This window comes from Pogona vitticeps, chromosome 3, assembly GCF_051106095.1.
Source record: "Pogona vitticeps strain Pit_001003342236 chromosome 3, PviZW2.1, whole genome shotgun sequence".
In the NCBI taxonomy this organism is placed as follows: Eukaryota; Metazoa; Chordata; class Lepidosauria; order Squamata; family Agamidae; genus Pogona; species Pogona vitticeps.
Genome location: NC_135785.1, coordinates 264,318,526 through 264,537,981, shown reverse-complemented (window position 1 = coordinate 264,537,981; position 219,456 = coordinate 264,318,526). Strand labels below are relative to the sequence as shown.

The 219,456-nt window shown below is 50.9% G+C and overlaps 2 protein-coding genes across 2 annotated transcripts; both read right to left on the bottom strand.

Annotated features, from left to right (window-relative positions):
- Positions 1-31,618: 31,618 nt before the first annotated feature.
- ARAP1 (ArfGAP with RhoGAP domain, ankyrin repeat and PH domain 1) lies at positions 31,619-147,122 on the bottom strand. The gene is given in 38 exon segments (XM_078390560.1): positions 31,619-32,700; positions 33,898-33,937; positions 36,885-37,040; positions 39,901-39,964; positions 42,031-42,081; positions 44,847-44,929; positions 45,230-45,372; positions 46,420-46,533; positions 46,783-46,900; positions 49,789-49,857; positions 50,581-50,667; positions 52,299-52,446; positions 53,350-53,455; positions 55,485-55,697; positions 56,710-56,873; positions 58,281-58,326; positions 59,300-59,495; positions 60,556-60,658; positions 62,861-62,996; positions 64,504-64,638; positions 70,280-70,454; positions 76,921-77,105; positions 84,628-84,711; positions 85,461-85,660; positions 87,526-87,632; positions 88,390-88,448; positions 88,451-88,594; positions 89,404-89,524; positions 90,191-90,260; positions 90,460-90,618; positions 96,286-96,395; positions 100,978-101,048; positions 101,818-101,960; positions 122,125-122,950; positions 124,970-125,123; positions 132,721-132,863; positions 135,452-135,570; positions 146,603-147,122. Coding segments are annotated over 33 exon segments (4,509 nt in total). The 5' UTR covers positions 122,856-122,950; positions 124,970-125,123; positions 132,721-132,863; positions 135,452-135,570; positions 146,603-147,122; the 3' UTR covers positions 31,619-32,700; positions 33,898-33,919.
- A 10,756-nt stretch (positions 147,123-157,878) lies between these two features.
- On the bottom strand, positions 157,879-205,315 carry STARD10 (StAR related lipid transfer domain containing 10). Its single transcript, XM_072993392.2, has 6 exons — positions 205,049-205,315; positions 164,754-164,901; positions 163,640-163,743; positions 162,440-162,557; positions 160,540-160,592; positions 157,879-158,411 (listed from the first exon to the last, which is right to left on the bottom strand). Exons 1-6 carry the CDS (start codon positions 205,208-205,210, stop codon positions 158,184-158,186), a joined length of 813 nt encoding a protein of 270 aa, XP_072849493.1. The 5' UTR covers positions 205,211-205,315; the 3' UTR covers positions 157,879-158,183.
- Positions 205,316-219,456: the final 14,141 nt, after the last annotated feature.

Here is a 219,456-nt window from a genome sequence, read left to right as displayed (position 1 = left end):
CAGTCCGTCTTCCATCCTTCCAAGGTTGGTAAACAAAGTACCCAGCTTGCTTTGGCAGGGGGGTGGGCAATGTGTAGCTTCCATAATTTAATTGTAAACAGCCCCGAGAGTGTATTAAGTGCTATGGGTCTGTAGATAAGCAACACGTGTTGCTTTGGTCCTTTTGTGTGTGTGTGTGTGTGTGTGTGTCGGAGGTGTTTTGGAGGAGGAGAGGGCTCCCTCTCTTTTAAATATTGATTGGCACACAAAGAAGCAAGAGGAAAACAAGGCAGGCGGGAGAGAAAGATCCAGACAAGCTGTGTCCCCCCCCCCCTCCCAAGAGTGATTCCTGATCTGGACCAGATTGCCCTCCGGAACTGGGAGGCCAAGGAGAAAGGGAGGAAAAAGAGAAGCAAAGAGCCCCTTGTCAGCGATCCGACATTCCCATCCTCCGGAGACTCCCCCGCGTTCCTCGGAGATTTCATCTCTCCACAGCCCGGTCAAACGCCCTCCTGCCTGCCCTCCACCTTGTCCCCCCCCTCGCCAAGCGCCCGGAGAGCAGAGAGCTGAGGGGCACAGCAGCGGCTGCTATTATTATCAGTGTTATGAAACATGTGCGCTACGCACAGGGAGGCCGGTCGCCTCCACCTCCCCAACAGGATTTGGTTGCCAAGCTCCCCCAGGTAGCCATGGAAACTTCCCCGCAGGATGCTTCAGCAAGGGCAGGGGGTCCACCTCGAGCCTCTGGGAAAGAATGGCTCCCACCCACCCCAACAATCCCCCCCTGTCAAATAAATAAAGATGTAAATAAATAGGTAAATAATTCAATCCCGCCTGTGTGTGAGTCACACCGGGTTGGAAGGGTGATGGCGCAAGAGGGTGCTTTCTGCAGCCACCAGAGTTTAGAAAGGGTGGGGTTTTTTTCCTGGGACTCCTGGTCTCTCCTTCCTTCCTCCCGAGGTCTCTTCCAGAACTCCCTCCCGTTGTGCTCACTGGCCTCCCCCAATGGTTGGCCTCCGTGCGTGGTTTTCAGACCACCGCTCCCGGGATCCACCCACAAGAGGAGCCACAGGAGACGCTGGGGAGTCGGAGTCCCCAAAAAATCGTTTCCACCACCACCACAAGTGCTGAGCGGCGTGTGCAAACTCTCTCAGTGATTCAGGGCTTCCCTTTTTTCCTCTCTTGAGGAAGGGTCAGGATGGGGTTTTAGCCCGGAGAGGCCAAACTGCGAGAAAGGAAGCCCAGAAGCCCAAAGAGGTCTCCTCCAATCCGTAGCTGCTCTTCCAAGTCCCCAGTACAGAAATCTTCTCCTCGTGGTGACTCCACCTGTCCCCACTCCCACCCCGCTTCAGGCACCCACATTTTGAGGTGAGGCTTTCCCTCCCGCCCCACACATGGACAAAGGACATGGCCATCTCAACAACCCCACGGGGGCAGAAATGCCCTCCCCAGGGAGGCTCCACAAGCAACCCTGACCTTCCTCCTCAAAAAACTGGAGAGAGTTTTTGCCAGTATCAGTATGGAATGGAGCAGAGAGAGGGAACGCGCGCGAGGGGTTTGGACAGCAAACCCGGCCAGTCAGCTGGTTAGAAGGATTCTGGAAGTTGTGGACCAAACCAGGAGCATATGTAGACCCTGGATCTAAGGGGTCCGGGGACGACGTTCCACTCCTGCACACGGGCTGTGATCCAGAAGTAAGTGGCTGCTAGATCTGGCCCAGTTGGGGATTTGTTCCACCGTTCTGTTGTGTCCTGAGCTGTCCTGTGGGTTTGGTGCTGGTTGTTGAGCACAATAAATTCAATGCATCCATCGAGGTTCCATTTGCAAGCTCCACCGATGGCAGGGGCCGACTCCAGTGGCAAGTGGCGACTGGACTTCAGCGAGGGTTGTCATGCTATGTTGTTTACAATATGCGACCATGGCTGTTTCTAAGCCTCCTCGGCCTTGCAGACCCTTGTGCCTTGGTGTTCTTCGAATCCTATCACTGTGTTGACTACATGGAGTCCAGTGGGAGGAATGGGTGCTTGTTGTTTAGTCGTTCAGTCGTGTCTGACTCTCCGTGACCCCACGGACCAGACCATGCCAGGCCCTCATGTCTTCCAGGGCCTCCCGGAGTTGGGTCAAATTCATGTTGGTCGCTTCGGTGACCCTGTCCAGCCATCTCATCCTCTGTCAACCCCTTCTTCTCTTGCCTTCACACTTTCCCAACATCAGGGTCTTTCCCAGGGAGTCTTCTCTTCTCATGAGGTGGCCAAAGTACTGGAGCCTCAGCTTCAGGAGAGGTCCTGTTTGATTTGTTTTCCTTTAGAACTGATAGGTTTGTTCTCTTTGCAGTCCAGGGGATTCTCAAGAGCCTCCTCCAGCACCACAATTCAAAGGCATCAATTCTTCAGCAGTCTGCTTTCTTTATGGTCCAGCTCTCACTTCCATACAACACTATCACTTCCATCATCAAGCTCTCACTACCTTTGGTACCCGGGAAGGGGGGGGGGAATGGGAGGAGTCCCAGAGACCCTGAGCCCACATTCACCATGGGAGGTCGGCTGCAGAGACAGACCCCCTGCCTGGCTGGCACTCAGCCTAGCCTTTGGCTTCCATTAAGCACAGAGAGAGAGGCGTCTGCTGCTTCTTATCGTCAGTAAACTCTGGTGCAGGGAGCAGCGCTCCTCCATCCAGCCACCCCGGCTGCTGCAGGCTTTGAGTCAGCCTCCGACACAGTGATCCAAAGCAGAATTTAAAAGAAATCAACGTTTTAGAGAGTAGCATCTCCCCTTTTCCAATTTCCTGATGGACCGATGGATTGCAGAAGAAGTGCACTGCTATCATGGAATGACTCAAATGCATGCTTTTTAGCACCTCAGATGTGTTGTTGTTGTTGTTATGGGCTGTCCGTCATTTCCCAAACCATGGTAACGCCCTAAATTATTGATTTCCAAAAGGTCCATAACAGCCCTGCTCAGCTCTCTCAAATCAAGACCATCTTTATTGAGTCAATCCATCTAATATTCGGTCTTCCTCTTCTCCTACGGTCTTCTGCTTTTCCTTTCATCACTGCCTTTTCCACTGAGTCATGTTCTTTCATAATATATCCAAAGCATGATAGGCTTGGGTTAGCCATTTTAATGATTTTTTGTGTTCTAATGAGTTTTTTTGTTTTGTTGTTGTTTTGCTAATGAGAGACCTAGCTTCTTCTCTTGCTTATCGCTTGCACCTCTTCAGCCTCAGTCCAGTGAGGGGGATTCTGGGTGCAATAGCAGAAAAAGGTAATTTCTCCAGACTCTGATCCAATGCCATACAAGCTCCAATCTAGAACCTACTATTGAAGTCTTAAACTCTAATCTAGAACCTACTGTTTGAGGTCTTAAACTCGAAGCTAGCACTTACTCTTGAGGACTTAACTTCCAGCCTACAACCTACTGCTGAGGACTTAAGCTCCGTCCTAGAATCTACGCTCGATGACTTAAGTTCCCATCAAGGACCAACCGACTGAGGTCTTCAGCTCCAACCCAGAGCCTCCTCCTGTTCAGGACACAGGGAGCCAATGGCCACTCCCAATGCTCCATCCTTTTCGGGAGCTTACATCTGGCCTCCTGCTGTGGCCTCTTGACTTTCTGGAGATCCAGCGCTGTCATTTCTTGTTTTAAAAGAAAGACAGAAAGGGGGGGGGAGAAAAATTACTTCCCTCACCCGTGATTTGGGCTGCAGCTGCTTCTTTTTCTGGGTCTGATGAAGAAGGCAACGTCTCAGCGCAGAGAAAAAGGCCCGCAGGCAAAGTACGACAACTGATACGTGCGCTAATCTGGGTTCCGTTATTTAAAAATAAAGCTAAATCCGATGTCCTCCTAATGAAGACAGACAAAGCCTGCGAGCCGGCAGGCAGCAACTCCCTGGTCTGGCCAAAAAAAAAAAGGCGAGTTGGAGAAGGAGGACGAGGACGAGGGAGAAGACACCTCCTGGGTGGAGGAAGGACGCCCGGTCTTGGTACGATGGAAAGGCCAAAGCCATGCAAGAGGTCCATCAGGGTCAGGGTTCAACGAGGGAATCAGGCTTGAAGCCAGGGACCTCAGGCCTTGCTCTGAAGTGTCCTTGAGGTCCGGTAGAGGGTGTTTCTCTCAAAGAATCACAAAGATGTGGAGCTGGAAAGGATCACCACCACCACCATCGTCACCCCGGGTCATCCAGGGTCATCTTCTGCCCAAGACGGAAATCCACGGGCTAAGCATCTCTGGCCTTTGGCCACCCAACCCCTGAAGAAAAATCTTTATCGAAGGAGAGAGAGAGAGAGAGAGAGAGAGAGAGTCTGCCACCTTTTGAGGAGGCCATCCACCCCATGGCTGAGTGGCTGATGTTAGACAGAATCACCCCCCCTCCTGGCTTGAATCCACTCCTAGCTCCCTTTGGATCCAGAGAAAACCCACTTGCTTCGTCTCCCACGTGGCAGCCTTTCCAATATTCGAGGACGGCCAGCCTGTCACTTCCTCTCACCCTTTTTTTCGGGAGCGGAAGAGAGCGGGCAGATCAGCCTTTCCTGGCATGTTGCCTTCCAAAGGTATGGGATGATGATTCCCTACAGGCTCCTGGTTGAGAGACTCCAGGAGTTGAAGCAGAACGCTGTGGGGAGTCCACACAGGCCATGTTTTAGGGCAGAGTGTTTCACAAAGGGGTGGGTGGGTTTCCAATTTTGCTTCTTCTCCAGAAGCGAACATCTGGCTTGGCATAGTTCTGTCGTGCTCAGAAATACCTCTCTGTCCAGAGCCCAAAGAGAAGATCAGCCTGCTTCAGCTTTCAGAGGGATGGGCCGTGGGGAAAGGGGACGTGGAAACCCTATTTTTTCCCCCCAAAGCCCATCCCAAAATGCTACCTCCCCACCCCTTTCAGGATGTAGCCTCTGGGTACTTGAACATCCTTTAGGATCCCCGTTGGAGTGGCCTGCTCAGTGACACCAGATTGCCCCGCAGGGAGGAGAGGTGAGAAACTGGAAGCGTTCCTTCCCTGGACTACAACTCCCAGAATCCCCATCCCACCAACACGACCGCAGTGGTTCTACATAGCTAAGACGGAGGAGCAAGGCTTTTTGGGTGGAACACAGGCCCCACTTGGGGAGAGAATTTTACGAATCAGGGTTCGCCACCGCCCTGAAAAAAAATCCTTCCCCCTCAGAAGGTCTGGGAGATGCTGCGCTTGTTTGGGGAGGTGCCATCCAGTACCAAGGGAAGAGCCAGCCCAAGGCAGAGCCGGGAGAAGGGGCTGACTGAGCAAGCACTCCTTTTTCAGGGAGAGCTGTCAGTCTGACACGCCGCCGCACATTGCATTTCTCAGGAGAAGAAAATCAGCCGTGTGGGCAGCGAGCGGAGAGGAGTGCGCTGGGGTTGTGGGGCGGGGGGAGAGAAGAGGAGACGGCGCTGCTGAAGGAAGGGTGGGAGGCTTGTTTCTTTCTTCCCTTCTTTCTTTTCGATGTACTCCCCAGTGGGCTCGAGTACACAGGCGCGCGCACACACAAAACACACCATGTTCTGCAACAGCTTCCATTAAAATAGAGCATTTAGTCTTTAAAGTGCCACATCGTTCTTTTCTTTTCTTTCTTTCTTTCTTTTTTTGCTTTTGCTTCATTTTGTGTTTCTCCTTAAAATGCACACCAGGTCTCTCTTAATTTCCTTCAAATACACTTTGGGTTTAACGAGGCTGGGTTTGACAGCCCGTCATCATTCCTGAGACTGTTTCTCCACCTTTCTTCCAAGGGCAGTGTTCTTGGGTTTCCTTCCCCCCCCCCTTGCTTTCCTCCTAACAACCCTGTGAGGTAGGTCAGGCAGAGGGATAGCAATGGGCCAATGAATTTCGTGGGGGAAAAGGGAGAGAAGCCCATTCTGACCACTGCACTCCATGGGGTTTTGCCTTTCCCAGCTGAGGCCCCATTTAAGGAAAGCAAGCTGAGCATTCTCTCTCTCTCTCTCTCTCTCTCTCTCTCTGTGTGTGTGTCTGTGTGCTTGGTGGCCATCTGAGGAAGATTACTGCAGTGTGGGCCCAACCAGGATGAAATGGTTCAGGAATTTGTTGTTGTTGTTTAGTCGTTAAGTCATGTCCGACTCTCCGTGACGCCCATGGACTAGAGAGCACACCAGGCCCTCCTGGCTTCCACTGCCTCCCAGAGTTTGGTACCAAATTCATGCTGGTCACATCTATGGCCCTGTCCAACCATCTCCTGCTCTGTCGTCCCCGTCTCCTCTTACTTTCCCAAGATCAAGGTCTTTTCCAGGGAGTCTCCTCTTCTCATGGGATGGCCAAAGGATTGGAGCCTCAGCTCAGGAATTTACACTGGTGCAAAATGCATGTGCGAGAACGAGGGTGAGGGCCTGGCTTTTGGGGCCCCCTTGTCTGGGAGCAACTTCATCCGTGACCTGCCTGTTGCCTTCCGCCCCACTGTCAAGAGGAGGCCACTGATCCAGAGGCCAAAGAAGCCCACCTCAGCCCAAACTGTGTACTCTCTCCTTCACCACAGGGAGCAAAGCAGAAGGTAAAGGGCCCATATCCAGAGGTTGTGATTTTTTTAATTATTATTAATATTTTATTTTTAACAAAGGGTGACAAAAAGGAAAAGGGGGATTGAGGTTAAGGGGGGAAAGGAGAAACAATGACATATTAACATCCATTCTATACACATTGCCATGTCAAAATTCCAAATTATACTTTTTACTATTTTCTGCCTTCCAAATTTAAGTTCTCATTTCAATGTATGGTCTTTATACGATGTCTGTTGACTCAATCCATTTGTAGAATAAGTCCCATCTTTCAGTTGCCTTTTGTAAAGGACAGTCCATCATCACTTCTGATAAAATGTCCATTTCCGCTGTTTCCCGTATCTTCTCTATAAGATCTTCTTGTTTCGGTAGCGTCAAACTTTTCCAATTTTTGGCATATGGAATTCTGGCTGCAGTGACTATGTATATAACTATATACTCCTTTGTCTTATCACCATCAGAGCTGTGATGTTTGGAGGCTTCTCCTCGGAAACAGTTTGTGCACCAAAGGCAGATGCAAGCACCGTTTTGGAGCCCAGATGGAGGGAGCGTCCAGTGACAGAATGCTTCTTCTGCGTAGGGTAAAATGTTCTGAAGAAACTGGTGAAGTAAATGAAGTGTGTGCACACACATGCACGGTGACAGACACACATATACACAGAGAGAGAGAGAGACAAAAGGACATTTCACTTCTCCTTCCTGATGTGTTCCATCTGCAGGCTGGGAAAGATTTCCTGCGGAGAAGGAAGGGGACCAGATCCGGCCATCTGCTAGTCCAACATGGTCCTCCCTAGACACCCATTGACCCACGAGCAAGCCCTACGTCAGGCCCTTTGGCCAAACCTGCCTTTTCTGTCTGCAAAAAGGGACGTCTGGAAAAGCCACTAGGATAGCGGAAATGGGGACACCCCCAAGGGGGACGTGTTCAGCCTGTAGTGGAGATGATGGAGATGTAATACTGAGGGCCGTCTTCGAACAATGGAAAGGCCACACCAGTGCTGGGTGATGCAGACAACGCTTGCTTTCTACTGCTCCAAAATGCAGAAGGTGCAAAACGCAGGCATTCCAATCACCGGGAAGGCGATCCAGACCAAGCACGAGGAAGACCTTTTGCGATGGAACGGATGGCGGAACAGGGGAACAGACTGCCTCAGGAAAGTCTCCCTTTTTGGAGGTTTGCCTAGGAGGCCACTGTCCAGGGGATGCTTCAGCTCTGGATTTCCTCCTCCTTCAGGAGGCTCACTCGTGTGGCAGGAGGTCGGGAAGTCCAACGGCTTCGCAGGACAATCCAAAAGTCCAGGAAGTCCAAGCGGTCACTAAACGCAAACGAAGGTCCTTTGTGAAACTCAGCGGCTTTTTTTTACTGCCTGTTCCAAGTCAAGCCGCCTTTCATAAGCTTCCGACGATATTCTGTTCCCATGAACATCTTCCCCCTCCCGAGTCTCAAGTCCCAAATCTCCAGTCCGAGCCTGGAGTCCCTTGCCCTGCCCTGCCCCGAGGTTGGGGGGCTCGGGACCGAGATCCAGAGACTCAAGACTGTGCCGGCGCCACCCAGCTGATAGGCTGGTTTGTGCGCAGTCGGCAGGCCTTGGAAGGGAAGCCCGGAGGGGTCTGTGCAGATGTGCAGAGACGGTGGACCAACTTCCCTTCCCAGAGCCAGCCTCTGCGCATGCGCCAGTTGGGTGGTGGGTGCGTGGGCCAAAGCAGCAGCCAACTCCCAGAAGGGAAAAGCCAAGTCTGCTGCCTCTGAGGATGATGGCGGCGGTGGCTGCAGGGAGGGAGGGAGGCTCATCCCTCATCGGGCTCCTCCGTGGCTCTTGGGCTCTGCTCCCCTTGGACAGACCTCCCAGAGTCTCCTTGCCCCAAGCCAGGTCTGGGGTGAAGAGCCCCCCAGCTCGGTATTTTATGCTGCTTTGCAAACGTGGGGCCTTGTCAGGACGAGCAATGATGGGGAAAGCAACTGGAGCAGGCAGTAGGGAACTGACAATTTAATGGGGCGTCTGATGAAATAATGACTGTTTTAAAGTCTGGCAGAGAGTGGCGGCAGTTCTATTAAATCTGTGCTGTTCCTAATCGTCAGCAGTTATTACGAGTTCAGCGTGGGTTGAGGGTGGGAGGGGGTGGGGGGACCCTTTTTTCAAGGCTTTCATTTGTGGGATATAGATTTTTTTTTTAAAAAAAAAAGAGGTGTCTTTTTAAATATACGTATTGCACCTATTCTTACCTCTGCAGGCAGCTGCGGTGAGGGGGGGGGAAACAAGGAGTCCCGCGTGGGAGAAGGTCGGTGTGTGTGGCGTTGCAGGAACAGACTAGGTCGCGGCTTTGGGGCCCCAGGGAAGGGGTCAGGGACAGGGACCCTCCGGGAGATGGAACAGGGGTGGGGCGGGAGGAGAGTTTTTAGCCCTGTTGGGGTGTCAGCAACGAGCCGGTGGAGCCAGAGAGAAAGCAGGCAAAAGCCTCTTGCAAGATTTAGTCCCAGGTCCGATCCAGCGAGGGGATGATAGGAGTGATAGTTCAACATGCCTGGAGGGCATCAGGCTGAGAGAAGTCTGATCTAATCCATGGTGCCGTTTCCAGGGGTGGCCATCCCAACGTGTCTGGAAACAGGCCAAGGCTCTTTTGCCCTGTTCTTTGCCCCCAGTGGTTGATACACCCTGAGATACACTGCCTTGGAGCAAGGAGGTTTGGTCCCACGGCCAAGGGCCTCGAGAGGGCTCCAGATCTGCGTAAATATCGGTGCGGCTTCTTCCTCCTCTGCGCTGTTTGCAAACCATTCTGCCACCGAGCCGTGGACAGTTCCCTTGGCCCTGCTTCTGTTCTCCCGCCTGCATCCCTGGGATTCACCTTCCTTCCACCTCCGCCTCCTGCTCTCTCTCTCAGGGCCTGGAGAGTTTTCCACTGAGTCAAAAAGGCGGTAGAGATTAGGATGCGGAGAAAGGGCTACGGCATAAACCACCGCCCCTGGCACGCCACACCTTACGGCAACTCCACGCATACGGTGGAGGTGCGAGGAATGTACGGGGTGTGTGTGTGTGTGTGTGTGTGTGTGTGTGTGTGTGTGTGTGTGTGTGTGTGCTCTCGTGGAATCTTAAAGGCTCAACATCGGCATTCAGGATAACCTGGCATTAGCTGCAGCCCACTTCGTAGGCCCGGATCAGCTCCAAATAAAACGCTTTGGGGAAGGGGCCGTTGTCCAGTCACTCGGCCTCCTCTGGCTCTCTGCTTTGGCCATCCCATCATGATGAGCCGAGTTTCACATCAGCGCAAGAGCCAGCGGAGCAAGGAGAGCCTGACGCCGCATGGGTGAGCGGGGTCAGTGGGCACACCCAGGCACAACGGTCCCTCCATGGTTTTGTTGACCTCTAGGGCTCCATCCTCCATCCTGAAGGTGCCGCGAGACCCTGGGTTGTTTCTCCCCCCCCCACTACAGATATGAGACTAACCTGGCAGCCCCTCTAGAAAGGCCACCCTATTCAGGACTCTTAGACTCACCTGTTAGTCCAATACGCTTTATTCTGATTAGGATTGGCTTCCCAGGTGGGTTTATTTATTTATTTATTTATTTATTTATTTTATTTATATCCCGCCTATCTAGTCGCGAAGACTACTCTAGGCGGCTTACAACAACGTTAAAATACAATAAGAATACACAACAAATACAAAAACAGATAAAAGAAAAAAGACAATAAAGAGATAAGAAAATCAAAAAATAGTCTTATGAGAAGGCCTGCCGAAACATCCAGGTCTTTAATAGATTCTTGAAAGTGCCCAGCGAGGGAGCTCCGCGAATGTCAGGAGGTAAGTTATTCCACAGGCGAGGAGCCACCGCCGAGAAGGGTTCCTGTCCATGCGGAAGGAGCCCTGTTTCCTAAAGTTTCAAACTCTTGAGACAGACCTAAATAGGTGTTGATAACGCCTGCTGAAAACTCACCAGCCAAAGGAGAGCTGAGAGGCATTTCCAAGGAGCGAATGCAGGCAGAAGAGCGCAATGCCAGGAGCCCCGCTGACCTAGAGATGCCAAAACCCTGTGGGGTGGATTCTGCCTGCGCCATGAGAATGGGATGGGCAGCGGTGGCAGCAGAGGGTCACAGAGGAAAGGCTTCCTTTCAGATCCAACTTCATCTCATTGTGCACAAGTTGTGCACACAACGGAAATGCCAAAGGAAGTCTTTAATCCCCAGTGGATGTGCCACCACTGCTGATGCCCTTCCTGTAGTTCAGACGGAAGTTACAGCCCTGTCCTGGGACACAGGAGAGTGGGACTCAATTCCCCACTTGGCCACAAAACTCACTGGGCCATCTGCCCTCTTTGAGCCTGACCCACCTCACAGGGCCGTTATGCAGATGAAGTGTGGAAGAGGTAGCCTCTTTGAGCTCTCCAGAGGACAGGTGGAATGCAAAAGCATAAAGAGCACCTAAGAGAGCATAGCCAAGCCTCCTCCACCTGCAAAATGCATCTAAGCTACAGCATGAAAGTGTGCTTTGCAGTTTAATTTTAAGGACCACAGCCTTGCCTAGGACAGGTGAGGGCTATCTTCCTGCTTTTCAAAAAGAAGCCTTTTGTCTCTTGAGCCGAGGGGTTTTTTTGCCCCTTCTTCAGTGGCAGAATCTCCCTCTCCTCCTCTCTGGCGCAGTTTTTCAAACAGCCGAGCCTGCCAAGAAAAGGAAGGTGCCAGGAGCTTAGGTAGAAGCAACTCGCTTGCTTCCTTTTCTTGATCCCCGAGACACCGTGACCCACATCAGTCTGCGCTGGATCATCATCATTCCCGCCCTCAGCCGAAGCGGTGGGCCTTCACCCGGCCTCTCCAGCAGCCGGAGTAATTATGGCGGCTGCAAACTGGCATGAAGGGAGGTGGGAGGAGAAGCGCCAGCTGGCTCCCCATGATTAAAACCCAGATGCTGATGTTGTGGCGGCCGCGGCTGAGCGAGGGGCCGGCCCCGCACAGGCTTTGAAGAGCCCGAGAGGGACTTTCGCCGGCTCAGGCGCAAATTGAAACAGAATAAGCAGGCTGGCCGTTTGCGGACGGAGGAGCATGGAGAAAAGCCAGACAGCAGCTGACATCTCAAGCCAGGCTGGAGGGACCTTGGTAAATCCAAGGCAGGTCTTAGCCATAACAGGCGGATGTGGTGTCTTCATATCATCCTGGAAAAGTTCTTGGGAGAGCCCATCTCAACCTTCCGTCTGCTGGTCAGGCAGGGCCTTCTGCACAGGGCAGCGCAACACCCTGCCCTCCAAAGGGTGCCCGTGGACCTGGCACATGCCCACCTTTCTGGCCAACGCCATCGGGTGTCTCCGATGGGGTAAGGGCAGTGACGCCGCTCCAGCCTTGGGTCAGAAATTTAAAGGTTCGAAGTTCACTCCCACCTTCCATCCTTCCGAGATCAGTAAATAAGTATGCAGCTCACCGGTGTGTGTGTGGGAACAATGTGTGGCCTGCAGAATTGTAAACCGGCCAGAGGCGCAATGGGGCAATCAGTGATCAGCAGGCTTTAAATGTGCACCACGTGGAAATGTCACATTATGTGATCTGTCACGTCCGTTTTGGATGTCCTTCGGATGAGGAGTCCCGAGGGGTCCCTCTGGATAGATTTAAATCAACAGCTTAACTTCAGCATTCAGTTGAATATTTAAACTGTTCAGCTCAGTCCGAATCAGGTTGTTCTGCAGAGGGCCATTGGGGGCCCCCACCCACTCATCCCCACCCCACCCTGTCAGCCCCAATCCCAGCTCTGAAAGGCTGGGCAAGCCTCTGGAACAACTTCTGAGGTGATGCTGAAGTGCAGGAGGCAGAAGACAGACTCATCTTGAAGGCTATTGATTTACTGTCCGTTAATTTTAAGAAGTGCTGGAGGAGGCTCTTGAGAGCCCCCTGGACTGCAAAGAGAAGAAACCTATCCATTTTGAAGGAAATCAACCCTGAGTGCTCACTGGAAGGACAGATCCTGAAGCTGATGCTCCAATCCTTTGGCCGTCTCATGAGAAAAGAAGACTCCCTGGAAAAGACCTTGATGTTGGGAAAGTGTGAAGGCAGGAGGAGAAGGGGACGACAGAGGACGAGATGGCTGGACAGGGTCACCGAAGCGATCAATTTGAATTTGACCCAACTCCGGGAGGCAGTGGAAGACAGGAGGGCCTGGCGTGCACACAACTTAACGACTAAACAACAACAATTTTAGGAAGAGGTTGCCTTTCTCGCAAGACCAGGGCTCCTGGCAAAAGCTCAACAGGTTCTGTGGATCTAGTAGAGAATGGAGGGTCCCCCACTGGCAGCAGTCTAGCTCACAAGGGGAGAATGAAGGAACCACAACACCAAAGATGCTTCAAGGGGGTGGGTGGGTGGGTTCGTTTCTATCCCATCTTTCTCCTTAAGGTGGATTACCTTATTGGAAAGACAATATCTAAAGTTTCAAATAGTTAAATATACAAGTATTTTTTTTTAAATGAAACAAATATTATATTTTAAAAGGGTAAATAAAATCAATACTAAAAACGCATTTAAAAGCAACGAGGACACAACAGTCCATTTAAAAACCCCACTCAGGCAGCCACAGTCATGAAAGGAGAGCTTGCCTGAAGAGAAAAGATTCATTTGCCTGTGTGTGGAAGGACAGCCAAGATGGGGTCAGCTTGGCCTCCGGTGGCAGGGGGTTCCAGAGTCTCTGGGCGCATCCACCAAGAAGGCCCCTCTCCTGCAACCCAACAGTCACCTCTGAGCTCCACTTGAACCAGACAGAGCCCAAAAGCTGAAGCGTTTCTCATCCATTCATCCTGTTTTGATCTTGGTTGGCATTTTGAGGGGTTAGTCTCTTAGGCAACTTCCAGGACACCTCCTGCCGCCTGGTGCCTCCCCACATGGTTGGACTACAAGCCCCAGTATCCCCCAGACAGCAGTTGTAGCCCAACACTTCTGGAGGGTCCCAGGCTGCGGAAGGAGGCTCCTGACAGTTCCCGACCACATAGGAGGATCATGGGAGTCTTACCAAGAATCGCCGGAGTGCCAGTCTTCCTCTTGGGTCAAAATCAAGACCTCTGAACTATCCAGATCCTAAGTATTGAGAAGACCTCAAGGACCGTGACTCTCACTGTGAAAAGAGAAATAAAGCTTTTTTTTAAATGGCAAATATCTGTATGAAATCCAGAGAGGTTTTGGACACCTCTGAATGAATTAAGCCTGAGACATTTCAGACAGATCTTCCTACGAGTCGCCTTGCTCACAAGAGGCCAGCCTTCCACATCTTGGCTGCAAAACTCAGTAGACTGGAAGCAATGCTGTGAGGAAGCAGCATTTCCTAGCAGCCCCCTTCCCCCCCTCCCAAGGCAGAAGGGTCACAGCTGTGGCACCAAATGAAGAGGCATCCAGTCAGTAGTTGCGTCACCAGGAAAGAACTGATAAGTGCAACGGTGACCAGGCTGGAGAAGTTTCTGGAAGGCTGGCAATGGGTGGTGGCAGTAGCTGAAGGTGATGCTGGCCGCGGATCCTTCACAGACAGTGGCACTCAAGCTGATTGTTGGCACAGAAGACAGCAACAGTACATTTCTTATCTTGAAATCTGTCGGCCGAGACAGTCCAAAAGGAAGGAAGAAGGATAGTGCTGGAAGATGAGACTCCCAGGTCGGGAGGCACACCATCCTTTTTCCAGGGAGGAGACAATCGAACTGCTGCTGCTACTAGGACATGAGAGCAGCAGTTGTTGAAAGGGGTGGAGGATCTTGGATAGACAGCAGCAGGAACACCCAAGCTAACATCTGGATCGTACTGGGCAAAGGAAGGCAGAGGTGACCCATTAAATGACTGCTTGGCCCTCAAACAGTCTTGCCAGTACAGTCACCAAGGTCAAACCCTAAACACCCAAGTGGAAATCCTGTAGGAATTATGCTAAATATCAGAAGAGTGATCCCCTGCTCGGAGGCACACTGTCTCTCACTCTGGCTTCCCTTTTCTTTCCTTCTGAAATGTCCTCCTCTTGCACTTGAGTTCACGAGCCAATCTGTGGCAGGTTTTTCTTCCTCATCCACCTCTCTGAACTGTTTGCTTTCCTTTTACTGGGGTACCTTTGTGACCTTCTCCTCCTGTCCGCCCCCTAGGGACGACTCTAGTTTCATGGAGCTGGTGAATCTGGGATTTAGCGTGAATTTTAAAGAAGCCTGAAAGTGCTCTGTGCCTTGTGTAGCTGTTGCAAAGGTTGGACTAAAACCTGATGCAGATTCGTCCACCTGCAAAACTGGGCTCACCCCCTTTCTGCCCCTCCTGCTTCTCCTCCATCTCCTCATGAGAGGTAGCTCTCTCGGTCTGTGGCAGCAAAACTGCCCAGGAGTGTCTCGTGGTGCCTTAACGATGAACCACACCTGGTTGATGTAAGCCAAAATCAAATAAAGCTTGTGGGTCTTTAAACCACCACAACCCACCCTTGGCTGGTTCTACTGATCAAAAAGCTTGTGGTTCTGCCCTGGCTGCTTTCTCTTCCCTTGGCCTTTCACCTTAACAGTTGTTCTGTGAGCAGAGATCTGAGTTCAAATCCCGGCAGGGAGAGGAAGGGAAGAAACATATTCTTCTTTTTTTAGACAGCTGGGAAACCATGCCCCATCTCCTGTTTTGTGTCAGTTGAGCAGCTGCCCTCGATGAGGGGGCCTTAGTAAAACTCCAAAGCATGTTGTGCTTGAGGACTGATCTCTTTAACCCAGGGTTGCCCTCTGATGGTGGGACGGGGTGGCAGTGCGGGTTAAACCGCAAAAGCCTCCGTGCTGCAAGGTCGGAAGACCAGCCGTCGTAAGATCGACTCCATGCAACAGAGGGAGCTCCTGTCGCTCGTCTTAGCTCCTGCCAACCTAGCTGTTGTAAAGCATGTAAAAATGCGAGTAGATAAATAGGTACCACCTCAGTGGGAAGGTCACGGCGTTCCGTGTCTAGTCACGCTGGCTGCATGACCATGGAAGATTGTCTATGGACAAACGCTGGCTCTACGGCTTGGAAATGGGGATGAGCACCGCCCCCTAGAGTCAGACACGATTGGACTCAATGTCAAGGGGAACCTTTACCTTTACCTGCCCTCTGAAGGGTCTTGTGTGCACCAGGTAAAGTTTTGGCTCTGGGGGGGTCCCTCAGGGACACTGGCGTTCCAGAGATGTCTTACAACCCCAAAGGAAACTGGCAGGGGCCAGTTCACCCCTCTGTCTGTCTCTCTTTCTCGAACAGCTGGGAAGCTGACCCAAAATGGCAGGCAACAACTCTCGAAGCTGGGGCAGTGTGCATCCGCGGCGCCTGCTGAGAACAAATGGGCAACAGGAACGGCTCGGGATGCTGGCAGGAGCAGGCGGAGAAGGATGGGAGCGGAAAGCTGGCTCCAAAGGCTGACGGGTCCAGGTTTTTGGGGGGTGGAACGCAGTGCAATGTCATCGTCCACCAGCGCAGGCCGAAGGCAGTGGTAATCCATGCTGGCATCATCTCTGCCAGCCCTGCCGGCCCTCGGAGGCAGCGGCGGGAACAGGCGTAGGGATGTGATTGTACCAAAACACGCCCTCCACTTCCAGAGATTCAAGAACAGCTGACATGTTGATCAGTGGGTTTTTTCAAAAGTGAAGCACTTACAAATTCAAAAGATTTTTTTTTTCAGCATCTCTACAGGCTTACCCTTGTTATTGTGTTCTTTGAAGCAGGCAAGGCTAAAAGCCAACACAGTCAAGTTCTCTCTTTGTTGTGTGTGGCTTTGTTCTGTGGCAACCCTAAGAAGGGGGAGAGGGTCCTCGAGGCAGGGCTGTGCATGTGTGTGGCTGGCTTTCTTTCATGCACATGCTGCCAGGCATCTGAAGGCAACCTGGGCTTCAGCGCTTTCCCGTTGATAGACTCCCTTCTCCCCGCACACACGGCTGCGGCTGGTGACGACAGACACGTAACAGATGGTGACCTCTTTGACCAGTAGCTGAGAATTAAAACTGGAAGCCATCCAATTAGAAATCAAACTCCATTTGGTGTTGTTTGGAAGGGGGGGGAGAAATCTGTGGGAAGATAAGAGGGGAAACGCTGACATTTTTTCAAATACTTACTCCCAGAGAGAAGACGTAAGGATGGGGGCGAGACGACGGATTATGGACTCAATCCAGATGGTAATCCTAGCTAGAGTTGACTTGTTGAATAATCTGCTGAATGGTGAGCCGACACTTACTTAAGTCCCACCGATGCAATGGGGCTGCTCTGGTTAGGACTGCAAGCTGGAGCCAGCCACCCTGAAGACGATGAAGGCAATAAATATGAATTTTCCCATGGTGACCAGTTTAGGCCTAAATCGTGGGGGAAATGTCTGACCTGACAAAATCGTTCCAGCTTTCTTCTTCCTCAGATCGGGAATGAAAGAATCATGGAATTGTAGAATAATGGACCTGGAAGGGGCCCTCTAAGGCCATCCAGTCCAACCCACTGCTCAGGATAGGAAGTCAAATCCAAGCAGATCTGAGAGATGATGGTCCAGTTTTCTCTTGAAGGCCTCTCTGATGCCCTTGTTGTCTTAATAAAATTGATTACTGTACACCAGTGGTCAGGGAACAGGGGTAAATTACCCCAAATGGGGTAAAAATGAAAATCCTGGGGGTAATGAGGATGAGCAGAGCCCCAATATTGATGCTCTCATATCCAAGATGAAGCAACACCATTTCTCCAAAACATGAAGTTTTCAAGTAAGTTGAAGCTTTCAAAGTAATTTTGAATAGATTCATTAAGATTTTGAATTCAAATAATGTATGATTTCCTTCCTTTCAAATCAAGGGGGTAATGTCGGTGTATATAAATTTTTTGGGGGGGGGGTAAAAAGTTAAAAGGTTCCCTCACCCCTGCTGTACACAGATATATGCTTGCTATCAACAACCAGCATCAGAAACGTACTGTATATAAAAATCTCCCATATGACCTTGATTATGAGGAGATCATGGATTTTGTTGTGAAAACGCTGACAGGAATAAGATGTTTTATATTCAAGACTTGTCAAAGTCTTGTGACTTGAAGTCTTTTCTTACTGGGACTCCTGGCCTCCTAAGCAAATATCATACATATATTTCTGGTTTCTTTTGTGGATGAAGTGATTATTGATGAAGTGATAAGTCATATGGGATCCTTGTGGAGAAATGGGTGGCAGTTTAGATGGCCGTCTGAAGGCTTCGTTGAAGCTCACCTATCATGGAACCATCTTTTCCGTTTGTCACCCTTTTCCCCTCACCTTCTGTCATGAGACGAGCAAGGTCCAGCCAGATCTGGCCCTCTAGGACTCAATATTTTTATTAAGGCCTTCGATGAGGGAGTGAAGATTTGTGGATGACCCAAAATTGGGCGGAATAGCTAACATCTTGGAAGACAGAAACCAAATTCAAAAAGATCTTGATAGGCTGGAGCACTGGGCAACGGGGTGAAATTCAACAGGGATAAGTGCAAAGTTCTACACCTGGGGGGGGGACCAAAAGTCACAGTTACAAGATGGGGGATACTTGGCTCAGTAATACTACGAGTGAGAAAGATTTTGGATTGTTGTAGATCACAAGCTGAATATGAGCCAACAGTGCAATGTGGCTCCAAAAAAAGGCAATTATATTTTAGGTGGCAAAAGTATAGTCTTTGTCTCCCTCTGTTCAGCACTGGTGAGGACTCCTCTAGAGTACTGCATCCATTTCTAGACATTGCACTTTAAGAAGGATGCCGACAAATTGGAGCAAATTCAAAGGAGGGCAGCCAGGATGATCAGGGGACTGGAAATGAAGCCCTAGGAGGAAAGACTGAAAGAACTGGGTATGTTTAGCTTTGAGAAAAGAAGGCTGAGGGGAGAGAGGAGAGCCCTCTTCAAAGACTTGAAAGGTAGTCCAACAGAGGAGGGGCAGGATCTGTTTCTGATCATCCTAGAGTGCAGGACATGTCATCATGGACTCAAGATATAGGAAGCCAGATTTAGGCTGAGTATCAAGAGAAGATTCTCAACTGTTAGAGCAGCATGACAACGAGACCCATGACCTCGGGAGGACGTTGTGAGTGCTCCAGTGCTGGAGGCATACAAGGTTTAGACAACCACCTGGCAGATCCGCTTGGATTCTTGCCTTGAGCATGGGGGTTGGACTCGATGGCCTTCAAAACCCTTTCCAGCTTAATTATTCCATGATTCTACCATCCACGTTCTGTTCTAACAAGAGTGCCCTTGAGCAGGGAGGACCCCTTCCCGCTTCCTCTCTTGCCTTCCAAGAAGGCTCTGGCCTTAGCAGAAGGACCTGCTCCTTCGCCCAGTGCATAAATAACAGCATAATTCACTCCTGCAACTTCAACAGAGGCAATGGCGGTTGAGCTTACATGGTTTTTAAAAAGAGCTGGAGAATAGCTGGGGCTTCAGCAGGCCTTATCTCTCCCACAACACCAAGCGATGAAAAAGACGGATGTCATGGACCAAAGAGAAAGGAAGCTTTTATCTCCTTCTGCTTCCAATGCACTCCCAAGCGGTGGCCAAACAACCCTGTGGATGAGGTCCTCTTTGTCTGGCTGTACAATCGCCGAGCTTTCTTTCTCTCCCGGTCCCTCAATATGTACATTTTCTTCTTTTATTTCCTCCGAGCACCGCTTTGAATGGCGACGGTGCCTGATTATCATCTCTTGCTCGGGAAGCGACAAAAGGGTTTGTGGCCCTGGAGAACACAAAAGCGGAGAAATTGCACGGAGAGCGTGAAGTGGGTGCCCCCGAGCCTTCTTTCTGCCTTCCCGCTCGGATGCCTGTGATTCATACCGCTTGGCCCTGAAACCAGCTCTCGCTTCCTGGATACAAACACCACCTGTGTTTCGTAACCCAAATGCGTCTTGTCCTTCACAGGCTCGGCACAATTGCCGATGGTTCCTCTCCCACTTGAGCCTCTTCCCTGAGAGCCCCCCCCACCCCCACCCCTCTCAATCTCTCTGTTTCTGAAGAAAGTTATGATTCAATGCAGAAAAGATTGTGGAGGAGGAACTTCAGCACAGAAAACCTTCAAAGAGGCTTAAATTGTTCCACTCCGTGTGTGTTATATGTGCTCTTACGTCAGACCCAACTTATAACAACCCTAACAGGGGTTTCAAGGTCGATGAGATATTTAACGAGTGGTTTTACCAGTTCTTCCACCATCTGTGAGTTTTCATGGATGAACGGAGATTCAAACCCTGGATGTCCAGCCCGGTTCAATCATCCTGTCCACTACACCACACTCTGAATGTTTTGCTCTGTGATCTCTATCAAGTCTGACCATGGGCCATGCCATCTGGGCATTATTGGGTTGTAATCAAACTGCTCACAAGGCACCAGGTGGAAAAATGAAGGTGTTAAAGGTATGCAACGAGTTCTCATTGTGCAAACTGCAAGGGAAGACCCCCCTTTGGAGCAAGTGGGGCTGTTTTGAAGGAACTGCTGCTGTTTGAGCATCACATTTTGAGGTCTGTGCTAAGGAGAAACAGCTGGAGACTGACTTTAGACACCTACACAAACCGAGATTCTCATCTGACTTGAAAGACAGCCCCCCCCCCCCGCTCTCCGGGATGCTATTTCTATTAGACATCTTCTTCCTAAGGATTGCGATCCAGGGCTGTCCAGTGGGAACAGGGGGAGATCTGCTGGCTGGGCATGTTAAGACTTGCAGGAAAGCACCAGGTTGGGAAAGACCGATGAAGCACAGAACTGGGAAGGAACTAGTTAAAAGTAATGAAGTTGCCTGCAGTTATTGAAGCTCCAGTTCAAAAACAATTTAAGAAGCAGTGGCGAAGTTACTATATGTTGATGTCATGAGTAACACTTACTTGTTTCACAAATGACTTTTAAACGTCATTTTAAGACATTTTAGAGACGGGAAATATTCATGTTTTATGCCAATTGGTCAAGGGGCAGGAGAGGTCTTGCCTTTGATATTGAAGAACTTTCAAGATGCAGTATCAGGATTGGTCCCTACTGGGGAACTGGAATGCATTTCTCCACTTAAGACTGAGGTCCTGCTGAGGTAAACACAATGCGCCCGCAATGAAAATGTACTTCCCGTTCTTTTGTGAACAGAACAGCACTCACTGTTGACAACAGCTTGGCTGCTTCGAAGTAATACAACGAGCTCCTTTTAAAAAAAACAAAAAAACCCTATCCTTTAAAAACTCATATTAATGGATAAAATGAAAGATAAATCAAATCCTACAAAAGAAGAAAGAAGCTATAGCAATACAATAATGAGTGAAATGATAAGTAAAATCAATTTAAAAGAAATATGGAGAGATTTAAAAGGAGGTGAAAAAAGCTTTATGTTTTACTCCTCGGTTCATAAAACGTACTCTAGGATAAATGATATATTTTTGTCTAATGATCTGTTCTCTAGAGCAGGGATCCCCAAACCTGGTACCGGTCTGCGGCCTTGGCCGGATCAGGCCGCGGAGACAGATCTTCCACCCCTCCACACGGACTGCCCCCGCATGCCCACCCCACACAGCCCCTCTGTGCATGTGTGTGAGTATGCGCTCATGCCCACTTGACCCCCCTTCATGCATGCATGTGTGCCTGCGCACCCACGCATGTGAGTGCACCCCTTCATGCACGCGCACAAGCACGTGTGCCCCACCCCCACACACACACATGGACTCCATCCCCCCCCCACTGGTCTGCGGTATGAAAAAGATTGGGGACCACTGCTCTAGAGTATACAGTTTGAATGTAAGTTTAAAGTAACAAATCATGTTTCAGTAAATATGGGTTTTGAAACCCAAGTTCTTGAGCATCCAGAGAGACATGCAAGGGGCACAGTCCTTTCATGGGGGCTGAGAGTAATGTCCTCTGCTGGTTCTGGAGCCCAGTCTGCTGACCCTGATCTGGAGCGAAGCAACTTTTGAGGCACCCTTTTGATGTTGTCTTGTTTCTTCCGTCTGCCCTCTTTGATTCTGAGAAGGAGGCACCGCCATGCAGTTCTACCAGGGGCACCGGTTGTGTCAGCCCAGCAGGCTGGTGGATCAGCACCAAGGCCAGCTCCCTCCAGATCTTCCACTGAGGACCACTTCACTTTGGTGATATCCTATATTGTTCTGTTGGTCCCAGAGCTGAAGGCCTAGGCTAATTGCGGCCGGCTGGCTGGCATTCGCTTGCACTCGTCCTTAATGCCCTCATCCCTAGGATTGCCTGCCCAGCCCTTCTGCTAGATCACTACCACCCCGCCTTCCGAAATTCCATTATCCCCTCAAACTTAACAGGCTGGCTTTCTTTCAAGATGTTACCTATTCAGAGCACGCCAGATCCCGACTCCCCCACCCCACCATGAAATCATTCAGATCTGGCCATCTCGGCTTCAAAGTAAATCCAATCTGTTGTCTTTTGCACCGTGGGATTCATTTGCTACGGAGTGGACGTCTTTGTAGCTTCGATGGAAACACTATTTCTCAAATGGCTGTTATTTGTTAGATTTCACAAACACACACACTGCTTTTTTCAGGTTGCTACCTGCTTCATTTTATTACATTTATGCTTTGCTCTCTGTGCCTGTGGCAGGATTTGATGTTCCCAAATATACATCTCATTTTCAGTACCTGGGCTTTCCAACCCCAGAATCTGGGGTGACCCTAAATCTGAGAGAGAGAGAGAGAGAGAGAGAGAGAGAGAGAGAGAGAGAGACCACCATCAAGGTGAGTGCCCCTCTCCCTTGAGACCATGTGCTCTGACACCTGGATACTGCAAATATTACAAAGGATAAAAATCTGGTTGAGCAAAATTATTTCCCTTTTTCTTTGCTGCTGAGTAACCTTTGCTAGGCTCCCACACACAATCTAGGCTTCGAAAGCAGGCTTTCCCTGCCTGAGGACAGACGGGCCAAGTGAGATTTTTGGAAGAGAAGAGAAATATATATTCTTGCCCTTGAGAAAATGTCAGAAATTTGTCTGGTTCTCGCCAGCCTAGAAAAAAAGGAGGGTGCCAAATCATCTCCGAATGTTTTCCGCCAGAACGCTCAGGAACAATGCTAGGCCTCAGGCAGAGTGGAGGAGGAGGAGGCAAAGCCGGCTTGACACCAAGCGCTTCTGGTGGTCCTCAGAGGAGCAGCAGGAGGAGGAGTGATGGCGGAAGGGAGCAAGCAAAAACTGAGGCCAAGGCGGAAAGCCGCTCTCCTGCCGTTGCTGCTGCTGAGCGCCACGTCTAGCAGGAGAATCTGTTGAGGAAATCCTCCATCCCAGGAGATATTCGACAGGACAACATGCCCCCTAAATAAGAATGTGGAGAGGCTGCTTGTCCACAGCTTCCCATTTGTACAGAGACACACAACAGCCCTTAACAGGTTAGAGATGATGCCAGAGGGGAGGGTCTTTAGAGACCTCTCCCCTCCTGCAAGCAGCTCCCTCTTTGTTTTAGGGAAAGCAGGGTATAAACCCCTTTCTGTGGAAGGGAACCAGGCAGGCTGCTACCAATGCCCCCCTTCCCCCACCTCTGGGCAGGCATGGACGAAGGAAACACACAGAGAAGAACCAGTGGCTTCCATTCTCCCAGGCCCGCCGGGATTAATTCTGCCCCTTGTTCCTGCTTCATTTTTCCTCCCTTGTCTGTGCTCTTCATGTTTCATTTTAATCTCTGCTGTTGTTTTCTTGTTCCCTTTGTTTGGGGAGCAGAACGGGTGCTTAATTAATTGCCTCCTTCCTTTCTCGGCAATTCGATTCCCTCCCTGTGCGTTTAATGAGGGAGGCTAGGAAGCGAGCCCGTTAAGGACAGCGTCAGGGCTGGAAGGAAGGATGGGAGCCCAGCATGTTGGCACCCCTGAGCGGGGCCCTCCCGTCCCCCATCTCTCTCCGCTGGCAGACCAGATGCTCCTCCCGCAAGGAAGCGACAGAGGGAACGTGTCCACAACCCTGTGGGCTGCTCGAAAGCAGTGGGGACTTCCTCCCACAAGCCCAAACTGTCCAGTGCAGAAGCAGACTCGTCCACGAACGCTCACGTGAAGCAATTCATCTCCGAGGAGCCACAACGTTGTCCTAGCCTCTGGTCCACGAGTTAAAGCCTAGTGAGCACAGGCTTGCCTTCATCCCCTGGCCGGTCAATCCTACAAAAAAGGGGGATGGGAAGAAGCCAGTCCTTTCCTCTGCCTGGATTTCTCCCAACCCAGTTCCATTCCATCCCATGCTTCTGGGGTGACCCATCCGTGGAGGACCTCCCTGGGTGCTAAGGGGCTTCTCTCTACTCTGGCCTCACCAAGGAGAATCTCAAGCCAGCCTGTCACGTGCCCCTTTACTCACAGTAAACTTTCTTCCTTGAATGGGTCTCTGTGTGTGCTCCAGTCCCGCGGATCATGCTGGCTGGCCTTGCCAACTCTACATTGTCCTTCCCTCCTTCTTCATCCATCATCAGCTCCTTCCTTCCTCCTTTCCTTCCTTCCTGCTTTCTTTCTTTCCTGCCTGTCTGCCTTCCTTCCTTTCTTTCCTTCCTTCCTCCCATCACAGCTCCTTCCTTCCTTCCTTCCTTCCTTCAGAGTTCCCCCCCCCCCCCCAATCATTCCCCTGACACCCCTTGCCTTTCCCCCGTAACGGATCTTGCCACGCTGGAGAGATTCTGCTCTTCGGGTTCAGCGCGAAAGGGACCTGCTGTGGCCCCTTGCAGGAAGCGCTGTTTCTGTCTGGCGGGGGGCCTCTTCCTTCCTCCCTCCCTGCCGCTCGCTCTTCCCCCCCCCTCGCCGTTGCAGCTGCCTGTTGTGTCTCAAGGGCCCCTAGAGGGGAAGCATCCTCCCCAGCTCTCGAGGCGCCAGACCGCAGCTGACAGTCGGTGTGCCCCCCCCCCGGTGCCGCCTTGAGTCCCCCGAGAGTTTGCTCGGCCCGGCAAAGAACGGCTGGGGAAGGGGCCTCGTGCCCTTGGGAGTGGGGAGGGGAGAGAACGTAGCCGTGCCGGCCCTCGGGACCGGGTGCAAGCCGGCTGCGCCTGGGCCGGCGAGGTGTGTGTGTGTGTGTGTGTGTGTGTGTGCTGGCCTGGCCAGAGACTTGCGGCGCCCGGTCTTCGCGGCCGCTTCTTGTACCAACCTCCCTTCTGCGCTTCCTCTCCTGGTTTCAATCCTGCCCCAAATGTGTTGCTCTCTAGACCAAGCTCTTCTCTGGTCCTTGGCTTCACCTGGCACGTTTCTCCCAATACTCACATTTAATCGGCTTCTCTGTGCTTGGGTGTACTTAACCTCCCCCTGCCCCCCCCCACCAAGGACCTCGGACGGATTCGTAACAGCCGCCACCAAGCCCTGTCTGTCCCTGCCGCCTGACAGCAAGGGACGAGAGGCTGGTCCACCGGCCTCGTTCAGCTCTGCCCCTTTTTTGGTCACGTTCTCACTGATACCACGAGGCTGAATCCGTCACATTCAAACCTTTTCCCTTGCCTTTCCTGTTTTTTTTTTTTTAAATCTCCCCAGGAAGCTTGCATTCGTCTTCGAGCAGGCTTTGTGGCCGGGGTTGGAAGGTAGCCGTGCACCGTTTTCCTTTGCAGGGTTTCTCCCCAATATTTTACCCCTCTGCACGAACCGTAATCGTCGTCGTCTAGTCGTTTAGTCATGTCCGACTCTTCGTGACCCCATGGACCAGAGCACGCCAGGCCCTCCTGCCTTCCACGGCCTCCCGGAGTTGGGTCAAATTCATGTCTGTCAGCTTCGATGACACTGTCCAACCATCTCTCATCCTCGGTCGTCCCCTTCTCTCCTCTTGCCTTCACACTTTCCCAACATCAGGGTCTTTACCAGAGAGTCCTCTCTTCTCATGAGATGGCCAAAGGATTGGAGCCTCAGCTTCAGGATCTGTCCTTCCAGTGAACACTCAGGGTTGATTTCCTTTAGAATGGATAGGTTTGTTCTCCTTGCAGTTCAGGGGACTCTCAAGAGCCTCCTCCAGCACCACAAATCAAACTGTCATAGCGAGAGTCAAAAGGAACCCTCTCCAAGATGGACCTTTCGCCTTTTCATCCTATTTCACAGACAGCCCTGCCTGTGTACCCAAGTCCATTTCTGAAGCTTTCCTCGCACAGATCTGACAAAGTGATTTGAAGTCCAGGAAAGTTCGTGCTTCTCCTGCCATCTCCCCATGATTGATGGATTTTTGCCATTTCTTGTGGCTTAACAAGAAGTGCTTTCTTAAGCTGATTTTTGGTGGTTTGCACTCTCTCTCTCTCTCGCATGCACACACGCACGCACGCATGCACACACACACACACACACACACACACACTGTAATGTGTGAGCTGAATTCCGACTGATGGTAGCCCAGTCAAGAGGCAAGTGGATGCCGGGAACCTGAGAAAACGATACCACCCTTTTGAAGAAGGCAGGGTTTTCCTAAAGCGTGAAAAACAGACTTTTCCTTCCTCGGATTGCAGCTCCCAGGGCTGCAATTCATGCTGGTGGCAGTCCAGTCCCCAAAAGGGAAAGGGCCAAAGGTAAAGGTAAAGGTTCCCCTTGACAATTTTTGTCCAGTCGTGTCCGACTCTAGGGGGCGGTGCTCATCCCCGTTTCCAAGCCATAGAGCCAGCGTTTTTGTCCAAAGACAATCTTCCGTGGTCACATGGCCAGTGCGACTGAAACACGGAACACCGTGACCTTCCCACCATGGTGATACCGATTTATCTACTCACATTTTTACATGCTTTCGAACCGCTAGGTTGGCGGGAGCTGGGACAAGCGACAGGCGCTCACTCCGTGGCGTGGATTCGATCTTACGACTGCTGGTCTTCTGACCCTGCAGCACAGAGGCTTCTGCAGTTTAACCCGCAGCGCCACCGTCCCTGAAAGGGCCAAAACTTTGCCTTAAAGAATCAAGCCCAAGGAGACAAAACCACGGGTCCCACCAGAGCCTCTGTTGCGATTCACCCTGGGAAGGGAAGGGAAGCTGAGCTGACAAGTTCAAGCTGGGAAACCAAAAATCCCAGGTGTCAGCCCCCGATCTTGGCTGAGAAAAGGTGCCTCCCCAGAGACAGGAACGCGCCCTGGACGCGTCTTCAGGACCCGGCTTCCCCCTCCCCTCCCCTCGCCTACGCCTTCGTTTCTTTTCTGCACACCAACAATTTACTTGCACGTTGAGTTTCACTCCTGCCTCAAAGGGCCTTTTGTGCTGCGCTCGGAGGATGAAGCGCAGAAAGACCGGCCACGTGGCAAGGAAACTCCTTGAAACCAATAACTCCGCTTCCCACTCGTGGGCGCACCTTGGGCTCCGTTCCTTCTCTCCTTTGTCTCCAAACCCTCGCGCGCAGAAAGCAGGGCCACTTACGCCGAGAGGGATTTAAGAGTCTTTGGGGGCTACGCTCGCTCGCGGTGCTTCCTTTCCCCCTCCCTGCCAATGGCATCTTTTAATCTAAAGACCGTCAAGGCTTTCTGGGGGAGGTTGGCTGTCACAATAGCCACCATCCCTGCCTCCTTCTTGACCATCCTCACCTCTCCTCCTCCTCCGCCTCGCCTCGCCCTGGCCACCTCCTCTCCTTCTCTCCCTCTCCAGAGACCCTCTCCAAGGAGGCGCAATTAAGAAAGGGAGCTCAAGTTGTTCCTTCTCCTCCTCTGCCCACGGCGGCCTCCTCCCCCCCCCTCCGGGCAAAGCGAAGCCCTTCTCGCCGGTGATGGGAACCTTGCTCGCACCTTCCAGAGGAAACCACCCAGCTGTGCAAATATCAGCGTGCTGAGCCCAAAAGCTGAGGAAACTGAGCTTTTCTTCTTCTTCTTCTTCCAGGTGCCAGAGCAAGGCTGGGCTTTGCGGAGAGAGGGGGGGGGACGGCAGGGGATTGTCTTGCAGGAAAGCAAATGCCAGCGAAGCGAAGCACCTCGGGTGGCGGAGGATGCAGGCTGGGTGGAGAAGGTTGGAAAGTGGGAGGAAGACACGGGTGAGCCATGGTCTTGCCCCTTAAATATTTCGACTCCCTGCCTACTCTGGTGACATCTCTGGGCCACAATCCACAAAATCCCTTTTGCCAAATCGGACCTCTCTCTCTCTCGAGCCCCGTTACCACCTTGTCCATGGTAGGCCATAAAATCAGCCTCGTAGCACAGTGGTTACACTGCAGTAGTGCAGCCAAATCTCTACTTATGACCCCTGATTCAATCCCAGGTAGCCGGCTCGAGGTTCACTCAGCCTCCCATCCTTCTGAGGTCAGGAAATTGAGTACCAACCTCACGGGGGTGGGGGGAGAACGTGTCACCTGCATAATTAAGCTGTAAACCACCCAGAGAGAGTTTTAAGGGCTATGGGGCGGTATATAAGCAGCACATTTTGGTTTTCTTTTAGAAAAGTCAGACCTTCTGCATTAGAACGAGGGCACTAGGATGGCCATTATTCTGAGGATGGCTCTACTAGAGAGGGAGCTAGAATTCCATGTAGATCGAGTGTCACACCAGACTCCAGGAGACCTGGTTCAAATCCTTGCTCGGCCATGGAAACTCTCTCTAGAGGGTGGTGTGAGAAAACCACTCCTTAAATATCTCACATACACTGAAAACCCTACTAGAGGGCCACCATCAGTTGGAAATTAAAAGACGCCTGCTTCTGGGGAGGAAAGCGATGACAAACCTTGACAGCATCTTAAAAAGCAGAGACATCACATTGCCAGCAAAAGTCCGAATAGTCAAAGCTATGTTTTTTCCTGTTGTGATGTATGGAAGTGAGAGCTGGACCATAAAGAAAGCTGACCGCCGAAGAATTGATGCCTTTGAATTGTGGTGCTGGAGGAGGCTCTTGAGAGTCCCCTGGACTGCAAGGAGAACAAACCTATCCGTTCTGAAGGAAATCAACCCTGAGTGCTCACTGGAAGGACAGATCCTGAAGCTGAGGCTCCAGTACTCCATCTCATGAGAAGAGAAGACTCCTTGGAAAAAAAACTGATGTTAGGAAAGTGTGACGGCAAGAGAAGGGGACGACCGAGGATGAGATGGCTGGACAGTGTCTGCAAAGTGACCAACATGAACTTGACCCAATTCCGGGAGGGCGTGGAAGACAGGAGGGCCTGGCGTGCTCTGGTCCATGGGGTCACGAAGAGTCGGACACAACTAAACAACTAAACAACAACAACAATCAGTTGGAAGCCCCTTAAAAGTAAACAAGAACAGCAAATGGCAGGTCACTTAAGAAATGATGGTTGTTGTGGGTTTTCCGGGCTCTTTGGCCGTGTTCTGGAGGTTTTTCTTCCTAACGTTTCGCCAGTCTCTCTGGCCGGCATCTTCAGAGGACAGGAGTCATTAACTCTGTCTGTGTTCTGGTGTCGTGTGTGGGATAGTGAAATTAAGAAATCCTTCGCTGTAACTAACCAGGCAGCTCCTCAGGGACTTGAGCACCGGTTTCTAAGGAAAGAAAGAGCCTAGTAGGGCCATCTGGAAAAAGAGAACAAGCTGAGCAGGCATCAGAAAGGGACGGCAAGTTTCCCAAATACAAGAAGCAACATTTTAAACTAAATAAATAAGCAAGGAAGCACAGATGGTTCTTTAAAAAAACACAAACACACAAAATTTTAGTAAATGTTTCCACCGCAGGATTTTTTTTCAGACCATTTGTTTTACAGCCTGTTTGAAAATTCTTTATGTCCCAGGGTGGGCTAGTGGGGGGTGGCTTTCAGTAAACCCCCCCATTGGTGTATCAAATGGGAATTGCACAAACACACACACACACACACCGCTTGTGCCTAGCCCACTGAGGCTCCCTCAGGACAGATCCTAACATCTCAAAAAATAGAAATAAAAATTCAAAAATTCTAACCCAAACATTAGGAAGAACAACCTTCAGAACACGGCCAAAAAGAGGCCGAAAAAACCCACAACAACCATCGGTCAGTATCCTTTTTCGCTGGCACTAGCACTGCCTTTTCCTCACACGGGAGTGACGTTCTTGATCTCCCCTTTTCCTTTGTGGAATCTCATCACATACTTTGGTATTCTGAACCCTTGAAAAACGGCAGGTTTCAACAAGAGGAAGGTGTAGCGAGGGCGCCGCTCTCCCTTGAGTGGACCTGGTTCTTTTGCCCTGTTTGATGGTTTATACCACAGAGATGCAGAACTAGCTTAGATTTGGTTCGTGTTTCACCTGAAGATGGTGAAGTTTTGAGGCAGAAGCCTCTGAAGGGATGAGATGAGTAACACACGTTATGAGACAAAAAGCCTTTATCGCTATCCAAGCCTCAAGAGGGAAGACTTGAATTCCTGTTGCATGTGAGTCATATGCTTGAGAAGCCAGCTATTCTAGGTCAGTCCTGGCTTATTCCTTGATAGTGTTTAAGAAGTCTCTGGAGGAGGTAATAAAAGCAGGAATCGAACCATTGAACCTCCATTCCAATCCGCTACTTCCACAAAACGCAGCATCCAGACCAGAATCAAAGAACATGAGAGACACTGCAGACTAAAACAACCAGAAAAATTGGCAGTAGCTGAACATACCCTGAAACAAGCTGGGCATGAAATCCTATTTTAAAATATTGAAGTACTGGACAACACCAGCAATTATTATGTTAGACTGCACAGGGAAGCCGTGAAAATCCACAAACACCAGCAGAGCTTCAACAAAAAAGAAGTCTGAAACTCAGCAAAGCCTGGCTCCCAGCACTGAAAAACACAGCCTGCAAAAAGGTCAATGAGCTCTACCCAGCCACAAGGACCGGGGATCACTGCACACAAAAGACTAGCTAACGGCACCCATCAATCACAGTGACAGATCATCTCTCCCCCTTGTCACAACAATACACCCATAACAAAAAACACCCTGATCACCACAATCACCCCATCTCCTGAAAAAGACAAAAAGCTGATCCCACACATGACACCAGAACACAGACAGAGTTCTGACTCCTGTCCTCTGAAAATGCCGGCCAAAGAGACTGGAGAAGCATTATGAAGAAAAAAAACCCAGGACACGGCCAAACAGCCCGGAAAACCTACAACCACCATCGGATCCCGGCCGTGAAAGCCTTTAAGAATACAAATGCATTTATTATTGGCTTTCATTCATATCTTGCTGGACAGGGATCAACATCCGGGACAAGGAACAACCCTGGGCCAGCTGAAGGCCGGTTTCCTTTATAGATAGACACACCCACACCTGTCTTACCAGCAGTGAATCCCATCAAAACATCCTCTCCACATCCACCCACGTCAGGGCCCTTGTCTTTCTAAAAGGAGGACACAATTCCCACAGGGCCACAGCTGCCTCCATCTCTTCCCCCCCCCCTCCACTCCCTGCTAATGGAGCCTCAGAGCTGAGGGCGTCTAATGGGGTCTGGGACCCAACACGGAGGGAGGGAATGGTCCGGCTTCCATTAGAGCTGAAGCCACAACCACAGCATCGGTGTTAATGGATGATGGCAGAAAAGCGTGGGTTGGGTTTGTTTGTTTTTTTAAGTATATATATATGGTTTTGGTTTTTAATGATGAGAAAAGCTGAGAAAAAAAATCTCACCACTTGAGCCAACTCTTTTTGCATGTGCACAAAAAGACACACACACACACACACACACACACACACACACACACACACACACACACACACACACACACACACGTACACACACAGAGTGGGCGCCCACCAAAGGAAGTGGGCCTAGGAAGTGCCCGACACCTGTTCGGACACTAAACAAACCGGCACGAACCGCCAAACCAAGCGCTTCGCGCCCATCTCTACTCCAGACCAATCATTCGTTCTACAGAGGTCTGCATTCTCTTAAGGAAATAAAATGCAGGAAACCAGCGGCCTCTTCCGAGCCTCAGAGGCCCCTTTATCTCTCACAAGCTAAATCCTCGCCCCAAGAGTCTCGCCCTGCAGGAAAAAAAGACCCCGACACTGCAGAAAATGAGAGACTTGTCCCTGGCAGGCAGCCCTTGGTTCATTTTTCATGCCATCGCTGGCCAAGTTTCAAAGGGAAGGGAAGCCTGACCAAGCCCAGGGCTCCCCCCAGCAGCTGCTTGGAATCCAGACGAGCTGCTGACACCCGGTGGACGGCTCCACTTTCCCCGGCTCCTTCCTGGAAAGGCTATAAAAAACCCATTTCCTTCAGCTGCAGGACCACCACGTTAAGAGTCAAGAATCTGGACGGCAGCGCGGCTGTCCAAGAGGCTGGACTTTCCATTTGACCTTCTGTCCTCGGTCCTGAGCTGGCAGCCCATGAGGATAGTGGACTCCCCGACGGAGCAAGGCGCCAGAGACAACACCACAGTCTTCCACATACATTTATTAATATTACAAAAAGACGACGGACAAGGAACAACCTCGCTGGAGAAAGATGGTGCCTGCCCCTTTTTCGCAGCTTCCCAGCGGTGGTGGGTGGCCTTCCATTTTCCTGTACGTGGGAAGAACTGGAGACACCGCTGCCTGTCCCCCCCCCATCCCACAGCAGGCGGGTTTGAAGCGCCTGCACCCCATCCCCTCCCGACGGACAAAGCCTGGGGGGGGGCCGCGTTTGGCGTCTTTCGCTCCTCTCCACCCACCCGCCGGGATGGGGGTCCCTAGCCTGATCTGGGAAGTGGGGAAGAGAGGAGGACGCTTCCGCATTCGTGACACCATCCCCAGGAAGGCAACGGACTGAAGCCACGTGGAAAGAGGGTGGAGGACGTCCATGGGGAATCAGTCCTTCCCATCCTCACGGGCTCTCCCCCAAAGTAGCAACAAGAGGGAGGCATTCCTTATCCCAGTCCACTTTCAAGGAAAGCGGATTCTGTCGCTCATGGCTTTATGGATCCCACCACCATCACTGGCCAAAACAAAGATCAGAAAAGCCCAGCAAAAAATATATATAATAAAAAAATCAAAAAAACAAAAACCCACCCTTGCTCTTTGTCCCCTGCAGATGGCTGGACAGACGCCATCCAAGCTCTGCTAGACAGAAAGAAGGAGTCGGCCGCACGGGCACCGGGTGAAGGTCCAGGCGACCCGAAGGCAGCAAGATTCCGGTGCCCAGTTCCAAAGTTGGCCAGGGAGTGGATTTGGCAGCCACGGATCTGAGAGGCATCCGCACCTCTCTCGGTTTCGTTCCACTTGGGATGCAGACACCCAGCAAAGGCTCGTGGGTTGACCGGTCCACTTTAGAAGCTGTCCCGCCGGCTGGGAGATTCCTTCGATCAACCATGTCTGTTTCCTGTGCCCTTGCTGTGTGTGGCCTTTGGAGGAAGGAGGGGGGCTTTAAAAAAAAGGCTGCCTTCCATTCTCAGAGTCCCTCCTCCGAGCTTTCCCGGTTAGAAAAGTGCTCCTTTTTCTGGCAACCTCCTCCACACTTTTTTTTTTGTCTTTTGCAAACAAATCTGCAGACAGAAAGGGAAAGAAAGGAAGGTGACCTCCAGGTGGCTGGAAAGAGCATGGGAACGCTGCGGAGGGAGGAAAAGCAGAGGCAGGGGGCCGTGGGGGCCATTTTTAGCAGTTCTAGAATGATGAACCCTAGAACAATGGAGCTGGGAGGGGTCTCAAGGGCCATCCCGTCCAACCCCCCTGCTCAAGCCAGGGATCCCAATCAAAGCCGACCTGACGGACTGTTGTTCAATTTCAACTTGAAGGCCTCCAGCGTTGGAGCACTCGCCCCCTCCTGAGGTCATGAGTTCCACTGTCTTACTGCTCTAACAGTTAGGATGTTTTTTCCTGATACTCAACCAAAACCTGACTTCTCTGTAACTCAAACCCCTTATTATGAATCCTGCACTCTGGGATGACTGAGAACGGATCCTGCTCCTCCTCTGTAGGACGTCCTTTCAAATATTTGAAAAGTGCTCTCCTCTGTCTTCTTTTTTTCAAAGCTAAACATGCCCAATTCCTTCAGCCTTTCCTTCTCCTAGGGCTTGGTTTCCAGGCCCCTGATCATCATCCTTGTGGCCCTCCTCTGAACTTGTTCCAGTCTGTCAGCATCCTTCTTGAAGTGTGGTGTCCAGAACCGGGCACAGGACTCTAGGATGAGGCCTCGCCCGTGCTGAACAGAGGAGTACTACGAGATGGGGAGACTAAACTTTTGTTAGGACCTCCTCATCCTGAAATGGCATTGGCCTTTTTTGCAGCCACGTCACCCCTGTGGGCTCATATTCCTTGGGCATGGCAGTTCACGGGTTAGCTTTTGAGTGGGTTTCAGGGCTGAGTCTCTGGGAATACAAGATGAAACAGATCTCTTCTTTAATGTCTGTGTGTGTGTGTGTGTGTGCATGCGTGTGTGTGCGCACGCGCACACTGAGAAGCTCATCAGAGGCACTCTGTCCCTGACCCCATCCGAAGAGACTTTTTTCATCACCCAATGTCGCCTTGGCCACATGCCAGCTTTTTGCATCTGTACGAACCCCCTGCCTGCCGTTACTGCTGAAGTGCCAGATCACCCTGGAGAATATTTAGACGCTGGGCACTTTTTGGTGAGACAGAAGAGAAAGCCCTCCCCGAAAAGGAGGGCTGCAGAGCTGCTCAGAACTCTCCCAGGGCCCACCAGGAGAAGGATGTCACCGGGGCCCACTGTGAGCGAGCCTTACCTGGCGTGTTCGTCTTCCAGCTTCAAACATCCCGAAGGAGCTGAAGAGAAAAGAGAGAGAAGGTCAAGAGGAAGCAAGACTTTTTTTTTTCAACATGAAAACCAGCCTCATCAGACATCAACCTTGTCTGATGAAGCTGGTTGGTGCCCAGACTCATCAGACAGACCGCTGGGGGGTTCCCAGGGGAAACAGACAAACAAAAATGAATCGAGAGGTGACGTTTCCGGGGATTTCAGCTCACCCGGTGGTGGGCAAACTGCCTCCTTGGCGCAGAATTTTTTTTTCTCTTATGGTGCCTGTCCTCAGCCATGGCTTTTAGCATCTTCTTCCTTCCAGAACTTCTGACTTGAATCCCTCACCTGCTGTTTTAGAGCTCACAGAGGACTTCACCTCCTTGGCTTGGCGCCAAAGGCCTTCCTCCTCACCGCCCACGGGTGATCCTACGCTTTCTGCAGGAGCAGCACCCCACACCCCAGGGGAACGTACTCCTTCGGGGCATTTGAAGGAAACCGTTCAGGCCTAGGAGCTATTTCCCCTGGCCGTCTTTAGCTGGAGATGCCCATTTAGTTCACTAGCACGCAAGGTATGGGGGGGGCGATCCTGAATTGTGGAGCTTTTCCAGAAGGAGTACAACAGATCACGGAGGATCTTTCAGAACAAGAGGGAGCTTCCATGTTCAGAAGGAGCTGGCCCCGAGTACCAAAGGCTGGAGATAAATAAGGCCGGAGAGTTGCTGCCTCTGTGCCCTAGGGTGGGCCTCCAGAAGCGCCTGGCCAGCTTTTGTTGAGAGGCAGGAAGGACGCTGGACCTCACAAACGTTGCGTCCGGCCCAGCAAGACCGTTTTTTAAAAATTAACAGGGCGCCGGCCGGGCTCACTGACTCAACACCATCACAAAGAGTTGTGTGTGTTTTGAGAGTGGCTGGGCGTGAGTCCTCACAAAGGTCGCCCTCTGCAAACGTTCTGGAAACCAGAGGCAGACGGAAAGAGGCAAACAGAAATATGCAAATATATCATCAGCACGCAGAGGTAGGCAAACACGCTGAGAAAGGGGAGCGCTTCAGACACAAGAGGCAGGCAGAAACGTGGTCGTAAAGCAAGGGGGGGGGGATGGAGAAGGCCATTAAATAATTATCAGTAGGCACAAGAACGCAGACACAGAACGAGAAAACCCGTTTCCCTCCTGAGTCTTCCACTGGCGCCCCAGCTGCCCAAATGATAGGAAAGGGACACTCTGGGTTTATCAAAGGCTCGGTGATATCATCACCTCTCTCCGTAAACAAATGTGACCCCCGTCAACGTTTCCTCATTATAGCACAAACATAGAATCGTGGAAGAACTGAGTTGGAGAGGGCCGGTAAGGCCATCGAGCCCAACCCTCTGCTCAAGGCAGGGCACAGATGGGCACAAACCTCAGTTCGGAGGTTCGTGTCGGTTTGTACGCACAACACCACAGGTGCTGCGTGTTCCCGTCCTCCACCTCCCCGGCCAATTCCCCACTCACCAGTTGGAGCATGCGCCTCTCCTCCTCTTCCTCCTTCTCCTCTTTGATTGCTAGACCAGTTCACAGGTTTGCCTGTCCTGCCCCCTTGCCCGAGGGAGCGAGCCGCCAAGGAAGCAGGCCAGGGGAGCTGGCACTCCTGCCGGAGGCTGGCTAAACAGCTGAAGACAAGGAGGAGAGGAGTGTGCGCCTGCTCGGGAGTGGGGGATCCAGCCAGGGAGGCGGGGGAAGGGAACACAGGGCACCACCTGTGCAGTACATACGAACTGGCACGAACCTACGAACCTTCGTGCCCATCCCTACTGTAGGCATCCAGATCAAAGCACATCTGACTGTCGGTGGTTCAGTTTTCCCTTGAAGGCCTCCAGCGTTGGAGGGCTCACCACCTCTCGAGGTCATGGGTTCCACTGCGTCCTGCTCTAACAGTTAGGACGTTTTTCCAGAAATTCAGTCAAAATCTGGCTTCCTTTAACTTGAGCCCATGGTTGCCTGTCCTGCACTCTGGGATGATCAAGAACAGATCCTGCCCCTCCTCTGTAGGACGGCCTTTCAAGGATTTGAAAAAGCACTATCGTATCTCCGCTCGGTCTTCCTTTCTCAAGGGTAATAACATGCCTGGTTCTTTCCGTCTTTCCTCCTACCTAGGGTGTGGTTTTCTAGCCCCCTGGTCCTCCTTGTCGCCCTCCTCTGAACTTGCTCCAGTTTCTCATCATCCTTCCTAAATTGTGGCGTCCAGAACTGGACACGGGACTCAAGCGGAGCCCTCGCCGGTGCCAAACAGAGAGGGACTAGTGCTTTTGTGTACGATGCTGGGCCCAGGTAGAGCGAGTCTACACGACACCATTACATCCATTGGATCCCACGCTAGCTGGCATGGCTCAGCCCTGTTGCGTCCGCGAGGTTCCTTGTTTGCTGGGGAGGGGCCCCTCTTATAGCTCAAGGGTGGCACAAGGGCCCCCTGGCTGAGAATGCCCAAGTCTCTCCCCAACCCACGAGTTGTGCAGGATGGAGTCACGGCAGCTGACGGGCAATCGAACGGCTAGAACAGCGTACTGCGTAAGTCCATACCTCGCCTGCTCTCATTCGCCGTATGGCCTACAATGGACATTGGAAACAACTCCAGCCATTTACTGACCCCAGAAAGGCCAAAGCTGCCAAGACAGCTTACAGAAGCTTCCTTGTGAATATATAATTTTCTGAGGATGTGCAGGAATTAAAATCCTGTCAAAAAAAAATATGGATTTCAACCTGAGACTGGTTTGCCTTTTAAGGCTTCAGATCCCAAATCTCTGACACCGAAGGAGATCCAGAGTGGACCAAGCCCATCCGGCATGGCTTTAGGAAGCCCCTTGCCTCCCCCAGGCCAGCTGGACGCTGTTCTCTTCCTGGCACGCTGCACGCCCTACAGTGATCAGTTCAGTCCCAGGTCCTGCACATCCCCAAGCGAGACAGGGTGCTCAGGAGAAAGGTCTGAATGCCGTGCTCACCGTCAGAGGGTCGGTCGAGAAGGCAGCGACGCTGTTCCTCATCTCGTTCTCGTTGCCCCGAAGTGGGATCAGAGAGATGTTCCCCAGCCGGGAATCCTGCGGAGTCCGGGAAGCCCGGATCTTGGACGACTCCGAAGGCCACACGTTGCCCCCATGCTGGGAAGAAGGGGGAAAGGACAGGCAAGAGATAAAGGGCAGAAGGAGAAGGGCTGCCTGACTCCTTGCACAAGGTTTTCGTAAAACGACTGTGCCCTTTGTAAAGGGTTCTCGTTTCTCACCTATGAAGCCCTAAACGGTCTGGATCCAAACGATCTCATCTCCCTCTATGAGCTTGCTGGGGCATTCAGATCCTCAGGGGGAGGCCTTCCTCTTGGTCCCTCCACCTTTGCAGGTGCCTCTGGTGGGGATACGGGAGAGGGGCCTTCTTCCCTGTGGCTGCTCCCAGAGACGGCGGAACTCCCTCCCACTGGAGGCCAGCTTGGCCCCCCACTTCTTGGATGTCCTTCTGCAAGCAGGCCAAGACCTTGCTCCTCAGGCAAGCTTTCCCTGAATAACTGGCTGCCTGAGTGAGTTTTTTAAATGGACATTTGTGCCTTTTACTGCTTTGAATGTGTTTTGGGGTTGCTTTTGCTCACCGCTCTTTAGTGTGGTGCTTATTTGACCCTTTTTAGTATTTGTGTACTCACTGTTGTTAGCCCAAATATTGCTTTTTAATGATATAAGCTGCCTCGGGTCCTTTTTAAGCAATAAAGGTAGAACAAAGTATTTTTAAATAAATAAACAAGAGATGCACCAGTCTCAAAGGCTGAGCCTTCCAGCGTCTCTCGGCACCTCCCTCTTTCCAAACGGCCATGATGTCACCTGTGCCCCCCCCTTACAAACCCCACGAGTCCCCCTGGTTCCCTTTCTAGAATTCTGGGGTCCAGGACCTAGAGGGTGGGAGTTATCCCGCCTCTGGGTCTTTGGCTCTTCGCTCCGAGGGGCACCACACGTCCCTCCCCGCAGGCCGGCCACCGCTGAACGTTCCTGAGGGAACTGCAACTCCCAGAAGAGGGAAGGCGTTTTTTGTCTGCAGGTGGCCATTCCCCATCCCTGTGGGATGAGGGGGGCTGTATAGTCCAAAAAAAAGAGAGGACCTCCTCGCTGTTCTGATCCCATCCAGCCTCATTTTATCCACGGCACGTCCTCAAAGAGAAGTCCCACTGGCGAGTCACATTCCAGGGCCCCTGCCCTCATTCTGCCTGGCCGATTCTTCCCCGCCTGACCCACTCCTGCTTTGCTGTGGGCCCTTCTTCAACCCTCCCTCCCAGTCAAGCCCCGTCTTCTTCCTCTCTTCTCCCCTCATCTCTGGGGCAGGGAGACCCACTTCCTTTTGGCCTTCTGGACAGGACCCCGGCAGGCTCTTGGCGCTACACAGAAAGGTTTGTTAAGCGGTCGCAGGATTTGTGAAGAACACGGAAGTATCTGAGCATCTTAAAAATGTTCCTTTTCTGGACTCCTGACTCCCAGAATAAAGGCTAGAGAAGTCTGGGAACCGAAGTCCTAAACAGGCATGACTTGACTTGGTTCCACATGTCACACTCCGTGCCCTGGACTTTCTAAAACTTCTCTCTGGTGGAGAAGATAGGTGGGGGCCTGCACCTGGGTGAAAAGGGGGGAAGGGGCCAAACGGGGAAAGATGAGCAAGGGGATGAAGCTTTAGGAAAGGGAAGCTTTGCGGAAGGAGTGTGTGTAGACAAGGTGGGGGGGGTGTTTGGTGGGAAGGAACATCTTAGCAGAGACCAGCACCCATTATCTAGAGGAGAGTGGCATCTGGTTACCAGCCACCTGCTGAGAGCTAGGGGACATTATGCCGTATTTTTCCATGTATAAGACACCCCCGTGTATAAGATGCCCCACTTTTCTAATCCAAAATTAAGAAATCTAAGTGGGACTTAACACGTGTAAGGGGAAAGGGATCAAAGCACTGCAGGATCGCTTTGATCCCTGCTTTCCCCTCCACTTGTTTTTGTTCTCTCCTCAGCTTACTTCCGTGTATAAGACGACCCTCAATTTTTAGTCTAAAGATTTTAGACAACAGTATAGTCTTATACAGTGTCATCGAAGCAACCAACATGAATTTGACCCAACTCCGGGAGGCAGTGGAAGACTGGAGGGCCTGGCGTGCTCTGGTCCATGGGGTCACGAAGAGTCGGACATGACTAAAAGATAGTCTTATACATGGGAAAATACGGTACCTTGTGTGTGCTCCAGACCCACCAGACTACAAGTCCCATCACACACACACACAGACACCAGCCAGCACAGTACAATTGGAGAGCAACCAGTTGCCTGGCTAAAGGCTACAGACAGCCACGCTCCAGGAGCCACTTGGGGCCAGAACAGGAAGAAGGCCATCTTTAGGCAGAGAACAAAGCCAAGCCGCTCAAGACAAATCCCCAGGGTCATCTTCTAATAAAAGGAATCAACTGCTTTTGCCCTCCCTCACCATCAGGAGCTGCCGAAGCAGCTGAATAAGGCTGGGGAGAATACTTTGGGGCGGGGGGGCATCTTTTGCAGCACTCCCTGCCTGGAACGACCAGGAGCGCCATGAATTATGCAAGGAAAAAGCCTGCGTGAGAGGCTTCTGTCTGCATAATGGATACCGGTCTGCTCTGGAACACGGATCCCTTCGGACCCGGGGCTCATCTCCTCTGCAAGGCTCAGAAGAGGCCACGTGGGTCACTGGTTTCCAGCCCCACGTGGTCCAAGAGGAGGAAGGAAGGAAGGAAGAAGAGAGCCAGGGGGACCCACGAGAGGGACGCTCCCAGGACAAGGAACGGCGGCTTAAATGAGAGCGCAGCGTGGTTGCAATTTGGGTGGCAAAAGACTCTCGGACCCCCCACGGAGCCGTGCAGGCTGGGGGAATTTGGGAGCACGCCTCTCAGTTCCGAATCAAGGAGAGCGGAAAGGGGATGCTTGGGGACGACCCTCCCTCTTGATGCCCCCCCCCAACCTGGCTACGACCATTACCTACCTGCACAGAGAGGAAAGTGGCGAACCAATCCCGGAGCTCCATCTGGGTTTCGCAGCAGAGATACCTGCGGGGGAAGGCGAAAGGACAGGAAGGGAACGTGAGGGAGCCACGAAAGGGACCCCTCGGCTCTCCCACTGCAAACAGCAACAAGGCCGTCTTGGGCAGGAATGCCCAGGTGGCCACAGGATACCAGAGACACGCTGTGTTTGTGGCACACCTACTGGCTCACCCGTGTCCCCTCCATGCCGCCCCGCTGGGCACCACGCGGCTGGCGGGAATCACACTGACAGCCACACACCGGGACTGCGGCCGGCCAAGCGCCGGCAACTGAGGGACACGGCCGGAGCCAGGCCTCGTGACAAGCACAGGCCGACGGGGTGGCTCGGAGCAGGGCTTTGGCAAACGTCTCCCTGGGAACAAGAACTCCCAGAACCACTGGCGGGTGTAAGAAGTTTTCTTGAAAAGGGACCTTCTCCAAGTTCCGGGAAGCAGGAAACTTTCACGGCCCCTGAGCTGAGAGGGCGGTGGGTTCCTCAACGGCTTTGCGGCCGACGACACCCTTTAACGGTGCTCTCAGTTACGACGGACTCTTGTCCCTATCTTTGAACGAACCATTGGGATGAAAAAAAAGGTGCCCAAAACGCAAACCCTGACGTCCGCCACTGGCCTTCCAGCTGTTGCAAAGCCTCTTGGTATTCCAAGTCCTTAAAACCTCTCCTTAAAAACCCTCTTCCTCCTCGAGGCGTCCTCCTGGGTGTTGGGACTACAGCTCCCATGATTCGTGACCACCGGTCACAACGAAAGGGGCCGAGGGCAGCCGCAGTCCAAAGGCCGGGGAGGACAGCAGGCGAGGGAAGGCCACCCTAAGAACTGCGGCTGCGACGGAAGAAGTGGCCAGGCGGCTTCTTTTTTCGGTGACAGAGTTTCCAGCTGCCTGGTCTGGAGTTCCTGCACCCAAGCAGTGCCTGCATCACTAACTCACCCTGCGGGAATTCAAACCCAGACCCCCGGAATCCTCGCCTTTCACTCCATCCTGTACAATACAGCCGATATCCTCTCCCACCACGTATTATTATTATTATTATTATTATTATTATTATTATTATTATTATTATTATTATTATTATTATTATTATTATTATTATTATTATTATGTGATCTCAAGTCCATTCTGACTTACGGCGACCCTTTCCAGGGTTTTCCAAGTAGAGGAATACTCCGAAGTGGTTTTCCCTCCCCTTCCTCTGGGGCTGCGTGTCGCTTGCCTAAGGCCAGCCAGGCTCTGGCTCTGGCTCATCGGAAGCCCTGCGGTGGGGAATCGAACTCCCCACCCCTGGTCCCGCAGCCAGGTAGCTAAACCACTGAGCTGTCCGGCCAGCTGTCCTTGTATACATATCTGTGACTCACTGTTTCCCTTCACATGTCTCAGGACACGGATGGTAACCCACGAAGAAACACACAGACATAAATCTCTTCATCGTTAAGCTGTCACGATACCCTTGCTTTTATTTTTTATTTCTGCCTTGTTGTGGTGGTTTGGTGTTCCTGCAGGGAACACCAGCCTAGAGATGGGAAAAGTTACCTTTTTTTTCCTGTCCCTCCTACTCTCTCAGCTAGCATAACTTAGGACACCCAATAACTTCCCCAAATGCCACATCAGCCTCACAGCCATTCAGGAGACCCCAAAACGTGAACATCGAACACACTGGGCTACATCTGCCTTGAAATGTATATGCCCGCCTCAGAAAGGCCGACCTGCCCGAGAATTTCCTCTCAGCTGGGTTTTTTAAGAGCAGAACCTGGATCCCGATGAATAGATAAACCTGCATTTCCAAGACACCCTTTGGGGCAGGACAGACGGGCTTAAAACAGGAGGCAATGCGGGTATTTGGGGGGCTTCGTGTTGGTTGGGACAAGTCCCAGGGGCAAAACATTTGGCCCTCGGGTCCACAAAATACCTAGCTTGCAAGAACAAACAATGACAAGAAACCCCTGTCTTAAATAATATCCGTCTTAAATAACAGCCATCCATCCGCCTGTCTGTCTGTCTGTCTGTCTGTCTGTCTGTCTGTCTGTCTGTCTGCCTGCCTGCCTGCCTGCCTGCCTGCCTGCCTGCTTTGGGGCCCTTACCATTGCTGCTTCTCCAGTTTCTCGTTCTCGAAGAAGACGGTGAACCCCCAGCTGGAAGAGAGCGACACGGGAGAGGTTAGGCGCGAGTAGGACCACATCCACCACCCTTCCCACAAAAAAGGGTTCTTTATTCTCAACCTGCCTTGAAACCTTGCTACCATTACTAATAATTATCATCATTATCTGCCATCAAGTCATTTCTGACTCACACAACCATTTTCTAGGGTTTTCCAGACACAGAAGACACAGAAGTGGGTGTCTTCTTCTGGAGGCAGTTCTGGAACTACTTTGCCGCTTGCCCGAGGCCACCCAGGCTGGCTCTTGTCTCAGGAGGCCCGGGGGGGGGGGGAATTAAACTCCCAACCTCTGGCTCCACATCCAGATGCTTAAACCACAGAACCTATCCAGCCAGCTAATAATAATGTGCTGTCATGTGCACTTCTGAATTCTGTCAACCCTTTTCAGGGTTTTCTAGATAGAGAGCACTCCGAAGTGGCTTCCCCCTTCCCTTCTTCTGGGGGCACATCCTGAGACCACCGTGCAGCTGGCCCAAGGCTACCCAGGCTGGCTCTTCTCCCGGGAGATGCTCAGTGGGGGGGATCGAACTCCCAATGTCTGGCTCTGCATCCAGATGTTTAAACCACCGATCTATCCAGGCCTCCAAAAAGAACAACCTGCCAGTTTTACGAAGCGTGTAGGGTATGCAGACTTGCTACATAAAAATTGTCCTGGGCAGGTTAGAGAAGAGGACACAGACGGCGGGCATAGGTGTGATGGTCTTTCATGCAATTCTGCACATGGAAACACACACACACACCCTCTGGCTTCACCCTGTTGCAAAAGCATTCCATCCCATCTTCCAGGAGGCAGGCAGTGAACCCCAAAGCAAACAGTGATTTACGGATCTGACGTTCCGCTCCCCCCGGCTCCCCTTAGTAGCCGATGGGGGTTCAACCGATGAAAGCCAGTGTGTTGGAGCAGTTAGAGAATCAGGCTGAGGTTCTGGAGCTTGGCGTCCGACACACACACCACCACCCCCGTGGCCACGAAACTCACTGGGTCCACCTGAGCCGGCCACGTCCTCACAGCCTGGCCTACCTCACAGGTTGGTTGTGGGGCAGGGAAGAGGCCCACAGGTTGTCCTGAGCTTGCTGGAGGAAACGTGGGAAAGAAGCGCCATGCAACGAAGCCTCAGGAAACCCTCTGCGTCTCATGTTCTTCTCCAAACCAGCCTCTCCTGCCCGGTAATGAACCTAACCTCTCCACCCCAGTCAGCCCTGCACGCCACTGGCTCCCTTTTCTAGCTAGCGGTCCAGCAGCCTTTTGGCCCGCTATCTATTTTCACGAGGGGAGGAATGCTGCTGCATCCTGCAGCCCGGCTGCTTGCTTGCTTGCTCGCTTGTGCATCATCAGCCCCCTGGAGCCCGGAGTCTCTCGTTGGCCGGCTCTGCCACCTGGTGGCCAAAAGCTGGCGCGGATCAGCTTGAGACTGCCTCGGGTCCCCTGATGGCACTCGGGGTTGCCTGCTGTCCCCTTTCGGCAGGCAGGCAGGCAGGCAAGGTCCCCCGCCTGCAGCAGGAAACAATCCTCCTGGATTCGGGTTTCAGCGCTTGCTCTGCCCTGGGAGCAACCCTTCAAAGCTTCCCTCCTGGCCCACAAGCAAGACGAAGCGTTGCCGCCAACGGGCATGGCCACACGACAAGCTCTCCAAACCCCTTGGCCTCAGAAGCTGGGCGGTCCCTCGGTTCCCGCACAGCAAAGCAGTGGCGTTCACAGCTGGGAAGGGGGCCCACCACTGCCTGCCCGGGCACATTCCACCCTTGGGTTCCAGGAAACCCCATAGGGAACGTCTTTGCCACTCATTTGGGGGGAGGGGAGCAGTCTGACTCGGCCATTCCTGGGCCCCAGACGCTCCCCCCCCCCGGCCTGAGCTGACACCCAGCCAAGACGCCCACCGGTCCCCCCAGGGGTTGGATCCAGGCCCTCCGAGCCACCTTTCCAGGCACAACTTAAGTCAAGTCATCCCCTTGAGGGCTCGGCTCTTGCTGTTCTGCGCCATCCAAGTTAGAACCAACTTAATGTTGACCTTAACAAGGGCTTTCAAGGGGAGTGAAAACCCTACAAGGAGTGGGTCCAGCAGTTCTACTCCCCCAGGGAGCTTCCACGACTGAGCAAGGATTCGAACCCAGGCATTGCGAGTCATTCCATCCCCTACACCACCTTGGGTACAACCCATGTCCTTCTCCCTGTACTGTACTGCTGTCGAGTGGGAGCTGAATTAGAGCAACCTCCAGAGGGCTTTCGAGTTGAGATCTTTGAAGAGTGGCTTCGCCATTCACACACACACACACCCCAGGGAGTCTCCATAGCGGAGCGGGGATTTGAAGCCAGGCCTCCTGAGCCCCAGTTAGTCACTCTGGGCACTGCACTGTACTGTCATTGGAGGATTACAGCGCCCACTCCGGACCGCATGGCCGCCCACTAGGAGGGAATTCAGGGAGCGACTCCTCCCCAAAGCGCCCTTCCCAGCCTCTGCCACACGGCAAGTGAGCTGCGCTCCAGCTGCAGATCCCTGGGACCGAGGGCCCCTTCTTCACACCCCAAACCCGGCATGGCAGGAAAGCAGGCGGCAATCAGAGGAACCGAGCGAGCAACAGGCCTCTCTGCCACCAACCACCCCAGAGGAGGAAACACCGCCCTGCGCCAGTGGGCCCGCCCTGCGCCCGCTTCCCTCGTGTCTCCATGGTCTGTCTCAACTCAGGCCATCCCCACCCGTTCCTGTCGGGGCTCCAGGCCCGCCCCAAAGGGAGGCTCACCAGCTCGGCGGGCGGAGTTTCTTCTTGATGCCCAGGTAGACCTTCAGGTTCTTGACGGGCCACTCCTTCTCCGCCTTGTGGCTCTGAGCAGAGAAATCACAAAAGGAGTGAGGGGGGGGAACCGAGGAAGGACAGCACCCCCGAACCCCCCCCCAGGATCCACGTAGCTTCCACTAGCCCGGCCATGTCAAGGGGACGCCCGAGAAGACCTCCAGGGGGAAGAGGCCCCGAGGCGGCCACACACACACACACACACACACCCCCGGGAACGGGCGGCATCTCTCTCTCTCTCTCTCTCTCGCTTCCAGTCCACCTCCGGCCGCCATGAGTGGGACCACGGCCAGGCCAGGTCAGCTGCCCGGCCGCCGCCACCACCAACGTACCCGGACTTCCTTGTAGAGGCGGAGGTATTCGCTGTTCAGGATGAAGTATCGGTCGTGGAAGCCGGTGCTGAGCCCCACGCCCAGCAGGTTCTTCTCCTCCCGGAACTTCATCATCCCGTGCTTGCTGTCGCCCCCCTTGCTGGCTAGGGAAGAAGAGACGGGTTGGGGAGCCAGGAGAGGCCGGGAGGCGAGGGAGGACGCCGGGACCGCCTGCCGGACGTGGCTGGGGAGCACTGCCCCGCTTGAAAGACACGTCGGGGCCACCCTTGCATGGCTGGCGAGCGCCGTCCCTACCCCATCCTAACCTGAATGACTGCCGATGGGGGGAAGAAGGCTGGGCGGATGGAGGCCTTGGTCTGGACCCAACGCCAACCAATGCCACACGTAAGTGCAAGCTCTCCGGGGTCCCAGGCACAAGAGGTGGCCTTTGGGCAGGAGGTGGGGCTCCATCATCTTTAGGATCCCTTCCCTCGTGACCGTTCTCCGATTCTACGACTGGAGACCGGATCCATGGCATGCTCCGCAGAGCCAAGATGCTCTTCCATGCCATTGCCGCCATTTCTCTCTCAACCACGTGCGGGACTATGTACGGAGGCGCACGCGCACATTACAGAACCTCGATACATAGGTACGCTTCCGCGTGGGCCCATGCCCTAAGGCGGCCCTCCGTGCCTTTGAGAACGTGGAATTTGTGTTCCCAAGACGGGCGCGTGACAGGTTTGTCATTTTACTAAACGAAGACCCACCGATTTATTGCAGGAATAATCAAGTGGGGCGTCACGAGGTGGCCTTTGCGTCTAGCATTACACCCGTGCCGACCCTCTGTGTCCACAAAGGGAAGAATCGCTGCCTACAAGAGACCTTTTCGCAAGCCTCCGGGATCCCTTCTGTGCGACACCCTTCTCACATCTTGTGTCAGTGAGTCCCACATGTCACCGGCATGCTTACACCCAAGGCTGTCCCAAGGCGGTCAAGCCCCCCCTTTTCCTGGGGGCATCTTAGGGGCTAACGTCTTGAGAACACGTTCTCCTTGCTCAGGCCCACACGATTTGAATCCCTCGAAGGCGGGGGGGGGCAGAAAAGCAGGGCCACAGAGCCATGTGCTCTGCAGTTCTGCCTCTGGCGGACGAACGGCCCGAAGCAGGAAGGAGGAGGGAGGGAGGGAGGGAAAGCTGCCCCCAGCATCTTACCTAAGTAAAGCAACATGCTGTCCATGGAGAGCTGCTTCTTCACCACCAAGTAGCTCTCTTTCCCCAGGCTGTGCAAAATGGGGAGAACCTTCTCCATGTAGTGCAAAGGCCGTTCTGCAGGTGGGAGGGGAGGCAGGAGGAGGAATGAGGGAGAAAGAGAGAGAGAGAGAGAGAGATTGGCACAGTGGGCCCAAAACCTCTGGACAGCTGGAAGAGAGGCATCGGGGGCACCTGTCCTGGTGGCCCCTTTAGAGATCTGTCCTTCCTCCCAAGCAAGCCGGTGAGCCCCCCCCAGCCCAGAAGGGCCACTTCACCGTACCCACTCTTGGGGTGGGTGGGGGCCCTGCCCCACCCTCCACAGACCTGCCTCCTCCCGTTCATTGACTTCAAAGCAGCTCCAGAAGTCCTTCTTCTTCATGACAATTTTCCTCCGGTCCAGGATTTCAAACGTCAGTTCCTCGGCAGTCATGGTCGCAGGAATCTGGAGGAAAGACAGCGGGTGGCATTTTGACAGGAGCCCCGGCCACTTGCCGGTTCGGACGAGACAAAGAGTCCAAACATGACACAAAGGTGTCCACAACTCAACCAATATTTCTTGACCCAGTGGGTTGTGGGTCTGTGGAACTCCTTGCTACCAGGATGTGGGGGTGGCATCTGGCCTAGATGCCTTGAAAAGGGGACTGGACAGATTCCTGGAGGAAAAGTCCATCGCAGGTGGCAAGTCCTGATGGGGATGTACACTCTCCAGGCTTCAAAGGAAGGGCCCTCCAAAGGCCAGGTGCAGGGGAAGGGGGGGATCAGGAGACAGGTCTCTCGTGGTCTCGTGTGCTCCCAAGAGGCATCTGGTGGGGGCCACGGTGAGATACAGGGAGCTGGACTAGAGGGGCCCTGGGCCTGATCCAGCACAGGGCTCTTCCTAATTTCTTATGTTCTTAATGTGTTGCAGACTCTTAAAATCCACCAGTTTCGGTCGGTGGAGGCTTCTGCTTCACACTCTGCTGCCTCTCCCCCCCCCCCCCGATCGAAGAAGGCTACAATCTGCAAAAGCAGGTGCCAAATAAAACTGCCGGCTCTTGAAGGTGCCACGAAACCCTCTGTTCTTGCGACAGGGGTGCGTTATCAATTCATGCAGAGCGAAAACAAAGCCAAGTGCGTACAACACAAGACAAGGTCAAAGCTATGCTTTTGTGACTTATCCCGTGGCAACTTTATACGAGGGAATATAAAAAAATCTTCCTGCCTGTTTTTTTTTTTATTATTCTACAAAAGGGCAAGAACGCCTGAATAAAGATGGTGACTAGACGCCAAGGAAACACATCCAGAATATGTGTAATCATATGAAATAGCAATGTGTTACTGTCTGTATTTTGGAAAAAAAATAACAAAGGTCAGCTCCCCCGTTATTATTTCAGTTGTGCAAATGAACGTAGGACACAATGGAGAGGTCCCCTGGTGCCTGATCCATTCGCTCAGATTAGCCACAGTGCCCCAAACCCTCTTGCTCAGCTGACGCTGGCGTAAGGGTGCTGACATGACCAACAGGGGAAAAGTGTGGTTAAGTGAAGAGTTTCTGCTTCAGTCCCAGAGTCCACCCAACTCTCATGCAATGAGACGGATTGCACGTGAATCAAATGAACTGTGGGAGAGAAGCAGGAACTCTTTTAACACTGGCAATCTTCCCCGGCCAGCAACCACATCACCCTTACAGTCAACCCTCGACTTACAAACGGCTCGAGTTACAAACATTTCCACTTACAAACCACTCTGATAGAAAAATATTGACTCGACTTGCACACTTAGATTCAAGTTACAAAAAAAAAACGTGTTGGAGGTGGGGAAAGCATTAAATTTGAACTTTCAGTTAACCGTTGGCCAGTGAAGAGGGTGCTTATCTACTTCCTCGCTCTTCCCAGCGTTTTGAGAGTGGATTTGGAGACAGTCTTCAGACTGCCTGGTACTGCCTGGTATTGCTGGTATTGCCTGGTACAGTGCGGTACGGACTGTATTTTTATTTTTTGGTGCTTTTTTTAATTTTTGATTTTTGGATTTTTAAAAGGTGTTCCCTCCCTCCTTTGCTGCCCCCCTTTTCCCCAAAAAGGTGCTTGTATTGACTTGTCTTGATTGAAAAGGTGCTTTTCAAGGTGATCTGTTGTCTGAAAGGTGCTTGGTTTTCCCCAGAAGGTGCTTGTCTTGGCTGAAAATGTGCTTTTCAGGGTGTTTTGTTGAAAAGGTGTCTGTTTCCTCCTTCTCTCCCTCTTTTCTTTCCTTTTTTTTAAAACCTACTGGTAAGTCATCTTAGGTTAAAAGGACAAAAAGAAAAAATTCTGCCCCTAGTGGTAGGAACGGATTAACCGGCTTTGCATTAGTTCCTATGGGAAATGCCCCTCAACCTAAGAACCAAAAACAGACGGAACAGATTAATTGGTTTTCAGTGCATTCCTATGGGAAATGCTGATTCGACTTACAAACTTTTCGACTTACAAACTTCCTTCCAATACGGATTAAGTTTGTAATTCGAGACCCCACTGTACATCAGCATCATTTGTAAACACTCCTTAGGACAAACACCAGTTGGATTCTGACTAATAAATAGAGTGGACTTATAGTCCAGATAGGCGGGATATAAATTCAATAAATAAATAAATAAATAAATAATTTTTTTAAAAGATTTTGAAATATACCCCTGTACAAGTCTATGTTGTGTTTGCCTCTGGACATCACTGCCTAATGTGAGCTGCAGCCACGCCCAACTACCTAATCAGGTTGTGCGCAGCTGGAAAAGGTGCAAAAACGGCAATCGGACTAATCAGCTGGTAGCGAAACCTCCCTTCGGGCCTCTTTAGGATTTTGCAAAGGTCGTCTACGCAGGTTTACAAAGTCCTCCACAGTATAGAGGAGAAGAGTGGGGGGGGTGAGCCATAGATGAGTGGGTGGGATCCCGCCAGCTGTAGCCCAGAGCGTCACCTGCCCGGGCCAAAGTTCTGTCTGTGGACTTCCTGGGGACATGGGGCTAGTTGCCTTTGTACAACACGTCCCTTCTTTACTTTTTACTTTGCTTTAATTAGATTTATACCCCGCCCCTCTAGACCAGGTCTACTCGGGGGCGGCTTACATACATAAAACATAACAAACAGCATCTTAAAAGCATTGAAAACATCAAAATTTTAACAATTATATAAAAAGCTTTGCCGAGATGGAAAGATTAAAGAAAAGTGAAGGTCAGTTTAATTGACTGGAGGGTCGCCCCACCCGCCTCAGGGGCCAACGGAGGAGGTCAGCTGGCACATCTCTCTCCCCCCCCACCAGCCGTGGCTCCACTCACTCCCGGCAAACCCTTCCCCTGTTTCCTCTCCGGCCTGCGGGCCCCACCTTGATATGTTGCTCAGCCTCCGTCTTCTTCTCCTCCAGGTACACGGTGCAGATGAAGTCCCCCGCTTGCTGGAAGGGAACAGGACATGGATGAGAATGACACGGGGGCATGGGGGGGGGGTGAGAGTTAAGACCTTGCTGATTTCCCATGACATTTTCAGCCATCCGGGCTCACCAGAAGCCCTTCTCCTGGGACCAGCACCAAAGACACGCTTCGTGCACAAAGGCTCATCATCTTTCGCCCGATGGTTCACTGTTCTAAATCTAGGAATATTTGCTAGACTGGAGGGTTTTATGAGGGCTTTTCATTTTATTTTGGAAGCTGCCCAGAATCAGAATGAGTCTAAACAAACAAAGAAAGAGACAAACAAGCAAGGACCTATTTCTTTATTTATTTGGACTGGTTTATTTATTGGAGTTTGTTTGCTTGCTTGTTTGTTTGCTTGTTTGAGCGATGGTTCAACAGCCACAAAATCAGTTATTTCCCTTTTTTAAAAAAACTCTGCTCCATCATGGCCGTGCCCTGAAGCCACCATCCGCCCTCTGAGACCCAGAGACATTCTTGACCACGAAATTGACGTGGCAAGATCTTGCCACCATCACCGCCACTCCACCTGTGGGAACAAGAGGCCCACCTGCTTTCATGACAACCGCCATGGCTTTCTTGGTTTCGTTCCAACCGCTGCCCTCTGCGACCTGGCTGCCGTCTGACCCAGCTCAGATCTTCCACAGGATGAAGCAGAAGCCAGAGGCCCCTTCCAGCTGGGGCACCGGAAGCTTGGCGGGACTTACCTGCGTCCCGCTGGACGAACCCGCCACCCGCATCTTCATGATGGCCGTAATCTCCTCTTGCTGCTTCCTCATCTCCTCCTCATCCACCTGCCAAGCGTTTGGAGAAGGGACATAGAAAAGGAGATTTTAAGAAAGGAAAGGAGAAGAAATCAAATAGGGACAAGCCTGAAAATATTACTGGGGTTTTTTCCGTTTATAAGACGCCCCCCCATTTTTTAACCCCAAATTAAGAAATCTAAGTGGGGCTTAGCAAGTGGAGGGGAAAACAGGGATCAAAGCCCTGCAGGATCGCTTTGATCCCTGCTTTCCCCTCCACTTGTTTTTTTCTTTCTCCTCAGCTTACTTCCGTGTATAAGACGACCCTCAATTTTTAATCTAAAGATTTTAGACAAAAGTATAGTCTTATACATGGAAAAATACGGTATATAGGGAAGGAAAAGCGGCAGAACAGGAGGAGCACCATATATCTGCAGGGGAGCAGCTCCATGCCTCCTTACAGATAATGAAAACTACGGATAATAGCAAATGCTATACACAGCATGGTAAAAGAAAAATCCAAAAATATGTATTTTCACCATGTATTACCAGACTTGGTCACTAGAAGGAGCCAGATGTTGTGCTATGTATTCTCCAACAACAAGAATACCTAACGGGGTCTCTGTCTCCCTCTAGTGGCCAGCTCTGCTAAATTCATCATGGAAAATATGTATTTCTAGGTTTTCCTTTTAATATTTTCAGACCATGGATAAGTAAAACCCCGGATACTGGTCGCATATATACGGGGGTTCTACTGTAATTGTTTAACAGGAAAATGATACGAACAGCCACGGCAGTGCAAGGGAACAGATCAAGGTTTTATCATTCCCAACATGCAAGAACTTTTTCCTCAGAGTTAACGGCTGTGGAGCTCCTGCGTTGTGATGACTAGAGTACCTGCTCTCAATGTCTGGCCCTCTGGACCTCTTGGATTCCAGCTCCCGGAAATCCTACCCAGCCTGGTCAGGAATTCTGGGAGCTGAAGTCCGAAACCTCCGGAGGGTCAAAGGTCAAGCATTTCAGGGTTAGTAAGTGATAGACTAGGACTCTGAAGACCTGGGTTCAAATTCCAACTTGGCCATGAATTTCAGTGGATGAATTTCAGGCCAGTCTTACTTCTTCGGCATGGCCTACCTCAAAGGATAGAACAGCATGGCCCCTAAATCCGCAGGTGACCAGTTCCAAGTCCCCACGGATGCTGAAAACCGTGGATAATAACACATTTTATACACAGCATGGTCTCTGGCTCCCTCTACTGGCACGTTCTGGTAACTGTGTCTTTACAAATATATATTTCTATGATTTTTCTTTGAATGCCTTTAATATTTTCAGACTGTGGATCAGTGAATCAGTGGATACTGATCCTGCAAATAAGGGGGGGGGGGTTCCTACTGTGTCTGGGATCTTTAGGAGCCACTGCTGCCGGACCGAGCAGGCAGCATTGGCCCAGAAGGACCAGCGGGCAGCCTGAGTGAAAGGCCACTTCCTCTCCGCCCTTTTCATTGAGCGTCCAGCAGGATTGGGAGAGAGGGACTCAAGAGACCGATGGGGCTTCCTCTAAGGTCCTGTCTCCCGATCCCACTGAAGGTAGGGCAGCTCCTGGGAATGTCTCCCGGGCACTCTCTCCTCCCCAAGCCCCTCCTGCCTCCTCCCGAGGAGGCCACGCACTTCCCCTCCCGTACACTGAATATGTCCATGTAGAATCGCACGAGGTCCTCCACCACGCGGCCGGCCTTGTAGTCCTGCCCGTCCGTCTGGAAGAGCGTCGGCCCAAAGACGATGGCCAGGTTGTGGGTCGTCATCTGGTTCATGTCGGAGAAGCACTGGACCCTAGAAGAAGAAGACCAGCCGTCCACCGAGGAACCGGCCCACCATGAAACCCCACCACCACCACCAAAACCCCCATATCACATTCCCTCCCACCACCACCACCATCGCCCCATATAAACATGTTGGCCAGAATCCAAAATAATATGGCCAGCTCCATGGGTTGAGTCTCTGTTTGTAGAGCCAGAGGTTGGCAGTGAGAGACAACCTATGTAGCCTTGGGCAAGACGAACAGTCCCAGGGATGCCCCCAGAAGCAGAGACTGTGAAGCCACTCCTGAGTACAGCAGGACCTCGGTATCCCCAGGGGATCGGTTCCAAGACACACAAACACACACACACCCATGGCAGATGTCAAAACACAGGTAAGTATTGAATGATATACACTGCATGATCACTGTCTCCCTCTTGTGGCTGGCTCTGGTAAATACATGGTGGAAATACATATAAGTAGGTATTTCTTGGGGGAGGGGTTTACGTACTATTTCAGGCAGAAGATAAGTGAATCAGTTGGATCCTGATCCCACAGAGCAGGAGGTCATACTGTATTCTCAACCTGCAAAACCCTGGAAAGGCTTGCCATAAGTCAGAACTGACATGATGACACATTATCATCATTGTTAAAAGCACTGGCCTAATTTGAAATGGCAAACAGCCACTAATTAACAAGTCCTTGATTGACTTATTAGTAGGTGACTAAGTCATTTTGTGTGGTGGCCTAAACTCAGGGTTCGTGGCCCCAGAGAGCCTATAGGCTTGGAGGCACGGAGTGACTGGAGGTCCTGCAAATCCAGCCGGTCAGCGCTAGAGACCGGGGGCTTCGCCTTCCTGCTTTTTCCAGCAAGGCACTCTGCACACGCACACGCAGGCCCTGCTCACGCTCACACGCGAACCCTGCGCCACTTACCGGTACAGGTGGTTGGTGAGGGTCTTCAAGGTGGCTCGGTTGACCCCAGGGAGGCCGTTCAGGAGCTTTCGGTAGCGGCTGATCTTCTCCTTGGCATCCTCCATAGCTATCAGGAAAGCAAGAGAGAAGCAAGATGACGTGTAAAGGGTCGCCGGAGAACGAGGGTCCTTGTCCCTTCCACACCGAGGACAAATACAATACTGTCCCCTATCCAGCTCCCTGATTTTGCTGGTTTTGGGACTGCCTCTCGGCCTCGGCCTGCTGGACAAGGGTCTCTTCAAATTGGGAGAGGCCGTGATGCACTGCCTGCCTCCAGGCTGAACGCTCGAAGGTCAGGGTTTCCCATCTGTGGAGGTCCATTCCTAAGGCCTTCAGATCCCGCTTGCAGATATCCTTGTATCGCAGCTGGGGTCTCCCTCTGGGGCGATTTCCCTGCATTCATTCTCCATTCAGGAGATCTTTTGGAATCCAACCATCAGCCATTCTCATGACATGGCCGAGCCAACGTAGGCGTCGCTGTTTCAGTAGTGTATACATGCTAGAAATTCCAGCTCGATCTAGGACTACCTTCATACAAAACAACGAAAGATCCTCGCAAGCAGACAGCTAGCTTGTCAGCAAGAACTCTGGCCTATACGATCTAAAGAGAAACCAGCGCCCTGGCACAGGCATATCCTTTGCGTGGGTCATGGTGATTCCTGATCTTACTAACATTTAGTCCTGCGAGCTTCTCCACCATCCCCAGAGGCAGTGATAGGAGGAGGGCTCAGATGAGGTTCCTGCTTCTCCATAGATTCCCCCACCTTTCTGCACGGCTGCAACTTCCTTGCAGCTGTTCACCTCCCTCCCCTCTTCCCAGCTCAGTGTCCCCTCTAACTTTTCAGGAGGATCTTTTCCCACGGGAGAATCCCCATCCGCATCTCTGGCCGTTATCTTTTCTTCCAGACCAGCCCAGGAGGAATATCCGCAGAGGATGAAGGAGAGGCGAAAATTTAAGCTCTCCTTCTTTGATCGCCCAGCTCTCCTCTCCTTGTGCACCAAAGGTTCGCCTCCCACTGAAGACGCAACACAACACAGGGTGTTTGTTCTCCTGGCTGTGGCTTCATTTGCCTTTTTTCCTGCTCTGTCGGTGACCCACAGGACTGGAGAAACGGCGTGGCTGAAACACTGGGCCCCTCGGTCGTAACCCGGCGGAAGATCTGGGAGCGTCCAGGACCACATGGGAAACCGTGTCATGCCTTGAGAAGCTAAGGGGCAGGATTTTCCCCTCCTGTGTCACAAAAATCAATGAACCAGCAGGTGGAACCAGCATGTTCCAATTGCCCCCATCTTCTCTGTGCTCTCCCTTACTGATAGCCAGGAAAGAATCTCTCCCCTCCAACCCCCACATGTATGCAAACTTTCCCGAGGTAGAGATCTGAAAAACTCAGGCATTCATCTCTTGGAGGGTGTTCCATTGTCGTTTTTACATGCCATCAATCTGACCCCGATTTGTGGCAAACCTAGGAAGGCCTAGCCTCCAAAATGCCTTGCGCCCTTGACAGCCTTGCTCGCTGAAGGCTGTGGCTTCCTTTACAGAGTTATGGAATTTTACCACTCTGAATGAAAGTACAGTAGGACCCCCTTATCCACAGGATCACTTATCCTCAGTCTGAAAATATTAAAAATATTAAAAGAAAACCCAGAAAAAAACTTTTTTCACATGTATTATCATAGCTGGTCACTAGGGGGAGACAGAGATCATGCTATGAATAAATGTTAGTGAAAAAATACATAACATGGTCCCTGGCATCCTCTAGTGGCCAGTTCTGGTAATGCATGTGAAAAAAATTATTTTTGTTTGGTTTCCTTTCGCCATGCTATATAGAGAGCGTTTGCTATTATCCATGGTTTTCAGTATCAACAGGGGGGCTTGGAGCCAATCCCCAGCAGATATGGCAATCCTATTGTACTTTTACTTCTACTGAAGAGTCCCACTCTTACCTCCTTTTTTAAAAAACAAACTTACAAGGGATGGTGCCAAAACCCAGGTTTTAGGTAGGATGGAAATCCTCACATTTTGTCTAGACAGAGAAACAGCCAGAAACAAGCCCAGCTATTGGTGAATTTGATCACCCCTAAGGAACGCTTCTTACCTGGTACCTTCAGCCAGGCCTGGGAGGCATCTTTGGTGAACAGCCCATCTTTAATGTCCCGGAAGAACCTCTTGAGGGTGTTGGCCACGTCGTCCACCTGATGCTCCCCTTCCTTGAGCCGGACCCGGCGCGCGTCCTTCCTAAGCATCTCCAGGAGACTGGTCGTCTTGGAATTTTGCCCACTCTTCCGGTAGATCCCTTCTGAGGTCAGGCCTGAGGGAGGCGTGGGATGCAGGAGGAGGAGAACGGGGGTAAATTTGGGAAAAGGTGAGAGTTCGGACAGAGTGATGATGCTCTCCTTAAAGGAAAGTGCTCTAGCCACACACACCCAGCTGTGCCTTTTGGGTCTTTGGGCTTCTAAATTAGACTTCAGACAGTGGGTCCCGCTAACAGGAAGAGCTGTACATAGAAAGCGAATGAGGCTTTGAAAATGGAGAGTCACCCTGGCCATCCTGGAGAGGAAGCTCTGGTAGCCAAAATATTTATGAAAGAACCAGTTCTTCCATGCAGAAAAACTAGATTCCCGTATCCATGGGATCAGCATATGCAGTTTCATTTATTAATGGTCTGAAAATATTTAAAATATTAAAAGAAAAAAATCCAGAAAAAAATATTTTCACATGTATTACCAGAACCTGCACTGGAGACCATGCTATGAATACTTGTTAGTAAAAAATACATAGCATGGTCGCTGACACCCTGTAGTGGTCAGTTCTGATAATGCAGGTGAAAATATTTTCTTTCTTTCTTTCTTTCTTTCTTTCTTTCTTTCCTTCCTTCCTTCCTTCCTTCCTTCCCTCCCTCCATCTATCCATCTATCTATCCATCTATCTATCCATCTATCTATCTATCTATCTATCTATCTATCTATCTATCTATCTATCTATCTATCTATCTATCTATCTATCTATCTATCTATCTATCTATCTATCTATCTATCACATTTGCTATTATCCGTGGTTTTCAGTATCCACAGGGGGGAGGTCTTGGAACCAATGTCCAGTGGATATAGGGGTCCTGTTGTACTGCTTTTTCCTGGATTTTTGTATAGATTTTTCAATCACATCTTCCAGACCATATGATGATTACAAGGCACTTTGCAGGATGCACACATTTAAGAACAGTTTTTTGAAGTAGCAAAAGCAGCATGAAATCAATATGTCTTCACAATTTTTATGGAGAGAGGGAGGGAGAGAGAGAGAGAGGAGTATGGACCCTTACATACCACATTGAGTGATGTAGTCAATACACCGGTCCACGATAACAGGAACGTCAGTATCTGTGAGCTGCTGCTCCGACAACGTGTCCCCGGAGCTGCCGGCCGCCTTCTGGATAGCATGGGTCCATCCCAGGAAGTCCAGTTTCCTCTCGCCTTGCAGGTAGAGGGTCCTGGAAGAGAAAAACCAAAAAGAAGGCAGGCGAACGTGAGTTTGGGGACAGCTTTCCAGGGCTGAGCTCAGCCACACAAAGAAGAGGTTTTTTTTGGGGGGGGGAATACATGTGACTTAAATTAAGCCCTTGATTTCCTGGGGTAGCGACGGTGGGAGGCGGGCATCTCTCAAGGAGAAGAGGATTCCAGCTAGCCTCAGAAGCCCATGTTGGGGTTCAGAGCAAGGAAGAGTCCACTCCAGAGAGAGAAGACCTGGGCTTTGGCCTGACCTAGCATGGCTAGGATGCCACTGGAGGCCCTCAGGAACAACTTGGATCATCCCCTGGCAGATCTGCTTGGATAGTAAGGGGCTGGACTGGATGGTCTCACAGAGCCCCTTTCAGCTTCCCTTTTCTATGAGTCTACGATTCTATTCTTGTCTTCTTCTTCTCTGCCTCTACAGAGGTGGTGAGGCTAGCAATCAATAGAAGAAGTGGCAAAAGCAGGCCTACAGAACCCCCCACCCCACCCCCTTGCAGTTTCAGCCCATGCCAGCTCTGATTATTTCCTTTAGAGATAGCGTTCCAACTTCAAAAAAGAAAATGTTAAGATTTCCGTGACCTACAAATTAACCACAAGTTGAATTTAAAGAGACGGCTGCTGTTACACAGGAAATTTTAACCATGGAACTACAGTAGGACTGTAGAGTAAGACTGGCATCCACTGATTCACATATCCACAGTCTGAAAATATTAAAGGAAAATTTTTTAAATCTACAATATTTTTCAGTGTATAAGACTATACTTTTGTCTAAAATCTTTAGACTAAAAATGAGGGTCATCTTATACACAGAAGTAAGCTGAGGAGAGAACAAAAATAAGTGGAGGGGAAAGCAGGGATCAAAGTGATCCTGCAGGGCTTTGATCCCTGCTTTCCCCTCCACTTGCTAAGCCCCCACTTAGATTTCTTAATTTTGGGTTATAAAAGTGGGGGTGTCTTATACATGGGGGCATCTTATACACGGAAAAATATGGTATATTTTTAATGATGAAGTTACCAGAAGTGGACACAAGAGGGAACCAGAGATCATGGTAGGTATAGCATTCCCTAGAGAACTATATATATTTTTTTCTTATTTTCAGAACTGGCCTTTAGAGGGAACCAGAGACCATATTGTGTGTAGTGGTCACTATTGTGTTTGCTATAAACCACATTTTTCAGCATCCACAGGGGGAGAGGGGGGTTGGAACTGATAGTGGGGGTCTTACTGTACACCGTTATTATTTTGGTGTGCTTTCTAACCCACCTTGATTGGCTACAAACCAACAAGTAAACAGGAAAGGAAATAGAAAAGGGGTCCATTTGGGGAGGGGGGGGAGATCTCTATTACACCCATTTTTACCCCTTCGTCCTCAAAAGCTGCTTACCTTCTCCTTTCTACAAGCACCAGGACTTCATTCTCACCTTGGATGGCTGCAAAGCAAGCATCAGCATTAGTATCGGAAGAAGCAAGGTGACTTAAAAGATGTACTGGACAGCAGCCTTCATGGTCAAATCAGTCCATCCAGTGGGAATCCTTTTTACACAGGTGTCAGAGGAAGCAATGACCATGACTGTTTATTTCGGGGAGGCTCCCTTCCTTTTAAATGTACAAAAAAGGGCCCAATAATAGGCAATATTGCAATGGGTTGTCCCCACACCTAGAATTTGTATATACTAGAGTGCGTGGGGGTGCTTTTTCAGTTACAAAGGTCTTTTTACAGTACAGTCATGCCCCGCTGGACGATTACCCTGCTCTACGAGGAATCCGCTTTACGTTGACATTTTTAAAACATCAATGTTTGTTTTTAATGGGTTTTTTTTTGCTGTGCGATGATCGGTTCCCTGCTTTAGGAACCAATATTCGCTTTATGACGATCAGCACGCAGCTGATTGTTGGCTTTCAAAATGGCCACTGGCTGAAGAAAATCCCCCCCTGCTGTTTTCTAGGACGGATTCCTCGCTTTGCAGGCACCGAAAATGGCCTCTGTATGATGGATCTTTGCTGGACGAGCAGGTATTCAGCCCAGTGGAACGCATTGAACGGTTTTCGATGCGTTTCAATGGGTTTTTTAATTTTGTTTGATGACGTTTTTGCTCTATAGCGATTTCGCTGGAACGAATTAACGTCGTCAAGCGAGGCACCACTGTATAAGAAAAATATTTTGGGGCTGGGTCTGCATGAGATGGTCTCTACACGGCGCAGAGATGGGCAATGGTCTGCTCCTAGAGTTGACCACCCTGGGCTAACTAGACACTGACACAGTAGAAGGGCAACAACCACTACCAAAACGTGGGTACCCTGCCCAGGGGATACAACAGGAATTTATAGTTTGGGATTCTGTTTTTTTGAGGCAGGTGTCCCCAGTCCCAGATGAGAAGGAAGTGGGGAAACGAAGCCACCCACAGAGCTCCTGCAGCTTCCTCAGGTGAACGGCCTCCTCCTTCTCGCTCCCTTCCAGAAAGGTGTAGAGCGTCGACTGCTCCAAGGCAAACCAGCCTTCCTTGGCCCGCTCCAAGTTGAGGCCACCCTTGCACTGCAGCCGCCCAAGCCGCTCGAAGTCGTGGCTCAGCAGGCTCTCCGCGGCAGGTGGGATGAAGGACTGGAAGAGAAGATACGGGAGTAGACGGGAGTCATTGGCTCTGCTACTCCTTTCATCCCACCCCCAAAAATTCAGAGACCGACTGGCACAGAGGATACTGACCCAGCACACGGCAAACCCTTGCAACTCCACATTTTTCATTGATACTTTGCATTTATCTTTTCCTTACAAGTTTCTATTGGAACTTAATCAGCCTTGTGGCACAGTGCTAAAACTGAAGTACAGTGGTACCTCACTAGATGACGACCCCGCTAAACGATGGATCTGCATAACAATGACGTTTTGCGATTGCTATAGCAATTCGCAAAACAGGACATTGATTTGGTCCGTGCTTCGTGGACCATTTGTTCACAAGACGATGATTTATACAGCTGATTGTCGGCTTTGCAAAATGGCTGCCCTGTGTTTTCCGTACCCATGCTTCGCAGGACAGCCATTTTTACAGCTGATCGGCGCTTGCAAAATGGCTTCCCTATGGGGACGTTTACTGGACGATGAGGTATTTTCCCCACTGGAATCCATTAAACGGGTTTCAATGCATTCCAATGGGGAATTGCATTTCGCATAACGATGATTTCGCTAAACAGCGATCTTCACAGAACGAATTATCGTCGTCATGCGGGGCACACTGTACACTCTGCCCATGATCTGAGTTTGATATCGGGTTCAGGTAGCCAGTTCAAGGTCAACTCAGCCTTCCATCCTTCGAAGGTCGGCAAATTAAGTACTCAGCTTGGGGGAGGGGGGAGGCAGTGTGTAGCCTGCCTAATTGAATTTTAACCTGCCCAGAGAATGTTTTAAGCACTAGAGAGCAGTCTATAAGCAGCATGCTTTGTCATTCAATAATGTTTTGCCATGATCCCTTGACTGTGGTGCTATTTGTATGTGATGCTTTGGTTTGGTTTGGTTTTTAACATGTTAGCTGCCTTGAATTCTAGTTCCTGCAAGAAGAGGGATTATAAAGCCAAGCCAAACCCAAAATACACAAATAAGCAAATCCTCCACACCCACCCACCCACCCACCTCCCCTTGGCCTTTCCCAACCGGAGTGAAGCCTGACCTTTGCGATGCACTTCACCCACTCCTTCGTGGCCTCGGGGCAGTCCAGTCCAAAGAGGTACACTCTCTCGGCTTCCACGTACATCTCAAAAGTGCTCGTCAGCCTGCAAACCAAGGGCAGAGACTTAAGAGTCAGGAGGGAAAGTGGGGGGGGGGAGGAGAGTTGAAGGGGGGGAGGTTGCACAGAGAGGCTCCACATCAGGAAGGCTGGAGGAAAAAGAGAGAGAGAGGGTGCAGCCCAGCAGTCTTTGAGCGGTCAAGGAAGTCCATGGTGGGAGGGGGGTGGCGTTGCGGTTAGGACATCAGAGTGTGCCTGGTGGGTGGGGGAACTTTTTGGCTAGCACCCCAGATCCAGCAACAGAACTTGGTGCAAAGGACACAGGTCCTTACAACGCAAAGAACTCCGAGCCCCGGAATTTCTTTGGAGCATCCAAACCAAACAAAAACTACAGTCCATTCATCACAATCCTGCTTCTCCCCGGAAATCCACACTTGCAGACCGTGAGCCTTCAGAAGAATAACCCAGGTGGTGGCGGTTGCAGGACGGTTGCTTTTTCACTGCAGTTGAAGAACGGGGTGGGGGGGGTGGGGGAGAGTCTGGAACTTTTTTGCCAAACTATTACAAATGGAGCAGAGAACTATCGACACAGCTAGATCGATGTTCACCCCACAGTGAGGAGACAGCCTCCAGCCCAGAGAGAGAGAGAGATCCTGAGAAAAGCACTTATGGAGGAGCTGAAAACGATGCCTCTGGTCCACCGCCCTCCTTCGCACCTTCCCGGAGGCTCAGGAGCACAACGAGAAGGCGCAGACCCTCCCTTGGCTTTCTCCTCTCGGGAGATTGTTTGCATCCCATGAATTCCAGACATTTTCTACGTTCCGTTTTGCTTGCTTCGGGGCAGGAGAGAAGCAGCTTCTCTGTTGCAGCAAAAGCAAACGTCTCCTGAAACCTTGATGCACATACTGGAGAGGCTCTTTAGACCACAACTCAGAAGACCTGGGTTCAAATACTTTGGACACGGAAACACACTGGGTGACGGCAAAGGGAAACCACTCCGTGAACATCTCACATCCCTGGGAAACGATGTTAGGGCTGCGGCAAGTCAGAGGTGACTTGAGGCACAGAACGACAACAGAAAGCGGACCAGTTTGATTCGGCAGAAGTTTTTGTAGACTCTAGCCCACTTCATGAGATGCTTGAATAGCTCAGTGGGTTAACTCTCTGGCTGTGGAGCCAGAGGGTGAGAGTTCAATTTCTCCCACTGGGCCTGTCCGGGAGAAGAGCTAGCCTGGGTAGCCTCGGGCCAGCTGCACATTGGTCCCAAGGCTCCCCCAGAAGAAGGGAACGTCTGAATATTTTCTCCACCTGGAAAACCCTGAAAAGGGGGTCATCATAGTCAGAATGGACTTAATGGCACACAAATGTGCGTGAATTGTAGGATGTGAAGGCAGGACCTCTGTGTGTGCGCGTCTGTCTTCGTCTCAAGGAAAAGCAGTGTGTCTTGGGCCAGCCATGCTCACCAGGCGCTGGAGCCCAAGCATTGATTTGGGGGGTGGATGGGGTGGGGACAGGGATCCTAGTTCAGCCCAACCGTTCCCACCCTTATTTCAGTCGTGGCCATAAACCCAAAATGAAAGACATGTCGGCTGAACACGATTGAATCAACCGTGTAATGAACCTTATAAGGCGATGTGTGAAGAAGAATTGTTCCCAGCCTATAGGGCCCCCTTCCAATGGGCCAAGGTTCCCCAGGGGGACCTATAGCCCCCACCCCCCTGTTGAGAAGGGCCCCTTTGGCCCAATGAACGGGGTATCCAGTAAAATCAGGGACAGATTTATCCTTGGGATCCAGAAATGCAGGAAGAACCCCAGCACTGCAACAAGGCATGACATCACCAAGAGCCAATCCTAGGGAAACTGCAGAATTCAAAAGCGCCTCGCCCCAATTTTTATAGCAGGGTTGAATAAGGTGGACCCCGTTGGTCCCGGGGCTACCCCCAGAAGAAGGGCATGGGAAGCCATTTCTGTACCTAGAGAGGCCTGACTAAGAGGGTTGTCCTAAGTCAAATGGATGTGAGTCCCGCAATTATTATTAAGCAGGTATTTTATACAGATGCCAGGCTAGGAGGGATGAAGAACAGATACGAACGCTGATCGTTCACTTCGCAGCGGCTGTTTAGCCAACAGTGAGTTAGGAGGTGACAAAGACAGGCGGGCAGAGATGAGCAGGTCGGCAGCCCATGTGAAGAAGTTAAGTGGGGGAAGGATCATCCCCACGCAGAAAGGAGGAGGGTGGTCCACTTACCCATGAGTGTCCGGAGGGTTATTCACGAGACACACCACCTCCTGCATCCGGATCTCTCCGTTGGGCACCGTGTTGGTGTTGTTTTCATAGTAGCTGAAGACGCCATCATGGAGACAGCACCAGCGGCGACTGAACTCTACAGGAAGAATAAATAATTAGGCAGGAATGAACCAAAATGTTTCTGTGTGTGTCTGTGTGTGTGTGTTTTGCACATGCGTGTGTTCAGAGCTCAGCTGCTGCTGGAGAAGAGAGTATTCATCCACAATAGAAGGATCTCCAGCTTAAGGAAAGCCGGGCGATCCAACTTCACATACTGCAAAATGACCTTCCCTTTGAGAGGTTTCAGGGGAGCTCCATGAACAGGGCCATAAAGTGCTCATCCTGTCTAGTAGTAATGATCCCAAGGGTGGCAATCCTGACCACGGTAGTGGCCACTAGAGATGGGCAAGAATCTGAAAAAAAATCGTGATTCATTTTGATTCGTGATTCGTCACACACAAAGAACTGCGAATCATGATTTTTTTTTCCTGATGAATCAATTTGTCAATTCATTTATTTGACTTTAAAAGCCCTATAAAGCATCCCCATCAAGCACCTAGAGAAACCAAAATCACAGGGAATCTTCCTGTGATTCTCATCTACAATCCCTCCAAATTTGGTGAAGATTGGATATATAATGGATATCTGATGTCTGAGTTATATATTTACAAGGATGCCTCCCCCAGGAAAGTTCCCCCCCCCGGCACCTAGAGTCACCAATATCACCGAGACGCTTCCCCTGACTCTCCTCTACAGTCCCTCCGAGTTTGGTGAAGATTGGGTTTTAGACGTTCAAGTTATACACCCACAAAGTGGGTCCTCCCCCAGGAAAGTGCCCCTTTTGCGGCTGGCTTGGGGAAGCCCGACCCTCACCAGATGTGGAGGGATGACAGAAGAGAGTCTGGGAAAGCTTCTCTGTGATTTTGGTTTCTCTGGGTGCCTTGGAGGTCATTTTATTGCCAAAGAAATCAACAAATCTAAAATCTAAAAAAAAAAATCATTGAGTCATATTCGTCAGGGGGCATTAATTCAGATGAATACATGAATTGGCAATGTTTGAATGAATTTGGTGATTCGTGTTTTTAAATTTGAACCCATCTCTATTAGCTATCCATCTCCTACTCCAAAGTCTATCCAGAGTGCGGTACACACCTCCTTCCTTTATTCTGGCTAGATTTTGTGATATCACATTGCCAAAGTCAACATTCGCAGGAGTGGCGGTGAGTAATCCCCATTTTGCAAGGGGGGGCGGTGAATCTGCCCCAGCCTCAAGGCTGAACTTGACAAGGTCTACTCAGCTCCTGTCAAGCGGCAGACCAAAAAACCCATCAAGATTTTGCTCCCTCTGCCACCCATGAAATCAGAATCAACAAACTCCAGGCGATTTCGCTTCCAGGCATTTGCTCCAAGGCGCCAAAACGCACTCTCCTTGAGCCTCCCCAAGAAGCTGTGAGTAACGAAGCCTAAGAGCATCGGGGCTCCCCCTTCTAGATTTCTGGGCTCTGTCTGGAGCCGAGGAGGAGGATCTCCATGGGTGATCATCCCCCAACCCAACCTGAGAAAGACCCCCTGCCTGGCCACCGTCCCTCCCCGCCTGGCCTCACCGTCCCGGGACTTCCGCTCGTGGACCAGCTTCGCCATAGAAGGAGTCTTGTAGAGGAAGCCATTGTGAGCAACGGAAGGCAGGATGATGGAGTAGTGCTTCTCGAGGTTGGAGGCAGCGTCCAGCTGAGGGGTTTCTACAAATGCAAGACATACGGTGAAGGGTTGTAGAGCGCAAAGTCAAGGCACGGCTGATGCCCCGGATGGCCAACGGCAGGACCGGCCCTTTGAAGCCACCCAAGCCGATTCAAGGTTCTCTCAAACCAAGACACAGGAAGAGAAAGGGGAAGGGGGAGGAAATGGGGAGGGGAGGGGAGGGGAGATCACCCAGTAGGAGAATGGTCACTGAAGGGTCTGGGACTCCGAGACAGAGCCCTTCACCTCACACAAAATTGCAACACCTACAAATGGACAGAGACCTTCCTTTGGAGCCAGCAGCCTGCACAGAGGTCTCCGTGTTAGGGGGGGAAAAGGCTTCACATATTCCATGAACCATGACCAGGTCACAAACCTGACCCATTCCCAAGGGAAAATTGATAGTACATTGGCTCATGGTTGCCCGTCCCGTTGTCCACCAGGGGACTGGCCCCCTGGGCTGGCCCCCGTTATCAGCAAGCGGCCCCTTTTTGCTGCGGCTCCTTCTGGGGAGACCACCGGTGGCCTTTCCTGTGTGTTACACGTTCCGGACCCACGCCAGGGCCTCAGTCGGAGGGCCGTTGAGGAGAGGCCTTGTCGTTCAACACAGCTAGAAAGTACCAGGGCGGCCCTTGGCATGGGATCTAGCAAGCAGACCGAGCGTTACGATGCGCCCGGATCGGCTGCCTCTCGGCGCTTCTTCCAAATGCCCCACCTGCCCGGCGAGACGTTCCCTCCGCGGTTTGCTCGTCCTTCAGACACCACGGATGGCTTGAGAGAGACCAGCAACCCATAATCCTGTCTTTGCAAATGTCTAAAAAAGCCCTTCAAAAAACGCTTTAAAAAAAAAAGAGGAAGCATGTTGTTTTACCCCTTACGCCAGAATCGCTAACATCATTGCCACCTGTTAAGCTACTTTTGAAATGTGACTTTGTTGGAGTCTTATTGACCAAAAAAAAAACAAAAGAAGAAGAGAAAGAAAGAAAGAAAGAAAGAAAGAAAGAAAGAAAGAAAGAAAGAAAGAAAGAAAGAAAGAAAGAAAGAAAGAAAGAAAGAAAGAAAGAAAGAAAGAAAGAAAGAAAGAAAGAAAGAAAGAAAGAAAGAAAGAAAGAAAGAAAGAAAGAAAGAAAGAAAGAAAGAAAGAAAGAAAGAAAGAAAGAAAGAAAGAAAGAAAGAAAGAAAGAAAAAGAAAAAACCCAAAAAGGTACGTCCTAACAGGTCATTCTCTTCCTTTGCTTGGTCGACACCTGACCCTCAACTCTCTTGGGCCCCGAGGGGGTCCATACGAACAGGATCGCTCTCTTTCGGAGGGAGATACGGGAAGGGCGAGGGTCAGGGTCCAGAAAATCCCGCAGCCTGAGATCGCCAGAGGTCAAAGAAGCGGGTCTTGGTGTTGCTCAAAACCTGGAGCCAAAAAACTCCACAATCCTACAGTGGGGTGGGGGGGGGAAGGCCTTTGGTCGCCCCAAAGAGCAGCTAAAGTGTGCAGCTTATAAAAGCAAAACGTGCTGCTTATAGACCGCCTGCCTAGTGCTAGAGCACTCTCTCGGTGGTTTGCAACCTAAATATGCATGAAACACACACACCCCGAGCTGTTTACTCAGTTTACCCAACCTCGGAATGGATGGGAGGTTGAACCAGACCCTCCCTCCTTTTAGAGGCTCAGGGTCTCGTGTGACCTGCTCTGGACTATGAGGTTGGAGAATTCGGACAAGGAACCCAGTGTGGCATAATGGATAGAGTACAGTTCAGGGTTTTGGGGGACGGGGTTCGAATCTCCACTCAGACATGGAAGCTCACTGGAGGAGGGGAAACTGATAAAACTGACTCCTTAAATGCCACTTTTACCTTGAAAGCCCTATTAGGGTCGCTATAAGTCGGCACATAGCAGTGAACGACAAGGATATCAACAGACCGGCCCCTTCTTGGCTCTCCTTCTTTCTGCAAGCAGACCTTTCTCTTACGGCAAGCCTTCCTCCACGGGACTGGACTATCCGAGTGGGATTCTTAGAGGGATTCTGATGCATGACTGCTCGGACCGGACTTTCAGTAGCACTCCTGGTTTTGTTTGATCCTTTTCAACATTTTAATATTTGTGTCCTTATTGGGTTTTTTTTTTTTAAGCTCCAACAGTGTCTTTTAATGACGTAAGCAGCTTCTTTATACGCATTGCTCTTGGCATTAAATAGGGTCTTTCACTGTTTGTAAGCCGCCTGGGGTCCTTTTAAAGGAGTAAGGAGGGGTAAAAGTATTTTAAATAAAAAAAATGAATTAAATAATGATTTTGACCACAGTTCCCAGGAATTCCCTGCCACAGACCCAGTGACTGCATGGCTTGGGGAATCCGAGTGAGTCCAGCCCTAACCAATCAGGCCTCCCCTTCCTCTGAATCCAAGGAGAGCCCCGCCTCTACGCTCTGTGTCTCTTTCCCTCCCTTTAGTTTGTGATTAAAAGCAGTCGTGGTTCTTGGTTTGCTGTTTGATTCGTTCAACTGTAATGACACCTTTTATTCTTTCCAATGTCTCAAGAGTGAGTGACTGAGATTGTCAGTGCCCGTTAAGGGGTGAACTGCTCGGGGGGGGGGGACTTGAAGCTGTTCTGCTCTGCGAATTCTTGCATTTCTGCTGCGCCGTTAAATGAATTTAACCCAAAGGTCAAAACTCTGCAACGGCTTCTGGGGTGGCCGGCCAGTTGCATGAAGACCAGCTGCAGCAGGGTGGGAGAAACATCAAGGAGGTACTCTTAGACCCATTTCCCTCTGGTTCTGTCGCTTGAAGCAGGTTATCGGGGCGGCTGGGACAGCCCTCCTGCTCAAACTGGGGCTCAGCTGGCTGAGGAGGATGGGAATTGTAGTCCCACACACCTGGATGACAGACAGACAACACGGAAGTAGTAGTGGGTCCCTGGCCCACCCTAGCAGCCCTGGTGGGGGAGGGCAGCAGAGAGGAGCAAGTGGGCCCCTTCCCCCCCCATGGAACATCTCTGGCCCTTCCCTCCCTTCCGTAAAGAGCCAGATCAAGACCGGTCCTCGCCCACGAACCCCACCGTCCCTCCTTTTGAGTGTTTTTTGGGACAAAAGCAGCCAAATCAAACAGGAACGGGGGGGGGGAGATGATGCGAACCAGATGTCTGCAACAGACATCAAAACTTCGCAGACTTGCACTCTCAGCAACTCTGTCTATCGTCCGCGCTGTCCAAAAACACAAAAGGCGTGGAGAGAAATCCAGGACAGGCAGAGAAAGGATGATCCCCTCCTTCTGGAATTTGTCTGCAGCTGGGAAGAGTCAGGGCAGGTCCTTGGCGAGCCCTCCAAAAATCCCGTTGAGTCGGAACGGTTCCTTAGCAGAATTAGGTCCCCCCCGTTCATTCTATTGTGTTTGTTGCACCTGGGCCAAATTTGACCAAAAAATTCAAACCTCTGCCACTAGCCAAGGATCACCTCCTGAGTTGCACAATCCGGTGGGAACTAGATCCCAGATCTCCCAACGCTGCAACCGCTCTTCCACACTGGGTGCAGGTTGGTTATGAAGTGAGACCCTTTGCCTTTTTGTTCTGGGTGGCTTTTGTGTTGCCCCCCCCCCAAAAGACTTGCCACTTGTGGATTTCCTGAAAAAGCTGCTTGACATCCTGTCACCTCCCTCTTCTCCTCCTCCTCCTCCTGGTGAAACAACTTAATTTATGCTATTTAAATGGCACTATAAGTACACCGTGACCTGGAAACCGCCACGGCTTTCTCTTGGTGGCGTCTCCTCCCTCAGCACCTGCCAGCCCCTAGGCATTCGTTTTCTATACCTCCCCCCCCAGGGGGTGGAAATTTCGGCTGTCCAGGTCAAGCTCTATACTGCTCTAAGAGGAAGTTTTTCCTGATCTTCAGCCTCAAACGGCCTTCCTGTAACTCAAGCCCACTGTTGCGTGTCCTGCACTCTGGGCTGACTATGAACAGATCCTGGCCCTCCTCTGTAGGACGGCCTTTCACGTATTTGAAAATTCCTCTCCCATCTCTCCCTCCCACCCCCACCCACCCCAGTTTTGAGATGCCCATAGTTTCCGGCATCTCTGGTTCATTGCACAACGGCAACGCGTTGGGTTGGGCAGGGGAAAAGTAAGGGTGTCACAAAGCTCCAGTTCAAAAGTAGTTTAGCCCACTGGTTCTTAACCTTGGGTTACTCAGGAGTTTTGGACTGCAATTCCCAGAAGCCTTCACCACCAGCTGTCCTGACTGGGGTTTCTGGGAGTTGCAGTTTAAAAGCATCCGAGTAACAAAGGTTAAGAACCACGGGTTTAGCCCATGAGGTTGGTGCAGCTAATAACATTTCAGAGTTTCTTTTTTAAAGTTCCCTTTCAAACTTACATTTAAGAAGCATTTTGATAAGAAGTGCATAGGTGTTGCATGACTCTAAAAAGTAACTTCCTGAACAAACACTTCCCCAACTGAAAGGACCAGACAGAATGTCAATCTGGAAGCTATGCAGGATCAGACCTGACTGGTAATTTGGTGAGAGAGGCCCAAATGCCGCCAGGTGTCTCCAGGGAGAGGCAGGAAAGTCTGCGTGAAGGCAGGCAGGCAGGAGGGCAGGTGGGAAGGAAGGAAGGAAAGAATTGATGAACAGAAGGAAGGAAGGAAGGAAGGAAGGAAGGAAGGAAGGAAGGAAGGAAGGAAGGAAGGAAGGAAGGAAGGAAGGAAGGAAGGAAGGAAGGAAGGAAGGAAGGAGGGAGGGAGGGAGGGAGGGAGGGAGGGAGGAAGGAAGGAAGGAAGGAAGGAAGGAAGGAGCTGATGATGGGTGGAAGGAAGGAAGGAAGGAAGGAAGGAAGGAAGGAAGGAAGGAAGGAAGGAAGGAAGGAAGGAAGGAAGGAAGGAAGGAAGGAAGGAAGGAAGGAAGGAAGGAAGGAAGGAAGGAAGGAAGGAAGGAAGGAAGGAAGGAAGGAGCTGATGATGGGTGGAAGGAAGGAAGGAAGGAAGGAAGGAAGGAAGGAAGGAAGGGAGGAAGGAAGGAAGGAAGGAAGGAAGGAAGGAAGGAAGGAAGGAAGGAAGGAAGGAAGGAAGGAGGGAGGGAGGGAGGGAGGGAGGGAGGGAGGCGGTACAGAGAAAGACAAAGGAGCAATTTTTAAAACATGCTGTTGAGATTTCCCAATAAATGCAGGGGAAAGTTGAAGGGAACTGGAAAAGAGGAAGACCAAATGACTCCATAAAGGAAGCCACAGGCTTGAGTCTCCGTGGAGGATGGGACATTTTGGAGATTGCTCACTCCTACAGTCGACAGAAGTTGGACAGCACAGAATAACAACACTGAGTTTACGCCAGGTTACAGATTCCTTGTAAAGTTCTGAGTCTGTAAGCTACAGATTACTTTTGCAAGCACTCTAAGCGTGCCTTCTTGTATCCTTTCTAAAAGTTATTTTCAAAAGTGCTTTTGCTCCTTTGGTCAGCTCCTGCTGTTTGTCTCTGACACGTCTCTGCCCTGGGAAGGGTCCCAATCCGGCATGTATCAAAGTCTGGCCCCCAAACCCTTGTTCGTGTCCTCTCTGATTTCCACGCCTTGCCGCCCTTCCTCAGGCACCAGCAGGGCAGTTTGCCAATCACACTTCATGCGCAATGCGCACCCGGACACATGCCCATGCCGCGGCCCGCCCCACGCCTCTCACCTGAGGTCTTGTTCTGCAGGAGAAACTCCATCTGAAGCCTCTGGCTGGCCTGCTCCGCTAAGGCGACCGGGGACGGGTAGCTGGGATCCCCGGAGTAGCAGCTGATCTCGGCCCCGCAGAACAGGAGGGAGAGCGTCTCTGCCAGGTCGCTGGTGGTCACGGCCGCGCACAGCGCCTGCAGAGAAGGAGCCAGAAAGAGAGAGAGAGAGAGTGAGCCACTCCGGGGACCACAGCAGCATCAGGAGGGGTGGGATGGGGGGGGGGATAATGCAAAGGGGCAAAAAGAAGGAGATTCAGACTAGGCAGCCCCACCGCACTCTGGAAGGAAGCCTCCGGACGACAACGCCCCAGGAAGGTGGGATCTGGGGCCCGCGCCAGGTGCGTGAGGCCGCTCAGCAGGGACAAAGGGCGACTTTGCCGAGAGAGAAAGAGCCTGCTTCTGAGAGTGAAGCTCTGGACGGCAGGGTGTGTAAGGATGCCGCTTTATAGGGAGAAACGGCCGGGTCAATGAACTGCCCACGGGTGGAATTCCAGAGTCTCCCCGCTGGCCTGATCAGCGGCCAGGATTTGGGCCGAGGGTGGGGATCCGGCTTCCCAGTAAAGGGAAAAAAAAAACAGAGGAGCCCCAGGAGGGTGGGGAGGGGAGGGGAAAGAGGGGTGGGTGCAATTCAATCCAGCCCGGCTGGCCGGCTGGCCTCCCTTCCCTTCGGCCCTGATGGAGAGCAGATGCTTCCAGCAGGAAAAAAAAAAAAAACACCACCAACATTATAAAGTTAAGAGTTGCAGCTAATTAGCAGCCCTTTGCCTGGAGCAAGCAATACATGAGCTGAACCAACAAGGCTGGGGCTGCACTGGTTTTCAGGCAGTCATTTTTTTGGGGGGGGGGGGGGAGAACAGATATCCTGTTCACACAAAAAGGGGGCCATGCCAGGGAAGAGGCCCCCACAGTCAACCATCCCACACAGATGCCAAATCAGGCACCGTGCGGACCTGGGGCTGCTCCCATGCCTGTCGCTTATGGAATTTTTAAAAAGGGAGCCATGTGGCCATGATGAAACACAAATGCAAGAGTAAGCGGAACCTTTATGGGCCACTAAAAAAAATCTTTAAAATCATACACTATGCACTATCCAACCTGCCGCTTTCTCTGACTGGCGTCAGTTCTGCCTTCTGTTCTCTGCAGCAAAGGAAAGACCCATCTTCCAGGACTCAAAATCCAGTTTGCTAACCATTTCCTCCCAGAAAAATCTCCTTTCATTCGGTCTGTTTGCAATTCGTCCCCTCGTCCGTTTTCCGGGTAAGGGTGAGGGAGCTGTTGGCCAAAGAACTAGCCGGATCTCGGAAGGCTGGCTACCAAGCGTGACCAGATTTATGGCAAGCAAACCTTACTGTGGGCGAGGCGCTCTCTCTGCGAAGGACGGTCTGATCGGCCTCTCCCCGCCCCTCGCCACCTCCTGCACATAATTATCTGTGAATCGTTAAAAGAATGCCCAGTATTTTGGTCAACCATGCCTTCCGGTGAGGTTGGGAATGATTACAGGGGGTCAACGCTTCACCTACAAGAATCTTGTTTCTACCCACCCAATAGCTCCAGCCCCCACCGTACACGCCATGCAGCCACAGGGGACTTGCTCAGATCCAGAAATTCAACCACCTTCCTGTTAAACTGGTTTGTCTCTTAAAAGAAAAGAGTTGGGTGAGAACACAAGCTTGGCCAACTGCCTGGTGGGCGGTTGCGCGGAGAACAGGGAGGGGAGACTGGCCAGAAAAACACAAATCTGTGGTTTGTTCGACGTTTTAATTCTTCCTTGCCCTTTTCTTTCCAAGTGACGGGGGATGCCGGGGGCCTTATATTTTAGAAATGCAGGTGAAGCCAGAGAGCTTTTCCTTTGCAAATGGATAGGCTGACCTCATGGCCAGATAAACATCCTAGATTAGGGAGTCTTTTAAAAATCGCCAAGTTCTCGCCGCTGTTCTAAAGCTGTGCCATTGCTTCCTGATTCAAGTTTAAAGGCGGCAAAAACTCTAATTTCCTAAAATAAACAACATTTCACTGGTTTTTAAAAGTACAGTGGTGCCCCCGCTTGACGACGATAATCTGTTCCGTTAAAATCACTGTTAAGCGATAGCGTCATCAAGCAAAAGTAAAAAACCCATTGGAATGCATTGAAAACTGGTTCAATGCGTTCCAATGGGCGAAATACCTCATCATAAAGCGAAGATCCTCCATACGGGAAGCCATTTTCGATCGCTGTTTTCCGGAAATAGGCCCGGAAAACAGTGGGAGGCCATTTTGAAAACCTGACCATCAGCTGTTTTTGATTGTCGTGAAGCGAAAAATCGGTTCCCAAAGCAGGGACCAATACAATGTAAAGAAAAAAGAACCCATTGAATCGTTTCGCCCTCGCCCACAGTGAGGTTTGCTTGCCATAAACTAACCGTAAAGCGATTTCATCGTCTAACGGGGTCGTCGTGAAGCGGGGCACCACTGTATCATTCTTGTTATGGTTCGGTGCCATCCAGTGAATAAGAAATCTCCAAAATATCCTGTCCTCAATAGCTCTGCAAAGCTCTTTTAGATTCAAGCCTGTGGCTTCCTTTAAGGAGTCAATCCATCTTGTATTTGGGTCTTCCTCTTTTCCTGCTGCCTTCAACCTTTCCCAACGTTATTGTCTTTTCCAGAGAATCCTGCCTTCTCGGGATGTGCCCAAAGGAGGACAGCCCCAATTTCAACATTTTTGCCTCCAGAGAGAGAAAGTTCAGGCTTAACTTGATCTAGGTCTCCCTTGTTCGCCTTTCTGGTATTGCCTTGCAACTTTTTTTAAAAAATGTCATCGAATAACCAGATGTGTATTTGGGCACTGAACAGATTGTCATTCCAGTCTCCTTACCCCCATGCAATACGGCTTAGTAAATAAACTTCTAAGAATGTTGGGCGCTAACCCTTCCCAGGAACTACGGGTGATCCTTTCCATTATTCGAGCCTGCTCTTTGGCAGATGGGGGCACTTTCGGAAGCCTGTTCCCATGGCTGAGAGGATGGCAGCTGTTATTTTTTTTAATAAACTTGGAATTGCTTGTAAGCTCGCTTTGGCCTTGATCTGACGCCCCAGGGAGAAATCATCTCCCTTCTGGACCCCAACCCATGGAATTTTAGTGGGGTCGGTCTCGTTCAGGGTCACAATGGCCTAGGTAGGCAGAAAACCCAGCACGCTTGCATTTCCCAGAGATCCGGAGCGGAGCTTGGCCACAGGAGCTCCATTCAACTCTCACTAAAGGGAGGAGAGGAGGTTCGTGGGCAATAAAGCAAGCCGCTGACCACGTCACAATTAAGCGCTTGGAACGTGCCCTAGACGAGGCCCTTAAAATTGCTAGCTAAAGCACCATAGACTGCATGGTGTCAAAAGAACCGCCCGTTTCCAGCAAGCCGTGAAAGGCAGCTGGTCTCTTTATAGGCTCCATTTATAGTTTCCTGACAACTCTTCTCAAGCCAGGCCCGTTTCTTAGAAGATGGAGAGAAAAGCCCAGTCTGGGTATCGCATCACCCTTGACACTCCCACACAGCCCTTGGTCCTATGTCTTTGGTCTGCAAAAAAAACACAACAAAGATCCTTTAAAAAAAACAAGAGGCACTCCAGAGACCTTGGTGTCTGGCTCTGACCCCATATACACACCCCATTTTGCAGCTGCACTCTTTCAGCCTGGCGGGCGGGGGGGGGGAGGGACCCTTGTCTTAAAAAACCAAGGAACAGCTAGGACAGCAAGCTTTTATTCACTAACTAGAACAGACGATTGCGATTTGTCGGTGAAAAAGGGATGAGATCAAAGCGCCTTCTGGCCTAGCCTCCCTTCACAGGGTGGTCCAGCAACGTGGGGAGGATCTCTTTCCTCTCAGGATAGAGACAGGACACAGCGGGAGCCCAAACCACCACAAATTTCTTATCTCCTTTTCAAGTCATCCATTCTGGCACCCCTAATAAGCTTGACAAACCAGCTGTGTGTGGTGTGTGTGTGTGTGTGTGTGTCATGGGCTGTCAAACTGGATTTGAACCCTGTTCTCCAGAGTCCAAGACCATCGGCTTTATCCACGGCACCACACTCGAGTATCTTACACGCCGTGTGTTCTGTGCCTTCAAGTTGGAACTCACTTTTAGTGACCCTCGTAGGGCTTCTGAGGTAATTGAGATATTTAAGGAGCGTTTTTATTAGTTCCACTCCCCCAGTGAGTTTCCGTGGAGAAGCAAGGATTTGAACCCAGGCCTCCAGAGTCCTACCCCATCAATTACACCACACTGATGAGCTAGTTAATACCTCTTCATTGGTCTAAAAAAGGATGCCCTGCTTTTAGCAGGCACCCACAAATTTTGTTTGAACCTTAAATGTGTTTTAAACTGAGGATATATAAAACCACAGATCAACTCCTGTCCTCCCCCCCCCGAACTGCACACCCCGCCCAGCTTTTTGGGAATACAGGCCTTTCCTATCCTGGCTCACTCAGAAGGAAATGCCTCTTCTATGACAAGGACAGCTGCCAAATGTAAGAATTATGAGCTAAAAAGAAAGCAGGGCTGTCTTTCTCTTTAAATTAAACATCCCATCTGCCCATAAACTCATAAAGCTGATGTATGAACCAGGGAAAGCAGGAGAGGAATCCACCTCAATGGATTCAACAGAGTTGGGGTGACGGGGACCCGACACTCATCCTCATCTATAGCTTGCTGAAAACTCGCACCCACGCTCCAACAAAGGGAGGGGACGGGCAGGGGGTGGGGGGGACCCATCCCTGACAGAGGTCATGCGCCAACCACACTTCTAGCTTTTGCCTGACAGCATCTTTTATTAACAAGTGTCACTGTGGCTGGAATCATATCGGTGTTCGTGTAAGGTATACGTGACCTGCTGTGGCTAACGGTGGTAGATGGAAACGGTGCAGAGTAGACCTTTGGTCTAGATGGGCAGGATATAAATCCAACAAACAAACAAACAAATAAATGTTTCTCTGCCGCATTATCGCGTGTGCGACCGAGCACATGACCAAGATGGGTCCAACACCTTGTCAAGTATCCGCAATTAGCTGCAGCAGGTTACACAAATCTTGCGCAAAAGCTTAATAAGATTCTGTCACATGTTTGTGGACTGGTCGCCTCGGTTTCTAGTTGAGGTGTCCCCCCCCCCCCAGTAAATTGTACCCAAAAGATGGGTATGCAAAATGCGCTCTGTGCATGCTCAGGGCCAGGCGTCCCATTCAGAAGACCGGGGGAAAAACACGGCTAAGGTCCTCGTATATAAACAGCCTGGGCTGCCATGGAAAACTTTCCCATGGGAATCTCATTCTGTCTCCGGGAGTGAGACCGGATCACACAGCCACGAAAGAACTGAAGTGATTTCTCAGGAAAAGCATCAACGCCGGGGGGGGGGGGGGGGAATCACCTTTTTGAAAAAGCCAACGATAATTATCAAGTCTTGTCAAGTGTAGGATAACTTGGTAACTATCCTTTGCTTACATGCCATGAGGACAAGGAGGATATTTCTTTTCAATCGTATTGGCTTTTGACTTAAGTTTCAATACCTGCATCATTTTGCAAGTGGCAAGGAGACATTTTAAACATCCGAGCCTATCGTTTTTCCTTGCCACCGTATGACTGTCTTCAATCTATTTTGGGCTAGCTGTTTTTAAAATACGGGACCTAGAATTTATGTAGAAATAAAGCTTGTAGAACTGGACAAGCTTTGGAGTTGCCTGGAATTATTGAAACAAAGAAAACATTTACACTGAGATACTCAGATTCCTTTGGAAATGCTTATCAAGGACGGTCTGATCTCATTCTGGGATTAAGGTTTTACTGGGTTAGTGTCAGCTATGACGAACCGTAGGCTTCTATTCTCCGCCTAAGACCATGATGGCGAACCTTTTTGAGCCCGAGGGCCCAAACTACAACACAAAACCAACCACAAGGGTCTGGGAGAGCCCCACTCCTCCGGTCACACCACACTCCCCGCTCCCGCCTCCGGTTGCAATCCTTAAAGGCGCAGGCGGCAGGAGCCAAGGGCTTCCATGGCTGGCGTCCCTGTTGCCCTTTTGGCTCTCCCTCCTTTCCCAAGAATTCTTCCCAAAATCCGTGATCGGAGAATGGGTAGGTATTTCTCAATGGTGACTTAGGGCTCATGTGCCCACAGAGAGGGTTCTGCATGCCAGCTGTGGCACGCGTGCCATAGGTTCCCCATCGCTGGCCTAGGAGTTCTAAAAATCTCTGCAAGATTCCTGGGGGTGTCGGGCGTCCTCTCCAGGACCCGACAGATGGAATGCAGTGCATGTACACATATTGATTTATGCCATCATTGCAAGCTATTAGAAGGCCATACTTCAGACTGGTATTTAATGTGCCTTGCACAGGACTTCAGACGTAATGCCTGGACCTGAATCTGGCACCGTTTCCAAAGCCATCAATGGATATGCTCTGTGCCCACTCTCCAGATCTGCCCACCTAAAATCAGAGTTTGGAATAGATTCTGGGTCTCCCAGACCACCCCTCTCCCAGCAGAGCTGTGCAGGACAAACTCTGATCTACATCTGCTATCAAGCAGAGGAATGGGGCAGGGAAGGGGGGGGCGGAAACGTTGTCATCCCACCCAGTAACACACCTTGTTGAGCTCCTCCTGGTTGCCAAAGAGCGGGTGATAGCGGCGGTATTTCCCTTCTCGGTACTTGGCCACGAGGAAGTGCCTCCTCTCCTGACTGTCGCTCCTGGCGTGGATGGCCTCACTGGGGGGCACGTTGGCCGCCCAGAACTGGTTGGCCACGGCATTTCCAATCTGGAGGAAAAGCTGAGGACACAGAACACAGCGTAAATACACAGGCAAGGGTTCACAGAGGGCATGGAAATGTCGGCTTCGTTATGATCCCCCTTAGCAAAGACGTCGTGGATCGTCAGAGTGTTTGGGGATGTCTGCAGCCCTCGGGCTGAGGAGCAACCACTCTGGAGATGGCTAGAAAGGCACAACAGCCGCGTACCGTCCACTCTATTCAGCCATCCAAATACCGGGAGGTACTAGCCCCTCACTATTTGGCATTGGTTAGAAGCCTCATCTTGAGTACTGTGTCCAGTTCTGGACACTGCACTTCAAGAAGGATGCTGACAAAATGAAAGAAGTTCAGAGGACGGCAACAAGGATGATGATCAGGAGGCTGGAAACCAAGCCCTAGGAGGAAAGGCTGAAAGAACTGGGCACGTTTAGCCTGGAGAAAAGAAGACGGAGGAGAGATAGGAGAGCACTTTTCAAAGACTTGAAAGGTTGGTTGTTGTAGGTTTTTCGGGCTCTTTGGCCGTGTTCTGGAGGTTTTTCTTCCTATCGTTTCACCAGTCTCTGTGGCCATGGGCATCCTCAGAGGACAGGAGTCGGAACTCTGTGTGCTGGTGCAGTTTGTAGGATAGTTGAGTATTTATAGCTGTGGGATCAGCTTTTGGTCCTTTTCAGGAGATCAGGTGATTATGGTAATCAGTGTGTTTTTTGTGGTGGGTGTATTGTTGTGATAAGGGGGAGCGATCAAAAAACCTACAAATCCATCGAATCCCAGCCATGAAAGCCTTTCGAGAATACTTGAAAAGCAGTCCTATAGAGGAAGGGCAGTATCTGGACATGCCATCATGGACTCAAGTTATAGGAAGCCAGATTTGAATATCAGGACAGACTTCCTAACTGTCAGAGGAGTACAGCAATGGGACCCATGATCTCACAAGGTGGTGAGTGCTCCAACACTGGAGACATTCAAGAGAAATGTAGAGAAACTTGAATCAGGGGTCCTTAATTTGGATTCCTGCCTTAAGAAGGGGAGTTGGACTCGATGGCCTTAGTGGCCCCTTCCAATTTCATGATTCCAGGATTCCTGTGAAGAGGGGACAGGAGGGGGAAAGATCCCTAAACTCAGTTATAGAAGCCCCTAGAGCTGGCTTCCAAAACCAGAATCCTACTGAAGGAAGAGGGAATTGAAGGGTGTGGCGTCCTCAGGCTCTCCCCCCCATGTCCCATCTCACACTGACTTCATGAATGGCTGTCCAACTGCAGTGGAAGAGCCGTTGCATAAGCAACCGGTCTTCAGGAAAAACTGAGCACAAGTTTTTTCTTAAGAGGATTCAGGCCCAGGTGCGTCAATCTACCTCTGTTTAACTAAAACAGAAAAGCAGGAAGTTGTTTCAGAAAAAGGAAGGAAGACAACAGGAAAAGAGGAAGATCAAACGTGCAATGGATTGACCCCATAAAGGAGGCCATGGTCTTGAGTTTGCAAGGCTCTTAACAACAGGACCTCCTGAAGGGCCACTATGTTCAAGGGTCCCCATGGGTTGCAGGCAACTTGACAGCAGACAACAACACATCTCAGGGTCGCCATAGGTCAATGAGACACTTCTTAGGGATAACAACAACAGAGGTGGATGGAGGAGCAAGATGGCGAACCTTTGGCACTCCAGGGGCTTTGGACTTCAACTCTCAGAATCCCTAGTCTGTACGGCCAGTGACAAAGTACTATGGGAGTTGTAGTCCAAAACATCCAGAATAACCCAAGGTTCTCGATCCCTGCAGGGAGTCTTGGTGGAGTTGTGTCCCCAAACCCAAGCACAGAAACAACTGGAGGGGGGGCAGAAGTCCATTGCACCTACAGTTATCCTCCTAGTGTGTGTATGTGTGTGTGTGGGGGGGTTGTCTATGAGTCTATTCCAGCATCTTCCTACCCATCGTCTGCCCATTCACGAAGAAGATCCGAGCAGGTCTGTCGTGCGTGCATTCCCCTCTCCTGGAAATCTGCATCTGAGTGCTCTAAATTTTTTAGAAACTAAATTTGCAGAAAAGCAAATGAGCTTGGGGGGACTTTGTAAAAGAGGCCAATAGGACCTGCTTATGACGGAGTCCTCCTCTGGGTTTCATTTGAAATGAAATTAGTTACTCTTGGGAGTTTGGTACCAAGTGATCTGGTAACCTTCCAGCTTTCTAAGCTGGACGCATATTTTGTGGCTCCAGAGCTAGGAAAATATATGTTTTGAGAATCGGCTTCTCCGTTTCCTCCCGTGAGCATCACCTCTGCAAATGTCACAGATAGGATTCTGAAACGGACATTTTCCAAAGTCTTGGTGGCTCCACGCCAACATTTTGTAAAAGGGTGAGAACTTTTAGCAAATAAAGCCAGAGGCGGCTTTGAGAAGGTTTCATTGAGAAGCTTTGCAAAACTAGAACAGAGAGAGAGAGAGAGAATGCATAAAGATGGAGAGAAAATAAGGTCTCCCCAATGTGACCTTCAACGTCATTACTAGCGCTCCCCCTGCTGCATCCCCAGACCCCCACCCCAACCTACTGACTACATCCTGAACTGCCGTTGTTGGAAACCACTTTGTGCCCTATTTTTTTTTCTAGGTCACCATGAGTGCACTGACCGTGGAAAAGGGGGTGGGGGGGGAGGGATCGATCCCAAATGGAAGCCCTCTTCTGAAAAGCAGGGCAGAATTTCTGTAAGACCCAAAGGTCCGGGCAAAGCACCAGAACCCCCCTGCCTGTCCTCCAGGACCAGCGGGGGGGCAGCTCCCTTGGCCCAGCGGCCTGTTCGAGCTCAGGAAGAGTCATTCGGGAGTTGCGATTCCGGGAGAGGAGCCGCATAATGGATTGGCCAGGGAAGACAAGGCGGGCAGAGGCCGTTTTAAGGAGCAAACATGGATATTTCCCACCCAAGGGTCCATAGCAGAGGTCACTTTCTGCGCAGCTGGACTCAGAGGGAGTTAAGGTCACACACAAGCCATCTTCCCAGGTGACCAAATGCAGCTGTCTTTTGTATCAAAGGCCTTCCTGGGCTGCAAAGCACAGATTGGGGTGAGTGGGTTTCAAAAAACAACACAACTCTTTCACCTGCTGTCTGAACAGAACAACGTAAACAGCCTGCCGTTTTGCTCCGCAGCTTTCGTCTGCACCAGGGACAGCCTCTCAGACCCAACCCAAGATCCAGCTATTCCTGGACCACTTTTTTAAGTCTCTCCCTAGGCATTACAAAAGAGATGTAAAAGAAGGGTTCGTCAAGTCAGGCATGCACCTCACATCACGCACGCAACCCCAACCTCCGTCACATCATTTCTATACCAGGAGGGAAGGAAGGAAGGAAAAGAGAGTGGAGAGGAAGTAAGAAAGTCAGGAAAAGAGAGAAAGGGAAGGGAAGGAAGGAAGGAAGGAAGGAAGGAAGGAAGGAAGGAAGGAAGGAAGGAAGGAAGGAAGGAGAAGGAAGGAAGGAAGGAAGGAAGGAAGGAAGGAAGGAAGGAAGGAAGGAAGGAAGGAAGGAAGGAAGGAGGAAGGAGGAGGGAGGAGAGGGAGGGAGGAAGAGAGAAGGAAGGAAGGAAAGGAAAGGAAAGGAAAGGAAAGGAAAGGAAGGAAGAAGGAAGGAAGGAAGGAAGGAAGGAAGGAAGGAAGGAAGGAAGGAAGGAAGAAGGAAGGAAGGAAGGAAGGAAGGGAGAGGAAGGAAGGAAGGAAGGAAGAAGGAAGGAAAGGAAGGAAAGGAAAGGAAAGGTAAAGGAAAGGAAAGGAAAGGAAAGGAAAGGAAGGAAGGAAGGAAGGAAGGAAGGAAGGAAGGAAGGAAGGAAGGAAGGAAGGAAGGAAGGAAGGAAGGAAGGAAGGAAGGAAGGAAGGAAGGAAGGAAGGAAGGATGGAAGGATGTGACCATCCTCATTCAGCAGAAGAAAAACAAGCAAGTGAGAAATAGAGAGAGACAGAGGAGGCCTGGCGAGAGAGGAAACCGGGCAGCGATGAGAAGCAGAGCAGGGTGTGGTGCTGAGGAATGTGAAGGCCAGATGCAAGAGGCGCTATCCTTTCCCGGGGCCGCCTGCTTTGGCCACCCCTGTGGCCTAGAACGCCTCCCAGCGTGCTTCATGTCTCAACCAGCCTGCAAGGTCTCCCGCAGTCTCTGTAGCCAAAGATCTTAAACCTAGCCAGCCCGAAAGCCTTTCCTGGGGTTCGGGGTTTGAGCGCTCAGGCACGGCGCTGTCGTTCTTGGCTAAGATGCTTTAGACTTACGGGGGTCTTAGGGACCAAGGACTTCCAAAGGCTCTTATAACCCCCCTGTGCCCGCGGGGGAAGGCGCAAAATTGCCACATGGCTTAGCCTCAGGGCAGCCTGAAGAAGAAAGACCTTGGCTAAAAAAAGGACACATGGAGAACCGGGGGGAGGCGCTTCTCCTGCAAACGGCTGGAGGGCATGTCCTGTGTCAGAGAGTTCCACCTGCAACCAGGGAGCCTGCAGTACAAAAACTCGTGTTTTCTAAATGGCGGGGCTTACTGACGGAGAGTAGGGGCGCCGTGAAATTCCATTGTCTCACCTTTCACCCTTGCTGAAAAGAAGCTTCTTGCTCTCTGCTATTTTCCCCCCTAAATTATGGATACCAGCCTACCTTACAAGACTAACAATGAGATAATACAGGCTGAGTCAAACAAAGTTGACATGAAGGCAAAGCCCACAAAACTATCTGGACGGAAGCCAAAGGCCTCTCTCCCTTCAGGGGGTGAAGAAACAATTTCATCATGTTTCTGCCCATGCCCTCCCCCTTTGTTCTAGTCTTGGCAAGGTGTGTCCGGGGGGGGGGGGGGGTTAGGACTTCTTCCAAAACCAGAGATAACTTCAGATCCCTGCCAGCTTGGGAAAAATGTCTCTCTTGGACCAAAATGGGTTTGTGGGGGCTAAGAAACACGGCAGACATCTCTTCTATGACTTCCAGAACCTTTTTTGTGGGGGGGGGGGGTAAAAAAAACAAAAGTTTCAAGAGATTATTGGGGAGCAGACTGATTTTTTGAAGTTGCTCTCCCCCCCCCCCAATGTACAGGAACAGCTTTCAAACCCTTCAAAACATTTCCGCAAAACACACACACACACACACACACACACACACCCGGTAGTCGCTATCCCTCCATCGCCCCCACCAGTACGACCAAGGCTCATGTCGGCAGAGGGTGATTGGGAGTTCCCATCGCAAGACGTTAGGAGGAGAAGGCAGCAGGAAAGGCTGCATCTAAAACATGATGCCAATGTTCAGTGTAACTGATGCTGATGCTTCTCCTGCTATTAACAGCAGGAGATATATCTATATATAAAGAAAGATTTCTCATTATTTTCCTTTTGGCCATGTTCTCTCTCCAGAGAGGAGGAGGAGATGGGAGAGAGAGAGAGAGCGAGCATGGTAAAAAAGGAAAAATGAGAAAAAAAATATATTTTCACATGCATTACCAGTCATTCACTAAGAAGTTTTCATAGCACAGTCTCCGGCTCCATCCAGTGGTCTGGTAATACATGTGAAAATAATTTTTTTTCTGGATGTTTTTCCTTTTAACATTTTTAATACTTTCAGGCCACGGATAAGGGAATCAGTCGATATCCCGTGGATAAGGGATCCTCCCGTATACAGGAATGAAAGACATCAATCCAGGAAAACTTCTCAGCCAGCTCCTGTACTTGGAATCGATAACGAAGGCTCATTTCGTCCTCAAGGACTCGTTAGAACATCGACCCAGGCAGAGGGTGAGAAGTGGGGTAGAACGGGAGGGGAGGGAGTCTTACTCTTTCCCCTCCAGGAAAGTGGGCTGAGAGGAGACCAGGGAAGTAGAGCCAAAACAAAGACGACAGCAGAGGCACCTCCAAGATTTAACAGATCTATTTTCCGGCGAGCTTTCTTCGATCCCCATCCTGTTCCTAAGACCTTCTCACACTGGAAAAAAAAACAACCATTCATTTACTGTATAACCACGGTCCCCAACCTGGGCTCTCCAGATGTTCTTGGACTACAACTCCCAAAAGCCTTCACCCCTCACTAGGATGCAGGCCAGGATTTCTGGGAGAGGCAGTCCCAGAACATCAAGGTCGGGAACCACCGTCCCTACAAGATGCTACGGCTCGCTATGCTTTTATCTTCCCTGGGTGTGGGGAAAGGAACTAAGGCAGCCATCCGGCATGAAAACCGCTCCCGTAAATGAGGTTTGAGACGGAGGGCTTCCAAAAGCATCGTCCAGCGTGCTCATCAGCAAAACAGTAACTGTGTTGCGGTCAGAGAGGGCAGGGCACCCCGTGCATCAGAAAGTGATGGGGTTGCACACGGCGAGCTCTTTGGCCGCTCCGGTTCAAATCCTGTTGATTAGGGGCAGCCAGTGGCACTAGAGCAGGGCTTCTGACTCCCGGGGGGGCGGGGCGGGGGGTGCCTTGAGAGGACTCAACTCCTATGCTCCACAGGTCCCAATGGGCTGATGATTCCCGTTGCAATTTCCGACACTAAGCAGCAAGATTTTCAACCCAATCTCTGAGAGAGGTTCCTGGCCGCCGGCTAGTCCACCCGCCCTGCACGCTCTTCCATCCACAAGAGAGAGGGAGGGGAACGGCCATCCCAAGGTGGCGGAGAAGAAGCCGCTTCTGCCTTCTTGCAGCTGATCCAACATCTTGGCCTGTAGTTAACCGGGTTCATCAACCCCTCCCCCTTTACTTGCAACGCAGCTCTCTTCAGCAGCCCTGGGCTTAAGGCACGCTCCTTCGCCTGGATTTCCCCCCCTCAAGTCATTCCACAAAAAGACAGCACCTCTTTCTTATACTCCCCCACCCCCCGTGTGGCTACATTTATGCTCCACCATCATCTCTCCCAGCCCTGTTTTATTATTGGGGTTTTTTTTTCCCCCAAGCAAAGACAACAGGGATCAGGGCTACCGTTGGGTAGACCCCCCTTTACAGGAAGGAGTGGCCCCGTGAGAGCCATGGGTGGAGGTGAACGGCCACGTCTGGAGGCAGCGATCTGGAATCCATTAATTCCACGGCAAACGGTTTGAAAGAGAAAGGAGCCTTTTGAGAGAGAAAAAGGAGTGCCCACCCACCTCCCCCAAAAAAGATGCATCTGCTTTTAAACACCAAAACGCGCTTTGCACTTCCTGGATTTCTCTTCTCTCCCGGCTCTCGAATGCGTTTGCTTTCTTTCCAAGCCCCAAAGGAGCTGAGCCCAAACGATGCCCCTCTCCTTCCCCTCCGTGGGCAGCTACCTGTGTTGCCTCCTGCAACGCCAGAGTTCACCCTGCCTCCCCCCCCACCCCACCTCTTGGGACTTTCAAAAGTTGCTTTTCTAGGGGGGGGGAACAGGGAGGCGACCAAAACCCAAGAGCGTAAAAGTCCCGCCACGAAGGCAGACGGACGTGGCCGTGGTCTGTGTCGCTCACAGGGCATTGGGTTCTTCCTCTGCAGCACCCCCCAATCCAAGAAGGAAAGGAGAGGCACCCCGCGACCACCACAATTAACACCCCCCCCCTCGCACCGCTCCCCTCCTCTCTGCCCAGCCGCGGCCAAGGGCTCCCCAGGTACCGTCTATCAGCTCCTCGGTCCAGACTTTCTTGTCCATCTTGAGACTCCGCACTTTGGTGACGCCAGGCCCCAGCCCTCGGTGCTCCCCTGCATCGGTGAAGCCAAAACAAAAGAGAAGAAAATGGGTCACGCAGAACAAAGGTCATAGAAGAGTTGAACAGGAAGGGACCTACGAGGCCATCCAGTCCAACCCCCCCCGGCTCGGTCCAGGAAATCCCAGGTCAAGGGCAGATCTGATAGATGGTGGTCCAACTTTCTCTCGAAGGCTTCCAGCACTGGAGTGCTCACGCACCTTCCTCCCAGGGTCATGGCTCTTCCTGGTATTTAGCCTAAGTGCTGACCCTAAAGGTCTCCCACAGCCAGGCCTTGTATATCGGGGTGGAGCCCCTCAGGCCATGAGGCCCAAACCTGCCCCACCACATTCTGCGTACAGGTGGCCAAGCTCCCTACTCTAGGATGCCAGATTTCCCTGCTTCTTCAGCATTTGCACAATTTTTAAAAGCTTGAAAAAAATGCCTCCCTTAAGGCTTAGCTTTTCTGCACCCATGGCTTCAAAGCTAAAACCTGCTGGTGTTTTTAGCCCCATCCTTTTAGTCTCCAGCCTCACCCGCCCCTAGAGTTTGGCCCTCGAGAAATCTTTGATCCTGAGCTTGTCCCTTCCCCCAAGGCTGATAAGTTTCACCCCCTTGAAAGCCTTGCAAGCTTCTCCTGGCGCTTCGCCCTTGGGAGACAAAATCTTTAAACGTGCTCCCCCCGTCTCCGGGGCCCAGTTCCCTCTCTGCCTGTCCCTCCTCTTTCTCCTCCTCCTCCTCCCCCCACCCGCCCTGGGACCGTACCGGCACATCTCTTGCAGATGACCACACAGAGGTTGATGGAGGCCCAGTCGGGCTTGGGGGACCCGCAGTCCGCACAGAAGCAGTTGGCCTCGGCCGCCCAGATCCTCTCGGCCACCTCCGAGTTGGAGAGGGCCTCGGCCACCGACTGCTGCATGGCCTCCACCCACTCCTCCTTCTCCTGGTCAGATTCTGCTATGAAGCTGGAAGAGAAAAAGCAGACAATGGTTGCACCGGGGAGCTGAGGAAGAGGGCCCCTCACCTATCGCCCAGGTGGCTGGGGAACCTGTCGGAGCGTAGACTTCAGCGGCCACACAAGAGTCTTGGGAGAACCTTAATTCTTTGGATTCCAAAACTGCTGTGCTGGCTGGGGGGGGGGGTGTCCTGGGAGTGACTGCCGAAGGAAGTAACTTTTCCCTGCTCTGGGTGTGTAATGGGTTCAAAGTTTGGCTTTTCATTGCTATGGACTGTCAGTTCAGAGGCTGGCTACAGGAGTATGTTCCAATGGGCGAGTAAAGATCGAGAACTCATGAAATGCAGAAAACTGGAATACTCCAGACCACTTCAGGAAAAAAGGAAATGTACAGGTTGTTACAGCTGATCATTCGAGGCAAAATAAATAGGGGGAGTGCAAGAAGTAGAATCCGGGAAGCCTGGTTTGGGCGGAACCCAACATCGTTGCTCAGAGCTGCCTTCTCCGAGCAACTCGGAATACTGATGATGAGGATGATGTCCAGCCTCCAGCATGAATGGAATGAGAAGGAGGAGGGGGTTACTATTAAGTTTTACATTGCAACTAGACAAATAAAAAAAGAATTGCAATATTAATTAAAAAACCACTGACTCATTAAACATTCGTCCCTTTGTATTTGTGAGTTCCAGAGACCCCGACGACTACGAAGGGATGAATATTGCTCCACTTTTATTTATTCATCCACCATAGGAAGAGAAGGAAAGCTAGCCTTCCCTCTCTGCCTATAGCTTTCCTACTCTGCCGATCAGCTGACTGGCAGGCCCATAGGCAGGCAGCCACCCCCACAGCCGGTCCCCCGCCCCCTTCCCCTCCCTCCCTTAGTAGCTGCCATCATCCTGCGCCACCGCCACCCATCGCCGGCTGGTGCAGTGGCCTTCACAGCCACGGACCTTCTGTAAGAGACACTGGCTGTCCTTTGCAAAGATGGCGGCTGCAGCTTCTTTTAGGGCAGGGAAGCTGCAGCCACCATCTTTGCAAAGGGCAGCTCGGGTTCCCTTAAGGGAGACCAAAGCAGTAAAAGCCGTTGAAGCGAGTGCCAGTGAATGTTGGCTGCAGAGGCAGCTGTGGCGCAGGCGGCCACGGATCGTGGCACCAGCACAGACTGCAGTAGCCAAGCGAGGGAGGGGGGGCAGGCTGTGGGGGGGGGAGGGATCCGCTTTTTTAAAACCCCGACAAACTGACAAAGCGATTCGTAGTTCGTCACTTCATGGGGAGGAGATTTACGGTTCGTCAACCTTGGTGGTTTGTCACCATCTCTAGTTGTAACTTACTACTAAACCTTCAGGAGGAGAACGATCATGTTGCTGCTAATGATAAAAACAATGATGAACACAACAGAAAAGGGACGCCAAAAGAAAAAAAATTCTGCAGTAGGATAAGAGAAAATCCGTCCGTCCGTTCACACGGTGATTCTGGCCAACGGGAGACAGAACAAGTTTTGAAAAGACCAGGGGAGCAGCGGAAAGGCCATGCCAAGTTTTGCGAGGGGTAGAGATGACTCATGCAACCAGCGGGGAACCTGAGGCAGTGAAATGTAGAAGCCCAACGCCAGGAAGCAAAGAATTTCTAAGGGTCTACGCTGCTTAACTGAGAACTTGGTGGGGTTGCCTCCCTAGACCATCATGGTATTTTAACCCCCTTAAAGGGCTAATTGTGCCCCCAGGTGCCTTGGAAGGACACGGTTGCCCATTTAATTTTAATTCTTCCTCGGAGGCAGCAAATGTGGCTTGTTGACTTTAACCAGCCACCTTTTGCCCTACCTGGACCCACCTTGAACCTCTCCACCCAGGGACATCTTTGAGCTGTCAGTGGTACCTGAATATCCGGTAGGGCGTTGTCAAGTCAAACCCCCTCCTGTCCACATCCTTGACGTTCCCGACATTCATTTCGATGTAGGTGATCCCAATTCCCAGGCGGAACTCCTAAACCAAGACGCAAGAAATGCCAGAGGTCGCTCAACCCCCCCCACACACACACACAACACAAGCTGTTGTACCATGAGAATCTTCACGGAAAAACAAATTACCATATTTTTCCGTGTAAAAGACAATACTTTTTCCTAAAATCATTGGAGGATAAATTGAGGGTCGTCTTTTACATGGAAGGAAGCTGAGGAGAAACCCACGTGGTAGCAAAACTGCCTACCCTGTGCTCATCAGTGGGGTCTGGAGGCACCTCCGTGCCATGCTGGGACCCCACCCCCTCCATTTCTGCTTCTGCTGCTACTTCACAGATCTGAAGCAGCAAGCACTGTTCCTCCTCGCCTGCAAGTGGATCCGGAGTGGGGCGTGCATGCATACCACAGGGCTTAGGAAATGGTGGGGTAAAGCAGCGATGAAAGGGCTGCAGGATCGCAGCCTTTGATCCTGCAGCCCTTTCGTCACTGCTTTCCCCCTCCACTTCCTAAGATCGCTGCTTTCCCCCTACACTTCTGCAGCCCTTTGACCCTGCTTTTGCGGGGCTTAGGAAGTGGAGGGGGAAAGTAGCGATCAAATTTTCTTATTTGGGGTTGGAAAAGTGGGGGTTGTCTTATACGTGGGGTCACCTTATACATGGAAAAATATGGCAAATCATAAAACAGTCAGAATTTACCATCAGGAATCAGGGCCAGGGATTCCGATGACAAGCACTGCTTTCCCAAAGGGCTGGATCCCACAGGTCACCTTGGTAGGTACATACCTCTAGGTTTTTGTAGAGGACAACCTTGTCCCCAGCCACCACCACGTACAGCTTGTTTTAAAACCCCGCAGCTCCAAGAGACCACATTTGTCCACGGAGTCGAAGCTGCCGCCCGTCGGCTGGAGGACAGATGCTCTCTCCAAACGCCGCGATTTCCTTTCGTCCACCGTCTTCTGAAGGGCCTTGATCCACTCATTCCGATCCGCTGTGGGCGAGCATGTCTGGTCAACAATGAGGATCCCTTGAACCTGGCGTCCAAAGTGTGCGAGGACTCGCCCTAAGCCAGACCTCCCCAGAGAAGGAGCTTTCCAGAAAACAGGAGCTCTCCGTGAAAAGGCACCTTCTCATGTCCTTGATGCCCTGTTTTGGAAGGCCCTCAAGACAAATCCTAATATCTGGGCACTTTGAAAGTGGAGGAGTGGTCCCCAGACACTTTGAGGTGTTCAAAGCTGAAAACAATTTAATTTTGGGGGGGGGGAATGAAGAAAGGAAAGCCAAAGGGAAACAAGAGCATTTATCCCCACCAGACACCTCCCTGGCTCATGTCTATCTCAATCATAGATTGTAAACCTTCAGGGGCAGAGACCTCTCCTGTTCACCTTCTAGCCCACCGCTGGTGCCGAAAAGAGTAAAAGTGAGCGATAGACATGCAAACCATTTCCCAAGAGGTCAACCTATCTCAAGAAGGAAGACAGGAAACCTTCGCAACTGATTTACCACTGCAGACCGAAGAGGAAGATGTGCATTTTCAAAGGAATGGAAAGAGAAGGAAGGAAGGGATGAACAGAGCTCTGGGAAGAGTTTCTATCGATGGTGGAACCCCCCCCCCCCGCATCCCAGGTCTGAAAATACCCAGGCAAGCCCATGGCTTTACTAGGCAGCCATCCTGCTCCAATCTTCAGCTTGCACCCAACCCCGGCTGCAAAACATTCTCCGTCTCTTGCCGCCACATCTCCAAATAGGCAGAAACCTTCCCCAGGGGTGAGCCTTGTGGCGGGAGGGGGTCTCACCTACCATCACTCTCCGCCCGGAAAGCAAAAGTCCTGTTGTTTGTGATAACCTCGAATTTCTGGTCCCCAATACTAGTCACCCGGGTGACCGAGGACACGGGGATGAGTCGTTTGGAGTAAATGTCCTGAAATGCAGAGGAAGACACCATTTTCGAAGGGAAAAACAGAGGAAGGGAGAGAGGGAGGGAGGAAAAGAGAGTGGAGGAAGTAAGAAAGTCAGGAAGAGGAAGGAAAGAAGGAAGGAAGAGGAGAGAGGGAGGAAGAGGAAAGAGGGGAAGGAAGGAAGGAAGGAAGGAAGGAAGGAAGGAAGGAAGGAAGGAAGGAAGGAAGGAAGGAAGGAAGGAAGGAAGGAAGGAAGGAAGGAAGGAAGGAAGGAAGGAAGGAAGGAAGGAAGGAAGGAAGGAAGGAAGGAAGGAAGGAAGGAAGGAAGGAAGGAAGGAAGGAAGGAAGGAAGGAAGGAAGGTCAACATATAGGGTCCACCCTTCCCCTGCAATAGCTCTTTTCTGCATGAGTCCTGCATTACCCCATGCTATACATTAGCAGCCTCTGTCTTGCTAACTTAACAGCTTAGGTGGCAGCTGCAGAATGACATACTGGGAAATAAGAGGGGACAAGGTAGGAAACTTTCAGACAAGAATCTGGTTTTTTCTTTCCTTTCAGATACGGAAGGTGATGAACTGAGGAAGGAGGTGGAAGGAGGTCAATGACTTGATGTAGAAAACGAAAGGGTTCTTCCCCCCCCATGCCAAGGCTCCTTCTTTCGCCGTACGGAAGCATCTCTGGGACTTACCTTTTCACTATCGAAGTATCGGAGGTAGTCGCCATCCAGCTTCACCCACCGCTTCTGGTAGATGTAGGACCTGAAGCCAGAAAAACCTCATGAGGTGGTCCCCCCCTTCGGGGCCGGACAAGCTCCTGGCTCAGAGAAGCGCGCAAGGCACGACACCCAGCGTCCCCCTTAACCGGCAGGTCTTCCCCAGCCAGCCCTCGAGATCCGTCGGTGGGGGACGAAAACCAGGCCCGAAGGAGGAGAGGGGCTTCGGGGGGAGTTCCGCTCACCCTTGCGGAGGGTTCTTGTCCAGCCATCCTGCCTTGACCACGGTGGATGACTCTGCTCTTCCTATCCTGTCGCTGTGGAGGCTCATCATGGCAAAGGACGGGCTGCTCCCGGGATAGGAAGAGTTCGGCCGGCCGTCCTTCCAGTGGTTGTGGCGGAGGCTGGAACAAAACGCAAAGCGGACACGCCGGTCGGAGCGCTCTTTTGCAAAGGAGTCTCGATGCAGATTGTGAACATTAGGATTGTGCATCGAGACATTTCTTGGGCCCATTGCTTTCGAGGGTTTTTTTTTTCTTTCCCACGGCAACCCCAAATTTTCACAGCCTGCTAAAGGTCCTCTAACGATTTTCCCTGAAACCCTGCCCCTGATTCTTTAGACGCTGCAGAGAAAGGGCAGCTAATCTTGGCAGGATTTCCTGATCAGAGCCCGTCCTGTAAATTTCAGGTTCGCAGCTTTGAAACTGACCAAGGCATGATCCTGAAATTGACCATCACAGGATGGTCAGGCGATGGGAGCAAACCCAGAGGGGGACGGAAAGGTTGGGTTGCCTTTCTAGTTGAAAAGGATTCTTATCAGAGGCTGAAAAGGGAGAAAACGACGGAGCTTGGACATATATGGAGGCGTATAAAACTATGCAAGGGATGGATATCAAGTGGAGAGAGGGAAGCTCTTTCCCCTCTCGTGCAAGACCAGAACCGGGGAGACATCGACTCCAATGGAAGGTTGGGAGAGGGAGAACAGACCAAAGAAAATCTTTCTTGACCCAGCGTGTGGTTAATCTGTGGAACTCCTTGCCACAGGACGTGGGGATGACATCTGGCCTAGAGGCCTTTCAAAGGGGATTTTCCTGGAGGAAAAGTCCATCACAGGTGACAAACCATGATGGGGATATATAATCTGCAGGTTTCAAAGAAAGGGAACTCCAAATGCAAAAGGCAGGAGAGGGGAATCAGGAGACTGGTATATCTAGTGGTCTCGTGGGCTCCCAGAGGCATCTGGTGGGGGCTACTGGAGATACAGGGAGTTGGACTAGAGAGGGCCCTTGGTCTGATCTAGCACAGGGCTCCTCATCTTGGGTTCTTATATGTTCTAATGTACAGTGGTGCCCCGCTTGACGATTACCTCGTTAGATAAGGAAATTGCTTAATGATGAGTATTTTGCTATCGCTATAGCGATCGCAAAACAATGTTTGTATGGGTTTTTTTCATTTAATGGGAACCGTTTTTCGCTTAATGACGATCAAAACAGCTGATCGTCTGGTTTTCAAAATGGCCACCCGCTGCGCAAAATGGCTCCCCGCTGTGTTTTAGGATGGATTCCTCACTATACAGGCACTGGAAAATGGCTGCCCTATGGAGGATCTTCGCTAGACACTGAGGTATTTCGCCCATTGGAATGCATTGAATCGTTTTTCGCTTGATGACGATTTTGTTCTACAGCAATTTTGCTGGAACGGATTACCATCGTCAAGTGGGGCACCACTGTAAGTCATGGGGGAGGGCTACAGCTGATGATTCTGGCAATCATAGCCCCCCCCCAATAATAATAATAATGATAAGAATTTTTCCGAGGTCTCCAGACATCACACCACCAGGACCGGTTGAAGTATCTCGAGTCAGCTAAAGCATTTTGTGGGTGCCAATCTTTCCTGACACGGGACAGCCGATCTGAAGCCTTCTAGGAAAAGACCGTTCCTGTTTCCCTCCACCTTTCGCCCGGCTTTTAGATTTGGGAATAAAACAAGCCTAGCAAGAAGGCTGACGTTTCAAAAGTGCTCTCTCACCCGGGGGAAAAAGCCAGCCCTGGTTAAGCCTTGCCCATAGAGAACATCATCAAATGATTTCAAGGACTGGGTGTCAAACTTTGGGGAGAGTGTTTTAGGGTTGAAGAAAAGCGAGGCTCAATGGGGGAGGCGAGCAAAAGGCAGAAGAGGATGGGAGAGGAAGTTTGAGCAATGGAGTGATGGGGCCCCAATCCTAATACGCTTCTGGTTTCGATCGGGGAAACAGTCTGCGCTAGCCTCGGATGGAAAATAAACAGTACATTCCAGATGAAGGCCCCGGGGTGCTTTTTCCTGCAACCCAAAGTGTCCAGCTTTAGCAAAGTCCTCAAAAGGGAGGGTTTAAGAAAGAGAACGCTAGCTAAATTTTGGCATCGCTCCTGGGTCCCAAAGCCAGAATCTTCCTCTGTATTATCTTACTGAGGAGTGCAAGGGTAACCCTGTGGCGCTCTTCTTGTCTGTCTGCTCTCCTCCAAAGGAAATTAAAGGCAGCAAGGTGGACCCCCCCGGGGGGGGCAGACTCTGGGAGAGGGCGCGAGAGGCTGCCAGTTCCTTTATGAGGTTTTTATTGGTTTGGGGGAATATTTCCAGTATGTTGTTTTCATAAAGCCCAACAACTGTGTTTCCCTGAAAATAAGACAGGGTCTTATATTAATTCTTGCTCCAAAAATGCAGTAGGGCTTATTTTCAGGGGATGTCTTTTTTTTTCCTGTTAAGCAATCTACATTTCTTCAATTACAGCCATGTCATCTTCTTCTGGTTGCTACACAAGGGTGGAGGGCGGGGTTTCACTTAACAGTGGCTTATTTTTGGGGTAGGGCTTATATTACGAACATCCTGAAAAATCCTACTAGGGCTTATTTTCAGGTTAGGTCTTATTTGGGGGGAAACGGGGTACTTGGGTGTTTTGGTTCCAGTCTGCAAACCGAAGATGGGAGCTCAGCAATCAGTTGTGCAGGTTTTGCGTAGATCCTCCAAAACACTGAAGTGTTCATTATTCGGGGGACGACTTCCCCTCCCAAGCTGATACAACCACATAGGCTAGGGGATACTCTAGTTCTCACCAAGAAAAGGAGCTTCTCCAACTCTGCATCAGCCCCTTCTCAAAAAATCCTTATTTATTTTGTATCATTTATAGGTTGCCTTTCCTGTGCTAAATGTTAAATGTTAAAGCCAGTGACACTGAAAGAACAATAAATGAGAGCTTAAAAACAAGATGCAATAGTAGTTTAGAATCCAATGATTAATTCAAAAGCATTTAAAGGTAGGTAGGTAGGTAGGTAGGTAGGTAGGTAGGTAGGTAGGTAGGTAGGTAGGTAGGTAGGTAGGTAGGTAGGTAGGTAGGTAGGTAGGTAGGAAGGACGGAAGGAAGGAAGGAAGGAAGGAAGGAAGGAAGGAAGGAAGGAAGGAAGGAAGGAAGGAAGGAAGGAAGGAAGGAAGGAAGGAAGGAAGGAAGGGAGACCGACCGACCGACCGACCGACAGACAGACAGACCGACCGACAGACCGACCGACAGACAGACAGACAGACAGACAGACAGACAGACAGACAGACAGACAGACACATAGACAGACAGCATCAACGTGTGTCATCCACACAACACAAGCCGAGAATCAAAACTCATGGGGCATAATCCATTAAGGAGCCAGAAAGCAGAGAGAATTTGAGATGATCCAAGCCACACAGCAAGAACGGGTCAATATCTACAATCCAATCTGTCCCAGAGGATAATTTCTTCCCTTCTGGTCTACTGGACAGGACAATAATGCTCGGAAAAACTGAAGGCGGCAGGAAAAGAGGAAGAGCAAATATGAGGTGGGTTGACTCTATAAAGAAATCCACAGCCTTGCATCTGCCAGAGCTGAGAAAGTCTGTTCTGGAGGTCAATCGATCCATCCATCTATCAGAAGACTGGGAAGTTGCTTCTGAGATGTAATCTGACCCTGCTACTTGTGATGACGGTTTTAGTTGTTTGTTGCCATTATTCATGACAATGTTTCAAAATGTTTCCCTTTGCAGGATGAAAAGCCTACCGTGGAAACATCTCCTGTGAAGATGGGACATGGCTTTTCAAAACTCTGTTTGTTGTTGCTACTCCTTCTGGGTCGTTTTTAAAAATCTATTCTTACTATTATTCATTCCAGTGTTCTTAAAGGTTGTGGTGTTAGCGTGGCTCTGTTTGCTTGCACTGACTCTACAGGCGCAAAACACTGAAACATTTGTTGTTAAAAAAAATCTCCAAAAATGCTCTTAAGTATTAAGTTGACAAAGTTATTGATAAAGTCATTCTTTGCCACTCCATTAAGTCACTTTGTTCCCATTCCCATTCGTTTCGAAATAAAACTTCACTGGACCTTTGTTACTTTCCCTCTAAAGTAATTCGTGACAGGTAACTAACTACACTGCCTGCAACCTGTGCCTTTTTCCGGGCTCCGTGGAAGAAGAAGAAAAAAGAAGCAACGAGTGCATTTCATTTCCGAGTCTCCCCATTCCTGTCCATCAACGACAGATTTTCGAAAGTCGACCGAACCCCCCCACACACACACACACACGCACACACACCTGCAATCCCCTCCCCTTTGCCCCAAGTTACCTTCTGCCCTCCAAGCTCCTCATGTGGATGGCAGGATCCCAGTGGAGGGGAGGCCCCCCAAGAGCACAGGGAGGGGGGAGACCATCTGGGTCTCTTGCTGCCCTCCTGGTTTGAACTGCAGATGCTGCCCTTAAGGGAGGGCAGTCTCTCCCCCCTCAGGGGGAGGAGGAGGGGGGGTTTAATGAATACACCACTCCTCCCCTCCTCCACTCGGCCTGGCCTGCGTGGGGCTTCCCCCAAACCATCAGACCCCTAAGCGATCGAGGCAGAGAAAGGAGCCTATAGATCCACCAGAACAACTTTAGCCGAGGGGCTGAGCTTGGCAGGGTGACTCTTTTCGGACTTGGGGGGGGGCGTTGGAGAGGTGCCATCCAAAATAAGGAAATCTGCCAAGCTTCTCCCAAGTCTGCAAGCCTAACAGGCATGCCCGACACACTCACTCAGTGACACGGGGGCCCTTCTTTCCTGGATAATAAATAACTAAAGAAACCACCTCCGGCCTGGGGGGCGGGGAAGTGGGGATGGCAAGGACTCAGCTTTCCTGGAATATAACAGAGGCAAACTGGAAAGCCGTCTCAACACACACACCGTTTACACACACACACACACACACACACACACACACACACACACACACACACACACACACACACACACACACACACACACACACACACACACACACACACACACACACACACACACACACACACACACACACACAGTTTCCCAGCATCTAATTCAAACTCTGCAAAATGGGTGAGCTCAGAGCTTTCCGCTCCCCGGACAACTTTCCACGTTCACTGACCCTTGAAACATTCCTTAGACAGAGGATCGGATCTTGGATTCTACGCTTCAGGGGATTTGGCGAAGGGAAGGGGCTTCCTCGGGCTTCATCAAAACGTCTGTCGGAGGAGAATCATCCTCCGGGCAGAAATGCAGGGGATGGCGCTGACACAGCTCCCCTGTGGGCCCACAGCACCCCATGATGTGGGGAGCAGACGCGAGGGATCAGGGTAGGCAATCCGGCTGCAGCAGAGGAGGTGGGGGTTCGGCCCTGTTTTGCTAAAGCTGAACTGCACCTCCTCTGAGCTATTCTCTACCCCAAAAGGAGAAAGAAAGAAAAAACCCAGGCGCCTATTCCTGGCTTCTTCCCCAGCAGCCGGGAACCCCACTGAGTATCCCTGACCACCGATGCAGGAGTGGCACCCCCATTTCGGAAATAAGCAAATTGAAAGACTGGGAAATGAAACTTCAAAACTGCTGAGCCATCAGCCGTTCCTCCCAGAAGCTTTCCCCTCCAGTCTTTGCAAGGGTTTTTTCCCCGCCCGATTCTTCCCCTGGCACAGAGGATGCAAGGAAACCACCTTCTAGCACAGCCTGAATATTCAGGACTCTCCCCCCCCCCCCCGTAAAGACAGAGCAGAAAGGAAGAAGCAAGCCCCTCTCTCACCTGGAGGGCGATTCGGCCTTGAAGTAGTCCTCAATCAACTCATCTTCACTGAGCAGGCTGCTGATCCGGGCCACGCGATGGGTCTCCAGCGGCGTGGTCTCCCCCTCCTCCTGCCAAGAGAGGACAGGATCCGGCACTTAGTGCTGAAGTCAGGCTCAGGCCACGGAATTCACACCCGTCGCCCCCGGGGAGCAGAGATGCCAAAAAGGAGCAGAGAAACACCAGCCCTCGATTCGTTCCTCTTCGGCTGGAGGAGCCTCGAGCGTCACCTTCAATGCGAACCGATTTTGTTCAGCAAAAAAGGTCAAAGACTCTATCCAACGTCTTCAGCTGCCTCTGAAAAATGAGGCTGAAAAATCTTGTTCATCTTTACGACAACACAAGGTCAAGACGCTACCGAATATAAAACACTGCAATAATTGTGCTGGAACATCTGCCTCTCCTAGCTGTATCTCCCTCTTAACAGCAGATCCACCTTCAAAGCTTCAAAAAGTAATCAGAGATTTGTCACTCCTTACCTTCTGGCCTCTTGCTGTCATCTACAACATAGGGTAATTTAAACACCTGCCATGGTCATTGTTTACAGAACAAAACCGGGTGGATTAAAAAAACAATGACTTTTTAAAAAAAAATCAAAATGAGTTAAATACACATGTAAAGGTAAAAGGTTGCCCTTGACATTTAGTCCAGTCATGTCTGACTCTAGGGGGCGATGCTCATCCTCGTTTCCAAGCCATAGAACGAGCGTTTTGTCCGAAGACTTTTTCCGTGGTCACGTGGCCAGCATGACTAGACATAGAAATTTTTTAAATTATGAAAATGTAAATCATCAAAAATAAAATCTGATTTTCAAAATTCAAATAATGATTTAAATCAGTTTGATTTAAAACCAATCCACCTTGGAACAAAGCCTTTGAGAAAGGAAGTGAATATCAAATAGGGGGTCTTCAAGGTCATCAACAATTAAAAAAAACTCAAAGGAAAAGCTCTAAATATCAAGCGGAAGTCATGATCAGGTATGAAATACCACACTGACTCATACGATTCACAGCTGTTGCCTCCAAGCCAAACCAGCCACCGACTCACTATTTAAGTGCCAGGTATATCTCTATGAAAATCTGCCACGTGATCTCACTCTTATGTCTGAGGAACTGCACAACGTTCCACGAAAGCTCACATGGAAACAGAGCACTCTGTAAAGATGGCACAACATTTTTGTCTTTACTTTTAAAATTTTATTTCATTTTTTGCGTGATGCAGCAGCACAGACAAACACAGCTGCATTTACTAAAACTTCACATCCTTTTTGCTCCAATGGGCTCCCCAGTCTGTGAAGCATAGAAGAATTCAAGATTTCTGAATTCCCCGACTGAAGGGCACACAAGTTATTTATTTATTACTTACTGATTCAACTTTTAGACCGCCCAGCTGGCTTAGGCCACTCTGGCTGGCAACCCACTTTTGACGCCTTCCCTCTCCCGTTTTCCCTTTTAAAAATTTGCTCGTTCTCCAACAACTGCTAAGAAATCAGGGCCAGATTGTCCAGGGAGACCGAGATTTCCGGACACTTGCGTCCACGTGCTGCCGTTCTGGACGTCAGATTTGACTCCATCCGTCAAACCTTTTGGGCAGAGAGCAGCTTAACCAGGTTGTGCAGGGATGATGGTTAGCGGGAGCTAGTATGGAACTGTCCTTCCACCTGATCCCACCCCGGTCTTCTCCTGACCCACACTGGGTACACAGTGGGGACCTCCACCTCGGTGGCCCAGATGTTTTCCTCCAGGTATCTCAAGATGCAGGGGGGCAGCTCATAACAGCTCGCGCGCTGAGTCTCCAAGATGGCAGAATCACACTTCGATTCTGTTCTTTTGCTGTTGCAAAAGCTTGACAAACACCCGCTGCCCCTCCAAAAAAAACGCCAATTTCTGTTTTTTCACCAAGGACTCCAGTGGCCAAACCCAGAAACCTCTGGATACGAAGGATACCACTGTTCTGAACTGGGGAGCAATCATGCTCTCTGCGCACCTCTGTGCTAGGGGCAAAGATCGATTCAGCAGAGGCTTCCCTTTCCTGCGTAGGAACATATATGATTTTTTTTTTGGAACCAGCCTTCCTTCTTATGGGATGAGGAATGGAAAAAAGGAAGGATGTTTCCTTCAAGAAAACACTAGCCAGCTATGGGTCTAGAATTCTTTCAGTTTGGAAAAATTAACATTAAAAAAAAAAACGTCTGGACTACGAATAAGAGGGAACACCTTTTAAACTGATCACATCCTTTTTTCACCGAACAGGGGCCAAGGCCAGCCTGAAGCAAAGACAGCATAGATGCCATCGGCCGCAGCGCCTGGACCGGCATGGCAAACTGGCACAGTTCCATTCAGGTGGCAATAACAGACGGAAAAGAGAGAGGCTTGTAAGTGCAAGGGCCCTCTCCCTCCAAGGCTGGATCTTCTCTGTCCCTACCCCACCACAAAACCCATCTGCCGGAGCATTACCGCGAGAGGAAGATTGCAAGACCCTTCTCTGTTCTCTGGCAGCGGGAACCACCGGGCTGAGCGCTCTCTGAGAAGCGGAGGGGCCCTTTCCCTCCCTCTGCCACGTCAGTAGAAAAACCGAGGACAGGTTATGAACTGGGGATTCCAGTGGTTGCAGAGAAATGGGAACTGGGCAGAGGAGAAAGTCAGAGTTTCCTCTGCTGTGTTTAAATACAGAACAGGGGTGCAGCACGTGACTCAACAGAGCATGTGAGAAAACTCATTCTCCGGGAAATGCATTACTCTATTTTTAAAAAAAGGGGGGGGGGAGAGGAAGGTCAGCAGAAAGCAATCACTGCCACCACTCCGGCCTTAATCCCTCAAGTTAGGGTGGACAAAACGTGACTACTTTGGACTGGAGGCCAGGTTTTTTTTTTGGGGGGGGAGGCCATGTCAGAATTCTGAGTGAGTCCTAACAGTAATCAATGCCCACGCCCTGTTTTGCTTGCTATGTAATGATGTCCAAGGCCAGATGCAGAGGACAATCCTATGCCATGACAAACAGACATCTTTTGTTCTTCTAGGGAGCATCGTCTCTAACGACATGCTGAACGTATCAACAGTTTTGACCCTGCTCTTCCCAAACGCTGGAGCGGGGAGCAAATACGGAAGAAGGAAAGACACTCCTGCTTGCTTGCCGATTGGGGAAAGGGGTCACGGGACCAAGTGGGTCAAACCGCAGGCCAAGAAAGGGAGAGATTTCAAACACAGCACAATATTAAGGCTGATCCTAAAAAATATACATAAAAATGCCACAGGTTTGGGAAAGAGGGAAGGATAATTTCCCAACACAAGTGCAGCCCAATTTATCAAGAGGCTGTTGAGAAGAACTGTGCCTTTTAATAGGATTTTAAAAAAATATTAATGTTACTATTGACACACAACGAGGCTCGACAGCTCCTTGATAGGGAAATGGGAACGATGATGCTCTGGTACCAACCCAAGGCCCCCACATGGGTGACACCATCACGGGCCCCCAAGAATGTCATGCACAACATCAAGGGCTCTTGCTGCTTCGCCTGCCAATGTGTTCTCTTTGCCATCTCTGGCCAACCTAAGCCCCCTTGACAGACATATTACAAACGGCCCTCTCTCTGAACCAGAGAATCAACGGACCTAAATCTGACATCAGGAGTGGCCACACACAAAAACCTGTCGCAGAACATTTGAGTACCTAATGACGAGCTCAAGCAACAGGAAGCCAGATTGCGGTGGAATCTCATTTAGAGCAGTATGACGAGGGAACCCGAGAGGTGGGTGAGCGCTCCGAAATGGGTGGCCTTCAAGGGAAACGTAGACAACCCCCTGGCCGATCTGGTTCAACTGGGATCCCTGCACGGAGCAAGGGGGGTTGGAACAGGATGGCCTTTAGAGGCCCCTTCCAACTCAATGATGTTCTGACCAACGGGGTGTCCGGGACATCCACATCTTTCTCTCCTGACCTCTAGTTCGTCTCTGCACCATACTGGGTATCCCCTACATCTGTGGTTCCCAAACTGGGTTCTTGGACTGCAATTCCCAGAAGCCTTCTGTGCTGGCTGGAGTTTCTGAGGGCTTCAGTCTGAGATGACCTCAGGCTGCTCAAGGCTGAGAGCCACCGGCCAGAGCCATGACCAAGTCTAAAATCCCAGGCCGATTCCCCTAGTTTGCCACTTGTGTCAACTATGCTACCTTTTAAAGAGATCAATGACATTATTCATAGTCCTGTTCTTTTACTAATTAACCTTATCTGTACCTTATCTGTATCCCCACTTGGTCTTGGGGACTGGAGACAGGAAAGATCCCATTCAAATACAATAATGGGTGGTTAAGGTCCCACAATGTTTGGCTCTCTCTCTTTTTTCTGTCCTCCTGCTTTTGCAATCTCAACCAGATTCTCACAGGTGCGGTGCAAGGAAGGTCTAATCCTTCGGGATGGGACGGGACGGGGGGGGGGCTGACCCTCAAGACAGCTCCAGCAGAAAAACCACATGACGCTCATGTTGAGTCTGACGGACCAACCGACTCAGCTTCTGCCCTACCCCTGGCGAGAGCCGAGCGGCCCCCTGGGCCAGGCGGAAATGCTCGCCGAAGCGCTTCCTCAACCCGCACCTCCGCGGCCGGCCCCTGCTTTCCCGAGGGCGCCCCAGACAGACACTCAAGAGAGGGAGACGCTCACCTTGTCCGTCATTTCTTCCACGGGGACGGCTAATTCCTCCACGAAGAGGACATCTTCATAGTCGGAATCATCTGTGGAAACATGCCCAGTTAGGAAGCTCCGTCTGTACGTGGAGACGCCCACCCTCCTCCATCCGGACGCCGGTTCTCCTTGGCCAGGGTTGGCCTCCCCACCTGGAGCAGACCTTCCATGATCTGAGGGAGAGGGAGGCCTTCCCATAGCTTGGCAACCCAAGAACCAGCTAACCGGGCTTGCCTGCCAGGGACGGAACCTGGGCCCTTTCACAAAGCACTGGTCACCTGGGGCACAACAAGGTCTCTGCAATCCACTGGAAGGGCCAGGTGTTCTCTCCACAACCACCCCCTCATTACTAGGATGGCCTGGCGGACAGACACCTTGGTCAGTTCATCCATGGGCGTCAACCGATCAGCCCACGGGATTAAATCAACACGTGCGTGTTCAGTTTTTAATATTTTACCATTGGAATTCAACAGTATGCAACGTGCAGCGTCCAGCAGCTCACAACGCCATGAATGGGTAACTGTTTTTGGGCAGCTGATGGCTCGTGAGATTCAGAGCAAAGAAAAAAGGTTTGTTTCATTGGAGTTTTTTATTTTGTTTTTAAGTTTGTGAGGGGGGGGGGGTTGGTACTGCACATCCCAGCCACTAGAAATAATAATCCGAAACACGCCACTTCTCCAAGTTGCAAAAGTGAGTTCATATTGGAAGCTTCAAAATGCTGTCAGAAATTCCAGGAAGTCTTAAAGTGCTCGGGTTTCAGAGTGCAGCCTCGCTCTCAAAATCTGAATGGCGCAAAGCAGGGAGACACAAGACACTCACCGAAGTCAGGCTGCAGAAGGGGGGGAGGTTTCAAAGGCCCCTCGGGAAGAGCGTGCTGTTCCAGGAACTTCGCCCGAGGAAAGAGGGTGGGGGTGACAGCAGGGGCTTCCTCCGCGTCCTGAGGATTGTCCTTCACGGGAGAACTGGAAGGTGAAAACAGAGATCACCCTTGTGGGGGGGGGGAAAATCAGTCACGGAAGGCAAAGGCATTCTTTTCCTCCCATGGCTTAAAACCTCCTGCCATTCATTTTCACTTGTTGTTGTTGTTGTTGTTGTTGTGGTTGTGGTTGTGGTTGTTGTTTACAACTTTGTGTCCTTCTGTTAGCTGGCTACACCCCACGGTTTAACCCAGCCTTGCCCAGCCTCGCGCCCTGCTGCTACGAGGGACTACACCTCCCGCCGTCCCTTGTGGGCTCCCCTGCCAGAACAGCTGTTGGGAATTCCACTCTATCCCACGGACACCACACGGCAGAAGGACAACACCAGTGGATTTAAAATAGACACAGGAATTTGATTCAATGGATAAACAACTGTTGCCTGTGGTTGTTTTTTTTGGGGGGGGTTGTTTTGTTTTGGACATGAAACTCTCACAGTCTTGCACTCTACTGGAATGTTTTCATTCATTTATTAATCATATTTATTTTTTTAAACTTCTAAAGAGTTCATCTGGCCAATGGTCACTCTGGGCAAGGTACAACAATAAAACATTATAAACATACCATTCAAATAAGCAACGCACTGAAATGTAGTGACAGATTTTACTTTCTTGGGCTGCATGATCACTGCAGAGGGTAAGAGCAGCCATGAAATTAAAAGACACCCGCTTCTTGCGAGGAAAGCGATGACAAACCTCGACAGCATCTTAAAAATCAGAGACATCACCTTGCTGACAAAGGTCCACATAGTCAAAGCTATGGTTTTTCCAGGACCGTTGTATGGAAGTGAGAGTTGGACCCTAAAGAAGGCTGACAGGCGAAGAATTGATGTTTTTCAATTGTGGTGCTGGAGGAGACTCTTGAGAGTCCCCTGGACTGTAAGGAGAACAAACCTATCAATTCTAAAGGAAATCAACCCTGAGTGCTCACTGGAGGGACAGATCCTGAAGCTGAGGCTCCAGTACTTTGGCCATCTCATGAGAAGAGAAGACTCCTTGGAAAAGACCCTGATGTTGGGAAAGTGTGAAGGTAAGAGGAGAAGAGGACGACCGAGGATGAGATGGTTGGACAGGGTCATCGAAGAGACCAACATGAATTTGGTACCAAACTCCAGGAGGCCATGGAAGACAGGAGGGCCTGGCGTGCTCTGGTCTGTGGGGTCACCAAGAGTCGGACACGACATAACAACTAAACAACAGAACAGAACCATGAACCAGAATACTGGTTAGGTGTGATGTTAGCCCCCACCCACCCCCAGGCTTTCCAGAAGGTCCCAACAGGACATTTGCTGAGCTGTTCTCATGCATTGTAAATGGCCCCCCTTTCTCCCTGCTGCCCCTCTCTGTGGCCACCAATTCCAGTTCAAGCTCCCTGAAGGAGGCTCTCCTTCCAAGCCTTCTTCAGAGGGACGCCCCCAGGTCGAGATCAAAAGGTAACCATCAAACTGAACCATGGAGGGGAACAAGAAGAAAAGACAAGGCTTTGCAGCAGCAACAGGGAGATACGGAAATTCTCCCGTGGAATCTTGGAAACAAGGCTGGCTTTGGTCTGCAGCGCTCTGAATGTTTGACTTATCATCTCCCCCCAAAAGTCACTTTTCCTAGTTCTCGAGCTCCTGAGCCAACAGAAGGGGCACTCAGCTCTAGCACCAGTTCCCGGCAGTCGTCCTGCAAGGTGTTCATCCACCGACCCTCACGACAAGCGTCAAGGTTTCTCTCGGGCTGTTCTTGGTGGAAGCAGAACCTGGAGTGAAATCTGCCTTCTCTCTCGGTTGCCACTTCCTCTCTTGCTTCCCTCCACCCTCAGGAAACTGTGCAAGACTTAGAGAGTGATTTCTTCAACCCTAGGAAAAGGGCAGGCTAGGGGATTCCCCTGGAAGCCAAAGAGATTTAAACGCACATGCAAACGCGCCTGTCCGATTTCGGTACTTCTGCAGGTGCCTTTATAGAAAGGTCCATTTCGAATGGAGGCCAAGCCTGAAAGGTCCGTATGATCTGACTTATGGGAAACAGATAGGAAAAGATAAAATGCTTTCCGAAGCAAAACAGTGAGGTCCCTGCAGATAGAAAACTAGCAGGTCAAGGGAGAACTTCTAGACCTCTGGCTCTGGATTGAAAGTGGGCGGAAAGCAAAAGGAAGCATTCATGTCCAGAACCGACTCCGTCAAGCTGTAGCATTCCGGAAACGGTAGTCTGAAAAAAAGTAACATTTCCAGCCTTGGAGAACATCTCAGCACATCAACGTGTACTAAGACGTTCTCCGAACATAATTGATTTTTAAAAAATGAAATTAACATCGATGATTTTTTAAAAATCAAAATGAGTTAAATACAAATGTAAACCATAACAAGGATGATCAGGGGGCTGGAAACCAAGCCTTATGATGAAAGGCTGAAAGAATTGGGCATGCTTAGCCTTGAGAAAAGAAGGCTGAGGGGTGACAGGATAGCACTTTTCAAATATTTGAAGGGCTGTCCTCCTACAGAGGAGGGACAAAATCTGTTCTCGATCTTCCCAGAGTGCAGGACACGCAACCATGGGCTCAAGTTAAAGGAAGCTACAGATTTAGGGTGAGTATCAGGAAAAACTTCTCAACTGTTAGAGCAGTACGACAACAGAACGCATAACCTCAGGAGTTGGTGAGTGCTCCAACCCTGGAGGCCTTGAAGAGAAAACTGGACCGCTGTCTGTCGGATTTATTTTGATTCCCATTTGAGCAGGACGATGGCCTTCCAAGCCCCTTCCAACTTCATGCTTCTAGGATCCTCCGAAACATCCGGCTGGCAGCAGACGAAGAGAGATTCCAGAGATGACAGGCAATTTCATGACAAGGCAGAGCAGGGGGAGAGACCCCCACCATCAGGAGATTCCCAGATCACCAAGAGTCACCACGCTTTCCTCCAGAACGCCCCCCCTGCCCCCGTCTCCAGTAAAGACGCAGCTCAGAACATCCACAAAGTTCCACGTTGATGACAGGACTGCAACAACCCCATAAATAAAGGGGGCAGACCCCCTACTGATGTTTTCATACCTCCACTAGCGGAAGAGAGTCTTCTAAGACAGAAGTGAAGATGTTCACAGCAGCAGCGAGATCGAAATGAAGGAAATTCTTACGTGTTGCCTCTCTGTCACTAAGCCACACCAGACTAAACCATACGAGTTTTAACAAACAACTGCACAAATTTACACACACACACACACACACACACACACACCAGGAAGCATCTTTATCTTTACAAAAAAAGATATGGGGCGGAACTTCCTGTGGCTTCCCAGTATGAAACGGAAACTGGGGGCGGGGGGGAGGTGATGCCCCTTGGCAATGTGGAAAATGTCGTTTTGCAATCTGGGCGATGAAAATACAGATTCCTGGGTGCGGTGAAGCCCAAACCAAGCTCAGCGAAGGAAGACACAACTAGCAGGGCCTTTCTAGAAAACACCCCTTCTCACAAATCAAGCAAGGGTCAAAATCCGATCCGGCTCGCCCCCTGCAGCCAACAAAGTGGACCCCCGGCGGGAACCGGTACCGGCCACGTTTCTGTCCCTGCGCTCAGTGTGTGCCGAATGTTCACTTCCAATGAGCACCTCAGCACAGTGAGATGTGTAAAAAGCAGCTGCAGGCTCTCACCCCACGCGCAATCCGCATTTGCAAAGAGAAACCATTAAGCAGGAGCGTCTGGGCCCAGAGGCAAGACGAAGGATAGAAGTACTAAAGCGTGCTGTAAAATACGGGAGGAGGACTTGAAAAGCCGGTCTCAGATCCCTGCACCAGCACTAAACTCACAGGGAGACCATCACCCGTCATATGCTTTCCTTTCTATCTCTTTCGTTCTCGCCCTGGCCTACCTCACAGGGTCCTTGGGAGGACAGCACAGGTTGAAGGAGAGCTCTGTACTGCAGGTCAGGTGGAGGAAAGGGTGGGGCACAAATCTCACAAAGGAATAAAGGGAAGAAGATTGCAAAATCCTAAACATGACAAGAGATTCCTGCAAAACAGACACACACACACACACACACAATGCTTTACAAGAAATGAGCAAGAAAGCTCACCAGGGTGGCATGCAGGGCGCAAACCTCTGGCCACATCCGGGTGGAAAAGACCAGCCAACCAAATTAAAATACAGTAAATGAGTTGCCCACCCTCAGCCCCCCCCCCCCATTGAAGGCTCAGCACTGGGCAGAATGCTAGGAGGAAGTAATTCTTCCAAAAGGCGAGGAGAGCCCGTTCGGGAACTGGGCCAGGAGAAGACTCGGTTCCACAGTCTCAGGAGGGAAGAGTCTCTCTCATACGCACGCACACACCCCAGGCTAGAAATGCTGCTCTTTTTTTGGGGGGGGGGAGTCCAGATCCTGACTCTTCTGCTATCTGTGCCAAAGCTGGGCACGCTGGATCAAGGGAGCAGCTGGGGAGGGTGTGTGTGTGTGTGTGTGTCAAATCTGAGAGCTCCGGGTTTACTCTCGTTCTTTCTCCCTCGGTTGTGATGGCCTCATCATTCCTCAGCAGCGGTCTCTATAGAAACCTCCGTCCTCCGTGCCTGAAACAATGACCTTATGTTTTCCCTCCCGGCCACGGCTGGCCTTCTTCCTTCCCACCCCGTGTGGCCAGAGACGGGGCGGGGGGGGAGCCACGTCCCCCGTGTGCAGAACAGCCCTGCCCCTCAAGAAACTAAAGAGAGACCCAGGCCTTCAATGGGTCATCATTGGTGAAGGGAAAGGCATGCACTTTTGGAAAGGTGGGCGGGAGAAAGAGTCCACCTGAGCCTCTCTCCTCTCCCCAAGGATGTTGGCAGGACTTTGGTACCAAGTGGGGGGGACAGGTTGGGGGGAGTTTGCAGGTCAAGAGTCAACTCTGGGTCTTTAAAGAAAAATTCCAAGTCAAGTCCCAGACGTGGCTGACGGCCGACTCAAGGGCCCCCTCCTGGCCCCTTCCTTATCCATGAACCAGTCTAGCTTTTTTTAAAAAATAATTTATTTATTTATTTATTTATTTATTTTTGGACTTATATACCGCCCCATAGCGCTACAAGCACTCTCCGGGCGGTTTACAATTTAATTATACAGGCTACACATTGCCCCCCCAGCAAGCTGGATACTCATTTTACCGAAACCAATAACCCAATAATTCAACCCACAGCCACTTCTTTGGGAGGCGGCGGGTTCCTGCAGCGCCCGCCCCTCACCGGCACGGGGAAGAAGCGCTCCAGGAATCCCTCAGCAATATTCCGCTCCCCCACCCCACCCCAAATAAATTTTTTTTTAGCTTCCCCATACTCTGGAAGGCAACATCGAGTCAGTCTCGGACCTGCTAGAGACAAACGTCTAGGAGTGAAAGCTGAATGAATCCACAGGAAAGCGAAAAGCGGGGAGAATGGTGAGGGGAAACAGCCCAGGAAACAGAAAGCTTTGTTTCTTGAAAAATTTATTCATTTAAAATATTTTCTCCCACCCTGCCTTTCTCCAGGAAAGGACCCCGGGCGGCCAAGATGGCTAGGAGATGCTTTGGCCGGAATCCACCCCCTTGACCACTGGAGGACTCTCATGAGTCCTCTAAGACAGTGGCCTCCAACCTTGGGCCTCCAGATGTTCTTGGACTACATCTCCCAGAAGCCTTCACCACCACCTCTGCTGGCCAGGATTTCTGGGAGTTGAAGTCCAAGAACATCTGGAGGCCCAAGGTTGAGGACCACTGCTCTAAGACAAGGACCCTGGAGGCCAGGAAACGCCCTGATGATGATGATTTGTTGTTGTTGTTGTTGTTACGATTATTATTATTATTAAACAGGCACAGTCAACATTATAAAAACACTGACTGGTTTTACAGAACAGATACAAGTTTTAACCAAAAACCTCAGCATCTGTTAAACATCGACGCAGTAGGTACGCTGTTCCTAATATGGCTGTTTTTTTGTGGCTCTGATGGTATGATTTCTGAGATCTACAACTGCTTATAACACTGTTTGACATTTCTTGATATGGTTGCCAAAGCCTCGATGACGATGGGGACCACGCAAGTGCGCTTCTTCCAAAGGCGAGATGTTTTGATGGCCAGGTCTCTGTCCTTGGTTAGTTTTTCCAAGTCTTTATTTTCAGCTCTGTCGTCCCCCGGAATTGCAATGTCAAGGATCCAGACCTTTCTTTCTTCTATTACTACTATGTCTGGCGTATTACATTCATGGTGTCTGCCTGTTTGGATCTAGAAATCTCACAAGATCATGACTTCTTCATTTTCTGACACCTTCTCTGCATGATGTTCCCATGGGTTTTTGGAGGCTGGCAAATTCTATTTTTTTGCATAACGAGCAGTGCACTGACTTTGTCACTCTGTCATGTCTAACTTTGTAATCTGTTTGTGCCATTTTTGGACATTCACAGATGAAGTGTGGGACAGTTTCATCTTTTTCTTGGCAGAGTCAACATTTAGTTTTAGCACTAATTCCTTGGATCTTAGCTTTCATCACATTGGTTTGGAGTGTTTGTTCTTGTGCAGCAAAAATCAAGCCTTTAGATTCTTTCTGAAGGGTCTCCAGTTTTAGCCATGCCCATGTTGAATTACGATCATGTTTTCCATCAATATTTCTCAGGAGTTGTCCATGTTGTGGTTTATTTTTCCAGCTCTTCATTTTCAAATTGTTGTTTCTTATATTAGGCCTTTGTTTTTGTTGTTTTCACAATATTCTCGATTTTCACCACCTTAAGCTGTTGTTGTTGTTGTTGTTGTTGTTGTTGTTTTTGTTGTTGTTGTTGTTATTAACCAGAACACCTGGTGGTCTTCTAAAACTGCCTTGGCTAGAAAAAGAAAAGAAAGCTCTCTTGGGTGTTTGATAAAACTTTTAGCTGGTGCATAAATAAGGAAAAAAAATCCCTCCGTTTCTGAGTTCTGAAGCAAGGGAACTGGCTGGGCAGGGCTAAGCTTTTCAGGCACTCCATTAGGGATATGGCAGGAATATCCTCTGCCCATTATGCTCAATATAGGGAAAACAAATAATAAAGAACTGTATGTTGTCAAGTCAATTCTGACTTAGGGTGACCCTTTCCAGGGTTTTCTTGGTAGAGAGCCCTGGGAGCCTTGGTTTTGCAGACAAGACCCTGCCCCGGTGGTCTGATCCATCGTGGACCTCCCCCCGCCCCAGCTCCTCTTTAAGCACGAAAGAGCCTTTCCGATTTCCTCCAGGAACCAGGGCTCAGCCGGCCTGTTGCTCTGCAAGGAAGCCGAGGGCGAGCGAGAACTCTGCTCTGCACCGCAGTGCACGCTGGACCCCAGAAACGCTCTTCTCTGAGCTGTCAACAGCTCAGAGAAGGCACTGGGCAAGCCTGCAGGAGGAGAAGAAGAGGAACGAAAAGACCCAGAAGCCATCTGAGAGAGAGAGAGAGAGAGAGAGAGAGAGAGAGAGAGAGAGAGAGAGATTGGCTTTCATGGGCCCCTTGCAGGCTCCCCCTTGATCCCAGGCGGCTGATAAGGTGGAGCCACGTGACTCCCAGCGCTGGAGATGGCAGACAGCGCAGAATCCTACTGAGTTTTTACTCCAGGGTAAGGGAAGCCTCATACATCACAGCCAAACATTGCAGCTATTTAAGAAGGTGCTAGTCCCATCCTTCATTGCAAGCAGGTGATTTTTGTGTTTTGGATTTTTTAAGGTAAAATGTTCAGCAGCCCTGAGCTCTTCTGAGGGCGAGGTATTGTCTCAATTCACTCAAGATGCGGTGTTGCAAGAGAGCTTTGCAGGTGCCATGGACCACCGGAGAGACAAATAAACAGATTCCAAATCAAACCAAGCCTGAATTTGCACAAGGAAGGTAAAATGACAAAACCGGGGCTTTTCTACTTCAGGGAACATCAAAAGAAGGCAAAACTCACAAGAAGAGAACATAATGCTGGGGAATGTTGAAGGCAGCAGGAAAAGAGGAAGGTGCACCGTGAGAGGGATACACTATGTAAAGGACGCCACCGTCCGGAGTTTGCAAGACCTGAGTTGGGGCCGCTAATGTCGGGATCCTTTGAGGATCACTCCTAAGGTTGCCATACTTCAGAAGCAAACTGATGGCAGGTAACAACAACAACAAAACTGCTGTTGTGTTGTTGTTGCACACAAAATCCCACACTCCTCCCAACAAGGAGCCACGTAGAGTCTCAAGGTCCCTCCAGGTGGATATTTCCTAATATTCTCCATTGAAAGATACTATTTCATCCTTTCTCTCTCTCGGTACGGATTTTCTCCAGTAAGAAACAGAAGAGAGCCGTGCAGTCGTTACACAATGCCAACACAGGAGTAGGCAATACTTTCGGAGGCCACTAAAGAGCTCATGCCATCTGCTAGCCTGACCACGTGGGCCTGAACCACGAAAGCTGGCAGATTGTATGTGGTTCCTTTAGTGGTCCATCAAGGTATTGCCTACTCCGGCATTGCTAATAAGGAAAAAGAGGGAGAAGTATGAAAACAGGATGCATCACAAAGGGAAGACAACCACCACACCTGGTACATACGCTTCAGTGTTTGGGGACCACAACATCAAATCCTCCTTCCAAATCCCCTCCAGGCCAGGGTGTCTACACACCCAGGTAGAGAGAGAGGTACAGCTGTCCTTGTGCACGCCATGCGCAGATCCAAGCAGCTCATGCATGGGGAACATCAGGCAGCTTTTCCAACACAAGCCAACGAAACCTCTCTGCCCCTAGCGACACCCTGCAGGGTCTGGCCAAGGAAGAAGATCTTCCCTCCACCTGAGTCAGGTCACACGGATGGACCTCTGCCAGGGAAGAGAATGAGTCATGCCACTGGCCACTCCATGGGGAGAGAACGTGGCACATGGTCTTCCTCCCACCCCTTGGCTCTCCGTGCGAGGGAATCCTTGGGCCAGACCGAAGCCCTGGAGGAAGGAGGTCTCAGCCTGGCTGCCAAGAGCATCTTTCGGCTCGGGAAAAACTCAACGTGGCCTTTATGTCTCCTATGGATCATACATTGGTCTCCCTGAAAGGCCCCTTTATCTGAAGCTCTGCGCCATTTCAATCCTATAATACACACAGGGAGACCCCCCATTAAGAGCGCTCCAAGGGAGTTCTAAATATAGGTCTGGATGAAGGCAAAGGGGGCCAGGGGGTCATGCAGAAATGGGGGGGGGGGAGAGGCACTGAGACCAGCAGCTGAAAGCTGCCCTCTTCTCCTGGCAGACAGCCTCTCCCTTGTTCCCGCAGGGCCAAACAAGACACCTCCTTGTCTCCCGACCACAGAATCCCAGAGGAAGAGCAGGGACCTTGTTCAAGATCTCCTTGCAGTCCCGTGAAGAGCTTTTTCGGAAGACAAGGGAACTCGGGTCACCGGGAACAGCTTCTGGGAAAGAAGGCAGCAAAGCGCAAGGCTGGCCTCGGGAATGGAGGCAGAGAAGGTCAAAGGAGTTTGGGGGGGGGCTGTTGGTGGCCCGATCCTTAAGGTCAGGGTGGGGTGGACGTCCTTGGCTCAACATCCATTGAGGTCCCGTGGCTCAGCATCGTAAGTGGCAACCAGAGTAAGCTCACTGAATCCGTGGGGAATTGGCCAGCCAGCTCTTTCTGCAAGTTCCCTTGATGTTCTCATTGCAACGTGCTGTGCAGGACCCCTGAATTGTTGAAAGCCGACCGTCTGTTCAAAGCCGAACCAAGCGACTGAATTTTGGGCAGAGGGTAGGAAGGTAACGCTCACTGGAAACGGACAATAATGTTGGCAAAAGTGGACGGCCGTTTTAAGGCAAGCTTAAAGGCTGATTAAAACGAACACTTGTAGTCTAGTCAGCCGGGGGCCCCACTGTTTTGCTGTAAGGAAGGCCTTCTGTTTCATAAGCAGAAGTTGGAAGAATTACTTTTGGATCACAACTAGGGGATTATGGGTGCTAGAGTATAGAAAAAACTAATAACTTTCATCATCAGCTGACCCAAGAGCTGCTTAAAAGCACAAAGTCTGGTAACTCCTCTGGACATCCGAGGGGCAAAGAAACTCAAGTTCTAAGCCCACCTCCTTTAAAACTAAGTGTTATATTACTCGATCCTCTCAGAGTGCAAAACAGGCAACCAGGGGCTCAAGTTAAAGGAAGCCAGATTTCGACTGAATGTCAGGAAAAACTTCCTAACTGTTAGAGGAGTACGACAACGGGACCGATGACCTTGGCAGATGGGGAAGACTCCAAGCCTGGAGGCCTTCAAGAGAAAAATGGGACAACCCTCTGCCAGGCCTGTTTTGATCTGGAGTCCTGCGTTGAGCAGGGGGATTGGACTCAATGGCCCTTCCAACACCATGATCCTAGGATTTCAATGTCAGCTTTCATAGATCTTTTCCAGAAATATGAGGTGGAATACAGAGATTGCACAGCAAAACAGGGTCAAAGAGATAGTGGTATAGGGTTGCATTTCCCTGTCCTTCAGAGCCCATTTCACTGTGTTCTTCTCTGTATCCCACCGCATACCTCTGAAGACATGGATGAAGAAGGTCCAAGAAAGCTTACATTGAAATATACCAGTTTGCCTTTGAGGTGCCACAACATTTTTGTCTTTTATTATTATTATCTTTTGTTTTTGCCCGATAGATAAAAAACATAATCGACAAAACAAATAAAATGGAGTCGTTCCATTTTGGTTCTGGCAGGGAGGGTGCCAGCTTTCAAATCTCTTCTCTATTTCGGGAAATATTCAAAGAAAGCAGAAGTTTGTTCCGGGAGCTGTTTGGAGGCTTTCCCGTCACTCTTCCATTTCTGCTGGCACCTCCCGGACCAGCAGGATGGTGCATGTCGCCTGTAACGGGCCTGGGCCACAGTCCGCAGACCCTTTCACAGTGTCTGGGGAGTGTGCGACACTCCAGACACAACTGGATCGCCATCCGAAACATTTCCGACCATCAATTATCTTGGTTACGAGGAATGAGAATTGCAACCCAGCAATGCCTAGAAGGTCCTAAACAGAAGTCTCAGGTTCAATCCTGCCTTGAATTTCTGGAGAGCCATGGCTGCTGGCCGTCAGAGCTGGCCATGCCAGGCTAGATGGGTGACCCCCCAAGAATCTGGCTCCAGAAAAGACAGCTTCCCGGCTTCCTCCAGCCAACACGGCTAAAGGTTCAGAGGTGCTCTGGAGTGTCTCAGACACATCAGGTGTGGGCCAGTGGCTATGAGATGGGCTCGTGGACTCCAGACTCCCCAGTTCGAATGCCCCCCTCCCACCAGGAAGGCCACGAACCAAGACATGCCTTTCAAAGCTTGCCTACCTGCCTGCCCGCCTTCTGCTGCCAACGTGTGTCATGGCTTGGACAGCAAAAAGGGCTTTACTTTGCCAAGAGGAAAGTCCTGGCAGGTGCGGGAAAACCCCAAAGGATGGGGGTGTGGGGAGAGAAGCCCTACGGAGGAGTGTAGGGGGGGAAACACACATACACACAGGAGGGACTTGGCGTGCGATCTGGCCACGAAAGGCACGCCTACCGTTGGAGATGGGGACAGGTTGAGGAGGGTATGCGCCTCCAGCACATTATTATTTTGTCACATGTGCCCTCCTCCTCCTCCTCCTCCTCTTCCCTGGATTCCAGCAACGGGAGGCTCCAGACATAACAACGCTTTCCAAGGACATGATCAGGAGCTTCCCACACTTAGGGAAAGAAAGCCATTGACTAGTGCAAAGGAGCAGGAAAAAAATCCCGTTCTCCAAGGAGCCCAGACCAAAGGCCCCTGAAGACCATCAGTCAAAAGAAGCTGGACAACCATTCTGTCTCCCCCCCCCATTAAGGATTCCCAACCTCCCCCTACATTTACTTTCAAAAGAGAGAAAAGTCAGGAGAGACGCTGGGAAGCCGCAGCAAGCTTACAAGCGGAAGACATGGACCGACGGGGATCCCATCCTATTCCGTGAATTAAGCCTAAGGATCACACCATTGCATGCCTTCTCCGGAAGCACCCTCTGAGCCAGCCCCCCTGAGAAGGGGGAACCCCCTCCCCCAGGTCTGGGACGGCCATCTCCAGCAGACTTTACTCTCCAGAAGCAACTTGCAGACAAAGAAGAAGGGAGGTGTAGAAATGGCCCCAAGTGGATATGACATTATTGCTCTGGGTTTACATTTGCTGAAATCCTTTGCCTTCTTTGGAAACCTTCCTTCCTTCTTTTTCTCTTTCTCTTCCTTCCTTCCTTCCTTCCCAAAATCCCCCAGCCAAGATTTTAGGAGTCGTTGTCTGACTCTGGAAAGACAAACTTTGCCAACTTCCAGGACAGAGGCTTGAGGTGTAACCCCAACCCCCAGGGAAAGAAAAAAGAACAAACCCACCACTGTTCCTTCTCTCTCCGCCACCCACCCATCAAAGGCAAAGACGACCTACGTGAAGCTGGGGGGAAACTCCTTCCTCTGCCACTCCTTCCCTCTGCAATCTGTCAAAAGCCCCAAAGGCTTCCTGGCCACTATGCGCGCGGGGGGGGGGAGCGGGGGGGAGAACGGCGCGGCCAGGAACCTCGTGGACCAGGGGGCTCCCAAACTGCCAATGGGTCAGTGGCGGAAAGGACCCAGCCTGAACTCTCCGGACGCCCAGACTCAAAGAGAGCAGACACCTCGCTCGCTCGCTCGCTCGCCTGGAGTCCCCTCTGGTCCCCAAGGGAGACCTTTGGCAAGAAGAAGAAGAAGAAGCAGAAGCAGCAGAGAAAGAGAAAAAGGAGACCAGACCAACCGTAGCGCCAGGAAGGGAGCACCCAGCCTTGCACACCCGACTGACTCTTGTGGATTTGCTCGCTCGCGCTGCACTTCCTCATCAGGGCTTCCTGGCCAGACCTCGCAGAGCCTCGGAAAGAGCGGGTTTGGGGGGGGGGGCGAGAGAGAGAGAGAGAGAAAGCCACCCAGAATTCACTCCGGCTGGCTGAGACTTCCTCCTCTCACTTTAAAAAACAAAAACAAAAAAGGTTTTGTGTGTGTGTGTTTTATTTGCCACCAAGGCAGAAAAGGAGACGTCTGGCCTCCATCCAAGCAGGTCTTGCCTGCGGGCAAGCCTGCCCAGCCGGGCAAGAGAGAGAGAGACAGACAGACAGACAGCCGGGCAAACCTGTGCACCCTCTTCCCTCCCCCCCCACCGTTCCAAAGTGGGGAGAACGAAGCTGACACACCAGGCCTTGTTTCCTTCCCACACAGCCCGGTGGAGTTATTCCTTACTCTTGAGGAGAAGAGTCCGAACCAGGAGAAAGGGCTCCCTGCCCCAAGGGGCTTGCAGTCTCAATGTTAAAGGCCAGAGAAGAGCAAACAAATCAGCTGTTTTTAGAACGAGGACAGAAAGTTTGAGCCACACAGTCGCCTCGTTGGCTGGGATGTTTCTTGGCATGTGTGTGTATACACACACACACTATATGCACACAATATATACACACACAGCCCATCTTATAGCAAACCACAACTCTGGGCTGCTTACAAAACAAAGCATACAACATAAACTTAAGAACTGAATGCGCCCCCCCTCCCACTGCCCAATCCTAAATAATCTAGAAGCAAAACCACACAAAAAAAACCTATGATGGCAAAGGTAAAAGAAAAACAGAACCAAAACACAATGTAAAGAGCATGTCTAGCCTGCAAAGTCACTTTTCCCAGCCCAGGTACCTTCCCGGGTCATCCCTAGAACGGGCATCATGTTCCAAACCAGACACCAAAAGTCTGGTTTAGAAATTTCCTCCTATCTAGGGTGTTCACAGCAGCCCCCTCAAAAAGGGTTTTAACAGCTCACAAGTACACCGAGTGTGACTCAGTTCACTATCAGTGTCTGCTCAAAGGATCCTTCCTTCTTTCCTTCTATCCATCATCAGCTCCTTCCTTCCTTCCTTCCTTCCTTCCTTCCTTCCTTCCTTCCTTCCTTCCTTCCTTCCTTCCTTCCTTCCTTCCTTCCTTCCTTCCTTCCTTCCTTCCTTCCTTACTTCCTCCACTCTCTTTTCCTTCCTTCCTTCCTTCCTTCCTTCCTTCCTTCCTTCCTTCCTTCCTCCCTCCCTTCCTTCCTTCCTTCCTTCCTTCCTTCCTTCCTTCCTTCCTTCCTTCCTTCCTTCCTTCCTTCCTTCCTTCCTTCCTTCCTTCCTTCCTTCCTTCCTTCCTTCCTCCCTCCCTCCCTCCCTCCCTCCCTCCCTCCCTCCTTCCTTCCTTCCTTCCTTCCTTCCTTCCTTCCTTCCTTCCTTCCTTCCTTCCTTCCTTCCTTCCTTCCTTCCTTCCTTCCTTCCTTCCTTCCGTCTTTTGAGTTGGAAGGGGCCTCTTAAGGCCATCGAGTCCAACCCCCTGCTCAATGCAGGAATCCCAGGTCAAAGCAGATCCGACAGTTGGCGCTCCAATTTTCTCTTGAACACCTCCAGCACTGGAGCGCTCACCAGCTACCAAGGTCATTAATTCTGTTATTCTGCTGCTCTAACAGTTAAAAGGTTTTTTCCTGATATTAAGCCCAAATCTCGCTTTCTGTTGCTTGAGCCCATTACAGAATCATAAAAAAGTAAAGCTGGAAGGGACCCTGCGAGGCCATCCAGTCCAACCCTCTGCTCAAGGCAGGAATACAAATCCAAGCGGATCTGCTAGGGGATGATCCAAGTTTTTCTTGAAGGCCTCCAGGGTTGGAGCGCTCGTCAACTCCCCTTGAGGTCACAGGTTCCACTGTTGTACTGCTCTAACAGTTAGGAAGTTCTTTTTCCTGATATTCGGTCTGGTGAATTTTTGGCACTAACACTCAGAAAAGGAAGTTTTTCCGGATATTCAACCGAAATCTGGCTTATTACATGGCCTGCACTCTAGGATGATTTGAGGATGGCTCCTGCCCCTTCTCTATATGGCTACCTTTCAAGGGTTAGCAAATGCGAAGTTTTGTATTTCAGCTTTTCATTTGTTTGTTGTATTCTGCAGTTTTGTATTTCCCCAGCCATTGCAGCTGCTTTGAGCTCTTCATTTCATGCCTTCTGCATCTGGATTAGAGCCCTGATCTATAGCTTGAGTTTGCAGAATGCCCCTAAGCCAAAGCTACGGTATATGTTCAGTGGCTGATTCATTCACCTGCACTATTGCGGCTCATACAGTTAAATCTTAAACCTTTTGCCTTTAATTTCTGTTTCAAAACAGCTTCTCCAACAGGTCCCGAAAGGCAACAAAGACATTTAGAGAAAAGAAATGAAATTAACAGCACTGCATGCCAAGAAACCGGTGGTGTAAATTCCTCATTAGCTTTGCTTGGGTTACTTCTCTCACCCTTGGCTTTCTGAGACCAAGGGTAGATCAGATGGGATCAACAACTGATGTCCAGCACAAACTTTCCTGTTGCAATAATAAAATCATCAGATCATGGAGCTGGAAGGGGTTTCTGAGGCCATAAGATCCAACCCCCTGCTCAGTGCAGGAATCCAAAGCAAAACAGACCTGACAGAGGGTTGCTCGGTTTTTCTCTAGAAGGCCTCCAGCCTTGGAGGGCTCGCCACCACCTCTAGAGGCCACGGGTTCCACTGTTGTACTGCTCTAACAGTTAGGAAGTTTTTTCCTGATATTCAGCCTGGTGAATCTTCGGCGCGAACACTCAGAAAAGGAAGAGGGGCATAGCTGTACAGTCGATGCATTTCACTTCCACATCACAAAAAGCATGTGGCTAGTTCTGTCCCAAGAGTCATGTGTCCATGCTCCAGAACACCAAAGGAGGAGAAATGAGGACTGCTATTCCCTCCTCCCGCACAAACCCTGCCTGTCCAGACCCCACGCTGAGCTGCAGTCCACGCTCTGCACAAGAGAACCTGCTTCCCAGAAACAACAAGGATTTGGCTGTTGACGGCTGGACCCTGAACAGACTCAGAGGAAAGGAGCCGGGACACTTGACGCCCCACAGCTGGTCTCCAACACAATCAGGTCTTAGGTGTTAAGACCCAGAATTTGAACAGAAGCTGCTTCCAGGCAGAGAACATCTACTGCTCACAGTGGCCAAGGAGGATGCAAGAGTTGTGTTTTTTTTTTTAAAAAAAAAATCTCTTAAACATCAAAAATATAGGGGAAACAATGGGGAAAACGCAGGGTTGCAAACTGAAGATGATGACACTGGCACCTCACAGCAGAAGCCTTCTCTAAGATCACTCTGAGATAGTTGGTTGGTTTCGTAGCCTGCATTTCTCCCTGGCAGAAGAAGTCAAGGTAACATATGACATAAATTAAAAGAGACAGAGAGAGATGCAGGTAAAAGAACCACACAATAAACAACACTCTTACTACAGTGTTAAACAGCATCCGATCAACCATAGAATCATAGAAAAATGAAATGTTGGAAGGCCATCCAGTCCAACCCCCCTGTGCTCAAGGCAGGAATACTATCGAAGCCAGCACGGAACGGATGCAGTTTTAAACAACAGCAGAAACAACCGCATCCACCAGTAAGGATTAAAAAAAGTCACCGGGTGGCCCATTTATAGAAGCGCCATCAGAGGTTAGGCCATTCCTCTACTGGGCACCCAAAAGTCGGACACAAAGCAAGCCTCTGAGATTCCCAAAGTGTTCTGTGGTCAAAGACGGGGTGAAAATTGAGGCCACGCGTTCTGCCCATCGTGGCCGATGAAGAGAGACGAACACCCAAGGAAACTGGAGTTGAGATTCCATGCAAAGCCGTTGTGGCAAAGGAACGAGAGGAAGATTTGTACCGCGCTCGAAAGCTTCTCCGTAGAGGGATGTGGTGGCGCTCTGGGTTAAACCGCAGAAGCCTCTGTGCTGCAAGGTCAGAAGACCAGCCGTTGTAAGATTGAATCCACGCAATGGAGGGAGCTCCCGTCACTTCTCCCAGCTCCTGCCAACCTAGCCGTTCGAAAGCATGTAAAAATGCAAGTAGATAAATGGGTACCACCACGGTGGGAAGGTCACAGTGTTCCATGTCTAGTCGTGCTGGCCACGTGACCACGGAAACTGCCTTTAAAAAACGCTGGCTCTATGGCTTGGAGATGGGGATGAGCACCGCGCCCTAGAGTCGGACACGACTGGACTCAATGTCAAAGGGAACCTTTACCTTTACCTTACCGAAAGCTTCTCTCAGGTGTAACACCTTATTGATCCAATCCCAGTATCAATCACCTGCTCTCAAGCAGTGAGCCAAAGTCCCTTCCTCGGTCGGTGGCCAAAGACTGGCCTAAAATTTCAAAAAGTTTTTCCTGCTAGCAGAAGATGTTGGGTCTGCCTTGGAAGCTAGAGAAAGGGCCAACGGGAGAGAAGGTAGCACCGATGAAGGCAACGGGATGCCTCAAACTAGGTAGCAGCTGGACCACTGCAAATAGTTTTAAGAGGTGGCCCAACAGAGAGAGCCCATTTCCAAAACCCAACCCGGGTACAGCTGAACGGCCACGATACAGACCAGCTGGAAAAACGTTAGCTATGACAACAGGTTGTGTTACAGAATCAATTGGTTCGGACACCATGACATGAACATAAAAAGAATTTTATGCCTATAAAATAGGAAGCTAGGCTTTGCTGAAGGTCAGATTTCCGCAGCTTTAAAAAGTTTCTTACTGGACTACAATGCCCAGAATCCCCAACAACCATAGTCCCAGCTTTGCTTGGTTTTTACATGCCATCATGTTGCTTCCCACTTAAGACAACCCTAGGAATGAGCGGCCTATAAAATGTCTCAGGATATAATATAATACAATATAATATAGTATAATATAATCTTAGAACTGTAGAACTGGAAGGGACCCTACGGGTCATCCAGTCTAACCCCTGCCAGAGAGGCCCAGTGGGAGGATTTGAACTCCCAACCTCTGGCTCCATAGCAAGAGACCTAAGCCACTCACAGAAAGCTCTGCTCAACTCTCCTGAACTCCAGCCTGTGGCTTCCTTTAGGCAGCCAGTCCATCTCACATCTAGTCTTCTTCCTCTTTTCCTGCTACCTCCCACTTTTCCCCGCATGACTGTCTTTTCCAGATAATCCTGTATTCGCAGGATGTGCCCAAAGTCCGCAGATTTCGGGAGAGTGCGGTTCGTTCTGCCTCCAAGCCCTCCAGAACCTCAGAGGGAAAAATTACAGGGTGCCTGCAAAGCATTTGCACCTTGGTTCACCCACCTAGATTAACACAGCGGGCTCTCTCTTTGCAGTGGGTTGTGCCTAATCTCCCATCTCCATCTCCCAACCAATGCCTGGGTAGACAGATGCAGCGGAGTGATTTCAAAACTAGAGGGCACCCGCGTCACACCAGAAATCGCAAAACCTCTGTCGTACTTCCAGCTGCAGGAAGGCGACCATTTACAAAATCTTCGCACCTTTTCAGTACAGTTGCTTTCTCAGAAAGCGAAACCATTTTAATTCACCTTATTTTTACCCTCCCCCCACTCTCTCTTTTTTAAGGAACTGGTTCATTGTTTGCTTGAACTTCTAGGCAACTTTTCAAATTCTACTTCCTTGAACAAAAATCTTACAGAACAAAGAGGGGAAATAAATTAACACAAAATTACATCAAAGCCCTACCTTCTCTTCCATCAACCCAGTGAACGCCTTAAAATCCTCGTTCAGGTCAAGAACATACTGTATTTCAAACCAAACAGGCAAACAAAGAAACAGGGAAACCTGAAGCCTTCCTCCGCCCAAGGCAGTTGTAAAATATTTTTGTAAGCCTTTAAAAAAAAGGCTGCCTTGAAAAAGTTACTAGGGAAAGATATATTCTAGGGAATGGAAGCCCACAAACGAGCAAATCTCAGGAAACGGATGGTCCAGGTAGCCCATCTCTGGGAACCCCTGGGGTCGTGCTGGTTGGTGGATTCTGGGAATTATGGGGCCTTCCTCGATCTCTGCAAATGAGGAGCCAGCACTGACGAGTCCCTGTGTGGAAGGCAATCAATCTAATCATTGCTTAATAGCAGGCTAGCAAGCAGGGCTCCTCCTGCAGTTTAAGTGAAGGCAGAGGCACTCAGAAGCAACCCGTTCCATCCTGCAATGCAGCCTTCCCAAACATTTTTGGGCTCTAAAAGCCAAAAGCAGCCCTTTGACCTGAGCCCAGAAACAACGGGGCAGCCTGCGGAGTTGACACAGAAGAAGGGCAACGTCTGTTCTGCTGGCCCTTCTTCACTAGCTGAAGCTTCCTAGCTGTCTCCAAGGGCGGCCCCACGTTCAGTGCCTTGCAGTAGTCCAGCCTATAGGCAACAAAGACAAGATCCACTCTCTCCAGAGAAGGACACATTGGCACGCGAGCTTCAAGTGGGTCTGATGCAGATCTGCCCCTTACCATTTATTTTATTTATTCGACTTGCATGCTACCCGCCCTCTGCAAGAGTCTCCAGGCGGCTGCCAACATCCACTAAAACAGTTCAGTTAAAAACAGACACACTAAAAACCAATACAGTTACATCTATACTCTACAAAAGCAGAAATAAAAACAGGAACAATCTACAAAAACAATCTAGATCCATGACCTATTCGTTAAAATTAAAACCTTCAATTTAAAAACTTTGATTAAAAAAAGCTTCCGGAACAGGAAGGTTTTAACCTGGCGCCGAAATGTCAGTAAGGTCGGCACAAAGGTGTTTCTGTCGTTTATCTCCAGATTTGAACACGTAAATCTTGCCAACGCGCACCCTAAGAACCCAGGGAGGCCTTCTTCCAGATTTCACGGAGGCCGGCGTGGTGACCGGAGATGACAAGAAGGAAAAAAACCCACTGATTCCCTGAAGCATCTTCAAAACGGATCACCAGACTCTCCTAGCCTAGGCCATCTCACGTATCGGCCAATCTTTCAAGCTGCCCCGAGAATCACGGTCATCCTCATGTTTCAAAGGAAGCCATACTCAACTCAAGAGTTTGGGGAAGCTTTTTTTAAAAAATTATGTTGGACCGCCACCTCCCCAAAGGCCCCAGGTGGAGGGGAACTGTAGGAGTTGCAGTCCTTAAAATAAATGTTTCTAAGTTCAGATCGGGGTAACCCAAAAAGGTTAAGACTGAGTCGGTCTTCCTTTGGGCCCATCCTGAGAAAGCAGGATTCTCTGGAAAAGACAGCAATTCTGTGAATGGTGGGAGGCAGCAGGAAAAGAGGAGGACCCAATAACACAAGATGGACCGACTCCCTAAAGGAAGCCACAGGCTCAGGTTTGCAGGAATTGAGCCAGGCTGCGGAGGACCGGACATTTTGGAGAAGGCACATTCGTAGGCTCGCCATGAGTCAGAGACAACTTGATGGCACATAACAACAACCCCTCTTTGCTTACCTGATGCTGGCAGCCTTCTGGTGTCCAGGCCGCGGGGGCAACATGGGAGGGCGGCTGGGTACGGGGGGCGGCGTCAGGGAGGGGGGCTTGCTCTCCAGCTGGTGGCGTTTGGCGGGCAAGGGGGGCTTCCTCGTGTCTTCGGGAACCGGCAAGTCTGGATCGAGCCTGTTTCCGGGCAGCGGAGGGGTCACCAAGGGAGACGTAAAATCCAGCAGGGAATCCGATTCCAGAGAAGATGCGGGAGAAAGCTCAGGGAGGGGATGCGGGGAAAACTTCACCGGAGGATGGCAGCTGGTCCTCGGAGGAATAGGGGGCGGCGCCAGGGGGAGGCCCGGGACGGTCTCTGACCCTCGGCCAGTGGGCGACTTCTTGCCCGTTGGCATGACCCAGCCGTTACCCGCCTCTCGCTCCATCAGAGGAGGAGGAGGAGGAGAAGGATGGGGATTGGTGCCCGTGCGAAAGATGTTGCGCTTTTTGGGGATGGGTCTCCTCGGAGGCAGTTCAGGGCCCTCCGCCGTGGGCAGGTCCTCGGAAAAGGCCTTGAGCAGCCCCGAGAGGATGCGCTTGCGGTGCCCGGGGAGCAGGACCCCCAGGTGGGTCAGCGCCTGGTCGGTCAGGTGCCGGCAATCGGACACCCGCCGCAGCTCGCTCCGCTCAAAGGTCTCGGCGTACTGCTCCAGGTGGAGGGCTCGGAGCCACTCGGCCATCGAGAGGGTGTCCCCATCCGCCATCGCCGCGAGGGAGCCTGGGCAGGAAGGGGGCCACTCAGCATCCGCTCATCCTGCTTGCGCCCGGCCGCTGGACGGACCCGAAACGACAGGCACAACTGTGGAGAAAAACACAGGCACACTCGTCAGGGGCTTTCCGTTTCCTGTGAAGCTTATTTGCCTTGCAGGGGGCTCAGCGGCGCTGGCCTCCTGGGGTCGCGGCCACAGCCTCTCACACACAGCCCCAGGAAACTACAACGCTCACTCGTTACAAGCTGGGTGCTTAAAGCAGGTGGGAAGAATTAAACTCCCTTCCTTCCTTCCTTCCTTCCTTTCCAATCCCCAAGCCCCTCCAACCTGCAGCAAAAGCTGAGGTTACAGAAGGCTCACAGGTTACCTGGCCATCTGGTCCCCCCACTCAAGTGAGATGCGCCTTTCAATTCCATTTAAATTATTTTTAAACATCACTCCTGAGCTTGCAGCCGTACCTATAAATCAGGGCATTCCATTTGGTGCAAATGAAGCTTCTGCTTTTGAGGCCAAAAATGGCCACCGCCACCTCCGTGCCCGCCGATCACCTCAGGTGCCCTACGACCCACACAGCCATAGCCTCTCTATAATGTTGTTGAGCGGGTTCAGCAGGACCATTTCGGGCTTGTCAATAAGCCAGGCCCAAGAGTAGCTTGATTCTGAGTAAAGAGGTGCCAGCTCAGCTTGCAAAAACATGCCTGGTGTTTGTTTCACAAAGCCAAAAAGGCAACCTCCAGGTTTTTTCAGGAGAAGCACGAAGCTGTCTTAACAAGGTTCACCCTTGCAACTGACAGGAATTGGGAAGGGAGTATGACAAGGCTGTATATTGTCCCCCTGCTTATTCAACTTATATGCAGAATACATCATGCGGAAGGCTGGACTGGCGGAATCCCAAGCTGGAATTAAGATTGCTGGAAGAAATCTCAACAACCTCCGATATGCAGATGATACCACTCTGGTGGCAGAAAGTGAGGAAGAATTAAAGAACCTTGTAATGAGGGTGAAAGAGGAGAGTGCAAAAAACGGCCTGAAGCTCAACATGACAGCAGAACCCTTGACCTCAGGAGGCAGTAAGCGCTCCAGCCCTGGAGGCCTTCAAGAGAAATTTTAGACGACCACCTGGCAGATCTCCTTTGATTTGTATTCCTGCCTTGAGCAGGGGGTTGGACTGGATGGCCTTAGAGGCCCCTTCCAACTTCATGATTCTACGATTCTACAAACCAAGTATGCAAAAGTTTGTCATACGGTCAATACCCAGGAATCCCCAGTTAGAATACTGTAATTTCCATTTTGAACTTTGGACCTAAAAACCACCCAGAAGCCTCAAGTTCTTACTTTTTTTATTGCAGGAAAGGAGCAAACAATTAAAATGGGAGCAGGGTTCAAGGATCAGGCCTGTCTCTATTTATTCATTTATTCACCTACATTTTTTTTAAAATTTATCGATGTGGCCTCTATGTGGAGCCCATCTGGACAGGTCAGAGGACAAAACTTGAAACAAAGCAAGTCATGTAAAAACACATTTTAAATTGTGGCAGAATAAAACCTAAAAGAGTGCAAGACTTTTAAAAAAAAACCAACAACCCACAAGCAGTTCTTAAGAACCTCTATCTAACCCAATGAAAACCATGTCAAACCAAAAAAACATCCCAACGAGGGGCAAAACGTTCAAGAGGGACCCAAGTGGCAAGGAAAGGACAGAAGGGGGAAACCCAACCTACAAAGCCCCCGGAATGTCCCAGCCAACACAGCCCGGGGATTCTGGGAGTCGTAGTCCAAGGCACAAACGAGAAGCAGGATGCCCTCTAAAGTCCCGCTGCTGGAGGCCACTATGGGGGAGACCTTCAGCTCCTCCTGGGGCTTCCTGCTGGTGCATCCGACTATCCGTGGAAAGAAAGAGGAGCAAACCCAGGAGGGCATCAGGTCTTCTCCCTGTTCGGTCTTCTTATTCAGGCAGGTGAGGGAGAGCTCCAGTTTCCACTGGCACTCAACAATGGGTCCATGCAAGAGTGGGGGGGGAGAGGGAGAGAGCCAGGAAACTTAAGGAGGATTCAGTCACGGGTGCGTGCCATGCCCCCAGGAGTTTCAAAACTCAAAGGAAGACCTACCTGTTCTGACCCCAGCAGAATCTCTCCTCCGGCTTTTTTGGAGAAGGCCGGGTAAAAATAGCCTCCGCTCGCTCGGCTAAATTAAGCTTCCTGAAACGAGCCGCGCATTCATTCCCTGTGGCTCCAGGACACGCCTCAAACCGCCCAGTTCTGCCTGAAAAACAAAGCAGGGCCGTGAGTATTTTCCCAGGCGGTGGAGAAGAGCGCTTTTTCTCAGAAGTTGGCTGAGAGGAGCCAGAGGAACGTCTGCCTGCTCCAGGGTCGCCGCATCCTTTATTCCTCTGGAAGACGGCCTGAGCTCCGGGCAGGAGCTGCTCTTGCAACGAGGGTCTCTTGTCGGCGAGAACAGTTATTTTGAGCATGCGCAAAGTGCACTTTCGGCAACCAGGCCCTCCAGACCTGAGAGACAGGCTTCCAGAAGCGTGCAGGAAGGCTTCAATCCATGGAGACAAACCCAGCACAGCCCACCTCATTCTGCCCGGCTCCCTTCGCTCTCACAAAAGGACCTTGGCGTCTTTTGATCAGAAGCCCCCAAGCCCCCCCCCCCACGGCTTCCATCTTCGGCACCCCCAGTTCGTGGTTCTCACAGCCAGGTGAGAAACCAGGCCGTCTCTGCCTACAAAGCTCATCTCCCATGGCTACCCTAGAGTGGCCGTGCGGTCTGGGGAGGATGTTGGTCGGCATCCAAAACATCTGGAGGATGCTAGTGTAGGCAATAAGGCGGAAGAGGCTGATATGGAAGACGGCAGGTCCCTATCTTAGTAGTCACGCTTTGCAGAACTTGGAAAAACAGCTTCTTTGGTCTGCAACTTCTGGAATTACCCCCACCCGGCTATGCTCAGACACACAAGCACCCCCCCTCGCCTTGCATTTAAGCCTCGTTTAAATCGACTTAGATTTTCTCATTCGGGTGAAATTGATTTCTACGAGCTGTAAAATGAGGCCAGGGCTTTTTAAAATGCCTCACTTCACTCTCCCTATGTTTTCACGCGCATGTGGAGAATGTGGGCAAACGGCAAACACGGATGTGGTGAAAATGTAGTCACGTTTTTCACTTCCTGCTGGCCAGCTGATTCCCACACCACAAAACTCTGTCCATGCTGACCTCATGTGTCACGGTGCCCCCCACGCTTTAATTGATGGCTCACAGTCACACTCGGCAGCTCAGGAGAAGGGCGCATCACCCCTGGCGTTGTCGGCTCCCTGCACCACCCCGGGCTCAAATTACCCTAAGTTCCCCGTGCAGCTTCTCTTGTCCTCACCCACCACCAGCTCCCTTCCCCCCCATCTCTCTCTCTCTCTCTCTCTCTCTCTCTCTCTCTGGGAATGAATCACCTCGTCCAGAGCCTGCCTTCTTTCTCTTTTGCTGCCTTGGCAACTTTCTGCCAGCCTTGTGACTTCCCTGATCTCATGGGTTGCACCAGCTTGTGCATTGCAAAAGTGAGCTTCTGGCCCCTGGATCCATCTGCCACGCACGTCCCCGGAGCAAAGATAACTCCGACTTGCCCCACGGTGGTCACACCACGGTTGCTCACCACCCACTCAGACTTTGCCGTCCAGGCCCTCCAGACTGAGCTCAACAGCTCCAGCCAGTGAAGCTGTCAATGGGTGATGGACAAGGGGAGGGGGGCTGACTTAGCCCTACTAGATACCGCTTTGCTTAACGCCAGGAATGTTTTTAACCATTAGCAGGAGTATATGAGACATGCAAAAGCAGCTATCCTTAAAACTTCTCTGGTGGCAAACCTGCCTGGAACATCAGTGCTAAAAACTATCTTTTGCTCATCCCAAGCCATCCTGCGCGCACGCACGCACGCACACACACACATGCGCATACACACACACGCATGTGCATACACACACACGCACACACACACTAGAATGCCATGTTTTTTTGCAACCTGTAAACGTTATTCCTGTGCCAACCAAGGAGAGGGTCCAGGGGCACCTTAAATCCTACAATTCACCGCTCGGTGAATGAACAGCAAGGCACTGAACCGCTTGCTCCCGATAGCAAAGCATTATGGAAACTAGAAAAGGTGGGGAGGGAAGCCGTAGAAAGGGGGGCAGTCCATACTTATGGGGAGAAAACAGCAAGCCTCTTTGGCAGAGAGCCAGCCATGACTCCCCTTTCTGTTGCAACAAATAATACCCAAGAGGCCTGCAGGCTTCGTTTCGATGCCACGTCAGCCCATTTCCCTGCACCCTAATAGCTCCGTGGTTTAGGTCTCTGACTGCAGAGCCAGAGGTTGGGAGTACAATTCCCTGCTGTGCCTTCCGTTTCCCGCTGGGCCAGCCTGGGAGGCCTTGGGCCAGCTGCAGGGTGGTCCCCAGGCTCCCCCAGAAGAAGGAAACCACCTCTGAGTATTTGTTGCCTGTAAAAACCCTGGAAAGGGTCACCATAAAGTCCGAGATTGATTTGACAGCACATAGTTATTATAGAGCCATCTGGATAGCTCAGTGGTTTAGGTATCTCAGGTTGGGAGTTCGATCCCCCCCCCCCGCACTGGGTCTCCCAGGGAGAAGAGCCAGCCTGGGTGGCCTTGGGCCAGCTGTGTGTGACCCCAGGGGAAGGGAGCCGTCAATCAGCGCACTTCTCTGTATTCTCTATTTGGGAAACTGTAGAAAGGGGGATTGTACGTTGCAATTGATTTGACCACGTAGAGAACTCTGCAGAAAAGGGAATTCCGTCCCCCCAAAATGAGCCAGGCAGTGGGAAAAGAAACGCAGAGTCGGCTGATCCTTTCAGCCAGGCCACGTGGCCCTTACGGCTGCCAAAGGATCCCCTGCCCTCCTGCCCTCCAGGTCACCCTGAGAAAAAGACCGACCCCATGGCACAGTGGTGATCGGAGCAAGCAAGAAAGCCCAGAAAGGTCCCACCCCAGCCTTCCTGCTCTGCCCCCCCCCTGCCCGTCTCTCTCCGCCCAGCCACAAATTCGCCAAATCTTTGCGAAAGGCATTCCTCCGGGGGATTAGGCAACCCACTTGAATGGCCTTTTGAAACAGTACAAGACTTAAGAAAACTCCCAAGAACCGGAGCGGCTGAAAACGAAAACAAAGAGAGAGCACGTAGAGAGGGGGGGGGCACAGAAATTCAGGGGAGGGTCAGCAGGGTAGCAGCACCCCTGAACGGAGGCAGAGCAACCCAGCATGGGGAGGGGGGCAGGTGAGATGGGGCCACAGCCTCCTCGGAGGCATCGCGCAGCGAGAGCTGCCTTTCTGGACCCCAATTCCCCCAAAGCGTCCAGCGGGTCGTTGTGGTCCAAAAGCGAAACTCTTCCAAGCTCTGTTTGGAAGCCCCCAGATCCGTCTCCTGGCCGCACACAGCTCCCCCCCCAAGCTCAGAGGAGGTTCCCCCCTCCTCCCGTGGTCTCCATGGGGGCAGGTAGGGGGCCATTCATGCCCCCCACCCTCCCCACCATCTTGAAGGCTCCCTTCTTGGCTTTTTGTCCTGGATTCCAGAAGAAGAATCAAATCTCAATGTATGGGCACATGCACTCATATGCACACACATATCTTTAATGTGCAGGAACGGGAGATAATAGAGGACAGTCCCGTCACCAGCTGCTTTATTGACTTCCTCAGCTTCTTCTTCCCATGCCAGCTCTCTCTCTCTCTCTCTCTCTCTCTCTCTCTCTCTCTCGTGCATTTAAGAAATGGGCCATGAATACGTGGTGGGTAGCCACGTAACACTCCCCTGAAAAGGAGGGCAAAAAGGGGACCTCAGTTTATCGAAAACATCGAAGGATAAGACCTGACACCAAACCAGAGGAGGTTTTTATAGTAACATAATTGGAATTCTAATGCAATTAAGTGCTTTTCTGGGACAGGGATTTGCAGCCCCTTTTTCCACCCTCAGTCGTCAATCCCTGTCCTTCAAGAGAGCAGGATTTACACAGATTGGCAAGGATTCCTCGACAATCAGCTGACAACCCCCCCCCTTCCACAGCTGGAGCTGAAACAGGAAGGCTGCAAAAGGAAGCCCCGGGAGAGATGAACTTCCTCCCCAGAACAAGGCACAAAGATGGCCAACCCATCAGGAACTCATCAGCCAAGGAGGGAAAAAGAGGGAGGACGGTTCCCTTCCGCTCCAGACCTGCGCAAATACAGGGCCATGCTCTTTTAAAACAAGCGATGCTCAGCGCTGAACCCGCCCTCTCTTCCTGCAACTTAACCCTAGATGAATGGGAACGCAGAGAGCCCTTGACTCCATGGCAGTGGCGGCAGTGGCACAGCGCTGTGCTATTTTTAATGGCAAGCTCTCTACATAGCATGGTCTCTGTCTCCCTCTAGGGGCCGGTTCTGGTAACTTCATCTTTAGAAATATATATTTCTAGCCTTTTTTAATATTTTCAGGCTGTGGATAAGTGAATCCACGGATACTGATCCCGTAGATATGAGGGGTTTACTGCATAAGGTCCTACTGGAGTGGTGGTAAAACCAGAAAGCGGGTACAAAGCAAGTCATTGGAAATTGGGGGGGGGGGGGGGCTACTTGTACAGATTATGGTCTGGGATGGCAAGCCAACACAGAAAAAGGACACACACACACACACACACACACACACACACACACACACACACACACACACTTCTTGCATGTACACACGCCTGAACCTCAGGTCTTTGTGGTGCAACCAGTTGACCCTACGATTGTCCAACTCACCCAGATCATCCACAAAGCAAGGGAACATGATGTGCCCCCGCCCCAGTTCTCCACATCCCTCCATGAATGGGGCTCGGGGCTGAGCCCTGGGCCGAGACATTTTCCCTACTCTGGGCCGCCAGAGGTTGGTGGGGAGCCAACACCTGAACCAGCCCACATAAAATGAGTCACTGTCGGGTTTCCCGCTCGGTTCTCCTGCCAGGAGTCTCATGTTTTTGCTTTCGGCCGGTGGTGCAGAAATTCAACCGGTAGTTTCTCCCCGCACAATTCCTGCCAACCAGTCATGCTCCTATTTAAAAACAGAAGCAAGCCTAAAAATAGCCGCGGCTTCTTGGTACAAGCCGGTTCCTTTACACAGAAATGCGCATGCGGACAAAACGCCAACCGCATGCTCCACACGAAGGGGAACCTAGGTGACCACTGAGAAAAGTCTTCGGGGAGGGGGCTGGCCGTGTGTGGTTTTCACACGTCCTTGGGAAATTCAGGCCTCCTCAGCTGCCCTGCACATTTCCGTAAGCAATTACCTCCACCTCTCTGCATCTTTACTGTCCTGATCAGCCAGCATGAATTGAAGCTCTTTCGCAGAATATGCAACTAAACTCACACAGCTGAACAACCCGCACAAGGTATGGCATAGGAGGCAGAGTTTGGAAAACTGAGCGTTTTTAAACTCCAACGATAACATTAAAATCCCCTGAACACCCTTTCCGATGACCACACATTTTTCCTTCTCTTACCCTGTTTTTCTCTCTAAATATTTTCTTTAGATGTGTCTCCCACACGTCTGTACTGGGCACTCCGTGCGGCTCAGTGCCTGCACTTATACAGTACTTGTGGGGAGGGGGGGAAAGGAGGCAGAAATAACAAAGTGATGTGTTTCTTCTGCCAAAGTGTTTAAACTTTTGAAGGATCTGCTCTTGGGTCACAAGGTCCAAAATAAGGACAATCACCCACCTGCAAGTGTGGTTTTAATTAGTTCTCCTGAACCAACAAAGAGCCTGTTATCTTTGCCTATCCCTGCCGAGAGGTGGACCAGGAGGCACGCTGCATCAGTTTATTGCACCAGAAGGAGCCGTGAAGAACCCTGAAAAGCTGGCCAATTCATGGCCATTGTACATCGGTTGATCTTTCAAGCCTCCTGACTAGAGATGGGCGCAAACGGCTGGTTCGGCAGTTCGTGCTGGTTCGTTTATCGGCCGAAAACCTGGTTCGGTGCTTCTCACCCCCATTGAGGAGACGGGGCTGAGAAGCACCGAACCAGGTTTTTGGCCAATAAACAGACTGGCACGAACAGCCGAACCGGTCATTCATACCCATCTGTACGACGCTTGACATTTCTCCTTAAAAACGGGAATGGACATTTTACAGAGACAGCCGTGAGCCGCCCCCTCTCCTCCCTCTCTCTCCAGCCCTTTGCCCAGACTTGACATTTCATGCTCCAAAAATTCAGGAACCCCTCCTTCCAGGAGGGGCATCTTTTCTGGAACCACTGGAGGGCCAGGGCCACCGATACCTACGCCTCACAGAAGCGAGAGGCCTTTTCCCGGACACCCTGTCCGTGTGAGTTTACAATCAAGAGCCAAAGGTACACGGCAGCCACACAAGGGCGGTAGTTTCAGACGTTGCGCTGGCTGGCGAAAGCGCAATGGGAAAAAGGCCACCCTCCTCTGGAAATGCTCTTCAAGAGCCGTGGACAGAACTTCCGTGCCAGGACACACACACATACACACCGACGTGCCCTAACCTAGATTAAAAAGCGAGAGCGTCAGCCCAGATCATCTTGTCCACCACCGGAGCCCATGCAAAACAGACATCATCTTGTTCAACAACAGAAGAAGGTGCGAGCAGGAGGCAAGGAAGCCATGATTTCCTCTGCATTACAAATGGAGGAACTGGCCCAGCCGAGCATGTCAGCATTCAGGGGAGGAGTAAACACAGTCTCGTGAATACATCCCCCCCCCCAATGAAAGGACTACCCCAGTTCCTCCTGCTGCAGTTCATAAGATGCACCACCTTGCATTTTCTGTACAAACACACACAAACCCACCAGCCAGAGTCCTTTTCCTTCCGCTAACAAACCCTCTCCTTCTCTGAACCTGAAGAGATCAAGCACAGTGCCTTTGGCTCACCCTCCTGACCACGGACACCGGCCAACTTTCGTCCTCTGGCCACGCTCCTCTGCCTTTTGTAAGTGGCAAGGAGCCACTGCCGAGAGAAGTCTGGCTGGCTAAAATATTTTTTTTTCTGTGGGGCGAGGGATAGAGACACACAGACGACCCCCCCCCCCAAGATAAACATATGCCCTATAAACAGAGGTAAGCCTCCCCATCAGTTTTACATAGATTAATAACAACAACCACCTTTGAACTGCACAGCTGGAAAAGACCCGATGAATCATGGGAGTCCAGGGCGCTCTCCAGCAAATCTGTTAGCCCACACTGCTTACCGCACATGGCACAGATCAGAAAGTACCAATGCATCCCTGACACTCAAACAAAGCAGATATCATTTCTGAAAGGGAGGGGAAAAATCTAATTAGTAGCAAGCTGGCGCATAGAGGGGATCAAACTAACAATGTCTCCCAAAGGGATAATTCTGGAGGAGCCCAACCTCCACGAGCCAAAACGTCCCATTTCTAATCTGCAATGGGGCCAAAGATCTCAAGAGATGGCGCAGGTGGGATCCGGGCCCCCACGAGCCAAAGAGCGGAGCTCCTACAAAGGCCATCAAAAGCCCGAGCGGTCGGCAAACTCAGACATTTCGCTTCGAGCGATTTGGTCGAGGAATTTTAAAGGAAGCACAAGCAGAGACGGCTCACCGACCATCTGTAGCGGAGGAATATTTTTTTAAATAAGAACTCCAGTTCTTTGGTCCGTTTGCCCAGAGCCGCCCGGGTCAAGAGAGCCTTTGCACAGCCCTGCTCATTTCCTGTTCCCTTCCACACATTTCCAAAAGCAAACAAAGGACCCTGGTTCTCTCACTACCACCTTCAACGGCCCACTCTGGACTTCCTTCACCACCCGAGCAGCAGCGCACTCGAAAGGGATGAATGGTCTCGGAGGGGAAAAAAAAACCAGCGCCCTGACCTGTCCGTTCCTCCTCTCGGGTCGGCCTGGCGTGATGGAGGTTGAGCCCAGCCTTCTGTTCACATCTCTTGGTAGCCGGGGAGTTTCTGCTTACGAGACCTTTCCAGCGGCTGAAACCCCAAATGAGGAACTAGAAGAGAAGGCTGGGAGGGCAGAAGGAGAGACAGAGAGAGAGGGACTGAACATTAAAGCACAGAGAACATTTTGCAACTGGTTCTGTTTTACAGAAACAGGGTCAATGCAACGGCCGGTCTTTCCTAAGAAAAAGGAGGGCCTTTTTAATGACTGGCAAAAAAAACGCACAGAGGCAAAACAGGAGGGGATCAAGTCAAGGGAGCATCTGGGAACGAAAGCAGTGGGAAAGGTTCAAGGCACAGATTGCAAAAATAAAAGGCAGTAACCCAGTTCCTGCTCCCTGTCAAGAACCTCCCTCACCGCCACCCTGCGGGAAAGGCATCCTGCACGAGGCTTATTGGAGGCATCCTGCAGGATCCTGCCTTCCCCGTTTCCACCGTGCTCATCTCTCCTGAGCACTTTGCTCTTGGAAGACCTGGTAAAACTGGACCACCAGCCTCGTCCCCAGCACGCGCAGAGTTTGCTAAGGGTGCAAATCCAGAGGTGGGAGAACCCCGTTTTCCATTTCTATTCATTTTTATTTCTTTGAAACCATTTTTAGTACCGTTTTCAAGTTGACCTCCTTTCGAACTTATCCTGTGGGCCGCTTTGAGAAAGGCAGGTGACAAAGCAGATCAATAAAGAGTAGAATAGATATTTACCTTTTAGCTGTATTTTCCAGCGGAGGCAAAGGATCTACCGTGAGCTGTAAAAACCCACGCCCCCCGTCCAAGGGCAAGAGCCCTGAGCTTCTTCCCCGGCCTCCTAATTTCACAGCTACAGACATGACCATCTCTACCTCTAAAAGGAAGAGGAGGGGGAAGTAGGCTGACACAGGTTTAAAGAAGAAATAAAGGAAGTAGAGACCGGCTGGGAGGCTTGTTTGTTTGTTTAAATGAGTGTTCCCCAAACCACATGTGCTATAACTACAACATCCATCACTTCCTTCTTCTTCATCTGGAACAGTGGTTCCTCCAATGTTCTTGAACTACAACTCCCTGGAACCCTGGACAGCACAGCCAATGATGAAGACTTCTGGGAGTTGCAGTCCAAGCACATCTGGGGACCCAAGGTGGGGAACCACTGTCCCAGAAAAAGACCAGTCTCCTCTGCCTAATTAACATTCCTGTTATTCCACCATTGTTATTCATGATGGAGGCTCTTACATCTGTTACAGCACACAGTATATTCCCTTCAAGGGAATATACCTGTTTATCCCAGAGGCTATCTCCCCACTGTTAAATACCCACTGGCTTTCTTACTAATCATGCCCCAATCTTTGTATTTAGATAGCATGTACTAAGATCTTTCGGCCTTGAGGTGAGCCTAGGGCCCCTTCTTGCTGGGTACCCATGAGGAACACCCCTTGTGCCTTCAGCGGTTATCTGCACAATCATAATAGCTACGAGAGGGTAAAATGCCCACTGAAATTCTCTCCAGTTCCACAAGAAATGCCCCATAATTCTTATTTCGAGCCATGGAGAAAAGGAGCCAGCTCCATATTACCACCACCACCCCCCTCGATGCCTTTCCCTTCAGTTCTTTATTGCAGTGAGTTCAACACTGCAGGAAACAAGGGACAGTTCGTCCAACCGCTTGAAAAAGAGCAAGCTGTCAGGTCAGCCGCAGGGCACTGCCGGATCTGATAAAATGACGGCGTGATCGGGATTTCCTCTCCAGGAAATGCATGAAGACAGGATCTGGCTCAGGCAGGAAATGCATGAAAAAAAATGGCGAGGCGTTACAGAGATGAAGGTGTCGATCAAAAGGACCTTCCTCTGCTTCCATTCGGGCACGGCTAGCCGGCAAGGAGGGGGGCAAACCTCAAGGGCAGATCAGATGCTCTGCGGGCAGATGGCTCCCTGATTTGATGCCTATGCACCGGATCCCGATGGACGCCACCAGGCCTCTTCCAGAGCCAGGCTCTATGAAATCGGTCAACCGGATGGCTTTGGGCACTAGAATTCCCCGAGGACTCCAGCCACCGACATGCTGGCTGGGAGATTCTGGGAGCAGTGATCCAAAAAAGGAACTTTTCCAAGCTTTCCAGCCTCTACAAGCTGATGGTGCAGCGACAAAACGCAAGGATGGCTGCTGCTAGTGGGCAAGGTAAGTTGTCCAAGGCTGCTTCTCCATCTCACCTGAAGGTAGGACGGGATCGATTATGGTGGGACCCTATGAATGAGCCATTTCCAACACGTCCTGTCCTCAGCCACCCAGGTCAGCGCCTGCAGACTCAAGCTTGTGTCTTCCTTTAGGGAGTTGGTCCACCTCGTATTGGGTCTTCCTCTTTTCCTGCTGCCTCCTACCTTTCCCAATGTTATTGTCTTTTCCAGAGAATCCCTTGCCTTCTCAGGAGGTACCCAAAGTGGAACAACTTCACTGTCAACTATCTGGAAGTTGAGTCGTGGCAACTGGACTTCTTCCTTGTTAGGTTAAAACCTTTCGCTCCTCCTCCAAGCAGCTTCTTCAGTCGCAGGAGAGCTGGTAGGAGATCCCGGATAGATCCTACCAACTCTCCTCAGACTGAAGAAGCTGCTTGGAGGAGGAGCGAAACGTTTCAACCTAAGAAGAAAGGAGTCCTATTTGCCCGGACCCAACATCCCGATAACCTCACCTGGAGGGCTGAGAATCTTCACAGGTATCTTCAGTTTCAACCTTTGCTGCCTCCAGAAAGAATTCAGGCTTGATTTGATCTAGGACCCACTCGTTTGTCTTTCTGGCAGTCCAGGGTATCTGTGAAGCAATCCTCTTTATTAATAAACGGCTTTATTATGACTCTTTATTACTGAGACTTAAGTGCCTTGAGCCCAAAGGCACTGTCCACCCTCTCTGACCTCTGAGATTTGTTCCCCCAAAGCTTCTCTGAAAGGCTTAAAGCAATCCCCCCCCCAAAAAAAAACACAGAGAGAGAGGGAGAGGGATGGAGAGAGAATATCACTACACCCGTCTACTTCACAGGCCTCCGTAATAAAGATAAAAAGGAAAAATTCAGGAGAGATGCTGTTTGCTGCAAGAGTTGAATAATCTTCCCATGGATAATCTTCTGACTTGCTTGAATAAAATATGACCCTCTGCTCTCCTCTCTTGTCCTGAAGCTCCCTCTGGCGCCAAAGCACAGACATCATTCTTCAATAAATTGCAGAACTTCCCCTGCAGTTTTACCACCCTTCTTTATTTACGAGGACACAAAATTAATTTATTTTTTTAAAATCTCCTCCGGGTCTTCTCGCTTTCTTCCTCACAGCCATCAGGCTGGGCTTCTCTGCCCAGCAAACAGCTTTCCCATCATTCGGAAAAGCGCCCAGACGTTTTCCCCTCCGTCGTTTGAAATAAAAAGAAGCAATAATTACCGTAAACTCCTCTACAAACACTCGGAGGAATGAAAACAGCAGAGTCCTACGTGGAGATCCAAGGAAGCCCTGAGTTCCAATCCTGCCCCAGGGTGCACAGGATGTCCTCAGAATCAGGACCAGCTCCCAGGCTTTGTGTCCTGCCTGCATTTGCTCATCCGTCAGGGCAAGGCTGTTTTCCGCTGACCCGGCACCCACCTCAAGCGTTGGATTACAGCCTCCATCATCCCCAGCCAGCTCTCTGGATCAGAAAGACTGCCTTTTGCCTGACTGAGACCCTGCCAGCTGCCGCTAGAGCAATTCTCTGCAAGTTTGTCACCAGGGATAACAACACAGTTGTCTTTTTTTCTGTTTTATGGTTTCAGTAATTTTTTTTAAAAAAACACCCCCATAACCCTGACCCCTTCCACATAAACCTGTGGCCGTCACAGTTCTGGACATGTGGACTGTCATCTGTAAAATCTCATGGTGAAATAAATGGGTAAGCCGTAAAAGTGTCACAAATCTCTTCGTAAGAGGGAGAGGCAAATGAAGAGATTTGTGATGCTTTTACGGTTTTTATATATATATAAATATATAAAAATATATATAAATATATATTTCCATTCTGTGTCATTTGGTCTGGCGGGACAAAGAGAGGGAAACGAAGAGATCTGTGATGCTTTTATGGCTTACCCATTTATTTCACATGAGATTTTACAGATGACAGTCTATATATATATAGAAAGGCAAACTCTTGGGTTACTAACAGACCAGCCCACACACAGACTAGGCAGTCGCTGATGTTCAGCCAAGACACACACAGAGACACACACACAGACACACAGAGAGAGAGAGAGAGAGAGAGAGAGAGAGAGAGGAATGGATGGCCTTTCAAACCAGAGAACGTGGGTGCAGTTTCTGACCGGTGAGGCTCTGCGGCCAGCGTTCAACGGTCTGACTGCTGACTCAGTGTCCAGAGGACGGATGGGGAGGCGGAGCTCGGGGTGCGTTGGAGGTGCTGCCTGCTTGTGAGTCATCCAAACCACGCTGGCTTCCCACGAGTCTCTCTCTCTCTCTCTCTCTCTCTCTCTCTGGACCTCCCTCCTCCGGAACACAGCCGGGAAAAGGCCCCACATGATGAGCCAGGAAAGTGGGGAATTGGCTTGGCAGCGAGAAGGTTGAATCATCATCACAACAATAATGACAACAATACTGCGAAGAAGAAGAAGAAGAAGAAGAAGAAGATGATGATGATGATGATGATGATGATGATGATGTTAGTATCCAGGGCGATTCTTGGTCACCACTGCGGTTTAACATCTTACTCAACCCTATGTCAATAATCTTAAATAAAAACTGGATTGGGCGACCACATTTCAGAACAAGCTGGAAAAAAAAATCAATCATCCTTTATATATGGATGACCTAAAACTATATTCAAAAAATCCCAGAGACAGAATCACTGATAAATACAGTGCAAATATTTAGTGGAGATATGCAAATGAAATTTGGAATGGCCAAAGGTGCAGATCATTGACATTGCAATTCCAGGGGATGCCAGAGTTGAAATAAAGAATTGGAAAAACTAATCAAGGACAGAGACCTGGCCATCGAAATATCTCGCCTCTGGAAGAAACACACTCCAGTGGTCCCCACAGTCATCGGGACTTTGGGAACAATATCAAGAAATTTCACACAGTGCTATAAGCGGCTGCAAGTCTCAGAAATCACACCATTAGAGCCACAAAAACCCGGCCATATTAGGAACAGCATACATACAACACCAAGAGACCTTTGGGTAGTGTGGGCGGCATATAAATTAAATAATACTGTAATAATATTTAATAGGTACTTAGGTTTTGGGTTAAAACTTGTATCTGCTCTATAATACCAGTCAATTTTTTTACAATTTTGACTGTGCCTGGTGTTTCTGAATAATTCAACACAAGATGCTAAAAGATTTGTCTAACTCCCTCCCTGGAAACCTTTACGAAGTCCTTAAAAACTCCCCCCCCCCCCCGCTTCCTGTAACTTGAGCCCGTTATTGTGTGTCCTGCCAGCTCTAAGACCTGCATTACTTCTTATAACCTGTTCTCAAAAAGAAGTCCAGGATTACAGCAAACAAAGGGCTTTCTTTGAGATGCACAAACAGCAGAAAGCTGGTTGTCCTCTGAAGATGCCCATGGCCACAGAGACGGGCGAAACGTCAGGAAGAACAACCTCCAGAACACGGCCAGACAGCCTTTGAAAAAACCTACAACCACCATCGAATCCCGGCGGTGAAAGCCTTTGGGAAAACACAGAAAGCTGATTCTTTTTCCCTTGATTGGCTTCTGAAGTGGGCAGGCTCAGAAATCAAGTCAGATCACAGCTGGCCCAGAACATATTCTTTGCCAAAACAAGCAAGCAAACAAACAAAAAACTTGAACAGTGGCTTTGGGAACATGCACAATGTACAACGCGATGTATTCTTGGTCCTACTGCAAGGGATACGATTGTAGACTTTGACACATGCAGCTAATTAAAAATACTGTACAATTGTTTGAAATAGGCATCATTTGCAGGACGCCGAGAATCCCTTGGTTCCCTCCTAGCAAAGAGATCCAGGAGAAGTGGTTTAACCTTCAGGAAAAAAAAGTCCGGGACATGGATTTTTTAGTGAGTCACAGTTGCAATGGCCCAGTTTATCTTTATGCACCGGCCCAGGTGTGGACATGGGAGAAACAGGAATGAGAGGATAGCGGACTTCCAGAAAGCGATTTTATAATAGCTTCTGGGGGAGTCCTCAGCTTCCCCCCCCTCCAAAAAAATGTTCTCCAACTAAACAGACTTCCTTCCGGATACCTTCACCCACCTCCTCTTTGCTCTATCACACGTTCAGCCCTGTGTGGGAAGAACACCGTTTTGGACAAAAGGATTTCTCTCTCTCTCTCTGTGGCTCGTGCTTTTTCGGCTGGCCCATTTACCCGTTGGCCCGGGACCTGCCAAGAGAATTCCTAGCAGTAAATTTCCACTGACCGCTTTGAGCTTCCATAAATTTCTGGCCTCCAGAGAGAGGTGCCCCTTTTCGGACACGACCCTGAAACAGCCCCGGCCCTTCTCCCCCGCCTGCAGCCAAGCGCTTGCAAAAAAAAAAAAAGTTGTGTTTTTTTTCCCACCCACCCCCCTTGGACTACAGAAGTGGGCAGTCTGTAGATTTGGTCTGGTTTTCTTTCACCGGCCCCTTAATCGCCTCTTCTCATTAATTGCAAACATCAAGGGCTTGGGATCTAAGTTCATCAAGTCCCACTCTTCTGCGGGGAGGGGGGGCGCTCCCTCCCCCTCTTTCCGTTGCCAGTGAAACCTTGCTATAAATACTCTCGGCCCTTTTTCGCTCTCCAACACCCCCCCCCTGCCTTCTGACCCTGTTCTTCTACCGAGGGCTGGTGAGAATTCCCTGGCTCTGAGCCACATCTGCTTTCCTCAAGCTTCCTGCCCTGGCCTCGATCACAACAACAGCAGCCCTCTGTTTCTGAGAGCTCCTTTCTGGAGCTGGTGGATTCTGGGCACTGTAGTCCTGAAAAGGAACCTTTTCCCAAGCCTGCTTCTTGCCTTTGGTTCGCTCCTCTATTCCTCCCTCCTTCCCTCCTTCAAAGAGCTCACAGGCCATCTAGATGGGCGGGGTATAAATCTAATAAAATAAATTAAAAAATTAAAAAAAAACCAGACCCAGCCTCTGAGTTTGTTCTGTCCCGGCAGACAGAGCACCCACCGCACAACCCAACAACTTCACCACAGCCTCGACCTCGGGGGGAGGGGGGAAATGGTCTCTCCAAGCTCCCCAGAATCCATTTGCAGAGGGAGAAAAAAAGGCAACAGCCAGAGTTGTGTCCGTATGCATAGAGCAGGAGTCCCGTATCCACGGGATCGGTATCCACTGATTCACACGGATATTGGCGAGTCCCAAGTCTTTGGCACCAAGTCCCAAGTCTGAGTCCCTATTTAAAAAACAAGTTATTTTCCCCCAGGAAAAAAGAAAGGGGTGGGTGAGTTCCAAGTTGCACGCTGAATCCAAGCCATTGGGGGGAAAAAACCAACAAAATAAAACCAAGTCCAGTCCAAGTCGAGTCACTGGTGCGACTTCAGTCCCACTTGACCGGGAGTCCCGCTGCTAAAGTCCCCAAGTGTGCACTCGTTCAAAATAGGTTTCACTAGAATCCTTGTTTTTCGGCATCCGCACGGGGAGGCTAAGAATGGATTCCCCGTGGATGTTGTCGTTTAGTCATTAACTCGCGTCCGACTCTTCATGACCCCATGGACCAGAGCACGCCAGGCCCTCCTGTCTTCCACTGCCTCCGAGAGTTGAATCAAAATCATGTTGGTTGCTTCGGTGACCCTGTCCAACCCTCTCATCCTCTGTCGTCCCCTTTCTCCTCTTGCCTGCACACTGTCCTAACATCAGGGTCTTTTCCAAGGAGTCTTCTCTTCTCATGAGATGGTCAAAGTATTGGAGCCTCAGCTTCAGGATCTGTCCTTCCAGTGAACACTCAGGGTTGATTTCCTTCAGAATGGATAGGTTTGTTCTCCTTCCAGTCCAGGGGACTCTCAAGAACCTCCTCCAGCACCACCATTCAAAAGCATCAATTCTTCAGCGGTAAGCCTTCTTTATGGTCCAGCTCTCACTTCCATACATCACTACAGGAAAAACCATAGCTTTGACTATTGGGATTGTTGTTGGCAAGGTGATGTCTCTGCTTTCCTCCCAAGAAGCAGGCGTCTTTTAATTTCGGGGCTGCTGTCTCCATCTGCAGTGATCATGGAGCCCAAGAAAGTAAAATCTGTCACTGTCTCCATATCTTCTCCTTCTATTTGCCAGGAGATGATGGAACCAGTGGCCATGATCTTAGTTTTTTTGATATTGAGCTTCAGACCATTTTTTGCGCTCTCCTCTTTCACCCTCATTAAGAGGTTCCTTAATTCCTCCTCACTTTCTGCCATCAGAGTGGTATCATCTGCATATCGGAGGTTGTTAATATTTCTTCCGGCAGTCTTGATTCCAGCTTGAGATTCCTCCAGTCCAGGCTTTCACACGAGGTATTCTGCATATAAGTTGAATAAGCAGGGAGACAATATACAGCCTTGCCGTACTCCTTTCCCAATTTTGAACCAATCAGTTGTTCCATATCCAGTTCTAACTGTTGCTTCCTGTCCCACATATAGGTTTCTCAGGAGATAGACAAGGTGGTCAGGCACTCCCATTTCTTTAAGGATGAGTAAGACGGCCGAGCAGCCTTTCCATCATCCATTTAATAGATAAATAGTAATCTTTGAAAGACCCTGATGTTGGGAAAGTGTGAAGGCAAGAGGAGAAAGGGATGACAGAGGATGAGATGGTTGGACAGTGTCATCAAAGCGACCAACATAAATTTGACCCAACTCTGGGAGGCTGTGGAAGACAGGAGGGCCTGGTGTGCTCTGGTCCATGGGGTCACGAAGAGTCGGACACGACCGAACAACTAAACAACAACATTGCCAATATAGAAGGAAGGAAGGAAGGAAGGAAGGAAGGAAGGAAGGAAGGAAGGAAGGAAGGAAGGAAGGAAGGAAGGAAGGAAGGAAGGAAGGAAGGAAGGAAGGAAGGAAGGAAGGGAGGGAGGGAGGGAGGGAGGGAGGGAGGGAGGGAGGAAGGAAGGAAGGAAGGAAGGAAGGAAGGAAGGAAGGAAGGAAGGAAGGAAGGAAGGAAGGAAGGAAGGAAGGAAGGGAGGAAGGGAGGGAGGGAGGGAGGGAGGGAGGGAGGGAGGGAGGGAGGGAGGGAGGGAGGGAGGGAGGAAGGAAGGAAGGAAGGAAGGAAGGAAGGAAGGAAGGAAGGAAGGAAGGAAGGAAGGAAGGAAGGAAGGAAGGAAGGAAGGAAGGAAGGAAGGGAGGAAGGGAGGGAGGGAGGGAGGGAGGGAGGGAGGGAGGGAGGGAGGGAGGGAGGGAAGGGCACCAGAGTTCTTGTTCAGTGCAAAATGCAGAGAACATTGCAAGCCACGCTCTGCAAGGGTGCTCTGTTCTCCCAAACTCCCCGCCTGGCAAGACGAACAGACTCCGATTCATTGGGAATCATAAAAGGGCACAAAGGGAGGGAAGGGGAAGACCCAAAACATCCCAGCGGAGGCCATGCATGACCCCCCCCTTCTCTCTCTTTCTCTCTCTCTCTCTCTCTCTCTCTGTTGTATGTTCTGCCCCTCCCTTCCCAGATCTCTGCCCTACAAAGCAGCCCTCTGAGAAGTGAGGAGAGGGCCAAACACCACCTTTTTAACCAACCTGAGGGTGTGAGAAGAGGGTCCTCCGCCTGGATCAAGGGGTCAGCTACTGTGGTGGGGAGGGAATGGAAGAAGGTAGGGGGTGGGGGTGCCAGACGCACACGGGGGGGGGGAGTTCTTCCAGAAATAAAAACCCAGCGAGGGAGCGCAGAATTGGGCACCTCCTCTGGGCCCAGCCGCCACTGACCGCCCATCTCAGGGGGGCAGCCAAGGTTCCCTTGGCAGGGAGGGAGCAACCCAGAAAAAGCGCCACTGAGGTCTCTGTGGGAAGGACAGGGGGGCAAAAGCATTTTTTTCCTCCTCCCATTCTTCCTGCATACAAAGAGCCTCTCTTTTTTTTCCCCTCCCTCCCTCCCCTGCAGGAGGGGCGACATCCCCCCCTTCCCTTGACTGGAGTGGCCAGGGTTGCTCTTCCCAAACTTCCTCCGCCAGGGAGAATCCTGTCCCTTCTTCTCGGCCTCGGCCAAGAGAATGTGCTGCAGATGTGCAGCCAGACCCACCGACAACAGAATGGCCAGGGGAGGTAATGGGGGGGCACAAGAAAGCTGTTTTTTTTGGGGGGGATAACAGCACCACCCCCACTATCACGTCCTTTAGAATCTACTTGGTGGGTTGGGGGGGGGGGGGAAAGCAACTCTTCTGAGCACTGGATCAAAGCACCCTGCTTTTTTGGCACCAGGAGAACATCATAAATACCCCAGAGTGGGGCCTCAATGTCCACAATGCACAATTGGGTCCTCCCCCCCCCCCCCGTTAAGGAGCCACACAAGTTTTTTGCAAGTGTTCTCAGAAAACAAAATGTGGACCAGCAACCTAATAGCCACATCTGTAGGCCTGGAAACGCAGGGCACTTCCACACGGCACCCACAACGCCAGACATCAACTTTTCCAGAACTTTTTGAAGGGTTACACTTTGGACTATAATATGTTGGTGGGCTGTGAGCTAAGTAACTTTTCCAAACCCTGGCCTTTCCATCCCTGTGTGTCTTAGCTAGATAGCTAGACGGACAGACGGACGGACGGACGGATGGACAGACAGACAGACAGATAGATAGCTTTCCTCTCATCTCAGATACACACAAGTAGCCACCGGATCACCTGTTCTGCGTTCTCCTTTCATGGCAGGCAAGGGTAGCAGAAAGCAACCCTTCACTGGGGCGTTGTGTGGCTTCTGGATGGGTGATCATCTCCGATATGATGCGCCTGACCGTACAAGCACAGAGCAGTACACTTTCCATTCTGCCGCTCTGCCCGGAAGAGCCGCAGCCTGCCAGCCAAGATGGTGTGGCGCCTGGCACCACCTGCCCCCACTGCTGGCCACCACATGGCCGCCAGAGCGATGGGGAGACGCCGAGGCGGGGCCCTCCGAGGGATCCTGATCTCTCTCCCTTGACGCCGTTCCCCTCCTGCCTGAACAGCCTTCCAATCAGGCCCACACCCTTCCCCACGAAAGCCAGGTTTGCTTCCCTCCCTGCAGGAGAACTACCAGTGGCCTTGAGCCTTCCATCCTTCCACACAACAGGTGGGAGTCCCACAGGGACAGCAACGCACCAGCTGGGAGCTGGTTCTTTGCTGTCATGCTGAAGCAGGCCTTTGGAACTGCAACAGAAGGTGTCTATCTCCAGACTAGATCACACGGAAAGCTCTTTAATCTCTCTAGACTGAGACCGAGAACCAAAGTCCAACTGAAATGCATGCGGGACTTCCTCTTTGCAGACGATGCAGCCATTGTTGCCCACTCTGCTGAAGACCTCCAACAACTCATGAATCGTTTCAGCAAGGCCTGCCAAGACTTTGGACTAACAATCAGCCTGAAGAAAACACAAGTCATGGGCCAGGGCGTGGACTCACCTCCCTCTATTACCATCTCCACACAAGAATTGGAGGTTGTTCATGAATTTGTGTACCTTGGCTCAACAATCTCTGACACTCTCTCCCTAGATGTCGAGCTGGATAAACGCATTGGCAAAGCAGCTCCCATGTTCTCTAGACTCACATAAGAGAGTATGGCTCAATAAGAAGCTGACGACATATACCAAAATCCAGGTCTATAGAGCCTGTGTCCTGAGCACACTCCTGTACTGCAGTGAGTCCTGGACCCTTTGTGCACGGCAGGAGAGGAAGCTGGACACCTTCCATATGCGTTGTCTCCGACACATTTTTGGGATCACCTGGCAGGACAGAGTTCCAAATAGAGTAGTCCTAGAACGACCTGGAATTTTTAGCATATATACGTTACTTAAACAGCAATGTCTATGTTGGCTCGGGCATGTCGTGAGAATGGCTCACGGCCAGATTCCAAAGGATCTCCTGGATGGAGAATGAGTGCAGGGAAATCGTCCCAGAGGGGTGCCATACAAGGAGATCTGCCAGCGGGATCTGAAGGCTTTAGGAATGGACCTCCACAGATGGGAAACCTTGACCTCTGAGTGTTTAGCCTGGAGGCAGGCGGTGCATTACGGCCCCTCCCAATTTGAAGAGACCCTCGTCCAGCAGGCCGAGGCCAAGAGTCAGTCCTGAAAGCAGCCAAATCAGGGAGCTGGACAGGGGACAGACTGTCTTCAGTGTGGAAGGGATTGTCACTCTTGAATTGGCCTTCTCAGCCACACAAGATGCTGTTCCAAGTCCTCCATACAGAGCACGTTACCATCGTGTCTCTCGAGACTGAAGGATGCCTACTGATTAGGCCAGAGGAGCAGGTTTACCTTGAGCTCCCCAAGGACTGTTTTCTGGGGAAAAGCTTTTGGACGCAACACAGGAAGGACGAACTCTCACTCCCAAATATACCACTCACTAAAACCTTAGGTAGGTAGGTAAAGATCAAATCAAGTGCACTTTTTAAAACTTTGCTTTTTGTTTCAGAGGAAACGACTCATCTGTCAAACGACAGAAATGCGTTTCGAGAGATGGCAAGGCTGGGGGGGGTCCGACAAGTATCCAGACTGTTGCGCACCCACCCACCCATATGCTTTAGCCAACTTGAGCAACATCAGCAGAAAATCACAACTGGTGGGGACCAATGTTGAAGCAGAGTTTGGAAAAGTCTCTCTCTCTCTCTCTCTCTCTCTCTCTCTTTCATGCCAGAATCATCCTGCTGCCATGGCAGGGGAGGAAAAAAGATTGTGGGAGAGAAAATTAAATAAAACACACACACATTTCCCAGCTCCACAGTGGAGTCACGGGGGGGGGGGTGGAGAGCAGACCTCACTGCTTAAAAGATGCCCTTTACCTTCTGCCGGTTTTTCCTTTTCACGTTGGAACATTTTTTTATTTGAAAGCAACCTCAGGTGACCCAGAGAAGCCGTCAGAGTCTGCAGCTCAATGAACCATGAAACTGTCTTTGTTTATTTAAAATATTTTCACACCGCTGCTCTCCTTAAAAGCTCCGTTTTTTAAGGCCTGTAGCTCTGAAGCATTAAGAAGATAAGACAGAATCCTATAGTACCTCTTTTAATGCTTGGTTAGGGAGAAACCATGTGTGCAAATTGCTACTTGTTAATTAGCTAAGAGGGCTGGGTGACAGAATAATTTTTTGTGACCAAGTCAGAAATTGGAAATTTTATTTTTCCTACTTTTCTGAACTGGGAGGCCCCCAGCCCACGGTGCCCACAGGTCGGCTAAAGGATGCTCAGAGTTACAATCTCTGGTCCGAAGCTCCTCAAGCTGTCCCCCCCCCGGGGCACACAGCACTGACACCCACCCCCAGGGCTATTTCAGATTCACTCCCTGGACTCTGAAAGTGGGTTTTAGAGATCCCCCGAGCAACCCCAACGGTGTAAAATTACTTAATAAAAGATGCCTCCCTGCAGGCCCGCCGAGGAGTCTCGGAGCAACGGAAATCCCAACAGACTGAGGGCAGCCCACCTTGCTGGGGCCACAGATGCCCCCCCCCCACAGAGGCGGATACTCCCTTCGCAGGGGGGGGGCAGTCAAAGGGGAAACACCTGAAAGTTAGGATAGTCACGGGACCAGGTGAGAAACCAGGTGCTCTTCCTCAGGCGGGGGGAGGGGGCGCAATGCAGAGCCGGGGGGCCTGGCAAAATAGTCACAAAAGCATCCTAACTACATGTTGCTCCTTCTCCTCTACCCGCCCCCCCAATGCCCAGCCAGAAGCAGAAGCCTGCGGGGGGGGGGGACTTTGAAACTCACCTGGTTTTGTGACCTTTCTGGGTCACTGCCTCTCCCCGCCTTCCTTTCGGATTTTGCACAAGGGGCTTTCGGTTCCCCTTCGTTTCTTTCAAGCCAGGATTTCTCTCTGCCCGGATTCGCCATTGGGGGCGGGCCTTCCGGGAGGAAGGGGGGCTGCTCCCAGACTTTGGAACTCCCTGCCACTGGAGGCCCGGCTGGCCCCATCGCGGCGGTCCTTTCCCTCCTGCTCGGCTTCGCGTTCTGCCTGACCGGGGGTTGTTTGCTCGTCTCCGCGGTTGGCGCCGCGCAACCGCCGCCTCCCCGCAATCCTGAGCTCCGCTCCGCTAGCCGCGCAACCCTCGCGGCCGGCCTTGAGATGCGGCCACCCCAGCCCTCCAAAGGCAGGCACTTGGCCCCCCGCGAGGTCCCCACCGGCTGACCCGCCAGCTGCGACTTGGCCGCGGTGGCAGGGGGATGATGGGCTTTGTCGTAGCCGAGCGCGTTTGGAGGAGGATCCGCGGCCCCGTCGCTGGGGAAGGCGAGCTCCGGCTTCTTCCTCCACCCCCCCCAAAGGGATGCCAGCGGGGCGCGGGGGTGGGGTGGGGGGCGAACCCTCCGGGCTCCGCTTTTGGCAACCCGGGACCCCCCCCCGGCCCGACCCCGAGGCTTTCCCGGGCATCGCGGACGGGCGAGAGTTTCCCCGCGGCCAGCGCGTGAGGCTCTCAACCGGCGCAGCTTCCCCGGTTAGACTTCTGCCTGCCCCGCCCCGCCTCCGCCGTCCGAGAAAACAAGCGCGCAAGAAGGAGGTCCCGGCTCCCCGTGGGAGGGAGGGGGCGCGCACGCGTGCGCGGAGCTCGGGCGCAGGTCGGGAGGGGGGGCTCGCGGGGCTGGTGGCGTTCTCGTTTTAGGATCACCACCCCCAGAATCCCCGGGGAGTTGAAATTCCTCCTCCTCCTCCTCCTGCCCCCCTCCCTTCTCCCCCCCATGAAAGGGGCCCATCCGGAGCTTCCTTACCGCCTGGCGGCGCGGCGCGATCCTCGCCTGCGCGGCTGCTGCGCTCGGCGGGGCGGGACTGGGCGCGCCCTCCTTCCCTCCCTGCCTCCCTCCGAGGCGGAGCCGTGGGGCCGCCGATGCCGACGCCCCCCGTCCCTCCCTCGCTCCTGGCTGCTGTAGGATCGCGCGCAGGCTGTCCCCGGGGTCGGAAGCGGCGGACTTCCCGGGCGCGGGTCCGGCCTCCGAGGAGCGATCTTGCAGCTGGGAAGAAAACCGCGCAAACCGGGAAAACATCTGTCCTGGCAACTTGTTAAAAAGAGAGAGAGAGAGAGAGAGAGAGAGAGAGGCAGGCGGGGTCTCCATCCAGACAGTGGCAGGCTTGGAACTATAAAACGTGAAGTTGTAGAGAGAATGAACATGACGTTGGCATCCAAATATAATAGATCGTAAGAGCCTAAACACGGCCATTTAAAAAAGAAAAAGCATTATAACTTTATTTTAAACTTTTTAATAAGTTATAATTTATTAAAAGTATTAAATATATTAAAGGAAATAACTTTCTTATCCTGTATGCATATTATTACACACATGCACACACTTTTCTCGTTCACTTCCTCTTTTTTTCGATTATAGAATTCTTACAGTGCATTTTATATTCTTTGAAACTGTTGTATTTATTTTCTAACTGATTTGTATTATACAGTATGATTTTTCTTTGGATTGCTTTTGGGTTGTGAACTGCCCAGAGTGGCCGCAGACCAGATGAGCAGTAGTATGTGAGTTGAACAAATAAATCAATAAATTATATTTATACCTTGAGCCACCCAACACCAACCATAAACACCTCCAGGATTGACCGTAGTAGGAAAGCAACTAGATGTTCCAACATAACAGAAAACACATTTTTCGGTTTGCCTTTATTCTAAGTCCTGGCCCAGGAGTCAAAGTTTTGCAAGCACCTCGATTCGACCAGCTCTCACTCCCTGAGGAGGTTACATCTACCAGTTATTTTGCTAGTCAAACACTAGCATGTGTTTGAGGAGACAGTCCTCCAGACTGTGGTGCTGGAGGAGGCTTTTGAGAGTCCCCTGGACTGCAAGGAGAACAAACCTATCCACTTTCTGAAGGAAATCAACCCTGAGTGCTCACTGGAAGGACAGATCCTGAAGTGGAGGCTCCAATCCGTTGGCCATCTCATGAGAAGAGAAGACTCCGTGGAAAAAACCTTGATGTTGGGAAAGTGTGAAGGCAAGAGGAGAAGGGGACAACCGAGGATGAGATGGTTGGACAGGGGCATCGAAGCAACTGACATGAATTTGACCCAACTCCGGGAGGCAGTGGAAGACAGGAGGGCCTGGCGTGCTCTGGTCCCTGGTGGTCATGAAGAGTCGGACACGACTTAACGACTAAACAACAAAAAGAACAACAAACCTACCTTTCCTGGATTTACCCTTCCCAAAAGAGGGTGCTATAAGGTTATACAGTGGGGTCCTGACTTGAGAACTTAATCCGTATTGGAAGGCGGTTCTCAAGTCAAAAAGTCTGTAAGTCAAGTCTCCATTGACCTACAGTGCATTGAAAACCGATTAATCCCGTAACAGGCCGTTTTTGTTCCATTTTGGTTTTTTTTCTGGTCTGTAAGTCAAATCTCAGTCTGCAAGTCAAACCTAAATTTTGCGGCCAGAGAAGTCTGTAACTCAAAAAGTCTGTAAGTCAAGGGTCCACTGTACAAATCTCCATTCCTTCACCTGTTATTCACACTAAACTCATCTCTTTAAGTTGACAAATCATAAAAACCAAAAGCTTTGCTCAGTTGCCACGGTTGTTTATAACCTTTGCTCTGCAGGAGCTGGAAAACTGCTTTGAAACGACTTCTGTAAACTTGTGTTGTTGTTGTTGTTTTCGACCCACAAGTTTTAAAAGTACCTTTTGCTTTAGGGCAATTTTTTCTGCACCCGCTTTAATTTTTCTAACTCTCTGAAACACACAAGGTTTCAAACAGTAACAGGACACCCAGCCCGGGCCGGGCGGGGGTGAGTGGCTCGTTGGCATTCTAGAAGAGCCTCAGAGCAGGATCAGGTCCCGGATGCCAGTTGGCACCCCGGTGGCCCAATGCCCTGGGCAGCCCCCCCTCCCACCACCTCCTGCTCCAGCCACGTGCCACCCACAGCAGCCACGGGCAACTTGCATCCTTGTGGAGTTCCTGTCAAGAGGTACCCACACCCTGGGATGAGGAAACGCCACAAGGCTGGCTGTGAAGAAGAAGAAGAAGAAGAAGAAGAAGAAGAAGAAGAAGAAGGGGAGGTTCCACAGCACCTCCCGGCACTTCCCGCTGTAGGCTGTGGCTGATGGGAGCTGGGAGTCCAGGAATAAGGGCCGGGGCACCGTCCAGCCAGAGGAGCCGAGCTCCCACCAGCCCTCCAAGTGGACCCACAGGTGGGGGTCAGGATGGGAGGAAGCCCTCTCTTTCCCAACCGTACAATGAAGATGGGATGGGGAGGAATGAATGGAAGCCACCAATTTGGTCAATGGGAGAGATTTAGCCACTCCAGCTTAAGAAACCTCAGCCTCCCCTCCTCGCGCAGACCCCCTCCCACCCTCTCAGAGCTCTGGAGGGCCACGTGGGCCACCCTACCCAGTCAAGGAGGGAGGGCCTCGCGTGCTGTGGTCGACTCTGAGAGCCTCTCCACCCATCCCGGGAAATCCTGGCACCTTCTCCGGCGGCAGAGAAATCAGCCCAACGGCAGGAGATCTGGAGGCTGCCCAGTCGGGCGAGGCTGGTTGACCTTCTCCTCCCTGAACACGGAAGGCTCGGGAGCCGCTCCGTCGGGGTGGGACTACAGTTCCCATCAGTCACATCCAGCTGGCTACTGGGGAGAGATGATAAAACGAACCCTTTTATGGAGCTGGGGTGGAACTGGTTGAGTTACAAGGGAATCATGGACCACGTAATTAGAAACGTTACTTTTTTAGATCACACACACATACACACCTTGTTCCTGGTACAAGTAAATTTGAGGCTTCAAAGAAAGCTTTTAACTAAGGTGACCCATATTTGTTTTTAGACCATACACCCCTGAATTCCACAGACAAGGTGGTCTGGGGGGGGGAGCTCTTGCCTGGGGAACCCTGGGAGTTGTAGTTCCAAAACAACAGCCTGCACACCTCCAGAGCTCCCAATTCACATAGACTGCTCCTGGCTTCCATTCCTAGTTGGGGAAGATGGAGGTTGTAGTCCTGGAGTTTGAAAAGCCTGGCCTGGTCTTTACGGTTTGGTTATGATCTGCTATCGGTCGCATTGATCTGCTGCCTTTTCTCCAGTGAGCAGAATAAACTGCTGTAGACCACCACCACCTTCCACCCATCCCCTCTTTATCCTCACAACGACAGCCCTGTAAGGAGGAGTCAGCCTGAGAGAGTGTGACTAGCCCGGGTGAGTTTCAGGGCTGGCTCACGATTTGAATCCAAGTCTCCTGGGTCATAATCCAGCAATTAACTCCTACATCACAACATAGCCACGTTAGTGTATTTTGAATATGTTTGGGAAATAAGCTATTTTATCTTCTTATATTTTCCTGGGCATTTTTTCACCCCTTTCAAAGTGGGAATGAACAAGATACAATACATCCTTCATATTTCCAACACAATGCTCAAAAACTGTAATCGATTCTGTGCAGCCTCTGCTTGCTTGTGCCGTTGTGTAGGCTGCGATCTCTGCAATTTATGGCTCGCGTGAGGCTACCCGAATTGGTTTTCTTGGGATGTTCCTGGCGTTATTCCAGCACTGGTGCAATGAGGTCTGTTTGGACAAAGGGCAGTGCAAAACATGGAAGGTAAAATAAAATCAAGGCGGGGCCACCCTTTCCTGCTGCCTGCAACGTTCCTGACTCATTTGCTTGTAAGTTCAGAAGGATGTGGAACTGGGGTTGGGCTAGATGGCCTTCCGAGGTCCCCTTCTCGCTGCTTCTTGACATCAGTCCATGGACGGGTCCAGTCGGAGGGGAGAGGCTGCCTAGAGATCTCACAGGAGGCTCTGCTGGCTAAGGAATAGAGCAGTTTAAGTGGTTCCCTGAAACAGATGGCCCAGCTGCCTACTGATGCCATGGCCTACACCTCCCATCATCCGCAAGCAGCCTAGCCAGTGGCTGCACTGGCAAGGGATGATGGAGGTGTAGCCTGACATACCTGAAGAGCGAAACCCTGGCTTGGATAACACCTGGCTGGGTTCATTACAGGACTGATCGCTGGGCTGCTTAGAAGGGAATGGAGAGAGAAGCAGAATGGATCGGGGCCCTGGCAAAGCCTCTCATCGCTGCTTACGGGGGGGGGGGGTCTCCCTAGCAGACCAATGCAGGAGTAGACAGTATATCTGGGACATATTGCTGGTGGTTTAAAGTTGCCCCGCCACTTATACCTAAGCTGTCAATGTGTACATAAATGCAAACATTATGCAGCCTCAAGAAACTTTCAGGGCATCATTATAAAATAAAGGTTTCGCCCTTTGGAACTGCTCGCCACATGCAGAACTAGGGTGTGCAGAGGTTGGGGAATTCCGGGAGTCCAATAGTTCAATGCCGACCACCTTTACTGTGTTTGCTGTTTGGGGATCCGCTCCTGGCTTCCATCATCAAATTCCGCACAGAGGACTGAAACTGAAAGGGGACCCAACCAAATGGGGGGGGGGTAGCTTTGGAAATGCAGCAGCTCATCGCGACAGTCTCCAGAGCCAACATCCAGCCCACCTGGAAAGTGCAAAAATGCACACAGCAGGATTGGTCAATACCGACAAGTAAAGAGCGGGTATTTTGTGAAGTCAATAGCTTTAACTGGCGCATTCAAGACCCAACCATTTCCAAATACTTAAAAAAAATTTCCTCTCCCAGCTGGTGCAAGGATAGCAGCTAAGACTGGAGGGAACAGGAAGGTGGGAGGAGAGATCTCCTTGATTAATCTCTTCAGAAAGGCTGGAGGCTTCAATCCTGCAAGCCCTGGCTCCGTTATAGCAGTGTTGCTAAGGGACGGAGCGCTTAACACTCAGCCTGTGGGTATTATTATGCTGACCAACCTTAGTGTTCTGTGGCACACATTTGCATTCTGGCAGCTTAACTCGTGCCATGGATGAGCAGCTCAGAGGGAGAATCCTCGAATGTCTGAGCAGTTATGGATCCCCTGGGTGGGGTGGCGGGGTGCCTGGACTCCCCCAAATGTGGAAAACACCCAGGCACCTGCAACACAACACTTTCTTCCTCCTTAGAGGAAGAAACGTCCCTTCCGGGTGACCCTGCCGGCTGGGGAATTCTAGGAAAATTTATAGACTCCTAGAATCATAAAAGTTCAAAGGGGCCTCTAAGGCCGTCGAGGCCAGCCCTCCCCCCCCCCCGTGAGTAATGAATGCAGGAACACAAATCCAAGCAGATCGGACGGATGGTCCTCCACATTTCTCTTGAAGGGCTCCAGCGCTGGAGGGCTCTCCGCCAGATCCTGAGGTCAGGGGTTCCGTCGTCGTACTGCTCTAACCGTTGAGAAGTTTTTCGGCAGGAGCATAAACCCTCTTCCAATAAAATGATTTTTTTTTCTAAAAGGAAGTTTATGCTTTCAAGAAAAGGAAGGAAGGAAGGAAGTGAGGGCCATATGCCATCCTGCTGTAAGCCTTGATTTTGAGGAAGGAAGGAAGGAAGGAAGGAAGGAAGGAAGGAAGGAAGGAAGGAAGGAGTTAATATTGCTGAGAAGCACTGGCACCTATTTCCTTCTTTCCTTCCTTCCTTCCAGTTGTATATTGCCCAATTAGTGATGGACTCTGGGTGGTGTACATCCAACATAAAATAAACCTTAAATAATGTACTGAGCAATAAACTCCATTTATTTATAGAGTGCTGCCCGCCGCTTCCTCTTTGTATTTTGGTGCCCTCGGGTTCCTTTAGACTAGTATCCAGAGTTATTAAAAACCTGTGCTCCCGCATGCCCCTCGTCCTTCCTTGCTTGAATCCTGCTTTCCAAACCGCCCTGGAACCCGGCTGGTCACCCAGAAGAGGCGAGGAGTTCTGTGAACATCCCTGGATGGCGTCAATGGAGCCCCTCGCAGCTCTCTGGTGCCCTCTGGAGGCCTGCGTGTGTGCCTACATTCAAGAGTGTGGGTGAGAGGAGGTTATGAACAGCCAGCCCTGCTCTGGTCTTGCAAACTCAAGCCTGTCGGGGGTTCCTTGATGGAGACCATCCCTCTCATGTTTAGTCTTCCTCTTTTCCTGCCCTCTTCCAGTTTTACCGGTATTATTTTTTTTTCTCCTCCAGCAAATCCTGTCTTTTCGTGATGTGGTCAGAAGACAATAGCCTCACTTTGAGCCATTTGCCACTCCTGGTGAGAATCCAGGCAAAACCAGACATTATAAATGCCCTGTGATGAATTGCTAAAAGCATCTGAGTGCATGCCCTGCCATCTGTGCAGCCGTGGTTCTAGAGCATCACTAGTGTGAGGAACTGGGAAAAAAAAAACTTCTGAGGACTTCAGGCTGGAAAACGCTGGTGGGACAGTCACCCCAAGTCTCTATCCACTTGTTGGCACATAATTGTCAGAAACTATTAATAATTACCAATGATGCTTATTGTGAACCGCCCGGAGTGGCTACCCTAATGTGGTAGAACTGAAATGCAAATAAATCTATGATTTAATTACATTTCAATACCACCCCATTCGTGGGTCCCTTTTAAGGAGAAAGGCTGGATAGAAATATTTTAAATGCATAATTTAAAAAACACATGAGTAAATGGCGCAAGAGTTTTCACTTCAGAACGTGACTTATCCCGGTAACCCTTGCAGGATTGCCCCCACGTGGCCAGACGTGGATATACTGAGAACTCCTCCAGGAAGAAAACGGTAGATCTTAGCCTGTGAGGAAGCCGCTCGGGGCTGTTCAGGGAAGCTAAGGTATAGTTTATGTCAGCCACAAGAGTCTGCATCCCAGAATGCCACTTGACTGGACTTTAGGGTATCGATAAACTGAAAAGTGCAAGCATGAACACTATCGAAAGAAAGATTTTACATTGATTGTTGTGGGTTTTTGGGGCTCTTTGGCCGTGTTCTGAAGGTTGTTCTTCCTAACATTTCGCCAGTCTCTGTGGCCATGGGCATCTTCAGAGGACAGCACTCTGTGCTCTGGTGTAGTTGGCTTGGGAGTGGAGTATTTATGGCTGTGAGATAGGCCTTTGTCTTTTTCTGTAGATGGGTGATTAGTGTGTATTGTTGTGGGTGTATTGTTGTGCTAAGGAGATTATCTGTTCAGCCATAAATACTGCACTCCCAAAGCCAACTACACCAGAGCACAGAGTGCTGCCCTCTGAAGATGCCCATGGCCACAGAGACTGGCGAAACGTTAGGAAGAACAACCTTCAGAACACGGCCAAAGAGCCCCAAAAACCCACAACAACCATTAGATCCTGGCCGTGAAAGCCTTCACGAATATAATGATTTTACACTCCAGTTGCTCCAAGGCTCAGCCTCCCCAGAGGTCACAAAGGGACCCTCCTGCTCAGTAGGAAACCATTCCGGATCTCCCCCTTTCCCACCTGTTGCAGGTGTTCTCCTCTGCGAATGGACGGCCACCCCCCACGGTCTCCGATTCGTCCGGATCTCCAAGTCCCCTGGAAGTTCACACAGCAGCCTCTCCGTCTTTGCTTTCTCCACCTGGTCAAGAGCTGGAGACGTTGAGGCCCTGGGGTTTTTTGGCACTTGGGGTGCGTCGTTCTAAGACCAGGGGTCGGTCCTCCGGAAGGGAGGCCGCTCTCCTTAAACCCAATCCCAGACATACCTCCAGAAGTGCTTGGAAAAGTTACCTTTAGGGTAACAAGGACATTGAGAATGGGGCACAAGATTCTTTGCTGTTTGAACCAATGCTTGGGCAGAAAGGCCAAAAAGGGGAAGAGGGAGGGAGGGAGAAGGATCTTCAATGAAGAATGGATCACCTCTTATTCAGATTCAAAAACATTAATTCTTCTCGACTGATTTTTTTTGGGGGGGGGTCAAACATGAGGCCCAGACCTCCTGGTTTGCATGAATTCCTTTTATTTCCAAATAAACAATTCCAATAACAAAGTATGAAATCTTTTCCTCTTTTTTTTCCTTTCGTCTCCCCCTTGAAATAAGGAGGGATTTCTAGGGAAGCAAAGCCCCCACCCCTTAAAAAAGGAAACAGTCATCAACACCCCCCACCCCACTCCGGCCACCCCCTGCATTTGAGGCCAGCCAGACCTCGGTCCCAGGGACATTTTTCTCTGCAGGACAGAGAAAAAAAAGGGAGTGAGAGAGAAGAAATGAAAGCAAACAGGAAGATGAGAAAAGGCCTGGCAAACCCAGCTGGAAGACCCCCCCCCCAGACCCCCAACACCACCACCCCGAATCGAACTCCCCCCCCACTAAAAAAAAGCAGCAGTCCTCGTAGTAACCGAGTGACACAAGGAAAAAGCAATAGAAGCGCAAGGCAGAGGGGGCGTCCCTCGGACCCCTTCGGCCACATCGGCAGGAAAAGAAGCATCTCAGCCCCACCCCTGCTGCAGCTGGGGGAACACAGGTCAACATCACAGCTCTCTTTGGGCTCCGCATTTCCTGGGGGGGGGGTGTTGCTGCTTTGAAGGCACACAACCGCCCTGCCCCCCCCCCGGGCCCCCCGTGCAGCCTCCATCCAGGAGTTGCCCACGGAAGCACCGTGGTGCAGCACACGATCCGGAAATTACGTACTTCTCAGATTCACAAACCCGGAAACATGCTAATGTGGTCGAGAACGAAACATCCCTGAGCATCGTCCTAAAGAGCAGCGTGATAAAGGCTACTGTTTTGGACTACAACCCCCACCAAAAAAACCCCTAGGAAAAGGTGGCCCGGCGCCTCCTGCCTTCCCCAGGCTGAATCTGAACCAGTTTTGAGAGCCAAAAAAACGGTGTTCTGTTATGGAAAGGGTTGAGGTGGGGGGGGTTTGAAGCAGGCATGAGGTGGGGTTTGCCCGTGTGTTCTTCTGCAGGGTCAGACCAGAAGGCAAAAGCTTCTGCCTGCAACCCTTCCCGTTTGAAGGCCATCTCAAAAATCCCCCCTTTTGTGCTCGCCCCTGTGTGTTTGTTCACAAATGATATTTGTAGCGGCTTGTGGTTCCTCAAAAGCAAGGAGCGAGACAAACAGAAAGAGCTTCAGGACATCTCTGGGAATGAGACGTCTCCTGCGGCCACACTGAGTCAGAAGGAAGGGGTTCTCCTCTGCCGACCGGCCTTCCGGGCATGGACGGAGGGGCTCTCTGCTCCCTTCATCAAACCCAACCCTCGGCCCCACTTCGGCCGGGAGAACCTCTCCCAGCTGAAGCCAAGGAGGGAAAACCCAGCAAACGCCACGCCGGCTCCTTTGTTGGGGCAAAACTGAACAGAAGCCAAAGAGCGAGGGAAGCAGCCGGAAGGCCCCAGAATTTGGAACTCTCTTCCTCCGAAGACAGCGTGCGAGGACACAAGGATGTTTCAAAGCACAATGTGTGCAAGCTCTGCATCATGGTCTCAGAGCTGCCGGGGAGGAAACAGGATTGCACCCTGCCCTGCCAAGGCAACCCTCAAGGGCCAGAGAAGGGTTTCGGCGTAAACGTCTCCCCTGCCGTGCTGGCAGGAGGCGGGCACGTGCATTTTAACACCGGGAAGTGTGCAAATGGTCAGACACCCGCCAGTGTTACATAGCCTTGCAGCTTAGCCGGGCCACAGAGAGGCCATCTAGAAGTGCCAGCGGTGTGCCTCTGCTCTGGTTAGAACTGCCTCCTTTGGGGTGGAGGGGCTGTTCTAACATAAATCTGCCTCTCCCCCCCTTCCCGGTTCCTTATCAGGGATAAATGGCCTGAGAGGAGCTTTTTTTTTCCAGATCCGCCCATCTGGTGCTTAAAAAAAAACACAACAGTGGCCATCCCACGAAAAGGAGGCACCTGGCTCACTGTTGACTTCAGGAGAAAGGGCCTCCGGCCATTGAAGAGAGGAGAATCCCTACCCCATTCGCAACACCAGATTTGCAGAAAGCAAAGCTGACATTGGAGCAGGAGGAGGACGATGACACAGATGAAGGCGGGCACCTTGCTTTGGGAGGCTGAAGTGGTCTGAGGAGAGGAAAAGAGCCAGCCAGGGATCAGGTGCCTGGTTCTTTTCACCCACCCACTCTGCCCACTGCCAACCTACCCAGTGAAAGCCAGCCTGCCCCCTTCCAGGAGTGGGGCTTTGGGACAGAGGACAAGAGTGTGGTGTGCGCGTGTCGGCTTGCAAACACCACCCACAGAACAGTAGCCGATTGAAAGGACTCGAGGACAGGACACTTTTATTTGCAAGATCCAACTTGCTGCTTCTTCCCACCCTTCCAACTCACGGGCCCTGGGAAGGGGAGCGCCTGCCCGTTTGCCCCTGCCACTCTGACACCGCGGGGTGGGTGTGGATGTGGAAGAAGGGGTTCTTCCCCCTTCTCCCCCTCCGAACACAAGCGGCATTGCTTACAGAGACAAAAAGAAGAAGCCCAGGCGGTTTGGGATGTGGTGGAAACACACAGCCATGGTCGTCTCCGGGGGCTGCAGGAGGGAGGGAGGGAGACGGAGGGGGCGGGGGCGTCCGCTCAGTTCACGCTGTCCTCGTCGCTGCCTTCGCCCCGGTCGTCTTTGGTCTCGGAGAGGCTGCTTTCGTCAATGTTCTCGAGGGAGTCGGCGTGCTGGATGGCCAGCTCGGAGAGGGCCACGCTGGCCAGGGTGTTCTGCTCCGGATACAGCCAAGGCTTGAAATGCGGGCTGTGCTTCTGCTTCCAGTCGGGATACTTGACGCACGCCTTGTACATCTTCTTCATCGCCTGGAGGAGAGAGAAGGGAGGAGACGCAGGGGGGGGGGGTGGGAAACAGAAAGAAATCAGGACTGGCTAGCAAAAAAATAAATAAATAAACCACACACAGAGAGAAAAACCACACAGAAAGCCCCAGATGGCATCCAAGCTACTGGGAGCAACAACAGAGAAAGGCCGAGGTGCCACAAAGGTGCCTACTCACGCACAGCTTGGAAGCGTGACTTTCTAGGATAACAGCTTTGGGAATTCCCTTCACCAGCACAGCCAGTGGCCGTGGCAGATATACACAAAGCAGAGCACCAAAAGCAGGAGCAACTAGTCTAAGGCATGAAGCAGGGAGGAGCATGAAAAAAATAGAAAGCCTAGTTTTTTCCTCTCTTTGTCTCTTCTGGATCTACAGTTAGACTTGTACTGTTATGCTTGCTTCCTTCCTCCTTCTCTCTTTCCTGGGTCATTTCCTGTTTATTTCTTGCTGGTCCATCTTATCTAATTAGACAGGCAAACCTGCAGACCTGGAAAGAAGCACTAGGGCTTTGTCTAAATTTAAGGACGCTTTATCTCTTGCACTGTCTTCAGGTGGATTTCCTTGTTGACGAAAAATAGTTACATTCTTTCCCCCCCCCCCTTGCATAATATGAGTTTTCGAAGTGTCGATTCCCCAACAGTTACAAACTCTGCAGTGACTGGATAAATAACAAGTGATCCTAATAGCTCAGAGGACTGAACTTTATCAGTCTCCTGGGGATCAAGTGACTAAACACCCAGGCAGGCTGAAATGCTGGGCATCCAGGGGTGCCCTCGAACCACAGAGCTTAGAAGAGGGGCACTCTTTCAGAACAAACAGAATGCTATTTATTGGCCCAAACCTTCCCCAATCACATATACTTCTCCCAAAGTTTGATCCAATTTCACAAGGTCTCCACCTGGACTGGTAGAAGGGCCAGCAGGATGGGGGGTCAGAGTCCCATCCTGCTGGGGTTCGGGGGGTTTCAAAATTCATCTTTTCCTCCTTAGCAGAGAGATGGGAATCTGGCCAAACCCCAAGGCAGAGGCAGGTCTGCCCTACAACCTCTGGAACCTCATCACGAACGTCGCTGGTTTTTGCAACAAACTCAGAGAGTGGCCGTCCATTTGTTTATCTTGCAAATGAAACACGGAAACCGTTTCCTTAAAGAATGTTCCTCTGCCTTCCGTCCCCAGAAAGTTAATACGCTTCAAAAGAAACGACGAAAGCAGCCTCTTTTCTCTCCCTTTCTTCCCCTTGTGGGTTTTTTAATTAAATGGCGGTCACGTTACATCGGCTGACGCAGGTTCCTCTCAAAGGCCATTGTGGGCTGAAGGTTTAACATGATCCCTCGGCAACCGAGCTAATTAATCAAGCCACGGGCTCCGTGGAAAAGGGAAAGTTACGCAATGAGGCGCTCAGGTAAAACTCCATCGACGCTGGCGCTGAAAGAGGACACTCACCGTGCCGGCCCGACATCCAGGTTTTCCTGAAGCTCGGAAGGGGCCAAAACCCACTCCCCTCCACCAGACACAACCTCTGCAGCCCGTTTGCTTTGGGCTAAGATGAAACTGCAAAAGCTTTTAAAAAATTTTTTCCTCTTCAGAACGGGACGTCGACGGGTGAAAGGCAGAGGAGTTGGGGTCCGCTCGTTCGGAGACCAAGGGGGAGGCTAAAGAAAAAGGGGGATGCTACTAGTGAAGAGGTAGCTGGCAGGACAGGTCGGTGAATTAGGTCTCTGGCTGCAGAGCCAAATGTTGGGAGTTCGATTCCCCCCACTGGGCCTCCCCAGGGAGAAGAGCCAGCCTGGGTGGCCTTGGTTCCAGCGGCACAGGAGTCCCAGAACTGCCCCTAGAAAACGGAGAACGGCAAACCCCTCCTGTGCCATCTCTAGCTGGGAAACCCAGGGAAGGGTTGAAACACAGACACTCCCATAGGTGAAAGAGGAGATAAAATTGCAGTCTCGCCACAAGAGGAAACGTTTTGGGGGAGGAAAACCCCACCCGGCACTAAGGAGGGCCCAAGCTGCCCTTTGCACAGTGAAAGTGACTTTAACGAGGGCGCCGCACCCTTTGCTCCTCCTCGTGAGGGATACAGGAAGAAGAAAACAAGCAAAGCCAAACCTCAGCTTACCTTGGGAGCCAGGAACTGAGAGGACTTATTCACCACCCATTTCGGCAAGGAACCTGAAGAGGGGACAGCAGGCAGAAAGAAAAAAGAAAAAATGAAAAGTGAGATGGCTCCTTTTGCTGTCGAACACAGCGCAAAAGGGAATTCCTTTCCTGGCGATGGGGCGCCCGTCCATTTCATTTTGGGCGTGTGGGGTGGAGTGGGAGGGTGGGGGTGGCATAACAAGAGGCAGGGCATTCCACCCCAAATCGCACCAAACAAGGACCGTCGTTTGTCTGCATCCTTCTGAGCGTCCGGTGGACACAATTCACGGCTTGCACCCTGATGGCTGGAAGAGGAGAACGCCAAGCTGAGGGTGGCCTCTGGCTTGACATCCCTCGGATGAGCTTTCACGCATTTCCTCACGGAGTGGCCGGCTGCCTTTTAAGCCCCAGGCTTCTAAGCCAGACTAAACCGTGTTCAACCTCGGGCAACGTGACTTCTTTGGAACGCAGGTCCCAGAATCCCACAGCTCACATGACCACTGGCCACAGAGGATGATGCATCTTGGAGGTGGGTGACCCAGAGAGGAACATTTCAAAGTTCTGCGCATGCGTGCACACGAACACCCCTACATGACTGCCTCATTGATTTTTAGCTGTTTAGCACAAAATACGTTTGAACCATCCAGAGGCAGCAGACAAACAGGACAAGGAAATAATGCAGTACGATAGAACAATCCTTAATGCACACACAGGGGAAAACTGGCCTTTGCGGATAATGTTTCTTGGGTGGAAAAAAAAATTCGGATTGCAAAATATCTGATCATTCCAAACTATACTTCCCAAAGCTACTTGGGTCATACTTTTTTAGCTTTTGCCTGAAACAAGCAAACAACATGGATCTCGCAATGCAAAAACTCCCTAAGACGGATCTTGCATGGTTATTGAAGGGGCAGAGAGGGTGGACAGGGTTGTGGCGGTGAGGGCTGGGGAAGGGCTGGGGGCACTGCCCCTCCTCCCCGAACACTGGAAAGGGTTCCCCAGATCTTGCCAGTCTTTCATAGAAACTGCCCACAGCCACTCAGCCACGTGGCTGGAATCACAAGGGCCAGAAACTCCCTCTATATTTTAAGCCACAAATGCTGCCATCTTTGACAATGGGTTGAGAGGCTTTAACAAGGCAGATCAAAAAGTCCTCCTTCCATGTTTATTTAATATCATTTACTCTTCGCCATGCAAGCAGTAATATATCGGTATCATTCTGGACACCAGACTTCTAGAAGGATGCTAACAAATTGGAACAAGTTTAAAGGAGGGCGACAAGGATGATGATCAGGGGGCTGGAAACCAAGCCTTAGGAGAAAAGGCTGAAAAAATTGGGCATGTTTTGCCTTGAGAAAAGAAGGCTGAGGGGAGACAGGAGAGCACTTTTCAAATATTTGAAAAGAAGAGGGTGCAGGATCTGTTCTTGATCATCCCACAGTGCAGGACATGCAGCAATGGGCTCAAGTTAAAGGAAGCCAGTTTCCAGCTGAATCTCAGGAAAAACTTCCTAACTGTTAAGAGCAGTACAACAATGGAATCCAGGACCTCAGGAAGTGGGGAGCGCTCCAACCCTGGAGGCGTTCAATTCCTGCCTTGAGCAGGGGAGTTGGACTAGATGGCCTTAGAGGCCCCTTCCGACTCCATGATTCTAGGATTCTACATGAGAACTCATATTGTGGAAGAGTTCTGCATTAGTAAAAATAAAAGAAAAGAAGGGGCACAAAGACTTCTCAATCATTTTTTCACAAGCCGCCTTGCTCTCAGATGTAAGGGTTCTCATCCTCTGATCCTTTTCCTAGGGATTCAGCACAGACCCTACGAACCTGGATGGGAAAACCACCTTCACAATCATGTGGAAACGGCTGGCCGGAGTTTACCTTTGGGGTCTACCTGCGCAAGGTAGGTGAGGGTGCAGTTCTTGGCTCCTTTCCCCTGGATCAGGTAGCCTGTCTGGATGGAGACGGCTCTCACCATGTCTTTCCTAGGAGGGTATTTCTGAAAAGAGACAAGGGGTGGTGATTGGTTTTTTTTAATCCACAGGGAGCCGAAACCCTGACCCTTAAAAGTCCTTCCAAGTTGACATTCTAGGATTCCATCATCTTCAAGGGTTTCCCTTCATACTTTCCCCCAAGATTCTGCAGGAGCTTTTAAAGTTTTTAAGGGTGTTTGTAAGCCATTGTTCACGGTAGCAGCTGGGCAAAAATGACTGCAAATATAATTTTTGAGAATGGCTGAAATCCAGTGGGTTAGCGTTATAAGGGGCAACTGGAGTGATGTGCAGTCAAGTTGCCCCCAACTCATGGCGACTCTAGGAATGAGAGATCTCCAGACGGTCCCTGCCCTCAACAGCCCTGCTCAGCTCTTGCAAACTCAAGCCTGTGGCTTCCTTGAGGGAGTCAGTCTCTCTCGTATGGAAGTCTTCCTCTTTTCCTGCTGCCTTCAACTTTTCCCAGCCTGACTGTCTTGCCCAGAGAATCCTGCCTTCTCAGGAGGTGCCCAAAGGAGGACAGCCTCAGTTGCACTATTTTTTCTGCCTCCAAGGATCAGTTCCGGCTTGAATAAGGACAGGCCCACTGAATCCGTGAGGATCTGGTGACTCAACTCCTCCGTCAGGCCCATTGCTTTGGTGCACCTCCCCGGATTATGACTTACTACACTAAGCAACCAGATTTCAGCCAGTTGTGGTATAATGGATTGCACATGAGACTAGAATTCAGAGGAACTGAGTTCAAATCCTGCCTTGACCATGGATATTCATTGGGGGTGTGCGTACTGGCGATGATGAAACCACTCCTTAAACATCTCACATACTTTAAAACACATGAATTCCCAAAGGCAGCCCTTCCTATTCAGAGCTTAAGAGAACGTTCCTCCTTTGGACTACAACTCCGAGCATCTGGCTGGGGTTCTGGGAACTGTAGTCCCCGGGAGCTTCTCTCCCCACCCCCCAAGCTTGGAACCAATTTTCCTGGACCTTGCCCCCTGCCTGCTTGCTGAATTCCCACTCAGCACATGAGTCTTCAGCGCCGTCCACTGTGCCCCGCCTTCCCCTGCCCAGAAAGGACCCCGGTGCTCACAGGATGCTTGACGGAATAGTTCATGATGATGAAATCGTTCCCCATGGGCAGCCAGGAACGCAGCGTGATGACGTCACGGTTCTTCAAGGGTTTGGGGCATTTCCCTGCCGGGAGAGCAGGAGAAAAGAGAAGAGAAGAAAACAGTAACAGACGGACGTGCCCACCTGCCATGAAGAGACCGAGAGGGAGCATCTCCCTTTTAAAGGGGAGACCTTCAAGACCACCGAAGGGACAGTGCCCTCCCTCCCTCTCCCTTCCCTGGGGGGGGGGCAGGAGGCTGACTAAGGGGGCGCAGGAAGACCGCCTGGCAGGGCCCACCTCTTTCCTCTTTCTAAGACACTGCCCGCCCCTCCGGATCTGTCGCCTGAGCCTCCTGCCTCAGTTTGCCCACTGGCTGAGCTGGCCGTGCGTCATCTTGGAGTTCTTCTTAGGAATCCTTGCCCAAAATTATGAGGGCGATGCAGCGGGAAAGGAGGATGGAGGAGCCATTAAAACAGTGGCCTTTTGGCTCCCGGAGGGCCTCTCCGAGACCACAGACCCAGCGTTGACCTCTGGGGTCAAAAAACGTGATCCGCTGGCCCTTTTAAAGAAGAGGATGGTGCTTCCACCTCAAAATATTGATTTTTTTTTTCCAAAATGGAAAATGAATTTCTGGCCACTTTTAGTTTCATCAGCCGGGGGTAATGAAGATGGGAAGGCCTTCCAAAATGTATAGTTTTTTAAATCATGTTTTTAAAATTGGTATAATGCTAGGGTTTTACATCTAAATTAATTTGTGTTGACTAAGGGTTGATTTTTAAATAGGCCACCTTGGGTTCTCACTAAGAGGAAAACGTGGGATTAAAAAAATCAAATAAATAAAAGCCATCGGCACCACCACCAGCCACTTTCTGGCGCTTTTAAAGCCACCCGCGTGGCCCCTGTAAGACCTGTAGTGTGCTTTATTTATTTTATTTTATTATATTTTATTTGTTTGTTTTATTGATAGGCTGCCCTTTCTCCCAAGAAGAGGACTCCTCGTTAGGCTCTGCAGCTGCCCAAGTGGCCCTTGCTGGGTGAACTCCAGGCATTCCTCGCTGGCCCTTCTTTCTTTCCTTTCCCGGAGCCCACTCACAGGAGTAGTAACCCACGTCAGCGTTGACCGTCAGCTTCCCGATGTCGAAGGTCTCGATGACGTTGGCGTCCCACTTCTTCCGATACTCGAGGTCATGGAGGACGTCGTAGAGCGTTTCTGCCGAGACGTCCTTGCATTCCATCCTGCACTGGAGAGAAAGAGGAGAAGCGAGGATCCATGAATGGGGTGAGCCAAGGTGGCACGTTTTCCCCCCTGCAAAGCGAGTCCCTCCACATGCAACAGGGCTCCGTCTGGCACAAGACGGCAAAGGACAAAAACAGAATCCTAGAAGGACGGCACTGGAAGGGGCCTCAAAGGTCATCCAGTCCAACCCCTTGCACGAGGCACGAATCCCAATCAAAGCAGATCTGACAGATGGCAGTCCAATTTTCTCTTGAATGCATTGGAGCCCTCAACACCTCCCAAGGTCATCGGTTCCACTGTCGTACTGCTCTAAGAGTTAAGAAGTTTGTCCTGATATTCATCTTGAAATCTGGATTCTTGGCTAAGCAGCAAATCAGCTATCATTTTCTCCATTTTGGCTTTATTCTTGTAAAATAAATCATGACACAGTGTAATATGTCACGTGTTGTTGTTCATCGGAGGTTGTAAAGGTAAAGGTAAAGGTAAAGGTTCCCCTTGACAATTTTTGTCCAGTCGTGTTCGACTCTAGGGGGCGGTGCTCATCCCCGTTTCCAAGCCATAGAGCCAGGGTTTTGTCCGAAGACAATCTTCCGTGGTCACGTGACCAGCGTGACTAGACACGGAACGCTGTGACCTTCCCACTGAGGTGTTACCTATTTATCCACTTGCATTTTTACATGCTTTTGAACGGCTAGGTTGGTAGGAGCTGGGACAAGCGACGGGAGCTCACTCCATCACGTGGATTCGATCTTACGACTGCTTGGTCTTCTGACCCTGCAGCATAGGCTTCTGCGGTTTAGCCCACAGCGCCACCACGTCCCCTTCTCAGAGGTTGTATTTACCTAATTTCCAGACCTGCTAAGGACCAGGTGATTTTTATTACGTCCTGGCAGGTAAAAGCATAGAATTCAAAGAGGGTGTACAGTACTTCCCTTTTCACTTGACTGTATAATTATGTTTTTAAAAGAGTAGTGCCCTTTTTGGACGAACAGATCTGCCAACTGAATGTATGCATCTGTAGTTAATGATCTGCCTTTTAAACTAATGGATTGCTTTAATTCAAATAGACCTGCATGCTAGAAACACCTCCATATGGATACAAAAGCACTACTGAATAAAGCAGGAGGGAAGTTTGATTCCCACCGAGCATCTCCTGGGGGAAGAGCCAGCCAGGGTGGCCTTGGGCCAGCTGCAGAGCCCCAAAATTGACCCCAGAAAGAAGTACGTTCTGGTTAAACGTCTTCTGAATAGCCTCTACCTGGAAAACCCTAGAAGGAGGGGTTCGCCATGAGTTAGAATCCACTTAGCTTATTTTAACTTCTGTTAAATATTAACTGCTTTTTATTTTATGAACACTTGCTGTTTCGGTTCTAGTTTTTAATTTTTAAAGTGCAATAACGGTTTCTGGAAAGCAAAGACGCTTATGAATCAATCTCACCGAACAACACAACTCTATGCCTAAGGGCTCAGGGGAAAAAAATTGGCTTTCACGGCGCCTACTCGTGGGTAGGAGAAAAGAGAATTGCAGCCTTCATGGATAATGCTTACAGATAATCACACGCGTGCTTATGTAAGTGCTTCCTAGACTATAATTAATGTCATTGGCAACCTAGAGAAGATTAAATATATTATTAGCATCAGCTGAAACGGCTTTGTTTTTCTGATCACTGAATCACCCGATGCCAATTTTTTAGTAACGGATGACATCTCTCGTCTTCTTGCTTTCATTCTTACATAATTTAGTCCTCACTGCTTGAGCCTGGATTCATTTCGTGAGACTTCTCCGCCGCCTGAGCTTAACATGTTTCTGGCTCCCCGTCCGGTTCACCTTCCTTTTTCAAGGACCATTCAGCCCCCTGCCTTGGAAGGACCCACAAGAGGGTAAACCCACCGGGTTTGCCCACCCTCAGGTTCCTTCAGCTGCACACAGCGTTCTTCACGAAGAAGCTCTCTGTGTGACCTGAAAGCTTGCATCCTGCCTTGGCTCCCGTCCTGATTTGCCAGACTACGTTTCCTCTCCGTTTTTGGAAGGAGGGCTCCCTCTTAGGAAGCTGCAACCTGAATTGAATCCCTGATGTACTCCCTGGTGAGTAAACTTGCCATTGAGGTTATCAAGTCAGTCATGCAAACAAGCATCCGTTAGGACTACAGTCTTCGGGGGGAAAGAAGACGAAAAAAAAAAAAATACAGAACGATCCTCATTTTGTTCCAAACGAACTTTAGCCCAGGCAACCCTCCCATCTAGCTTGGTGCTAATGAACTGAGCCTCCGCAGACCTTATTTCCTGCAAGTGTCTAGGATTACAGACTCCATCATCCACAGCCAGGGAGAGCCTCCTTTAATTGGAAAGCGGAGGGGGGGAGGCATATTGGAGGCCTTCCACAGATCTTTGCCATGGAGCTCAGAATCCGCCCCCAAAGGGTTCAACTCCCCTCTTCCCTTTGTGTGTGTGCTTAAGCTGGCCTAGAATCTGAATCCAGGTCTTTTGGCAGCAGCCTCTCGACCGGGAGGGGAGCTGAATGAATCACAGGCCAGGTCTTTCCCCCCCGCACACACACACACCCGTGCAAGACCTTCTGTGTTCTTCCTGAAACAGTCCCGCATGGACCCCATTCATCCATCCATTCGGCTCAATGCCAAGAACAGGACCACAACACCCATCGTCCCCATACAGCACAGCCAGGGGCGCTTCCTTGGGAAGAGCAGAGGCAAAAAGCTCTTTTTGGGCTACCCAACGTGCTTTCTACCCGAGGCTGGCAGGGGTGGGCTGGGCAACCCAGCACGGCATGTGCCAGGCCTCCGTCCTTCCGTCCCCTTCTCTCCCGTCATCCGAAGAGGAGGCTGGCCATCATCCCTCCCGGCCCCTTGAGCCCTCGCAGGTGGCTGAGCCGTCCCATCCCACCCGCTCTGCCTTCTCTTTCTCAGGTCTGGGGCAGCCTCTTGTTTGCAGGGGAGAAACTGGGGGGGGGGGGAACTGGCTGCCCGGCGGGCAAAGAGGTGGCACTCCAAGCAGAGAGGACCACGAGCAGCAGCAGATGCCGCCGGACGAAATGCTAAGACGAGGAGGGCTCTGGGGCCGGGGGCTCCTTATACCATCCGTCAAGGCACCCTCCCACGGAAGGTGAAAGACCAGGACCTCCGCAAAGAGCTTCTCAGGTGCCTTTGGGGTGCAGGGTGCGGCCCAGAGCCATTCCGAGATGGCCCGCTCTCACTCTGACGTCCTGGGTGCTGGTTTCAGAAAAGCCTTCCCTGCCCCGTTCCCCCCCGCAGCTCATTTTCAGCCCCTCTCCAGGGTCCCCCCCTCTTTAGGGCGAAGCTTTCGTTGACTCCCTCCCTAAGTCACCTGCACGGTTTTAACCCCCCACCCTCTCAGAGCAAGCAGAATGCCCCCCCGCACCCCCACCCGCTCGCCCGCCTGCCCAGGGCACGTTTCTTGCCCCCAGCTGCGCTTCTCTGGGCAAAAGGAAATATGAAAACAAACCAACAAAACAAACCCACAGGTGGGCTCAGTGTGGAACCAAAATGGCCATCGCAGGGTCAGACTCCCCCGGCATCCTGCCTCGTCCCCCTGTTCCCTCCACATAAGCCAAAGGTTCTTTTCAGGAATAAAGTGTGGTAAAAATATTTCAAACCATCGATCAATCAATTATTCAATATGGCAGCCAAGCAAAGCTCCAGGCACCAGAATGATTAGTTACAGCTCGGCCCCATGTGTGGGAATAGCACATGGCTCGATCCATGCACGAGGGCCACTGCCCCAAAGGTGCCCACTGGGTTTGGTAATCTCTCCTCTTCTGTCACGGCCTCCGTCAACGCCAAATGCCCAAAGCGGCGTCTGCTGGACTTCATTAAAGCTGGAGAAGAGTCTCTAATAAAGTCAAATCTATGAAGACAAGGTCCTGCTAGTCTTCTGCACAGGTGAGGCGGAGGGGGGTTTCTGCTCGCCTCCTGCCAATTCCCAAGTTCTGATCCCAAGTTTGCATCGGGGGGAGCCGGGGGTCTTCAGCCCCCTCCTCAAAGCCATTCTGCCATGCCAGTTGCCTTTGAATATCCACTTCCTCCTACCTCTGGAGTTCCACCTGGCGCCTCGGTCTCCAGCACCTCCATGGGTCTGGAGAGGGGACCGGGGAACCCAGCTGACCTCGGAGGTCTCCGTGGGGTGGATGCCCGAGCTTCCCCACGGTGTCCTTGAAGGGACTCCACCAAGACACCACAATGTCCAGCCAGAGGGCTTCTGGCTCCGGGGTGCAGCCCACCTGCCCAGAGGTGGGGCCCAGATCCTGCTCTGCTTCTCCCCACACGTCTCCCTCCGGCCAGTGGGTGGATCCACCTTTATCCTCCTCCTCCTCCTCCTTTATCCCTGGCCCCCATCATCCCCTGCAGGGGTCCTCCGCTCTATCTGCAGCCCACCTTTCCCTTCGCCCACCCTCCGGAAGCCTGGAGCCAGGGTTCCCATCTAAGTCAGGGGCGCCAAGGGCAGACGGCCCGCTAGAGGCGCCAGGAGCAAACCCCCCCCTCAACCCGATGTTATGCCAGTTCACGACCATGCAAGACTCAAAACCTCCCAAGAGGGTGTGACCTTTTCTGCATGCTGTGAACCAGCACTGGGGGGGCGGGGGGGGCTGGGGCACTCTTGTTTCCATGCCATGAAACGGAGGATTTTTTTGGTGGTCTGCAAAAAAAGGAGGAAAAAAAAAAAGCAGACCAAGACCAAGAAGCCTCATGGAAAACACTGGGCCAAAGCGGATTCTCGCTTCTAAGGTGCCCAGGTTGAGCCAAAATCCATGACGGCAAGTGGGGGGGGGGAGTGCCCAACCCTCTGGCGAACACTTCTGGAGCTGGGTTTTTGGCACCAACCTCAGGAGATGGTAGGGAGGATATGGGTGCCCCTTGTTATACCCAGGGGTCTCTCAGCCCCCAACCACTACCAGAAACATACACGCACACGCATGCACAAACACACATACACACACGGCTCCTTGTGTGCAATTAGCAGCGAGACGGCCACGTGGCTTCCCAGCCTTTCCAGCCCACGGATTGATTCCTGAGCTCTCTCCGCTCTCTCATTATTCATCACGGCTATCACTTCTGCCAGCTTACAAGCCGGGGCCACTAAATATTTCATAAGCCCCCCCCCCGCGGGGTTGTTTGTCACGGCCACTCTCTCGCACAAAGGAAGGAAGAGGCCTCCCGACCCCATCGGCGGCCCAGCAGAAAGGGTGCAACCCGAGGCGCACTCCGATACCCACTCCGATAACGCCAGCCGCCATCCTTCTGGGCAGAAGGAACATCAGGCAGCTGGGAGCCCGCCACCCACCCTCAAAGGCTTTCAAAGGCAGGCTGGGCCTTTTGTTGGGGGGGGGGCGCTCCTCGTCTTGCGTCGCTCTGCCATTGTGCCCCTTTCAAAGGTGCTCAGGCAGGTTTTTCCACTGCCCACCGACGCCGAGCGAAACAAGAGAAGCCTGGTTGACCTGAATGAGAGAGAGGAAGCCCCCACCGTTTGGAAAACTGCCGAAGAGGTTCAGATTCAGACCCCAGATGACAAAGGGCATGGAGGCTATAAAGAGGGCACTGAGTGGCCCTTGGCTGCCCAGGGCCTGGATCCGACCAACCGCAGGGGCTGCCTCTAGCCCCCCGGCCCCACGATTGACTTTGGCTCTCCAGGACTTCCGGGGAGCCCTTCCCAGCCATTCCAAGGGGGGTTATATGGAAAGGTGCCCTCGTCCACAGCCGACCGCGCTACTTGACCGCACTTCAGTGGAGCTGTTCCGCTGCTCAAGACACCGGACAGAGAAAGAAAAAAGAAAAAAAGAAAGAAAAAGCTGAGGATGTATATTCCTCTTTTAAGACTTTCACTCGAACATCTCCACCTGCAGCTAAAAATACTCCTTGTCAAATCCCACCCACCCCTCCTGCTCTCCAGGCTAGGAGGATGGGCAGGATAAGAAATTTCATCCACCACATGAACCCACCTTGTCCTTGAAACAAGCCCTTCCTGGGGGTGCTGGACTACAGTTCCCATCATCCCGCAGCCCAGCACCTCCACAGAAGTCTTGCGTCAATGGCTGCATCCTGCACTCGTGCACACGGCATGCCATTACATCTGAAACCAGAAGACCTTCCGGAGCTTCCGCTGACCGCCGCCAAGGCCCCTTTGGAAAAAACAGCAAGACAGGGGTGCGGGATGCGCCCTTTCTCACCAGAGTCAGACCATGAGACCCAGAGGCCTTGGGCAAAGGAGGTGGGGTTCTGTTCAGTGCCCCTAAACCACCCCAGCTCAGAACAAGGATAACTGCCATGTGTTGGTATAGCCTTTGTGTTGGTATAGCCTTGGCCCACGGATAACCTTGGCCGATGCACCAACGTCAGTGGATTCCTGGCAGACGCCACGTCCCCAGATAGCCCTAAGAGAAGGCTGAGGCAGCCAAGCAAGGCCCTTTGGTTGGGCAGTAGCTGGTGGCAGATGCCAGAGGGTGGCCGGACCTTATCATCCGAAGGCTACTGTGGCTCGGCAGAAGAACAGTTGGCCTGGCATGCACGGCGAGAGCCAGATCAGCCATTCCCAAATACTCAAAACTCATCAAATGTCTCTTCCTTCAGGATTCAAAAGGCAATTGCTAGCATTTCTTGCCGCGACTGGAATGCTGGAATGCCTTGGTTTACTTTGGACTCCAATAAACCTTATGCCGTCCCTTTCTATACAGCAAAAGTATAGTGATCGGCCCCATGTTCTGACATGCAAAGGCTATCTGGAGCATCTTCTCACGTTCAAAATCAGGAGAGAGGAGGATTCGAGGAAGCAGAACTGTTTCAGCCCTTCAGGAGGTCAATGGAGACAAACGAAACCCACAGAAGCAAAGCAAAATAAAGAGAGGTTGCTTTGAAGCAGGCAAGCTTCGAGAACGGCCGGCTAGGTGGCAGCAGTGGAAATTCACGAAGGCTGATCTCATGTCTCCCGACTCATGTGCACACGTCAGCACCGGGCAGCGAGGAAACCGCTCCGTGCCAGGGAGAAGTCACTAGCTAAAAGGAAGGAAGTGTGCACACAAGCATTCACCTTCCCGTGCACACACTCAGACACACATTAAGCACCTGTGTGAGTTCAACAACAAGGAAACAACAGTGGGGCAATCCCTCCCTCCCCACTTTCAAAATATTTCTTTCTTTCTTTCTTTCTTTCTTTCTTTCTTTCTTTCTTTCTTTCTTTCTTTCTTTCTTTCTTTCTTTCTTTCTTTCTTTCTTTCTTTCTTTCTTTCGTCACTGTTTTTCTCCCCATAGGCAGCTCGCAGCAGACAAAACAAGATTTCAAAACACCCTATAAATAGAAATATCCTATTTTTAAAAAACCATTCAACATATATAGCTTAATTGGGGCCTGCAATGTCTTTATCACAGCATTCCAATATCCCCAGAACCATGAGCTTTTGAGCACTCAGGAATCTTTTCTCCAGGCCGGGTGTTGGAGATTCGGGGTGGGTCGGGGTCGGTGAGAGCGAAAGCAACCCCACAGTCCTCCTGGTGCAGAATCCCAGTTAAGTTTAAATACGGAATATTAGCCAAAAATCCAAGAAGCAATCCAGTATCTGGCATCCAGCACAAAGGTCAGTTCCAATGGCTCGCCTTGAGCGTGAAGACCCTCTGTTTTCTTTTCGTTTTCTGCAATTATATTTTGTTTTTCTGTTAGAAGTGTGTGGTTTCTGTCCTTTGTGTTTTCAGTTTATTCATCGGTCGGGGGTGCTTTGTGTTGGATTGCCCCAACCCGTCCCCTTTACAGGGTTGGTAAGGGAGACGTTCCAAGAGGAGAAACTTCTCATGATGTAAAGTCGCTGATTGCCAGCGCTTGTTGTAATTTGTTGTTGTTTAGTCCTTAAGTCATGTCCAACTCTTCGCGATCCCATGGACCAGAGCACGCCAGGCCCTCCTGTCTTCCACTGCCTCCCGGAGTTGGGTCAAATTCATGCTGGTCGCTTTGGTGACTCTGTCCAACCATCTCGTCCTCTGTCAAAAACCCTTCTCCTCTTGCCTTCACATTTTCCAAACATCAGGGTCTTTTCCAGGGAGTCTTCTCTTTTCATCAGATGGCCAAAGTACTGGAGCCTCAGCTTCAGGATCTGTCCTTCCAGTGAGCACTTAAGGTTGATTTCCTTCAAAATTGATAGGTTTGTTCTCCTTGCAGCCCAGGGGACTCTCAAGAGTCTCCTCCAGCACCACAATTCAAAGGCATCAATTCTTCGGCCGCCAGCCTTCTGTAATTGTTACTTCCAAACAATAATGATGCCCACCACCGTTGTCTACTCATGGTTTTCAACTTTAAATAATGTCTTCCATGGTTCTAAGTTTGGGTCTTTTTCAAGGAGAAAGAGGAGGTGAAAATATTTTTAAACTAACAAATAAATTTCAGATACTTTTCTAGGGAGAGGGGGCAGCTTTTGCAGATTTGGTTCTTGCAAAGGGATCGTGGCCACAGGCTAAAGGCAAGGCTTTCAAGGGTCCCAATGTCCCGGTCCTGCATCCGATTGCTAGACCAGGGAGTTATCTAAAGATCTGGAAAGACTTCTGGAACGTAAGGAGGTGCTTGCCCATGGATCGGCCTGCCTCGGCCGAGTCTCCTGGACCCTCTCTCTCATGGAAGGCTCTTGAGCCGAGGTGAGACGGCCGTCCGTGAGGTTTCCTGCTTCAGGAACGAGGAGAGGATGCGGGTTGATTCACTTGCACAATGGAGAGTCTCCTCTAATGTAAGTCCCATTGATTCAATGGGTCTGCTCTAGCTGTCAGGTGAGAGGTAGCAAGTTTTAGGCAGCTGAGAGGACTGCCAAGGGTTCAAGGGCTGGGAAGCAGCCCAGGAGCAACCATGAGGTATATGCTCAAAGACAGATCAAGGGGACCTCTCAGGAAGAGGGATTAAGCCAAGGTGGGGGACACGGGGTCCAGCCCCCCAGCGCAGCCCTGGCGATGGCGTTCTGGCGGTTCCCCCCCCAACCCTGCTCACTCCACCTGCTGGGGAAAAGGCCACGAAAGGTTGGCCAAAAGCATCTGATGACTTGGGCTGGCCTCTACCAGATGCCCTGCAGGGGAAAGGGGAGGAAACGAAGGGCCTGGAATGTTTGGGGGAAAGTCGAGGAAGGGGAGAGTCCTCATGGCGCAGTGCCTGAACTGTAGTGTTGCAGCCAAAACACGTCTCACGGTCAGCATTTGATCCCAACAGCTCTGACCGCCGACCCGAGGCCGACTAAGCCTTCCATCCTTCTGACGTCGGGTCGGTAAAACGAGTAGCCGGCTCGTTGCGGCTGGGGTGTGTGTGTGCGCAATTTGTCGGCTGCATCATTCCGTCGCAAACTGCCCAGCGCATGCTTTAAACACTGTGGGCGGTATGTAAGCAATATGCTTTTGCCTGGGGAGACCACCGCTGGGTGGACCAAATTGAGCCTGCTTGGGAGAAAGGGGGGTAGAGAAAGATTTCCTCGTTGCTGAGCCATACAAGAAGAACTCAGCGTTGCAAAGAAGGCTGAATGGCGGAAGACTCAGTGGAGAGGGGGAAGCATGGACACTGCCCACCGGGCACCTATGACAGGCTATGAAATTTGCCACCGTGAGAGATGGGGATGGCTCCCAGTGACATGGGGGTCCCAAGAGCTGGCAAACCACATCCAAGTGTTTTAGACCGAGAACAGCCCAGAAAGGCCTCCTGTCGGTCAGAACTGGTCTCAAGGTGCATGATTGCTGTTATGGCCAGGGCCATAGGGCCACCAACCATTACTACTCCAAATATACTCCGCCAGGTACCAGAATCAGCATCCCTAGGAGTACAAGTTGCAAAGGGATCACAAAACAGGGGCTGCCATCCTCCGCCTGTCCTGCTTACGGGCTGGCCTCTGTTCGGCTGCTGGAGGAGGGAGGAAGGCTGGCCCGGAGAGTCCTAGGGTCTTATCCTATACATCGAAGGTCCATTCGGTAGTGGTCGGAAAAAGAGCCCATTTAAAAGCCCCAATGAGTTATTATTCAAACAGGAGTGGGAACCCTGCCGGAGCCACTTTATGCTGTGATCATATATAATTTTTGTTATTGTACATCTCTGGTCAGCTACATCTGTCGTTTTCCTAGCCTATAATTTTTTTTCTCTCCAGGTTTTTCCCCCACAAATTACACATGGGAGAGGCACCACCTTCCCCCCCCCTTTCCTTGAGGGGCTTCATGCGATCGCACACACAGGATAATTATACATCCAGGGCTTCTGGTTCATCTCTCCTTCGCTCGGATTTCTCTTCCGTTACACCGTGGTGCTCGGCTTCTGTTTTCTGAGACCGGGCTGGACACAAAGGACGGCTTCGGGGGCTCCAGGATGCCCCAGATCTGCCCAGGGTGGACTTCGAGGACAGAGGGGCAGGATATAAATCAAACGAACAAACAAATAAATAAATCCCTCTCAGAACAGCCTTCACACACACGCACACACACACCCAAAAATTGTCCAACAATAAAAAGGGCCTCTCGTTCCTTCTGATCGAACTCCTTCCCGGCAAGATCTGGCCGTCCTACACAATACTTCCCAGGCTGGACGGTTGAGAATATTAACTCCAAGAGAGGCCCAGAAAGAGAAGACCAAAAAATGGACCTTCTCGGTGGTCACTCTCCCATCCTTGGAATTATCTCCCGCCCGAAATTCGCCTGGCCCCTTCCCTGGGAATTTTTTAAAAGGATGACGCTGAAAACATGGCTTTTCTGATGGGCCTTCCTGGAAACATTATTCAGATCTGAACACAGAGACTGTTTCAGCGTTTCTATTCTCAGTTCCGCCGCCTTGCCTTCATGCTACTTTAATTATTTCTACCTAATTTTATGTTGGTTTCTGCATGTCTTTAATTTTGATTTCTATAGTTACTGTGTCCCCTGTTTTTAAATGGCTGTCTATTATGCTGTATTATGTTTTATATAACGTGGTAAACAGTCCAGAGCGGCAGCCAGATGGGCGGTGTACAAGTCAAACAAACAAACTCTGGAAAGTTCGGGGAGCACCACTTCACTCTGAAATAAATACATCGGTGTTGGTGGTGTTTCAACGAATATGTCATCCATAGTGCTGAAGCACTCTCAGTACTGCAGTTTAACCATGATGCCAAGGGGCTCTTGCAGACAAAACATCCTTTTCTGAAACTGGGAGTTTGCACATTTGACTATTGGTTCTATTTCCCCCCCCCCCTTCCTTTTGGTGGTCTGGACAGCTCCTGGGTTAAAAAAAAAATTACATCTGGACCTGCCAGATTGGTGCAGCCTGTCCTAGCTGGGGGGCCCCGCTCGATGTTGTGAGAATCTATTTTCTCCTACTTTGTTTCTGTCCTCATCCCTTTTCCCTGTAAATATCATGATTATTTGTTCCCAGAAAAATTAATCACAGTTATAGTACTCTTTTGCAGCAAAAAACAAACAACAGTGAGCTGTCTGGTGGTGCTTAAAAGCTAACACGTCTTATTTAGAAGGTGCTTTAGATGTGTCTTTTTTCCTACCATTGGGTTTCCTTTGTATCCTGATTGCCCAGCAGGAGAAGAGAGAGACCTGCCACCTGAATGATAAGGATAATTATGCAGGAAAGATGGGATGGGACCAAAGGCAACGCGAGGGGCAAGGGGCAGAATCCTGCGGGTGACAGGCACCTGTATGTATCGGTCACCCTTGTGAGGTGCTGTTAAAAGGGAAGCTGCCGGTCCCCTGTGCCCACCTGTGGCAAAATCGGGCACGTACTGCATTAACACGACCACCGTTCGTGATCAGAACTTGACGGCAGCAAGTGATGCAAATGAACACATAGACTCACAAGCCAATGAACGGGGTCCCAGCCTTGGCGTTGGAGGATCTGAGAATCCTCTTTGCAGAACAGCCAGCGGCCCGGCTGGCGTTTGTTATCTATCATTTATTGCAATCCGCTTTATGGCTGGTTGCCCATCCTCCCAGCCAAGGGAGGAGTGCTAAGACAGCGAAAGAGACTATATATTGCAATACCGAAACGTTAAATGCTCCGGGGCTCTGGCTGCTGTTCTGAGGTTCGGTTTCCTCTGGAGGCGGCCACTGAAGAACTAGGCCTTTATTAACTAATATAGCATCAGTGTGAGAAGCTGGGTTGGGGGGGGGCTTGCTGGTCAGCTCTTCCAACATTATAGGAGAGAGAGAGAGAGAGACAGACAGACAGACAGACAGTTAGATAGATAGAGAGATGACAGACAGACAGACAGACAGACAGATAGAGAGAGAGAGATATACAGACAGACAGACAGACAGACAGTTAGATAGAGAGATGACAGACAGACAGACAGACAGATAGAGAGAGAGAGAGAGAGATACAGACAGACAGACAGACAGTTAGATAGACAGACAGACAGACAGACAGACAGACAGACAGACAGACAGACAGACAGACAGACAGACAGACAGACAGACAGACAGACAGACAGACAGACAGATAGATAGATAGATAGATAGATAGATAGATAGATAGATAGATAGATAGATAGATAGATAGATAGATAGATAGATAGATAGATAGATAGATAGATAGATAGATAGATAGATAGATAGATAGATAGATAGATAGGAGTTTCCAGATGCTGGTTCAAGACTGCCTTGCCTTCTACCGCTTGGGGTCACCTAGCCAGCAAACCCTGGATTCCCAGCATCGCCTTTGGAGACAGCCCTGAAGCTGTTCTCCTGCAGTCAGTCAGACAAGGGGGGGGGGGAGAGGAATGGGTCTCCATCGATTTCCATTTTGCTATTTGATCTTGTTCGCTTTCATCTCAGCTCAGGCATCCGGGTTCCAGCCTTCGCTGGCACGCGGCAGCTTCCACAAAACGCCCAGCGATTATCTGCCACGACGCTCCGTCAGCCTGACCTATATTTTCTCGTCGGGCCTCGTGGAACTCATCTGGGGATAACCTGCGTTTGTTTTCATCTGACGACAGCGGCGAAACCCCGTAGCCCCTCTCTCCGGAGAAAAGGTGCCACCAGCGAAGCCCCAAACCAGGCGCTCTGCTTCCGGCTCTCTCTCGTCTACCTTTCCTTTTAAACACATTTCCCCCCCCCCCCACTTCTTTGGGTAACCCAATGAGACGGTTCCCTCCCAGTTGAAAGCATAAATCAAAGCATACCACAGAAGGTGCCCTCCAAGAGATTTTACATTTTAGACTTACTTCTAAAAACCACAATAGAAACAGCAATGATGTGATAAAAACAAGAAATGCTACATATCCCTGGAGGCCTAGAGATGATCGCCGATGCTCGGGAACACCACCAGGCCGGCAGGGAGATGACACAGATGGTTTGTCAGCCATCTAGGGTCTCCGTGGTGGGAGAAACCTGGCAAATTAAACAAATAAACAAATAATAGCTAAAGTAGGGCACAAATCAGAAAAAAATGGTGATTTGTTTCGATTCGTGATTCATCACAGTCTATGAACCATGAATTACAAATTTATGATTTTTTTTTCTGACAAATCAACGAATCAATTCATTTTTTTCACTTGAAAACTCTGTAAAATGACCCCCCCCAAAGCAAACCACCAATCTATCTGTGTCCAAAATAAGTACATCTTGGTCATCCAATGAGCATCCTTTGTTCTTCAAATGAAGGAACGCTGCTGATTGTGGTCCTGAGGGGCCATGACTCAACTTCCAGATCATTGTAAGTAATTAGCAGTTTTTATTCTTTCTCCTACAAATGTCTCAGAATGAGTTACTGAGACCTTAAGCGCCAGTTAATGACAAAGGGGTGGACTGTCTGAGGAACTTGAAGCTATTCTCCTCCTTTCAACTTCTACTTTATGCAGTTTCTCTCATGTAACCATACATTGGCACCTGGCTAAAGTAAATACAGTAGTTGTGGCATTTTCCGGACTCCCCAGATCTCCCTGTTTTGCCCAACTGCAGAGCCCGTCAGCAGCCATAAAGTAGCTCCTCAGCAGCCCCAGCTATACTTTGGTAAATCCGCCCACGAACCAAAATATTGTGGACAGCTGCACAAAACCTGCAGAGAGGAGAGCCAAACTGTTCTCTAGTCTCCCACACAGAAGTCTCATTCGTAAGCACAGAAAACTCTTCATGAATTCTTGAAAAAAACATCTTTGTGTTAGAATTCTCCTTCCCAAAATCTGCTAACATGCATTTACAGCACCCAGAAAATGCTCAGAGAATCCCATGACAGACTGGTGCAGGGATAAAACAATACACAACTTGTCTTTTTCATTTAAATGTTCCTGTTCCAGTTACACAGAAGATAATGAAAGATCCCAAGCAATAAAATGAAAAATCTAAAGGAAAATTAGCCATGCTGAAAGATCAACAGGGGAATACGGTATATGACCATGAAAAAAATAAAGAGGGGATAGAAGCAGTATACTGAAGAACTAGACAGGAAAAAAAAGGCAAAGACGACAGATTTCTTGCAAGAAGAATCATGTGATGAAAAACCTACAATTCTAGAAAATGAAGCAACAGTTGCTTCCAAAGTAACTGGAAGAAATAAATCGCTGAAAATTAGACACCCACAGAACTGAATCTCTCTAAATCCTGACAAGAATACGCCAATAAAGAATATGCAAAAAGTATGGAAAATAAAACGTTTTTTCATCTCTACAAAAAATCCACTCCTTGTTTTCTCAAAGCATCCCATTGCAGCAATTTATTTTATTTTTTAAAAGTCAGGATTATTTTTGTTACGTAACTGGGAGTCAGAAACAAGTTCACAAGTTGCCCCAAAGACCTGGCACCAAATCCAGATCAAGCTACTGCCCATTCCTGCTGTAAAGTGCACTGTGTTCTCATGGACTAGAAAAAAGAGAGTTTCGTCACAACGGCCTTGCCATGGGCCACCGCCACCCCCCTCCAAGGCTCCGCACCCCTTGCGCAAAGATTGTTTACAGAACAGTTCTACCCAAGTAAGAGGGAGGCAGAAAAGCATTTGCATGTGGCTTTTTTAAACAGAGTTCTAACTAGCCATTTGAGCACCCAGGGCTGTGATGTTCCATGGTTTAAGCTCGGGATACACGAGATCAGGATATGTGGAGAACCAGCCTGGAGGAACAAGCGTATATACAACGGCCATCGGGATTCCATGCTCTGCCTGTCCATCTCGTGTTTCCTTCTGCGCCGGGGAGGAGCGCCTGCAGAGTGGTTGGTACGTTTGCACCCTTCCAGCCAGAAACACCAACAGGTAGATTTGCGTCCTTTCCGCAGCAAATTCTGACGAAAAGCCCCCATTAAGTCCCAGCCCCGTTAGGGCTCTGCTCTCTTGGGCTCCTTTTGCAAGTAGACTATTTAATCCAGGGAGGATGAAGAAAGCCAGAACATTCCCGAACCACAAAATGAGAGCTAAACCATTCAATAGGGAGCTGGTATGACCGAACGACCAACCAACCCACCAAACGAGTCGGGTTTAATCCATTCAGAGGCAAGGATTTGGTTCAACTGAGCCACCAGCTGGCAATCCTCGGTCGCTTTCCTGTTTTTTCTTTGTCTGTGTGATTATCAATACGTTCTTTTATTAGTTTAGTTTGTCTGTACAGTTTGTATGCCTTCCACCCCTTTTGAGCGTGACTCCATCAGGAACTTTAGATGCCGGCCCTCCCCACCAGCGGCAGCCTATGGGACCCGGGGCCCTATCCCACATGAAGGGCGTCTCTCACAACATATATTGCAAAGTTATGACACATATTTGTGGGAAAGAACAAATCAACAGAGATAATCATGTTCTGGATGGAGATGTTTTTTCCTTGGCACAAGCAGCCGGCTTCAGGTTGAGTCTGCTGAAATGTAAGGACTATAAATAAAACACCGGGCTTCTCTGCAGATAACATGGATCTAATTTGGGAGAGCTGCCAAAACACTGTTCTCTCCTCCACGCTCCCAAGATACCTGCAGATCCAGTCGCCTCGTAACAAAAATCTTTCTCCAGCTCTTAGAAATAATGATTAAATTAATTAACTTGAAATCCTCTCGTCTGCTCCCCGGCTCTCTCTCTGTAGATGTCGAGCTGGATAAATGCACTGGCAAAGCAGCCACCATGTTCTCTAGACTCACAAGGAGAGTATGGCTCAATAAGAAGCTGACGACACATACACCAAAATCCAAGTCTATAGAGGCTGTGTCCTGAGCACTCTCCTGTACTACAGTGAGTCCTGGACCCTTTGTGCACGGCAGGAGAGGAAGCTGAACACCTTCCATATACGTTGTCTCTGAAGCATTTTTGGTATCGCCTGGCAGGATAAAGTTCCAAATACAGTAGTCCTAGAACGAGCTGGAATTTTTAGCATATATGCATTACTGAAACAGTGATGTCTACGTTGGCTTGGGCATGTTGTGAGAATGGCTGATGGTCGGATTCCAAAGGATCTCCTGGATGGAGAACAAGTGCAGGGAAATCGGCCCAGAGGGAGACCACAGCTGCGATATAAGGAGATCTGCCAGCGGGATCTGAAGGCCTTAGGAATGGACCTCAACAGATGGGAAACCTTGACCTCTGAGCGCTCAGCCTGGAGGCAGGGGGTGCATCACGGCCTCTCCCAATTCGAAGAGACACTTGCAGGCTGAGGCAAAGAGGCATTCCTGAAACCAACAAAACCAGGGAGTTGGACAGGGGACAGATTGTATTTGTCTTCAGTGTGGAAGGGATGGTCACTCTCGAATTGGCCTTCTCAGCCACACTAGACGCTGTTCCAAGACCTCCATTCAGAGCAGGTGACCATGGTCAAGACTGAAGGACGCCTACATGGCTCCCCAGCTGCCATTTCGGCCCCTTTCTTCTAGAGTGGAGGAGCACCAAAGTCAGAGCCTAAGCTGTTTCCAAGAAATACCAATTTGGGGAGTGAAGGTGGAGCAGAAATGAGCGGAGAACCAAGAGGGAAACAAAGTGATGAGGAAAGCAGACCTAGGAAAAGTGGGCATGATCCACGCAGTGCTGTTTGGACTGAGGTCTCCTCTGGCAGGTAGAACCACACAGTTCTTGCTGCATGCGGCTGACTGCGTGGCAGGAAGAATGTGCTCAGCTGGGCAGGCAAGTCAGTAGAGCAGGACGGCTGGGCTCCTGGACTGCATCGCTTGCCGGCTGCTCGGCTCAACAAAGGGCCAATTTTAGCCTTGAGTCTGATGTAATCTTTTAAAGGCACTTCAGGGCCATTATGTGGCTTTCCAAATGAAATGTAAGTCTACAGGAGCCCTGCAAATCCCCGGGATGGTAATAGCACAGGAGAGAATATTTATTTGTACCCCGCCTATCTGGTCAAGAACTTGGCCTATCTGCCAAGAACTAGGCAGCAATGGTTCAGTGGTCAAGAAAAGCCACAGGAAAGGAGCCAAGAGATGACCCCCCCCAAGTCCTTGCGCTCCAAAATCCAAAGACAGGGAAGGAGGAGCCCTCTTATCGAGGCCAACTGAAAAAAATGAGCCGTTCGTTGGGAACAAGTTCTCAAGTTCTCCAGAACTCTGCTGGGTGTTTGAAAGTTTGAAGGAGAAGAATCCCGGAGGAGCCCGAACCACAGGCAGAGCCCTCTGTCCCATCGGCGTCTTTGTGTGTGCATGCGCGTGATTCCCCTGCTCAGCGAATTCACGGCTTTTCCTTCGCACCTCCGCATGTCTCTGTGGGTATTTTCCTTAGTTAAAAGGTCTCAACAGTGGGATGGAAGAGAGATGGGGTGGTGCAGGGCTGGTGAGGTCCAACCAGCCTTCCCCAACATTCCAGTCATGGTGGCTGGGGATTCTGGGAGTTGTAGTCCAATACACCTGGAAGGCGCCAGGTTGCTCAAGGCTGGGTTAGACCCTTCTAGACTCAGGATGCCGCAGAGCCCACTGGACTGCCTTTCTGTTTCTCTCTCTCTCCCCCCCTCTCTCTGGAAAGACCAAGGCCAGGGGGTTCCTCAGAGCGCTATATTTTGGATGTCTTAACAAACATGGAAAATTCCTTTGAAACAACACCCTCCCCATTCTGGAGATTTCGCCCTCTCTGGCCGTGAGCCCTTGCCAGCTCAGACGGAAGCCTTATCTGAGGCCAACAACCTCTGGACAGCGTTCTGAAGAGCAGTGAGAGTTGTTCAGAGGCATGCGCGCGCGCGCGCGCGTGCGCACGCACGCACGCACGCACACACACACACACACACACACACACACACACACACACACACACACACACACACACACACACACACGCCAACACAAGAAGGGATGGATTAATAGGTTTGCAAACTCCCAGCTCGGACGGCCTCCTGGCCTGAAGACGGGGGATCCTCTCCCTTCGGCTGCGCCCCAGCCGACCCACCGATCTGTGTCACTCAGCAAGGGATCCCAAGGGTCAGCTAGCCCCAGAGCCGGCCAAGGGGGGACTCTAAAGGGAAAGCCTCCCTGACCCACAGCGGTTGCACCTCCATTTCCCCTGATAGATTTGGGGGGAGGGGTTTTCAACACCTTCCCGGGTGGCGCATTCTACAGCCCAACAGCTCCGGCCACTCAGAGGTTCTGCCTCAAGTGTAGTCCAAACACTCGACGCTTAGGAAGTTGCACCCTTTCCTGCAGCCCGAGAGGGCGGGGTTCCTCCCTCTTGGCAAGGGGATTGGGGCCTTTGCATGAAGAGGCCCAAAACCTCTTGCTGAGCGACGCAGATGACGTAAATTTTGGCAGCAACTTGCCTCAAGTTAAGAAACCAGCCTAGCCATTATCATTTGCCTGCAGAGTCCTTCTGCAACCAACCACATGCAGGTTGATTTCTTCACTTAGGGCTATTCACACACGCCCACTCCCGAAGATACACTGCTCTGCTACACCGGCGTCACTAGGCGAGCGGATCTGGACCAGAAGGATCTCAGGTTCATGGCTCGGAAGTATTTTTTAGTGAAAAAACATCTGTCACATCACAGGCTGCAGGCAGAGCCCTGGAGAACGGCTGCCGGTCAGAGTCAGCTCCCCTAGGGTGGATGGACGAGAACCTACAAAAGGACACAGCTTTGTAGGAGACGTCACACTCCACAGATATGTGTCCAGCCACGTGTCTACACAACAGACCCCTGCTGGAGATGGATCACCGCCACGCAAGGGATCAGAGGTGGCCCCTTGGCAGTCAATTCTGCCAAGCTGGGAAGCTGAAGGCCAATCTCCTGGGGCTCGGTGGAAGATCTGAGGGCGATACGGTTGTGCCTGTTACCTGACGTTAGGCGAATATCGACTTACGGTGACCTGATCTGGGCTTTCAAGGGAAGTGAGATGGTTAAGGTTTTCCCCGTGCCATTCCCCCCCCCCCCAAACGAGTGTCCACGGCAGAGTGAGGATTTGAACCCAGGCCTCCTGATTCTCAGTCCGTCATTCTATCCACCGGGTGTCCAGGATAACATTGGAGGGCAGCAAAGGATCAACCCTGAAGCCTCTTTATTTTTCCACATGGCGGGGGAGTTGCATTTCGGATTCCACATGGCAGAATCCTCCAGCCAGCATGGCGGCTGCCTTTGCGGGCTATGGAATTATGGGAGCTGTAGTAAAAAAAAAAGTAAGTTTCTTAACCCTGGGACACCCCACCCCCACCGCTTGAGTGCAGCATATCTATAAAAGAAGCATGTTGGCCTGACTCTGGCTACACCGGAAACATCCAACTGTTTTTTTTTGGGGGGGGGGGTAGCATCCGTGTGGCTATTGCTCCTCCCAAGGAATTTATTATTTTAATAATTTTTTATCATTAGTTTAATGATTTGATATTATTTGAATCCCAACTCACTTAGCGTGTTGCAATGGCATGCACTCTGGGGGGATAACTCTGCTCATGCGCCTCTTCGGCTCTGCCCACCCCACCACCCCTAAGTGGGTCCCATGATAGCAAAACCCACAGCGGCTGAGCCTGGCCAGGAGATCCTGCTCCCAACTTGCTGTGGGGCTGGGAGGAAGGGCAGGGATTGGGGCCGGGAGCGTGCCGGAAAGGACATTCCAGGACGGACAGACACATCTTTGCTGCTATTTTTACACTGGGCAGAGGAAGCGTCGTCGGCACCTTAGCTCGACTCCATGAGCTGCTCAAAGGGCACTTGGCTCCCCCCACAGACTGCCCCACCAGTGGCTGACAGGGAACCCACTTCGCTCTCTTTCTTTCTTTTTTTTTCTTTTCACCCCTTCTAAATCGGGTTCTTGACATTTGTTTCTTAGAAAAACTTCTGAAAGCAAAGCAGCCGCCCTAGTCAAGAAGAAGGCCAAGCATCCCAATAGGTGATTCTGCAGCCCTAAAATACGTCAAAAGAAACGGGTCTGTGCTTCAAAATAAACCCTCTCGAAACTCTCTGTCCCATTTTTCCTGGAAGGAAGGAAGGAAGGAAGGAAGGAAGGAAGGAAGGAAGGAAGGAGCTGATGGTGGAAGGAAGGAAGGAAGGAAGGAAGGAAGGAAGGAAGGAAGGAAGGAAGGAAGGAAGGAAGGAAGGAAGGAAGGAAGGAAGGAAGGAAGGAGTTGATGGTGGAAGGTAGGAAGGAGTACATCTGACGGCAAATTTCAGCTGGAACGTTGGAGAAAGAAGTCTTGGTGAGCCTTGCACCGTCATGGGAGGTCCAGGGAGGATCGGAAGGGAGGGTTCCTGGCACTCTGCGGAACTCTCCACAAAAGCATCATCAATTATGCAAACCGAGCTATGAAGGGGGCAACAGATCTCATTCCTCATCCTTTTCAAGAGAGGAATCCAGATGACCCTCACCATAGCAACAGGGCTGCAGGAAAGCTCTCCTCCCCCTGCAGTAATGGGAAGCTTCTCGCAGGCCACCAACCAATGGATTATTTAAGACATCTCCATGCCTCTGCTTTGTCCCAAAAAGACTCGGGCAGCTTCTGGGTTTCTTCACTCAGAAGAACACAGTTGGGTTTGCTGGAGTTTTTGCAACCTCGCAGGCCGCCTTTAGCCAGCGTCGCTGGGAGGGACCTTCCTGGGCTGGCTGTCAATCTCTCCAGCACTAACCAATCATCCCTTCCCTGTCTCTGAATTCAAAAAGAACCCCAACTTTCTGCTGGGTGTTCTTTTCCCCTCTCTAGAGTCTGCTGCGATCTGTTGAAGCCGTCTGGTTGCTAGTTTGATCTGTTCACGACTCTGAGTGAAAGAAAAGAGGTTTGATTCCTTCTCTACGCATGTCTCAAAGTGAGTGATAGAGACGGTAAGTGCCAGTTAATGAAAGGGGAGAACTAATATGGGAACATGCCGCTCTTCGGCTCTATGAATCCCTGCACTTCCGCTGGGCAGCTGGAGGGGACTTAACAAGAAATTCAAAATTCTGCAACAGAGTTACGTGAATCGAAAAGAGTAACCGGCATACACTCCACCCCTGGAGCCTCAAGGCTGGGTTGGGATCTGAACCGAAGCGTCCCCAGTCATTGGTCAACAAGCTCACCGCTATTTGACGGTGCCTCTCAAGAAACAGCTGGTTCATTTTGATGCTGGCACAGGCAAGACTGCAGAGTCCCCAGGAGCGCTCGGGCTCTGACTTTGCTGAACCACCAGGAGAGGAGAGTTCCACCGGCAGGATTGGCTCTGTGCAAGTGGTGAAGATGATGTACAAAGCCTTTACTGAGGGAAGGACCCCTTTGGACCCCTGGTATGGCTTGACTGCCATTTCCAGAGCCACCCTGGGCAGGGGATTCTGGGGGATGTGGTTCAAGAAGCTAAGATTACAGGACTGGCAAAAGCAGCGCTTAGGGAGGTTTCTGGACTACATGATTCCCCCCCCCATCCAGGATGGCTCCCCCTGAGAGCTGCGGTCCAAAAAAAGAGAGGAGAGGACGCTTTCCAGCCAGCCTGGATTCCGTCTCCAAAATGCAAGGACCCCAAGCAGATGAGAAAAGCAACCCCCCACCACCCCTGACTGTCTCCCCATCCCAGCGGCTACAACCACCAGCTGGTGTCACCCTAGGGAAAGGCAGCCGGCAAGGCCGCGATCAGTGATAGCCAGGGAGAGACCAGGCCAGGGAGGAAGAAACCACTAAAGGCGGGCAGGGCTGGGGAAGGGATCTCCCGGATCCGAGTGCGCTGACATTCATCCGGGATGCCCCCCCCCCCCATTCTCTAGCAGTCCTAAGTCAATGTTGACTCTCCTGTGAGGCTGCTGGGAAGGACAGCGACGAGAGAAAGGCAGGGCAGGACAGAGACGTTCCAGGATGCAGGGTCAAGCGCGTCAAGGCGTGACACTCCATCCCTGAGACTTGGGATTTCCAAGAGGTCACCTGAGCAAGGAAACAAGGCATCCGTTTCCCCGGTGAAGTGGCACTGCAGTCCATTTCAGCAAACTGGGGAAGAAGACGGGGACCTGGGTGGGCCTGCCGTCTAGGGGCGGCTCCTTGTAGGTGAGGGGCAGCGCCAGGGTCCCTGTCCTCCCTTCCCCTGGAGGGCTCTCTGTCTTTAACCCTGGAGTTGGATTGGGGAGTCCTACAAAAAAGGGGACACACCTCCCCCATGGGATTTCTCTCCTAGCAGCCCCTTCGACAGAGAACCCCGTGGCCACCTTGTGCCTTCCAGAGGCATCGGCCGGACCCCAACCGCCCGCCCTTTCACCCTCGCCAGCGTGACCGCCATGAGCGGCTCCGTCATTTTCCCCCACCCAGTGCTCCAACCCACGGACGGTGATTCCAGAGAAGGCGCCCCGATGCTAAATCTCTCCCCTCCAGGAAGGAGGAGCTTCCTAAATATTTTGCGGCAGAAACAACCGACTCTTTGAAACTCGTGCATTCTAAATCAATATGAGGCGTCCCCTTTGACGGGCTGTCCTTCCTGCCTTCCTTCAGATGCACGGGATGTGGGTCACGGTCCTCAGGGGCTGAAGCCAAGCAAAACAGTGGAGGATTCAGGGTGCCAGGAGAGCCTATGGACCCTTTTCTCTAAGGGACCTCAGCCTAACACGGCCAGTCCTTTGAATCTCTGAGCTACCCTGCCTGGCAGAAGGGAAAGGGGCTTGCTCTCTCACCTAGGGCAGAAACTTTTCAGAGTCCCTGCTCTGCAAGAGTCTTCAGCTAAGCAATGGCCCTTCAGACTCAGGAAGGCTTACCGTCCTTCTTCACCCTAACCCATCCCTTGTCCCTGTCGGGAGCAGCCGCCTCTGGCACCTTCGCGCCATCCTGGGTGGGTATCATTAAAGCCGCCGCTAAGGCTAGCCACTGTCGGGAGAACTGCAGGATCAGAGCATCCCAGCCCTGTCTAATTACAGCTCAGGGCTCCCTTTGAGGATCGTGGCCAACACCCACATGGAAGACGAACAGATGAGAGGGCAAGACAGCCTACCCACAAAGCACAGCCAGGCAAAGGCTGGTGAGAGCCATCTGCCAAAACCAGTGGCGACGTGTCCCCCCCCTTCCATGACAGGGGAGGCCCACGGACCAGGATGGTCTCCCTCTCACACACATCCCTGTGCTTAGTACCATTCAGCAACTCCAGTTGCTCAGGTGCCCAGTGGATGGTTTCACACGCCTGTCCACATTTTCAAAGGGCTCTCTGCAAACGGAGGGTGGGTGGTGGGTGGGAAGGAAGGGGAGGCAGCAGGAGCCTTACACCACCTTAAAGAGTAAGGGATTTATTTCAGCAGGAACGTCTGTGAACCGTCCTTCAGAGGGACCAAGTATTCAAGCCACCTTCAGGTGCACGGTTGAGATGAATATGTGGGTGGGATCAGAGTGAAATGTGGCACAGTAAGCGACAGTCGTACGATTCACTCTCAGATAATTTCAAAGGACATTTACGCTAAAGCAAATCTGTTAAGGCTTTAAAGTACTGCCGGATTTTTAAAATTATTATTTCCCTTTTATTTGTACAGACAGACAGATGTTGGCTATACTGAAACCGGCAACATTTCATAGACATCCTCCAGTTTCGAGAGACTATGGTAATGTGCTCTGTATGGAGGATTTGATGCTGTATGCGAAGCTGGCGTGTCCTCTCCAGAGCACGAAGCCTGGCTAGAATAATATGGAGGATAGGCTGTTACCCAAGCAGCAAATCGCCCCTCTCCACGTTGCTAAAATGGTCCAATGGAAAGGCAAAAGCCAATACAACTGGTTCCAGCGACGTCGCAGGAGTAGGCAGAACGACACGAGCTGCCTCCGGGACTCCGGTTCCGGATTTTGCCTCGAGGTTAACTCCTGAAGCCTTTTCCATGAATGGATATAGCCACAAGGCAGTGGAGGTTTGGAATCGGAGTTTTCCTTCTCCTGGATGGGCTGCCTTCCAAGGCTGAATGAGTCCCACCTATCTGGACACTTACGCACATGCCATTTATGCCCCCAACCTGCGTACGAAACAAAATCTAGCAAATGGCCAAGATAACGCTGCCGTTGAAGTAGACTGCTTCCGGTCAAAAATTATCTCATCTTTCCAACATTTTAAATCTGTTTGAACTTGATCTGTATTTCATGTATGTCCATAATTTTAAAATGATGCAACACTGATATGAATAAAAAAAGAAAGGCTGAAACAGGCAAAGACAGCGATGCCTTTGAAAATATCTGGAAGTAGGGCATTTTGCTGCTTGGGATTTCAAATTAACATTCTACACTTCACACAAACACACACACACACACAGAGATTTACTATATCTGTATGCCTCCAGGGGGGATTGTCCCACACATAAACACCCAGGTCCCATTCATTCCTTTGAGCTAGGGAACCTCCGAGGGCAGGATCACACCCACGCCGATGACATGCCCAGTTTCAGATAACTCAGTTGCAAACTTTCCCTGCATTTTCTGTGCGGGTTTTTGCAAGGCATTGGACTTGAGGTTTAGGTCTTCGTTCCACCCATCCCTCCGGGGACCCGTTTTTTCTCCTCCGGGCTCCTCCTGGGGTGGCCCAGTCACATCCCAGCCATTCACAGAATCTGGAATAACCGGTTAAGTGAGAACCTTTGCATGAATATTATCAGAAAGGGAGGGAAATTCGAGGGGCAGGTTCCAGGTACCTTTTCAGCAAACACAAAAGGGCACCTCAGAAATAGAGCAAGGGTCTCCCTTTCTTCTTCATTGGAGTCTGACGTGGAACCAGACATGCAAAAGTAAAACACAGCTGATCCCTCTAGAGCAGGGGTCAGGGAACTTTTTTACCTTTTACCCCCAAAAAATTTTATATATGCCGACATTACCCCTTTGATTTCAAAGGAAGGAAATCATACATTATTTAAATTCAAAATATTATTGAATCTACACAGGCTGTGTACTGAACTAGCAGGATATATCATAAGTATCAATGGCTGCCAGGCTATGTACCGAACTAGCAGGATGCACCAAATTTAATAAAAATGTGCACTATTTTTGCTGGAACACATTGCACTCCAGCCATGGAGTGGTATAGTGAGTAGTAAGGTGTCCAATGTGCCTAGCAAGCTGCATTAAATTTTTGCTAGCTCGCAGAGGATTTAATCATCATCAAAGGCTGCCAGAGTGGTGCTAGCAATGATATGCTTGCTAGAGACAGCCAACACAGAATTGGGGGGGGGGGGTTCCTACCACTTTAATCATTCTGTGTGTGGTGTACAAAAAGGAACAAACCAGGCTAAAGGTCATGTCACCCACCCTGGTGCCACAGCCCAATATCAAAGGACCAATGTGCTTTTTTAATCATCATCAATGGAAAACTCAACAGTGGCCAGAGGACAGGAAAAGATCAGTCTACATCCCAATACCAAAGAAGGGCAGTGCCAAAGAATGCTCCAACCACCGTACAATTGCACTCATTTCACACGCCAGCAAGGTTATGCTCAAAATCCTGCAAGGTAGGCTCTGCTCATTACCCCCAGGATTTTCATTTTTACCCCATTTGGGGTAATTTACCCCTGTTCCCAGACCACTGTTCTAGAGCAACAAGATAAGCGCAGCTATGGACCTGTCGGTGGTTACATGCTAGCCAACGCCAAACCATTATCAGCTCAGCTCTGGGAAGAGGCTCCACGTCGTCTTTCTTAAAAGGTGGCCATTTCCAAAGACGCATTGCTGCCTCCATCCATTCGTCAGTAACAAAAAACGGACTGCGCCCCTCGTGAGCATGTTCGTCCACAGAAGCTCAGGAGCCTAAAACGTGCCACAAGAATGGGAATAAAAGCAATGACACCAACACGGCACCAGTGGGACCGAGCGCGAAAGGAAACTCCCCGGAGTAACCGAGATCGAATCCAGCACAGCCCGTGTTACAGCACACGTAGGAAGGAAGACAAAGGAGGACATATTGAATGTTTCATTTGAATTGTTCCAGATTAAACCCGCAATCAATACAATTTTATTACAATTGCTGCCAATAAACGTCTCTTAGTGAACTGACCATGTTAAAAAATAAAAATAAATTCAATGGAAGTTTTTTTCCAAAATACCAAAAAACATTATTTAAACAGCCAACAGTACCTGAACCCACCCTGGCGTGGCTGCTGGACCCCCTGGCCACTCACACTCTGCACAGGCTCAGAGGCAACCTTGCTAATCTGGGTGGTGGCAGGAGGAAGCGAGGGCTGCGCTCCAGCACCTGTGGCAGGTAGAAGGGGTGGGTGGGCAGGTGGGGGCGGGGAAAGCCAGAGGGAAGGGAGTCCCTCCACTTCTCCCCCTCCCATCCAAAATTATAGCATAAAATATACAAAAGCCTGACATTTTAAAGGTTTTTATCTTTGCCTGCCTGATGGAGGACATTAGGCTAAAAAGGAGGACATGTCCTCCTTTTGCCTGACATCTGGCAACCCTAAGAACACGTAACCCTGGGCCTTACAGCTGTTCCAACCAGGTTCTTATCCTCTCCAGTTTATTTATTTACTTTATCTTTTAAAGGACACACTTAAAAGGCAACTGTTCCGGGTGGCCTCTTCCCCCCCCCCACTGCCCCACGTGTCTGCTCAACTCTTCCTCATCCCACGCCCTCCCTCATCTGCCCCATATGTCTGTGTCCCCCCCCCCCATGGTGCCTTAGATTTTTTCTCTCTCCTTTGCCCCTTTGCTCACCCATGGGGAAGAACATTTCTTTCCTCCCCCAGTGTCTATTCAGCAGAACCCCTGTATCCACAGGATCCGTATCCACTGATTCACTTAATCATCAGCAGAACATATTAAAAGAAAAATCCTAGACGCATATATTTTTACAATGTCATCACCAGGACACCTGAGGGAACCAGAGACCACATTATGTACAGCATTTGCTATTAAAATAGCGTTCACAATAATCCCCGCTTTTCAGCGTCCACTGGGGAGGTTGGAACTGATCCCCCCCCACGAGTACAGGGGTCCTGTTTATTTAAAATGGCGCATCTGAAGATCTGCGACCATAGGAAGGAGCCAGGAGCAGGGCGTGACATCCTCTTGATGTGACCCACCTCCCAACCCCTGACTCACTCAGCGCAACCGTGTGCACCCCCAAGCACCCTCTCATGGGTCTCAGGATGCCCGATTGGGACATAGAAAAAAGCAATACAACTTAGTGTGCCCGGGGGCACCGTGCCCATTTCCAGGTCTCCATTACACTCCCCTCCCCTCTTTTATTGCAAGAGTGTTGTTTCATAGAACCATTGACTCCTAGAATCAAGAAGTTGGAAGGGGCCTCCAAAGCCATCGAGTCCAACCCTACTGCTCAAGGCAAGAACCCCAATCAAAGCAGACCGGACAGAGGGTTGTCTGTTTTTCTCAGCATCCTTCTTCAAGTGTGGTGTCCAGAACTGGACGCAAGACTCAAGGTGAAGCTTAAACGGTGCTGAATAGATGAAGCTATACTTCTATTAAGGTAAAGGTTCCCCTTGACATTGAGTCCAATTGTGTCCAACTCTAGGGCACGGTGCTCATCCCCGTCTCCAAGCCATAGAGCCAGCGTTTGTCCAAAGACAATCTTCCATGGTCACATGGCAGCATGACTAGACACAGAATGCCATGACCTTCCCACCGAGGTGGTCCCTATTTATCAACTCACATTTACATGCTTTCGAACAGCTAGGTTGGCAGGAGCTGGGACAAGCGACAGGAGCTCCCTCCGTGATGTGGATTCAATCTTGCGACGGCTGGTCTTCTGACCTTGCAGTACAGAGGCTTCTGCAATTTAATCCGCAGCGCCACCACATCCCTTTTTATACCATATCACACGGTTGGCTCATATTCAGCTTGTGATCTATGACAATTCCAAGATCCTTCTCGCTCATAGTTTTGCTGAACCAAGGATACCCATCTTGTAACTGTGCCATTGGTTTCTTTTTCCGAGGTGCAGTCCTTTGCACTTACCCCTGTTGAATTTCATCCTGTCGCTTTCCAATCCAGTGCTCATCCTTAACTCTCAGCTGGTGTCAGTTTAAGCGTTCCCAGGACTGTGGCCTCCTTGTGTTTTAAAAATTGTTTATTTTGGGCTCTTTTCGAGGCTTGGGTGTTTTGCATTGTAACCTCAGGGTTTGGCGCTTACACCATCTCTCTGCCAGCTTTGACCCAGGGCTGTTCCTGGAAAAAGGGGCCCTTTCGAGGCCCACCTCATCAATTATACAAAGCAAAACAGCAAACTCATGAGTAGTATTGTGTCCAGTTCTGGACACCGCCCTTCAAGAAGGATCCTGATTCAACAGGAGACACAAATCTCCATCCCACACAAACACACCCTGCCAGCATCGGCACAGTTTTGGCATATGTCCCGGGGCCAGAGGGGTGGGTGTGTGTGTGTGTGTGTGTGTGTGTGTGAGAGAGAGAGAGAGAGAGAGAGAGAGAGAGAGAGAGAGAGTGATTCCAGCAAGGGAGGCTCCTTTGTGCCCCGGTTGCCAGGAAGCTGACCACTGGGGGAAAGGGAGAGAGAGCCGTTACAGCTTAAGCCCAAACCCATCCTTTCCAGACAGGAAGGTATCCTGATTAAGGAAGGAATGACATCGTATATATGTACTTGTAGGGATGCATCAGAGGGAAAGAGGCTCAGCTCTTTGAAAAGTGTAATCCCTTTTTAAAGCATCAGAGTAATCCCAGGAATTGCCGAGGTCGCCTGGGTCACTTTGCTCACTTGCCATTTCAGAAAGCAGAGGAGGCTGTGATGAAGGGTACCTGCTATCACAGCTGTTTTTTAAGAAAAGAAAAGAAAAATGGTAGTCTCTTGGCTTTCGTGGTTTCTCCCTTTTCACACAAAACCAAGAAGACCGAAGAAGGTGACACAGCAATTGTTTCCAAACCGATGCCTCTCGTTCCGTAAACGTGGCCTTAGCTTTTGCTAATAAACATTTGCTGAAATTGTGTTTTAGTCCTCGTCTGCTGGTGCTTGGATAGCATCTGCGGTTTTGAACCTTTTCAACGGGTTATTTTAAGAGATATTTTTTAAAATAGCCTTGGACACAATAGCTTTTGTCTGCTTCTCCGAAAGGTAGGTAGCCTTTGAAATGATCCATAACGCAAAGGCGGGAAAACTCTATTGAAAACCTTCTTACTGCTCCATTTGAAAAGCAAGCATCCACCTTGATTTTCCCACCCTGTACATTTTTATTCTGGGTCTCTTTGCTACTAAGGGTGTGCTGAGAAGACCTTGCCTCTGAACTATCTTGCAAGATAGCAGCTATTCGTCAGCCTTCTCCAGCCCTGGACTACAACTCTCATCATCCCCAGGCAAGATGACCCTTGCACGTTGTTGGGTGTGATGGGAATTGTTGTGCAATTCCTCCAGAGACCATCTGGTTGGGAAAAGCTGGCTTCCCCAATTCAATCTGTAAGTTGAAGCACCTCTTAAGCACCCCCTCAGCATATGCATCGCCTTCCCTTCACAGAACAAGCCTCTACATGAGAAGTCCTGATCGCTGGAACAAGTGTGGAGGGTTATAATCTTGCTGCCACAGAGTGACAGTCTAGCCAGATGTTGATGAGAATCATGCCTTTTTTTTTTCAGATCGACAACAGTGAGGCTGCAGCTGGCAAGCCACACACCACCCCCACCCCCAGTCTACATGTCAAGACTCCACTCCTGCTCTGAGGAAGCTGATCAGACTGGTTGTTTAAACATTAACAAACACTTGGAGTCTTGTATTCAAAACCCGTCATTTAATATCCAAGATGATCCAGGACCTTGGCTGTTCCTAGAGCCAGCTTCATGCAGTCGTTCTCCAGGGATGCATCCGGAATACACCTTATGGAGTACAGGAAGGAGGAGGCGAAAGGAGGCACATAAGATTCCTTCCACTGACCCATCCTGAGCTTCTCTTCTTACTTTTATGGGGCATAACACTTTGGCTGAGGAACTCACCAGAGGGCTGCCACTCAAAACCAGTAACTTTCCCAATCTCACCCAGAAATGAAGTAGGTAAAGGTTCAGTGCTCATCCCCGTTTCCAAGCTGTAGAGTCAGCGTTTGTCCAAATACAATCTTCCGTGGTCACGTGGCCAGTGTGACTAGACACGGAATGCCATGACCTTCCCACTGAGGTGGTCCCTATTTATCGACTCACATTTTTACATGCTTTCGAATGGCTAGGTTGGCAGGAGCTGGGAGAAGCGACGGGAGCTCCCTCCGTGGTGTGGATTCGATCTTATGATGGCTGGTCTTCCAACCTTGCAGCACGGAGGCTTCTGCGGTTTAACCCGCAGCGCCACCACGTCCCCTAGAAATGAATGAGGGGACGTAGGCATTCTATGGTCCTGGCTCGGGACTTCACCGTCTCACTAACTGAGCCATTCTAAAATCTACCCAGATTCCCAGGACAGGAGGTGGCCCTGTCGCTCCACAGAAGCCAAAAATCACCGACCAGTGCCTTGAGGCACCTTAAGGTCTACAAGCAGACACTTTTCTGGCCCATGGACCTGATGAAGTGGCAAATGAAACTTGTCACGTCTTTTTAGACCTTCCAAGATCCTTCTTTGCTATTTTCACTGCCGCTCACCTCTATTTCACCCTCACTCTGGCTGCTTCAATCAACAGAACCTCTCTCGCAGACCACCTTATGGTGTAACAGATTAGGATCCGGGAGACCTGGGTTCAAATCCCTGCTCAACCATGGGAAACTCACTTAAGCGGTGGCATGAGGAGCACCTCTCTTCCAACACCTCACACACCCTATTAGGCTTGCCACAAGTCGAATGCAACTTGAAGGCACACAACAGAACAAAGCATTTTCTTCCCTCCAAGGGTGTCTACTGAAATCTTTCTCCTCCAGCCCTCACGCCCCATCCCCGTTCCTTGAAACTGATAAAATGTGGGTCGCTCAGGGGTTTTGGGTCTCCGACTGCGGAGCCAGAGTTTGGGGGTTTGATTCCCCCACTGGGCCTTGGAGGGAGGGGCTGGACCAGATGATCCAGAGGGTCCCTTCCAACTCTGCCGTTCTAAGGTTATTAGTAAAACCATGAAAACAAGGCTGGAGGGGCCGTCCAACTGCTTGTGCTCATTCAGACAGTATGTAGGCTAAACGTTAATTGTAGCCTGCATCATTCAACTGTAAACTGCCCGGAGAGTGCTTTGAGCACTGTGGAGTGATATATAAGCATCACATTTTGCTTCTGCTTTGCTCTAAGAATAGTATTAAAAGGCTCTCTATTGTCACCATTTAAAGCTGGCTAGCAGATTTCAGCTCTCATTACTCTGCTTTGCAAATCACAAGCCAGCTGCCTCCTCTTTTTTTATACAGTATTTTATTTATTTATTTATACCCTGCCCATCTGGTCTCCCGACCACTCTTCCACCTTAGTAACTAGAAACTCAGGTTTAGCAAGCCCCATCTTAAATAAGAGGCAGAATAGTTAAGGTTTTGACCTGATTCTGCCCAATACAGAGGAAGACGTTTTACCCAAAGCAGAGGGGCTGAGAACATGTGTTCTTGTGTGGTAGGAAACAGCAGGGGAAATGCTTATTCTCCTGCAGTTAAACATGAGGGAAAGGAGAGCCACCCCTCAGGTGTGGGGTCTGGACTCAAAGGAATTCATCCGTCAAAGAAAGCCGGCTGTTGCAAATGATGTGGGAAGTCATAGTAGAAAAGAAAAAGGAAAAGTAACTTTCCAAAGCCTTGGGAATACACTCCTAAGGCCAAGGAGTTGCAGGACGGACATCCTGTCTCTTCTGGAATCAGCAAAGGTAAACGGCAGGTGAAAAAGTCAGGTGAGGAGGAAGTACCTGCACAGGCTGGGAGGAGAACCAGTCTGACCGGTGGCCGAGAGGAGATGGCAAGACTAGATTCGGATCCCAAGGACTTGGCCAAGGAGGGGGAGGGGAGACCCAGGGAGGATGCATGCAAGTTCTCATTAAACTGGTCATCAGGAGCCAAAACGCATCACATCCTTTAAAGCCACACCAGGGAGAACAACCCAACTTTCAAGCCACACTGAACGCATTGTCCAGCTGGAGGGGTCACGGGGAAGACATCACACCAGAAAAGCCAAAAGATGGAAAGGGTGGTGATTCCACAAGAGAGGACCTGGTTCCCCTGCCGGATGTCCCCAAGTTCACCGCGAGGGTAGGCGGGCTGGCACAGAGGCACCGTGGGCCATTGAACCCAATATCGCCAACTCTGACCGGCAGCCACAGCTCTCCGAAACAGGCAGGCAGGATCACTCCTTCCTGACCTGACCCTTAGAGGCGATGGATTCCCTGACTCGGCGGAGTTTCCCAAACCAGGTGAGACCAGGGCGTTCAGAGTGATAGACGAAAGACGTGGAGTGTTAGGAAACCACTTCCTCGTTACCTGTTGCAATTGGCTTTTTTAAAATCAGAACACCACGGAAAGGTAGCTTCAGAAGGAGGTCTACGGGAGAGACCCTTACTGCCGCCAAGCAGGGTCGACAGGAAAGAGTGAGTGCCATCCGGCAGCCTGGTGGGTCTTTATCGGGCAGACGTTCTGATGTGCGCAAAAGGAGCTTGAGCATCACAGGAACAGCCGAAGCCGGTGGGGCTCCTGTAGCAGCAATGAGTGGGCTTCTGGAGTTTCTCAAAGGCAGGCCTGGATAGAGAGGGACCCAGGTTTCCACAGAGCTATCCCGCCACGTTTTTCTGGTTCCTTATATGAAACTACACAATGAACAAAGCTGAAGGTGTCGTTGTGGATTCGAAGCCGGGGAATGAGTCGTCTGGTGAAGAAAAAGTTCATTTCTACAGTGAAAACAGTGCAGATTTCTGCTCCAGGGTATTTGGGGGTTTAGAAGGAACCAAGGAAAGACACCACGCACACCTAGTTAAAATTAAACGGGAGCCCCGCACTTTTGCTCAGCCACAATTCGTTTTCACATAGTCTTGTCCTTCCAGGTGGATCGTGCCCTTCTTTCCTCGTTGTCTCCTTCTCACAATATCCCCCAGGTGGTGCTTCCTGGCTGGGAAGATGCAATCCTGGCCTCTTCGTTCCCGTGCTTCTCTGTGCCCAACTTGGGTCTCCAGAGAAGATGCAAGATTCTCCTTTAAAAAAGGAAACTACCATCACGTTCCCGCCCGCCCGTTCCCCCCCCCCCAACCTGCCTTGCTTGCGTGTGAATTGTGTGGCAGGACGGAGCCACCCCGCTGGGACAGACCGAGATGAGCTTTTCATTTCTTCCCACAATGAGCTAAAAAGCGGCTGCACCCCATGGCGAGGGGGGGACGCTTAGCAAACCTGAAGCACAAACCTCACAGTGAAGAAAAGCTGTCAATTCCTCACAATGGGAGCCCAAGCTTCTTTCATTTAAAAAAAAAGGGGGGGGGGGGAGAGAGCACGCCTGTTTCTCTTCAGCCGGATTTCAAAGACGCTGTGTTCGAGAGTTGCAGCCGCTGCTTTCTTAGCGAGCATCCTTTGAACTCTTCATCAGCTTGCCTTGCAGAGCGAGATGCTGCCTCTTTGGCAGGCAGGGCTTCAAGGCCAGAAGCTTCACAGTCCCACTGACAGGCCGTTGAGGGTAAGGTGGATCTGTTGAATGTCTGCCTGCAGGGCAGAGAGATGGGGGCGATAACCCTGCCAGGATATCATGTCCATTCTTAGTCCTCCTCTGCAGGGAGGGCTCTTGAGGAGCCAACCCAATGAGTCATTTTTGTTTTGACGAAGAATCTCTCTCTTGCTCTCTCTCTCTTAGTGATCAATCCACCTTGAATACGGACGCAGTCTCTCAGTGAATTCAAATAACAAGTTCCACAGAAACACAGATATTGTTGAAAGCTTCTGGAAATTGTGGACCCAGAAAAGTACACTGACTTTGCATATTCCTCTTATACAGTCATTTAAACCGGTGGCCTTGGGTGCCATTATTAGGAGAAAGGGAGCACTGAAATAAAATGAATGTTCACAAAACAAATAAATAGTGCTTGTGTTAATGAATCTTGTCCTTTAACTCTGCCTTGTGAATGTGTAGAAATTCCTTTTTTTCATCTGTCATTAATCTTGTGCTCACCTATTTCTGCTGGATAACCTTAACTTCTAGTAGTTATAAGACCGACTGTTGCAAAAGGGGGACAGAGGAAGTGGGCTACATCCATAAATCCCAGTGAGCACATATAGGTCTAAGTAAAGATCGGGGCTTTTAATACAGCTGGTTTCCTCCTCAGTCTTGTGTATAAAAAAGCGTATGAAGGCAACCCTTTGAAAATGTGCCCCCCTGCCTGTTTCCCACTCACTGATCACCACAACCGCACCTCCACAGCCCTGTATCCTAAAATACTGCGCTCTCTGTACCTGAGGAGGTTGGCTCTAATCCTCAAAATGAGGACACTGAAATAAATATCTTCGTCTTTTAAGGTACTAATCAACAGCACGACTTCCCAAGAAAAAGCTTTAGACCTGCTGAGGTTATGAGACTTCTAGCAAACATAAACATTGGTGCCAAATTGCACCCTTAAAAGCACCACCTCAAAGCATCCCGGGAGAGCTGAACACTCCCACAGAGAGCCGTGCTTCGGACACACGGGCACCAAGGGCTGATGTGCTTTCCCAGACACCTTCTGTCCTATTTGAGGTCATTTACCCAACCACAGTTAACGAAATCCTAGAATGGTGGAGTTGGACGGCGCCTCTAAAGGCCAAGGAGTCCAAAGCTCCTGCTCATGGCCAGAGGTCGGGTCAAAGCAGATCCGACAGAGGGCGGTCCAAGTGTTCCCTTGAAGGCCTCCAACGCTGGACAGCTCACCACCACCTTCTACTCCTCCACCTCCAGGCGCTGTGACCGACGGGGTCTTCAGCGGGGGCCAACCCAACCCTGACTGTGGTGTCGCCGTCGTACCCAGGCTAAGAAACCGCTGCCATCCCATCCCGCCTGGAGCTTTGTGGGCGCCGCCAGCGCTCTGGACAAGCACCACACTAGCCGCCGTTTCCTGCTCAGAGTCTTCAACATTCGGGGGAGAAGCAGAGTGCCTGCTTAACAGCACGCGAGTCAGGGCCCAGGCTTGGCCAACAACTTAAAGCACCCAAGGTACGGCAGGAGTAGAGGAGACGTTCCTGTCAGGAGCTTCTGAGAGCTGCTGCTGCAGACCAGGCCAGGTGGTCTGTCCTGCAGACAGCCAGCGAGCCCAAAGGAGAGGTCTACTAGAAAGAGCGACCAAGGTGGCCACCCTGGAAGGGTTGTGAGACATCAAGGAAAACTTGACAGCATAGGACTATAGATGAATAAGTATTGAGCAAGTTCACAAGCCAGAGTCTGGGGGGAAATAACATAAGGAGGGGTAGGTAGATCAAAACACCCTCCTTAAGTGCAGCTCTCCATTGAACGACGACTCATCCCAGCTGGGGGTCATCTTTATATCCATTTTGGGGGAAGTTTCAGGGGCTGTGAGTCATGAGAATGGCTGATGGTCGGATTCCAAAAGATCACCTGGATGGAGAATTAGCGCAGGGAAATTGCCCCAGAGGGAGACCACAGCTGCAATATAAGGAGACCTGCAAGCAGGATCTGAAGGCCTTAGGAATGGATTTTCTCAACAGATGGGAAACCTTGACCTCTGAGCGTTCAGCCTGGAGGCAGGCGTTACATCCTGGCCTCTTCCAATTTGAAGAGGCCCTTGTCCAGCAGGCCGAGGCAAAGAGGCAGTCCCGAAAGCAGCAAAATCAAGGAACTGGACAGGGGACACACTGCATTTGTCTTCAGTGTGGAAGGGATGGTCACTCTCAAATTGGCCTCCTCATCCACACCAGACACTGTTCCAGGTCCTCCATACAGAGCACATGACCATCGTATCTCTCGAGACTGACAGATGCCTACAAAGTCACAGGCTGTTATCTGCATGAAAAGCTGGTTGAAATGCACCACACACTGAGCCAGTCCCCTGGCCCGCCAGCAGCTCTAGAGGCAAGTTGAAAAAGCCAAGGGGGAGCAGCCTGTTTCCCATCCAACCAGAGCAGCTGGGGAGAGTCGCTTGTGTGTTGTGTGTGTGTGTGTGTGTGTGTGTGTGTGTGAGAGAGAGAGAGAGAGAGAGAGAGAGAGAGAGAGAGAGAACAGGCCACTCCTACCAGCTCTTTGTATTTCACCGTAAATGGAGCAGGGAACGCGGAACGCTCTCACAGGGTCACGCTGTTATCACACTGCCACCCCCTTGAAACTTTTTTTATTTTCAAACCCTGGTCACCGACAGATGCACAAAAACAATGTCTGTTGCCATTTGCTCGAAAGGAAGGCTAAGGGGAAAGAAACCACCTCTTGGGAAACGAAGAGGGGGGAGGACAGATGGGGCCCATCTCTCCTGGGCTCTTGCACAGATCCCGCGGATCGGAAGGAGGTCTGCAGAGGGAAACGGGATCGGGGATCCTAGCCGGCCTGTTTTGGTCGGCCGTTCTGATCGCTCCATCTCCCCTTCGCTCAGGGTTAAAGGCGCCCGACGTCCTTGTGCTTGTAATTTTACTCCGTGCCACAATGTCTTCTAAAATTTATCAGCCTTCCCTGCCGCCAGCACAGCAAACGGTTTCTTAGAGTAGGTCTGGTGTGGACCTGGCTAGCAACAGCAACCGGGCAGCAGCCCTGCTAGGCAACAACAAAAGGGCTCACCTCCCAGACAGGCTTCCTGTCTTTTTCTGCCGCTGTGGGCCTTTCCTCCAAGGAACACCAGCTGAAACAACGGCCGCTCTGTTAGAGCTACAGAGAGACCCCAGGCGGGATCCTCAAAGCTGTCTGCTTAGTTTGTTGTCTGCCCTTGCAAACAGACCTCCGTTCCACCAGCTTAAACAGATGAATTAATTGACTGCAACGGACATATTCCAAGATCTCCCTCACAGATCTGATACTGGAGGACCATGGTTCTGCCTCACTTAAGCAAGGGGAAAATAGCTCTTATTTTTAGTTTGATTCTTGGAACAAACCCATCTGAACGGCTTTGCCTGAACCAAGAGACAGGGACGAATGGCATCGGGGACAGGGCTAGGGTTGCCAGCTTTCCAACCTGCCTCAGCTCTTGTGTGCGTTTTTTTTCCCCTTAAAACCCCAGCTTGTCTGCCAGCTGAAGGCAGACTTATCCCTGAATGGCGTTTAATGTTTGCTTTCATGTTTGTGAAAGGTACCATCTGGAATTTCCTGCAGATCAAAGCACTAGGAAAGAAACCGCCGGGAGTAGCTTGGTTCCCACCCCATCCCTAGGACTCCAAGGACTGGGAAAGCCACTCTTTTTTTTTAACTACAGCACCCAGAATCCCCCAGCCACCACAAAACGGTAATCCAAAATGTAAAACAGTGCAGAGGATTTCGGTCTGATACGAGAAGCACCTGTTGGGAGCTGCAGTAACCTAATAAGTCACTTTCACCCAAAACTGGCAACCCCAAAGAGGACTGTAACCGTCCCGATGGCCAAACTCAGGGTGAGGGGATCACGTCTGGTACAAAGCATTCCTGAAGGCCACCTTTTAGATCCACAGGGAAGGAACCTTTCCTCCAGCGCCGCTTGACAGAGGAGCACATGCTGGCTTCCAGTCACCCCTCAGCACGGTCGCAGGATAAGCCCAGGATACAAAAGGGAGCCGTTCAGTCTCATTGATTCTTTGCTGGCCAGAGGGGGATTCTCAGAAGCCACGCCTGACCTTTGGTGCCCGAATGCTGTGCGCACCAGTAATGGGAGCCGAGACATTGCTTCTGCCTCGGACGATTGATCTTCCCGTCTTTATAGGATTAAATAAAAAGGATCTCTAATAAAAGCACGAGGAGACAAATGAGGAAGGGGAAGAGAAAGGGAGAAGGAGCCACAGCTTCCCCTGAATAACATGGGGAAGCTTTGGGTCCATCGCCACAACCATTTATGACCCTGGCACTTATGGGACAAAGTCGGTTTGGGCATTGGGTCTAGTGAAGTGCGGGGGGGGGGAGGAACAGCCTGCCCTTTCGGATCCAATGATGTTGCCAAAAGATTTTTCCAAACATACATCAAAGCCAATTGACCGCAACCAGTGATCTTATTTAATTGCGCATTTTCAGCAAGCAGGTCCTCTGGATGGGGTACCGACCACTTAGATATGTATAATGCAAGCTAAGAAGGAGAGCCACAGGCATAAAACAGCACAAGAGAAAACCTGGATAGAAACACCAGCCGGTGTGTGTGTGTGTAAAAACCTGCACACTATGCAAGTAAACTGGCGGTAAAGGTACTAGAAGAAGGGATGCAAATGTTAGAAGCGTAATTGCGCTCCTAAAAGGGTGTCCAACAGGTGGCCAAAAAGAGAGCAATGTAGGTACCAGGCAGGGTTTTCTGGGGAGAGCAGTGGACGAGTAGGATCGGAAGAAGCCGCCCCCCCCCGCCTCGTTTCATGGGGCAGGAGCCCTCCTGGATGATGGCTGGGGCATCTGGGGTGGTAAAGAGACCCTTCTACAAGTGACCTGGCCCTCCGTCGCTCAGGGACTTGACAGAGTAAAGCTCCCTCTTGGAGTTGCCTCCAGAAACCCGTTGGTAGCCAGCTGGCCCGCCAGGACCCTGGCAAAATAAGGGCAGGCCCCCTGAACTGGTCTGGCTGCCCTTTTTCTGCCCTGCTTCTAAGGACACCCTTGCATTGCTCCAAACACGAGCTGGAAGGGGCCCCGGGGCACGGTGAGCAGTGTCGTGGCTGGTATGCCAACCTAAGCTGATAATAGCGGCTCCGAGCCACAGAGGTCACCTGTCTAAGCCTAAAACGGAGCTGGGCAATCCATGGGTCTCGGGGTGCCTAGGGTCCCCCCCTCACCAGAAAAGTGTGCTTGATTTAAATGGTTTCCCCCCAGTCTGCCACCAAGGTGCAATGCTGTGAGGGATGAGACCTAAGGTGGGTCCCAGGGAGGATGGGCCCCTGGACCTGCTGAAGTCGCCGAGCCCGGGTCTAAGAGCCCGCTCACAGTGCGAACGTGATCCTTCATGAAGGGGGCACCCAGGTTTGTATTGAGTTTTGTCTGTGCGTGCGTGTAAAATAGGATCAGCTCTGGGAATGACCAGACACAAAATGACTACAGTATTTTTTTAAAAAGAGTCATTGTTCAAAACCCAGCTGTTTTGTCTCACATCTCATGCCCTGCTGGTTCCCACAGGGAATTCAGCAAGTCATGAAACCTGACCAGTTTCACCGATTCCGTAAGTCTACTCCAACTGGGATTATCCATGGCATTTCAGACCAGGTATACTAAAGAGAAAGTTCCGGAAAGCTGGGGAGATGGCATCGGAAGTGGCCTGGGGGCCAGCTTGCACACCCTCCCTGAACTGCCCCCCCCCGCGCGCGGGCGTGCCAAAAGCAGGCAATGGGAAACCCCTTCGGAGCATTTTCCACCTGGGGAGACCTGGGGAAGGGGTCGCCCTAAGTCGGAACTGACTCGGGGGGGCCCTTGGCGATTCTTGGGCAGGCGCTCCGCTTTCACAGGAGGCGTCGTCATGCTCAGGCAAAATCCAAAGTCACAAGACAAGACCCCCCCCCCCGGGGAGGCGGCTTTTGTTCCTCCGAAGTTTCCGGGGGCCGCCGACGGAACATCTGGCGTCAGGGAACCAGCTCACGGCCAGGGCCCCCGCCGCCGCCCCCAAGACCCAAAAAATGACGGAGGCGGCCTGGTGCGCTCCGAGGGGGCGGGCGGATTTGTCTCGGGCGCCTTCGGGACCCCCCCCTTCCCGGGCTCAGCCCCGCCGGGGGCGCCCAGGAAGACTCCCCTTTGCTTCCCGGGAGAAAGAGAGAGAGTAAAAACTGGGCGTGGGAGTGGAAGCAAGAGCCGGGAAGGGGGAAGCCGAGCCGTCCACCCCCGAAGGAAGGAGACCCCCCACCCCCACCCCGCCCACCCCCGACCCCGCCGGAGAAGGGAGCCGGCCGGCCGGCGGGGGGGGGGGGTCGCGGGTTGCGCGGGGCGCCCGGCCTTACCTTGATCTTGTGCAGCGACCTCTCGCCCTCCAGGATCTGGACCCAGACGGCGAGGCCGGACTTGTTGTACGTCTGGCTCCAGCCCTCCTCCGAGCAGCACTCGGTGCGGAACTGGTCGAAGTCCCGGTCGTCCGGGATCTGGACGCTGTCCCGGCCGGACATCCTGCTGGCCCCGCCGAGCCGGGCGGCCGCCAAGCCGGGCCCCCCCCCGCGCCCCCGGGCCGCGCCGGGCGAGGCTGGCCGGCCCTCCGACGACGGCGGCGGCGGCGGCGGGTGAGTGGGAAGAAGCCCGGGAGCCCCGACGGGAGGAAGGAAGGAGGGAGGGGGCCTGCCTGCCGTCCGGGGAGGCGAGCCCAGGCGGAGGCGGCGTCCCTGGGTGAGCGAGCGCCGCCGGGGTGTCTCTTGGGCGCCGCCGGTCGTGGGGAGCGCAGCCTTCCTCCTCCTCCTCCTCCTCCTCCTCCTCCTCCTCCTCGCCCGGGGAGTCGCGGGCTGAAGGGCGGCCCTCCGGGAGGGCACAGGTGGAGGTGTGCCCGGTGGGGGGGCCGCCCCGCCCTCCCCGGCCGCCCCTCGGCCGCCGATTGGCTCTCTCTCTCTCTCTCCCTCGCCCCCTCCCTTCCCTTCCCCTCCCCTCCCTTCCCCTCCCTTCCCCAAAGGACGGCAAACGGGCCGGGCCGGGCGCGGGCGAGCGGAGGGGCGGCGGCGGAGGGCTGGCGACTGCGGGCGAGGCGAGGCCGGGCAGGCGGGCCCGGAGCTTCGCCGGCCTCCTTGGGCGAGGGCCGAGGATGCTCCGCCGCGGGAAGAGGAGGAGGAGGAGGAGGAGGAGGAGGAGGAGGAGGACCGGAGCGCGCGCCCCCCCCCCCCGCGCGCGAAGCAGGCAGCCCCGGCTCTCGGGGAGAAGCCTCGGCCCGCTCCGCCCAGGCCAGGCCAGCCCCGCCGGGCCGCTTCTCTCCCTCGCCCGCCCGCCCGCCCGCCCGTCCGCAGCGAGCCTGCCTCCGCGCGCCCTTTCCCCGCAAGGGCGGCCAGGCAGGCAGGCGAGACGGAGGGAGGTGATGGTGATGATGATGGTGCTGATGAGGGAGGAGGATGCCGGGCCGGGCCACAGGCCTCTCCCGGGACCTCCCGGCCTCCCCTTGGGTAGCGGAGCCGCCGCCCCTCCAGCCCCTTCCTTCGGAGGCCGCCCCATCGCCCGGCCTGAGACTACAACTCCCATCACCCGTGGCTGGCCCCAAAGGGAGACTCTTCCAGAGGAAGCCCGGGCAGCCTTTCCCTCCTGGGGCAGAGAAGTGCGGTGGGTGGGCTCGGGCTCCTGGGCAGGACCCGAGAATGCATGGGGTTGGAAGGGGTCTCGGGGGAGGCCAGGGTGGATTGACCTTTTGCGGGGGGGGGGGGAGGAGGCAGGGAAAGATCCTCCTCCTCCGCATTTCTAGCCAGCCTTGATCTGGGCTTTGGGGGGGGACACTCCGAGTCTGGGAAGAGAGTGTGTCCACAGCCCGTGGCCCATTCTGAAATAGTTTTCCTTGGGGGGGGGCTCTTGGCCCTGCCCTGAGTTTGAAAACAGCTGGGGAAGCCTGGTGAAAGGTTCTTTTCCCCGCAGGCATCCCTGAAGGGCAGGGCCTTTTGGTGGTGGCTCCTCGCATGGCACTTTTCTAGGTGGGAGAGAACTTTGCCCTGAAGGACAGCAGAGAAAGTCCTTTGGGAAGGGACGAAACGGCAGCCTGTGTTGTCTCCCTGGCTCTAGAATGAAGCGTCCCCGTTTGGACAGGCACCCACCTGCCTGCCAGAGGAGGCCACAGGTGCCACCCGGGGGGCTCACCAGGTGAGAGAGGATGCTGCCACTGCCCCTCCCCTCAGCGGGCCTCCCCTCCCGGAGCCCAGCCCTGGATCAATGCCTGGAGTTCAGTGAGCAGCGAGCCAACCCTTCCAGGTTTGAGGGGCCTGTTCCTTTTTTTTTTTTCAAAACTAAAAACTACAGTGAGAATTCACTATAACTGCTGGTATAATAGCATTTTGGGGTCATTCTATGGGGTCTCTAACGTTCAACGTAGATTGGCGCTTCAGGAGGTCATTATCCCACCCTGGCCAGGCTTGCACTGCTACTGCACTTCTGCACAGAGCGTTGAGCCACTCTTCATGAAGAGGCTCACCAGAAATCTTCCTTCCTTCCTTCCTTCCTTCCTTCCTTCCTTCCTTCCTTCCTTCCTTCCTTCCTTCCTTCCTTCCTTCCTTCCTTACTTACTTACTTACTTACTTACTTACTTACTTACTTACTTACTTACTTAAAGGAGGAAGCTGTCCATGGTAGCTCTGACTGGGTCTACTACTCCAACCAAAGCTGACACTGAGGCAGAACCCCGGAGGGCCTCTAAACACAACAGGGCTGGGTTGACACATCTGGAAGCAAAGCCAAGGAATAAGACATCCGAGGGGAGCCTCAGACCCCAAAGTCCATCCTGGTCACACTGCCAACTTTCACCCCAGGCCTCAACAACTCTCCAGGGTTTGCAAAACGCTGGACCAAGATTTTCAGGGTTCTGACTCCTGATTGGATCCGCCAGGTTTCCTCTACCTCCTTCCAAACTCCCCTTATTTATTTATTTTTTTAAAAAATTACCCCACTTTTCTCCTTAAAAAGGACCCAAGGCGGCTTACATCATTGTGAAGACAATATTCAAAGCTAAGAACAATGAGTCTAAAGAGGCAGCTTACATCATTAAAAGACAATGTTAAAGCTAGAACAATGGGTATACAAATATTTTAAAAGGAACAATTGCCACTCCGGAGAGAAGGTAGACACAAGTAGTACGAAAGACCCAGTCAGAGCAGTTAACACATAACAGTCCTAAATAGTTAATGTTCATATTTAATATCCAACAAGGTCTGATTCACAAGATGACTTTGGGAAGTGGGTGTTGTGATCTGAACCAGTCTGATGTGCTTGTGTTCCAGGGAAATCGCCATAAACCTCTCTGTGTGTGTGTGTGTGTGTGTGTGTGTGTGTGTGTGTGTGTGTGTGTGTGTGTGTGTGTGTGTGTGTGTGTGTGTGTGTGTGTGTGTGTGTGTGTGTGTGTGTGTGTGTGTGTGTGTGTGTGTGTGTGTGTGTGTGTGTGTGTGTGTGTGTGTGTGTGTGTGTGTGTGTGTGTGTGTGTGTAGGGACAGACCGAACCATCGTTCCCAGAGTCCTCTCTACGTTGGCTGGAGGACACTCTGGAGCTGTGGTCCAAACAGGTTGCTTTCTCAAACTCTGGACCCAGTAGACAGCATGCAAGCAGAGTGGCCCTTTCCTGCTTCCTCCCAGAGTAGCGGGGCATGAGACAGACGATGAAGAAGCTGTCAAGGTAGGAGTCCAGACACTGTCCAGGGGCCGGCCATGCAGGCGACATTGAAGCTGCTGGGCCCTGCGTTCATCTCTTGGGGTCCCTCAAAGCCTTGACTCAGCCGTTTCACTTGTGAAGCTGGCAGCACAGATCTGTGCGGCTCCTGCTGCTTTTCTCTTTGCCCGGGGGTTTCGAAATTTGTTGGGGGGGGGAGGAAATCTGCAGACTCCTGCGCCTGTCGCTCAGCAGTTAAGAGCAGCTCTGCACAACCCATGTTATTTCTGCCGATCGGCTCGTGTCCGTCGCAGAGAAACAAGAGTGGATCCAGAACGGGTCACGTGGGTGATGGGATCGCAGGCAGATCCAAAAGACTAACTGAGAGACTCGTAGCTTCCGTGGACTGCATGCAGCTCTTATCTCCGGGAAGCATAGTCTACAAAAGATAATGCCCCAATCCATCTAGCCGCCTTTAGCCTCCCAGGTGCCCTTCTCTTCTGTTCTCCATCGTAAAGGATGATGGCTACCCTGCAGAATAAACAGAGGTGCAGCTGGTGGAATATTTGCACAAAGAGAACAAACAGACCCTCCCCCCCTCCCGCTTTATCAGGGAAGAAATAGGCACAGGCAGGCGGCCAAAGCCAAGGAGGTTCCTCCAAGATGGCGAAAGGAAACGGGGCCTTTTCCTTCCTTCTTGAACGGCTTCCTTATTGATCCTTCTCCCCCGTGTTGCCCAAAGAGACTTGCCTTTGTGGGCAGGAAAAGAACAAAAGTGAGGGATGGGCGAGACCCGGATAAAAAGCCATGGAAGAAATACGACATGCATGTGGGCTGCACTTTGCAGGGTTGTGGCGGTGGGTTATTCTCTCCCTAGATGTCGAGCTGGACAAACTCATTGGCAAAGCAGCTCCCATGTTCTCTAGATTCACAAAGAGAGTAGGGCTCAGTAAGAAGCTGATGGCATAGACCAAGATCCAGGTCTATAGAGCCTGTGTCCTGAGCACACTGAGAATTAGTGCAGGGAAATCGCCCCAGAGGGAGACCACAGCTGCGATACAAGGATATCTGCAAGCGGGATTTGAAGGCCTTGGAAATGGATCTCAACAGATGGGAAACCCTGACATCCGAGCATTCAGCCTGGAGGCAGGCATTGCATCCTGGTCTCTCCCAATTTGAAGAGACCCTTGTCCAGCAGGCCGAGGGGCAAAGAGGCCATCCCGAAACCAGCCAAATCAGGGAGCTGGACAGGGGACAGACTGTATTTGTCTTCAGGGTGGAAGGGATTGTCACTCTCGAATTGGCCTCCTCAGCCACACCAGATGCAGTTCCACGTCCTCCATACAGAGCACATGACCCTCGTCTCTCTCGAGACTGGAGGAGGCCTCAGTTGTATTGTTGTTGTTCGGTGCCATTAAGCCCCCTTTGACTCACGGCAGCCCATGAATGGCCCATCTCCAACATGTCCCGTCTTCAACAGTCCTGCTCAGCAAACTCAAATCTGTGGCTTCCTTTAGGGAGTCAGCCCGTCTCGTGTTTGGTCTTTCCTCTTCTCCTGCTGCCTTCCACCTTTGCCAGCATTGTTATCTTTTCCAGAGGATTATCCTTTTTAAGATGGCACCCAAAGTAGGAGAGCCTCAGCTTCACCTTTTTTTTAACCTCCAGAGAGAATTCAAGCTTGATTTGTTCTAGGACCCACTTGTCTGTCCTGATGGCAGTCCAGGGTATTCACAAAGCATTCTTCCAGCGCCGTATTTCAAGTGAATCCGTTTCCCCCATCAGCTTTCTTAACTGTCCAGCGTTCGTGTCCATCACATGGTGACTGGAAGTACAACGGGCTGGATAATCTTGGTCTGGGTCTCCTGTGACACCTCCTTCTACTTGATGATCTTTTTCTAGTTCCTTCATGGCTGCCCTTCCTAGTCTTCATCTTCTTCTGATTTCTTGGCTGCCATCTCCTTTTGGATGGATGATTGAACCAAGGTATACAACCTCTTAACTATTTCAATTTCTTCATTGTCCACATTCAAATACAGTTCTTCTGTGGTCATCATGATTTTGGTCTTCTTCACCTTCAACTGCAGTCCTGCTTGGGCACTTTCTTCTTTCCCTAACAAGCCGTTTCAAGGCATTGCAGGGGTGGGTTTTTTTTGCCCGTAAGGACTCCTGGCCTTTCGCACGTGGTCAAAATGTGCTCTTCTACCACGTGCAACCGAGCGCACCCACCAGCATCTCCTGCCAGGCTAAAAGCTTTGAGAACTGAGGTCGGAAAAGAACAGCGAGTCCCCTGGCAAAATGCCACCGTTCGGATCCCTGGCAGGAAAAACAACACGGACCTGCACCAGATCAAGCACTCCAGATCAAGGCAATAAAGCTCAGCTTTGCCTGTCGTTTGACACTGATTTACACCGGGCTTGGCAAGGCCGGTTCCTGGATGGTAGACATGCAGCTGGGGAAAAGGAGACCGGCAGAGAGGAGGTAAGAGTTAACATGCTCCCTCCCTCCTTTACTTTTCCCCTTTCAGCTCAGGCACCGGCCACCCTTATCTAAGGCAGGCTTATCCTGGGAGCCACTGGAGGAAGGAGGGACGTATCGTTGTCCACATCTCCCCTTTCCAACTGCTTGTCTCCTTCTCGTGCTTGCCCTAATTTTCATGTGGCTCAGGCACTATTCGTTCGTTCGTTCATTTGAAATATTTCACACACACACACACACACACACACACACACCTCTCTCCTTCAAAAAGGACCCAAGGATGCTCATATCATTAAAAAGACAATATTTAAAAGCTAAAGTGGTGGGTACGCAAATAGCAGAAAGGATTAAAGAAACACTACACTAAAAAATGGTAAACAAGCAATACTAAAACACATTCAAAGGAGGAAGGTACAACCATCCATTAAAAAAACCCCTCTCAGACAGCCGATCATTCAGGAAAAGCCTGCCGGAAGAGAAAGGTCTTTTATCTGCATGCGGAAGGAGAGCCAAGAAGGGGACCAGCCTGGCCTCCAGTGGCAGGGAGTTCCAGAGTCTCTGGGAGCCGCCACCGAGAAGGCCCTCCTCCGGTGTGCCCACACCAAAGGCACCTGTGAAGGTGGCGGGACTGAGAGAAAGGCTTCTCTTGATGACTTTTAACACCCGAGTCAGCTCATCGTGGGAGACACGGTCTTTGAGAAAGCTTGGACCCAGGCCCTGTCGGGTTTCCTAGGCGAGAACCAGCCCTTTGAGTTGTGCCTGGAAATGGACCGGCCTTTTCCCTCTTTGCTGATGGAAAACCAGAGAGACCGAAAGGAAGAAAGAGGCTGGCCTGCGGGGTTACCAGCGCACGGCTGGGCCCTCTCCTCTTTCAGCTCAGGACATTCTTCAAGCCACCCTTGCCCCTGACCGGTAGGATATTGGCATCTGTGAAGTCGGAACAGCCCTCCTTCCCCTGCCGGCCTCGGATGACACAACGGCTGCTCTGAGAGAAGGCAGCTCGGGAATGCCTCCAGCCCCCAGGCCTACGTAGCTCACCAGTCATGTTTGGAGGTTGCTCCAAGGAGATTCTCATCACTTCTCATCCATCCATCCCTCCATCCCTCCATCCCTCCATCCCTCCATCCATCCCTCCATCCATCCCTCCATCCCTCCCTCCCTCCCTCCATCCATCCATCCATCCCTCCCTCCCTCCCTCCCTCCCTCCCTCCATTCATCCATCCATCCACTCACCCACTCACCCACCCACTCACTCACTCACTCACTCACTCACTCACTCACTCACTCACTCACTCACTCACTCACTTACAGTGCAGCCTTTCTGCCAATTACACATTACAGGACCCAAGGGGGGGGGACTCTAAAATTATTAAAAGACAAATAGTTAAAAAACCATAACTAATTACTACATTTAAAAAAATCAGTTCAACTTATATTAGCGTTAAAACAATGAAAACAGCAACAGCTACCTTCAAAACAGGTTCAAATAGACATGAAATAATATGCATCTTCCAAATTTTAAATGTTTAACTTGAGTCTCCGAGAGGTCCCCTCGCCCTGGGCCCTGCCTTATGACCTTTCCCTCCCGTCTTCTTGGCCAAGAGCTTCCTCAAAGGGGGCAGGGCAGTCAAGGATTTTTGCCCAAGAAGGCAGAGGGGAGGAAGGAGGGCATTCCTTCTGAGAAAATGGGGTAGGGAAATGCCTTTTTATGACCTACAACTCAAAAAAAAATGTTATTTTTCTAACCTTTGAAAAAAAAAGAAAGGGAATTTCCTGTTCTTTGCAGACTTAAGGATCGACCAGGCGTTCGCAGCTAAAGTTGTTGTTGGCTAGTAAGACCGTAGCTATTAATTTTTTATCGGTTGCTGAGTTGGCTTGGCTTCTGGGATTCTTAGGGGAATCGGCAGCTCCTTTACGGAAAAGGTGACATTTCCTCTCCAGACGTTCCATGCAGGAATTGGTCTGGATTGAACCATGTGCCCATCACAACAAGACCGGTGGTCAATTTCCACCGAGCTCAGGCTGAAAAATCTTGCGTCGCTGCCAGCCTAGCCATGTCTCCCTGGGTGTAGCAAGCAGGCCACCGTCTCCCACGCTGCAACAGGCAGGGTCATCTCTTTCCACATGCACATGTGGGTAACTTCGTTGCTTCCATCCCCTTAGCATGGCTCTTAACACAGCCCTGCTGCTGCAGGGCTTTTCTTAGGTGGAGGGCAGAAAACGGGGGGCAAGTGGTGGTGGGGGGGAGAAACTTGAATGGCTCTGGGTCCCTTTTTGGCCAAACGCCACATAACTCCCTCCCCTTCTGAAGCGGGCAGTGACAGCTGGAGAAGCACAGAGGGGGGTAAACCCACCAGCAGGCTGAACACCCCTGTGGCTTAACAGAAGATCCTTCTGCGCAGTCTGGAGTTCAAAAAACAAGTCACTTTTCCAACTTCCGGCAGTCGTTCCGTGCGGGAGAGCCGTTAGAAATGGGGCAGACTTAGGATTTAGGAAAAGCCATGCTCAAGGATGTCTGTGCTTCCTCTTTTAGCAGAGACATCCACCGCCACCACCCTTCTCCAGCTTTTAGCCCCCCCCCCATGGGGGGGAGGGCCTTTTCTCCACATCTCAGAGGATGTTTATTTTGGGTTGAGTGTTCTTTTGGGAATCTTTGCCAACATCTCAGTCCGCGGACTAAAATATTACTAACCTAAAATGTAGGTGGATCCTCACGCGTCAGAAAAACAAAAATTAACACAAAGGTAGGCTCGCGTGCATTGATGCAGGCACACAGAGCGAGACAGCAAAAATCCCGTGACGCTGATCTATTAAAACGCTTCTGCTTTCACATTGTCCAGTTGTCGCAAGGTTGCGTAACGGCAGAGGCTCCTATTTCTGGGTAGCCGCAAAGATTCCCAAAAGAGCACTAATACGCTTCATTCAGCCCACACTCCTGGTGTATATTTAAAGCACAGACTGGTCTCTTTTTTTAAAAAAAAAAACCCTTATGATTTATGTATGTGCCTGTGTGCAGGTTTGCATAGATAGACCTATGTGTACAAGAAGGTATGCCCCAACATGCACACTTGGCAAAGGTCGGCCCTCAGCATCATCATCATCATCTTAGACCTGCAGAGCAGGAAGGGACCCTTTGGGTCATCCAGTCCAGCCCCTGTCAAGAAGGCCCGGCGGGGAATTGAACTCCCCACCTCGGGCTCCACAGCTAGATGCCTCAACTACTGAGCTATCTAGAAGACTGCATGCATGCACTCTGCGCTTGGGCAGAGGCACTTTCCTTCATTTTGTTTTCTTTGATATTCAAGGCATGAATCTGCAGATATTATGAACAAATTCGGGGCTGGGGAGGAGGATTCTTCCCTGGCACTCTCACTCCGTGGATTCCAACTGTGCGATGTAAGAACTGGCTCCATAGCTCTGAACCGGAGGTGACAATAATAAGGGCACTCAAGCCTCAGGAGACAACAACTTGAGGAAGGAGAGGAGAAAATGCAAGATGGAAGGCATTGAGAAGTGGGAGCCAGGAGACTGTTCTGTACTGTCGCAACAGCTGAGTGACTAAGCCTTGAAGAACATCTTGGCGTTCCAGTGGTGCCGAGCATCCTTCAAAGCCCACAGCTCCTCACCTGTGGCCACTTAGGGCAGCCACAGAAATGGGAACCTCCTTCGAGCCTGGAAGCAAGAGGGCAATCTCTCTGTTGGTGCAGGAAAATCTGCTGGTTGATCCCGCCCGGTTTGTCTCTCCACAAGAGGAGGCCACGAAAGGTAGGCTGGCAAGTGACCAAGTGCCACGGAAGGCAGGACCGATTGCCCCATGGCTGGGAGGTTCTGGGAATTATAGTCCAAAAGAGGATATTTCGCCCTGTGTGTCACAGCGACTGACTAGGCCCTCCAGGGAGTCTTCGGGGGCGGCTGCACTGTTGAAATGAACCAGGAGCCAGATCGGGAGCTTCGAAATTGGTTTAAAGTCATGAGGTTCCCAGGATCAGGATGTGCGTCCTCTTGGGACAACTTTTATTCTGGTTGTAAGCTGTGTGGTCTATCAGTCCGGGAGACCACAGAAACTTTAAAATCGCTGCATTTTTAAGCAAACTGGCACCTCGGCACTTCAACTTCTGGTTTTCCTACATTCCTCATCATGCCAAAAAGCCATTTTCTTACGCTTTGGTGTTTTTCACCTTTTTATAGGGAATTGTTTACCGCTGTTGTGAATTGCCTTTTTTGTTGATTTTATTTATTTTTAATATTTGTTCTATTTTTAAAGATGTATTTAAAAGTGGCATAGCGCTAGATCAATGTTACAGATAGAATAAAATGAAGAATACACTGCAGCCTGAAACCTGTGATCCTGGCGTCCAATACTTGACAAACCCCACAGATCCAATGTACTCTGACACAGGCAAGCACACCTGCCAAAACAATTTTAAAACATTGTGATCAGAACTGATTCAACATAAAGAACCCCCTTGAGGGTGCTTTTTTTAAAAAAAAACTGGCTTTCCGATCCAAAAAAATGTGCACTTAGCTGTATGTCATGGAGGCAGATGTTTTTTAACCGATTTCAAGTGTGTGAAACCTGACTCAAAAAAAAGAGGGTGTATTACAGCATGTAGACAAGCCGTTTGTGACACCCGTTGAGCTGCAGGGTCGATATTTTGCCAAAGTGTGCGGAACATTAGCGCCACCTCCTGGATCCTTAGAGCCACTCCTGACTCAGAGGATGGGACGGGAGGTCTGTTGCACCTCACAGCTCTCCATGTGTCATGCCTTTGATGCAAAAATTGCAGGTGGACGTTCAAAAGACCACCAGGAACGCTGGCCTTGTTTCCTTCTCACTGAGAAAGACAAAAAGCTGTGTTTTCTTTTGTGCAGATTCTGAGTGCAAAAGAGGTTAAATGCTAAGGCAGCGAACCAAGATGGAGGCAACGTGCTGATCATCTTCTTGCTGTAGCATCTTCGTCTCGAAAGACTATGGTCATGTGCTCTGTATGGAGGACGTGGAACAGTATCTGGTGTGGCTGAGAAGGCCAATTCGAGAGTGACCATCCCTTCCACCCTGGAGACAAATCCAATCTGTCCCCCGTCCAGCTCCCTTATTTGGCTGCTTTTGTGACTTCCTCTTTGCCTCAGCCTGCTGGGCAAGGGTCTCTTCAAATTGGGAGAGGCCGTGATGCAACGCCTGCCTCCAGGCTGAGCGCTCAGAGGTCCGGGTTTCCCATCTGTTGAGGTCTATTCCTAAGGCCTTCCTGCTTGCAGATCTCCTTGTAATAATACCCATAAAGAACGCAGGATTTTTGGAGAGGCCACGATGCACCGCCTGCTGATCATCAAGGCTTGCGATATAAGGTTTAACCTCAGGCAGTGTGCGATCAACTGTCTTCCTGCTTGTCCCTTGCTTTAACTTAGACCTTCCTTTTGCAACATCTACTTGGGGTAATTTCTGGGCCTTTTACCCCTCACCCGCTCAGGGTCTGCAACGCCCATCCTGAAGAAGGGCCCCGTGTGACTCAGCAGCTGGCCTGGTTCTGGTGGTCCAGCGAAGGGAGTTTATACAATGCGGGCAGTGGTCCAAAGGGCAGCTGGGGCCACTGTGTAGGGAGGTGGGTGAGCGCCCATCGAAGGGGGTGGGTGGGCCCCAGGAGGCTGCTGGCCTGGAAGCTCAGCTACATAACTGCTGTCTGATGTTGCTTCTCCACTGTGGGGTTTTGCACACCCTCTCCCGTTGCACCGCGGAGCGTTCTTGGCTGTTATGCATAAGTGAGCAGGCGCTACTGCCTTCCTCTGGTCCAGCTACTACTGCCTCCTTCCGTGCCATCCACCCGGCTTCAGGATCTCAGGTCGCCCTCCGTTACCCGGCCTGATATGAATGAATGAATGAATGAATGAATGAATGAATGAATGAATGAATAAATAAATAAATAAATAAATAAATAAATAAAAACTTGTTGCTTTTCACGTTGTTTCTCAGGAACCAGGCTGCCATTACTTTTATAGCTACTCTCCCGGTGCATGTTGCAAATCACTGCTTCCTGCATTATGGACAGAGCTGTTTATTCATATCAGTGGTTCAGAGCAATTATTTCTGGTACCTTGTCGTGGCCAGTTCTGGTACAGCACCTCGGAAATGTAAACACGACACCAAAGAGTTTTTCCCTCGTCATTTAGGATGGCAAAGAGAAAGACACAAGGCCCTGAAAATTCCTTTTAATCTGCTTCGAAAAATGACCTCGATATTCACTTTTGAAAGCAACTCCTTGTTACTTTTTCTACCCGAGTAACTCCCATGTTATCGCCCGGAAAGCAATGTTGCAAATACCAGCTACATTAACTACAGTAGTAACAAAACAAAAAAAAAAAAACCCTTGCAAATCATTATTTCCAATCTCTGCCCTGAATGGTGGGAGCATTGACGAGACTCATCCAACAGGAATCACGCTCGGCACATGCTCAGTGGTGCTAGGAAGAAGTCTCTGTGAGTCCCTCTCGCTCATTATTTTCAACACTGAGCAGCAGCAACGACTCTCTGGGGTCAGACGGGTCTGATTTTTCCAGCCTGCTTGGAGACACTGGAGAGAGAAAGAGAAAGAAAGAGACAGAGAGAGGGAGGGAGATATGAACCAGGCACTTTTCTACCTCTCAGCTGCGTCTCCAAGAGGAACACAGCCAGCAGCCTTACTCTAAGCCAGACCGCCGGTCACTCTCACTCAGTGCTGCCTGCACTGACCGGCAGCAACTCTCCTGGTCACTGCTCCTCCCAGGGGCTTTTGCCTGCAGCGTGACACGAAGCTGCCCCTCCATCCTCGGAGGGGGACTGCCACAGGTCGGTGGACATCTGCTTCACGCCAAGAGACGGCCAGGCCCGATCTCCTAAGTGTCTCCTGGAAAAACATGCCAGGCGACCTCCTGGAGATCTGCGGTTGCTGCCCGTCAGAGCTGGCCGTGCTGGCCCCGACCGACCCGAAGGGTCAGCCTCTGCATAAGGCAGCTTTCCAGATTCCTTCTCTTTCGCCGATACGGCAGGCTGCAGGAGGCATAGGTCAGGACGGCAGTCCGGTGGCCAGCCACGGCGGTCCTCTTGACTTTCTTTCCTTCCCTACCACCAAAGTGGCTTCTGCCTTGTTTGGCAGGCAGGAGGAAAGGGGGTTCTGCCAGGGGTGCTTGCGGCTTGCGAGGGACTTCTGGCCTGGGAGGTGAGAATCAGGTGGTCCTGCCCGCCTGCCCGAAGGAGGGAGAGATGGAGCCAGCAGGCCGATCCTCTTTGTCATTATTTGTTTCCCTGGCTCAGGCATGTGTGGGAGGCGAAGGGGGAGAAACAGCGCCTGAGTTTCCACACAGCCCTGTAAACACCGGCAGATGGGCAAAGGCATCAACAGAGCTGCCTGCCTGCCTGCCTGCCTGCCTCTCTCTCTCTCTCTCTTTCTCTCTCTCTCTCTTTCTCTCTCGGCTTCCAAAGCTGCAGAGATGAGTCACGCCTGAAGTTGCTGGAGACGCTCTCCCTCTCTCCGTCTCTTTCTCTCCCCCTCTCTCTTACCTTGCAGGCAGGCAAGCAAAGAGGATGCCCACCCCGTGCCAGTCTGTCTGTGCCCGCCTCCTGTGAGGTGTGTGTGTGTGTGTGTGTGTGTGTGTGTGTGTGTGTGTGTGTGTGTGTGTGTGTGTGTGTGTGTGTGTGTGTGTGTGTGTGTGTGAGAGAGAGAGAGAGAGAGAGAGAGAGAGAGAGAGAGAGAGAGAGAGAGAGAGAGAGAGAGAGAGAGAGAGAATCTAGGAGCTGAAATCCAAAAATCAAACTTCTATGTATGAGCTCGGTTTTATGAGCCTGCGTGATGGGTTTGCAAACCGCACAGAAATGTTGCTGTCTGGTTTTTTAATATGTTCTTTCTCCAGCGCGTTTGGGGCGTCGGGCCTGGCTTCTCCGTTCAACCTGGCAAGGTGTCTTCTTCACCCCAAGCCTGCCAGGTGGGCTGGGAAGAGAGAGAAATGGCGAGGGAGGGGCCAGCGTGACCCAGCACATTTCTCTTGTTGTTGCCACGTGCCACTGAGTCACCTCTGACTTATGGCAACCCTAGGAAGGAGCCCTCTCCAAAACGTCCCGTCCTCAATAGCTCTGCTCAGCTCTCGTAGATTCAAGCCCGTGGCTTCCTTGAGGGAGTCAATCCATCTTGTATTGGGGTCTTCCTCTTTTCCTGCTGCTCTCGACTTTTCCCAGCCTGGTGGTCTTTTCCAGAGAATCCTGCCTGCTCAGGAGGTGCCCAAAGGAGGATGGCCTCAGCTTCAACTTTTTTCATCCTTTATTTACATGATGTTTATTATATCGTCTATGCATTGGTCACTAATGTTGCATTTTGTTTGTCAAATAAATGTTGAACACAACATTTTTAAACACGACCAACTGCTCTGGCCACACCTCACAGCCTCTCAATCCCCGTTTTGAAAATGCAGCAGTCCTCCAGGCATCCTTAAGGCTTCCAAGCAGTTTCACATCTGGACACTCATTACCGTGGCAGAAGCCTCTGTCTTTTAATCATCATCATAGAATGCTAGAGCTGCACGGGAACCTATGGATCATCACGTCCAGCCCCTGTCAAGGAGGCCCAGTGGGGGAATCGAACTCCCAACCTCTCGCTTCGC

Coding starts and splice junctions, on each gene's coding strand:
- STARD10 (XM_072993392.2), bottom strand. CDS start 205,210: ATGTCCGGCCGGGACAGCGTCCAGATCCCGGACGACCGGGACTTCGAC. Junction 160,593..162,439: donor TGCGCAGGTAGACCCCAAAG/GTAAACTCCGGC, acceptor TCCCCTCTTCAG/GTTCCTTGCCGAAATGGGTG. Junction 158,412..160,539: donor CTCAGTTCCTGGCTCCCAAG/GTAAGCTGAGGT, acceptor TCTCTCCTCCAG/GCGATGAAGAAGATGTACAA.